The sequence below is a fragment of the Podarcis liolepis genome (assembly GCF_965112155.1).
Source record: "Podarcis liolepis genome assembly, chromosome: 5".
NCBI lineage: Eukaryota > Metazoa > Chordata > Lepidosauria > Squamata > Lacertidae > Podarcis > Podarcis liolepis.
In genome coordinates, this window is record NC_139556.1 from 6,449,087 (window position 1) to 6,737,444 (window position 288,358).

The following is a 288,358-nucleotide window of genomic DNA, read 5'->3' on the forward strand; positions in this document are numbered from 1 at the left end:
ACTCAATCTCATTGCACTCTGTGTGCTTGTCGCACAACACACCAACCCCGAAAATCAGTTGCACTATATTATTTTCTGTTCAGCAGCCTAATAGCCCACGGATAGAAACTGTTTTTTAGCCTGTTGGTATGACTGATTATACTTCTATATCTCCTGCCCGAGGGTAGAAGATTAAAGAGGTGCTGGCTGGGGTGTGAATCATCCCTGAGAATTTTTCTTGTTCTTCTAAGGCAACGATCCCTTGCGATGTCATCTAGATGGCTCAGGGGACAGACCATGATATCATGTGTTGTGTTCACCACCCTCTGTAAAGACATTCTGTCTGTGGCTGTCAAGCCAATGTACCACACTGTGATACAATATGAGAGGACACTTTCTTTTGTGGAGGTCATCAATTGCTGTTTAACATTGTTCTTTTGCAAGATGCTGAGAAAATGGAGTCTCTGTTGGGCCTTTCTAACCACCTGAGTTATATTGTTTTTCACTAAGGTAAACTCCCAGGTATTTAGAGGAAGAGACTCTCTGCACACAACCCCCCCCCCATATACAATGGGCTGGGCTAGTTACCCTCTTTTCCTCCAAAAGTCCAACACCATCTCCTTTGTCTTGCTAATATTTAGGTGCAAGTTATTCTCTAAGCAAGCTATTCTACTAATCTCTGGTGATTTGCGATAGATCAGCAAAGATCTCTGAGTCCCATTTTTTAAAGAACTGCAGCAACAGAGAGAGAGAGAGAGAGAGAGAGAGGGGGGGGGAACATGTGGAAGAACTGTTGAGCTCTTCTCAGTTCTGATATTCAAAACAAATTCCTGAGCTCAGGGTAATTCAGTTCTCAGTGATTTTGTTGCACAAGGCTCTGGTTGGTAGATCTTCGGGTTCTAGTAAAAAGCAAACACAGAAAATTAAAGTCTGTGCAGCTCTGACTTACAGCACTGCAGAATTTTCTGGCCACGCACCTGCACTTTTACACAACAGACAGAAAATGAACAGGTAAGGGTTCCTCATCACTGCTTTCCTATACAAGGAACGTATTATCTTTATCTGACTTGTTAAATGGGCTGGAGCCCCACCATAAAGGACACCTCAGACTAAACCACAGAAAAGAAATTTATTATTAATTATACTGATTTAAGGTTATTATTCTGAGATTATACAGTGGTACCTCAGGTTACATATGCTTCAGGTTACATACGCTTCAGGTGACAGACTCCACTAACCCAGAAATAGTGCTTCAGGTTAAGAACTTTGCTTCAGGATGAGAACAGAAATCGTGCTCTGGCGGCCCCATTAGCTAAAATGGTGCTTCAGGTTAAGAACAGTTTCAGGTTAAGAACAGACCTCCGGAACGAATTAAGTACTTAACCTGAGGTACCACTGTATTTAGATATTACTGACCTCTGGTATTTAAGATGACTGTACTATATCTGGTGCAATATATGTTAATTTAAGAAAAGCAATGCAGTACACAGAGAGAAATGGAAGCAATCCTACATTGCACAGAGTTCTCTCTCTCTCTCTCTTAATGATCTGTATGAATGAATAAGTGGATGAATGGGTCTTTGAGATTTTGTATATTCATGTCAGTTTGCTTAGGGCAGAAGGCAGCCGTGTAGCATGCATAAATAGTATTATCCCCAATTATGAAATTAGACTACTGTCCCTTTGTACATTGCATAACTGCAATAATAAAGAAATAAAGGCTCAGTATCCCCAAACATCATCTAGAATTTATTAGGATTGACTCAGGAATAGGAAACACATTGCAAAACACAGGAAAGGATTTTGATCCAATTCCTTTAACCAAACATCTGCTTAAGAAATGGGAGAAGCAGGGAATGACCATTACTCACAACTGGTTACCATGAGTACTGGAAAGCAGTATTGGGGCGGGGGGATTAATTATTATTAATGGACTACTGTCAAAGTGAGAGGAAGATAAAATAGGTCCCTGCTTTGTCCTTGGCCCATTCTAGTTCATCATTTTAATTAATAACTCAAATGAAGGCTGGGAGAGACAGCTGCTTAAATTAGCAAATGATACAAAAACTAGGAAGGACTGAAACCGCTTCTGAGGTCAGGCAGGGAACCTTAAGTGATGTTGCTGATTCAAAGACTATTAATTAAATAATAATAATAATAATGAATGCATTTGTACAGTAACAGTTTATGGGCATCGGAGAACAAGCTGTTAAGTTCCATACTGAAGTATGGACACCAGAAAAGAGGGGCACTATTCAGAAAAAAAAACAGGGTGGGAAGGGGAGACTGCACAAAATGACAAATGGACCACCAGGCATCAATATGCTGCTGCTGCTGCAAAAATAGACAATTGTGGGTGGACTCACAAAACTATCTTGATTAAATGGATTCCAGCCAAGGAAAGTCTCTGCCACAGTTTGATCGCTAGAAATTTAGGTGCCACAGGATTCCGATATTATCTAGAAGAAGAAGAGTTTGGATTTGATATCCCGCCTTTCAATTTTGGTGCTTTTAAGCAGATGTCGTTATTAGTGTAGTCATTGTGGACATGCCCATTCAGCTCATCTTCTGAAGTCTTTTCAGGGCCACTAATTCTTATGAAACCCTTGCACCAAGACTATGTATCCACATTATTCCAGGTCATCACTGTAGTATCAAGTGGCTTCTGTGGCTAGGAGAGCTTATGCCTAGCTGGGGCTGATTTGCCAGCTATGGCCTTGAGTTGTCCTCTTGCTTGAAAGGTAAAGGGTAAAGGGACCCCTGACCATTAGGTCCAGTCGTGGCCGACTCTGGGGTTGCGGCGCTCATCTCGCTTTATTGGCCAAGGGAGCTGGCGTACAGCCTCTGGGTCACGTGGCCAGCAGGACTAAGCCATTTCTGGCGAACCAGAGCAGTGCACAGAAACACTGTTTACCTTCCCACTGGAGAAGTACCTATTAATCTACTAGCACTTTGACGTGCTTTCGAACTGCTAGGTTGGCAGGAGCAGGGACTGAGCAACGGGCGCTCACCCTGTCGCAGGGATTCGAACCGCCGACCTTCTGATCGGCAAGTCCTAGGCTCTGTGGTTTAACCCACAGCGCCACCTGCGTCCCTTTTTGTCTCTTGCTTGGACTATTGTAATTCTATGTAGAACAGAATTTCAGGAAGAGCTGGGGCTGAGGGATGTTCAATTCATCTCTAGCCATATAAGAAAGAAACAAGTCATATTTACTCAGCTACAAGGTGAAAAAATTACATTGCAATATATAATTCAGTTGCATGTACAGTACTGTGAAATCTTTCTGGCATTCTGCAATGGGAAAAATATTCTCCCATGGTAAATAAATATTCCGTATTTGGTCTTGCTACAGGAGAAAATCTACATTAGTTGACAGGGATTCAATACCACAAATCCCCCGTTAAGTCTTTCTAATTCTTAGATCCCTAAATGCATATCCATTAGTATCTCAGCATCTTTCACCAGTCGTACAAAAAATAAAATAAAATGGAACATCTCACAGAGATGAAGCAAGTTCACATCAGGTCACAAGCCTTACCAAACGAGTTGCAATTCATGTAATGGTTCCCATAAAGAATAAATCATCAACAGTCAGGTATAATGACAGAGATTCTCATGGGGGAACGTGGGTAACCAAACTTGTGGGAGGGCTTTGATTAGATTTCCCAATATTGTTAAACAAATCTCAAAAGCAGCTGGAAGGGCAAAGGGATTTGATTCAGGCAGGGAGTGTTTCAGCACTTCCTATCAGTTTCCCATTCCCTGGGCAAATCAGGTGTTAAGGAATGTGGGTGTATGTGAAGTAACACGGAAGGTATGCAACTGGAGTGAGGTAACTTGTTTGCATGTAAGTTACAGCTTCCTGCCTCTGGGAGGAAATGAGTTGTGCTTGAGGATCTATCACTTTTAATGAAGTGATAGAGACCCGCTTTTCAAAAGGAAATTGCATTTGCAGTTCATGCCTAAAACTGTCTGCAGAGAGAAAGTCTCGCTTTAGAACAGAGCAGTCAATTAGTAATATTGACAGTCATGGCCGTGCTGTGTGGTGACATTTAATGGCACCGCTCTTTGGCCAAGCTGTTGCAAGACCAGAAGGCCATTCTGCTGGAGCCATTTGCTGCCTATTATGTGGCATGTTGAATTCCCATTGCCAGGATGGGTGAGGTGTGGGGAGTGGGAGGGCCAGGATCTTGCAAGAGCTGTGGGGTGGGGAAGGCATTGAATCTCTGAAATATACTCAGAGTCGAGAGTGGATTTCATGCTCTTTATTCAGCTCATAGTGGTGAGGAGGAATAGAAGTTCCCCCACAATATCTGCTTTATATACATTATTTACACAATGGGCTGCACGTGATTGACTAATTCTGGGATTCTCCTGTAGGCCAATCAGGTTGTGGATTCACTTCCACCTGGAGCTGGATTGGGTGGCTCCTGCGGACCAATCATACTGCTGCATTGTTCTAGGACCAATCAGACTCCTGCATTCTGAATCCTATTGTTCTAGGACCAATCAGAGTGCTGCATTTTGGATCCTATTGTACTCAGTACATAACAGTCTCTGTGGGCGATATGAACGGAGAAACATCGTACCACCCCAAAGAATCCCTATCAGCAGGAGCCTGGGCAAAGCTGAAGGGAAACTAATTTCCTTCACAATGGATGTGTCATGCTTTACTTTCCCCCTGATGTGTGACCACAGCCATGGCTGCCTCAACACATTTTTGTTGTCTGAGGGGAAGGACAAGCTGGCCAGACTGGCAACCGACTCTTCACTCAACACCAGCAAAGGGAGAGCAGTTTCCTTCACCAGAAGGCAGCAGTCTAGCTATGGGGGCAGAAGGCAAGCCACATGGCATGCACATTGCTCTGCCCTCCAACACCTTGTTGCCATCACTAGCACCCGACGGGCCTGCCTCATGCTTCAGCCAGCTCTGAACTATCCACAATACTGGGTGGGAAACATCAATACAGGTATCAGAGGCAAAAAAGATGTAGAGTGCTAATGGGTGGACAAATGCACACATAGAAAACATGGATCTGTATGTGACTCATGTGCATACTAATGCCCCCAGTAGACACACAGTCTCACGATTGCGCAGCATTTCCATATATATATATATATATATATATGCAGGTTTTGGTGTCTTCGGGTGTCTTCCCGTGTAAGAGTTGGGGTGTCTAGGCGACGTTTCGACGAGGTCTCACTCGTCATCTTCAGGCTGGTGCTTACGGCTTCTTGTTACTGGAACAGAGCAGGATCTCAGTGTTTGAGTTCATATAAATACTGTTGAGGGGGTGTGGTGTATTCTGGGCAGAGAGGAAGTTCCCAGGATAGTGTGACTTTTCTTCTTTTGTTCCTTAATTACTTGAGGGATATCTTGAGTGATTTCTTGAGTGATATTCTGAGTACCACTTAGGAGGGTCATTAAGAGTGGATTAGTTGCTAAAGCTTTCGTGTCTTGACCTCTTGAGCTTGTGAAGAGTTTTTCTGAGAAGATGGCTGTACTGCACTTAGTTGTGCTCTGGCTTGGCTTCGTGTATAGGGGCGAGCTGTGGTTTTGTGCCCTGTGCCAGTCAGATCTGTGTAGGGATTGCAGGGGGGTGTAGCATCCGGAGGTGCCACTATGGTTTGGCTACTGGATGGTGTCTGTAATTTATCTGTGGAGAGGGTCTGGGTTTGGGTCTGGTGTGGTTGATTGGTGATGGCGTTCTGTGTGCCTCTGGTTCTGGTGTCGGTTTTTGTGGGGAGGGCTAATTTCCAGATGTCTGGCAGGCGGGACGTGTCGTCACGCTTGTTCATGTTGTGAGGGTGTTTCTCTATCTCGATGGCTTCCATGATTATTCTCTTGTGGTGATGTTCCATGTTAAAGAGCAATTTGGAATCTGCAAAATTAATTTCGTGTCCTGTTTCTTTCATGTGTTGGAAAAGAGAGGAAGTTTTTTCTTCTTTTTTGACGGCATTCTTGTGTTCTGCGATACGTGCATTTATTCGTCTGTTTGTTTGTCCAATGTACGTGGCTGGGCAGACTTTGCAGGGTATTTCATAGACCCCTTGGTTTTCCAACTGGATTTTATCTTTGGGGTTTCTGAGGATATTGGCTATTTTTTGGTGGGTGCAAAAGGCTGTTTTGATATTGTGTTTATGGAGGATTTTGCTAATTTTATCTGTAGTGCCCTTGATATAAGGAAGGAGGGCCATGCCATTGTTTTCTTCTGTGTCTTGGTTTTTGGGGGGTGTTTCTTTTTGGATTAGCTTCGTAACCCTGTTTTGCTGGTATCCATTGGCGATTAACACATTTGAGAGATTCTGTAACTCAGTTGTCAAGTGGTCTTTGTCAGCCAGGCGTTTGGTTCTGGAGATGAGAGTCTGCACCCCCCTGCAATCCCTACACAGATCTGGCTGGCACAGGGCACAAAACCACAGCTCGCCCCTATACACGAAGCCAAGCCAGAGCACAACTAAGTGCAGTACAGCCATCTTCTCAGAAAAACTCTTCACAAGCTCAAGAGGTCAAGACACGAAAGCTTTAGCAACTAATCCACACCTAATGACCTACCTAAGTGGTACTCAGAATATCACTCAAGAAATCACTCAAGATATCCCTCAAGTAATTAAGGAACAAAAGAAGAAAAGTCACACTAACCTGGGAACTTCCTCTCTGCCCAGAACGTTGGAGGCTATACACCACACCCCCTCAACAGTATTTATAGGAACTCAAACACTGAGATCCTGCTCTGTTCCAGTAACAAGAAGCCGAAAGCACCAGCCTGAAGATGACGAGTGAGACCTCGTCGAAACGTCGCCTAGACACCCCAACTCTTACACGGGAAGACACCCGAAGACACCAAAACCTGCATATATATATATATATATATATACACATTTTATTTTATTTTATTTTATTTAAAAAAAAGCTTTAAGAACCCATGCTATTGTGAACATTATTTCATCATGTCATGATCACATAAATGCTGGAGTTTTTGCAATGTTTAAAATATTGGGATATAAATATGTTAAATTGTATAAACAGATAAAATGGTCCATGGAATAAGCGTTGACTCATTTTTCAGGGTAGGTTTGTTGAATTCTGGACACCATGAGTCAAGGATTTTAAAATTACAGGGTATGAATAATGTTTTTAAACCTTAACATGTCAGCTTGGCTTGTAGCAAGGGATGTGGGTAATCTCTAGGGTGGTTCCTCACCAAAGACAAATCTTTGGGAAGAGGAAAATAGATCAGGGATACTGATCTGACCATGGCCATTACAGTTAGTCATAGCTGGCATGAAGATATGATCAGCATGAGGTTACTCAATATTTCTATTAGATACAGCTCGGATTTGACATTAGTCACGGTTATAAACTAAATTCAGAGCCTCCTTTGGAATTCAGTTATCTGCCAGATCCAATGAACTTAGAAAAACAAGAGCCTGTTATACTGCAGAAACTATGGAACATATGGCTGAAACAGAGAACGAGAAAAGCATGGCTGTGTAGTCTCCATAACAAAGCACCCAGCGTTCCCCAACATTTGTTAATTTACTAAATTAAATTTCTTTCCCAGGAAGGCATATATAATTACTGTTTGGTCTGCAATTACAACACCAGTTCATATAGTTTGCAGAGGTGCAATCTGATATCTCTTAATGAAGTCATAATGCACCACTAACACAGGCCACAAGTTAGCTGTTGTGTCTGAGATCACAGGCCGCCAGCGTGGGCAGGAAGAGCTTAGGAGAAAGAGATATCTGTTTCATCATGCAAATGGTCGTTTCTGAAGTTGGAGACTTCAGCTGCCTGGGCAAGAAGCTTTCGCACACTTTGCTGCTTTTAAACACACAGTTGTATTCTTAGGGGGTACAATCCCATTTATCTTGTGTCTTTGGCACAGCCTATCTGGCCATCCTGCTAAAGAGGAATGCAAATATTTTGGGAGCCTGGGGGTGAAGTGGGAAGGGAGGATCTGAATGAATGGCAGTCTAGGTATGGCAGTGCTCACACAGGCTTTGGGATTCTAGCATGAACTAACTCTACACACATGCATGTCTTTATGTCCCACTGGATTCAACAGGATTTATTACCAGGATTTATAGGATTGCAGATTTAACATTAGTTTCTCTTCTTCGGCTCAGTTTCATATTAATCCCCAGGCCTCCTTATGGATTGGAGAACTTTCATTAAAACTGTATCCCTTCACAGAAAATGACATCACAAAGGTATAGGAATGTAATGCACCATATACCCCAGGGTGTTCTTCACTTGATTTCTGATACTTGTTCCTGGTGAACAACAACAGTATTCTATTTTGTCCTCGTTTTGCCTTTGGGGGAGAAGTTCACTGGCGCTTATTGCCAAATGTGTAAAAGTTTGCAGCTGTTGTTACTCCTCCCAGGATGAGAGAGAGGCCAAGACAATACCTTTTATTTAACCAGCAGCTGCAATCCTGTGCACACTTACTTCAAACATGCATAGGATGAGACAGCAAACATCTATTAAACATTATTGTTATGTGTTTGGCTAACACATCTTGCTTGTGAAGCCACTGTAGGATATTCATGTAGTGCGCAGCAAACAAACAGATTCTGCAATGTGGGGCAGGGATGCTCCTTGATACAAGGAGAGGAGTGTTAAGTAGTAAAGGTAAAGGGACCCATGACCATTAGGTCCAGTCGTGGCCGACTCTGGGGTTGCGGCACTCATCTTGCTTTACTGGCCGAGGGAGACGACATTTGTCCGCAGACAGCTTCCAGGTCATGTGGCCAGCATGACTAAGCCACTTCTGGCAAACCAGAGCAGCACATGGAAACGCCGTTTACCTTCCCGCTGGAGCGGTACCTATTTATCTACTTGCACTTTGACGTGCTTTCAAACTGCTAGGTTGGCAGGAACAGGGACCGAGCAACGGGAGCTCACCCCGTCGCGGGGATTCAAAGCGCTGACCTTCTGATCAGCAAGTCCTAGGCTCTGTGGTTTAACCCACAGCGCCACCCGTGTTAAGTACCTGGCAGGTATTTCCAGCCATGAAATGTTGGAGGAACTTGGGTTTTCCTTATTGGTTGGCTTGCACTTGGGTGCCATTTGGCTCCTATGGCTGCACAGGACTACGGGACTGGAAGACATACCTGTGCAAAGTGTTGCTTGTAGCAGGTGCAGGCACAGCAACCGAAGTGGGAAGAGGTGGGAAATTAACCATTCTCTCTCCCCCCAACTTTTCTGCTTGTCTTACATGTTGGATACTGTTTCCTGCTACTTGCTAAGCACCTTGAACCTAGCCCGGTAGGCAACTGGTAGCCGGTGCAATTCTTTCAGCAGTGGCATAACATGATGGTGCTATTCTGCCCCAGTGAGCAGTCAAGCTGCCACAATTAGTACCAGCTGTCTCTTCCAAATCTGCCTCAAGGGCAACTTGCAGTAATCCACCCTGAAGGTTACCAGTGCATGGATGGCAGTGGACACCTAGCCTGGTCCAGAAATGGCCACAGCTGTCTTACCAGCCAAAGCTGGTGGAGATGCTCCCAGCTTCTTGAATAGATGCCGTGAGCCCTCTGTCTCAACTCAAAAGGCCACTGGGACGGCATTTTATATTTTTACAAAGTTTTAAAGATTTTATTTCATACCACCTTGATATTTTTTTATGAGCTGATGGTTTATAAATACTCTTATAAATAAATATTATTTGTTTGACAAGTTCAGTTCATCTAATTTAAGGTTTGGCCATTTATAGCAGTGACATGTGAAGTTCTGTAATTGCTTCAGATTTAAGAGTCACAGCAGACATTACCTCAAGGGCAAAAGGGCAGGCGGGGTCTGTGTTCCTCCTGCACCACTCTAGTGATGTCAGAAACCAAAGATCACACATAATGGGTCTCTTTCATACACCAGTTACTACCCATCCCAGAGACAGGGGCAGTCTTGACAGGGGAAGGAGTTGTATCATGGCTCTTCCCTTGTGATCTTCAACCTGTTGCATTACTAGCAAAGCACAGAAAGGATGGAATGTGATACCATGGGTATCATGCCACTAAAGGTAACATCATTTCTGAATAGGTGAGGGTAGAACTGGGCATCCCTATCTTGACTTTTCCCATTTAGGTTTTGGAGTAGCTGCATGTGGCCGACCCATGATGCTTGTGATGGCCTGGGACTGGGGCTCGGACTCGGAACCCGAGGCATCTCAGTCTGCAACGGATCCTTTGCCGCAGGCATCATCTGAACCGAGTCTGGGGCCTGATCCTTGAAGAGTCCCAGTTTGCACAGGTTCCCCTGCAACAAACACCAGCTGGGCCGAGTCAGGGGCCTGAGCCTGCCCTGGCTCCAGATGCGGGGATGACCTCGTTGCCTTCAGCTGGGCCATCACTTACAGCTGCTCCACTACCGGTTTGGTCAGGGGAGGCTGAGGCGGCCCCTGGGTCTAGTAAGCCACCGACGTCTCCCAAGCTCCAAAGACTAAGGTCTGAGAGAAGGAGAGACCTGAGTACTCGCAGGAGGCGTGCTCACCTTCAGGCAAACCTTCAGGTGACCCAGCTCACCTTCAGGCAAAACAGGGAGGTGAGTCGCCTGGGGATCAGGACCAGCCGCTACCCCAACAAAGGTAAAAGGCTGTTGGACCCCACCCCAGGTTGCGGGATCAACATTGCTGTATGCTAGATCCTGCCTGAGATCCTGTACCTGTCCTTGCCTGGTTTCCTGCCTCGTGTCCTGCCTTGGCCCTGTCATACTGTCTCCCAGTGGAACCTTATGGACCGGTCCTGGACCGCATATCATGGGCCCAGCACAATGCCATTAACAGGAGTGGCTGAAATGGATCCCAAGACTATTAGATTTTATACAAATATATCATCTAAGAGAGGAGATGTTAAGCAGTAAAGCTCACCATAGCGTGCCAATACATGATATATACAATATGGTTATGTTTACTCCCAAGTCGTAAAGGACTATTCAATAATTAAACTGCGCTTTCATTGCTCTTTCTTGTGTTAAGGACGTTCCTCTCCTCAGTCTGTGCTGAATCAACTGGCCTCGTGTTTTTACCACTCTCTTTCAGCATTTAATGGCAGAGTTTCCAGGCCTTCTATAATACTGTTGCCTCTAACTTATATTGCAATCTATTTTTCATGAGCTTAACAAAATAGATGTGGGCATTTACTTGTAAAGCTGAAGAAATTGTGGCATTTATTCCCCCATCAAAGCTATTTGTTTCTGCATTTATCCACTTGGAGATGAGTTTAGAAGGAAAGATTAGTTTGATTTCTGTGAATGAAATAAACATTTTAGCACTCAGGGGCTTTGGGGAAAAGATACAAATCTCCAGAAACTGCACACTGTAGCATATCAGAACTTGATACAAGCTACTCCATTTTCTGTAACGGTCAAGTTCTTAACGTGCACTCATTGGAAAGCACTTATGGGCTTAGATGTAATGCATTTCAGAATATTACTGAAGAAAATGAAGTTAGTTGGGTTTACCCTCATATTTTGTGTGTATGTCCTGGTTTGTAGTGGAGATCTTTTATAAATGAGGACACAAGCTCTTAACTGCTAACTGTGAGGGGGGCAAGGCAAGCCGTGAGCCCATTTGACTTTAGCTGGAAGTTCCTTTTCCACCAAGATGCCAATCTCCTCCTTAGTCCTGCTGGCCAAATGACCCAGAAAGCTGCCTGTGGACAAACGCCGGCTCCCTTGGCCTGAAAGCAAGATGAGCGCCGCAGCCCCATAGTCACCTTTGACTGAATTTAACCGTCCAGGGGTCCGTTACTTTTTTTTACTTGCACATAATCATCAAAGCAGAAATTTTGGAAAATCACAGAGCCCCTTCCAACTTGGCCTTGCCCTTCCTCTCCCTTTTATATGTAGCTCCTTGACAAGGCTATTTCCGGCCTTCCATGCCTCACTTTTTAATAGACTCTTTCTCAAAATAATAATAATAATAATAATAATAATAATAATAATAATAATAATAATAATAATTAGACTCTTTCTCACAAGCAGGCTTTTACAAGTAAACAGGCCTCACTCCCTGTTAGGTCAATGGTTCCCAAGTAGATAAGGACTGCGCCCCCTCCCCCCATTTTTCAAAAGCCAAGCCATGGACCCCCCAATTCTGAAAAAAGAAGATATCTCTAGGGTAGTTTTTGTTATGTGAATGGGGTCACAGACCCCCCGGTCCACCAACTAGAAATAACAGCCATAGGCCAGTCATTGACTTTGAGTAGGTTGGGTTTGTAGGCGTTGCTTCAGGTCAACGAAATCATTCCAGGCTGGTCAGTGTGAAGGTCAGCTGCTCACTTAGGGTCGCCATATTTTGAAGAGCAAGAAAGAGGACACATTTGCCGACTTCTACTTTTAACTATGGATCGCTATGACGATTTACATACGCATGAAAGGTTAAAAGTCTCCTTTTTATCAGCACTCGCAACACTGAGTGATTCTGTGGAAGCAGTGGAAGGCCCAATCAGCAGAGATGTAAGAGGCCGATAAAAGAAAATATATTAACCTAAATATGTGCTTGTCAGACATTACCTGTCTTTGGTAACACTAACTCTCATTGCAAAATGTTGTTCATTTCAGCAATTAAACGAGGCACGTTTGTATGAAGAATGCACCATCTCCGTGGATGCACAACTACAGCAGTTCATTTCTTTCAACCTCTGCAAGAGTGGGACTTCTCTCTCCCCCCCCCCCCATGGCCCAAAGCAACAGCTGTATATTTAGAAAGTATGGGTCAGATGGCACATTCTCCAAATGACTAAATTCTCAGAGCAAAGCATGCAGACCACATGAACTGTGTGATAAAATCTCTGTGAAAGGAGCAAAAATCTCTGCTGAGAGGAGCAAAATTCCCGACAAAGGTCTGACATCAACAAAACATTGCCAAAGGTCTATAAGCTGAAGGAAACCACTTATCATCATCATCATCAACAACAACAACAACAAATGACTAAACTGTGAGTGTCAGAGGCTGGTCTTGTTACCTGATCACCATATTTCAGAACTTCAGTGTTTCTGGAGAACAGCTCACAGTAATATAGCCAGCATATGTTTGCGTGTTTGCAGGTTTAGTTTCTGTTCCAAGAACAGATTGCAATCTTATTCAGCCCCATTAGCAGCAGGAAGAGGGAATTGCCCCTGCATGCGGCTATAGATACCTTCCCAGGATTATGACATAAGCAAAAGAAAAAAGAAAAGAAGAAAAAAACAATCAATATTTCCGTAACGATTGAAGAATGTAATATGGGACTGCAGTGCATGTCCATTTTGAATTTGGTGTGTAAGTGTGTGTGAAACCAGCAGGACTTCCACAGCAGGTTGTGATGTGCAACTATTACAAGTTTTCTCAGTCCTGATAAATAGATCCGGTTCAAATACAAAGCATCACCGAAGCTCCCTTTTTCTCCCAGTGTGTGTGTGTGTGTGTGTGTAGACAGACACATAGAAGAAAACAGCCCTTCTCCTTTTTTGTATGGATGCAACCCTCCTCCCAAAGGGGTGCAGTCAGACTACTGCAATGCACTCTACGTGGGGCTACCTTTGAAGGTGACCCGGAAACTGCAATTAATCCAGAATGCGGCAACTAGACTGGTGACGGGGACTGGCTGCCGGGACCACATAACACCGGTCCTGAGAGATCTGCATTGGCTCCCACTACGTTTCCGAGCACAATTCAAAGTGTTGGTGCTGACCTTTAAAGCCCTAAACGGCCTCGGTCCAGTATACCTGAAGGAGCGTCTCCACCCCCATCGTTCAGCCCGGACACTGAGATCCAGCGCCGAGGGCCTTCTGGCAGTTCCCTCACTGCGAGAAGTGAGGTTACAGGGAACCAGACAGAGGGCCTTCTCGGTAGTGGCGCCCACCCTGTGGAATGCCCTCCCTTCAGATGTGAAGGAAATAAGCAGCTATCCTATCTTTAAAAGACATCTGAAGGCAGCCCTGTTCAGGGAAGTTTTTAATATTTAATGGTGTACTGTTTTTAACATTTGATTGGAAGCCGCCCAGAGTGGCTGGGGAAACTCAGCCAGATGGGCAGGGTATAAATAATAAATTGTTGTTGTTGTTGTTGTTACTATTGGCTAAAAAGGAAATAACTTTCTGAAAAGGATCTAATATTCTTAACTGGAAGACACTTTTTTTAAAAAAACAATGAGCTGATGCAAAAATGCATGTGCATTACAAAGCCTTATGCCTTTCTAAGGGCTCATCCACACTTACATGTCTGAGCTTTTCGGCTTTTTTTTTTGCCCTGGAGCATTCCCTGCAAAAACCCAAGCAAAAAAAAAAAAAAAAAAAAAAACGGGAAAAAAAATAACGGAGCAAAAGTCAATCTTGGTTTTCTATGGACAGCTGTTTGTGCCAACTGAGCTTTAAAGAGCTGATTTTCACAGGGAAAACTCTGGAGCAAAAAATGGGCAGTGGGACACAGAGCTTTAAAGTGCAGATCAAGCCTAGGGAGAGTGGAGGAAAGGTAAGTGTTGATAAGACCTAAGTCTATCCCTACCTCAAGTCTGTACCATGACTAGAAATCTATAAAGTTATTGCATGAAATGGACAGCAAAGCAATGCTTTGTGGCATCTCTGAAATATTCAGTGTGCGTGCGTATTCCCCAAACATCGGTGCACACTTTAAAAAGGTCACTGCACATCTTTGCATCACTGTATTTTTAATAGGCTCTGATTTGTGCCATTGTAATCCTGAAGGAAAACCAGTGGCCCAGTTGATTTCTCTTACATTTTAGCATGTGTGACAAAATCGGAATGTGTATGTGTGCTTCATTTTGCGAGGAAGGTTATGAATTGTCAAGTGGCTAATTGGATACAGCCAACTAATACAAGATGTATTCCATGAGAGACATTTTTAAAAGGAAAGCAAACTGCCTTCTATACATAAATAGGTATTTTCAAGACGGGTCTGGTTATCTTATGCAGGCAACTCCCCATTTGCATGCACTCTTTTTGCATGTGACTACACACACAAGGTGCCGGGATCCTGAAAGTGGATCCTGGAAATGGGGAGCACCCTGGAGAGACCTCTTGACTTGCGAGGAGACGCTCCCCAGAGCCTGAAGAGGATGTGCCTTGCAAGCTGGAGGCACAGTGGGGCTTTGCTGAGGCTTCCCTCCTAACAGCTGTGCCAGCTGCGCTGTCACTCTGGCTTGCTGTCCCTCCGGCTTCCCCCTCCAAGGGTGCCTGCCCACCTCCAGTCTGCAAGGACCTCCCCTATTCTCCAAGAATTCTCAAAGATTATAGGCAGAGGCTTGGCTGTGCATGGGTTAATAATAATAATAATAATAATAATAATAATAATAATAATACCCCACGTGGACGGCAACATTTTTTCTACATAAGGACCTACACTTGGAGGATGAGTTCACCGTTTGTATATAGACTAATATATGATCAGATTTAAAAGAGATAAAGCTAAGAATCAAACTCTGTGATACGGAAGCTTGATTCTCTGCCGCTGGTTATGTCATTCTATGGGCGCTTTCCAAGAAATCTGCTTTTCTATTCTCTTCTGTTTCTTATGCATTTGCCCTTTGTTTCCTCCCAAGAACAGAAGTCGGGAATCACTCTGGGCCTCTCAGGAAGCAACCAGCCAATCTGAAGTTTCCTTTGTAAAGCAGAAATGAAGTTTGCTTGACCTAAATGCAGCTGGTAATTCTGGTAAAGGAAGCCAGAATCCTAGCAGATGTTAACTGATTGTTACAGCAGGGATACTCATCCAGGTCTACCTGTTTGGGGGCATAGATCAGTCAGTTGCAAACTATCTGCTGGTTTGGCAGTAGCATCTGTAAGATGTACTCTTTCCACTAAGGATAGTGTCCAAAGCACTTTCTTTAGAACAAACTATAAGAATGTGTTCTTCAGAGAATCAGACCACATACACACATTTTATTCTAGAATCAGTGGAGTCTGTGTACTTGGTTCCCCCTGCAACATTGTCTGCATGCAATCTAGATTTACTGCAAGTTTTTTGTCCCTGAAAAGTGCATCTTAATAAACTGGTTTCATTCCAAAATTAAAAGCTCGTGGAAAACTTATTCTGTGTTACCCCTCTGCGTTAGTTTGAAAACAGTTTAAGTGGCAATGCAGGTGTAGAGTCAGCTGCCCAGTGACATTGTGGGCACATAAATACAAAGATCATAATTGCCATTCCTCCATTCATCTGGGGCATGCACAGGGTGGGAAATGTGTGGATTACATAATAAGGGCAGGGTTTCCAAACACATAAGGTAAAGGGACCCCTGACCATTAGGTCCAGTTGTGGCCGACTCTGCAGAGCAGCGCATGGAAACGCCGTTAACCTATTTATCTACTTGCACTTTGATGTGCTTTCGAACTGCTAGATTGGCAGGAGCAGGGACCAAGCAACGGGAGCTCACCCCGTCACGGGGATTCGAACCGCTGACCTTCTGATCGGCAAGTCCTAGGCTCTGTGGTTTAACCCACAGCACCACCCACGTCCCTTTTCCAAACACATATCAAGCAACTAAATCTACCCTTGTGGATGACAGGATCTAGAATAAATCTAGATTGAAAGCAGCATGTTGAGGAGGAGCACAAAAACCACATTTTTGTGCTACAGATCAGCTAGTGTGTACCCAGCCTAACACACACCTTAGGCGTGAGAAAAAGTCCATCAGAAAGTGCCTCAGGGTCTAGAGCTTTGTGTAAAACTGAAACTAGTCCAGACTCCGGTGAACTAGAATGCACAAAACACAAACTGGTTTCCCTCAGCATGAGAACATCCTCTGATGATGACTAATTCCTAGGCTTATGCACTTTAACCATGAAGCTTTGGGGGATAAGTGTTATGTACTGAAGTTTTCACCCTGGGCCAGCAGGGGGATACTGTAGATAGTTATGCAAATAAGGGATCGAAAGTGACGTTCAGTGATTGGATAGTTTTAGAAAATTGTTACAGTTACATTGTACTGGAGCTCTATATAAGCAGGCTGACTGAACCCTTCAGTTCAGTTCTGTCCTGGCCTGTGAATAAACAAGAGCTGTTTGAAGAATTGCTGTGTCGTCTGATATGTTCACCCACAACTTAAAAATAAGAGTGAAGTGGGCTTCTACCCCTCAGTTGTCAGAAGTTCAATACAGAATAGTGATGACAAGCCTGCAGCTATCCAGGTGTTCTTTGACTTCTCCATAAGTCCCAGTTTGCACAGCCAGTGTGATGGGGAGTTGGACTCAAGCAACAACTGGAACACACAGGTTCCCCTCCATTGGTAGAGAAGCCTGGCAAGAGGGAGGGCATCCCAAAGCATGTTCCCAGAACTCTTTTCCCAGAGTTGTGTGGCGTGGAATGACTAGAGATGAATGCAAGGGTGCTCTCCTGGTTAGGAAGCTTGGTTCCCCTCAGAGCAATTAAGAGGCAGCCAGCATATTCAGAGTTAGCAATTGCATTGTTGCAAGCCTTGGATCTCAGCCATGCGCTCCTCCATCCATCTTGCAAAGCCAACGAAGCTCTGCTGTTTATAATGAGGCAGCTGATTCGCTTTCTCACTTCAGGTTGCCAGCAAGGAAAGCTGGACAAAGCGATTCTTCAATCTCCAATTCCGCTGGGGCACCCTATTACAAGGGTATGTAAAGGTTAGTACAATAACCCACTGAAAGGCAATTTCCCCCAATTTATTTCTCTTAGGAGAGTTTTGAACTCTACTTTTTCTGATCTCAACTAAGTGGATGACTTTGTTTTAATTACTGCACTGTCAGAAAGGCCTGGCTTTTCTCATTCAGATTTTTAGCTCTCCACAGCAACATTCCTAGGAGTGTGTGGCAGTCGCTATGCTATAATAAGATTAGTTGTTAGCCAAATAAGAGTTGGCTGGTTTAATTTAATTGAGAAAGGCAGTGTAAAACAGCTTACCCACATCACATTTTGTTAGCACACTGGAGGGTAGGGTGACACACGCATATACCACAGCATATAACAAGCCATGTGACATTTAGCTAAACATGATATAAAGGAACAGCAGGAAGTCATAAGCCTAAAATGGCAACCACTGTGCTCTTGTGTTCTTCCCTTTTCACTTGGGCCCAATTATTTTAGTGAGAAGACACACACTATTAACTCAGTGCTGTGGGAGTCTATGGATCTAAGGGGAAGAACAGTAGACTGCATGAGTTTGTAACAACCACTGAACTGATGCGTCCCAGTGCAAGGCACAGCCTGGTGCCATTTTGAGAAAAATCCACTAGGCTCCTCCCTGTACTGCCGGAAGCTGTCCCTGTGTCAGAATGCATGGGCGGTTTTCACTACTGGCCATGAGAATTAAACTTTTAGCCCCCACTGGCAATCTGGTAACTATATTTGTGAGCCTCTTATACCCCCCCTCCCCATGGAGAATTCACCTATTGTGTTTGTGGCTGAAGCTTGGCTTGTACCAGAAACTTTCTGGGTCTCCACCTTGGCTCTTTCCTGCAGGAATTTCTTTGCTCTTAGCCAATCCCCTGGAAAGTGTAGAGGCAGTAACATTCCTGCCAAATAATAGTAAGTAGTATTATTAAGAATAATAGTCAGATCATATCACATCAAATGCAGGCATGTACGTAAATTAATGTGTGGTAGAATCTGTGGTGAAACAGCCATTTGTATGAGTTCTCCCTGGAGTCACAGATGGCAATTTCAACTTAAAGTTCCACCTTGATGTCAGTGGTACAGCTAGGTAATTTTAGACTCTGGACATAGTGTTCTTACAAGGCACCTGCTTTAGATGGTTGTGTGAATTGACATTTCGCTGTCTCCCCCCCCCCTCCATTCCATGTTTTATAGCTGCTTCTACATTCCTGATGCGCAAGAACAAAATCCAAACCAAATACAGTTTGCCAACTTTGGTAAAGCGTGTTCTCCCTAACCAGAGAGCACGTGTTGCGGTTGGGGAAACAAGCCACCCTGCCATGACTAGGCAGATTTGGAAAACCCAAGCCTTCTAAAGGGTTAAGATTGGGTTGCTGGGGAGTTTTGATTGTTGCCAAATTAGAGGAGGGGTTAGAGTCTTTAAATACAGGGGACAGTCGTTGGACTTCCTCTTGGCCGTTTGCATCGGATCACCCGCCCTCCCTTCCTTTAATAGGGTGGTTTCTAGATCGCTTGACCTTGCTATGCCTGTCATGGGGTCGTCCGCCTTGGTGCGGGGGCCTGGTAGGAATTTTGCCATATGGCTGATTGGGTGGTGCCATTTGGTTTTTGCCTACTGCGTAGCAAATCGTCACAACTTGTAAGGTTGGCGGTTAGGCATTGGTTAAATGGGTGCTTGGAGGGGTAAGTGCCTATCCCTCCAAATGATGCGAGGGGAATTCCGTTAAAGGAATCCAGGGGCTTGCCATTCTTTTCGTCCTTGTCCCTGGCATCGGACTTGGGCCGTGCAAGCCCCACAGGAACATGAGGGTGAGAAGTGAGGGACTGATGCCCAGCTTCATTTTCTCACCCAATACTTGTTTCCCCATACTGGCTTCCGCTGGTGTCCGGAATGTCAGCTCTGTCCCTGAGGGCATGGACAGATAGTCATAACCAATGCCTAAGCAACCACTCACATTTTTTGTATTTGAATAAAGTTGTGGCCAAAATTATGCCCAAAACCTAAACAAAAATTGATGTGTGAAGTGTGAATTTTGTGGGGGGTGGCAATTGTGGGACTCAACACGCAAAAAAGAAATACTCTGAGCACCTGCGGTTTTGCATTTTGAAACTTACTTAAATCATCATGGCTACAGGAATAGAACAGTGTTTGCTTCTGCTGCGACAGATACTAAAGGCATTTACTTGGAAATAAGCTCTCATCCACACCTCTACTTGCCCTGTCGCTTTTCCCTGGGAAAATCTGCCATTTAGCATTCAGTTGGAACAACTGGAACACTTGGGGCCACAGGGGTCCCAAGGTCTGGCCCCGGCTGCACCAGTGCCTAACATGTGGTGAGAATCTCCTGCAAGCAAAGTGGTGCAGATGACTAAGCAAAAGCGGAGAGGGTTGTTTTTCTTTTCTCTTGTCTATTCAACCAAGTGGCAAGGAAAACCACAAGGAGGGTGTTTGCGTGTCGAGGTCCCCAAGCCACCCCCCAATAACTCACATATCACACATCAATTTTGGTTTGGGTTTTTGGCGCGATTTTGGCCACAACTTTATTTAAATACATCCAAGTGAGTGGTTGCTTAGGCATTGGTTCCGACTATCTGTCCTTGCCCAGGGACAGAACTGGACTTCCGGATTCCAGCGGAAGCCAGTGCGGGAAACAAATTTTGGGGAGAAAATGAAGCTGGGCCTCAGTCCCTCACTTCTCACCCTCATGCTCCTGGTGGCTTGCACGGCCCAAGTCCGATGCCAGGGACAAGAATGGCAAGCCCCTGGTTTCCTTTAACGGAATTCCCTTTCCGCACCACCATTGGAGGGGTAGGCACTTACCCCTCCACCAACCAATTTGAACCAATGCCTAACCGCCAACCTTACAAGTTGTGATGATTTGCTACGCAGTAGGCAAAACCAAATGGCACCAGCCAATCAGCCAAATGGACAAATTCCTACCAGGCCCCTGCCTCAAAGCAGATGACCCCATGACAGGCATAGCAAGGTCAAGCGAACAACCCCCCCAATACAGGGAGGGTGGGCGGGTGATCCGGTGCAAGCAGCCAAGAGAACGCTCAAAGTTGGGCGACCAGTATTTAAAACCTCTGACCCCTCCTTCAAAATTGGCAAAAAGCAGTTCTCCCCAGCTTTCCCCAGTTCTCCCCAATACACTGCCTGGGTCCCTCCACAAATCCACCCAGCAACAATGGGGTGGCTTGTATCCCCCACTGCAACACGCACTCTCTGCTAGGGAGAACACGTTTTCTGCCCTTGAAGTACATTAGAATATAACAATACATTAAAAAAACACCTGTTTACAGATATTGTGATGAAAGGATTGAAACCGGGAAAGGGGATGGGGTGGGGTTTGGGGATCCAAAGGGTGTATAAATATAATTTGTTTTTTTTCTTTTATTCTGTTTTGATATCAGTATGAAAAGTGGGGAATTCGTGGAAAGGAATTTGGGTCGACTTTAGAAAAAAGGATTTAAGAATGAGTATTGAGGTATAAATTTTGAGGTTCATAAGGTAAAATTGGTTTTTTAAAATGAATTAAGTATAAAAAGGTTAAAAACTGGGGATAAGAACTTGTTGAATTTACAATTCGAATGGGAATATAAGAAGGGGAGGTGTGGGGAAGTCAGGGAAAGATGTTATAAAAAATAAGGATTGCAAATTGTATATATTTTTTAATTTTTCTTTTTCTTTTTTCTTTTTGGTTTTTTAAAATGGAAAATTCCTAATAAATATTTATTAAAAAGAAAGAAAGAAAGGGTTTCTTTTTGCCCCATTAATATAAATATTATGCCTAGAAAGGGCATAATATTACTCTTACTCCTGTAAGAAGGATTCAGCTTAGGACAAATAAAGGTGGAGAATGCTCAGGGGGAAAAATATCCCCTATTTATTTATTTTTTAACTGTAGCTGCCCTCTAGCCTGAGTAACCACTAAGCCAGTTTCTCTGGGGGCTGGTACTACATTTCCCATTATTCTAGGCCAAAAAGAGAAGAAGCAGGAAGAAAAAAATGAGGGAAAGGATGACGTGTGTGGGGTGTGGGAAGAGAGAGATTGACCCTGATCTCCATTCCTCTCAGCCGTTGCCAGAAGAGGAGCAGCTGGTGATGATTTCAGGACCAACATATGTAAATGTAGTTTTTGAGAACAGAAAGGAGCCAGTTATTTTCCAGTCTTCAGACTGAGCTGCAGAAGACGTTGGCAGGGCAAGGTGGTAATGCTCACCTCACCTTTATGGCAAAGCCTTACAAGTTGCCGACACTCCTTTTCCATGTCAGGAAATGGCAATGATCAGCAACCTCTTTATTTATATCAAGGTTAGCGGCTTGTTGCTTTTCTCCAGTGGTCACATGACCACAGACATATGTTACCCACATCCATAACATTCCTTACAACATTCTGTCAAATCCTAAGAGCAATAGCATGCTATTAAACACGGGCATAACATCTGTTTGCCATTTATTAACCTTTGAAAAAACCATGGAACCTCAATATCCAGTGTGTCCTTATTTATAAATCAATGCTTTGCTTTTTGTGATTAGGCAAATAATGACCAATGGGGTAAAAATAAAAGTGATTTATTCATAAGAAAAGTAAGAGCCATATAAGTAAAATTAAGCCACGGAAAAGGCAGTACAGTAGTTCTGTAACATATCCCCTACGCGCAAAAGGAATGGGGTGAATTTTGGGGGTGGACACTGAAACAGAAGAACGCAACTGCTATTGACTGATTCTCATAGCAGCAACAGTATGTAAAATATTGCAAGTTCTTATATGGCGTACATAAGGAACAGGAGTTGCTTTCATGCATAACTCATGGAGCAAAATCATTATCATGTTTTCACTGTATCAGACTGGCTAAGTTTCTGAGGCTGCCATCCTGTATGCAATTCATTTATTTATTGCACTTATATGCTACCCTTTATCACTTTTATGATTCTGTAACGGGTTGCCTAAACACACACACACACGGAAAATAACAAGCATTCAAAATATAAGAAGTATACAAAAAAAAGCAAGTGCGCAATGTATAGTGCACAATGAACAGTCAGATCACCAGTCCCCAACAAAAGCCTGAGAGAACAGAAGCATTTTTAATTGGCATCAACATATAGGTAATGTTGACATCAATGGTGCCTCAAGAGGGAGGGAGTGAGTTCCATATCTAAGGCACCATCCCCAAAAGGCATATCCTGGGTGTAGGAATAACGGAGACGACAGGAGGTTGAATGCAGGTGAGCTATGCAGAAGCACACTGGCAAACGTGCTCCAAGCAAGCTGCCGGCTAGCTCTGCCGAGACTCATTTTATTAGCAGAAGCGGAGCATTACCTCCACACCTGGGTCAACACACAATGAGCCTAACACATGGCAGGACCACCAGAAGGGGTTCTGCTGCAGATCTGAATATATCGACAGGCTGGTGAGAGGAGAGATGCTTCTTCACATTCACAACTTTCTGTGTTAAAGTCAACACCCTGAGTTTGGTTCAGGAACATGCAGCAGCCAGTGCGAATCCTCCTAGACTGTTGTTATGTGATTCTGTCTCCCTGCCCTGACTCTAGTGGTGGCAAGTTGCACCAGTTGCAGTTACTTTTCTGTGTTTAAGGTTCTGTTTAAGGGCAGACCCATCGAAAGCTTGTTACGATAAACTGAGAGTTAGTTTCATGGAAAACAATGAGACTTCCTCCTAAATGCACAGGGCTGTGGGTCAGCAATAGATACCCTTTCACTATACATTGCAGAAACATTTGGCACACGGCAATCACAACTGTTTGGACATGGATGCAACACTACAATCATGGGCAGAGTAACTTTGGTTAATGTAATCAGTTCACTAAAATGAAATCTTTCCCTTTCTGAAGGACATGAGCTGCTCTGTATGTTGTGATGTAGAAGCTGCTGCAACAGAGGCACTTCCCATTTAAGCATATTATGGGTAGGACCCCATAGGAACTTCTAAGACTATAGCTCCTTTCCATTCCAGCATCACCCATCATGGAACTTGGGCAATGCCAAAGTCATAGACACTGGCTGCCAAGTAGTTTCTGGGCCCAATTCAAAGTGCTGGTGCTGACCTATAAAGCCTTCCACTGGTACGGACCTCAATACCTTAAAGACGGCCTCTTCCCGTACAAACCAGCCCAGACCCTGGGCTTGTCATCCAGGGCCCTTCTCTACGTCTCTGCTCCCAGAGAGGTTCGGAAGAAGTGAGAAAGGTCATCTCTGCAGTGGTTCCTTATCTGTGGAACACTTTTCCCCAGAGCGGCTCACTCAGAGCCATCTTTAGGTACCAGGTGAAAACATTCCTCCTTGCCCAGGCCTCCAGCCATTAAAGTGGAGGGAGGGGAACCTGTTATTATGATTATTTAACATTACGCTGTGTATTATTATGTTCTGTATTATGTTTTTATCATTATGCTGCATAAATTATGTGCTTAATGTTGTACACTGCCTTGGAATCTTTGGATAAAGGTTGGTATAATAATAATAATAATAATAATAATAATAATAATAATAATAATAATAAAGATTAACAATGCCTGAAGAATATAGTCTTCATAGATTCTGGCATTATTATTATTATTATTATTTATTAAAATTGTATACACGCAGGTGTCAGGGTGGTTCACAGCATAACACAGTAAAAAAATTCTTCCTAGATTAATGTGCAGATCAGAACTAGGATGGGTGGGTGCAAAAAGCCAAAAACAAAAGCAAAACCCCCAAGTTGTGTGGAAGAAGGGATTTCAGCAGGTGCAGCTCCTCCTGCTAGCTGCCCCTGATTCCATTCCCTCGTCTGCACAACTGGTAGACCCAGTGTGGTGTAGTGGTTAAGAGCAGTAGTCTCGTAATCTGGGGAACCGGGTTCGCTTCCCCGCTCCTCCACATGCAGCTGCTGGGTGACCTTGGGCCAGTCACACTTCTTTGAAGTCTCTCAGCCCCACTCACCTCACAGAGTGTTTGTTGTGGGGGAGGAAGGGAAAGGAGATTGTTAGCCGCTTTGAGACTCCTGAAGGGGAGTGAAAGGCGGGATATCAAATCCAAACTCTTCTTCTGTAGGAGGCAGGAGCCTTGTCTTCTTTCCCATCTGGTCACCCTAATCAGAATGTAAATATCCACTGGATTTCTTGCCTCCAGAATGCTCTGACATGGTTCTCGGCTAGGAACAAAATACCAATGCATATACTGATGTGTTTTATTAAAAATAATAATAGCGGATTGATGTGGAAATGGGACAGAATGGATTCATGAGTGGACACAAAGTTTGCAAATGGCAAAGTTTGCAAATGGACTGATTCATCCTCGCCTCATGTGGAATGGATTTGTATGTAAGACCGGCAAGGTTTGTTGAATATGTGATTGATTTGGAACAACTACTGGAATTTTTGAATCATGTGGATTACAGAATTCACAGGCCAGAATGTGCAGCTTACTGCTACTGCTGCTAATTATTTATTATATTTATATTCCATCCTTTGTCCCAAAGGAACCCAGGGCACCAAACACACTAGCATGAAAAAAATCAATTGAAAATAAAACAACAACACACATAGTCATATACTCTCACAGCCACGTGTTCACAAACACTGGATTGCCTGACTCTTTTATTTCTGATTTATATTAAATTGCAACCCACACATACAGTTCCTGAGTATGGGTAGCATCTTCAGGACACCTGGAGCTCCGCCGACAATCTGCTGTGATTTGTGAATCGTTAAATGTTTAAATCCAATTCCATAAACACATCTCCCCTTAAAAGGGATATTGTGATTATGGAAATGCGGCATAAAGGTTTTGTCCATAGCAGGCAGTGTTTATATGATCATCAGGAGTGTGTGTGCATGTGTTGCATGAGAGATTCCTTCCAGAAATATGAGTCAGATAAATGTGCTTGAAACGTCCAGGTTTTTGTCAGCAAAATGTTATGGAAGGGTCACTTTGAGGTTATAAGGTTGAAGCCAAGACTTGTCCCCCATCCAGAGGAGATTGGCAGCAAGTCTCCTTGCCTGCCCCAGAGCCACTCACTGGATATGTCTCTCTGATCCGTCAATTGAGGAGTTGTCTGGAACTTTTCACTGGGCTGGATTTGGACCTGGAGTTTCCAGCTCCTGACCTTTAAGCTATAATTGGTTTCACTTGTGTGCAAAAAGCTGAAATACCAAGTTGAACATTTTAATTTGAAATTTCAGACGGCTTGGTGCATCAGAAAAAATGTTGCATTTTTTTCCTGATCAACTCAGCAAAGTTGAATTCCTGCTTCACCATCAAGATTCCCCCTGCCCCTCAAGGTACTTGTCTGATGGCAAGCCAGAAAGCCTTCTCAATTTGGATGATAAGAATATCTTGGGTTGAGTAGGGTAACAGCTGTTTCACACGGTTAGGGAGCTAGCACAGGAAGGAGAATAAGTGCAAAGCAATAACATACCTTGCTGAAGTGAAAGGCAAATTTAAACCAGGAGAATTTAATTGTTTGAGCCAATAGGCTGAAATCAGGAAATCTTTAGAAAGGTGGTTTTTTTTTGGGGGGGGGGGTTTAAGCAGGATCTTTATTTTATTTTTTTTGCTGATATTTCCAAAGGGCAAGAATCCAACCAAGCAGCTGGGTTCCAAATGAAAAGAACTTTTATTCTACTACCACCCCTACTTTTAAAGTCTTTTTCCGTAATTTTAGGGATTGATGCCTGATGTTCTTTCATCAGCTCTGAAAAACTTCGGAAATAATTCTATAGCCTGTCTCAACTTATCTGTCTCTTCCAAGTCCCCCCACCTTTTTTGGCTAGAAAGACTGGAAATGAATGCTTCAGTCAAAAGTCAATGTTCTGTCTAGCATAATGACCACTTAGACCACAAAGGGGAAACTGTCAGTTCATTCATCCTGCATTGTTTCAGCATAAACACCTTCACTAAAACCAGTATTATTTAAACTCCTGATCTGGAATGCTCTGTCTGAAGGACAGGGTGAGAAATCAGTGGGAGCAATGATTTTGAACCACTCCATCAGATAGTTCATTCCACATGTTAAACAAGCGCAAAACCGTTTTATATAGGCATTGTTATTCCCGCTGGACTAGAAAACAAAGTATAATGAAAAAGGTCTTTTTGCAAGCATATTAGCACAAGTATATTGAACACAAATATGGTCTGAAGCTCAACATCAAAAAAACTAAGATCATGGCCACTGGTCCCATCACCTCCTGGCAAACAGAAGGGGAAGACATGGAGGCAGTGAGAGATTTTACTTTCTTGGGCTCCATGATCACTGCAGATGGTGACAGCTGTCATGAAATTAAAAGACACCTGCTTCTTGGGAGAAAAGCGATGACAAACCTAGACAGTATCTTAAAAAGCAGAGACATCACCTTGCCAACAAAGGTTTGTATAGTTAAAGCTATGGTTTTCCCAGTAGTGATGTATGGAAGTAACGATGCTGGACCATAAAGAACGCTGATCGCCGAAGAATTGATGCTTTTGAATTATGGTGCTGGAGGAGACTCTTGAGAGTCCCATGGACTGCAAGAAGATCAAACCTATCCATTCTTAATGAAATCAGCCCTGAGTGCTCACTGGAAGGACAGATCCTGAAGCTAAGGCTCCAATACTTTGGCCACATCATGAGAAGAGAAGACTCCCTGGAAAAGACCCTGATGTTGTGAAAGATGGAGGGCACAACGAGAAGGGAATGACAGAGGACGAGATGGTTGGAGAGTTTTCTTGAAGCTACCAACATGAGTCTGACCAAACTGTGGGAGGCAGTAGAAGACAGGAGTGCCTGGCGTGATCTGGTCCATGGGGTCACGAAGAGTCGGACACAACTAAACGACTAAACAACAAACAGCAACAACATATTGAACACACAGTGAGGCAACAGAATCATGCACAGGGACCCTGTTTGTGGACCCAGGTTGCATAGGCTCATTGGGCAGAGAATGTAAGCACGAACCCCAACTTCCATAGGCTGCTAAATCTCTCTGTTTCCTCTCCCCACAATTATGCTAACTAATGACTGCACATTATCAGTAGTGGCAAGTGGCCTTTGCTCATTTTGGAATTGGCTCAGAATTTGCATACTTTCTTGACAGGTGTTTGAGAAAACATTGCCTATTTTCTGTGAGTTTTCTCCTAGCTCATAATATTGGCATATGTGTAGCTATGGAGCTGTATACACACACACTATCACATTTCCCTCATGGAATTATAATTTGGGTTGGTACTATATGTCTGGCTTAGGTAGGGTTTACTGATTTCTTTTACTCCTTTTGAGACTTTATTACTCTGTTCTTAATTTTGTTTCATAGTTTACGTTTTTTCTGTTTAAAACCGTTTTACAGCATAATCCAATGCATGTCTACTCAGAAATTAGTCCATCAAGTATTTTCAGTACTCTTTGAGGGCTTTGTGGCCAAAAGGTAGTCTATAAATATTTCAAATAATTAAAATTTACCTTTCTGCTTATGATATATATTAAGGGAGATGTAAGGTGAGTAGTTAGGGATGCGGGTAGTGCTGTGGTCTAAACCACAGAGCCTAGGACTTGCTGATCAGAAGGTCAGTCGTTAGAATCCCCACGACGGGGTGAGCTCCCGTTGCTCGGTCCCAGCTCCTGCCCACCTAGCAGTTCGAAAGCACGTCAAAGTGCAAGTAGATAAATAGGTACTGCTCCTGCAGGAAGGTAAACAGCGTTTCCGTGCACTGCTCTGGTTTGCCAGAAGCGGCTTAGTCATGCTGGCCACATGGCCCGGAAACTGTACGCCGGCTCCCTCGGCCAGTAAAGCGAGATGAGCACCGCAACCCCAGAGTCATCCGCGACTGGACTTAATGGCCAGTGGTCCCTTTACCTTTATCTTTTAAGGTGAATAGTTAATGTACATAAAAACCGGCCATAGTGCACATTCACTAGGCCTAGTGGAGAACATGTACATCATCCATCCAGGAAGAAGAAAGTGTGCTACATTTGCTGACCATTAGGCATAAACTGCGACACATCTTGGGGAATGTGCATATACTGACTGCATTTTGTACAAATTTTTAAATCCTGCATATTGCCCAGATAATGTACAAAATGCACTTGAGATATGCAATTTCCCCAAGTCCTGTTGAAGATTTTTTTATAACCTGACAGAGCCCAAGTAGGTAAATTTGTTGGTATGTCTGTTTACATTCTTCAATTTTGGAAGTACTTAAGAGCACTGTCTCAAAGTTCCTTGCTTCATCTGGAAGTTCTAACTATTGACATGGATATTTTAAAACTGTGCCAAGTGACTATCCACTGTTGATTGTCTATGATAAGCAATTCAAACCAATTAGAGTCTCCTTAAATGATTCCTATTAGAAGACTCATAGTGATCCAAAGAATGAAACAAAATATTCCTGATTTGTTAAGTAGTTCAGTTGGTAGATATCCAGGGTGACTGCAGAGTGTTGCTATGCTTTTACAGAGTGGACTTTTACTCCCCCCAACATTGCAAATGCTCTCTGCAACAACGTGTTGCATGGAATTGTCTGCAGAGAAATCCCAACACATGAACACTAACTCATGTGTTGAGGTTCTACGCATTTGAGACACTTGTGGCACTGGGTGTCCTGATAATGTGAAGCTCTTAAACATGTGGGCAGGTTTTTATGTGTTAGCATTTTTCTGCAGTCAATTGCATGCAACACACAGCTACTGCAGAAGACAGCTGAAATTTTGTGGGCAGGGCTGAAAGTGTGACAGAAATGCCCTATACGCAAGTAGCACTCATGTTGGACATTCTGCACCAGAGAAACATTTCTGGAATAAAGAGTGCTTGATTTGTAAAATTAAGGATTGTCATTTGGGCAAATTCATCTATCAACCTAGATAATTTTCAGTTCTGGGATCAACACCAGTTACCAGGTCTGCAAGTGGACCATAAATATATGTATTCACAGTTTCATTCAAACTTCTAGGCAAGATCTATGCATGATCAGCCTCCTTTAAAAACAGCTTGAACAGGCATTGGCCCCGTCAAGCACTTCTGAGTCCAGTACCCCTCCATGAATTCATTGCACACAGCATAACCTGGCTACTTTTTATGTCCAGTGCATATAGATGAGCCAAGTCCCAGAGCAAGGTGAGTTGACACCATCTCACTATTCCACATGCAAATGTACAGTGGTGCCCCGCAAGACGAATGCCTCGCAAGACGGAAAACTCGCTAGACGAAAGGGTTTTCCGTTTTTTGAGCTGCTTCACAAGACGAATTTCCCTATGGGCTTGCTTCGCAAGACGAAAAACGAAAACGTCTTGCAAGTTTGTTTCCTTTTTCTTAACACCGTTAATACAGCTGCGACTTGACTTCAAGGAGCAACTCATAGAACGTGGTGTGGTAGCCTTTTTGAGGTTTTTGAAGACTTTGGTGATTTTTGAAGCTTTTCCAAAACTTCTTTTAAACTTTTAAAACTTTTTTGGGGGGGTTGGATTTTGGGTTGGGGTGTTTGGAATTCAAGGAATTGGTGTTGGGGAGGCGTTTGCAAGAATCTGGAAGCTTGTGTGTTTTCTTTCTGCATTTTTATGATTTTCTGTGACCATTCGGCCACTCTGCTGTTTTTTAAAAAAAATTCTGGATTTGAATTTCTGTGTGGTGGGTGGCTGGGGGAACAGTTGAGGAGGGGTTTGCAAGAATCTGGAAGCTTGTGTGGTTTTTTTTCTGCATTTTTATGATTTTCTGTGATCATTGGGTCACTTTGCTGTTTTTTTAAAAAAAATCTGGATTTGAATTTCTGTGTGGTGGGTGGCTGGGGGAACAGTTGAGGAGGGGGTTCTTCAGCAAGAAGCAAAGAGTGGAAGAGGAACTTTCTTCGAGTTGTCCCCCAGAGTCTTAGAAAATGTACTGTACACTTTGTTGATTTTTAAATGTTTTTTCTGTCATGTTTAGAAACTTTATTTATTGTTCCTTCAATTTTTGAAAGGCTCTTTACAGTATGTGTGACTTTAAAGAGCACTTAATAAACTCTTGTTGTACCAAATTTGGCTTTGTTTGGACTTTTTTTGACCATAGGAACACATTAATTGAATTTCAATGCATTCCTATGGGATTTCGTGCTTCGCAAGACGAAAAATTCGCTAGACGAAAAAACTCACGGAACGAATTAATTTCGTCTTGCGAGGCACCACTGTATGTACATGAAAATGGAACTAAATTGTCATTGCTCCCACATGAAACCAAGGTAGTTTAAGCTATGAAGACCTTCAAGGCATTCAAGGAACTGCTGCAAATCCAACATAAGGAACACAATCTACGTCATTGCCAACAATTTTGTTGGACCCAAAAGGTCTTCAAAGTATACTGTATGCCAAGAACTCCATGATAGGGGAGATTTTGGATATGTATCATAGAAGACAATCTCTCATTCTGTGATCAGAACCAGACCTGAACAGTCCACTGATTTGTGAGGTCAAGACAGTGATGGTAATATCTGCTCTACAGATACAACTGCCCAGCCTTCTGCCAAGGAATCTCGAGGCATATAGATTTGACACGGTGCTGAAACTTCCCTGTTATGAAACATTCAGAAAGTGGAATTAAACCCAGAGAATTAAACCCAGATATTTTAAAGTAGAGCTGTACTAATTGCATACTAATTGCAAATTTGGAGGCAAACTGGGCTCTCTTTGTGGTGGTAAATGTCAAAGCAAGGCTGCATCCTGAATTGAATCATGGCACCTTGGCAATCCATGCCTCAAACATGTGGCAAAAAGTGTTTCCTGAAAATGAAACTCATGCTTCTAACCTTATCATAATGGCGGGGTGGTGGTGATGGAGGAAGTCAGAGAAGAGACTAGAGACAGGTCAAGTTTATAATCATATGGAATTATTCTGCCTAGAAATCAAATCTCTTTTTGTTCTCCCCAGCCAAGAGCCACCCACTCTCCAGAAGGTCCTTAGGGTCCCAAGACACTCCTACCTCAAAAGGCCCCTTACCCACCACATCTCCTTAGATTTAGGCTCCCTTGCCACACTGTCTCCCAGATCTGGGATTGCTAGCCCTTGGCTTCTTCTGATACCTCCCCAGATATTGAGGGCACCACTCTCCAACAGCTCACTTTGCAGGTCTCTTTCAATCCCACTATAAATGAGGGTCCCACTCGCCAAATTCCCTTCCTCCATTCTTTCTTAGTAGACCATTGAGCAAGAGGGACTCACCCTCTCTGATTCCCTCCTCTGAGCTGTTCTGACTGTGACTGGAATCCTCCGTTTGTCTGTTTCTGCCCTGTCCCATCCATGGCCGGTCTGTCTTTGGGCCGGCAGAGAAGGACCACGGAAGCGTGACTCCTCTCTGACTACATTTTGGCATGCTTCCTCTGCAGGGGCAGTTCTCTCATGTCTACAGTTTTCAGACCACAAAACAGTCAAGGAGATTAAATTATTCTTTTTTAATCCACCCCAAAACACTAATGGCTTCCCCCTGCGGGAAAACCCTATAGCAACCCTTCTGACAGTTGGCATGATTCATCCTGTCAGAAAGGGGCAGTCATGTCTCCAATTTCATCCAGTTCCACCCAAAGCTTATGAAGATTTTCATGCATTTAACTAGGGTACAGTTTAGGAAAACTTCAGTCGCATAGATCTGGCTGACATAAACAGTGTTTAGGTCACACGCAAACACATATATTGGGGTGGGTGCACTAATGAGAATGCTTCTAAGACTGGAAAATCAATCTGCTACAAATCCACAGAAACCAATGTGGAAGGCATTAAGCTATGCATGTTGATGGGCTTGGCAAGGGGAAAGGGGGGTCAAATTGGAAAGTGTTGCGCAGAAGTGGTGCCTTAAGAATTCACAAGGTCATTTCTCAAGCCTCTTGTCGGAAATAATTTGAACTGATTTTTAAAAACATACATTTAAATCCTGTAAATGTGTTAGCTCTTATTGCCAATTCCCTGTTTTCATAGGAGGAGTGATTTGCTTATATGAATTGCGTGGAAGCAGAAAATCTAGCAGTTTTGCCCCTAAGACACTTTACTACCATATCCCAGTTTAAATGCAACATCTAGGAAACCACATGCGGGCACTGTCCTTTGTATTGTCTCTGTGTTAAGAAAACTTCACCGAGTCTCAAATTACGCGCAGTTTGTGCACCCAATTTTGCCTGTTTTTATAACCACCTCATATGTTTTATCATTTAAAAAAACGTTAAAAAACAACAACAACCAATCATTAAATCAGAGACAATGTCTCACATGGACTTGCATTGTATTTATACGTATTCCAATAAATGAAACTGGTATTTGTATGCGTGTGTAAATCTTCCTTCCTTCCTGCTCTGATGTGAACCAGATTTGTTAGTTTAGATATGGAAACGCTATCTCAGATCTAAAAGTCTCTGTTTTGCTTTGATTGGGAACATTCCTTTCTTCAGAGCATTGGCATCTCAGTTGTTATAAGGAAGCTCATTGCCATTTTGTGATCTTTATAATAGCTCAAAAGGATATTACAGGTTTTCTTAGTAGGTAACAGCCAGTCATATCCTAAACTATATTCAAAATTTCTATAATTCAACACATATTAACCATGCCAGCTAATTACATCTCTTTGGGTGAGGATTAAAGGTAAAGGTACCCCTGCCCGTACGGGCCAGTCTTGCCAGACTCTAGGGTTGTGCGCTCATCTCACTCTAGAGGCCGGGAGCCAGCGCTGTCCGCAGACACTTCTGGGTCACGTGGCCAGCGTGACAAGCTGCATCTGGCGAGCCAGCGCAGCACACGGAACGCCGTTTACCTTCCCGCTGGTAAGCGGTCCCTATTTATCTCCTTGCACCCGGGGGTGCTTTCAAACTGCTAGGTTGGCAGGCGCTGGAACCGAACGACGGGAGTGCACCCCGCCGCGGGGATTCAAACTGCCGACCATGCGATCGGCAAGTCCTAGGCGCTGAGGTTTTACCCACAGCGCCACCCGCCTCCTGGGTGAGGATTAGCTAGTGCTTAAAAGTATTCCCCCCCCCCCAATACAGTACATTGTCATGGCCATACAGTTGCCTGAATCCTGCCTTCACATGTGGACTATGAACCATATGCACTCATGCAATTTGAATTCTCTGAAGCAACAACACCAATAATGCAATATGGATTCATATTAATATCCTGAGTAGCTTATATTTACATATTTCACCAAGGATCAAAGTGGCCATTTGCTCCAACGTCTGTGGTGCAAAGCTGTCATTTATAGACTGATATGCTGAAATGTGTTTGTCAATGAATTCACCTCTCCTACACGTTTGCTCAAAAATAAGTACCACTGTATTTGGCTTACTTCCAGGTAAGTGTGGATAGGCTTGCAGCCTTCATATTCTGGCATTTGGATGTACCCAAGCAGACTCATTGCAGCCATATGTTTCTCAGCTTCCCTCATTACAAGGAAGCTTCAAGGTACATCTCAGTGGACGATATTTAGAAGGTGGTAGTCAACTAAGTTTTACTCAGAATAGACCCAATGAAATTAATAAACATAATGTTAGGCCTTTCTGTAGGTCTGCACTGAGTAAACCAGCCCACCTGCCCCTTCTGCAAGCACAAAAAGAAATCTCTCAGCACCAGCACTGGAGCAGGCCTGTGCTACTGCAAACCCCCGCTCCCCCCCCCTCTGTGCCCATGCAAAAACTCTCACCCCCCTCCCCGTCTCTCCTCTCTAATGGACAGAAGGGAACCAGAAAGCACCAGAGAGCCACTACCAGGTAGCTTCTTGTATTAATACCAGAATCTGCAGCCATGAGTGCTGTGTTCCTTTCTCATTTCCCTGTCCAGGGGCTTCTGTTTGTCATTATATTCTAACCCAAGATAAAGCCAGGGCACCAGGAAGCCAAAGATGCAGAGTTCTAAGGCAATATGTTTAAGAAATGTTAACGAATACGTTAAGGAAGTGAGGAAATATGACTAGATAAAGCCGATGGCCTGAAGGTGACTTTTGCTGCAGCTTTTCAGAAGAGCTTTGTGAGGGTGATGTAAGATATCAAGAGGCCGGGAAGGGAGAGAGGGGTGATGTGTTGGGAGGCAGGAGGGAGCAGATGCTGGAGATGTCATAAAGGAAGAACTGACAGCAGCTGATGACAGCCTGGACCTGAGAGGAGCAAGAAAATAAACAGAAAAGCCGCCTCAAGAGGTGGAGGGGAAATAGCATCATGGGCAGAAAGCAGCAGAGGGTGAAAGGAGTGAGGAACGCTGCAAGAAAGGAAGTTTTGTGGAATAAATTATCATTATGGAAGAACTACCGCCAAAAACAACCATATCTTCGCCACGTGTGTGAAAAGCAAAACACGGCATGTTTGCCTCACAATGTGTGCGTTTTTCTTCTGTGTTGAAAGGCGGGTCTCTGAAGGTGGAAAAGGCCTAACATTTCCTTGAAAAACTAACTTGTGTTACTGCCAGAACGAAAACTGGAGAGGTAATACGTCCAACCAAAATGCATGTGAGAAATATTTATTAAACCCAAGAAACTCAGAAGTCAACAAGACATTTCACTAGAAAAATATGTGGACTTGACCAACCTTTTGCATGGAACAAAATGCTGCACAAATCCAAAATGTTATTAATGAGTCTTGTGAGAAAGCAAAAGCCATCATTTTCTACCAGGTTTCCAGTAAAATTCTAAGACTGCTGAAATAAATCCCTACTATCTTAGACCTATTCCTTGCATTTTCCTGAGTTCCCTAACACTTGTAGTGTTCATTTCACCTAAAATTAGAGAATACATATTCTTGTGTTTGTCCCCAGGCAAAACAAGAGCCCTGTTGTTTGAGAGGCTATTTGTTGTTCTGTTTAATAAAATGCAAAGCATGAAATTGTTTATTGTAATTATAGGTTAGAAAATGAATATCCTATTAGTATTTCATGTTCGATGAGCTGAACACTGCACAGTGTGGTTGACTCATCCTACTACAATTGCTTTGCCAAAGACAAAAATATAGCCCAAGGCCTTTTCTCTCTTTCTTCATTCATTTGTTCTTAATTATGTAATGATTGTTGTGTAATTATGATGAGCGTGGCCCCAGGCCCCCGACCTCAGTACATGCACCTCATCCAAATCCATTTCTTGAGTGCTTGGAGCATAAAAAAGTGAATAAACGATCATGAGATATCTCTTAGCAAAATATTTTCTCTTATGTAGCTTCTGCGGCTATAAAGTTAATGCAACATGAGCATGCAAGACTCCATTCCTTGCCATGCTACAGTGACCAAGGCAAACAGAAAGCAATGAGCATAGGATTTCCTCTCTGCCTTTGTGTGCCCTGTTGTAATACATGAGGCACTGATTAATGACAGGTTTTCAGGATAGTGCAAGCAGCAGCCAACATCAAAACCACAAACGTAGCGGTGGAATAATTCTTGAGTGGTAGGGACAGTTCATCATCCCAAAGGAATGGGACATACACTTCATAAACGATCCACGTTATCAAAAAAGTCCATTAATATTTATAAAACCCTAAACACTGGACTGGTAGGCAACTTCTCTGCCCACATGCTTGCAATCTATAGGAAACGACAAAACAAAGGCCCAAAGCATGGCATGATGGGATGTAGAAACTCGAATAAAACAAAGATGAAAGAGCAGTCTGGTCTGGGAAAACTTAAGCAAAGAAAGGGAGTCTTTTCAACAAACCTAGAAAGAATAGCCAAGTGGAGTGAGATGAATATCAGGGGAACGGAATTCCTGAGTTGAAGATCAAGAAGAGAAAAAGAATAAGCTCAAGAGAAAAGGGCAGAAGGGAGATTTCGTGAGATGCTATGCTACGTCTGGCTTTCAGGGGGTTGGGAGCTTGAGTAAGACCCCCTCCATGGCCCTCCTCTCTTTACCCCATCACTGCCCATTCCCTCCAACATTTCTCCGAGGAAAATAGGGGCATCCTACGCTATACCAGGAAGCTTCCTCTACACACATTGATGTGTTATAAACATCTACATTTGCCACCTTGAGCCAAGTACAATCTACATTTGCAGGTCTTCTTCAGACAAATTCCAGAGAGAGAGAGAGAGAGAGATATGCATAAAAAGTAATCTCTGATTCAGTTAAACTCTTTAGGGCTACAGGGAGAACACTCCTGTCCCCATTTCCACCCCCTTCTCAGACAACAAAAATCCAAAAGGATTTAAAAAACAACAACAAACTTTTGTTGCAAGCTACACACTGTGTGCATATTAGTAACATACAACATATTGAGGTCATTTTTCTCTGCTGAGTTTCAAGTCACATTTTCAATGCCCCACCGCAAAAAGAAACTTCATACTCCAATATTCCACCATTTATAGCAGACCCAGAGCAGGTCTACTCAAGTGAAAGTTTCTGTGCAAGCAAAGGAAGCTCCTTTGTTAAGTGTCTTCCTTAAGTTCTGCGCGGCACAGCAGATGTGCTCTTCAACACAGCTGAGAGGGTCCCAAAGACTGCACCTTGCAGCAATGCATGGCAATTATTCAGACACAATTTTAATTTGGAAGCTTAAACGTGGGTTGCTGCTGTTTTTTGGACGATGGATCTGGAAATGGGAAATATTGTAAAAATGTAATATAATAAAAGTCAACCCAAAATCATGCCTACTTGTGGTTACCACATGGTAAGAAGAAAAGACATTAGGATCTGCTGCTAGGTTCTAACATATCATAAAGAAGAACTTTCACCAGTAGTTTTCATTGATGTTGCAAGTTCCTCTCTGATATCCCATTATTCATATACTGACATTACAGTGCTTTAATGAGATTCATTGAAAAAAAAAATCACACTTTTACTCAAATCAGATGTAGAGGTCAGTATTGGTTACCAGACCTTTGGGCATTTTCAAAGAATCATTCTAGGAGCGAAAATAGGAACAGAATGCTGTAAAACCATCACGTCTACTTCATAGTGAGTGCCAACGCCATGTGTGGGCAAAACATGGCAAAGCTCTTTCACTGTCTGCATATTTCTTGCTCAGTCAGTGAGCTAAAGAGAACTTTCCCAGATACAGGTGACATAAAAAAACAACAACAAATTGTGCCTTCAAAGTTGGTGTTTTATAAATCATTCCTAGGCCAGAATATTCAGTAGTCTGTTGTGCATATGAAGACCAGCTGTTTGCCTAGCGAGTTTGGCATTTACAAACCCTTTTATGTGGAAAAAAATGCATATTATTTGAAAGAAAACTGGGCAAGTACAATATGTTCTGTAACATTAATCACGTGTTGTCATGTCCTGATCAGCCAAGGCTGTCACCTGGATACAGAAAATAAGGCATTCTGCAAGTTGCAAGATAAGAGAGCACATCCCTGATGAAGAACCACACAGGCTTGAAATGTATCAAATAACCATGAAGGATTCATTAAATAGACTTTGTTGCATCTTGGACACTTTTGTTTTCTGTGATATTATTTGAGCAACATTTTCCATGAATGATCTAAGAGGATTTTCAAAAGCACACTGATATTGGCATGATTTATAAACTAAAAAATGTGAATGAAGAACTAGCTATGAAATGAAGATAGATATCCCACTCTGCCAGCTACAAATTCCAAACATACAATAGGCTTTTATGATAATGTGCATAAGAAATAGCATGTGATAAAGCATACATGCATAGGTCTATGTTGTGGTTGGGAGTTACTCGTGCGTAATCCTGTTCCGTTTGAGCATCAGATTGCCTGGTTAAACCCTCCGGACTACGCAGCCCATCTTAGCGTGGCTGCCCTTAGTCACTTGTAGAATCTGTCTGTGGGCGTTTCTTAAAGCGTTGCCAACATAAGAGTTGTTTGACGCCCAATCGTTTCCGCCTCTCACTGCGCGGGAGTCTCCTGCGCAGGGTGGGCGTGGGCAGTGGGGTGCCTGGGCTCTCCTCACTAACTTCCAACAAAGAGTCCTGGAGACCCTGCACCTCCCTGTCCCGTTGCTCTCCTGGATCCCTGGTGTTACACTCATTCTCTTCCCCTTCTTCCCGGCTGAGTCTCCCTCTAGCGCTTGGACCTTCCCCTGCATAATCTGAGACCCTCTCCTTCTCCCGTGCCTCTGATGGCAGTTCCCTGATAGTCTAGTTCCCTTTATCCTTCCCCCAGTGACCCGCTGCATATACAGATGGATGGGCCAGTCGACTGTCCCTCAGATTAACCTGCTTCAGAGTTTCTGTGAGGATCAGAGAGGAAGGGGGGGCATGCACACCAATTTGTTCTCTAACTGCAATGCATGGGGGTATTTAATATGTTGCACAAAGAATAATAATAAATAATAAATTTTATTTATACCCCGCCCTCCCCAGCCAAGGCTGGGCTCAGGGCGGCTAACAACCAACCAGTGTTGAAAAAGCCCTGGCCTCTGGTTGAGGCTAATCTAACTTCCTTAGGGCCCGGGACCACTTTTGTTGTTGTTTAGTCGTTTAGTTGTGTCCGACTCTTCGTGACCCCATGGACCAGAGCACGCCAGGCACTTCTGTCTTCCACTGCCTCCCGCAGTTTGGTCAAACTCATGCTGGTAGCTTCGAGAACACTGTCCAACCATCTCGTTCTCCGTTGTCCTCTTCTCCTTGTGCCCTCCATCTTTCCCAACATCAGGGACATTTCCAGGGAGTCTTCTCTCCTCATGAGGTGGCCAAAGTATTGGAGCCTCAGCTTCACGATCTGTCCTTCCAGTGAGCACTCAGGACTGATTTCCTTCAGAAGGGAGAGGTTTGATCTTCTTGCAGTCCATGGGACTCTCAAGAGTCTCCTCCAGCACCAGAATTCAAATGCATCAATTCTTTGGCGATCAGCCTTCTTTATGGCCCAGCTCTCACTTCCATACATCACTACTGGGAAAACCATAGGTTTTACTATATGGACCTTTGTTGGCAAGGTGATGTCTCTACTTTTTAAGATGCTGTCTAGGTTTGTCATTGCTTTTCTCCCAAGAAGCAGGCATCTTTTAATTTCGTGGCTGCTGTCACCATCTGCAGTGATCATGGAGCCCAAGAAAGTAAAATCTCTCACTGCCTCCATTTCTTCCCCTTCTATTTGCCAGGAGGTGATGGGACTAGTGGCCATGATCTTCCCGGGACCACTAGGGTGTTGCTATTTATGGACCTTAAGGTCCTTGGTGGGGCATACCAGGAGAGGCGGTCCCGTAGGTACGAGGGTCCTAGGCTGTGAAGGGCTTTAAAGGTCAAAACCAGCACCTTAAATCTGATTCTGTACTTCACCGGGAACCAGTGCAGCTGGAAAAGCACTGGGTGAATATGCTCCCATGGCAGAGACCCCGTGAGAAGCCTCGCTGCAGTGTTCTGCACCCACTGGAGTTTTTGGGACAGCTTCAAGGGCAGCCACGCGTAGAGCAAATTACAATAGTCAAGTCTGGAGGTGACTGTCGCATGGATCACTGTGGCCAGGTTGGGGCAGGAAAGAATGGGCCAGATTTGTGAAAAACAGAAGTGTAACTTTTCTTTGGTTTTAAAGGAGCACATCTAGAACACATGTATTTGTTATCATCTGGAGTGGGGGTGGTAAAATGAAATGTAACACCAATTTTAGTGTTTATGAAGGCAACCAGTCTGCAAATGGCATGTTCAACATTAGTTCAGAGGGCTTTTGTCTGTTTGTTTGCTTTTGTTCCGTCTTCAAATGCAGCTCCCATGGCCAAACTTGTGTTTGCAATTAATACTGACATCATACATTTAGACCTCTTGTGTCAACTTCTGTTGTGTGCTTTTAATTTTATGGTTATTGCTCACAGTTTCTCAGCAGGTTCTGTCATCATCACTGGTACATGAACTTTGAAACACTGCACAATTCTCTGAACGGAATTAATGCCAAAGAACTATGAAGCAATGCCACAGTTGGTTGACATAAATGTCATAAATATTTTCAGTGATTGACTGTATGTCGATGCAGAGCATCTTCGCCAATGTAAGAAAATGGTAATTCCCATACATTTGGCCCTTGGCTGTATCTTCCAGGTAAAAGGAAAAGATGTTCAAGGCAGGAGAATGAAAAACAGGTTGTCATTACCATCAGCATATATGAAGCAATAACTGCCTGTTCCTAATTCTTAATGGGCTCAAGTTTCTCTTTTAGGTCTAAGAAAATAAAAAACACTTGTGTGTAGAAAACTTGTGATCATTCCAAACAAACTATGTGGATTTTTTTTTATATTATTTTTTTAACTGAGCTGAAATTTCCCAGAAGTGATTTTTCTGAGAACATTTCTGAGATTTATATTTTTATCACCCGCTGTCCAGGAAAAAAAACCACGAATAAATTTCTCCAAATATTCTTCTGCTTTGTTTTCCTGGCAGTTCCTAAGACTGGGGCATTGTGGAGGATGCAAAATGGTGGCCAGGATACCAACATGGGCAGACTTTCAGATCCTTGGAAACCTGTATGTGCAAAGGCTTGGTCCTTCACATCAGAGGTTTCCAGAGGTAACCTCAGGAAGGTAAAGGTATAGGGACCCCTGACCATTGGGTCCAGTCACAGATGACTCTTTGGTTGCGGTGCTCATCTTGCTTTACTGGCCGAGGGAGCTGGCGTACAGCTTCCAGGTCATGTGGCCAGCATGACTAAGCCGCTTCTGGTGAACCAGAGCAGAGCACGGAAACACCGTTTACCTTCCTGCTGGAGCAGTACCTATTTATCTACTTGCACTTTGACGTGCTTTCAAACTGCTTGGTTGGCAGGAGCAGGGACCGAGCAACGGGGGCTCACCCCGTCACGGGGAATCGAACTACCGACCTTCTGATTGGCAAGCCACGGCCTTACTTGCTGCTCACATCTTCTCCTTAACCATGAGTAGAACACCAGAATATGGCTTTAACCTCTACTTCAACATGTATGGAAGCCACAACTTATACATACATATGTACACACACACATACACACAAAAATATGGATATGAAAAATATTTCTATAGCTGGTCTGAAGCTAGGGTTGAATACTACTGTCCAGCTTTTGATAGAAGCAAGACACATAAAGCAAATTATAATGATTTCAGCTTGGCTGCTGCTAATGCAAGTTTTTAAAACCCATGTATTGCTCCCTGCTCCGAGAGGTCTGCTGTGGATATTGTTTAGGCTTACAATCCTGTGCACTTTTTTCTGAGAGCCCTGTTGGAAATAGTAGGGCTCACTTGTGAAACCATGTTTTTGGGGTTGCACTGTTAAGTCAGACAAAATGTGTACAAAGTCCTTCTCTATTGTAGCATCCAACCTCTGAAACTTGCTTCCACTTAAGAGACGGGAGAACTCTTCTTGTTCGCCTTGAAAATGTCTGGTATAATTTCTGAAGCCATCAGAATTGCCCAACCTTTGATAACCATTCTACTCAGACCAATGGAAATAACTGTGTATTTACTGCTAGATGCACTTCATAGAAAAGATTCCTATTTTGGCAAAAACCAAGTAGTTTTTAAAGAAGACTACAGCAAACCTTTTCACATGCCTTCATCAAGTTTATGTAAAAGAAGTGATTTTACACCACTTTAATATATATAGAGAGATGTTTGTCTCTCAGTGAGGGATTGGGGAGAGATTTGATATAGTTCACATTTAAAGGTGAATCTAAAAAGTTTGAGCTTTTCAAAACAATAGAAGAACTGAAAACACTGCCATCCTCTGAAATCCGCAGCTATCTGAATTTTGTGATACTGTTCTCCAGCCAACCAGTGTATACAAAAATGCATATATTAGTGAAAATATAATACAAAATTGCTTTCGAAAGTATGTACAGTGGTACCTCGCAAGACGAACGCCTCGTAAGACGGAAAACCCGCTAGACGAAAGGGTTTTCCATTTTGGAGGTGTTTCGCAAGATGAATTTCCCTATGGGCTTGCTTCGCAAGACGAAAGCCCATAGGGAAATCTCCGGGACAGCGGGGAAGCGCAACGCGTCTTCCCCACTGTCCTCGGACCTCCTCCGAAGCCGGGCGGTGGGGCGGGAACACCTGCCCCCGCCGCCCCGCTTCGGAACGCTGCTCCGAAGCGGGGCGGGGGGGCGAGAACACCTTCTGAAGGTGGGCGGGGGGCGAAAGTCTTTGTCCCCCACTGCCTGCCTTCCCAGGGGCTTTTACATCGCCCCGGACAGCGGAGAAGTCCTCCGCTGTCCCGGGGCGATTTTAAAATGCCGCCCGCCAGCATTTTAAGATTGCCCGGACAGCGGAGAAGTCCTCCGCTGTCCTGGGGTTTTTTAAAAGGCTGGGGGTGGGAAGAAAAGCCGTTGTCCCCCCCCCCCCAGCCTTCAGAAGAGGTCCAGGGACAGACTGTCCCCGGACCTGGTCTGAAGGCGGTTTCCCTAGGGACGCATTAATTGATTTTCAATGCATTCCTATGGGAAACCGTGCATCGCAAGACGAAAAACTCGCAAGACGAAGAGACTTGCGGAACGAATTATTTTCGTCTTGCGAGGCACCACTGTACGTTTGTCAAAACTACCTACCGAAATTAGTTTATTAGGAGAAATTCACATTAATATTCTGATTGATTCTCATTAGAATTTTTTTGCGCATCGAGGTCCCCAAGACCCCCCCCCCCAAAGAAAAACACAATTGACACTTAATTTTTGTTTTAGGTTTTTGGCATAATTTTGGCCACAACTTTATTCAAATACAGCAATGTGAGTGGTTGCTTAGGCATTGGTAGCACTAACTGACCCCGCACGGGGACAGCTCTGACATTCGCACCCCCCGCAAAGTCAGGAAGGGTAAGTCACCTGGGGAGAGAGACAGGACTGGGAACCATGCCTCACCTCTCCCCAGAATGCTCCCAGGGGCTTGCGTGGCCCTAGCCCCTTGCCAGGGGGTTTCGGACAAAAGCATGGGGAGCCCCTGGGTTCCTTTAACAGAAAACCCTTGCAGCAGCAGCATTTTGGAGGGGCAGGCACAGCCAAATCCATACCCCTTCACCAACCAATTCCAAGACCAATGCCTAACCGCAAACCTTACAAGTTGTGACGATTTGCTACGCAGTAGGCAAAAACCAAGTGGCACAGACTAATCTGCCAAATGGACAAAATTCCTACCAGGCCCCTGCCCCAAAGCAGACGACCCCATGACAGGCATAGCAAGGTCAAGCAAACAGCCTAAAATTAGGGAAGGGAGGGCGGGTGATCCAAAGTAAGCAGTGAAAAGAGGAAGTTCCTCGCTGCGAGCATTGTATTTAACAAATAGGGCTGTCAATCAACAAATGGCAAAATCTAGATTTCCCCAGTAACAACCTGCCCCTGCTTAAAGGATGGCCAAACCATTTGCCTAGTAACAGTGAGGTGTCTTTTCAGCCCCGCCCGCAACCTGTGCTCTCCATGAGGGAGAACACACTTTCTTAAGTGCTGCCATTTTCAGCATAAAGATGAAGGATTAAATTTAAGGTTGGAAAAATGAGAAAGAGAGAGACCCAAAATTGGCAAGTCCTTCCATTCCTGATCTCTGCATTGAATTTATCTGCAAAGAATAATCTGTGTGGCTCATCTTGTACAAGTGAACCATAAAGTGTTTCAGTTAGGACTGTGCGAGTTAGGCGGAGACTGTTTTTTCGCTTCAGTGAAAGACACAAGTGATCATACAGGCAACGAGGAAAAAGGATTAACTGTGTTCTCGATTAAATAAACATATTCCATTTGGGTCGCAAGTGGACTTCAAAGCTTTGGCTTTTATTATTCTGTTGTGCTGTAGACCAAAGGACAAAGCGTATAAAATGAATTGAGGAAAAATGGCATCTAGAAAATGAGCTATTAAAAGCCATACCCTTGATTTGGCATTATGTTCCTGGCTAGTTTGGTTCAAAAGCTTACTGTAAACAGGGACATTAGCTAAAGAATCTGCTTCTTAACCCAAAATCACGCCACATGCTCTGAACTCATTCTGAAGTGATTGGCTCCAGCTACTTTGATTTCCATAAAAGAGCAAACTATTGAAAACTTCTAGCAGAATTTACAAATATATTTCAGTCATCAATGCTGAGCTTAGAAACAAAAATATTCATGATAAAAATCTGTACTTTTTAAAGAGATGGCTTCTTATTGTTAATATATATATATATATATATATATTATATATGTATAGTGGCACCCGCCCTGTGGAACACCCTCCCACCAGATGTCAAAGAGAAGAACAACTACCAGACTTTTAGAAGACATCTGAAGGCAGCCCTGTTTAGGGAAGCTTTTAATGTTTAACAGACCACTGTATTTTAATATTTTGATGGAAGCCGCCCAGAGTGGCTGGGGAAACCCAGCCAGGTGGGTGGGATAGAAATAAATTATTATTATTATTATTATTATTATTATTATTATTATTATTATTATTATTGTTGTTATAAACAATTGTATTGAATAGTAGCTTTGCAGTAACAGATAGTGCTTGCGGTGGCACAACTGCAGTCTTCAGATGTTACTGTTCCAGATGATCTCCTTACCCTCAGGGACATATTTTCAGGGTAGGAGTGGAAAGGTGAGTAGCAAAAACTGGGTGATCAGTCTTGCAGAAACCAAAGGGCTTTCCACTAGCACCATGATATACAAGATTCCGTACTTGGGGATTTTCAGACTGTGTTGTGGGTTAGCTTAGGATACCTTGGAAGGTTACTAGAGATTTCTCCAAATGAAGATCAGTAATGTCAGACATGCTGCTGTCAAAATTAAATTGTCCACCATTACATCTTCCCTTGCAATGAATCATGGAATCATTGAATTGTAGAGAGAATGAGGGTTCTTTAGTCCAACTCCTTGCAATGCAGGAATCTCAACTACCGTATTTTTCATCTCATAGGACGCACCTAGTTTTTTTTTGGGGGGGGGGGAATAAAGGGAAAAAAAATTCCCTTTATTTTCCCCCCAAAAGCAGGTCGGGGAAACTGAACCAGGTCGAGGAACAGCAGGATGGCGGTGCTGCGCCTCCCTGCTGTCCCCTGAGCTTGTGGGGCTGGCCGATGTCTGCCCGGCGCGAGGGGCACTCTGCTTCAGGGCGCCGTGCCCGCCGGACGGCAGGCTGCTATCCGCAGCCTAGACATCCCTGTGGGACCTCCCGCAGGGCTGCCTAGGCTGCGGATGTGTTCCCGAAGCGCCGGGAGCTCTGCTTTCAGCACGCCCGGCGCTCTGGGAAGCAGGCTACTATCCGCAGCCTAGACAGCCCTGTGGGAACTCCCGCAGGGCTGCCTAGGCTGCGGATGTCTTCCTGAAGCCTGGAGAGCGAGAGAGGTCGGTGCGCACCGACCCCTCTCGCTCTCCAAGCTTCAGCGAAAGCCTGCATTCGCCCCATAGGACGCACCCAGATTTCCCCTTCATTTTTGGAGGGGGGAAAGTGTGTCCTATAGGGCGAAAAAAACGGTGAATCATACATGATCAGAGTAACTCAAATACAACAACAACAACATTTTATTACTTGTATGTCACCCTGGGCTGCCCCAGCTGCTCTGGGTAGTTTCCAATAAAATATAAAAACTATCAGACTCAACTATCAGACTTATCCGCCTCCCCAAGGTGCAGGAGGACTGCTGCTTTTGCTCCCCAGAAATGCTGCTTTCATCCATTAGTTAATTAGTGTGCAATGCTACACATTAGAGTAACTCAATGAGGGTTACCTTTATTAATTTTAAATTATCATATTTTTAAAAAATATCTACATATACAGTGGTACCTCGGGTTAAGAACTTAATTCATTCTGGAGGTCTGTTCTTAACCTGATACTGTTCTTAACCTGAAGCACCACTTTAGCTAATGGGGCCTCCCGCTGCTCCCGCACCGCCGGAGCATGATTTCTGTTCTCTCTTTTTTTTAAAAAAAAATGATATTTATTAAGGTTTCAAAGAAAAGAATTACATGAATTAAAGAAAAGAAGAAAAAGAAAGACAAGAGTAAAAATAAAAGAAAAAGTAGAAAATACAAAAAAGTAAAAAACACTTAAAAAAATACATCAGTCTTTCCATACCTTACATTCATTTCCTTGTTTTCCTGACCTCCTCACACCTCCCTTTTTTGTATTCCAATTCAGTTAGTTAATTCAGCAGTTTCTTTCCCTCTTTGTTTTTATCTTAGTCCTTTAACATAATATATTATAACTTTGGATTCTCACCTGTTAACAATCCATTTTTACATACACCTTTATAACATTGCTGCTTAAACCACTTAACTTCATTCTGACATCATTCTAACATTCATTAATTTTGCAATATTTCTTTAAATAATCTTTACATTTCTTCCAATCTTCTTCCACCAACTCTTCTCCCTGGTCTCGGATTCTGTTCTCATCCTGAAGCAAAGTTCTTAACCCGAGGTACTATTTCTGGGTTAGCAGAGTCTGTAACCTGAAGCGTATGTAACCCGAGGTAGCACTGTAATTCCTTTGTGAAGGAAGTGCCATTACAAGGAGCCAACCAACCGGCATCATATGCAGACTGCTTCTGCTTCAAATTTGCAGAACTATTTCCCCTCAAAAGCTTACTGTTGGCCAGGAATCACAAGCTTTGGATTTACAGAGTAATTGTGGCCACAATCCAGAAAGTCCCTTTATAAACTTCCAAGCAGATACAATATAAAGCTGTTTTTTCATCCCTCCTTGTCTCAATCAACATGGGATGCTTTTTAAAAGAATTGTGATGCAGTAAGAGATAATGCTGTAGCTGAAACCTGTCCTTCAAGATCTCAAAGGTTTTCTTGCCTGCTAAATAGGTTTCTTCCTCTTCGTCCTTCGGGTGCTATAGAATTTCTTTTAAAATTCCATATAATTTCAGTGGGTTCTGGGTTGAGTTTATGTTATGGCCATGAGGTGGCCGTGGGTGATGTCTTTTCTTATTCTTTTCATGAAACATTTATCTTGCACCTTGCAGCATTCCCAGCTGCCTAGACTTCCAGATCTGACAAAGTCTCCTAGGAGCAGTTAATTTATAGTGTCTTTGTCTGAACCACAGGAAGACATGGAGGCTGAGATTGCTATGAACATTGCTGCTATTATTATTATTATTATTATTATTATTATTATTATTATTATTACCACTACTACTATACCCGTGGATCTTAGGGTGGTTCACAACATAAAAGTACAATTTAAAGAAATACAAAAAAATCATAATAATAATAAATAATTTTTTATTTATACCTCGCTTTTCCCAGTTCAAAAAACCAGGCTCAGGGCGGCTAACAACAAATTTAAAACACTTAATTGATACAACAACAAAAACAGCATAAAATACTGTATAAAACATGAATAACAATAAATTCAGAATTCAAAAATCAGTTTAGGGGGGAAATCCACCCAACAGACATTAGATGATCTGGCTAAATTAGTCCTCTTTGGGCCAGCAAGGAGACCAGGGGAGAATGACCGTATTTTTTTGCACCATAAGACACACTTTTCCCCTCTTAATAAATAAGGGGAAACATGTGTGCGTCTTATGGAGCAAATGCAGGCGGGAGGCTCTGCTCAGCGCTCCCTTTAAAAAGCGTGTGGAGCATGTGTGCGGCTCTTGGGGCTTTTCCTCCCCAAGAGCTGCACACACACTCCACGCGGCTTGTGAAAGGGAGAGCTGAGCAGAGCCTGGGATGCATACAGGCTCTGCCCAGCGCTCCCTTTAAAGCATATTTTTTTCCTTGCATTCACCCTCTAAAAACTAGGTGAGTCTTATGGTCAGGTGCATCTTATGGAGCGAAAAACACGGTAGTGTCAGGGAACTGCCATCGGAGCCAGAGGGAGAGGGAGGGCTCCAGAGGGGTTCCGGAGAGTGTGCCGGGAGGGAGAGAAGCAGCACATCTTCTGGGGAAGGAAATCAGCCTAGCACCAGTGGAGAAGGGGGGCAGATGGGGGAATCGGCGAGGAGGCTCCATGACTCCTTGCCGGGGACCAGCGGGGAGAGCACGGGTCCTCCGCTGCCCACACCCTCCCTGCGCGGAAGCCTTCCACGCAGGGAGACTAGGAGGAGACTAGGCGTCAAAGAGCTTCTTTGCTGGAAGAAGTTCAAGAAACGCCCATCGACGGATTCTGCCAGCGATTGAGACAGCCACGGGCGAGTGGCTGTCCAGACAGAAAGGGTTCACTCAGGCAACCCAGCCAGGTGTAGCGCCGATTTATGCACAAGCAACCCCTAGAACCATTACAGGTAGTATGTGTATTCTTGGAAGCAAGTTCCACTTCTCAATTCAACTCACTCCCAAGTAATAATTGGGTTGCTTGTGTATTAAATCCCAGTAATCTTTTCTTAAAAAAAATGTTTAGGGGTACTCTCATTTTCCTACTCATATTGAAATACTACCCCTCAATGAGGCCAAACTCAGATTCACAAAATTTTTAGGGGTATGCGTACCCCTGCGTCCCCCCAGAAAAAAAGCACTGTTGAAACCTATGTTCTCAAGCACTTTGTTTTGAAAGGCTTCTCTATATTAGCTTTGGAAACAGGGAAAATTGTTCAAATTGAAGCAATCAATCAGCTAAAAGGCAGAATATTAATAAACTAAAGTGACTTAACTGCTTGAGTTTCTGTGTCTCATCTCCCTGCCTTTTATAGTGCGATCCTTTTTCCTTGACTGATTTGATTCCCAGGCCCTGTGTGTTTACATATCTTCTGTACTCACTTGTTCTGCTTGCCTTGCCAAACTATGCTGGGCTTCATACAGTCCTGACAATATTAATAAAAATGACAGCAATAAATATTTATCAGGCAAAGCAAAAAGCAGTAAAACAACAACGCATCTCAAAACCAAATCTCTAATAAAAGTCCCTTTTAAATTAATCCTTACAGAGCTTCCCCAACTGTTTTTTGGCCGCTGGCAGAGGAAAGAGCATATTTTTTTGGGGGGGGGGAACACCCCCCCAAAAAAGAAAGGGGCAGTATTTTCATCTTCTGCTTCACATCAAAGACTAAAAAATAGGACTTTGAAACTGATGTTTACCCAGAGGTCAAAGTGAGACAATTCTAACACAATTCTAACATAGATCTTCTGATCTATGCATACCAGCTTGCAAGTAAGACCAGCTGTTGGCTCCTTTAGTTCAAGTATGACATCCAACAAAAGGCAAGAGGTGAAGGGGGGGGGCACTGGATTTTGGTGTAACACAGGACACCACTGAAATTTGAGACAGCAAGTTACAGCAAGCTTCAGTCTACCTGCCTACCTGTCAATTTCTAGTCCGCTGGTGAGGTTGATGATGAGATGAGGCACTCTCAGTATAAGGACACAGCAAACACCTTTGCAACAGTGGGCTGGAGCTGCCACAAGCCTCGGCTTGAACTATGGTTTGTTAATTATGTTTAACACCAACCATGGCTTAGTGTTATGTATGAACCAGGCCATTACGTCCTGCTTTTAGCAGATGCTTGTCTGCAGCATTTTCTTTTGAGATTGGGATTGTCAGGGTACTTCAAAGAAACTTTAGGGGTCCCTGCTGCAATTTCTGGTATATCATAAGGATCCCACTCTGCCTCTGAGAAGCCTACCTGCCCCCCGCCCCCCACTTGATGCATCCCACTTTGGTTTAGCAGGATACTAATTTCTAAGGAGGGTTGGAAGCTTGTGCTTATGTAGCTCATAGATAAGGGGACGCGAGTGGTGCTGTGGTCTAAACCACAGAGCCTAGGACTTGCCGATCAGAAGGTTGGCAGTTCGAATCCCCAAGACGGGGTGAGCTCCCGTTGTTCGGTCCCAGATCCTGCCAACCTAGCAGTTCGAAAGCATGTCGAAGTGCAAGTAGATAAATAGGTACTGCTCTGGTGAGAAGGTAAACAGTGTTTCTGTGTGCTGCTCTGGTTCGCCAGAAGCAGCTTAGTCATGCTGGCCACATGACCCGGAAGCTGTCTGCAGACAAACGTCAGCTCCCTCGGCCAGTAAAGCAAGATGAGCGTACATCCCCAGAGTCGTTCGCGACCTTGATCTAATGGTCAGCGGTCCCTTTACCTTTAGCTCATAGATAAACATTAACTCTTGTGTATTAAAAATAAAGAGAATCACAATGCACTCTGCAAACTTCAGTATCAAATATATTTCACTATGCTATTTTTTACAGCTTATATGCTGCTCTCATACATATGCGATTGCGTGTGTGCTGGGGGGGAGGTAAAATTCTGTGTCGGAAATGGAAGGCGAAAGCAGAAAGGTCTGGTGCTGGAAGGACATCAGATGCTGTGACAAGGAAAATCTCCCTTGGGAAAAGAAAAGAGGAACTTCCGAAAGGTGGGGGACTCAGAGAAGGGTGTCTGATGATAATTGTAGAAGTTGGGCAGATTTTTGTGAGAGAATCCATCACAAGCTCAGTGTCCTAGACTGAAAATATGAATTGACACAGAGCCACTATCCTTTAATCCAACACTGAAAATAACAATAATACTATTTTATAATAATAGTTGTAATGCATGTGCAGGAAGAGAATAAATTATCCATTTTTGTAAGCCACTCTGCATTTTATAAACATAATTTTATATATATATATATATATATATATATATATATATATATATATATATATATATATATATATATAACAAGCACCCTAACCTCCATTATCTAAATCCTACCCATCTCATAAACCTTCTCCTAATATTTGCTCACCACCTGATACATATGCAAACCTGAACCCTAACCATTTATTCTGCTAAAATTTTATTAAGCCATCTTCAGTAAAATATATGTGCACAGCCCCCCCCCCCAGGCCATGTCACTTTGTGCGGCAGAGTAAACAATCATTGGGAGGCCAGCAATTATGCTTAAAAGGAGAGCAACATTTCTAGATGAAACCAAAAGGCCATCAGATGTATGCATGTGTATAAATATTACAAACACACAGCAGCTGCCAAGATTTGTATATTTCTCTACCTCAGCCGGCTTGTCGGAATATTTTCTCCAAGTGACACTTGATGCAACCCACAGTCGCTCGGCTTGTTTCAAATGGTGAACTGTGGGGGGACTGATGTGGCGAGCGTTGCTCTAATCAAAGAAAACAAGGACAGACATTGAATCCGATCGTGCAGTCTGGCTATTTTATAGCTGTCCGGGCTCTGAAGGAAAGTGATCTTTTCACAAACAGAACTCAGACATTTCTGTCTGCATTTGTTTGATCTTAACCAACAATCCAAATGTATCTGGGCTGAAAGAAAGCACACATCTGCCACAACAGGCATGTATACAATCAGTTTAATGACACCATTACACGTTGCTTGCCAGGGCTCGCTCATTTGAGTCTTTTGCGTGTATATATTTATATATGTAGCTGGGAGATGGAAAATAGGTTTGCCACCTGTGCACAATGGAAGCAGCCCATTTTGATAATTCCAATACCATGCTGCACAATGGATTGTTTTCCTAAGGTTGATTACAGACATGCAATTACATTAGCTTTGGAAACAGCATTTCTTTTTTTTTGCGCATTTCAGCAAAAACCGATTCTTTCCTTCTTGGGGGGAAAAGCTTGTGGCTAGACTTAGAATTAATACAAATAGATATGAAAAACGCTTTCAAAACAAGCACCTTTTAAAGCTCAGCCACTCTGGGAAAGTTTGCAAGTTGACAGGTGGGCTTAAGGGCTTGGATGGGATTTCTGGATTTAAAAGCCCTTCAAAAATGGATACTTGCTAGGATAAGCTTCTGAGGACGCTTTAATGTTGGCGTTTGCAAGTGTCTGATCAGGTTTCGGCTGAAGGCACACTGCGCCAAATCTCTCAAAGATGTACAAAACTGACCTTACATAACAGATGCATTTGAAAAGACTGCACATACAAGAACATTATTGCAGCTAGGATAAAGGTCTACCGAGGGGCCTTGAAGATACTTTAATGTTAATCTTTGTAGAGTGTCCACTGAAATCCATGGAAAATCTTCCAAGAGATACACACATTCTCATTTAAGTGCAGGCACAAACTAACAGATCTCTTACATGTATTTGTTTAATTTGAAAAGATTTCTGAGTAGTTCACAAATTCAATATAAAAGGAAAGGATAAACCCAATAAAATCTATGGGCAGGGAATTCCATAGCTGAGGGACCATAACGGAGAAGTTTCCAGATATTACAGCCAGCTGAACTTTAGATGGCGAAGAGAGACACGGAAGAGTCTCCTCGGATTCTCTCAATGCACATGTGGGGCAGACAGAGATGAGACAAAACATTTCTTAATGTAGGACTTTAATGTTCATGAACAGCACTTGAATCAAGCTGACACAGAGTGCAGGTCAATCTTTAGGCATATGGAAGGCGAATTTATCTTGTCAGATCACTGCTCTATCTAGCTGAGCATCATCAACAGTGTCTGGAATTGGCTCTCTGGTATTTCAGATGGGGTCCATGGCTTGGCTTTTGAAAAACAGGAAGTCCACAGAAATATACTCGGAGACGAGTGTGAATTTCATGCTCTTTATTCAGCTCATAGTAGCAATGAATGAATCTTTCCCCAAAACGTCTAGCTATATATACATTATTTACACATGATTGGCTAATTCTGGGCTGCTCCTGTAGGCCAATCAGGTTGCGGATTTACCTCCTCCAGGAGCTTGATTGGCTGCTCCTGCAAGCCAATCAGATTGCTGATTCACTTCCACCTGGAGCTGGATTGGGTGGCTCCTGCTGACCAGTCAGACTGCTGCATTCTGGATCCTATTGTTCTAGGATTCAGCTCAGTACATAACACCCACAGTACTTAGTTAACTGGGAACCACTTCTCTGGAGTGTGACAAGGAATGAATTACGGAAGCAGGTCTTGGGGATCAAGGAAGAGGAGTGGCTGGTGCACAACAAGAAGCTGGAAAAAGGCAATACTCGCCCCCACTTTTAGAATTCAGGAGCAGGACTAGTTCCAGGAGAATCTTCAAGCAGGCACACCCCAAGGCTAGAGAAAACAAGGCTTTGTTTTGCCTGTCAAGGAATTCATCTGCTCACCATGGGGTTGCTTCAGAAACTTCAACTGATCCAACAGGAAGTACCGTAGTTGGAATTTAGGCTGCAGGGACCACAGAACGCTGGTTCATGATAGTGCTCTAGGTCAAGGGTAGGAGTGGTCTGAGCCCTAGGTGTACATCCTGCTTGCAGGTCAATGAATGCAATGGACTAAAACTAGTCTAGGAGGTTTACAAGATACAACTCAAGCAGCAACAGAAGGGGGTAATGTTTGATCCCAAAAACTCACCTGGGGGAAGACTCATTTTACCCTGTGCATGAAAGCAAGATCTGAGGTCCTTCCATAGTTCACATCATGGGAAAGGGGAGCAGAAGCAAGATGTGAACTGCACAGTGGCCAGCAGCTAGCTGGAGCAAGGCAGTATGCTTTCCATTGACTGCCTTCGATAGCTTAAATATTTCCATTCCCCAGACAGGAAAATTTTTAAAATCAAATCAAACTGCATTCAGTTTTCCTGGGAGAGAATGAAAGATGGAAAGACTGAATGGAGACCTACATGCACCTGATAAGAGCTCTGAGGCTTCTTCCATTCATCCAGATACAAATATGGTACAATAGAGAAGAAGGCTTAGTGCAGTGTTTCTCAAACTTGGGTCCCCAGCTGTTGTTGGACAACTGTCATCCACCCTGACCACTGGTCCTGCTAGCTAGGGATGATAGCCACAAATGCACTTTGGTTTCTAAGGCTGAATCCTGTATATGGTGGTGATCAGCTCATAACTGGCAGGGAGCAAATGTCCATATTCTTTTCAAGTGGTTTTCATATGATGATGACGAAGCACATTGGCTCTCAGGGTTCCCAGAAGTCTTGCATCACCAATGTGCCTAGTTTTTACACCTATAGATTAGTAAGATCCCTCATCCAGCAGATATCCATGGCCATTATTCAAAAGTGTTTTCACCAAAACCATCAATTCCAGCGATTTGTCCATCACCAAATAACTGTGGCCCATGCTCCCACATCCAGTGCCATCCAGCCAGTATTGTGTGCCCACCAACTTCACGTTTACTTTGTGCTACCTGGCGTTTGACCGGGACGCGGGTGGCGCTGTGGGTTAAGCCACAGAGCCTAGGACTTGCCAATCAGAAGGTCGGCGGTTCAAATCGCTGCAACGGGGTGAGCTCCCGTTGCTCGGTCCCAGCTCCTGCCAACCTAGCAGTTCGAAAGCACATCAAAGTGCAAGTAGATAAATAGGTACCGCTCCGGCGGGAAGGTAGTTGGCATTTCCCTGCACTGCTCTGGTTCGCCAGAAGTGGTTTAGTCATGCTGGCCACATGACCTGGAAGCTGTACGCCAGCTCCCTTGGCCAATAAAGCGAGATGACTGCCGCAACCCCAGAGTCGGTCACGACTCGACCTAATGGTCAGGGGCTCCTTTACCTTTACCTGGAGTTTATCTTTGTGATTTTCCTCTACAAATGGCAACCGTTTCAATAATTTGTGTGGAGGGTTATGGCTGTACCAGGAACTGCTTAAGGAACTATTCTTGACACCACCTGAGTTATACAAATGTCACCATGAAGGCGTTTTTGCTTTGAAGGGACTGCAATGGAAAGCACAACCTTCACAATCTGGCTATGTGGAATTATGCAGTCCGATATTCCTCTCACACATTGCACATTTGTAGTGGCTAATAAGAACTTTGGGAAAGAATCTATGGTTGTTCTGGCTAAACATTACACAGATGTACTCATTATATCAATTGGTGCCATCTGAGTATGAAATGTATCATGATGTTCCAGGAACATGAACATGTGTGTCTGGAGGAGTCTAGCCAAGACCACTAGAACATCATAAATCTCTTCCTCTCTATATATTGCTCTATAAGTCTCTTAACACATTTTGGCATTGCAGGAGGGAAGGGGAACAGACACAGCGTTTCTAATTTAAATTAAAAAAGCAAAGGCTTCTGACCTTACTGGCCCCAATCCAGAGAAGGTTGTCATGCTTAAGTCCCACTGCAATCAATGGGACAAGCTAGTTTCAATCCACTTAGGTTCCATTAACAGTGATATGGATATTGGCTATACAGTGGTACCTCTAGTTGCAGACACGATCCATTCTGGGCTGCCGTTCGCACCACGAAAAGTCGGCAACTAGAGCGACGCTTCTGCGCATGTGCGTGCAGTGAAACCCGGAAGTATACACTCCAGGTTTGCCCCATTCGCAAGCCAAAAAGACGTAACTTGAACCTAACATGAGGTATGACTGTACAGGCTGGAGCTGATGCAAGCAAAGAGTTTAACAACACCTTGATGCCAGGTGTCCATGAGTGCCCCTTCCTTATTGTAGAACATTGAGAGGGATCCAGGCTTAGCCATGCTTAAATCAATATGGTTTATTTCCCCCCCCCAAAAAATATATTTATTAAAGTTTTTAAAATATAACAATGAAGACTGGAAGAAATTTAAAGACTATTTACAGAAATATTGTAAAATTAATGACTGTTAGAAGGATGTTGGATAGAAACTAAGGGGTTTCCAGCTTTAATGCTTTAGGAGATACGAAAAAAAAAGGTTTACAAATGGGTAAAAGCTTAATGGTAAGGATTTTCTGAACTAACAAATTGAAGTGGAATACAAAGAAGGGAGGTATGAGGAGGTCTGGGGAAATAAGTGTAAGGAAGATATGTTATGGAAAATTATTTGTTTTTTAACTGTTTTTATGTTGTATGTTGTATTTTGTTTTTTGTTTTTTTTTATTTTCATTGTTAAATCGATATGGTTTAAGTTAGTCATGACTAAAGTAAGTCTCCCTCATTTCAGTGGGCCTGCACTAAGAATGGTTAATACTGAACTCAACCTATCGTCACTAGCAGACCTAAGAATAAGGCATGATCTGCCAGTTCATTCCTTCTCCTTGGTGATGTGGTTAAGAATCCAATGCCACAACCACAGCCTTGCCTGCAGAGTATCCCAAAGTACTTTAGGATGAACAGCGCTCACTAATATGGAAACACATTCCATAAGAATACCTTGAATTGCTGAACAATTTAGGTTTTGGAACAGTTTGCAATTGGGTTTACTGAAGAGCTGATTCTCACTTAACATTTTGATAGGGGAAGACACTCAGTTACCAACCATGAACAGACCTCTCCCCAAGACTGAATAGTGCTTCTATCTATCTATCTATCTATCTATCTATCTATCTATCTATCATCTATCTATCTATCTATCTATCTATCTATCTATCTATCTATCATCTATCTATCTATCTATCTATCTATCTATCATCTATCTATCTATCTATCTATCTATCTATCTATCTATCTATCTATCTATATCTGTCTATCTATCTATCTATCTTCCCACCCTTCCTCCCAAAGGACCCCAGGACAGCAAACACCAAACTGATAACTATTAAAAATAAAATAAGAATGTATGTGAAATTTTCAAAAACTATTAAAAACCTCTAAAAGCATTAAAAATCATTGCACACCTGTAAAAAGGTGTAAAGTACCTTAGAGCTTCATATAAAGAGCTTTAGATACATTACAGTGGTACCTGTGGTTGCGAAAAGGATCCGTTGTGGAGCCCCGTTTGCAACCAGACCAGAACGCAACCCGCATCTGCGCAGGTCACAATTCATCGCTTCTGCACACGCGTGTGATGTCATTTTCAGCGTCTGTGCATGTGCAAGTGGCGAAACCCGGAATTAACCCTTTCCGGTATTTCCGGGTCGCCGCAGGACGCAACCTGAAAAGATTTAACCCGAAGCGTCTTTAGCCTGAGGTATGACTATACTGAAGTAATCCTCACAACTGCAAGGTAAGGTCAGCTGCATTGTTGGGGAAACTAGGAAACTAAGACTGTGGTTTCTTACCCTGACTGTTACCGTGAAGGCTGAGATGATGTACAGCTTAGTCCCTCCCTTGCTATTTGCACTAGTCTGCCACACCCCTTTTGTGAATATTGCTAATGAAGAGTGGGGACCCTGAAGAACTTCTGATGGGGTGGGGAAAAGGGGTTAGAGTGAGCCGTGGGGTTTTCTCTCTTCCCTGCCTTCATTGAATCCCCTCACTCAGCCCAGACATTAGGCTTAGGAAAGAAAGGGACTTTGGCTCGCCTGAAGGGCTACTGCAATAAGCTACTGGCTTCCCCTGTCCCACCTAATCTGCCAGCCTTGAGCAAAATCTTTGTACGTCGCCATTCTCTGGAGCCCGTGCTATACCCTGGGGACCTTAGGATGGTGTGCACACATAACTCTTCACCTGTAGCAACATTTCTGCTCTTAATTAGCAAGAGAGGTTGTTATGGGGTCGAGGGTGGTGGTGGGGCATTACAATGCATAGAAGAACTCACTGACCCTGAAGAATTTTCCCAGTTCCATGACCCACCTCTGCATATTCAGTTGGAAGGTTGCAAATAGGTCGCATATAATTGTGATTCAATCTCAAAATGGTATTGGTTTTTCTGTATTACAAAATCCAGGATTGTTTTTACCTGGTGCAAATCATTCGCAGCCAACTGGCTCCCATATATGGCCTATCTACCAACACCGTTCAAGAATTTATTCATAGAGTGCTGTTCACCCATGTACTTATACACTTGTTTACATTCTGTTGCAGCCGATGGAATGTGGAACATTTGGAATTAGTTCAATGCACCTTAAATAGGTTCTAAAGTCAGCACTTTGCTGAAGCAAGATCTGACCTTCTCCTTTGTCTTTTTTAAAAAGCAATCAATAAACTACTTTCAGTATCTCTGCATCTTCTTTGATATCTCACCTAGGGGCTGTTAACTCAAATAGATTTTTATACCAAGCTGTGTTCCATTGCCTTTATAGGGTCCTTTAATGTGCCCTTCACCCAGTAGGCTCAGCCAGCTGAGCCACAGCTCATGCTGTGTCACTGGCTCCCTCTAGGCAACCCTTTCCTTTATTAGGCTGCTTAGAGATTCATTAAGAAGCTGGAGAACCCATCATAAAACACCTAACACTCCAATTTGTAGAAAGATTTATGGATCACCAATAGAAATGGTATATTTCCCTCCTTGTGCTGCCAGCAGCTTTTACCAGTGGAAGAACAACCACCACCACAAAAATGCCCATTTAGGTCCTGATAACTGGTTGCATTTGCAATTTAAAAGGAGCTCGGATGAGATGTTTGGAGAAATCTGTGGCAAACCTTTCCTTGTAACAAAAGTGAAATGGCAACATGTTCTGCAAAAACAAGGGAAGGGGGCGACTGCCTTGAGATCCTCCTCCTGGGCTCCCTGGGGGGCATCTATCCGGCCACTGTGGAAATGGCAGGCTGCAGATTGTGAATTGCACATGGGAACAAATGCACAGCCACGTGGTACAAAAGCCCCCCTTAGATCCGACTCCTGTGATGAGTCTGGCTGCAGCATTCTGAACCATTTATAAATGGTCTCCAAAGAGCAGGTTGCCACAATGAAGAGGAAAGTGTGCATGGGGTTGCAGTTGCAAAGCTGGACCCCATATATGTTCATGAAGTACCTATGAAATGAGTACACAGTGGGAGATATTTCCCAGTAAAACCGCAATCCTTCTGCCACTTATGTGAGTCATTCTCAACTCAGCCAGGGTTGCTTAAGTCAACATACATAAAGTAGGGATGCTTATGAGTTTAGGACTGCAGTTATAGCACAATCTCTAAGCATGCTTACACAACATTAAGTTTTACTGAGTTCACACATGCTTCCTGTCCACAAGACTGCAACTTCTTTGGATTAATTCGCTTGCAAACCAGACAGAGCCACCCTATGAAACCTCAGGATCTAAAGTTTCCTCCTATGCTCTCCCATACCTAGTTTATCGCATCCCTTCAAATGCAGAATAATATTTTTCCATACTTCTCATATTCCACAAAATCTGCACCGTTTTACCTTGGATAATTTTCTTCTACCTTCTAAGTGATCGTAATGGCCTCCCCAGCCCACCCCCACCCCCTCTAAACCGTGCCTGGCATATGTTGAAAGCCATCTTCTAAGATTTCATTTGCGATAGGCCAAAAATGCATGTCTCACTAAAACTACAAAGGGAGTTAATGGTTTTAAAAGCACAGCGATGAAAAGAGCGGCAGGCGGGAGGCTGCACTAACTACATGTATGGACCATGGACGAATACTAAAAGGTCAAAACTTCTTTTCTGCCCCCAAACAGACAGGATCAGTCGAGGTCGCATTGGCTGCAGCCAATCCCATTCCTTGCAGTCCACTTTAAGCCGGGGCCCCTAATTACAACACAACTGGATCTTGGAGGGCTAAGTCAAGAGCTCTGTGTTGTTCCTTGGCTAGCGCTTAACTAAAAAGGCAGGAATCTGATACTATGCCACAGTTTCCAAACAATGTAGCTGAAACCACCTGGGGTGGGTGGGGGGAGAGAGGAAGAGCCACATTTTTACATTCTGAGACAATTTATTCAGAACAATGCCTGTCACTTAGAAATCCCCCTAAAGCTCCTTACATGTACTCTGAAAGGGTATTTGAAGGGAGATTTTGCTCGCAGGTGGTTTAAAGAAGCAGCAAATAAAATGAGAGGGCTGTTGCCACAAAGCACCACATCTTTGCCCTTCTTCCCCTTTGTGAGCTGCTTGCTTGAGCTTCTCAGTCTGAGGGAAAAGGTTTCCCAGCAAAAACACAAATTTGGGATTTGTTTAAAGATGAAAGAAAGCCGATGCATCTTGATTTAAAGCCCAGTAAGGCTGCAATCCTGCACACACATACTTAGGAAGAGGGATGGAGGAGAATTTCAACTCAGTATTCATCTAAAGTCAAATCGATCAAATCTGCACTTTCTGAAACAAGATATGAACCAAAACACAGCCATCATTTAAAATTTGCATTCATCTGAACTTTGCGATGCATTTCTTCAGCCAAACAATATTTACAAAAATTCAGAAATGGAGGAAAGCATGCATAAAGATGAAGATACTAGTGAAAATGACATGCAAAAATGCATTATATGAGGGGAAACTGCTTATAACTTTTTATTAAGACAAAATGCCATGCTAAAATGATGGTGAATTTTCATGAGGATCTTATTTACTTATTTATTTTTGCAAATTTCTGCAACATGTGGAGAACTCAATTTAAGACTGGACAAATGAAAAACTGAGGGAACCTGCCATCCCTGCTTGAGAGTAAACCCCACTGAACCTTGTGGGTTCCCCCTCAATCATATTCCAGTGCTGGAAGAGGTTATAACGGGGGGGGGGGCACCGATTTGGAGTATGGACTATAGGAAGGTCTGCCTATCATGGGAAGATAGATTTACATTTAGTACCCCTTCCCTGCCTTTTGTTCTTATGCCTAGACTATGGATGTCTAAGGGACTCAGGTATGCTGTGGTCTAAACCACAGAGCCTAGGGCTTGCCGATCAGAAGGTCGCCGGTTCGAATCCCTGCAACAGGGTGAGCTCCCGTTGTTCAGTCCCAGCTCCTGCCAACCTAGCAGTTCGAAAGCACGTCAAGTACAAGTAGATAAATAGGTACCGCTCCGGCGGGAAGCTAAACGGTGTTTCCATGCTCTGGTTCGCCAGAAGCAGCTTAGTCATTCTGGCCACATGACCCAGAAGCTGTCTGCGGACAAACGCAGATCCCTCGGCCTCTAGAGTGAGATGAGTGCCTCAACCCCAGAGTTGTCCGTGACTGGACCTAATTGTCAGGGGTACTTTTACCTCTTTACCAATGGATGCTTGAAGAATTTGACCTTTGCCATTTGTGACATGAACTGACCAGATCTGCCCTTCCAGACATGGGCAGATCCAGTGCAGCTCTCCCTTAACTTATGCAGTTTTGAAAGCTTTTGCCTATTGAGATATCACCAAATTCAGTTCCTGAGGTGTTGGCAGCAGTCTTCACTGATGTTTGGAGATCAGGTGCCATCTTAAATCAAGATGGCAGACCATGACTTTGGATTGACTTGAATTGATTTTTGGTGTGATGAGCCCATACTTACAAGTTTCACTATCCATTCAAAAATCACAATATGTTTCGGTTTCTAAAAACACCTGGGCGGTACTGGGCACTCCCCACTAGTAGCGTATAGATCAGCTAACTTCACACATGTTAAGGCTCTGAAAAATAAGCCCTAGAGGGACTGGGCAATAATGGAATATTCATATTTATGTTCGTGTATTTGGATGATGAAAAATGAGATTCCAAAGGCAGTGAGACTTAATTCCCAGCAAACACATATGGGATTGTGCAGCATATGTGATAAAAGAAAAAGAATGGAAAGCTCACTTTTCAACATCCAAACACTGAAATGTAAATGTGAACACACTGTTATTATCCCAGTCCTTTCAATGTATTATAAATAATATTCTCTGTCACAGTTTTGGTTTTACTTTACAAAGCGAATGTTATTCGCCAATTTTCTGCAATGCCTTTACTTACTTGTCGTGCCAGAAACACACTGCTTCCCTCTCCATCTACATAAGGAAATCATATTAGAAAAATGCAAGATTAAATCTTTTCAGACTCCAGCAGGTATGCCATTCAGTCTGTATCAAGTAAGGAAATGAAACTTCTTCCCCATCTTCGATTAAACAAAACTCTTATTACCTGAATGATATAATCATACATCGTCATCCAAAAGCCACTGGCTTGGATCCAAATAATCATGCAATGGATTCTGCATGTCAAATAGATCTTTGAGTATAACATTTCCAAACATCCGTATGTCAATACTTAAGCTGCTTTGCAAACCACTTTTGAAAGTAGGGCAGATTCAAAAGCAATTGTTGATACATCTGCTATTTAAATGGTGAGGGAATGCCCAAATTATGCCTGATTGTGCTGAATTACAGATGGACACTGAGATCTTTTTTTACGTCGACATTATTTTATCTACTTTCAACATTGTTGCAAATGTTTTTGCAAGCCCTCTAAATTTGTCTCATATTTGATTTTACTTAGGTGTTGTTTTGATTGTGACAGATTTCTGAGATCATTTGTGGGGGGTAGGATGACATATTCCCACATCATAAATAAAAAGGGGGGAGTTATATGATCAAAATGCTAATTAAACAACGTAATTGCTACATATGCTAATGCAGCAGTTGTTTATATGTAGATACTAGCTATGTAAGGTAAAGGTAAAGGGACCCCTGACCATTAGGTCCAGTTGCGGACGACTCTGGGGTTGCGGCACTCATCACGCTTTACTGGCTGAGGGAGCCAGCATACAGCTTCCGGGTCATGTGGCCAGCATGACTAAGCCGCTTCTGGCGCACCAGAGCAGTTCACAGAAACACCATTTACCTTCCCGCTGGAGCGGTACATATTTATCTACTTGCACTTTGATGTTCCTTCGAACTGCTAGGTTGGCAGGAGCTGGGACCAAGCAATGGGAGCTCAACTCATTGCGGGGATATGAATCACCAACCTTCTGATCAGCAAACCCTAGGCTCTGTGGTTTAACCCACAGTGCCATCCGCGTCCCTTACTAGCTATGTTGCTGTGGTCTAAACCATTGAGCCTCTTGGGCTTGCCGATCAGAAGATCAGCGGTTCGAATCCCTGTGACAGGGTGAGCTCCTGTTGCTCAGTCCCAGCTCCTGCCAACCTAGCAGTTCAAAAACACGTCAAAGTGCAAGTAGATAAATAGGTACCACTCCGGCGGGAAGGTAAACAGTGTTTCCATGCACTGCTCTGGTGTGCCAGAAGCGGCTTAGTCATGCTGGCCACATGACCCCGAAAAACTGTCTGCGGACAAACGTCGGCTCCCTTGGCCAGTAAAGTGAGATGAGCGCCTTTACCTTTACCCTTTTACTAGCTAGTTACTATTGTTTTTTCATACTTAGGGTCCAGGAGGTATTGTCGAAGGAAAAAGCTCATTAGTGTGAGATCAGGGATATGTGGGATCACACAGTAATCCATCTTGGGTTAATTGTTGGCATCCATCTGTCTTGGGAGACAGGGGTGAAGTCAAACTGCTGGGGAATCATAGTGCCTGCTGTGGCTGCAGAGACTCGTAGCTGCTGCCTCTTGCATTATTTTTGTTGCATTTGCAGAACCTAAGTTACCTCCCTGGAGTGCAATCCTGGAGTTGTCCAGACAACAAGACTCCCCTCTCAGCCTCACTGATGTGGTCCAAAGGAAAACAGACCAAGATGTTTGGTGTAGAGGTAACACTCTGCTTTGCGAAGGCAAACCTTGGACCAGACATGCAACAGTGTGTCAAGGAACGTTGCACCTGCTTTCCCTGAACTTTTGCTTTCTTGGCTGGAAAACAGGATTTCCCCCCTGACCTTTTGTCCTCTCGTCATTTGTTTGTTAGACATATCACTTGGCTGGAGCATGTCCAGAGACGCAGACGTAATCAAGTATCGGGGAAAACATTTCAGGGAAACACCTGCTGACATGTGTATTTGCTAATGCTGGAAATGTGCTTAGATGGAAATACGTTAAGTTCAGGTGGTTTCACTACTGTTTCCTAATTTTTGACTTCTGCTAATAAAAGGAGCCTCAGCAGAGCTAGTCGGCAGCTTGCTTGGAGCATGCTTGCCAGCGTGCTTCTGCACAGCTGACCTGCATCCAACCTCCTGTCGTCTCTGCTATTTCTACAGTTTGGCACCAGCTTGGTGGCAGGAGTTGCCGGAAGGAGGCATACACCTGAACTTTCTAGGGATTCCACTCTTGATTTGTGTAAGATTTACTCTTTAGCCTTTTCTTCTCCTGAAGATGTTCTGCAGGGCAGTGGGTACATATTTTTCCTTGGGGGTTTACTCCTGAGGGTTGCATGAATTACAGACTGCAGATAACCTTGTTGCATACAAATATTCCTGTGCTACAAACAGCAATGTTTACATTACATTCACCATCATCATTTTTTATTTGTATGCCTCCTTTCCACAGTTAAAAACAGTGCTCAGGGCGGCTTACAACATGGCAAGATTTACATAATTACAAAAGTCATAAACAATAAATAAACCACATAAAAAATATACAACCAAATGGAAAACAATTTCCACATGAATCAAAATCTAAAACCTAAATCAAAATCTAAAACTAAGAATACAGCATTAATATCACAGTTTAAAATGACATAGGTAAAAAATAACAGCAATTTAAACACAAAATAAAAACAAAGCAAAATAAAGCCTTCTCTGCCCAGCAGTGGCAGCGGCAGCAGCCCTTTATAGAGCCCATCAGGCCCTGCCCTAGGCCAGGTGGTGAATGGCAGGACTGGGGCCCTCATTAAGTTGGAGTGGTTGTGAATTATATTGCAGCTGAATATTCAAAAAGGATCCAAAGGGAAGCTGGGTAGCCATCCCTGTGTCTGACAGCTGGTGGCTTGCCGAAACCAGATCAGGTGCACGATTGTAACTGGGAAGCCTGGATCCTCGCAGATGCAGTCAGAAGCCTATCCAGTTAAACACTGGGAACGCTGGGAATGGCCAAATGGAGCAATCGATTCCTTGTCCCCTTGTCCATAAATGCAAGACATGGCATTCTTTGCATGGTACCAAGAACAGGCCAAGTGGGAATTGACTATATAAACTTCCTTCACTATATTTTTTAACAAAGGGTTTTCTCCTCCATCCTGTTTACAAATAGTGGTTAGTCACTGTACATTCTTCAAACCCAGTGACAACAGAAGGTAAATAATTGAGCCCCTCCGAAGCGAGACTTTCCTTTTGCCGCAGATTCTGTAAACACACTGCTCTACTCTGCCTTAATAAAAGGTCTTTTCATTGCGGGCTTTAGATGGCTTTTTATTATTGAAGAAGAAACAAATATGCCAAAGGAGAGCTGGATCCAGATGTTGAAGGTAGAAGAGAGTCCAATGCAAGCTGTTTTGGGCACAGTGGATTATTCTTGTCACAGTGTCTGGGGCCCCTTTCGGATTTTTACAGATAACTACCGTATTTTTTGCTCTATAAGACTCACTTTCCCCCTCCTAAAAAGTAAGGGGAAATGTTTGTGCGTCTTATGGAGTGAATGCAGGCTTCGTGGGCTATCCCAGAAGCCAGAACAGCGAGAGGGAACTCTGCGCAGCACTCCCTCTCGCTGTTCTAGCTTCTGGCTTAGCCGCGCGAAGCAGGGCAGCGGGGAGCCTTCATCCTGCTGCCCTGTGGAGGCTTTGCACAGCTATCCCTGGCTTTGGGGGGAGGTGGGGGAAGGGACAGAGTGTGCGGCTTCCCCCGCCTCCCAGAAAAGCCCGCAAGAGCCACGCTCCCTTTAAAGAGTGCGCGGCTCTTGCGGGAGCTCAGGGAAAAGCCAGGAGGCTTGCTTTCACTGAAGCCAGGAGAGCAAGCGGGATCGGTGCGCACCAATCCCGCTTGCTCTCCTGGCTTCAGGGATAGCCCCGCAAAGCCTCCTGAGCGAAGAGGGAGGAGCGCTTATTATTTCTTGTTTTCATCCCCTAAAAACTAGGTGCGTCTTAAGGTAGGGTGCGTCTTATAGGGCGAAAAGTATGGTAACTGAGGCCAAGCGATAGTAAAATGATTGAGGAGCCCACAGGCATTCAAAGCAGGTATAGAGGAACACAGTGAGTGTGCAGTTGTGTTATCTCCTGATAACCACAGTTTCAAAGTCTTAACTTGTGTTTCTCCACTTTTAAACTGCGATCAAATGTGAATTTCTTTCTGGCATTTCAATAACATCACAAAGAATCAATTCTGTATTTGAAAAAGCATGCTAATCTTTCAGGAGGAGAGAATCCTTCCAGGATTGTTATTTTCTCTCTTAAACCAAATAAAAAAGCTAAGAAGAAAACTAGCATGGGGAGGCTTACACCAGACGGTTTTGTCAACCAAGAAGCCAGTTAGGAACCTTAGTTGCAGTGCATAAATAATATACCATTATATTTGCTTTTCATGTGGGAACTTCACATCTTGAAATAGTTCCTCTGAAAGCTCTTTAACCTCCAGTAGCCAAAGTGGGATTGCATGTAAATTCAGATCATTTCCCTGTCTTGAAGATTAATGTATTGCCAGATATTCATATTTTCTCTTTTCTAATTAAAAACTGGAAGATAAACTTTCTTTAAGTGGGATGCTGCATCATAATTAAACTACTCTGGATAAATTAAATAAAGATAGATGTGAAGGATGGTGGCTTTTGCGGAGGGGTGTGTGTGGTGTAAATAAGAGGAAAGAAATGTGGCAATAGAATAAAAGGCAGTTATGAGCCAGTACAAAAGAAACACATTTTTTATGTGAGGGAAAACCTATATTCCAGTTTGACAGAGAAATAAATCATGTATTCCTGAGTGAGTGTTTGGATACAGAATATTATGTGCAATAACTCAGTTGTGTGTGTACTGCATATCTGTTGATAAGCAAGCATGAGCCAACTGCATCTTAAAATTAAATGACTCTGATGTGGAGCTGAAAAGATATTTATTTATTTATATTGTAATAAAATGAATTGGTCCTTCCAAATACCCTCTGCAAATGCTGAGGTTGAATATTCAAACTTGAGATGGATAATTCGTATTTCATTTTGGATAGTAAAAAAACAAACTAAAAACCTTCCAAAGCTGCAAATTGGGGGTGGGGAGCCGGGGCGGGGGGGTGGGGAGCGGCTGCAGGCAGGTGGCAAATTGGGTGGAGCTTCAAAAAAAGGTAAGGAAGGGAGTCTGTGAATGTTTTCACTCCTCTGTTGTTGTTGCCATCCGACTGTCTCGAGAGACAATTGAGTGCACTTCTGGGAGTGAATTCAAAGCACGGGAGAATCACAGCGCCTGCTGTGGCTGCAGAAACCAGTAATTTGTAAGTGCTGCCTCCTGTATTTTTTGCTGCATTAGCAACACCAAAGTGACCTCTCCTGGGCAGTGTGTATGGAGTGTCTTGGGTTGCCCAGATGGCAGCCTAGTTGATGTGGTCCAAATAAAAGTGAAGCAATACATTTGGCACCAGCTTGGCTTTACACACAGAAAATTATAATGAGTGAAAATTTTGGGAAGCCATAACTGTTTTTCGTTTCCAAGCACAACTTTTCCGAGTGGGATCCAAGACCAGTTCACAGAGCAAAGCTATTGACAGAGGCTTCTCTGACTAACTAAAACTGTCTTGAACCCAAAGAATAAAACATTAAATGTTGCAACATAATTGTAGTACTGTACTTGGTTCCCTGTGTTTCATGGAAACATCTATAAAAGTTTTTTTAGTGCTCTACGATTTCTCATCTATGCTGTCTGTTGACCTATAAAGCATTAAGTAACAGAAGAATTGTCAGGATTTAGTGAAGATGCTAAAAATAAGACTGGCTTGCGATTTATTCATGTCAGGGATGACTGACTTAAAATAGCTCAGGAAAAAATATCTAAAGAATGCTGGAATTAGTTAAACTGCTTCCTTTGAGTGCATTGTCTTGCTTCTCCCTTTTAGGCAATGCACAGTAGCAAGACATCTCTCCTGGACTTGATGAATGCAGAGTTCATTTGACAGTGACCGAGGGCGCCGTTTTTCTTTTCCCTTTTGTAGCGTGTCTGAGCTGAGAACAGCAGGTCACTCGTCACCCTCTGTGGCCATTTGCACCAGGAAACAAGGGCCATGATTTGGGAAGTAAATCTTTACCAAGCATCACCCACTTCCCCTTCTCCTGTTTGTGTAAGCTCTGGAACACGGAGAACCACTATATCATGTTAACATGGCCACACAGCTGGAACGGCAAGACTGTTGGCTGTAAGCTGGGAATTACTCATACCACTTCAAAAGTGTGGGGACTGCAGACGGGGTTTTGTTTTCCAGCTAAGCACAGTGAAATAGCTTGATCTCCAGAATGAAACAGCTCGCACAGGCATAACAGTGAACACCTGCTGCTACCAACAATGCTGTATTGTGGGGAGCTATTGAAACCTGGGAGAACTGCTGTTCACAAAAGTATGTTTACCTTTAAGCTACCCAGGCATCCCTATGTTTATCTACACACACACTTGTACCCCATTCATGTTCCAATGAGTCCAGCATTGCAGACACAGGTCCATTCCAATAGGAAGGGATATAGCTCAGCAGCAGAGTACAATATTTCAGCTCCCAGCTTCTACAGGTCAAGCTAGGAAAGGCAGATGGCAATCAAGGTAAAGGTAAAGGGACCCCTGACCATTAGGTCCAGTCATGGCCGACTCTGGGGTTGCGGCACTCATCTCACTTTATTGGCCGAGGGAGCTGGCGTACAGCTTCCGGGTCATGTGGCCAGCATGTGGCCGCTTCTGGAGAACCAGAGCAGTGCACAGAAATGCCATTTACCTTCCCACTGGAGTGGTGCCTATTTATCTACTCACACTTTGACGTGCTTTCAAACTGCTAGGTTGGCAGGAGCAGAGACTGAGCAACGGGAGCTCACCCCATCGCAGGGATTCAAACCGTCGACCTTCTGATTGGCAAGTCCTAGGCTTCTGTGGTTTAACCCACAGCACCACCCGCGTCCCGATGGCCATCAAACGTCTGCTTAAAAACCTCAAAGGAAGGATAGTCCACAACCCGCTGTGGAAGACCGTTCCAATGTCAAACAGCTCTTACTGTCAGAAAGTTATTCTTGATGTTTAGTCAGACTCTCCTTTCTTCTAACTTGAAGCCATTGGTTCAGATCCTAGACTCCAGAGCAGGAGAAAACAAGCTTGCTCCATCTTCCATGTGACAGAGCTTGAGATGTTTGAAGATGGCTATCATATCTCCTCTAAGTCTCCTCTTTTCCAGGAACCATTAATGAGTATTCTTTGGGTTCGGCCAGCCTCCCAGCTACAAATCCACCTAACAGTTACCTTGTTCAACCCAGCTTCCTCACAAGAATATCATGGGGGACTTTGTCTCAGTCTCCTCTTTTCCTCTTTTCCTCTTTTCCCCTCTTTCCCCCTCTTCCTCCTCTTTTTCCCTCTTCCTCCTCTTTTCCAGGCTAAACATACGCAGTTTCTTCAAGCCCTCCTCCTAAAGCTTTGTTTCCAGACCCTTGATCATCTAGGTTGCTCTCCTCTGCACATGTTCCACCTTGTCAACATCCTTCTTAAATTTTGGTGCCCAGAATTGGACCCAGGACTCCAGGTGTGGTCTAACCAAGGCAGAATAGAGCAGGATTATTACTTCCCTTGATCTGGACACTATACCTCTGTTGATTAGCCATTTTTACTGCTGCATCACAATGCAAACTCTTGTTAAGCTTGTGGTCCACCAAGACCCCTGGATCCTTTTCACATGTACTGCTAGTAAGCCAGGAGTCCTGTGCATCTGGTTCTTCCTGCCTAAGTGCATTCATTTTGTTGGTTTGAGCCCAGCTCTCCAATCTGTTAAGGTCATTTTGAATTCTGATTCTGTCTTCTGCAGCATTAGCTACCCCTCCCAGTTTGGTGCCATCTGCAAATTTCATGAGTATCTCCCCCAATCCTTCATCAAAGTCATTTATAAAGACCTTGAACAACAATGGGCCCAGGACAGAACCCTGCAGTACCCCACTTATCACTTTTTTTCTGTGATGAATATCAATCTGGGATCACACATTTGTTTAAGGCTTTCCCATGTACTGATGTAATGATCCATCAGTGAGAAAGCTGTACATCAAACAGCAGCCTCACGCAGTCTTCTGTGTATCTTCAGCTGCTACAGAACGTCTCTGTCCAATAAGTTCATCTGCAACAGGCAGCTGCTGCTTCCCTCTGGCTTCTTTCCAACATGTTCCAATATGTTTGGATCCAGAAACCACAGAGAAGGCTTGAAGACAAGCCTTTTTACCACATGATGGTCATCCAGCTAGGAAGCAGGGTAGCATTTGAACAGTTAAGGAATCATGTACGTAGCTTGGCCCCGACAGTTTCTCAATCCAAATGTTACCAAAGCATCACAAAAAGAAGGCGGGGGAAAGATGGTCCAATGGCATTGCACTCTTCCTTTTGATCAACTACAATAGCTTGGTCTCTGTCCTGTTCATAGTTATCCATGATGCCTATGCTAATTCTTCCCAACATTGGACTGCCCAAGCTGAACATGGTCCACTTGCAGTGAACTGTGCCCAACCAGATGCTTGATAAGAAGAAGAAGAAGAAGAGTTTGGATTTGTTATCCCGCTTTATCACTACCCTAAGGAGTCTCAAAGCGGCTAACATTCTCCTTTCCCTTCCTCCCCCACAACAAACACTCTGTGAGGTGAGTGGGGCTGAGAGACTTCAGAGAAGTCTGACTGGCCCAAGGTCACCCAGCAGCTGCAGGTGGAGGAGCGGGGAATCGAACCCGGTTCTCCAGATTACGAGTCCACCGCTCTTAACCACTACTTCACACTGGCTCTCTGATAAACTTTATAGAGCAGGCAGCAGAATTGCAGCTGGTCAACCAGACCCTTCTATCACTTTTATTATTTCTGAAGTTTCAGAGTGGTGTCAAAACAGCAACAGTATATGTGCAATTGGCAAAAGGAAGGGCCACATTGTTCTTTAAAGCAGCAGGTCTTTTGTAACAGGAACATGGAAAATGTAATATAAAAGTAAACAAATCATAACACGAAGGCCCAAAATAGATATGTGAATAAAAAATTGAGTGGAGGCTCACATGGTCTCCTGTTTCTTTATTCCTTTCAGATGTGTTTTGCCTTTAAAAAAAGAAGAATTCTCACCGTGATGTTATTTTTTCAGTAGTGCAACCCAGTTATCTGACACGGGCATCATTTTGGTTCTCATTAGTCTAAGCAAAAACAGAGAGTGAATCTGCTTCAACGTTGTTTTCCCAGAGAAAGTCCTTTGTTATTTAATTAGCTGACTAGCTAATATTTAAAAAGCATTTCCTTATGCAAAAATGTTTTTACACACAGACATGATAAACAGAAACAAATTTATAAATGCAACGTAAAACCTTTGTTCTAACTAGCATTTTTTGATGTGCAAAGATAGTACTTTGGAGGTACATGCAGACTGGAACTAAAACTGCTTTCAATTTTTCAAATTGCATTTGCACTCTTTTGGGGGAGGGGAGCCACTTACCCCTTGTTTTGTTTTTTCTTTGGTGTCCTTTCTCATAACTTAAACTGTCCAAAATAATACAATGAATTTAGTCCTCTTAAAAGCCTGGGTGCCCTAAAACAACACACTTAAAGCACTAACAATTCTGGCCAACCCATCAACAACTATTTGCACACCTGAAGGTTGGAAAGCATCCATTCAGAGGTATATGCAGAAACATTATCTTTCAGTATTCATTCCCCCCCCAAATTAATTCCTAGTCACCCATCTGAGCTTCACTTTTCTTTGTCATGCAGGGGGGAAACCCTCTGGATATGTTTTGATCCCAACATTTTGGTCCCAACCCTGAAGATTCCCTGCTTGGGTACAGGCTGGACTGCTCCAGACTCAACAGAGTTCAGTCTTGGGTGTTCTCTCAATGGTCCCATTTTGTGGGTTCTGGGGGATGACTGCTTCCTGGGACACTCGTGCTACTTTTTTTCAGTTAGCTTGGCTTCCTTCCTTCCTTCCTTCTAGACTCAACCCTGCCTCCTTTTATCAGACCTAGGAGAGGCATTATTAGTGCTTTTCTTTTTTTCCAACGCAGCTTCCCCCCCTCCTGTTTCTAAATTTATCTATTCTGTTGCTCAAAGTCTGTACTTATTTCTCTCCTTATATAAAACAAATAGACTTTGCCTGTTTGTTTGCTAGTTATCTATCACTACCTCTTTCTTTGCGTCTTTCTAACTCACCTTGCTCCAGCTGCAACCAATCTGCTGGTGCATCTTTAATTTTCATTCTGAAACTACCTGCATATGAATCATATTTCTATTTTGCAGCACAATTGTACATTCTCTTATGCTAAGCTCTGGTTTGCTGTCTGAGGACTCTTCTCTCCAGCATTTGGTGGTGCACCATGACTCCAAACCAAATAACTTAGTACATGTGTCAATTATGTATTATACACATGTGTACATATAATTGTGTATGAATATAGAGAACTATGTTGTTGTTGTTTAGTCGTTTAGTGGTGTCCGATTCCCCATGGACCAGAGCACGCCAGGCACTCCTGTCTTCTACTGCCTCCCACAGTTTGGTCAGACTCATGTTTGTGGCTTCGAGAACACTGTCCAACCATCTCGTCCTCTGTCGTCCCCTTCCCCTTGTGCCCTCAATCTTTCCCAACATCAGGGTCTTTTCCAGGGAGTCTTCTCTTCTCATGAGGTGGCCAAAGTATTGGAGCCTCAGCTTCAGGATCTGTCCTTCCAGTGACCACTCAGGGCTGATTTCCTTAAGAATGGATGTGTTTGATCATCTTGCAGTCCATGGGACTCTCAAGAGTCTCCTCCAGCACCATAATTCAAAAGCATCAATTCTTCAGCGATCAGCCTTCTTTATGATCCAGCTCTCACTTCCATACATCACTACTGGGAAAACCATGGCTTTAACTATACGGACCTTTGTTGGCAAGGTGATGTCTCTGCTTTTTAAGATGCTGTCTAGGTTTGTCATTGCCTTTCTCCCAAGGAGCAGGGATCTTTTAATTTCGTGACTGCTGTCACCATCTGCAGTGATCATGGAGCCCAAGAAAGTAAAATCTTTCACTGCCTCCATTTCTTCCCCTTCTATTTGCCAATAGGTGATGGGCCCAGTGGCCATGATCTTCATTTTTTTGATGTTGAGCTTCAGACCATATTTTGCGCTCTCCTCTTTCACCCTCATTAAAAGGTTCTTTAATTCCTCTTCACTTTCTGCCATCAAGGTTGTATCATCTGCATATCTGAGGTTGTTGATATTTCTTCCGGCGATCTTAACTCCGGCTTGGGATTCATCCAACCCAGCTTTTCGCATGATGAATTCTGCATATAAGTTAAATACGCAGGGAGACAATATACAGCCTTGCTGTACTCCTTTCCCAATTTTGAAACAATCAGTTGTTCCATATCCAGTTCTAACTGTAGCTTCTTGTCCCACATAGAGATTTCTCAGGAGACAGATGAGGTGATCAGGCACTCCCATTTCTTTAAGAACTTGCCATAGTTTGTGTTCAATGAGCAACCAAGGACACATAGCAACAACAGGGGATACAGTAGATATCCCCCACACTCTAAAACCAAACTAAACTCTGTGGCTGTATGAATGTCTCCTATTTTAAAATGGGGTGGGGGAAACTTCCTTTGTTATCAGAAGCTTGGAGTTCAGCATCCCAACACAGTTGCAGGGGGGGGGGGACTTAAGAACCTTTGTCATCAAACAAGAACTAATCACTCATCTTGCTCCAGCAAGATGGAGCCATTGCCACCAACATAGCAACCCATCAACAAGCCTTTCAGAAATTCATTATGGTGTCAACACAGGTTGCCTCTGTGCTACCTTTCAGTGATGGGCTGAAATGAACACACGGAACTGTGAAGAGCCCTTTTGTATTTGCCCGCTGAGTAGAACTAATGAGCTGCAAAGGCCACAAAGCGGTCAGGCTTCTGTTCAACAACCAACCCAAGAGTATGTTCATTCTTCCCACTGACCAATATAAATGGGCAAAGAGAAAGTAAGGTTCTCTGCCTATCTGATTCCAAGAGCACTCAGCTCAAACCAACAGCAATGTAAAGTGGTCTGCCTGAAGGTATAACAGATTCTGGATAACACTGGAAGCAAATATAATGATCTAGCTTATTGTCTCGTGGTTTGCTAAGCAGAGGGGAGGGTGGCTGCCTCCATGCCCTGTTTGTGATCTTCTCAGAGACAAATGTCTGGCCAATGCTGGAAGCAGAATGATAGATGAGGAGTGTTTTATTTGAACCATCAGGGATCTTTTTATATGGAGCTACTTATTTGCAAAGAACAGGGAAAAGAAAATTGCGTATGGTTTTCTTGGGTAGTTAGTCATTGCCATTGCTCCAGACACCAGAGAGTGGAGTAACACAATCAAAACAAAGCACTCAAACACATCCACACACCCAAAATCCCATACAATCAGCAGACACTGGTTGGCAGTGATGTAGGAACTTTCCACTTGGTTATTGCAATCCACGTAGCAAGCCACTGTGCAACGTGCAGAAGCAGATTCAAGCTGCCTTGTGGTGATCAAAGTCAGAGATGTTTTGAAGTGTGGGACTGATAAGGGCTGCAGATGACTCAAGCAGCCATAGCCCAGTAATAGAGTATGTCCTTTCCATACAAGAAGTCCCAAGGTCAACACATTAGCATCTCCAGGAGGTGCTCAGGGGGGATCCTGTCACAGAGAGAGAGAGAGTGCTACTTTAGAGTAGATGGACCAACAGCAGAAGGACTCCATAGAAGGCAGCACCCTATGTTTATGTATTGGAATGTTGCTCCATGAAGAAAGGCAGGGATAAGGATCCTGCGAACAAGGCTGATCTCTTCTCTTAGATACACCTGTTTCCACATACAAAATTGGGGACGGGGAACAGTTGACACCACAGGCCAACCATTAGGTAAGGCCTCCACACCAGGGTGCTGTTTGGGGGTGTCATGAAACGGCAGCAAGTTGTTATTGGCCAATCTTGTGTACTGTGCATCTTGAAGTTTGGGTGCATGCGTCTACTCTTTGTTCAGAATGTTTTACAGTGGCATTTCATTAGCACATACAGCTTCTCACCTGAATCATGAAATGATATGACCCATAAATAAATAAAAATAGATAGCAAAAACAGTGATAATGACTGGTGGAGATTTCAAATATGTTTGTGGATTGATTTTTTGGTACCCCATTGTCTCTCTAAAATCTGTGCCTGTGTTTTCTAGGTATGAATACACTGCTCAGAATATTTCAAAAACCTACAAAAAGTACTTACAGATAGAATGATTATTTGTAATTTATCCAGATGTAAAATTTGACTTATTCCAGATGATCCTTTTCCCTAATTTTCCAATATGTATATGAATATAAAAGACTAAGTGCATGCAGATAAATTTTAAAGTCCCAGTTTATATTAAAAACAGCCTCCAGCTCTATTAATCACCTCACTTAAAACAATGATACTGTGTACTGTTGAAACCACGACAGCATATACAAGAACGAAAAGGGAAACTGTGTTTCATTTGCTGTGCAAGGAATAGAAGGAAGTTATTGGAAGGGTAACCTAAAGACATATTTTCACAAATTGGATTATGATCTGTTTCAAAACAGCAAGCTCATAAAGTCCTGCCAACCCCAGTACATGATACCATTTATAAAATTCATCAGGATGGAGGGCTAATTAATTCCCAATGTTTACGATGGCTGCAGGATGCTCCACTGCTTCCATCATTCTAATCTCCCAGTCTCTCCTCTTGACTCAAATCCACTGAACTCTCAGCCACAGGAACAATAGCTGGATCAATGCGGATTTCAAGAAGATTCCCCTGCCTCAGCAATACTACTATTCTAAGCAAGCCAGAGTGCTTGCTCGGTAAGGAATTCATCTGATACTGTTGACCAGGCTGAACTTTTCTGAATTCCACAGGTATTTATTTCTCTAAGCCTTTTTCTTCTGCTTGCGTAACTCCCAATGACAAACTGCTAGGGCTGATCCCTGTTTCCCTCCATAATAAAATAATAATGCTTAAAGGCCTTCATGTTGATCTCTCCAAACAGTAGAAGATAGAGGGAAAGTAGTAGCTGATAAGCAGTAAACTAGGATTGGAATCAACCACTAGGGATCTCTGCTGTTTTTGTAGTGGGGGGCTCCTCTGGATTTGTCACGTATTTGGTGCCATGAAGAACAGCGTCCCTGACATCCAGATGGCATAAAGATAGGGGAGAAGAGACAGCAAGGCTGTTAAGTCAGAAACATGCATCCAAGGAAAGTAAGAAACCGGAGAGAGAGTCAACCACGTAATTCAGTTTTACTGGTTGACCAGTGGTATAAAAGGGAAAAGGAAGCCATCTGCCACTTTCCCTAGCACTGTTCTACAAATACACCCCACCCAATCTATCCACATTCTGACTGTATGCCCCTGCAGTGTTTTCCCCAAATAATAACTCTGAAGTTCCTGAAGCTCTGTGTCCTTGTTACTATAGGGCAGGCTTCCTCAACCTCGGCCCTCCAGATGTTTTTGGCCTACAAGTCCCATGATCCCTAGCTAGCAGGAGCAGTGGTCAGGGATGATGGGAACTGTAGTCTCAAAACATCTGGAGGGCTGAGGAAGCCTGCTATAGGGAAAGTTCTCATTAGAAGTACATATAATGAATAAAACCTGGAGGAAATGGGCATATACCTAATTCCATTTGAATACAATGCTGTTTTCCAACTTAGATGGGCAATGCCAAACTTTTCCTAAGTTAACACTCGCCTTCATTTTACGCGGCCATCTAGTTTCTTTGCTCCCTTAATCAATTTCTAATAGGCTGTAAGTTTGAGGTCAGCATGTTTTCTTATATATAAGGTTGAGTGATGTAATATTACTTCCTATCACTCTAGAGACCTTTGCTCCTGTTAGTGTGGCTCTTGCATTCGACTCTAACCCTGTATAATCTTGAAGGAATGTTTTTCGTCATAGACCTTTCACCTTGACGTGATTTCATCCAGATACAATTTCCACCAGCTTTACTGGTTTCGATAGAATAAAGGACGGGACCATCTGAATAAAATAAAATGTCACCATTAAATTGGGTTTTTGTAGCTTAAGGTATAATGTAATGATATTTTTTCTTCCTCCAACAGCTGCTTTCAGTTGGATTTGAAGTTTGGAAAACCCCGGTGTGTCTGATCCAAAGTAATAAAACGCAGGTTGCAGTACTTCCTCCTTCTGTGTCGTATACAATAAGCAAGGCCCAGACACTTTACATGGCAACTGATGGCTATTAAGAATTTTTACTGTTTGTTAACATTAATCACTGTGCTCGGCAATGGATAAATGAAGCACAGATGAGAATAAACCTTTTTTCAAAAGCCACAGCTCCAGTCCTGCAAACAAAAAACACAAGGCTAAGAACACAAGGCAAACTGAAACGAGCATTTTCTGGGGTGACCTACTCTGTAGCTAGTTGATGGGGAAACTGGGTGTGGGTTCTAATTCTGGGCTTCATGAGCATCAAGGGCAGAAGCAGTTTCCTGGGTGGGGCTGAGGTGCTACACTAGCTTACCTGCAGATGGCTCCCTGTGGGTGGAGGGAAGGCTGCTGGGTGGAAACGCACCCTGTCCCAGCCTAAAAATGGCCCAGAGTGTGTCCTAGATGCAAAATGTACTGTAGTGACTCGGCAGTCCATTCTCATTAGTATTCATTGTTGGCCGGAAGGTTCCAGGCTGAGCCCTCCTTATATAGCTGCATGCAGCTGTGAGAGTCAGTCAGTTAGTCAGTCTTTCTTTTTCAACCCATGCAGTTTACCGGCATCTCTCTGTAAGTGTTTTTTGAAGCTATTCACCCTGCCAGGGATCTGGCTGAGGACTTGTGACCACTATGCTTATCGAAATGATTCAGTAAAGCTATTTGCTGATGGAGCGAGCTGTTCGTGCGATTCATTTGTTGCCAACACTCTTCTGAGTTACTTTGCTGAACTCTTTACATGCTCTGGGGTCTGAGAAACGAGGCATGCATGCCAGGAAAGTCCTGGGGGCGTCAGGACACTAATCCTGACACTCCCGACCCGGTGACCCACTTCTGATAGGGAATGGGGAGAAGGAATTAAGTGGGTGATAGGCAGTTGCTGAGGTGCCGAAGCAGGAGTGGACTAAGTCAACGTAGGGGAGATAGGTAAAGTATTGCAAGGACAGCTAGCTAGAGGACTTGTTGGCAGAGCCGGCTGGCCCATGACGCAAGGGGAAGCATCTGCTTCAGGCAGTGGAAGTGCAAGAGGTGGCGTTCCACCCATCTGCCCCAGTGGAAACGGAGAGGGAGGCGTTCTGGAACGCGGTGTTGCCACTGGTCTTCCCTGTCCCAGGGGTGGGGTGGGGGGAACCGAGCAAGCGGCAACACTCTGAAGAGTGCTGGGCTCCTTCCATTTGCAGCAATAGCTGGAGCATCCCTGTGTGCTAGTTGTGGGCTGGCTCCCCTCGCACGGGGCGGGGGGGCTGATCGGTAACATTTTGAGGTGTTCCCTGCCTCCCCCTGAATTTGTTGATATGCGATTCATTGCAGGAGCAGGGGGTGGCAATTACCATTTCACCTCAAGTGAAGTTTACTACTTTTAAATTTACCACATTTACCACCCAATGGCTTGGAGGGTAAACATCTGCCATTCCCTCCACGGCTTCCTCTGTCCAATTGCATATATCAAAATGATAGCCCAATGAACACCACAGAAATGGTACGGTGCTTTTCAAAGTCACATTGTCCAGCAGTGGCAAACTGCTTGTAATTACCATACAATGTTTGTGTGCTATGGAGGCCAAATCAAAGGGTGGTCCTCACAGAGTGATCCAGTTTGGGGAAATAGCTTATAGCGGCCCAAGTTGAAAATCATGGTTGATTTATTAACAGCGTTGGGCAGTTTAGGCATATTTAAAGCAACGTCTTCAAAAATGAGAAATATTTAACTTTAGTTTAAGGGGAAATAAAAATCAGATGAGAATAAAAACATAAGGTAATGAGCATGAAATTCATGCTGCTTGGATACTAAAGTCATTCCAGAGCCTTTTCTCAAGAAATGCACACTATGGGCAATGCCAAAGGGTAACTGGAATGGAATTTATGTTAATGTACTTGACACTGGACTCCCATCTATGTGCATTTATAATCCACAATTATCATGACAGATAAAGGAGGAGAAGGGGAGGGAGTAAGGTCATGGAAACCACTTCTGAAATCTCCTTCTAATGATATACTAATGTGGCTTTCTAGTGGCTGGTTGGAGGAAAATGCTATTTCCTCATTTTGTGGGCCTTCGCTTGTCACACAAAATAAATGACTTTTTTTGTGTACGATCGATCGTTCTGCCTGTTTGTTGAATATAGGGCTATATAAATGTTTCTCACATGTTCCGATCAGGAAAGAACAGGAAAGAGATTAAAGGAAAGAACTTTTGACTTGGTATCTATCTATTGCTTCTTCCATCCCTGAGGAGATTTCTCGATTTCAGACTAGTGGGGGGGGGCCCTATGTACAAAGGGATCGCTTCATTAGTCATCTCGAGGGAAGAAGATATTGGAAACTGCCTATCAGGGCATAAAATATTACATGGAAGTATAAGATAGACCATGAAAAATACCATATCCAATTGAAATGACAGAGGGAATTTCTTGAGGTTCTGTATAAATACAGAGATGAAATTAACACCCTGCTTCGAAGATACTCTCAATGGGACTCAGTTTTGGATCTCATTTGAAAGATGAAACTTCCTCAAGCAAAAATACCTTCTTTTTCTTTATTGTATTATTATTAGTTACTGTGTCAGAGGAGATTGCATCTTATTACAGCTACTACATTATCTCTGCAGCAGCCATTCTCTGAAAACCAGCTGTAATACATTCCCAATTGTTCCTTTCTGCTTCAAATTGCAGGATCAAAACAGCTTCCTGCGAATCCAATGCACATTACAGATGGTCATGCAGCAAAATGGTCCCCGTGCAATTCTGCCATTCATACAGGCCAATCTTAGGTTTATTTCACAATAAAGAGTTTTAAGAATCCACTGGGAGGCCATGAGAAAAGGAAAGCAAATGGGAGTGATGTTTCTGACGTGTGTGTGTGTGTGTGTGTGTGTGTGTGTGTGTGTCACTTTATGTTAAGTAACCAGCTGCACTGAAACCATGATCTAGTGTACATAGCAAATACGAAAAGATACCTCCGCCGCTCTGCGCCCACCCCATACAAACAGGGAAAAATACATGCCCCGCTGTAAGTTTGTTTTCTAAGCTGGTTCATACAAGAACAGTTGAATAACATTACAGTTCTGTGGTTCGAAAATGACTTGGTGTTGGTAAGGAAGAGTGTGAATCCGTAAGGGAGGAAAAGGTGAGAGTGCAATGAACATTTACACTTTTTTATTATTATTAAAGATTTTCTTGTTTTACAGAAGTGTGTGTGATGTCTCTCGTATTTTTTCCATGTAACATTTTTACAAATCAGTTTCATTTGTTGAGACTTTAGGAAGAAAAGGGGTGGAGGGGGGGAGATGGCTAGGGTTGGGTGGCGATGTTTCTATTTTGCTTAATGTATGTAGGGTTTGGTGTCAGCGTTACTCATGCCGGTTCTCTGCTGTTCCCTTGTGTTTTTTTGGTGGTGAGAGAGGTTGGGGTTGGCCTAGGGTGTGGTGGTTTGTTTGTGATTGGCTGTGGTGATCTTTATTTTTGTGTGTGAGTGGGGTGTGTGGGTGTTTTGGATCAGGTTAGCCATATTGATTTATATGCTGTTGGTGGATTATTGTCATTGTGTTGCTGGGCTGCGTATGTGATAAAGGGGAGCCATATCGGGGTAAAGGCGTCTTCTTCTGTTTGTCCCTGTGTCAGTTTCAGTTTATTGGTTAATTTTGCTAGTAGGGTTGTTTCCCATACTATTTGGTGCCATTGGTCCATGCTTACTCCTGACAGGTCTCTCCAATGTTTGGCTATGATGTTTCTGGCTGCTGAAAGTAGGTGGGGTATGAGTGCCCATGGCCTGCTCCCCACAGAGGTGTACCTAGGCTCCATTGGGCACTTGGCAAGGAGCTGTAGTGGCGCCTCCAAAGCTGGGAGAGACCACAGACCAGTGGCTTTTTGTCACCTTTCGCACTCTGCCAGTGACTTCCTCCACAGTCATTGGGGTCAGGTCTACCCTTTTCCACCTCCCTTCTCCCTCTTCCCTCCTCTGTCAGTCCATCTGCCTGCCTCCCTGCCTCCCTCTGCTCGCTGCTCTCCCTTCCTTCCTTCTTCCTCCTCCTGCAACTCTCACCCACTAACTCCATCTTTCTTTCCTCTGAGCCCTGCTAGGTGCTCTGCTCACACCAGCATCTGACTGGGGAGGGGGCCCTGCAGGGCTGCTGAAATGCCTCACTCCAGTGACTGGATTCCTTTGCTGAGGCATTTAGAGGAGGCTGTGGCAGCAGCCCGAAGCAGCGGAGGAACAGTCCGGGAAGCACATGGACAGGCAGGCTCCGAGCTAGAGTGGAGATGCATGCTTTTTGTGCCCCCCTCCCCAGGCCTATGCCTTTCATGGGGATCAGCCTAGCCAACCCGTAGGTACTCCTTGGCTTCCCATATTGCATATTCAAGATGCCTATCTGTTGAAAAAATTATGCAATGCAAACCTCAATATCTGCTGCACATTGCATGCTTATCACCTGCAATCGACATGTTTCCTATTGTATTTCTCAGATATTTAGAGAGGCCACCAAAGTCATTTTGACAGTTCACAATGCTCACTTTCAATGCAAAAAAGGAAAGGAAAAAATATTACAGTTCTGAGTTCTACTCTCGCTCAGAGTTTGGCCCAGGTCAAAGAGGGGATTTAGAAGTGGGAGCAGATGTCATGGTCTTTCTGATGATGTCACCAGACTGTCCGTATTTTGATTCGATCCATGATTGGATTCAAAATAAGCTTAGTTATTTCCTGAATGAAGGAGGAAAACTGCTCAGTTTACCAAGTCTAATTATGACTCAGTGGAATCAGATGTCTGCAAAATCTCTGTAAGCCATGTAATGCAGATCTGAATTAGAGCACAGAAAGAATGCCCCCTCCCCGTTCTCCTTATTGTTTGTGGGTGATGAAATCTGTAGAAGTGGGAGAAATTCGTCAACTATTCTTCAGAGGGGGTGAAGTTCTCCCAGCGGTTTGAGTGAGAGCATCTCTCTCTGTTTGTCTTTCGGAGAGATTTTTGCTCACTTAATGTTGGATGAAACTTTATTGTTTGTTCATATCTGTTGACGAAGGAAGCCATGGGCTGAGAGAGGATTGGTAGGAGTAAAGCCCAATGCCATTGCTGCCTGGAGCAACAAGCTGTTGGATCCACAGCTGCACTCAGAAGCCCTCACCCTATGGATGGATGGAGAATTTGGGAGGACCATTTAACTAAATATAATCCAGGCGTCCTGGAAGTCTCCTACAGTTTTTGAAAAAGCCACCAAAAATGGTCAATTCTCAGAGGATTTCACGTAATATTTTTCTCTGAGAAATTTTGGCTCTACCCTAATCTGAATTACTGCTGTGCATCACTGTGTCAGTTGGACTGACTAGGCTTCAAGGTATGGATGTGGGTCGAGTTCCTTTTTTGTTTTGTGATCCATCAATGATATTCTCAAATTTGTTTAAGAGTTTATCTGTAACAGTGAATGTGTCATCTTTCCACTATAAATTGAAAACCATGGATATTTATTGCATTCTTCAGTTCTCATTGTAAGAAAAGCAAGTCCACAGTATTTTTCCAAAACCCAAAGCACTAAACTGAGAAGGGTGTTGATGTTACTGCCTGCTGATGTGGACGTTATTTATAGCAAGTGTGAAATAAAAGATCATAGCACTCCTACAAAGAAGCATCTCTTGCAGGGTTGCTACAATGACTTCTGTCCTGCTTCTCTGTACAGATTCTTCCCTCCCCTTTCACTCACCCCAGAGAACAATGAAGCATTAACGTATCTGAATGGCTTTCCAGATTAAATGACTCAATAAAAACCTCTTCCAACTGACGCTTTGTCTCAAGTGTCTCCGTTACATGATGCAATGCCATTACATGGATTAGCAACAATTCTGACTCATCATCTTTGTACCTGCCATAATAGATGGGAATACAAACCTTTAATGGCTACCTGGGGATTCAGCAAAGGAACACTCTGTGAAATTTTCCATAAGTGGGTTCTTAACATGCCATTAACCACTGCCGGCGCATGGGTTTAAGTGTGGCTTAAGTGATACCATGGCAGGAACCAGGAGAGGAAGCCAAAGATTAGGACTAAAATGGCTCAAAATGCCTCCAAAGTCACACAGGAAGTCTGCTACAAAGCAAGTCATTGAACCTGGATTACTTAAGTCGCAAAAAAGTCCAGCATCACCTTTCCCCAGACTAGAACCATCTGATTTGCTCCTCACTTTCCTTCGCTGCCTTTTGGCCAAAAATACCCCAATCCTAAATGTAACTAGGCACCATTTTTATTTATTTTTGGGACTTGACTTTTTAATATTTTGATCTAAAATTGATTTGAACCCAGAGATCTCTTCCCACTTTGTCAAGTAGTGAGAGGTTTCACAGGCAATGCTGTCTGGGTTTAGCTATCAGATAAGGGTTTACTGAAGACATAAGGTGTCTTTGTAATATTCGCTTTCTTTCCAAACATACAAGCAGAGCACAAGTAGAAACAAAACAGAAAGTCCCCCAGAAAGTGACCTGGGCAGCCCTCTAGGCTGAAAACCCAGGTTCTGCTAACCTCAGCTAGAACCTTTGGGTTGCTCTCTCCACTTCCCCACAGTTTGCTGCCTGAGTCGAAATACATGATGGTGCTCTCCATGCTCAGAAAGTGACCAGCCCTGCAGTTGAATCTTATGCTAATACCATAGCTGTCAAGTGTCCCTTATTTGAAGGGACAGTCCCTTATTCCAGCGCCATGTCCCATTGCTGTCCCTTATTGATGGATGTCCCTTAAATGATGTCCCTTAAATTTCAAAGGAAGCAGCTCCTCTCCCTCCCTCCCTGCCGGCCAAGGAGGAGGGAGGCTCCAACTGTGTTGCTTGGCTGTGTTGCTCATCCAATAAGAAGTCTAAGAACGACTGGGGGGTGGAGCTTGCATGCCTTGTGTGTGGCTAGTTAATGCAAGCTGAGGGGTTTTTTGAATGCTGGACGCCATTTTGTTGCACGTGCTGCTGCAAACTTTGCAGTGCAAGGCCAGGCCGGGGAGCCATCTTAAGTTGAGGCTGCATAGGCCTTGTGGTGCATGTGATTCAGATTCTATTCATTTGAACCTCTGGTTACAAAGTTGGTTGGACAGTGTTCTCGAAGCTACCAGCATGAGTTTGACCAGACTGCAGGAGGACAGGAAGACTGGAGTGCCTGGAACAGGTGAGGCTGCAGGTCCCTTATTTTGGCTGCTGGTCCCTTATTTTCAAATCTGTAAGTTGACAGCTATGGCTAATACTATGGCAGGACAGCATCTCCCACCACACCTGGGGGCAGCAGGCTAGCTCAGGGGACACAGGGCAGCTCACGTGGCCCACAGCTCAGTCTCTGAGGCAGCTGTCTCACCCTGCCTAAGAACAGGGCTGGCCCTGCTCCCTCCCAATCAGTTTTTTTAACACAGAGATCCACCACCTCCTTCCTTCACTTAGGGCATACAGTGTCACTGTCTGTGAAGAAAGCATCCTCTCACCATGAGCTCCTATTGATGGGACATCAAATAACTGCCCTGCTGCAGTGGTACCTCGGGTTACACACGCTTCAGGTTACAGACTCCGCTAACCCAGAAATAGTACCTCGTGTTAAGAACTTTGCTTCAGGATGAGAACAGAAATTGCACCGCCACAGCGCGGCAGCAGCGGGAGGGCCCCATTAGCTAAAGTGGTAACTGAGGTTAAGAACAGTTTCAGGTTAAGAACGCACCTCCAGAACGAATTAAGTTCTTAACCTGAGGTACCACTGTAGCAATTTGAAACAAAGGAGTGGGCAAGCAAAAGGTGTATTCATCCAGACGTTACTAGTCCTTTCTTCAGGGAAATCTAAAATCAGTTTAACAAATAGCTAAAGAAAAACTCTTCCTGCTCTTGCTGGTACCTTATTCAGATATTGCTAACAGAATACAGTAAAGGAAGACAAAATGGAATCTATCTACAAATCCTACGGACTGGTCCTTAATATGGGAAGACAGCAGGGGATGACTCCCCAGTCACACCCATTGAAGGAACCTGGGAAGGGGTGACATGGCCTTGACTTCACGGAGAAGTCCTTCTGCAGTTTCCTTCTAGCAGGACTAGTCAGGGCTCATCCAGACTTGCTCTTGCCCCATGTGTAGTAAGCACAGATCCGAGAGGTTTTGTCCTTGCCCTGTCAGTTTTCCCAGGAAAACACAACTGTTACTGATAAATTGGAGCCAACGTCAACCCAGAGAAAATCCAATTGATGTTTGCTCCAATTCAGTTTCCAATTCAGTTTCCAATTCAGACCAAAAACCAAAACCAGCGCTGCAGAACCCAACAGCGCTGGAAACGGTAAGCTGCTCTACCCAGAGGCTGGCAACCTTAAACAATCTGGCAGGTTGTACAAAACCCCGCCCTCGCCAAATAAGTTAGAAAAGGATTTCTCGTCAAAGGAAGAACAACTCCTAACAACCTACCTCCAGCAGATTCTACTTTCCCAGGATGCACTAATTGAAAGACTATCGATCATAAGGAACTCCCTTCCACCTCTAGCCCCGCCTCCTCCCATGGAATTTAATTACATCAATTGTAAATCAAAGCCTTTAACTAACGAGGAATGGACAACTTGTCGATATCTGGCTCCAGAAGAAATGGGCTCTCCTACACCCCCACCAACAGCCCAGTCCAAATTGCAACAAATCGAACTAGTGGTGCCAGCGCCGGGAATTGGCCCAATCTTCATGGACTGCCGGGGAATCCTAGAAGCTATTCATGCAGAGGAATGAAATAAGGTCTTAGCGGGTGACTGCCTGGACAGACAAATTAATACCCCCAAATTAGCCTTTCCCCCAAAAGGCTCACCCATTCCTCCGCATCGCGGCTCAATCAAGCCAAACCCAAAGGACCCAAGGAATCAGCAGCAGAAAACAGCTATGAGTGCCTGGAATCTAAAAACCCAAGAACCAACTACTGCCCTAAACATCATCTCCTGGAATGTTGCCGGCTGGTCCAGATGCCTCTCCCATTCTACAGACATTCCCTTTTACCGTCAAAACTTTAATATCATCGCTCTCCAGGAGAAGTGGGCGGCCAAAAATCCATCACTGGAAGGATACTGCACATATGTAGCAAATCTGATGGGCCTGTGCACATCGCTGCTCTTCACAAAGTTTGACCGTGATAATCGACACCTGAAGCAGATATTGCCTGGAATCATGCAATCATCTCCCTTAATCGTCTGTCTTAAACCAAACCCTCTTGTGGCTGTACTTACATGGTGCACTGGTCATTTGTGATCTCTCCTGCCATGAAGTGAGTTGAGTTATTACCTTGCTTCAGTAATTTGTTGGCAACCTGAAGACGCACAGGCTATAATATGTCCAGAGGCTACAGACGACCTGATCCCCATGAAGTCTGAACTGTCATGAGCTGACTTTTTAATAAAGATATATGAAAAATTGTAATAATAATAATAATAATAAATTCAGTTTCAGTTTGGGTTTCCCTGGGGGAAAGCGGCAAGGGAAAGTCTGGATGAGATCCTAGTGGAATCCAGCACAGGGATTTAAAAAATTTCTGTGCATACCCTATGCTTCTGATGAATAATCACATTTCATCTGAAAGACCTGAGTGCTAAGAGAACAACCTTGGTCTATAAGATTTTTGAGGTCCTAGCAAAATGCAGAGAAACTGCCTAAGGCCCTAACGAGATTATAGCTTTTTTTATTGTAATAACGTTAGTCTCAATCAGGGCTTTTTTCAGCTGGAACTCACTTCCAGCACCTCTCAAGTGGGCACCATTGCCATTCCAAGAGAGCAAGAGAGATGTTCTTGGTGAGTTCCAGTACCTCTTTTTCTAGAAAAACAGAACTGGTCTCAAACAAACATTTAAATTGAGGCCTGCCAGAATCTTGCATGGATGCATAACCAGGTTCCAGCTCATGCACAGAGAATGTAAGTCCTAAACCAAGTCTGATCTGGAACTGCTCCACATTCCAGTATGCCAGAGTGGTCAGGAAAACACAAAGGGACCCCAATTTCCCCCTATTAGCATGTTGATCAGTGGTGTAGGATATGGTGAAAAACTGCATCTTGGATCTTGATACCACAATCTCTTCTCTGCTTCTCACTGAACACCTGGTGCTCCATGTTTTATTCTACAGCTGTGGTGATGGATGCTAGACATCAAAATGAGTGATCTTGTGACAATGTACACATAGCCAACTTTGTGAAGTATGGCAAACGTCATGTGCTCCTTTCTCTGCATGAAACATGGATGAGCACACAGAGACTATCGCTGACACTAGTGTTCCACTTGCACACCAGTGTTGTACTTTCTGGGCAGAGAAAAGAGATGAAGATTACCTCCCTAAGGCTGCAACTGCACTGACACAAAACATGTATAGGATTGTGCTGTAAACCATTCACCAACTTTATTTCTGCTTTTTAATACAATATTAAGACCCGTTTTTAGATCTTCCTGTCTCCAATTACAATGGTTTGACACCAGTGCCTAGGAGGAGCTTACTCAGCCAGCAAAGCACATTATGTGGCACAGCCAATTTGGCATATGAATTCTACAGTGCTGAAATAAGTTGTTCAATTTATTGTTTTATATCCAGTTTTTTACAGGTCTGGTTTGGATTTTGTCGTAATTTTCAGCATGTGTTAACAACATGCTTTTCTTCCAATGATCAGAACAGCAACTCTATATTTCGTCTATAGTTGTTGATCCCTGAAAATTATGTAGACTTTTTTTCCCTTTGTTGATTTTCTACTCACAGTAACTTCCAACAATATCAAAGAGGTTTACAAGAGTCAAGTGATTTATCCCAAACAACTTGTGAAGCAACTTTATTAATGAAATCATTAATATTTACTTACTGATTTAGTGAATCCCTAAGGGGTCTAACATTAAGAACCCACATTAAAATTACTGAAACAATTGCTGAGAACAAAAGAGGAAAACCACAGCAACAAAATTCAAGGAAAATCAAAATGAACATTAATAAATCAGCGGGCCTCATGAACAGAAATGGGAACCGAAATATGCTTTACACCTTGGAGAGGACAAATGGCAAAGTCAGCTTCCATCTTCAGTTTCCCCCTTCCAAAACTTCCCTCAGAAGTGGTTCCAGGTGCTCACTGTAAGATTAGGTAACTTTTAAGAATTAGTACCTGAATTTGCTTCCCTTCTTTTTTACTTTTGTATCATCTCGGATTGATGGTAACGCTTAGAACAGGGACTGGTTGGCTTTTTAAAACTTTGTCCACCAGTAAACTACAGTACTTAGAAAATGTCAGAAACAACAAGAAGAAGCAGGACTAAGATGTGGAGATATGCTCCAGAGATCCAGACCGTGGGGAGCCCCAAGAAATTAATAAATACAGTTTGGACTATAATTTCATCTTTTTTATTTTAATTTTTTATTTTAATTGGATATTATGATTGGATGCTGTAATGGGAATTGGGGTTGCTTGTGCGTCAACTGCAAACTGCTCCAAGCTGGTTGTATAGCTAAACCTTTCCCTGGTTTGACAGCCCTTACAACGCGACTGTCTCAGTCACTGGCAGAATCCGTCAGTGGGCGTTTCCTAAACTTCCTCCAACATAAAAATTCCTTGACTCCAAGTCTCCTCCTAGATTCTCCGCGCGGAAGCTTTCTGCTCAGCGTCGGCGTGCCAAGCAGAGGTCCTGTGCTCTCTCCGCTGATTTCACTGGAAGAGTCTCGGAGCCTCCCCTCCGCAGTACTCTCAGCCTCCCCTTCCTCCCTGGTGTCCCCTGGATTTCCTTCCCCAGCGGAAGCTCTCTCTCTCTCTCTCCTTGCTAGTTCCCTCCCCTGCATCATTGGAGCGTCTTACCTCTCCTCTCGCCTCTGATGGCAGTTCCCTGACAGATATTTAATTGGATGTTTTTTATTGGAAAATCAATAAAAATGATTTAAAAGAAGAAGAAGAAAATGTTAGATGTTGGATATAACAACAGCCAGGAACAGCAACCAGGAAGCCTCCAATGTCCTCCGAAACAATACCATCATGCCCTGCCCTGCATTTTGCCATAATAAAGGTGGCAGCCCTAATAGGGAGCATTAAAGGAGATTTCCTCAGGACCTGCTCCCCCAAGTTTGTTTGCTGTGCCTAAACAGCAGTTTTGATATTTTCTTGATAGGGAAGTTTGGCTCGCAGTTCAGAGCCAGTGAGGTCAAGTCATCTGCCGTGAAGGTATTATGGTGTGTGGGGTTCAACTGTATAGGCTAGGTGGAGTCCATCTGATGGATATCAGCAAAGACCTCTTCCTCCTGACCTGCAGAGGAGCTTCAAGAGCACCTCTTGGGGTGGGGAAATGGGGCTCCATAGAGATTTGTCTCCTTTCAGTGGCAGTTTAGGTGTGGGAAAAGAAACAGTTTGGTTCAGCCTCGTGATACCCTTTAGGTAGTGATGTTAAATTCTCGAGAATAATCTTTCGGAGAATTTTCTCCAGAATAATCTCGATTAATGAGGTGTGTACATTTAAAGATTAATGAGGTGTGTACATTTACGACACAGAATTGACAGTTTGTGGAGAATATTCTCTGAAGAATATTTTCACCTCACATCACTACCTTTAGGCACCTTTCAGGTGATGGGTCAGCCCAGAGGCTCATTTCTCAGATTATGTGGCTCAGAGGGTGAGACCAAACTCCCTCCTCTATCTAGGGTTCTGCAATCCTGGGAGCAGGGCTGTCTTAAGCATAAGCGGCGCCGGATTGCAAAGATCTGCCCAACGCCTCCCCGGTTGCCCAGTCCCAGGTGCGCAGGAAAGTGGAGCCGGCCGGCCACCTCAGAGTCTCGCTGGCTCGGTCACCCCCAAACTCGCAGTGCAGAGCCGCCCACAGCAGAAGAGCCCACCACGGCACTCCGACCAACGGGCGGGCTCTTTCCCGAACTCAACTCTCGGGCCCCAAACTCTTGGCCTGGCGCCTGGGTGCCCCACACCCCTAGTGCCTATGGGTAAGACAGCCCTGCCTGCAGAGGGGGTGACAAGGTCAGGTCTCCCTTCTCACCTCCAGGCTGTGGCCCAGGAATCAGGGCAGGTGAGGGAACTGTGCCCTAATTCCTTAGGGAAGAGCAGGTCACTCAATGGCTATAGTTACCCAGTTAAGTTAGTTTCCACCCCATAGTCACACCCCCCAGCTGCTGAGTTTAATGCAGGAGTAAACCCTAAAGAAATCCAGAGTAGAGTCCCTAAGACGGTCGGATGGTATCTTGTACAGCTCCTTCTAGCAACTCCTGCAGCCAAGCTAGTGCCCAACGTCTTGCTCTGCTTTCCTTGGGACCCCATCAGCAAAGCTGAGAGCAGGGTCTTGTCTTGTGAGCAGGCCAGGACCTCCATGCATACTGACCAGGCTTGCACCCTGAGAAGGTCACTTTGGTGCTGCTAACATAGGCATTTGACTTCACAGATGGCAACAACAGTAGGTCTGAGGGCGCTGTTGTTGCTGTTGTTTTTTAAAAAACCAACAGGTTGTAGCTGCTGGAAGCAACTAAAGCCCAGCAACTATCACATGCATTGAGAAACGGGTGGGTTCCTTGGAGTCTGAGAGTGACAAGGCATGGTGGCATTCAATTCTTCTGAAGAACTTTCTGGAGGAGGCAGCCATCTTTTTTCCATACAAAGTCCCAGGAACATTAAAAGAGAAGGCTGGATTCAGGCCAGCACCTCCAGTTACCATAAATACACCCCCTCCCATACAAAAATCGGAACGCCTTTGTAAGTGTCTTTCAAAATTTCTCCGATGTTTTCCTCAAGCAGAACAACCTCTCAGTTCACACTGAAATTTTGCTTCAAGCAAAATCTGGAGGCTACTATGAAAACAAAACATTGAAGCATTGCATCAAGGATTTCTCTTTTTAAAATAAAAAATAAAATGCCAAACCAAAACTTAAAACAAATGTCGTGCAGCTAGTTTCTTAAACCAGTTTGTTTAGGCCAAAATACTTTCAAAACAGAACTATAGCCAACTATGAGGCATATCCTGTTAACTGCTAACACCTTGTCAGTCGAAGCCAACTTTAAACTCCTACGTGTGTTAAACAGGAACCATTTCACAGCAGTGCTCTATGGCTAGGACTTTATGTAACTTCAGGGGATAAAAAGAAGAGTAACGACTCTGAAAATATAAAGAAAAGACAAAGCTAGCTTTGAACAGCATGATTCTTGTTGGAGTAGAAATAGCCCTGATGGAAGATGTCTGATATTCCAATCCAAACAGAAATGCTGTGGAAAAGTCTGCAATCAAACAAAATGTTCAAGTAAATAAGCAGTCCAATCCATGCCTGCCCGGGGTACAATGGGGGTAGCAAATGAGATTGCTCAGAAAAGATTCAGCCAATTTATTTGTTCTAATATTATGAACTAATGGCCAAAGTTTCTTCATCCTTCTTATGCTAGCGTGCAATCTTTTTGTTAAGTTGTGGATGAACATATCAGACGACACAGTGATTCTTCAAACAGCTCTTGTTTATTCACAGGCCAGGACAGAACTGAACTGAAGGGTTCAGTCAGCCTGCTTATATAGAGCTCCAGTACAACGTTACTGTAACAACTTTCTGTAACTATCCAATCACTGAACGTCACTTTCGATCCCTTATTTGCATAACTATCTACAGTATCCCCCTGCTGGCCCAGGGTGAGAACTTCAGTACATAACACTTTTAGCCCTGGGGAGGGCATCCCAGGGCCAATAGCATATATTAGAGGACTTTCTGTCCTGCTGGAAGTAGTGGTGGACCTGGGGGGTTTCAAATTGCATTGGCGCCCTATGCAATGCCAAAGTTCGGCACCCTCTGCCTCTCACCTTCCATTCTACATCATAGTTGTGGCATCCACTGTGGCGCTCCAGTGCAACCAAACCAGTCACACTCCCCTATATCCGCCTCTGTTAGAAGGGGCAATCCAGTGACATATTTCCCATCCTTGCTAGGGCATGGATCACTGTGACAAGGCTCCTCCTGTCCAGGAACACCCATAGGCGAGAAGCAGCTCCTTGTCAATTTGGCAGCAAAGATGACTCAGGAGCACCCCGAGTAATGCACCTGCTCCTTCAGGGACACTGCAACCCCACAAAGAAAAGAGAAATTGCTAAATTTCACAGGATTCCGATTCAGCTTATTAGCCCTCATCCAGTCCACAAATGGTTCAGAACATGCATGGCTACATCTGACACAGATTTAACAGAGAAATAGAACTGGGTTTCAGCCACATAATGATGACCAATGGTACCTCAATCTCTGGATGCCCTTGCTCAGTACTAGGGGTGTTGAATAGCATCAGATACAAGAAGAAAGCCCTCAAGATCCAATCACCCAAAAGCCATAGTCTGGAAGAGTAGTCTTCGAGCACCACTTTCAGTCCTCCAGGTAGCAGCAGAACCACTGCTGTAATTTATAAACTAAGAGTGCAAAGTCAGGATCCTTTCACCGTTAAGACCAACTATGTGTCACATCTCAAATGATATTGTGCATAAGAGCACAAGAACCGCCTTATTGGATCAGACCAGAGTCCATCTTTTCCAGCATTTTGGAAAGTATCCTAGCAAATAGCTATTTGCTTGGATTAGAATATCCATTGGAAACTGATTCACTGTTGATCATGCTCTGACTTCCACCCAGCTCTGTTTTAGAGATAATATTATCTACAACACAATCTGCTTTTAGCCCCATAAAATGCTGGGTTGGTGGGGGAGACAGAACACATTAGGTAACAACAATGGCTGTTTCTTGAAATTTCTGAGCTCCAATTTCCTAGTCTTTTTGTCCTGGTTTCACTTAATTAATAGCAAATTAAGTTCACCTAATTACGACCCCCATTTCATTACAGTACTTACACCATGACAGAATAAAAAATGGCCTGTAATAAAAAATAAAAGACAAATGAGTCCCTATTTGAAGCACTGGGGCTGCATTTTAATTCCTTAGCACCTGAAAGTACTTAACCAAGGAAGGCAAAATTAACTGGTAGAATCAATGCCTTGGTTTTTCAATAAACCAGAGTTAACTTGAGGCTTTTTAATTAAATGCTAAGAAGCAGTTTATTACACTCGCTGGAGCTGGTTCTTTGTAACGTTAAAAGTGCAGATCCTTTCAAGCAGTTGAAACATTTTTCTATCCTTTTCCCGACAGCACAGAGGTGTTGGCTTGTTTATATTTAGCTCTCGACAGTTGTTAACGAATTACTTTTGCTCAAATGAAATATGCTGTTATAACCCAGAAAATATACAGTGTATGCATAGATATTGAATACAGTACATAATAAAACTGTTCATGCTACAGTAATTATGGCCGCGTCAACGCTTTTCGTTACAAACTCCATTTAAGGCTAGGCCATAAAATCTTATCCTGGATCCTGGCCACCATATATATGAAAGCAAATGGACACATAAAGTATTTTATAATTTTTAGGGACTTGTTTTGCAGCTGGAGAATTTTAAAAAACAAATTTTGATATATGAACGGAATTTGACTAGCAGCCATGGGCATACTGAAAGCAGGTCAACATTTAAAACATCTGAGATTCAAATTTCAAGAAACCATGCCTGTAACAATGAACCTGTCTTCACCAAGGAAACAAGCAACATTTTAAGCCTGTGTTATAGATCTGAAAGCTTCTGAAAACATTGGTGAATGTGGCCAAGGGGTTGTGAGTCTGCTTCAGTCTTTCCAAAGACACTGTGTAGAAAGTCAGACTTCTTTCAGGGATGTGGCCTGCAGGGGAAGAGCTGTGTGAACAATGCTGCAGAATGATGGCCTAGGAAGGGAAACTTGTTATTGCTAATGGACATTTGGTATCATTGGTGAAAGTGGGTGGGCCAGGGCTGCATTTTGTAGCTGCTGTGCCTACACAGTACCTGGCAGCCTGACCATTGATAACCCTTGTTGGAAGCGACTCTTGTTGATGCGCAACTCTGTGAAGCCACAACCCCAAGCTCTGCTTCTATCACTGCAAATAGCATTCAGTCAAGGCACAGTTCCTTTCTCAGCTGCCACTTTGGGTGATGGTGGCTGCGTAGTGTCTTCATACGCCTGCCCACACACAAGCCATTGGCTTGTTCTCCCATGGAACTGAATGATCAGCCCTTGGTCAGCTGCCAGATATAGCCAGAGGAGTACATTTGGTACACCAGGTCAAAAGATCCAAGCACTGCCCCCCCTCCGTACAGTATGAATCACTCCTAGTTTTATGCACTCAACTTCTGCCTGTCATAATATTCATCAGAGTCTGAGATTTAATAAGGAGTCATGTTGTGGTTTCATAAAGATTGTCTACAAAACCCTTACACTGACTTTTAAGTCTAACGAAGAAACAAAAATGACACAGTTGAACAAATGCTAAGGTGGGGTCCTATCTCAAGCTATCACAACCATATTCAAAGCACTGATTTTCACAGAGTCCTCTTGGATCTTTGCCTCTGAACCATTTTTCTGGGTTGTATCCAAACTGTGTACTAGGCAAAACAAAGTGGACATCTGGACATGTACACAACACAGGCTACTTAGGCAATCAAAAGTAGTAATATCACTTCCATACGATGTGCTCATTCTCCAGATGCTTGTGTCCATTTGCATTCCCTCCAAAATCAAACAACTCAGAAAGCCCTCCAGTAGAAATCCCATTGCGAAACGGTACATGTTTCTTTCATTTGTTCAGAAGTAAATTTGATGGTAACACTAATATTATAATACAGTGTTCAAGTATGACGCACGCCTAGTGATATGCACCATGTGAATGTACTTTGCTGATATCTGAAAGACTGTTTCAAATTTATTGAGCTGGAAATTTAACATGCATGCATTTGACCTCAACCTCGGACTGCATCCAGGATTGTTGGCCAATTTGTTCAATTTTACAAGTTTTATTATGCAACACCGACACAGGACAGAGCTCTCAACTTAAGGAAGGGGGAGGGGGGAGGAATAAAAACACAAAGTATGATCCAGTGAGCCAAGGGAAGTAGGGGGTCCCCCTTGCAACATATATTTAAAATTCTGGCATATATTATGCTTGAGCTTAAGGTTTATACTGTTGAAATTTCCATGAATCTGATTCAAGGAAAAGGTGTTCCTTATAAAAGAGCACGTTCTGCTATTCATGTTCTTCTTGCTACTATACAGCTTACATTTAACAGAATCAACAGGCTTGGCTATGGGCAGAAGAAGTGATTCTCCCTCCGCAGATAGCTTCCCCATCTACGCCACATCTACAATCACTGCAGTGATCCAAAGCTCACACACTACCTATGGACCCCTTAATTATTGTGAGAATAAAAATAAAACCCTTTCTTATATCCTGCAAGAGACACTGATTATGAATTTCTTAGCAACTACAAAATTATTTGTGTTGAAGAACTAAAAAGTCAATTATTTTTCATTGGATCTATATGGTACATTATGGAATATGGAACACAAACTCAAGCTTGGAGAGCAAGCAATCCTTCCCTAATCCTAGTCCCAGATTAAATGACATCATAACAGCAGGTGAGGGTCCAATGTGATCCCTTCCACATAATAGAATTCTGGCCATGTGGTTTGTGTGGAATCTGTGGCTCCAAAATATTCCATGATTGTTGACTGATTGGGTGACTATCATAGGAGAGGTCGGTTCGTAACAGCACCCAAACCGAGTGAATCAAGTTTCGCTAGATGGACATAACAGAGGAGCAACCAATGTGATTCTTGTCCACACAGCAGACAAGGCTGGAAGGCTATTGATTAGAAACATGTTTGTTGTGTGCTTTTTAAATCATTGTTTCTCTGTGTTTTTTAATCCATTGCAAGCAATCTTAAAAAGCAGAGATGTCACCTTGCCAACAAAGGTCCGTATAGTTAAAGAGCTGGACCATAAAGAAGGCTGATCTCCGAAGAATTGATGCTTTTGAATTCTGGTGCTGGAGGAGACTCTTGAGAGTCCCATGGATTGCAAGAAGATCAAACCTATCCATTCTGAAGGAAATCAGCCCTGGGTGCTCACTGGAAGGACAGATCCTGAAGCTGAGGCTCCAATACTTTGGCCACCTCATGAGAAGTGAAGACTCCCTGGAAAAGACCCTGATGTTGGGAAAGATGGAGGGCGCAAGGAGATGGGGACAACAGAGGACGAGATGGTTGGACAGTGTTCTCGAAGCTACCAGCATGAGTTTGACCAAACTGCGGGAGGCAGTGGAAGACAGGAGTGCCTGGCGTGCTCTGGTCCAGGGGGTCACGAAAAGTCGGACGTGACTAAACAACTAAACAACAACAACAACAAGCAACCTAAGAGCTGTTCACAGTTAGCCACCATGCGGAGACTAAATTGCAGCAGAGCAGGGCTCTACCTGCTGCCCCTGTACCTGCGGCTACAAAAGAAAGAGGACCCCTAAGCAGAGGGTGCCATTAATGGTCACACACAGTGGGCAGGGCCAGCTGTGCAGCTCCATTCTCTGTCTGTGCCTGTAGCCTTCACATGGATGGAGTCTATCTTCCAAAGAGGGCCCTGGAGTTTTAATAATGTGACAAGGGATAATATTTTATTTATTTAAATGTTTTTTGAAAGCTGCTTGTGATTTATTTACAACATCTGTTAAGTAACTGCACTCTCTCAATGTAATTATATTTTCCTGGTTGAGGGTTTGTTTTTAATAAAAACAATTATTAGCCCTGTATCTGGGAAGACTTGAACAGACTTTGTACCTTAAAAGAAGCAGAGCCCTCCATCTTAATCTGTGGTTATAGGTCTACAGTGCAACAGAATGGGAAAAAGTAGACTGATGGTGTGGTAGAGTGGATTGCATCAGTACAGGTTGATACTGGGGAATATTAGTTTTGAAACCTTCCTCACATTTATTTTATTTCTTTAAAAATTCAATTCCATACTGCTACCAACAATACCAACAATACCACGTGCAAAATACATGAGAGGGGTCTAAGTCTGATCATAGCTGTCAAGTGTTCCTTATTCCAGCGCCATGTCCCGCTGCTGTCCCTTATTGATGGATGTCCCTTAAATGTCCCTTAAATTTCAAAGGAAGCAGCTCCTCTCCCTCCCTCCCTGCCGGCCAGGGAGGAGGGAGGCTCCAACTGTGTTGCTTGGCTGTGTTGCTCACCCAATAAGAAGTCTAAGAACGACTGGGGGATGGAGCTTGCATGCCTTGTGTGTGGCTAGTTAATGCAAGCTGAGGGGGTTTTTTGAATGCTGGATGCCATTTTGTTGCACGTGCTGCTGCAAACTTTGCAGTGCAAAGCCAGGCCGGGGAGCCATCTTAAGTTGAGGCTGCATAGGCCTTGTGGTGCATGTGATTCAGATTCTATTCATTTGAACCTCTGGTTACAAAGTTGGTTGGACAGTGTTCTCGAAGCTACCAGCATGAGTTTGACCAGACTGCAGGAGGACAGGAAGATTGGAGTGCCTGGAACAGGTGAGGCTGCAGGTCCCTTATTTTGGCTGCTGGTCCCTTATTTTCAAGGCTGCTGGTCCCTTATTTTCAAATCTGTAAGTTGACTGCTATGCAGTCTGATCTGCACTTCTTCTGGCACAGGAGTAGATAAGAAACAGCAGCCTCTCCTACATTCTCATGTGGTACATGCCATTCTTTCATCCCATCCCCGTTTCTTGCTGTTCTGTTTATAGGCCACACACCGCTTTGAAACTTGATTTCCTCTGTCTAATTTCATCTGAACATATTTCCTTAAAAGCCAGGGCATCTGAAGCGAAAGCTTTGAAGCAAGGATTCAGAATGACTGTGCACTTTGGTCAGGTTCAGTTCAGTTCATGTTTTAGGGGGGGGGGGAGAGATCTGAATGTTTGGCTGCCTATCCCAGGAGCCTTCTTTGCTTATCCCAGTGTTATCAGGAAATTGTGCAGGAAACACACACACACACACGAGACAGACAGACAGAGAGAGAGAGAGAGAGAGAGAGAGAGAGAGAGAGAGACTTTCCAGTAGCATCTAGTCACTCTGTTATTCCAAAGCCAATAACAAAAGATCCCAGCCCGAGGCAATAAAAGTTAACCATTGTGTAAGTACAATTCTTGGCCAGGGGTCAGCAAACTTTTTCAGCAAGGGGCTGGTCCACTGTCCCTCAGACCTTGGGGGGGGGGGCGCGGACTATATTTTGAGAGAGAAAAATGAACAAATTCCTATGCCCCACAAATAGCCTAGAGATGCATTTTAAATAAAAGGACACATTCTACTCATGTAAAAACACGCTGATTCCCAGACTGTCCATGGGCCGGATTGAGAAGGCGATTGGGCTGGATCCGGCCCCTGGGCCTTAGTTTGCCTACCCATGATTATTGGCTACCCAAAGATAGGTCAATTTTGATTCCAGCACAAACTCCATTAGTATATGCAGAACCAGTGGGGAAAGGAAGCTTCCATGTGGTACAAACAAGATAGCTATTTATTATTAAAGGCTTATCTGCATGAGGGGGTTTATGGGTCATGGATGTACCCTAGGGATTTATGAATATCCCTTGATACCCACCTAGCAAATGCAGAAAGTCAAGACTGTGCATTTCTGGCTCAGTCCAAGCTGCATGGAGCACGGATGGATATACAAATCCTCCACAGCACATTGTGCATGGCTCTCTGGGCCATGTTTCATGGACTTCCTGTTAAGCAAAAAACACAGGACATCGGTTCCCTCACCAAATCACCAGAGTGGGGGAAATAAGCATTGTCCGCCACCTGGTACTTGACCACACAGTTGGCTCTGGAATCCTCCTTATAGTTCAACCTCTTCACAGAGGGGAGGCAGAACATGGTTACGATGGCACTGATGGCAATAGGAAGGCAATAGGAAGGCAGTGAATAAGTACTGCATCCTTTCAGCCTTAAAGGCCCCCGAAGGTGGCTGACAACAGCTGCTGACCCACAAGAACAATATACAACAATGATATAACACACAAAAGCATAAGCACACACTACAAAACAGAGCTGGACCAAAGCAGTGCAGAAAGCAGGCTTAAGAATTTTGCCTAACATCTGCCTAACTAAGCCACTTCCGAGCTGGAGAGGAGGTGGGGTTGCGGGCCCACCCCCTCCCCCCCACGGGGGCTGGCTTACAGCCCCCGCAAGAGTAGGGGAATCCTCGGGCGTGTCATCACCCCGGCCAGCCAATCGGCGGGCCGGGGAGGTGTGGCCTAGTACATTTAAGGCTGGTGCGCCCGGGGACTTTCCTCTCTTCCCCGTTCCAGCTGCTTCAGTTTCCCACCCCGCCCTCCCTTAGGTCTAGCCATCTGACCTTGCTATGGATGCGTTGGTCGCCGCAAGGGGCCTGGTAGGAATTTTTCCACTTGGCAAATTCATAAGCCACCTGGTTTTTTCGCCTACCTCGTAGCAAACCTCACAACTTTCCCGGTATTGGCGGTTAGGCATTGGCAGGGGTTAATTGTTATGCAAATGAAGGGGGGAAGGAAGCGCCATCACCTTCCCCCAAAGCAAAGTGTAGTGCGGTAAAGGACTCCGGGGGGCATTGCCCTGTCCTAAGCCTATGGAGGTGTGGGCCTAAGGCACGCCCCCGAGCGGTGACACCTGGGAGATCCTAGTTGGCGTACTTCAGTAGGACTCCCCCGATTGGTGGTTAACCCTTCCCGGTTTTCCCGGTGGTTAACCCTTCCTGTGTCTTCATCTCACAAGGGGGGAGGGGCCACGCAAAAGCCTGCCTCAAAGAAGGCCACATTCCTGGGCATACCTATGGACTTCTGCCACCAGTGGGAAAAGGAACTCAGTGGCATAGACTATGATCCAGACAAATGTGTTGAGGTACCCAAGTGGTTTGAAGCTGAGCTGGAGGGCTGCAGGCCAATCATCCTATGCATTCTGGCATATACGTCACCCAGGAATAACAGCACAACCACCCCTATATAATTATTAGCAGAACTGGGTACATGTTTGTATCTTCACATTGGAGACGCACTTATATGGCTGTGGGGCACCATTATGTGACGGCTGCTTGTTTTGTTGAAAGTAAACCTATGTGTTCTTTTTTAAAAACTTCCTTTCTGTTTAGTCCTCTGCCCTCTTGCTCAAAACAACAATTGCCAAAGATGGAGACACATGTGATACTTCGTAAGTGTTGTTGCAGTGAAAAGCACTCCTGTGAAATTAGTATGGCTCCTTGCTGGGGAGTAATGCATTGACTTCTATTGAACACCAGCAGATGGAAATATACATGTTCCTTAGAAGAGAGCTTATTCACCACATTTCCCACACTGTATTCCATCCTCTTCAAATCACAGTGCAATTAAATCTTTTCCGTATCAGCAGCAAGGATCAATGATCATTCTTCACACACAAAGGAGCCAATATCACCCAAAGGCCACAATTTGCGGAATGCACCGTGTAATACGGTTTTATCCGAGATCAAAGGAAAAAAAATCTGACAAAAAAGATGAGCAGTTAAAATTATTACTACTCAGATTCCCTTCTTCCACATCTGCTGAAAGTCATGCAAAGCCACTGCACCAATGGGTAAACATTTCCAACCTCATATTTTTGATGCAAGCACAATTTTTGAATATAGGAGCATAGATGCTGGCACATCACCTGATGTGGGCTGGTGCAGCATGTCTTCAGAATATTTTGAAGCACACAAAGCTCAAAGTTAAGATATGCATCTACATGTCAAGGAAAATATGCAAAAGGTTATATGCAAAACCGATCCACTTTGCTTTTTGCTAGCTTTCTCCACAACCAGCTATTGAGATGGTAGGCATGCTTATTGGTCACAAACCCATGCAAACCCAGCCACTGCTGTCCTCTTCAGGATAAATGGGATACCAGCACCCCCCCCCCCTTTTACCAAAATAAACTTGAACTAGAAAGGTCAAAGAATATGTGGGGGGCATAGCTAAAATCTTACACTCAAGTTCAAACACAGTTTAACAGTAATTCCACAATTGTAAATGCAAAGTAAATGCAATTTAAAAGCAGCTTTAAACCAAGCATGGAAGACCAAAGAGTCAAAGTTGAGATTCAATACATCTGGTTTCAATATGCAGCGTTTTGCTTCTTGAATAAGTGACTTTAAAAAAAACTGTTGCATTTAAACATTCAGAATCAGCATACTCCCCAAAATACCTTTCATCCTGAATTTTTAAGATATCCTAATTATCTTTGTAGGGAGAAGTGGCTTGTTAGCAACAAGCACTGCTTGAACTAAGTTTATCTTTTAAATGTTAAACTCCCCAACATGTCAAAACAGGCTTGCTTCCAGCCACCCTTTCAGGAGTTTCATTTAATAATAAGTTTAAAAGCCTATTATATTGAAATGCTTGCTTCATTAATCCTGGATAGTCATAAAATTGACAGACTAGAGGCATAATTGGCTGCAGAAACTCGTTACAATCGCTGCCACTTTTTGGTTGGTGAAACTCTGTCGGATGAGAAGCTTGGTCTGAGCACTTTCAACTGCAGCGACGGTGCCAAGCCACTGTGAACATGAAACAGTGAGACACCCACGAGGGACCTGCAGCGCAACCTTGATTCCACTTCATCACGGCAACGGTCTTCAGAGGCTTCCCTCCAAAAGCAAACACCTTTAATTAATTCCCCAGTAAAAAGAAAAAGAAGCAGAATAAGCAGCAGCAAATTTTCTACTTACTATACATGCTGGGTTTGGGTGCTAAGCCGAAAAGGCAGTTCTCTGTAGTTCTCACCTAGATCCAGGCTGTGTTCTAAATTAGCTGTTCATATCAACCGGAGAAGGCTAAGTGACTTTAAAATATGCTGCAGAGATAGAGAGAGAAACCCATGGCACTGGCTCCTAGACAACCATTCTGGACACAATGCTGAACTTCTGTTTGAGAAGAGGATAATGTATTAACTCCCCTCCCTCGTGATAGTCTACCATTTCATCTACACCTGGGTGGATCTATAGAGTCTCATCTCTATTAGAATGTATGGACTCTGTGGTTTTAAATGGGGGGGGGGGTGAGAGAGAAAGAAAGCCTGAGAGAGAGAAAGGCTTGCTGTTGTCACACTTGTTTCCCATTAAAGAGCTGTGCAATAGATTGTGTAACTGTGTACGAAGGTAGTCTGGCTGGCAGATGTGTGCAGCCCCAGTGGAGCAAGCTAGGTTCAAAGCAGATGGCTTAGAGCAGGGCACACAAACAAGATGGCGAAAAAGCTGATGTGATTAAAACAGCCAGCCGCCTGGCTTGCAGTGGGGCTGAATCAAAGTCCCCGAGAACAGCCGTTACCCAACTGAACCAGGATGAGGGGGGGGGGGAGGTAATAAAAAGCAATAAAAGACATGGGATTGGATGGCCATGCTGATCACCTCAGGCAGTCCTTGAATCTTCAGTGTGGAAACTATTGACAATAAACCTTTCTGCGCCTCACGCATCTGTGTGTGTGCTTTAAATCTAAAATCCCCCTGCTGGAATATTCTTAAGAAGCATTGGCTGAAGCAAGGATCAGATGCTACCTTACAAAATAAGGTATCTTTTGGAAGTACAATTAGATAGCTACCTCCAAGAGTTTCCTGCTGCTTGAATCTGGCTCATTTTGCAAAGAAAAAAGAAGCTGCAGGAGTAGCGCTGGAGGTGTCACCAGTCAGTTGTTTTGAGAATGACCAGTGTAGACGGCCAGAGAAAGCAATGGGGGGAATTCCTTAGATGCTGACGCACCACATACAGGGGGGGCAATCATCTTCCTCAAAAGAGCCCTTCGCATGATCATTCCGCAGGTGGTGTGAACCAGCCCCATTATCAGCATGCCTTCTGGTAGCACCTCCATATCTGAAGGTGAAGGCTATAGGCAAAGAGCTGCACTGTATGTGCCAGGACTTCCTGATGAATGTGCAGAAGCTGAGGACAAAGACAGGAGTCATTTGACATTTGGGGAAGGACTGCTTTTCATGAAATATGTGGAGTCCCTTCCAAAGAGTGCTGAGATTAATCTCTGATGTCACTCACCAGATGTGCAGCATGCTATGATGTAGTCTTTGCTGCTTCTTGAAGGAGAGTAGTAAAAGTAAAGGGAAAGGGCCCCTGGATGGTTAAGTCCAGTCAAAGGCAAATATGGGGTGTAGCATTCATCTCGCTTCAGCCGAGGGTGCTGGCGTTTGTCCACAGACAGCTTGCTGGGTCATGTGGCCAGCAGGACTAGACCACTTCTGGCACAACAGAACATCATGACGGAAGCCAGAACGCATGGAAACACTGTTTACCTTCCCGCCACAGCAGAACCTATTTATCCACTTGCACTTTGACGTGCTTTCAAATTGCTAGGTTGGCAGGAGCAGGGACAGAGCCAAGGGAGCTCACCCCATCACACGGATTCGAACTGCAAACCTTCTGATCGGCAGGCCCAAGAGACTCAGTGGTTTAGACCTCAGCGCCACCCACTGTGAGTGCACAACCTTGGCTAAGAAAAATGGTATAAAAACCATTTGATAAACTAAGGCAATTTTGCTTATTATATGCATTTTTACAAATTGATTTTCCCCAACAAAATGCATTTTGTATGTAACTTACACACACGCACACATTTTTATGCACCCATTACCCTACTATATGCATTGCATGGCAAGGTGTTGCCCCTACCATTTGGACCTCCGAATACCAAGAATAAGAGGCATACAGCTATCATTTGGGTGAAATCAGGCCACAACTTTATTGACTACAGATGGAAGAGGTTTGGCATAGGCATTGTGTAGTCCCCACCCCTTTTTCACATGCCTGCTGGAAGAACATAGGTTTTCGGGTCAACCATCTAGGGGTAACTCCCCCACTGGATTGCACCTGGGGAGTGCTGTGTGTCCTTGCCCCTGCCTGGGGATCCCATTTTGGGGGGACGAGGCAGAGGTCACACCCTCCCTTCTGACCAAGAGTATACCTACCCAATGCCTAAACCACAAAAGTTGTGATGATTGCTATGAGGTGAAAACAACAGGGCTGGAGCCATTTGCCAACTGGGAAAATTCCAACCTGGCCCCAGATATGGCAACCGGCTGTGCCATAGCAAGGTGGAGCAGCAACTTGTGGCAGCAGTGTAGGGAGGGAGGGAAATCGAATGAAATGTGTCTGCAAAGCAAGTCATGGGCCTCTGCTACAAGCTGTGTGTGTGTGTGTGTGTGTGTGTGTGTGTGTGTGTGTCAGGCTGAGAACACCCCCTGGTGGCCTGCCCCCATGCCCACTCATGATTCGCCAATTGAGCAAGTGGGCAGGATCCTTTCCCCAGGCAGCAAACTCACCCTGGAGGCTTCCTTGGCTGCCTAGGAAACCATCCCTGGGGCTTCCCCATTGGATCTCAGTGGATGGGGAAAACACTGGCTCACCATGGCGCTCACCAAAGTAGGTGAGCGGAATTTTGATACACATCACTTGGCTGGTGAACTGCAATGCAAAATGTGGAGAGGAGCAAAATTTGAATGGTAGTCAGGCTTTGGTTCACACATTGTTTTAGAAGTGTGAATTAGGTAGATTTACCTTTAAATGAAGGGACACAGGTGGCGCTGTGGGTTAAACCACAGAGCCTAGGGCTTGCCGATCAGAAGGTTGGCGGTTCAAATCCCTGCGACGGGGTGAGCTCCCGTTGCTCGGTCCCTGCTCCTGCCAATCTAGCAGTTCGAAAGCACATCAAAGTGCAAGTAGATAAATAGGTACCACTCCGGCGGGAAGGTAAATGGCATTTCCATGTGCTGCTCTGGTTTGCCAGAAGTGGCTTAGTCATGCTGGTCACATGACCCAGAAGCTGTACGCCGGCTCCCTCGGCCAATAAAACAAGATGAGCGCCGCAACCCCAGAGTCGGTCACGACTGGACCTAATGGTCAGGGGTCACTTTACTTTACTTTTTACCTTTAAATGAGAAGGGGGGCACATTCTCCCCAACTTCATCCCTATTCTGAGCTCATGGGGTCTCACTGCACATTTTAGAACTCTGATCCTTTTAGCAACCTGCTCCTTAAATTGTTTTGTGTGTGTGTGTGAGTCCCTCAATATCATCTGAAAATTATTTTACCAGTCTGTACTCCCTACCACTTTATGGATTACAGCAGTGGTTTTCAACCAGTGTGCCGTGGCACCCTGGGGTGCCTTGAATGATGGTCAGGGGTGCCGTGGACAACACTGGCTTCTGTACCTCTTTCCTTCCTTCCCTCCTCTAATGCTTTCTCATGTCTCTGCCTCCAAAAGGCTTGGACAGCTGTTTGTTGCAGCAGCCCTGGCTACGAGTTCAGCAGGCAAAAGGTGTCTGGGCGGGGGGTGCTGGTTGCCAGGAGCTGAGGTGGCCTCAGAGTAAGCAAGCAAGCAGGCAAGCGAGCCCAACCAGCTACTCCACCAGCCCTGGCTGTTGGGAATGGACAGACAAGTCCCAGGCCCCTGTGAGGCAGTGTGAGGAGGCACCTCTCTTTGGAGCAGGGGAAGGGCAGCTCAGAGACCAGAGGCAGCAGCAGTGGCTGCCCAGAGGACTCACAAGGAGAGGGGAGAGGAGAGGTGGCTGATGGAGCACAAAGGAGCGTGTTCAAAAAGAAGAAGAGAATAGTTTTGGATTTGATATCCCGCATTATCACTACCCTAAGAAGTCTCAAAGCGGCTAACATTCTCCTTTCCCTTCCTCCCCCACAACAAACACTCTGTGAGGTGAGTGGGGCTGAGAGACTTCAGAGAAGTGTGACTAGCCCAAGGTCACCCAGCAGCTGCATGTGGAGGAGTGGAGACGCGAACCCGGTTCCCCAGATTAGGAGTCTACCACTCTTCACCACTACGCCACGCTGGCTCTCACAAAAGAGTGAGAGGCTGCCAGCTCTGAAGTCAAGGGGTGACCTAACTGGGCTCCTGAGCCCTACAGGGGTGCTGCAGAAAGGGAGCCATGGACCCCAAAAGGTTGAAAACCTCTGGATTACAGCAAGCTACAAGAACATCTTTGCACACTGAAAAACGTTATATGAACAGTATTATGTTCCAAATATTTCCACTGTGGCACAAATCGAAGCCACTGGGCACATATGAAGGGCAGTCTTGTGACAAGATAGTTTCCCAGACTTTATAGAATTATTTAACACATACCCCACTTTCTCCACAGAGCTCTAGGCAGCGTAGAAGGTTCTCCCCACTTTCAATTTGATCCTCACAACCATCTGTGATGTAGGTTGACTTAGAGTAAGAGATTATCCCAATATCACCCAGTTAACTTCATGACTGTTGGTGGGTTTGAAGCTGGGACTCTCTCATTCTAGAGCAACGCTCTGACGGCTACACCACACTGGCTCAGCGCACCATGGTAGCTCTTACTCTTATTCACTATAGAATATACAACTAAGCCAAAATGTCTCAGCAAATAATTTTCTGGTGATTGTGGGGTCCCATTTTCAACCAGCCATATGCAATTCTCCAGTTCTTTATTGATTCATAAAAGAATAGAAGTGTTTCCCCCCCTCCTCAACATGGGGGAAAAGTCCCCATACCTTCAGTTATTTTTCAACACCTTTCTCGCATTCCTTCCATTACTTCTCTCTAATTTATGAGGCAGGTGACCAGAACAAGCCCTTCATGGCAGGTGAGGGCATGCCGCCACATTACCATGCAATATTATATTTTCAGTCTTGTTTTCCAGATTGAGCAAGGTCAAGCTGAGAATTTATTGGGTTTTGGAGAAGAAAAATGCCCTTTGTCTTTGTGCTGCCCCAGGGAAAGCTGAGACTCCCACCTGGTCTTTGCCCTGCTTTAAATCTGCAGTTCTGTGCACACATATTTGGAAACAAGTTTAATCAAGATTGGGTGGACTTCCAGGCAAAAATAAATCTACTTTATATTGGAAAGCTGGTGTGTTAAATCAGATTCTTGCTTCCTCAATTTTGTGTCCATTCACTTGCTGCCCTTTCCCATATTATCTGCCTGTCTTCCCCCATTTATGCTTGTTGTGTTCAGGGATCCCATTCTTCACTTCACGGTGGGCTAAATTAGAAGTGATGTCAAATGGGTGAAAGCGGTTAGACAACAATGACAATATATTTAAGGGGTGTGTGGGATTCAGCATGAGAGAAGACGAGAAGTCTTTCTCCCACCATGGTCCTACCAGCAAGATGAGTAGACTTTTACTAAAGTTGGTAAAGGCAAAAGGAAAGGAAGCTGTAGTCTCTGAGTCTACTACAACCATGCATAAACTCTCCAGGTATTGGGTCCCAAATTGATTCTCAGCTTGCTGTTGATCCTCAGTCTATGCATGCACACATATGGGGCAACTCCACATGCAGAGGGAGAGGGTGGGTGAGCTCTAGGGGAAACCACTCAATGAACACCTCAGGAAGTTTTGAAATTGTAGGTCAGACCTTGTGGGGAAGGGAGAAATAATTGGCTCTTAGGTTCTGAGCCTCTTCTCCAGCCTACTTCCTTCAAAGAGGAAGTGGGAGTTCAGCCATCTTGACCTCCCGATAGAAGGTTGTTATCACTGGTCGAAAAACCTCCTCCTCTGCCCTCTCCCACCCCTACTCCAAAATGTGGGCCATCCACTCTGCGAACATACTTGCACACAGATGAGCACTGGGGGTATGTGAGTGCCTTTTGTAACAACCTGCTTAACAACCACTGTTGCCAGATTAAATGACTAATTCATTAGAGAATTTGCTAGGGAAAACTAATGTGTTTTACAGCAGAATTGGAAGCAGAACAGAAGAGCTGTGCAGGATGAGAAAACATTTTCATTAGCTTTTACCACTGTCTCTTCATAGAGGCACCTTAGGGAATTACATCATGGATAAAAAATTCCAGAGCAACCTTATGCAAGGCTTCCTCCCTGGAACTGTCAAAGTTTAGTGGAGGTTTTTTCAAACGGAATAAAACAGTTGTAGTGACTTTACAACATGTGAGTGCTTTTAATTCTTTCAATTACCATTTTAAAAACGTGAGGTTACATTTTACACTATTCAAATAAGAGACGGTCTTGGCATCCTAAGGTGGTTGAATATTGCCTTGTACTTTATCAATCCAGAATTTGTGTTTTAACTGTACTGAAAGTGCAAAATTTTAGCATCTCAGATGCCTTGCAATGAGGATGGTTGCTACATGAAACAACACCTAGAGTCTTGTTACCAAAGGAGGAGCAAGCAGGTGACCATGGATGTCTACAAGCCATATATTGCAGATACACATAAAAGTCTGATAGGAAAAATCCTCAAAATTCAACAATGCAGTAACAACAACAACAAGTTATTATTTATATGCCACCCATCTGACTGGGCTCCTCCAGCCACTCTGGGTGCCTTCTAACAAATTATAAAACCACAGTAAGGTATCACAGTAAGGCATTTTGACTACGCAAAAGCCTTTGACTGTGTCGACCACAGCAAACTATGGCAAGTTCTTAAAGAAATGGGAGTGCCTGACCACCTCATCTGTCACCTGAGAAATCTCTATGTGGGACAAGAAGCTACAGTTAGAACTGGATATGGAACAACTGATTGGTTCAAAATTGGGAAAGGAGTATGACAAGGCTGTATATTGTCTCCCGGCTTATTTAACTTATATGCAGAATTCATCATGTGAAAGGCTGGGCTAGATGAATCCCAAGCCGGAATTAAGATTGCCAGAAGAAATATCAACAACCTCAGATGTGCCGATGACACAATCTCGATGGCAGAAAGTGAGGAAGAATTAAATAATATTTTAGTGAGGGTGAAAGAGGAGAGCGCAAAATATGGTCTGAAGCTCAACATCAAAAAAACTAAGATCATGGCCACTGGACCCATCACCTCCTGGCAAATATAAGGGGAAGAAATGGAGGCAGTGAGAGATTTTACTTTCTTGAGCTCCATGATCACTGCAGATGGTGACAGCTGTCATGAAATCAAAAGACGCCTGCTTCTTGGGGGAAAAGCAATGACAAACCTAGACAACATCTTAAAAAGCTCACCTTGCCGACAAAGGTCCGTATAGTTAAAGCTATGGTTTTCCCAGTAGTGATGTATGGAAGTGAGAGCGGGACCATAAAGAAGGCTGATTGCCGGAGAATCGATGCTTTGAATTATGGTGCTGGAGGAGACTCTTGAGAGTCCCATGGACTGCAAGAAGATCAAATCTATCCATTCTGAAGGAAATCAGCCCTGAGTGCTCACTGGAAGGACAGGTCCTGAAGCTGAGGCTCCAAGACTTTGGCCACCTCATGTGAAGAGAAGACTCCCTGGAAAAGACCCTGATGTTGGGAAAGATTGAGGGCACAAGGAGAAGGGGACAACAGAGGATGAGATGGTTGGACAGTGTTCTCGAAGCTACCAACCTGAGTCTGACCAAACTGTGGGAGGCAGTGGAAAACAGGAGTGCCTGGCGTGCTCTGGTCCATGGGGTCACCAAGAGTCAGACACAACTAAACGACTAAACAACAAGAAGGTATCAAACATTTAAAACCTTCCTATACAGGGCTGCCTTCAGATGTCTTCTAAAAGTCAAATAGTTGTTTATTTCCTTAACATCTGATGGGAGGGTGTTCCACAGGGAGGGCACCACTACCGAGAAGGCATTCTATGTACTAGAGAAATGTGGTACTGAGAGCAGAGCCACAGACACAACTAGAGCCCTGATGGCTCACAGAACCCAGGGCTTGGGGTGGGTGGCTTGATTATTATTTAGTTTCCTTCCATTGCAACTTCAGAGCTGGTGTAGTTTTAAAGGTGTTGTTTGTTTGTTTGTTTGTTGAGGAGGCTCTTGAAAAATAAGCAGGCACAGTATTCTGTGAATCCGCAGTCTCACTTGATATGCCCCATTCCCAGCTGCATAGCTGTTGGAGCACAGCTGCAGAATAGCAACGGTGGCAGATCTTTACAGCACCACAGTGCGGTGACCTAAGAAGATCTCTCTGTCAGTGGAAAGGCCCACCGTGTCCTATAACTTCCAATGCACTCTTCAACTGAGCATGGGATTGCTCGCTAAATTAATTTCCCCTTGAAGTGCTTTCTTAAAGAGAGAGTCAAAAACCATGTTCAACTCTGCTATGTACAGCTATGGACCAGAGTGTTTCTTTGTGTTCACTCATATACAGCTGTGGGAGTTTATCAGCGGCATTAAAAATGATAATGATAATGATAATGATAATGATAATAATAATAATTTATTTATACCCCAGACACTCTTGCTCCAATAATGGTTTGCTCCAAGATACTATAATTGCTATCAGTCCAATTGTGGTTCATTTAAAAGACCCTAAGGTTACTGGCAGTTTGGCATACTTACCGGTAAAAGACATGTTGTTGTTGTTGTTGTTTAGTCATTTAGTCATGTCCGACTCTTTGTGACCCCATGGACCAGAGCACGCCAGGCACTTCTGTCTTCCACTGCCTCCCACAGTTTGGTCAAACTCATGCTAGTAGCTTCGAAAACACTGTCCAACCATCTCGTCCTCTTTCGTCCCCTTCTCCTTGTGCCCTCCATCTTTCCCAATATCAGGGTCTTTTCCAGGGAATCTTCTCTTCTCATGAGGTGGCCAAAGTATTGGGGACTCAGCTTCACGATCTGTCCTTCCAGTGAGCACTCTGGGCTGATTTCCTTCAGAATGGATAGGTTTGATCTTCTTGCAGTCCATGGGACTCTCAAGAGTCTCCTCCAGCACCATAATTCAAAAGCATCAATTCTTCCCCTTCATGGATCACTGCCTTGTTGTGGCGAAGGGGCTTGAATAACTCAGAGAAGCTATGAACTATGCCGAGCAGGGCACCCAAGATGAACAGGTCATAGTGGAGAGTTTTGACCAAACGTGATCCACCTGGAGGAGGAACCGGCAAGCCACTCCAGTATCCCTGCCAAGAAAACTCCATGGACAAATACAAAAGACATGTAAGACATACCAAATAAATGATTTGAATGTTAGTGGTTGAGAACAAAAAGGCAGCAGGCCACTGCCACTGAGGGACTGAGCAGTTCTCTGAGGATTTCAGTTTACCCCTAAATAACCTGTAACAAATGGATGTGGCAAACATACACTTGGGAGCATATTATCTTATGAGTAGACCTATGAGGAGCCCAGGATTGGCTGCAGCTCCTAGGTTAAGCATAGTGTAGAATTGTAGAGATGGAAGGGACACAGAGTGGCTACAGCCTGGGTAGGCAAACTAAGGCCTGGGTGCCGGATCCAGCCCAATTGCCTTCTAAATCCGGCCCGTGGATGTGTTTTTGCATGAGTAGAATGTGTCCTTTTATTTAAAATGCATCTCTTTGTGGGGCCTGCCTGGCGTTTCTACCTGAGTAGAATGTGTGCTTTTATTTAAAATGCATCTCTGGGTTATTTGTGGGGCATAGGAATTCATTCATCCCCCCCCAAAAAAAAATATAGTTCAGCCCCCCCACAAGGTCTGAGGGACAGTGGACCGCCCCCTGCTGAAAAAGTCTGCTGACCCCCTGGGCTAGAGAAACCCAGCCAGAAGGGTGAGGGTATAAATAATAAAATTATTATTATTATTATTATTATTATTATTATTATTATTACTACTACTACTATTATTATTATTATTAAAAATTATCTAGTCCAATCCCCTGCAATGCTGTAATCTCAACTAAAGCATCCATGACAGATTGCCATCCAACCTCTGCTTAAAAATCTCCAAGGAAGGAGAGTCCACCACCTCCCAAGAGAGACTGTTCCATTGTGCAATGTGTAGTATCGACCTGTGATTAGAAGTGTGACCAAAGGCCTTCTTGCAAATTGCAGCAGTTCTCAAAATTTCACAAGACTTGAGAAACTTGGCTCTTTTATAAAACCATATAGTTTACATTATGAGATTATGATCTGCATTGCCTCCTTATTCTAACTCCTGACAATGACGCATCTTTGAGGTCTATGGATTCCAGCTTTAGAAAGATGTCTGGCTTTATAGTTCATACATACCTGATTTTTATTCTGTCATGCTCTAGACATTTTTAAATAACTGTCTGAACTTGTACGAGCATCAGCAACCACACCAGAGAACATTGATTATGGCCATTTGGCAGTCTTCACTCAAGAGCCTGGAGCAAGATGGGAAAACTAAAGCAAATGTTGAATCCCTTTCAAACAGGAAGTTACAAAGGGCCCAGGAGCTGTTTCTCATTGTCCACATTCTCAGGCTACAGTAATTCCCCATTTCACAGTGGCATATTACATGTGTCATTCCATTTATGTCATGGAACCTTACAAGGCAAACTTAACTTATTTAGTAGGTCCAGATTTAGCTGGGAACATAATTTAAAAGCACAGGAAGTTCTTTAATACAAACATCCACCTCTCTAGCCATCCATATTTATGTCACCTGTTATTACTTGGTTCTCTGAACAGCTGCCTGCATCTGACTCACTTTCAACTTGGTTGTCCTTGGAAAGTACTACAAGTGACCTGCTTAGAAGCCAGTGTTTGTTCTCCCCTTAATTATCACAAATCCCTCGGATGCGGGTAATCATTTTCATCTTAGCTGAGCCTGTGCCATGGAAATAAATAGGGAACCAATTACTTGCACAGAAACCACCATACCTTTTCCAGCATCCATGAAACTAACAGGTATTCTCCCATGAAAGCGAAGCATGGTCCACTCTTCCACTGAAATCAGTGTGACTTCAGGTCTAGTTTTCCACTTACATGAATCATCTCTTGATGTCCTGTACCTGGACAGTGGAAGAGTTGAGCTGATTCCGCTGAGAAGAATTGTGTTGGTGGGGGGGTGATAGAATTCTCTCTGTGGTGTTATAGTGGCAAGAGCCCAGCCACATGCATTATACACATATTTTAGTTACAGATAGGTAGCCGTGTTGGTCTGCCATAGTCAAAATAAAAAAATTCCTTCCAGTAGCACCTTAAAGACCAACTAAGTTAGTTCTTGGTATGAGCTTTCGTGTGCATGCACACTTCTTCAGATACACTGAAACAGAAGTTGCCAGATCCTTCTATATAGTGAGAAGGTGGGGAGGGGTATTACTCAGAAGGGTGGTGGGAATGGGAGATTGGCAGATAGCTGAGATGAGCCTGTTGACGACTCTTAACGACTGTAATAGGTCTTACAGGAAAAGGCAAGGGGTGAGAAGGTGAGAAATGGCCTAGTCATGTATAATTAGACAAGAATCCAATGTCCCTGTTCAGACCCGGTCTCTCCATGGTTTTAAGTTCTGTTGAAGCTGCTGAATTGCAACTCATTACCAAACTCCTATTTTAGGAGAAGATATTTAAAAAGCCTACCCTCTGCCTGAACCTACTTAATGTGCTAGCAATATATTTTTGTGAAAGTTGCTGCTCAACACTGTCCATGTAGCCTATACTGAGTCTGCCTGGAAGTTTACCTGTTTTGCTGAACTCTTTGTTGGTGGCTGACCTTACAGTTTTGCTAGCAGCCATAAGTACTAAATCTGAAATCTTTAACATTTTAGTGTTTGAGGTGAGAGAATCTGTGTAGCAAGCCAAATGTGTATTTGTTAACATTTGCCCATAGCTGTGTGGATGCATGAAGGAACACATGAAATAGGAAAAGCACAAACGACAATATGGTTTGTTTTAATTGCTCTTACACTTGGTATGTTTTTTTCATTTGTCTGTACGCTGCTTAGAATCTTCGGTGATCAAGGAGAAATCCATTAAATACAAAGAAATGAAATAATATGAAATGAAAAAAATATGAAAATGTGTATATTTGGTTTCTGCTACAGAAGTGTACAGTAGTGATGTATGGAAGTGAGAGCTGGACCATAAAGAAGGCTCATTGCCGAAGAATTGATGCTTTTGAATTCTGGTGCTGGAGGAGACTCTTGAGAGTCCCATGGACTGCAAGGAGATCAAACCTCTCCATTCTGAAGGAAATCAGCCCAGAGTGCTCACTGGAAGGACAGATCGTGAAGTTGAGGCTCCAATACTTTGGCCACCTCATGAGAAGAGAAGACTCCCTGGAAAAGACCCTGATGTTGGGAAAGATTGAGGGCACAAGGAGAAGGGGATGACAGAGGACGAGATGGTTGGACAGTGTTCTCGAAGCTATGAACATGAGTTTGACCAAACTGCGGGAGGCAGTGGAAGACAGGAGTGCCTGGCGTGCTCTCGTCCATGGGGTCATGAAGAGTTGGACACGACTAATCGACTAAACAACAGAACACCACCACATTAGGAACGTTGTGTGAAACTGATTTGAGAATGAGTGATCTGCAGAGTTGTACTAGACAAGGTTTCTCTGTGCTTGTAGAAAAGGAAAATCAATTTAGAAATGAATCTCCATGGTTGTCCTTCGAATGTGCACATCCATTAGTCTTGAAACATCATATCTCATTTATGGGGACGCAGGTGGTGGTGTGGTCTAAAGCACTGAGCCTAGTGCTTGCCGATTGGAAGGTTGGCGGTTCGAATCCCTGTGACGGGGTGAGCTCCCGTTGCTCAGTCCCTGCTCCTGCCCACTTACCAGTTCAAAAGCACATCAAGTGCAATTAGATAAATAGGTACAACTCCGACGGGAAGGTAAATGGTGTTTCCGTGCGCTGGTCTGGTTTCACCAGAAGTGGCTTAGTCATGCTGGTCACATGACCCGGAAGCTGTCTACGGACAAACGCCAGCTTCCTTGACCTATAGAGCGAGATGAGTGCACAACCCCAGAGTCATCCGCAACTGGACCTAATGGTCAGGGGTACCTTTACCTTTACCTTTTATCTCCTTTATGAAGGGGGCTGTTCCTGGGCAATGAACGTCTTTCCTCCATTGTCTCACCCCTTAAAGATCTTTGCAAACTTGTACAGATGTAAAAACTGTCCTGTTGAACTGGCAAAGCCACAATTATGTTCTCGCTGATGCCTTAGGTAAAGGCTCACCCAAAGACCTTTTCCTGGAATTTTATCCCATGGGTCTCTTCGCTACTAGAAAATATATATATCATTCCAGAGCGCCATATCCTTCTGACACATTCTCATTCATCACCCTTTGACTGTGTAAGGCTGTGGCTCTTTATAGCTCATCAATTCCCAATTACCCAATCAATTTAGCCCCCTTGGGCTTTAACTCTTTCAGTCCTCATAAAAAAACCACTGCATCACTGAAGGCAAGGGTAGTAAGCAGCCCAGCTACTGTTGCAGCTCATACTTAAATGTTTTTTTATTATCCTCTGCCCCTGAAGAATTCACTGGTTAAGGGTGAATTCATAGGGAAAGTGTGAAAAAAAGCAAATCATTTTACGAGCATTATTGCCTCTTTAAACCCTATTATATTATATTATATTATATTATATTATATTATATTATAATTATATTATTTAATTAAATTCTGTTCTGCCCTTCATCTGAAGATCACAGGGTAGTTTACACTATAAAAAAACACAAAAACACATAGCAGAGTAACAAACAAAAACACATTGTTTAAAAGGCCATGGAGGGTTTAATTAGCCTAAGGCCTGGGAAAAGAGGAATGTTTTTGCCTGGTGACTAAAGATATGTAATGAAGGTGCCAGGTGAGACTCCCTGAGGAGAGCATCCCACAAGCAGGGGGCCAACACAGAAAAGGCCCGTCCTCTCATGGAAGAGACCTTAAAAGACACATAACGTTTTCATTGAAGGACAGTCAAACTAAAGGATGTGTCTTTTCTTCAAAGGGGACCTGGAAATTATTCTCAAGCATAATTTCATTACCTGTCTGTCTGATTTACACCTCGGCCTACAAACCAAAGTGAGAAGGAAATGAGAAAGGTGAGCTGGCTACTGCAAAATGTTTTTTTTTAAAAAAATAAATAAATGTTGGAATAATCCTGTCTTGTGAATCCCTGTCTTGTTAATATCACAATACTACAATGCCCAGTTCTGTTACACATCCTTCCAACAACAGCAGTGATGATCCTGACTTGTTTTTAGGAGGTAATTTAATTATTGTTTAATTTTATACCAATATTATATATTTGATGTTAGCCGCCCTGAGCCCGGTTTCAGCCGGCGAGGGCGGGATACAAATAAAAGTTGTTGTTGTTGTTGTTACAGTGGTGCCTCACAAGATGAAATTAATTCGTTCTGTGAGTTTTTTCGTCTAGCGAATTTTTCGTTTTGCGAAGCACAGTGTCGGAAAAGTTTTGGAAAAGCTTCAAAAATCACCAAAGTCTTCAAAAACCTCAAAAAAGGCTACCACACCGCGTTCTATGAGTTGCTCCTCGAAGTCAAGTCACAACTGTATTAACGGTGTTAAGAAAAAGGAAACAAACTTGCAAGACGTTTTCGTCTTGCGAAGCAAGCCCATAGGGAAATTCGTCTTGTGAAGCAGCCCAAAAACCGCAAAACCCTTTCGTCTAGCGAGTTTTTCGTCTTGCGAGGCATTCGTCTTGCGGGGCACCACTGTATTTGCTCTTCAAACTACAGTTTTCAAGAAGCTAAGGATCAAAAATCTTCGAGGCCGTCACTTATGTTTATGACAATGGTTTCCACTACGAGGATTTGTATATTTGTAGGACATCCAACAGTCAGCAAAAGTCAGAAAAGAATAACATTTCCAAGAGGTTACCTAATACTATAAAAGGTGCTCCCCAAATCTCAAGGGATCTGCTGTAACATTTTACTGCTCTGCAGCTACACCTTGCCATGTGCAGATTTATATAAGCTATTTCAAAATCACCAAAAAAGAACCTACAGTATAAAATATAACGGTGAATCACTCCCAGTGCGAAAAATCAGAAACAGGATAGCACCTGTGGTCATGATGTTCTTAACCTTGCATTAAGTTTTTCACCCGCATGAAAATGACAGTTCATTGCAAAGTAGTGTGTGAATGTTAGCTGGAGTTCATAAATTTTTTAGGTTTAATCTTCCGTTGATAGATATTTTTGCTGCATCAATTCTGTCTTGTGGTCAAATGCACCCCAAGAAAGCTATGGAAATAAAATAGATCTCAAACATTTTTTATTAACTTCTTTAATATATTAACATATCACTCTTCATCTACCAGAGTGGTTCATAATATACAAATTCAATACAGTGGTACCTCTGGTTGTGAACGGGATCTGTTCCGGAGGGCCATTCGCAACATGAAAAGAGTGCAACCCGCAGTGGCGCGTCTGCACACGTGAGGGTTGCGATTTGCCTCTTCCGCGCATGTGCGTGATGTCATTTTGCGCTTCTGCGCATGTGTGAGCGGCGAAACCCTGAAGTAACCCTTTCCTGTACTTCCAGGTCGCCACAGGACATAACCTGAAAGAACGTAACATGAAGCAGATGTAACATGAGGTATGACTGTATAACAAAAACCCACATATTTATGTATTAACGCCAAAACAAGCCCCCAACTACAGAAATCAATATAATATACCTGAACTAGGAATTAACAGCCAGCAATCCTCTGGATGAACAGATGGGTCTTAAGAAAGCACTGAAAACTCATCAAAATTGGCGCCTGCCTTAGGACAGAGGGGAGGTCATTCCATAAGCCACCACAGAGAAGGTCCTCTCCTGGGTTGCTCTAATGCCAGCTGCCTCCCAATGAAAAGGGCTGCCTCTGAAGATCTCAGGGTATGGACAAGTCAACATGGGAGATGTTAAGCAGGACACTGTTTCCAAGTTGTTGTTGTTTAAAATAATCCTTAATTGGTAACACTCATTTTCCAGGAAATCAACATAGTTGCAAAGATATCATGAGAGTCAGCTATACCAAACAATGCACATTTACCTACAAGAATAGTGTGCAGGATGATTGTGTTGCATGCATGTTAACAACACCACATATTCCTTTCTGTTTTAAAAAATCAGGGGTTAATTAGCCCACCCCCACAACACACACAAATGACATAGTGTTGTTCTTACATATAACATACAACTTGCGCAGCATGATCATGTGACATAAGCATGATCATGAACTGTGAATTATCTGCAGCAGCAACAAATATGTAATACGTAGTACTCACGCAGTACTGCAGCTACACAAAGTGGGACAAAGTGGTTACACAAAGCACATCATTCCAGCAAATTTTGGCCATTGCCATCTCTGAGCACAGAGATGAAAGCAATTATTGATCCATATCAAACCTATCTGTGTTGTGTGTTATCAGAAGCCGTGTAGAAGCCAACTTCCATCAAATGTCAGTGGGACTGACAAAGAACAACCTATGCCACTCCCAGTAACATTTGAAGTAAACATAACATGGAGCTGGGTCAGGTGAAACACTTACTTTCCACAAAGTGCCAGCCTCCTTTTTGAATATGACAACCTATCAGGTTTTAATCTGAACCCAGGCTCAAGACCAAGACTCTGTCCTCCATGCTTCCCATTCCATGTTCAGGAACATAGCATTCGTACATCTGAGCGCAGTTGATGTGCAAGAAGCATCAAAGAGATATGAGTAACATGTCAGGAATTAGGAGAACGGATTCAGTGCTTCCCCTTTTTGAAGTCCAGATGTGGATGGTGCTTAAACCCGTCTGGCCCACCCAAGGATCATCCAGACCATACAGTCCACACAGGGAAGAGGACACTCTACCGCAGGGCAAGCGGAACCAGGAAATCACTGTCTGGATGAGGTCAAGGAATAAGATGCTGTATATTCAGACTAGCGAAGAATGGGAAGGTTGATGGGGGGAGAGGAGGATGAAACCAGTCCAATTTTGTTAGAGCTATAGATTAAGCTTTCAAAGAAGTGCCTTTGTACAGAGGAGATTGAAAAGTGGGGGAAGGGAGACGGAGAGGAATGCATCCATAATGAACAGGCATTTTGCTTCCTCCCCTGTTCTTCCCCCCCCCCCCAATGTCCTGGTAATCCGTTCTCACATAAAGAATCGGACATATGGCACATCGCAATCCTACTGTGGGAATGTCCACTCTGCAGCTGTGCACCACATCTACACCTCTTCACCCAGATAGCCAAGACTTAAAGAAGATCATCCGCAGATGTCGCCGAGACAATCCGCTCACCTTTCTCATTTCCTTCCCAGTCTGGTTTATAGGCCGAGGTGTAAATCAGACAGACAGGTAATGAACTTAGGCTTGAGAATAGTTTCCAGATCCCCTTTGAAGAAAAATTCACACTGTCTGAGTGGAACGGCATCTTTCTGAATGCCACCAATCAACTGAAAAGTGCCTTCACCACCTGACTGCATGAAAAGGGTTCTGCTACCAGATTTCACTGTAAGTCCCTCATTAATTTCAGGCTTTTTGCTCAGCTATTTCTAAATGCTAACAGAGGAAATAAGCAGATGGGGAGTAGCAGTAGTTGGGACTAAAGTGGCAAACCGATGGATGCAGGAATAAACCCAAGGAACTCAGCAGGACTTTTTACTTTAAGTATATATCCATAGGATCAAGTTCCAAGAGTGTGTTCTGACCAGCATTCTGACCACTTAATTCCACCATTTTCCCTCACAGTTCCATGGGTATCTCAGCCACGCTTCTGCCTCTCAGAATGGCAAGTTTGAGAACAACGAATTTGCACAGTTGTATCGATGTACAAGCGCGGGTGGCACTGTGGGTTAAACCACAGAGCCTAGGACTTGCCGATCAGAAGGTTGGCGGTTTGAATCCCCACAACGGGGTGAGCTCCCGTTGCTCGGTCCCAGCTCCTGCCAACTTAGCAGTTCGAAAGCACGTCAAAGTGCAAGTAGATAAATAGGTACCGCTCCGGCAGGAAGGTAAACAGCCTTTCCGTGAGCTGCTCTGGTTCGCCAGAAGCGGCTTAGTCATGCTGGCCACATGACCCGGAAGCTGTATGCCGGCTCCCGCGGCCAATAAAGCGAGATGAGCACCACAACCCCAGAGTTGGTCACAACTGGACCTAATGGTCAGGGGTCCCTTTACCTTTACCTTACATAGCTAGTATCTACATATAAACCTTACTGATGTACAATCCATAAAAATATATAAATGGTGCAGTGTGCAATTGTTATTATGAGTGAGTGGGATCTTGTTACAAAAGTCTACTGTCTGCTCTCCTGCTCTTTTCTTCCTCCCAGCCTTCCTCCCATCTTTTCCACTTGAGATTTCTGAAGCTGTTCTGTGACCAGGAGTAGAAAACTGATACCAATAAAGATGGAGTGAGCAAGGTGCCACAGTCCACAAGGCGAGTGTTATTAAACTCAGCAAGGTTGTTGAAGATGAGTTCAACAGCACTGTTAATTAAATGTGCAGATGATACTAAGTTAAGAGGTGTTACAGATACCAGCGAAGACAGGAAAGAAGTCCCCAAAGACTGTGAAATGTTTAGAGATATAGGCAGGAAGTAGCCAATGGCCACTTAAGCCTCAAACAATGCATTCTAATTCCCTGAAGTAATAAGAAAGACAGGTTTTTTCACCATGGAAAAAAGAGAGAAACCTCTTGTAAAGTAAGTAATAGTTTTTAGAAGGACAGTAAGAGGTCAATAAAAGGAACCAAGAATGCATCAGAATCTCAGAGGAAATTCAAACATGGCATAAATAAACTTAGAGCTCACATCACAGGGAACGGTCATGTATATACATTACTGCTTTAAACCCGATGATTGCCAAACCTATGGAGAAGGGTTACAACTTAGGTCACTGAATCCTGGGGATGATTTTAATTCTGTCCCATTGACAAATCATGTTTTGTGCTCCCTTCCCCACCTTCAAGAGAACTCTTACTCCCCTTTCAGTTGCAGAAGAGGCCACTGTTAGCATTACATCTGACCTGACATTTCTACTAACCATACTTAGCCCAGTTTGCAAACATCAACCAGTGGCTTGACGTTAGATATTGCTGAATACCTAATGTTAACTATGGTTAACTCAAAATGAACAGAATGGAGGAATTCATCCTCTTGGTTACTAAACCATAGTTTAGGGGTGTGGAACCTTTTCCAGCTGGCAGGGTGGATTCCGACAAACCCCATGGACCACCCATTTGTCAATCAACTGATGTCATTTGCTGTAAGGTGACTACCTTACTGTCATTATGATGCCATGTGGCAGCTATTCACTATTATTGCTGATCTGCTAACAGCAAGCCCCATTTTGTGCATTTGCAGGCATGGTTTGGATTCAACAAGTACTCTAGTGTGTGTTGTCTGAATAGCCCCCTGGGACATTGAAGGGAGGAATCCTTGAAGACCAAGACTGCAAGAAGTTACAAAGGTATGCATGCAATACCCAGATGTTTATGTAGGTAAGGCAACATTGGAACTTAAGCACAAAAAGTTAATGAGCCTTACTATGTGCAACCGAGGAGTGGATTTTGCTTTCCTTGACACTGCTTGGCTATCTTGTCTAGCATCAAAAATCACCTTGAAATTTGAGAATTCAGTGCTATGTACAGACAGGTATAGAAGAGAGGGGAAATACACAAGAATGTATACAGTATAAAAGTAGTAAGATCAATGACTTACAAAAACCACATGAAAAACCAGGTACCGGGTAGAAATTATATCTTGAATCAGGAGCGAGAAGGCATTTTTGCTCAAGAACCAAAATGCCTTCCTTTTGTGGGGGAGGGGGGTGTCCATTATTCTCATTTACAAAGGATCTGTGCAAAGGTATTAAAATTGGTAACTATTAAGGTTAGTTATCAAGTACAGCCATGTGGCATGCCCTGGCCTGCGTACACGGGCAAATGTACTATGTGCATAAGTAGTAGAGAATTTCTACATGCAAGGCTTGATGTGATGTGTGAGGTTCTGAAGGGCTATTTATGTTAACATGCAATTGCTGTTTATTCAGAATTTAAACCTGATGGAATATATTTGCAATGCAATTTAGCACTGCAGTCAATGTAGACTTTATAATTGTATTACAGACACAATCAACTCAAAATACACTTTAAGACCTGATGAGTGAGTTCTTGCAAACACAGCACCACTAGAACAGGAGCATCGCACTAGAAATAGTAGCTTCCTCAATTGTAACAGACACCTACTGGTTGTAGCTTGCTTATTTATACAAACTTTAAATCCCATCTGGATAGCAAACTGATATGGAGAGAGATGACCTTGCATTTTAACCAAATATGATCTGCAGCAAACAGTAGAATCCACTCTGTATCAGCAGTCTAAGAGATGTTCATCTCATAGCCTATCACAAAACACCTCCCAATTTTCTGATAGGAATCTCTTGGCTCTATTCCAAGTTCAAATTAATCCATTATGAAATTTGTATATTAGTAGCTCTTTCCTTTGTTTTTTAAAAAAGCAGACTAGAATAAGACAAGGCAAGATTTCTCTTTAAACAATAAAATCATGCCTCCTTCAGCTGGAAGGGCAGAAAGAATATCCAAGTGCTGGGTTTATTGCACATATTTCCAGTGTATTGCAGCATGCTAGTCTGCTGCATTAGCATGGTGCAAAACATAACATGAAACCATTAAAAATTATTGTGAGCCCAAGATGAATCGCTCTCTCAGAATAAGCCGTCCATGGGAGATGAATTATTCTGGTCTTTCATTCTTTGAGCTAGCATTTGTGTGCCACGCCTCACTGTCAGAGGTATTTGAATCAATCAACTGTAATGCAAAGCCAGAGCAGCCCTCAGAGGAGACTGCATGAGTTACTGCTCTATATTTGCTTGGGGTCTACAAAACTGCATGAATTTTCACATGGATCTCTGTGTATTTTCTTTCCCTCGAACCAATATTTAAAGGCATATTTTGATATGACTAAACTGCCAAGAACTGTGTACCAACATTTGGAGAAGTGTGAAATCTGGTGCATTTTTGCATAGGAAATCGCAAAGACTGAATTTAGTCAAGCAGGCATACACGGAATGGGATCTTGTACAGCAAAATAGGCAAGTGAGTCTCATTTTTACAAACCAGAAGTAAACATGTGCAAGTACTGAAGTGACATGTGGTGCCTGTTCTGATTCAGAATCAGAAAAGAAAGCAACAGCGAAAACACAACACCTGAGTTATTAGAAATTTGGGAAATACCATGCTATTAAAATTAAAGGAGGGTCCTGCGTGGTTCAGTAGAGTTTAGATTGTGCTTATGACACATTGGAATGCCTTTCCATGCTCACTGCTAAATCACAAGCATGACACCTTTCCTATAGGTTAACTATATGCCAAGAATACGAAAGGCTTCTTAAAAAAGAACAGCAGTGAGGGCTGGGGGGCGGGGGGAGCAACCCAAACCAAAATCCACCACAGACACCCTGCTGTCAAATGCAAAGCCAGGAAACTCCCAAACTTATTGCAGGAAAGGAGCAATTTGCCAAGACTAACTAAAGCAGGAGGTTCCAATTTGTTTGGACACTATAATATATTCTTAAGTGGGTTTACAAGGGGAAAAGAACAAAGACAGCCCACATCCTAAAAAGAGAAAGGCAGATACCGTATTCACTTATAGTCACTAGAATTACAACACTGTCTTATTTTACAAATCATCCTTTTAGACAGATCTTTGGAGAATGCGGGAGTGGTGTCCCTTGATGCGATCTTTCGTAGATAGCCTCATGCTATCTTCTCTCTGCTTAAAAGTGGAGAAATGTATTTTCTGGTGCTAACTACCATTCCTTATGATCTTAGACTCATCCTCTTAATCATATTTTTAATAGATCTGTCTGGTGTTGTCAAGTGCACAAGTGCACACTGAGCAGTGGATTGATCTCAATGACTTTCAAAGTCTTTTCCAATCTTAAAATGTCGTGATTCTAATCAGAGCAAAAGTCCCAGATCTTTTAAATTCAGCGGTGGAGCTTAAGGAGCTTGTAATAGTGAGGAGTTTTACTCATGTGTGTGGGGGGGAGCAACATTACGTTCAATGGAGCTTACTCCCAGGGAAAGTGTGTGCAGGAATTGTTTGTTTGTTTGTTTGTTTGTTTGTTTGTTTGTTTGTTTGTTTGTGAGGGTTAAAAGAAACCTCAATCCCACCCCAAACCTAGCCTTCAGTCCTGAAACAAGAATCAGTGGGACTGAAAATATGAAAAATACAAAACTAACCAAATTGCAAATGGAAAGTCTTTCCTTAAAAAGGAAATCAGCAAAGTGCCTCCGTCTCAGGCAATCTGTAGAAACCGTCACCACTTTCTACACTTCAAAACCCTGAGGATGAGATCATGAGGCAATTCCTCCCATAGCTCTTTTGTCAGATCAGAAAGCTAAGACTGCCATCCTGGGGCCTCATGGTCACCTCACGGTGATAAAGAAAAATTAATCGCACACCCACCAAAATTATTGACACCTAAAGCCACATTTTGGGACGCGGGTGGCGCTGTGGGTAAAACCTCAGCGCCTAGGACTTGCCGATCGCATGGTCGGCAGTTCGAATCCCCGCGGCGGGGTGCGCTCCCGTCGTTCGGTCCCAGCGCCTTCCAACCTAGCAGTTCGAAAGCACCCCCGGGTGCAAGGAGATAAATAGGGACCGCTTACCAGCGGGAAGGTAAACGGCATTCCGTGTGCTGCGCTGGCTCGCCAGATGCGGCTTTGTCACGCTGGCCACGTGACCTGGAAGTGTCTGCGGACAGCGCTGGCTCCCGGCCTATAGAGTGAGATGAGCGCACAACCCTAGAGTCTGGCAAGACTGGCCCGTACGGGCAGGGGTACCTTTACCTTTACCTTTAAAGCCACATTTTAAGGCACAGCCATCCTAAAATGTAACAAGATGCAATGGGTTAAAACACCAACATAATTTCTTGCTGCACAGAAGCTAGGCAGGCATCTGAAGATGCTGAATAAGAGAATTTGGAGGCACAGCTTAACACAGCATCTTGCATTTGAGAAGCTCTGTTCTCCCAACTTATGTCAGAGAATGGCAGCACCTATACAACTCTTATATTGAAAAATGTACAGTATATACAGACCCGCCTGAAATGATGTGAGATGTGTGTCTGCAATTGTGTTAAAGGACTCAGGTAATTGGCTTCTTTGACCAGATGTTTCAGCTACATAATTGAAAATAATGAAGCTAAAACTGATCTCAGCTTGCTGTAAGGTTGGTGGGGGGGGGAGGGTGGAAATGTTGCATATGCTCAATGCAAGTGTAACCGAGGAAAAACCATGAGGGCTAATGGAAGTAGGAAGCAAAAGTTTATTTCAGTCTATTTCATTGCAGGTTTGGGAGCTACCTTGCTTTGAAATGCTAGCTCACTGCTCATTTCACAATCTAAAACGTACATCATTTGGCAGTCTACAAAGTGAGGGAAGGCTGACTGCATAAAAATATATTACTATGTCCTCTCCTGATATTCCACATGCTCATTATGGGCAGATTCTTATTCCAGAAAAAGATCTGGAATGCATTTGCCATAAAATGACAAGTCACTAGAGCGACTGTTTGCTTTTACACTCTCTTACACCTGATCAAATGTGCTCATAGCGCGATGTCCAGAGTAAGGAGAGTGAAACATGTGCTCTCAATCCAGTGAACCCCTTCACATCCTCACAAGCAGTTTACTTTTCCATTTGGAACAAAGAAAAAGACATGCAGGGGTGGCAGAGATGACAATATAAAGTCTTCTGAAATCTCTCTTGCCCAAATGCTACAATTTGAGCCATTAATTGGCAATAATTTTTAAAAAGGAAGTAGTTTCACAACAGACCAAAGGCCATATGCTTAGCACAATGTAGAATTAATTTATGGCATTCAACTACTACAAATAGGACACTCTTAATCTCAAGGTCGTGGGTTCAAGCCCCACGATGGGCAAAAGTTTCCTGCATTGAAGGGGGTTGGACTAAATGACCCTTGTGGTCCCTTCCAACTCTACAATTCTATAAATATAAGATACAGCGATAACCAAGAGCTTACATGATACTTAAAAAAGAAAAAAGATTAGCTGCATTCATGGAATCTAGGACCAGAGGTGGAGAGAGAGAAGAGACAGAGATGAAGCTGGATGTGAAGAAGAAGAAGAAGAGGAAGAAGAAGAAGAAGAAGAAGAAGAAGAAGAGGAGGAGGAGGAGGAGGAGGAGGAGGAGGAGGAGGAGAAGGAGTTTGGATTTGATATCCCACTTTATGACTACCTGAAGGAGTCTCAAAGCAGCTAACATTCTCCTTTCCCTTCCTCCCCCACAACAAACACTCTATGAGGTGAGTGAGGCTAAGAGACTTCAGAGAAGTGTGACTGGCCCAAGGTCACCCAGCAGCTGCATGTGGAGGAGCAGAGACACGAACACGTAATCACCAGATTACGAGTCTACCACTCTTAACCACTACACCACACTGGCTCTGAGAGACTGAACCCTGAACTCTTAGTTCTTGTACTATTCTATAATATTTATGGACAGTGCTTTTTCTATGCACTCGTATCTACGGGACCGCCTCTCCCGGAGAGCCTCAAGGTCCATAAATAGCAACACCCTAGTGGTCCCGGGCCCTAAGGAAGTTAGATTAGCTTCAACCAGAGCCAGGGCCTTTTCAACTCTGGCTCCGGTCTGGTGGAACGCTCTGTCTCATGAGACCAGGGCCCTGCAGGATCTGATTTCTTTCCACAGGACCTGTAAGACAGAGTTGTTCCGCCTGGCCTTTGGCTTGGAGCCAATTTGATTCCCTCCCTCTCTTTCTTTTTTCCTTTCCTTCTCCTCCTGCGATGAGGCTACATTTTAATATTTTAATGTTTCAATATTTTAATGTTGTATTTTAATTTTGTTTTTAAGTTGTAATCATTCAACTTGCTTTTATTATTGCTTGTAAGCCGCTCTGAGCCTGGCCTTGGCTGGGGAGGGCGGGGTATAAATAAATATTATTATTATTATTATTATTATTATTATTATTATTATTATGCAGTTAGAATCCTTTTGGAATATATTTAACATTGTTATTTAATACAGTGGAACCTTGGTTGTCAAAGGTAATCCGTTCCAGAAGCCCGTTCAATTTCCAAAAGATTTGACAACCAAGGCGCAATTGACAGTCGGCAAATTCTTTTTAAAAAATGGAGAAATGCACCTCAGAAGCCATTTGACTTCTGAGGTGTGTTCAAAAATGGAAGCATTCACTTCTGGGTTGTCGGTGTTTGGGTTCCGAATGATTCAGCTTCCAAAGTGTTCAACAACCGAGGTTCCACTGTGTTGGACTGCCCCCTCCCTTATCTTAGGAACACTTCTGAGATTGCCACTATCTCATCTGGCATAGTCATGGTCCCAGGCATTTGGGAGAAGCAGTTGGCACATACCGCAAGCTTGCTGGGTGGTTCTTAACAGTCTGAGGGCCTCTGGCAAAGCACTGGAATACGGGCACCACAGGGCAATAAGTAGAGGCACCATGAGCAACATTTGTTGTCCTCTGACTTGTTCCCCTTGTTGTCCATCCATAGTTTTATTCAGAAGAAGGGTAGAGAAATGAGTTATCCTGTGGACAGGCTGAGCACTACGACACTCGAGCCTCTCCCTTATTAAAACCAACCAACTGCTGGAAATTGTTCAATAATGTTGGGGGCTGTTTTCATGCCAGCTGAAACTGCTGGCTTGCTACAACTGTTGGCTTTGCCCAGCGCCATAGGCGCCGACTCCATGGGGCCTGAGGGGGCCCGAGCCCCCTCAAAAATTCGTTTGGGGGAGCTCCGCCCCCCAATAATCTCGGGCGCCCCTCCAGCAGAGCGCCGCCACCGTCCCCCGCCTCCTCCCCACCTGTTCCCTCGCCAGCCAGCCAGCCAGCCAGCCGCGCGCCCTAGCCGGAGAACCCCGGCCGTCCCCGTCGCGCAATCGGCTGGATCTCCCTTCAGCAGGCCGTGCTCACAACTCGGCCCAGGGACCACCCAGCAGTGGATCTCCGGCCCAGCTGAAGAATCCGGTAACAAGCCCCCTCCTCCCCAATCGCTCCGGCTCCGCCGAAATACGCTCCAAAACCCCCCAGATAGGCCGCCGGCCGCCAAGTCTCGTGGTGCCCTGAGTGAGGGTCTCTCCCCAACACCGCCACCTTGAACTGCGTTCTCCGGGCTACCCGAGCGAACCAGCGGCAGCTTCCCGGGCGCTCTTCCCGACTCTGCCTCCAAAGAAGAAGAAGAAACAGCCCCCGCCGAGGTGCATCCCCAAAGTTGGACGACGACGCGTCCTGGTATGGGCCCCCCCAATATTTTTTATAAGTCGGCGCCCCTGCTCAGCGCTGTGGGCACAAATCTATAACTGATGAAATAACACCTTTCAGATTTCTACAGTGGTACCTCTGGTTGCGAATGGGATCCGTTCTGGAGGCCCATTCGCAACATGAAAAGAGCGCAACCCGCAGTGGCGCATCTGCACATGTGCGGGTTGCGATTTGCCACTTCTGCACATGCACGTGATGTTATTTTGCGTGTCTGCGCATGCGCGAGTGGCGAAAACCGGAAGTAACCCTTTCTGGTACTTCCGGGTCACTGCGGGACATAACCTGAAAGAACGTAACATGAAGAAGACGTAACATGAAGTATGACTGTATTTGGAAAATGTGAGTGCCCTGCTGTCAAAGCCATATTATAGATTAGAGGCATATTATAGATACAGAATCTGATTTTCACCTGCATTCCTACAGGTTTTGCACCATGGGACACATTGCCAAGGGTAGAACTGAACAACTACTGCAAATCAAACCGTTGGACAGTTACAGCTCCTGCTGTGGCTACAGAGACACTATGTATAACAGCATAGCTATTTTTAATATCTTAAATATTTATTCAATTATATATCTCGTAAAGCTTCAGCAACAACGTAAAAAACAAACTACAAGCCAGCCTTCACGCTGCCAAAATCCCATCAGATCTAAGGATCCCTTAAAATGAAACAGCCATTTGTTAATTTCACAGGGTATTTGGCTAAGGGAATATGCTGCTAATTAAAACAAAAGAGACAAAATGTTTTAACACAGAGCTGACGGCGTGAGAAATATGAAGGTAAACCAAATCTTAACTTCACAAAGATGAATCAGGCTTTGGAATTGCTACATTGGGATGGTGTTTGCCGCTCAGCCTATAATATTGCATCTGTGCAATGTCCCAGCTAGTGATCTATCATCATTCTGGGGCATTATGGGGTGTGATTGTTAGCAACTGTACACACAAAAAACCTTAATAATGGATATTTTGAGAAAAATAAAATTCTCAGAAATTTTCTGAGAAAAAAAAATCTCCCAAAAAATTCTCCTGATGAATTTCAGCTCAGCTCTAAAAAGCTCAGCTTTTCTACTCAAGGCGACTAATGATCAAAATACAAACACAGTTAACAGTAATATGCATGACAATATAGCGTAAAAAAAGAAGCCAGTGCCATCGCTGAATTCCCATAATAATAATGATGTATAGAATAGAATCATCTAAACCATTTAATTGTTTGGTTGCTTTTTAAGGGTGTAGATTGTTAAAATAGCAGGCAAATGTGTGCATACAGTCACTTCTCCTTGCCTTTTCCAGTGTGATCATTCATATATATAGGTATCATTATCTTAGTTTTAAATTTCTTTCTCATGTGACTTCCCTTTGCTCATTACATGGCCTCTTCCCAATCTCCCCCTTGCCCCGCTCCTCTCTATTCCATTCTTTATGAGATTTTAAACCTGCAGGCAGGGATTGTTGCAAATTCCATCTGCTCTGTAGTACCTAGTCTATGTGCTAAGTGCTTGAAAAATAATAAACGATCACTAGACCATTCACATGGATGTAGTTTTATCATGGCGCAAGCATGGAATTCATTAAGAAATATATCTTTCACGCTACATCTCTCACCCTGACAAATCTGGACACTATCTCAAATGGCCTGGTAGACAAGATTTTCTGAATTTATTTGTGGAAAAGTAAGAGTGAGAGTCACATAAATAAATAAATAAGAAGCTGGTAAATAAATGAGATTTCCTGTGCATGGAAATAAACTCGCATAAGGGAAAAGCAATTCTTTTTTCTTCTTCTTTTTTTAACAGCTATTGATGAGATTTATGAGTGTGGGAGAATTGTATTTTCTTTAGTTTCATGACTTACCAAGACAAATACATAATGTTACTGTTACCGAATACATTGCCAGTTCGGGTTGACTTGAAACAATAAATGTCATCGATGAGTTTAAAATTAACGTAATTTTTTTGGCAGGTACCCCAAACATAAAGGGAAGGGGAGAAGAGTGCTGACTACATATATCTCCTGCATCTTCCATAATTCTCATTTAAGAAAAATTTGCAGAAAGGGGTAATGCGATCCAGAACGTTGAGTAATCCCCCCAAATCAGCTTGCTGTGTTTTCGGTAGTTATTGCCGTGTACAAAGCTTTCAAACTTTGCTCTGAATCTTCTTGCATCTCGAAAGGTTCTGTCCTTGAGGTGTCAGATTAACACTCTGCTCAGAAGACAAATTGTTTGTGGGTACACTGGACATGTGAGAGCCATTAGATAGTGTGATCTACATTCTTGAAAAATGAAAAATTCTAGGCAACATTACATTTTATAAATGCAAGATGTTTATTATTACTGAACCAGCAATAAATGTTTAGAAACTGGAGAGGGTTCACAATGGTTCTGACTAGGAACATATGACTATGGAGCCATTGAATTTTGGCATGGAATAAAAGGGTCTGGAAACTATTATGCATTTAGCCCTCAATGAGTATTTAATTATATCAATAGAAGAACACAGTTTCTGTTGCGTGCTTTGTGATGAATGTCTTCATTTATTCACATTACAATGAATGATAGATGAGTTCAAGCCAGATGTGGGAACTCATTTGCAATTTGCTTACATTAGTTTTGGGGAGGTTCTTTTGAAAGTTCATAGGACACCACAGTTGACCATCATGGGAGTTAACCAAGACTTTCGTTTCTCCTGCTTTTCAATATTTGGCTCTCCAAGACTGCTTAATGATGGATGGCAGTGAAGGCCAAGAACGATGTAGTTATCTGCTCTTTAGCTTTTTGAGGAAAGATCCTCTTTAATAAGGAAACAACCCTCTGTTGTTGTACATCCGAGATGGGCCTTCAGAGACAGGAAACAAGACGGGGGGCGGGGCGCGAAGCTTAGCACTTCATCATCACTCTTCTGTATGATTGGGGGGATGCCACCGGTTTCTCCTCAACCGTTGACACTCACACAGGATGGCTCTCCACTCACAAGCATGTTGCTGCTTCTCTCCCTTTCAGCCAGTACTACACATGGGAGTAATCACCTTCCTCCTTTGTTGGCTGGAGAAAAAGTCCCCCCAGGATGATATTAGCATCCCAGTAAGGGTAAGGGTAAGGGAAATATGATATTGTGCAAGTTATACATTAATTGAGCGGCATTATTTGTTGTCATAGGTAGGAATTGAGGGCAAATTCATGTGAATTGGATTTATACACAGAATTTTGTAGTTCTGAGCACAGAGCTTTGGCCTTGTTGACCGCCTCTTGCATCAAAAGTCTTCTTATGTTCAAGCCACATGTGCACTGTCAAATTTGTGTTGTTGTTTTTTAAAAAGGAGACTAAATAAGTATAATAAAAACTGCATGTGAAGATATTATATTACATGTATAATATGTGTAAAAGTGTTGGCCCTATGCAGTATAATAATAATAATAATAATAATAATAATAATAATAATAATAATAATAATAAATAATTTATACCCCGCCCATCTGGTTGGGTTTCCCCAGCCATTCTGGGCGGCTTCCAACAAAATATTAAAATACAGTAACCCGTCAAACATTGAAAGCTTCCCAAAAAAGGGATACCTTCAGATGTCTTCCAAAAGTCTGGTAGTTGTTGTTCTCTTTGACACTTGGTGGGAGGGAATTCCACAGAGTGGGTGCCACTACCAAGAAGGCCCTCTGCCTGGTTCCCTGTAACTTGGCTTCTCGCAGTGAGGGAACTGCCAGAAGGCCCTCGGCGTTGGACCTCAATGTACTACATTTTGCAGCATAATTATATTTGTACACTGTTATTTGTGTTGTTGAACATATCTGTTTATATACAGGCTACTATAGGGAAACTGGGGTGCATGCATAATACATAATATGCATTCAATAGTCACTGGCGGAGGACGATGGGGGCAGGGGGAGCGCACCGCCCCCGGCAGCGCGATTCTGGTGGGGTTCCATCGCGGCTGCTCCCCCCACCCGTGCAGGGTGCCACGCCCCCAAAATGTGCACCACGCCCCTTTGGGCGGCACGCCACACCCCCAGGATGCTCACCAGCATATAAGATAAAATAATTTTTCATATTTTTAGCAGATCCTGTAAATAAGGAACAGAAAAAAACACTTTTTGTTGAAATCCAGTAGCAAGACTGGAGTTAGAAAAAATCTCGAAATTTTCAGAAAATTCAGTCCATATTCCTAGGGTACTGGCAGCATTTTGAAAACACTTCCCTGGGCAAGTAAAGGAAGGAGAAGGTGCACATAAGCTCTGAAACATGAGAGATAACATGAGAGATCCTGAAGAGGAACGCACAAATGAATAGGAGCAAAGTGTTGGTCAGTGTTCTGGAATGGACATTCACTATGTACAGTACCCAAAATCAGCTAGTTCTGTACTGTAAAAGGCCCTTTCAGTTTAGCTACACTAGGGGTAGGCGACCTAAGGCCCATGGGCCGGATGTGGCCCAATCGCCTTCTCAATCCGGCCCGTGGACGGTCTGGGAATCAGCATGTTTTTACATGAGTAGAATGTATCCTTTTATTTAAAATGCATCTCTGGGTTGTTTGTGGCGCATAGGAATTCATTCACTCCCCCCCCCCAAAAAAAATATAGTCTGGCCCACCACATGGTCTGAGGGACGGTGGACCAGCCCACCGCTGAAAAAGGTTGCTGACCCCTGAGCTAGGCCACAGAAAACAGAATCATCAAAATGACACAGTTTTATGAAATTATTATTTTCTCCAACATGGTTGGGGTGTGTGTTCAGGGCAACTGATGTACTCAGGGAATCCCTTGAAGTGCTTGCAGACGTAGAGCCACTTCATGACCCAGGCTGATCAGAGCCGCTCCACCTGCTCAGCAGTCCTAGAAAGGACCTGCCACATGGTGGCTCTGTCTGGAACCTCCTCAGGAACTGTGGCAGCTGGTGAGGAGCAGCTGTGGGAGTAGTTGCTGCTGTGGGACAACCCCTCCTATCTACTGCACCCCGCTTAGGAGGTGGGGATAGGGAGACCCTCCTTGCCGTGCATGCTTGCTTTTTTTGGTGCAACGTCTCCAAACAAACATTAAGCAAACAAGCCAATAAATATTCTCCTTTGTCAGAAATACAGTGTACGCTCGGGTTGCGAATGTAATCCATGCGGGATGCGCATTTGAAACCCGCATCTGCGCACGCACTGGTTGCGATTAGGTGCTTCTGCACATGCACAAAGCGTGATTTAGCATTTCTGCGCATGTGCGGCTGCCCAAACCCAGAAGTAACCCATTCCGGTACTTCTGGGTTTCGGCGGTCCGCAACCCAAAAAAACATAACCTGAAGCAGCTGTAACCCGAGATCTGACTGTAGTCCTATTGCCCAGGGCCTTGAGGAGGAGGAGGAGAAAAAGAGTTTGGATTTGATATTCCGCTTTATCACTACCCTAAGGAGTCTCAAAGCGGCTAACAATCTCCTTTCCCTTCCTCCCCCACAACAAAGACTCTGTGAGGTGAGTGGGGCTGAGAGACTTCACAGAAGTGTGACTAGCCCAAGGTCACCCAGCAGCTGCATGTGGAGGAGCGGAGACGCGAACCCGGTTCACCAGATTACGAGTCCACCACTCTTAACCACTACACCACACTGGCTCTCTTGAGGCCTTTGAAATTGTTGGCAGGGGGAGGGGTCCACGTGAGGAATAAGAGGAATCATGGGAAACCCCTCTATGAATATTCTAGCCCTATTTTTTAAAAAATAAAATAAAATAAATCTCTGGGCTTCTCTAAAATTCTGGGGGTGCTTTGGCCAAGAAGAAACCCCCAATTTCCCTCAAGTTCCCATTTGGGTGGAAGTATACGGGGCAGCTTAGGGATGCAAAATCTTCCTAAGAAATTTCAGTATCAGGCTTGGAAGAATTGTTTTGTCTCAGAAAACCCTCATACATCTTGTCCTGCTATAACCTCAACATTCAGATGCAACATGGAGTGGGAAAGTGGAAGGAGGGCACAGAACTGTTGGAGGAGGAAGGGGGGAGAAGGAGACAGGGCTTGCTTGCAGGCAGTGGTTCTTGGCCCTCCCTGCTACATCCATCACTACAAATTCAGTTGTCATCTCCCACCCTAAATACTTATTACAGTACCACATTAAGAGCTATTATATGATCAGCTAGAATGCCTTCTATACTGTGAAGAGGTCTGATACACAGGACTCTCTTCGTTTTGTCTTTGAAAAAAACCAACTTTTTCTCACAAGGACAAAATATAAATGTTAGAAACACAAACAACCTCTCACAAATGCCTGTGAAGAGAAGCACAAACGTTTCCACATTGTCTTTAGAAGAGTTAGTTATCAATAGGGTACTGAAGTCAGCTTTTTAAAAAATAATAGTATTAATAATAATAATAATACACTGCACTGTTAATCCCTATTAATTTTAAAAAAAATATCACGAGATCTTACTCAGTTCTGCACAATGTCTTGCATCAGCCCACATTATCCAGAAATCACTGTTCCCTCTGGCACCACTGAATTCTGACAGAGTTAGAATATACCACATTGTATGTTAATTGCTTTGCACTGTTTCCCTTGAAGCTACTCTCTCTCTCTCTCTCTCTCTCTCTCTCTCTCTCTCTCTCTACCATCAAGATACGACTGATTCGGATCCCTGGGCAAATCAGTCTGCAGGGTCTCAGAAGGATAAGTATGAAATTTTCCTCCCGTGCGTCTGATGCAAAAGAAAGAGGATATATCCATTGAGTTTAAAATGCAGTGAAACTGCTCAACAGAAATATAAAAGACCTGGGTGCCAATTAACTCCTCACTTGCTGAATTGGGCAACAGGCTCCATCGAAGTATGAATTACCCACCATCCTAAGGTAGTAAAGTAAATGCTATTCATTTACTGCCTGTTGCTTTTGTCCCTAGAGTTTTCTTGGCAGAGATACTGGAGTGGCTTACTGATTCCTGCTCTAGGTGGATCACGTTTAGTAAAACTCTCCACTGTGACCTGTCTTTGGTGGCCCTGCATGGCATAGCTCATAGCTTCTCTGAGTTATTCAAGCCCCTTAGCCACAACAAAGCTGTAAAAAGCAGAGACATCACCTTGCCGACAAAGGTCCATATAGTTAAAGCTATGGTTTACCCAGTAGTGATGTATGGAAGTGAGAGCTGGACCATAAAGAAGGCTGATCGCTGAAGAATTGATGCTTTTGAATTATGGTGCTGGAGGAGACTCTTGAGAGTCCCATGGACTGCAAGAAGATCAAACCTCTCCATTCTGAAGGAAATCAACCCTGAGTGCTCACTGGAAGGACAGATCGTGAATCTGAGGCTCCAATACTTTGGCCACCTCATGAGAAGAGAAGACGACAGAGGACGAGATGGTTGGGCAGTGTTCTTGAAGCTACCAGCATGAGTTTGACCAAACTGCAGGAGGCAGTGGAGGACAGGAGTGCCTGTTGTGCTCTGGTCCACGGGGTCACAAAGAGTCAGACATGACTAAACAACTAAACAACAACAAAAACTTTAGGTTGCATTGTCCAAGCGTTAGATATATGTTGTAGGTTGCTAATGTAAAAACCCTTCCTCTGACGGATTCAGACATGAGCTATACATACAACAGAATCGGGTGCTAAATCCTGACTGGCCACTTCAGACTGCAGGTGGGGAAAATGCAAGCTCTGAACATTCTCCCATGTAAGAATAAATAAATCTGCAAATAATAATAATAAATAATGAATAGCAGGGATATCACTTGTAGCTCAGCCTGCAACTCACTGCATTCGCTTTCCAGCAGCAAAGACATGAGAAAGTGCAGAAAAATGTGATTCCTTCACGTATAAGCTGAAAAGGTGTGATCTGCAACGCTCCATGTGCAGTTTGGCTTACTCATGTTACATTACCTCTATTATGAGGTAATCCACAGACACCAAAATTGCAGAAAGGATAAGGAGGGGTTCAGTTCTTGTCTACCACAACAAATCCTCTCTTCTCCATCTGAAGTTGTTTAAGACTATATTTCAAATTATTATATGTTACTAATTATGGGAACTTTAATTAGGCAAAACAAACTATTATGAGGTAGATAGATTTTAACTGTCCAGGTATTATACTTTCAGGGTCACATTTTATGTCTCCCCTTTTAGAGGAAGAGAGAGAAATGTACAAATACTCATTTTCATATATTTATTTTTATAATAACGGTGGTGTTTTTGAACTTGAAATATACTCAGAGTCGAGAGTGGATTTCATGTTCTTTATTCAGCTCATAGTGGTGAGGAGGAATGAATGTCCCCTCAAAGTATCTGCTTTATATACATTATTTACACAATGGGCCGCACGTGATTGGCTAATTCCAGAATTCTCCTGTAGGCCAATCAGGTTGTGGATTCACTTCTATCTGGAGCATGATTGGGTGGCTCCTGCCAACCAATCATACTGCTACATTGTTCTAGGACCAATCAGACTGCTACATTCTGAATCCTATTGTTCTAGGACCAATCAGACTGCTGCATTCTGAATCCTATTGTTCTAGGACTAATCAGACTGCTGCAGTTTGGATCCTATTCAACTCAGTACATAACAGAACTACTACTCAAGTTTTTAGCTTGTGGAACAGCCCCCTACCCAGTTGTTGTTGTTTTTTAATGAAATTTGTATATATGATACCAAATGTGCATTAATTATTTAGGGATGAGGCTGGATGAAGGCCAGTAAATGGGGCTTGAATCCTGATGAATGCTTTGCAGGTAAGTGGTTCTCATGTGTAGGAGATAGGACAGCAATGGCAGAGCTTCATGCTCCGGCACCGTGGGGTGGAGAGCAGGCGTGGGCGGGGCTGGCGCGCGTCTCAGGGGCATGGCGTGCCACCTGCAGGGGCGTGGCACCCAGCACGGGCGGGGGAGGCAACCGCGATGACACCCCACTGGGATCGTGCTGCCGGGGGCGGTGCGCTCCCCCCCCGCTCCCCTTCCTCCACCAAAGTAGGACAGAATCGGGGGGGGGGTTTGCACTCCTTCCAAAGGAGCAAGTCCACACTCTGAGATGCTCTTTGATCCATCTTTGTTGCATGAGGTTCCATGCCTTTGTTAGTGTGGACACACATGGCCATTTCTTCACTCAGATAGCATAGCCTCAGTGTGGCAGGCACTGGCATCCTTGTGACTGGATTACGGCTATCTGCTCTGCGTAGGGCTACCTGGTCCAGAGTTGCAGCTGATGCAGAGCACCACAGCTGAGCTATTGGCCGGAGCTGGCAATTCGCAACCTGTGATACCATCACTAAGGGCTCTGTGCTTGCTACGAATAAATGTAAGGTTCTAGCGTATACAGCCCTGAGCAACGTTGGATTAGCCCAGCCTTTCTCCGTGCATTCCTGCCCATTCTTTGAGATCTGTTGGTGGAGCGTTGCTAACGCTCCTATAGGACATCTGTCTGCCCACTGCAAGAAAATGAATATTTAGCATAGCAGCAAATTTACAATGGAATTAGTTTCTTTAGAATATTAGCCAGGCATCCCCATTGTTTAGCTTTCGATGCCAGCTTAAAATGTTTTCATTTGCGAAGCTTATCCTGCGAAGTCACTGAGATTTAGGTTCTGATCTTTACCTTTTCCTGTTTTTATATTTGACTTTGTGTTGATTTTATGTATCCCAGTTTGAGAATGTATTTTTCTTTATTTCGCAGCATAAAAATGTATGTATGTATAAATAAATAAATAATACAGTTGTCATTGCTGAATGAAAGAAAATGTATTAGATCCCATGCACTACAATGCTTTACCATGTCCTCCCTGTTAACCAATGAATAGATTAGTCTCCTTTTAAAAAAAAATAAAAATGCCTTTTATCTTTCAGTTCTGAAACTGATTAGGGACTATTGCAAACTATATCAGCTGCCATTTGATCCTTACTTGGGTAATTGTGTCATTGCCTATTAATTGCTGGGAAAGGAAAAGATAGTGAACCTTAATTTTCATCCCTAGTATCGTCTCAGAATGATAATTAAGTGATAAAAAGTCATTATCTTTTTGAAGTTGGCACGGAAAGAAACAATTTCAATGAAAATTGCAAATTCTCTATATCTGATATCTTCATCTTCATAGCACTGTCCCTATCACAGTGCCTCCCTCCCCTGCTCAAATTCTATGGTAAAGTGTGAAAACACAAACTCAGGCAAACAACTGTCTGGAGTTAAAAGAGCCACAACTTTTTGTGGTGTAGTTGGGCTGGATGCGTCCCCCAGGGGGCTGGAACCACTTCAGAGTCATGCCAAGGCTTATGGCCTCCCCAAGACGTTGATTGACTGAGGTGCTGTCCTAAGCTTTCTGTTGAAAGCCCTGTGGCCTATCTGCCCCACACTGGCCTCTGGACAGGGGCATCCATCAATGGCCTACCCTGAAAATACTCCTGATTCAGTCCTGGGTGATACATGACATCACCCAACGTTTAAAGACTAGGATTCCACCCAATGCCTTAACCGCCCACTCCCTGATGACCTTTCCCTCAGCTGCTTTTGCAGATTAGGCTAATGTGGTTAAACAAATAGCATCATGATCAATAAGATTCCCATTCGGGTAAATAAAAGGCAGCACGACTTGGCTTGCACAACACAAGGCCTTGAATGAAGTTTCCAGATGTGGCACCTGATGTGGTTGTAAAAACTGCTGGACAGAGGCTGAAACAGCCCTATAATCCCCTCCATTTGCCCCATACTCTCTCCCAGGAATGGTAGACGTCAATATATGCCAAGACAGCATTCTCCTTAATTTTTCTCCCAGCTGCAAACCCATCTTTTTAACCCAATGTGCAGACACTAGCTAACATCCTGCTCATGTAAACACAATCCGTATGAAGACATACGCATGTTGCATTCTGCCGATAAACAGACAATCGTTCTGTTTTATAGATCTGCTATTTTTAGAGGTTGAGAGATGATTTAGGGAAGGGCATCTATTACAACATGGGTTGTAGAAAGTGACATGAAGGGCAGTTCTGGCAAGAGTCCAGTCATCTCACAAAGGCCCCTTTCTGTCAATAAAACTGATTGATAGCTTTCTGTTGATATGCAAGGAAGATTTTGGCATCAGAAGTATGACTGACAAACAGCAGCCGATCGTAAAAGTACCATGAAGGCATTTTAGAGCTTCTTTTTAGAGCTTCTCTTATGAGTTTATTCTATTTTTCTCCCAGGCTGAGGGTGCACTCTGCATTCTGCACTGTGACATAAGCTCTAAGGGTTGAATTATGGTCTGGCAGTGAAGCATTAGGCAGTATCTCTAGCTTTTTTTCCTGGCTCTGTCTTTGCCTACTCTCAGCCTTGGTGTTCCAGTTTTCTCAACCTCAAGATAAAAGTAATAATATTTCTTTCTGAGGGAAGAAGGATGGGAGGAGTAGAAGCACAGTGCAGCTTATTGTTTGGAGAGGATTGTGTGATTGACAAATGGGCACCACAATGTTTTAAGGAGAGTGTCTTGCAAAATTACAAATGCGCAAATGATTTGATCAACGTCTCCTTTTGAACTTTGCAAAGAGTAGAATTCTACGAGGAATTTTTCTTTCGAAAAAGCATGTTTGCAAATACTAATGTTGCATCCTGCAGGATGGACATGGTTTCTTTTAGCTATTCTGTATTACATAATCTATTTTATATGAAAAATAAAGAAATAATGATTAAAAATATTTATTATTAAATATTTTCTTGGTTTACAAGAAAATACCTTGTCGTTTTTTTTAGGTTGTAGAATCTTTTTTTGCATTTGAAGTGAGACATTCGTGTTGTATACAGAATAAAATTGGGGAAGAATAAGAAGGGGGGAGAGGGGTGGTGAATGTGTGGGGTTTTTCACCTGGGTAGGTTCTCAAAAAAAGAAATAATTATTTGAAGAGAAAAGACAACGCGTGCCAGAACATCTTATGTACACGCTGTCCTGAAATCCAATGTGTAAAAGCAGAATCTCTGCCTTTGCTTCCCCTATCCTCTCCCCGAGGAAATTCAATCATCAAATGGCAAAGACCCAGTAATCAGAGACATGCAATTTTGATCAGGAAAAAAAATTGCTGAAGAAGGAAATTCCTGAGATTTAAAAGGTCAGGATCACCAAAGGAGCTTAATGCTTTACTCATCAGGGCTGAGACTAAAGAGCTGATGAGGTGTGAGAGCACATGGATTCAGGATTAATGAGTCCAGGCTTCGTCACTCACACATACAATTAGCAATAAATGTTTGTGGGCTTTATGCCCAAGTTGCCTGCTCCTGTAACCAATGTCTGGGGAAATCTGCTTTTACGGAGCTGGTAATTAGCAAGAGACAAATGATATACTGACACTAAGCTACCACTTCTCAATTACAATGAGCACTACCTGTGAAGTCTTCTTCAGTAATACCCTCTGGGGTTTGGAAGGACTCAGAAATTCACATAATAATAATGGGCCTCCTCTTTTCAGACAATACCATACCCCCCACTGGTAATAAACAAAGGCGAAGTAACTGTAGAGGGATAAGATCCTAAATGATCAATACGGTCACTGCTATTACTGCAAGGGACTCAAAATTTGACATCATAAAACAATGCCATACCCCACGTGGTATTAAACAAAGGAGAAGTAACTGTAGAGGCATAAGACCCCAAAGGATCAATACAGTCACTGCTATTACTGCAATCACAACCTCCTTTAGATCCCATGAACTGTGCCTTGTTATAATCATTAGGAAAAGCAATAACTCTCAATACTCATACTAAAAACAGGAGTAAATCGGCAGTTATGTACGCCTGTAACTCTCTCAGAGAATGGTTATTTCATTGTTGTTCAAGACATATATATAAAGGAATGTCAGCTACTGAGATACACATTGGTGAAGAAAAGTGCTCTTTACAAAAAAATAGGTTACATTATGGAAGGAACCACTATGTATCTAAAAGACTTGGAAAAGGAAAGACACCTCAGGAACTTGAATTTTAAATATGATAGGTAGGGGCTGATTTCCAAAAATATGGACTGTAAGATGAATCTTTAGCTTTGAACCTGATGAGGCAAAATGGCCTATTGTATGAGAATCTTGCTTCATTTTGCTCCTTCCTTCAGGACAACATGGTCCAGCTTTTCCATCAGCCTGTAAAATCTTTGTGTGTATTGAGTTGGCGTCTTGTGACAACTACTCTGAGGCATTTTTAAACTTTCAAGTGTTTTACTAAGACTAAGAACACTGTTCCTATACTGGACTTACTTTCAATGTATTTTATGAAAGAAGTCATAGTCAGCATCTTCCTTATATGCCTCATAAAAGTTATTTATTTATAAAAAAAAATCCAACTTAGGATATTTTGCAAATGATGAAGTAACAAATGAAGCCAGATTTGCAGCTTGCCAATGAAATAAGTCCCGTCTACTGAAACTGATGGACATATTACATTTTTCTCCCATTAAAGAGCCTTAAATTGTCATTTTAACATTACTTAAAATTATATGCAACTTTTAAAGTTTATTAATGCACCACAGCATCTTATACTTAAAAGCCGGCCTCTTACCTTACAAAGTTGGGTTGTACGTGCTGCCAATGTTCTTGTTGTGCTCACTTTTATGTTCTGGAGGTGGAGCTCACATATGCCCTGAAGAATCTGGCAGGGACAGAACACACAAAGTCACCAAGATGGAATCTACACACATATAAAAAACGCAGTGGAAATCTTTTTAAACAAAGTTTTGAAAACTACATTAGATTTTGCATAGCTCACCATCGCCATTTGTATATTTCACTTTACAACACATTTAAAACGTGTAGATGACACCAAACTTATTTATAGACTGCCTTCTTTCAAAATGATTTGCCTCAAGGATCCCACATATCAGTTGCAGTGGTGACAAATGCTTGTCCTGACTGAGGGCTCACCCACACTTCTCTTTGCCCCTCGGCTGCCCCTTTGGGGAAGCCCACAGTTTAGCACCAAATCAGAAATGACGACAGTCAGGTTTTTCCACGGACTGCCATTTGTTCCAACTTGGCACTCACGCACAGTTTCCCAGTGAAAAGCAGTGGGGCCAAGGAAAAACCACTCAGACCCATGTTTTCTAGGGACAAGAAGAAGTCCTGCACAAGCCCTGATGGGTATTCCATTAATATCCATATGCCCCAAGTGCCACAGAGTGCGGCTGCAACCCTACACCCACTGACCTGGGAATGAGCCCCACTGAACTTATGGGAACTGACTTCTGAGGAGGCAGGGATAGGATTGCACTGTTAGTCCCAATCCAACCCATTGGGTCTCTAGGCCTCTCTCATTCCATTCACTCCGTAGGTCTTAGACAGGCTTCCTCAAACTCGGCCCTCCAGATGTTTTGAGACTACAATTCCCATCATCCCTGACCAGTGGTCCTGTTAGCTAGGGATGATGGAAGTTGTAGTCCCAAAACATCTGGAGGGCCGAGTTTGCCTATGCCTGCTGTAGGGCCCGCCGTTACAATTGCACCAAGGCAACCAGCAAGGACCCTGAGGGAAGGGATGCTGCTCCTGTCCAACTGCTGCAAGACTGCCTCTCAGGGACAATGCTTTCCACAGAAGCACCGTGGAGGAGCAGGTCAAGGCAAAGCGCCATTACTAAGCTTCTGTGATGGACAGCTGAGCCAGACCAGAGTCTGGTGGTGGAGTCCCACCAGAGGGCAGGAGCCTCTCTTGGATTGGGGTGGAGCCAGCACTTTTGGAGGGAAAATAAAAGGAGCCATCTCTGAGGGAGAGATTTAGATAGGGCTTGGTCTGAGGTAGGAGAGAGGGAGTAGGAGAAGATTTGTCTGAGGGAGAACTAGCTCTGAGTTGAGTGGAACATCTGCCCTGAGGAGAATATCTATAGCCAGAGGAAAGAGCCTCACAGCTTAGATAGAAAGAGGAGGGTGGATGTCTGGGAAGATGAACAGACAGGGGTTAAACTGAAGGGCTGAGTATGAGGCAAGAGAGGGAGAAGCTGTGAGAAGACAACCTGTTTGGGTCTCATTCCAGTCAAGAAGGAGGAGATCTTCTAGGAAAAGAAGACTCCCAAGCCAGTCACGAGGGCTGAGGGGATCCATAGGATCTGTTGTACCTCAAAAGTGTGATTGTTAAGAGAGTGGGGAACTGACAGGGCCCCTCGCTCGTGAACCAAATTGTTAATCTGTGAAGGAAGCTGTGCTGTGTCCAAAGTATTTAACTGAAACACCTGTTATAACTAAGTAAAGGGTAGCGAGGGAAGGAACAGAAACCGAGTTAAGCATTTTACCACCTATTCTAGAAACCGGAACATCTGCCTGACGTGTAACAACTGATTTTAAGCAGTTTAGCTGAAGTTTAAGAAAAGCTGTGCATATACTGCTGGGTTTAAGCCTGTGACATCTTAATATCTCATTTAAATAATAAGGTAACTTCTACCAGAAAGAACGTGTCCCTTGACCCAACTTTGTTTCACTGACCTATTTTTTTGTGAATAAAACATTTCTTGTTTGATCAACTCCTGCCTGAGACTCAAAATAACTAAGTTCTCCCTCACACAAGACCCTCACAAGATAGCCTGTGGTAAATCCTAGACATTCATTTAATTGGCGTACCCTGAGGTTGGTCCACTAGATTTATTTGGGGGAAGTAATCAGGGTGAGTCCGCCACTTTATTAACTGGTGGTGGGATTCGCTCCAGCCTCCACAGCACAACCATACTCCGAGCTGGGTAGATCATTCTTGGGTACACCTTTCCCATAAGGGATTTCTAGACAAGCTGACGTAATTTTGTTAGAAAAGTCTAATGACCTTTTCAGGAGGATTCCTCATATCCCAAAATAAATGTCAGGTAGCCAAGTGTTTGCCTATTGAAGCAACAGAAGCTCCATCACAGGGTTATCTGCCAACTTCTAGTTAACAGGTGGACATGAGGCATGAACAACCAACGAAACACATGCAGAGTCGCTCAAAACATCATTGCAGCATCTGCAGCCACAAGTGGAAAAGCCATCGGATGGCTAAAGAGACATAAAAGCACCCCAAAGACAAACATAATTAGTAGCTGATGAGAAAAGCAGCATGAGACTAAGTAGTCCATTTGATCTTCACCTTAAAGTGTGTCACTAAGATTATCCAATGTTATGCAAGGAGTGTAAATGCTTGGGAAATCATACACCTAGGAACTTCTTAAGCATCCCATTATGGTTTTCAGATCAGACATGTTTTTCTGTTTGTTATAGCAGGCCCTAATGAATCTAACAGTCTTTTACACCCAGCAGGAAATCTGGACTAAACATTTGAGGGCTGCTTTCATTATATCTTGTGGCTCACAGCTTTGGTTTTAGACACCTCATAAATCAAAGGCTAACATCTTAGAGTGCTTGAACTGTGGTGTTTTTGCCACACAGCTAAATCAAGGATGGCAAAATGAGGAAGAAGATTGTGATGTATTTCATCTTTGACAAGAATCAACCCCAAATGCCTCTAGCAGTCGATTATAATGTTCATGTTTCCATAATTAGCTCTCAAACACTGATTTCAAATGCAGAATTCTGTGCAAGTCCCCCCTCCCCCCGTAGTTGGTAATGTTTGAAAGTTTCCCATATTATGGTTGTCAAAGAAATACTCTTTCTCCTTTCATTCCAATTATTTTCCACAATCATTTTTAATATGGAAAAGTAACCAGAAAGTGACTTTCTCCTTCACTTTCCATGTGGCAAAATGGTCTGATGATAATACTCTTATGTAGGAAGATTAAAATTAAATAGTCCACAATATCTCATAAGTTAGGTTCTTACTGTGTGGGAACATTTGAGTGACAACTGTACTAGATGGAAACCGAGGAGGGAGGGCACTGTGTTCTTACTAAAAAATAATCAAGGGGAAATGTAATCCTTAAACTTCCTACGTCTTTTCCTCTTTAATGTGAGATACCACGATTAATAATTGCAGAAACAGCAATTCAGGAAGAAATTGGAAGCCACTGACATTATATTTATTTATTGTCCGACTTCTACATAGTATAGATATTTATTGAAATGCCTATTAAGGTGTAAAGATCATATATCAGCCTTCCTAAGCCTGCTACCCTCCATCAGCTCCTGCCACCATGGCCAATGATCAGGAATGATGGGAGTTGGACTGCAAAATATCTGGTAGGCAGGGAGGTTGAGGGAGTCTTGTTAACATTGCAGTGGTTAAAAAGAGTGGAAATTCCAGCTACGAAAACACAGAGCGACTGGGCAAACTGGAGTTTCTCACCCTGAACTCCAGTGAATGATATGGGAATAATAACAGTGACCTCTTTTACATGGCTCTCATAAACAGAATTGCAATGATATATATGATAAAAAAATTTAAGGGATGCGGGTGGCGCTGTGGTTTAAACCACAGAGGTAGGACTTGCCGATCATAAGGTCAGCGGTTCGAATCCCCACAACGGGGTGAGCTCCCGTTGCTCGGTCCCAGCTTCTGCCAACCTAGCAGTTCGAAAGCATGTCAAAGTGCAAGTAGATAAATAGGTACCGTTCCAGCGGGAAGGTAAACGGCGTTTCCGTGCGCTGTTCTGATTGGCCAAAAGCGGCTTAGTCCTGCTGGCCACATGACCCGGAAGCTGTACGCCGGCTCCCTCGGCCAATAAAGCGAGATGAGTGCTGCAACCCCAGAGTCGGTCACAACTGGACCTAATGGTCAGGGGTCCCTTTACCTTTATATGATAGATTTTTCTTTGGGAAATGCTTTGCACAAATACTACGCACAATTATTTAGCCATGTAGGCTTATGGAGATTGTCAGGGACCCAGAGCTGGAGTCCCCTTGGTCAAGGACTCAGAACCAGAAGTGAGCCAGGAAGCTCTTCCACCCGGCCAGCTTGTGTGGTCAGTGCCCCCTCCAGCCTGAAGCTGTGGCACGGCCATCTCTGACTTGGAGGACTCCATTGCCAAAGACCCAGTGAGACCTGAGCCCCCTCTGCTCCATTGCAGGAAGAGACGAGTGGAGTTGGCCAGTCCCCTTTAACGTAATGAGCGCTTTCAGTGCAGGTGATCAGCATGAAGTGCTGATCCTGTAGATATGGCTCTGCAGAAGCACTGGCAAAGCTCTGTCTCCCTATAGCTCTGCCCTCCCTGGTTTCACTTGGAGCCTGGACTCAGCATTGCCTGTCCTTGTCAAACACCCAGCCTGAACCTCGTCTAGCCTCAAAACAGAGCAGGACAGATATGCTTACTGGAATATGTAATGCATGCAATAAATAAATGCAGCTTAGTTAGAAGCCTAGGGGCACAGACAGCATTGATATTGTTGGAATTTTGCCAGATTGTGGAGATTTTTTGTGTTTATCCATTATTTTGGCGATCATGTTTAGGTTACGGTACTTCAGTTCTGGTCTCCTTTTGTTTTTGCTTTGTCAATGCTAACTGTATTATAGCAGCAGCTTTAAACTGTATTTTAGAATTTGTATTTATATTGTTTTGAGTGTCTGACGCAAATCACTTTGAGATCACTGGATAACAGAATCTGGGATAAAAAAGAGCTCAGTAACAAATGAACAAACAAATGATGTGATTAATAAATACAGCAAATGCAAAATGTATAACAATGATGTTTCTTGATCAATAGGATATAACCTTCACTGAACACTTTAAGTGAAAGGGTTTCTGTCTTCATAACAGAACATAAACTAACATAGGAAGAAACTTCTAAGCTGCCTTGTGGTGGTGTATTTTCTCATCACAATTCTTCACATCATGTTAACTTTATAGATGCCACATTTTACAGTGCCCACAATGAACAGAGTAAGGGATGGAATAGAATATTACATTGTTTAGATGCTAAAAGTAGAAATCCAAGATAAAAAACCCACATAGTTAATTTAACGTCACTCTTAACACACCCTCATTCTTCAGTTACAGAGAGGCAGCCAACAAAACGGACGGAGATCCGTACTATGAGTCTTAGAGAATCGTCCCAGAACATGAGCCACTTCGTACATTGGCCACCTTTAACTTGGAACAATTCAGCACAGTTTAGTGTTTCCCTTCTAAAAGGAAGCAGAGGCTAAAGTAAACATGGCAAATGAATTACCCTTCTCTCACTGAAGAGGTCATGTTAGAGGTTCACTGCTGACACAAGATGGTGAAGCACGCACTGGTGCCCACCTGCTAAGGATTAAACACAAGGCTATAGTCTTCATTGCGGTTAATGCCACTTTTGTAATGGACCCTGCATTCTTAACTGGGAAGACTGACAAACCCTAATCCATTCATGGGCGTCTGTGTAAATATGTGTCCAATAGAGCTGGCTTAACTCTGTGAAAGCAGCCCAGGAGGCTGATCTGTTCTTTAGAACTGCATGGGCTTTCTATGGAAAGAAACAGTTACAAAGAGGGATTAATATTGAACTTAACCCAAACAGGGCACAATCAACGTCTCATTGAAGTCAATGGCAAAATGCCCATTAACTTTAATAGAGCTCAATTGGACCTCAGGGAACTGGGGGGAAAGTGTCCAGACATATTTCCATCATTGCTTCCAGGCACAATTGCCTACTTATTATTTTGGCTTAATTCAAATGGATGTACATTTATTTCTCCCATGGGCTGCACAACTTAGCTTTGCTGGTTTCTAAAGCAAAGGGAAAGCAGAGTGTTGGTTTCTAAAATCAGGCCACAGCAGTCTTCTAGAACATGATCATACATGGAAGAGGTGTCTAAATTGGGCCTCCTAGCACCCAATGTAAGCAGAGATTCCTTCTCCTAGAAAACTACTTTATGGAAGGGTCATCATTACTCAAATCAGACACCTCCTTGGTTGGGGACAGGGGGTGCCCTGAATGTCAAGGAAGATTGTGCAGTAAATATTGTTTCAATTGCAGATATTAATATTGCACAGCTTGAAGCAATAGGATGAATGAAAACTGACTCCTCCTGGAATAAAATTGTTCAGACCCATAAATATGATTCAAAATTGTAACTCACAGAACTCTCTTCAAAACAAAACATAAAAAACAAATAATGATACATCCAAATTATTCCATAAGACATATGCTTCTCAAAGCATAGGTTCATCTTCTTAGTAATATTACATAACTCCCCAAAGACCTAAAATCAAAGGTCTTTCTCTCCCTACAGCCTCCATTAGCCTGGAGCTGTTCCCCCCACCCCCTAGAGACTTGTTTGCATATCTTTCTCCCACTGTGGCTGGGAACAAAAGACCAAAGGCAATTCCCTTCAAAATGGGATTTGCAACTAAATATCTTGCTGATAATGCTGAGGTTGCAGTTTTGATCCCTGTATGAGATGGCTTGCATATTCCCGCATTGCAGGGGGTTGGACTACTTGATCCTCAGAGTTCCTTCCAACTCTACAATTCTACATGATCTAAAGTTAAACACCACGTGAAAAAGCAGAAAACAGCAACAATACAGCAATACACATGCAGGCGTTTCCCATTTCAATGTACAATTAAATAACTATACTTAGCAGTTTCAGTATGAGTATCCCTGCCTCTTGGTGACCCTTGAGATATTGCTGGTAAAGGTAAAGGTACCCCTGACCGTTAGGTCCAGTCATGGACAACTCTGGGGTTGTACGCTCATCTCGCTCTATAGGCTGAGGGAGCCAGTGTTTGTCCGCAGACAACTTCCGGGTCAAGTGGCCAGCATGACTAAGCCGCTTCTGGCAAACCAGAGCAGTGCACGGAAACACAGTTTACCTTCCAGCAGGAGTGGCACCTATTTATCTACTTGCACTTTGATGTGCTTTCAAACTGCTAGGTGGGCAGGAGCTCGGACCAAACAATGGGAGCTCACCCCATCACGGGGATTCGAACCGCTGACCTTCTGATTGGCAAGCCCTAGGCTCTGTGGTTAAGACCACAGTGCCACATGTGGCTTTATTGCTGGACTACATCAGCCCAAACAGAGATAAGGCAACTTGAGAGTCACAGGTCCTCCGCTCTTGTGCTTGGATACTGTACTGATGTTTTGAGGCTAGCAACATTGGATGCATGTGTGCATACGTGCTTTGTGCCGGTTAACCTGTAGATTTATGAATAAACTGAGATTAAATGTATATCACAGGTCAGTAGTCTCATCCTAAGGAAACTGGTCCCTTCAAGCCGAAAGGAAACTTTGTACTCTTCAGTGAAGCACAGGACATGATTATTTTCTCAACCACACAGGGGGAAAAGCTATAGGATGTCCAAAACCAATATTGTAATGCACCAGGGTATTTTGTGATGATTAAATTTCTGGAGAAAGTTTTTTGAGCTTGCCTCAACCTGCCAATGTGCAACTTTCAGTATGGTTAGTGTATTGTTATTTCGCTATTTATTGTTATTACGATAGTTTTACGTTTATTTTTTTGTAAGCATCCTCAAATACTTCTAAAAGCCAGCTAAATACATGAGGTGTGGGGATATCAAGTACGATCCCGATTCACATCCCTAGGCACACACACACGCACCTTCCTGAACATATCATAGAATCATAGAGTTGGAAGAGACCACCAGGGCCATCGAGTCCAACCCCCTGCCAAGCAGGAAACACCATCAGAGCACTCCTGACATATGGTTGTCAAGCCTCTGCTTAAAGACCTCCAAAGGAGGAGACTCCACCACACTCCTTGGCAGCAAATTCCACTGTCAAACAGCTCTTACTGTCAGGAAGTTCTTCCTAATGTTTAGGTGGAATCTTCTTTCTTGTAGTTTGGATCCATTGCTCCGTGGCTCATGTCAAGTTTGTGGTCAACCAAGACTCCTAGATCCTTTTCACATGTACTGCTCTCAAGCCAGGTGTCACCCATCTTGTATTTGTGCCTCTCATTTTTTTTGCCGAAGTGCAATACTTTACATTTCTCCCTGTTAAAATTCATCTTGCTTGTTTTGGCCCAGTTCTCTAATCTGTCAAGGTCGTTTTGAAGTGTGATCCTGTCCTCTGGGGTGTTAGCCACCCCTCCCAGTTTGGTGCCATCTGCAAATTTGATCAGGATGCCCTTGAGTCCATCATATGTCCATCATACGCTGTTAATAGGAGAGAGAATGTGAAAAAAGGAGAGAGAGACACACATAACAGAAGACTTTAGTTCATATATAGATTTGAACTAAACAGTCATATTGCTAGTTGCAGGCCCATAACATTATTCTGGAGCAATGGATCACCCTTAGATGATGATTTATTTGTAGTATCCAAAACCATTATTAATCTTATAACATCCCAGTATGCTCCCTCTTCCCCACCCCAAGATTTCCATTAAAAGCTTCAGTACTTACTATAAAGGCATACTTTAACATACACGTATCCTGTGGAACCCCTGCCGAAAAGACTAATGAGAAGAAATCATTTCTGTGATCTGAAATCCCCTTCCTTTGACTGCCATGCTCAACAGGCCTTGTAGGTTTCCTTCAGGGTAATTCTAAAGCAATGGGGTCATTTTAAAGGAAAGGGGAGGGGTGCCTGCAACTTTGATTCTTGATTTTCTCGTTGCTCTTTATTTTACATATCACTTCCTTTTGCATTGGCCTCGGTTTGAACAAGCTTCCTATATCATCTGTCATGTATTTTTGGACCTGATTAAATCGGGACACCCTGCCATTTGCCTCTTTGCACTTCTTTCAATATTATGAGGTGGTTTTCTTGTATGGTTTTTTTTTTTTTTAAGAAAAAGAAAAGTTCTTAGTTCTCCATGGCTTCTGTTCTTCTAATTTAAACCTCTCAAGCAACCACCATGCTGATTTTAATTTCCTACATTTCCCCATAAGGTTTTTTCCAACTCACTCTTAGCGTTTTGTTTAAATCCCCTCTTTCAGGCTTAATGCCGCAAACCTGGCTTTTGGTCTCTTACCACCTGCGAGTCTGTCAAAGCTGATTGTATCTTGAAGACGGCGACTCTGAGTAGCAGCACATTGAGCAGGAATCAGCACTTTCTGTTTATGGTCCAAAATGTTCCGCATAACCAAAAATGCGTCTTACTTAAAACTTAACTAGTCCTATGCACCAATGTTTAATTTTTTTTAGTGAATCCACATGTGGTTACTGCTGAAAGCACTAATGCATCCATCTGAATATAGTTTGGAAGATTAGCTTAACAGGGAGCTGCCTTGTTCTGAGTCAGACTGTAGTTGAGATCTCCATCATTTCAGACAGGAATCTTCCCCAGCCTAACCTGGAGATCCTGGGGGTGGGAGCTTAAACTGGGACCTTCTGCAACAGCCGTGAGTCCTACAAAAGCATTATTATTATTATTATTATTATTATTATTATTATTATTATTATACGCGGGTGGCACTGTGGGTTAAACCACAGAACCTAGGACTTGCCAATCAGAAGGTCGGTGGTTCGAATCACCGCGACGGGGTGAGCTCCCATTGCTCGGTGCCAGCTCCTGCCCACCTAGCAGTTCGAAAGCGCATCAAAGTACAAGTAGATAAATAGGTACCACTCCAGCGGGAAGGTAAACAGCATTTCCGTGCACTGCTCTGGTTCGCCAGAAGCGGCTTAGTCATGCTGGCCACATGACCCGGAAGCTGTATGCCTGCTCCCTCAGCCAATAAAGCGAGATGAGCGCCGCAACCCCATAGTTGGCCACGACTGGACCTAATGGTCAGGGGTCCCTTTACCTTTACCTATTATTATTATTATTATTATTATTATTATTATTATTATTACTACTACTACTCCTTGCCCTTCACCAGAAGGTCCCAAGACAGCAATATAAAACACATCAGGAAAACAGTTTACAACAAATGACAGTCAAAACTAGTCCTAAAATTATATATCTCAAGTGTCAAAGGCCAGGGCAATGAGGTGTGTCTTCAGCATATGACAGAAGTTGTAGGATGGAGGAGCTGGAGGCATCTCTGTGAGGAGGGAATTCCACAAATTAGGAGCTTCCATAGAGGATGCCCTCTCTGGGGTCGGCCCAGACCCCATACCTTTGAGGGTGGTGGAACTATCAAGAAGCCCCACACTGTTGATCTTAATACTCGACTCTGTTAAGATCAACAACAATGTTACTTGGCTGGAATATCAGCCCAGGGTCTAGCCCAACCTTCTAGGTAAAACAGAAGCTACCGGGAGCACCTGAAAGTTACAATCAAGGTCTGAAGTTAGTGGTGGTCAGGTCTATCAGCAGCAAATAGCAGGGATAGTTAAATGGAAAACTACATGTTCAAAGGCAGTGTAGCCCTAAATGACAGGTGCTGACAGGGCAAGGTTATTCAGAACGTCTGAAGTGTCCCATAGGTGCTCTCTGTGTATATGTTCATGAGACCATAAGAATAAAATAAGTTTCTTGGATCAGAACAAACCCTAACAGATTTCTTCCCGCAGTAGCTAACCAGATACCTTTAGGAAGCCCACAGGGAGACATGAGGGTGTTACCTGCTCTTGTTGTTCCCCTGAAACTGATCTTTAGAGGCAAATTGTAACATACTGACATCATGACTTATAGCCATGGACAGCCAATCCATGGATTTGTCCAATCCCCTTTTTTAAAAAAGGTAAAGGTAAAGGACCCCTGATAGTTAAGTCCAGTTGCGAACGACTCTGGGGTTGCGGCGCTCATCTCGCTTTACAGGCCGAGACAGTCCGCAGACAGTTTTTCTGGGTCATGTGGCCAGCATGACTAAGCTGCTTCTGGTGAAACACCGTTTAGCTTCCTACTGTTTACCTTCCTATTTATCTACTTGCACTTTGACGTGCTTTTGAACTGATAGGTTGGCAGGAGCTAGGACCGAGCAACAGGAGCTCACCCCATCACGGGGATTCAAACTCCCAACCTTCCGATCAGCAAGGCCCATGCTCAGTGGTTTAGACCACAGCGCCATCCACGTCCCTATAATCCCCTTTTAAAACTACCCAAATTAGAGGCCATCACCATGTATTGTGTTAGTGGATTTCATAGCTTATAGGATTTCAAAATATCTTTGTTACCATATCAGGTTCACCAGCTTTTTGGGATCAATGGGCACTTTTTAAATTTTGAGAGTGTTCAGGGCATCAATCACAAAATGGCTGCCATGGGGGTAGGCATAACACAACATGGCTGCTGTGGAGGGCATGACACAGCACAAAACTATGAGAGATGTGCAAGGAAACTGAACACACACAAAACTGAGCATAGTTTGAAATATAGGGACACTTGTATGTCTCAAAGGTTACTTGATAGAATTGACATCCCAGTTCCTGAAGTGCAATGGGATTGCACAGGAAACCAAACTCTTGAGTTAAGCCTGGTGTTAGCAAACCATCAAGTGCCTTAGCCACCAAGCCCTTTGTCTCCAAAAAATTTTACACATCACTTGGGAAGACAGGCAAACTACTATCAGTGTACTGGAAGAAGCAAAGATCACCAGTGTTGAAGCAATGATTCTTCAGCATCATCTTCGTTGGACTGGTCATGTTGTGTGGATGCCTGATGATAGTCTTCCAAAGCAACTACTCTATTCCGAACTTAAAAATGGAACTCAAACTCAGAACCATAGCTGTCAATATTTTCCTTTTTTTAAGGGAAATTCCCTTATTCCAAATAGGATTCCTTGCAAGAAAAGGGAAAATTTGAAAGCTATGCTCAGAACGCAAGGGAGAAACGTGCTAAGAGGAAGGCACGCTTGGCAAATCCACACCGTGATCAACTCCCGTCCAGAAACCAATGTCCCCACTGTGGAAGGACGTGTGGATCCAGAACTGGCCTCCACAGTCACTTATGGACTCATTGTTAAAACCATGTTTATGGAAGACAATCTTACTCGGCTACGAGTGATTGCCAAAGAAGCAGTTCCCTCATAGCTTTCCTACAAGCTCTCTCTCTTGATGGCACAGTAATGCTCTTGTCCCATTAGGACCAATATAATTCAGCCTTCTGTCATAATCCAACATGCACAGTTCTGAAACATCCACATGTTGTCCGTTAAAGTTAATAAAAGTATACAAGAGCACTTGACTGAAAAGCTTACAATACAATGAGATTGGCTATGGGCAATGGAGCACAGTATCATATTCATAAGTGCCAAGTCCTGAACACTTCAATGTCAGATCCTACAGATGCGTAGCTCTCTTAAAGACTGCAAGAGGTCACAGCAGATACAGTTACCTTTGCAGGATTATTCTAGATATAGTGCAAGCTTTCTTTGCTGCACATTTGCCTCAGGCTCGATTTCATATTGCTTTGAGCACAAAAAACAGAAGAGGATCATTTTGCAAAGGCCAGCATTTAATTATAGACTTAGCCAATAATCCATTATTGAAACGCCAAGTCAGATAGGAACTATCCAGAGGATTATTCCTAACTGGGCAATCTCTCAGTGGGATTTAGTTTTAAAAGGCAGACCAAAAATCTGGAAGAGTAATGCTGCCCCGAGATACTGTCGACATTATGCTTCTGTGCTGGCATGAAAGCGTCAATCTCTGATATGATTAAAAAGCCGAGTCAATAGGTCTGCTGATTATGCTTGGGGACATAACCTCTTTTTATGGAGAATACAATATCTTCACCATTCTCAAGCAAAGGTCTCTTGCATGGTCAGAAACACACACACCCTATTCAGTTGCCAAATATCTGGAGAGGAAAAGGAAGTGGGGAAAGGGGGAGAAGCACTTGTAGAAATTCTGGCTGCATCCACAAACATAAATCTGGATGCTTTCTATGATTTCTCTTTTTGCATGCTTCCAGAATGACTAAAAGTGTTTCTTTTCTCCTTAAATGCAGAACCCCACCACTTCTTCATTACATATGCATCATGATTACTATCATTCATTAGGAAAGAGGATTAAAATGAAAGAAAATGAAGCATCCTCATTTTGGGTCACAATGTAATTGCTCATAGTAGAATTCACAGCAATGGAACACACATCCATGGTTACTGATTCCCCACCAAAGATGAGCATTTTATTTTATTTTTTAAGATCACTAGTTCCATTTCACTGAAAATAATTTCACTGCTGCTTCTACTATACATTTTACTACCTTTAAACAAACAAGGTTAGGAAAAACACTTGAATCATATTAGAATATTGTCAAAATTTCGGTTGTGGCTTCCTGGGCACAAGTGCTTTCAGATACTTTTAATCTAGTTAGAAATATTCACGTCAAAATTCAAAACAACAAAATCCTAAAAAACCCCTGAACATTTTAGGTTGCAATCTTCCACCCACTACTGGTGATTCTATATATACCAGTGACCAGACATCAAGTCTCTATTCCGCAGTCTTCACCAGATTCATTCTGGACATGCTGGAACTAGAGTCTGTCTATTTCAGTTCACATTTATCCAAAATGAACTAGTTTGGTTCACATTCAGTTCATAGTTCAATTCAAGTTCATCTAAATGATCCTTGGTATTTTTTTTCTAGCATTCAGAATGTTATAAGCTGCTGTGCTCAAGTATAAAATATATTTCAAAAAACACACAGTTCACATTTCCATTTTCCAACAACAATTATTTTTAGGCTTAAGGGCCCAAAGGTGGTTTTTGTGTGTTTTTTTAAGGTATTGCAATGAACTTGAAGATGACCTAGAAATTGTTCAACGTTCTACCCCAAAACAAAATTAATTCCTTTTCATGGGACCTACTTTCAGGAGTAGTTCAGAGATTTTTGAACTAATTCAGTGGACTTCATTACAACAAACTAGTCCTGTCCCCCCACCCACTCTAGTCTAATATAACATCAAAGAGGAAGAGTTTTCCGTGCCTCTTAGGAGGCAAGACTCTTCCCTGATCCTGCTGGGTTTCAAGAATGAGAAGCAGTGTGAAGCATAGGTCCTCACACTATGGTACATATGCGGAAAGCAGTATCCGCAAAGAAGAGAATATGATGCACTGCAACAGTTGCTCCTTCCCCTGTGTCAACCCACATGGAACTCACAGATTTCTGAACTTGCCACACATAGATTAGTTTGGTGAGGAATCTTTGTATGCCTTGCCTTTTTTGTTGTTAGGATTGTGTGTATGCCTGCCCTGCCACCACCAAAGAAAGAGTGAAACCCATGCAAGGGACATGTAAAAAGAGTGAAACCCAAGGGGACATGTAAAAAAACACCTGAAAACTTCTTTGTGTGCCTGGACTATTTCTTGCTTTTCTGCGAAAAGCCATTGTGAGAGATCTTTTCAAATGGATCTAAGAGCCATAAAAGGAGACAAAAGGACAAAAAACAACAACAGTAAGAAGGTGTGTCAGATGATTCACGGGTTATCAACACAAAGCTTTTCCTTCTCTTTCATTGCCAGTTACCATACATCCTCTTTAACAGGCAATTTTTCACCATGGAATGCTGACTTTGTAATGTCTCTTTTTCAGAGCCCCTGCCAGTAGCTGTCATTGAAATTAAGGAGAAGAGGGTTCACATTATTATATGCACTGTGTTTCTGAAAGCCCATTGCTCAGTAAACACAAGCTTTGCCACATCGTCATTCTTTTCCTATCTTTGCACTGACTGTGCAAAAATCTTATCTGTGAAAATCAGCCACATTGAGTGTTGCAACAGAGGGATTACCAATGGGGGAAAATGCTTGACTTTTACCCCACGTGTGAATAAACTGGATGCAACCATACAGGTTTTCTAATAAAAAAGAATCCTTTGCATTTAATGAAGTTATGCTTCCCATGATCATAGCAGACGATGGGGTAATCTATGCATTCATGATGTTCAAGAGCAAGGCTGCTAACTGAAAATATATTTCATGTGTGATATGCTCTGGGATTAAGGTGAAGAATTCTTTCCACATGCATCCAGTTTTGCTTGGAACTTCTGGACTTAATTCCAATCCTGCTCTGTTACACCTGTGTTGGGAAAATTATTCTGGCATTCGACCTAATTGTGGCATTCGACCTATTATGCTTGGTTCTTTTTTTTATAAAATATTTATTAAAGTTTCAGAAAAAGGAATTACATAAAAACAAAAAATACAAAGGTAAAAGACAAAAATAAAAATACAAGAAAGATACAGAATAAAAAAAGTAAGTACACTTACAGAAAAAAGGAAAAAAATAAAAATAAAAAATCAATCTTTCCATATCTTACATTCATATCCTTGTTTCCCTGACCTCCTCATACCTCCCTTTTTTGTGTTCCAATTCAATTAATTAATTCAACAATTTCTTTCCCTCCTTATTATCCTGATCTTTAATCTTAATATATTGTAACATTAAATTTTTACCTATTTAGAAATCCAATTTTCCATATTCTTTTATATCATTACAGCTAGAAACCACTTAACTATTATGCTTGGTTCTAGGAATAAGTATGTCTCTGTCACCTGGACATTGGCTTCTCCCATTATTCTGCTATTGATTTCTTCCTCTGCTTGGATACCTGACTCCTATCCCACTCAGATATCTTCCTGAGGTATTTGGCGTGTGTCTGGATTCTGCACTCTTTATTGTTTCTTATGGAGGCACCAGTACTGTAAAGAAGAACTAGACCTGGCCTGGTGTCCAACAGAACTGCTTCTTGTCCTGTTTTGTCTTCTTTTCAAAACTTTAGTTACCATATTTTTCCGTGTATAAGATGCCCCCATGTATAAGACACCCCCTATTTTTGAGGACTCCAAATTAAGAAAACACCCCTCAGCACTACCTGTGTATAAGACAAGCCCCAATTTTAAACCTAGTTTTTTGGTAAAAAAACACCCCTAGTCTTATAGATGGAAAAATACGGTAATTCCTTTTGAAATATAACATACGTTTATACTTGGTTTTACAAACTTTTCTAATTACAGTCTTGCAGACATTCCATCTAAATTTGGACTTTCTTTATTCTTTTCTTTTTGGAATGACTAGTTAAAAGCATTATTTTTTCCAATAATACGTTTTTCCTAATAATCTGAGATAAAGCTGTCTTTTACATGCAATTTTCTTCTTTCCTCCAAGAACAATAAGGTCTCAGAAATGATATAATAATGAAGGTCCTATATGAAGGAATGGGTTGTATATTGATGATGATGATGATGATGATGATGATATGGCGTTGGGGAGAATGACCTTATGATACATGATTCTAGATTCAGGTAAGTAGCCGTGTTGGTCTGACAGAGTCGAAATATATATATGTATATATTTATATATTTCACTTATGATACATGTTGCACAAAAGGAAGGCTTCTTGGCTCCCCCCTCTTGGGGGGCCACTAACTGAAGAGAAGGGCACTCATATGAGCATTAACTGCTTGGGGAGAGCTTTTTGAGGAGTGTGGGGAATGCTGTATTATGAAGCACTCTATGAAGCAGGGATTGGTCTAATCCAGTGTTTCCCAACCTTTTTTGGGCAAAGGCACACTTGTTTCATGAAAAAAATCTCGAGGCACACCACCATTAGAGCCCCGTGACGTCAGCGCGCAGCGCCACGCCGGGAGGGACATGAATTGCTAGCAAATTACATAATCACCTCCTTGAGGGCTGGCTCATCTTCTCCGAAGGCAGAACCCCATTAATTAACAGCACAGACTCACACCATAGCCAAGACGAGGGGGGAAAACCTCAGTCATGCACAGTCATGCACACGTGGGGGCTAAATGAGGACAAAGACCGGGCAGAGAGCAGGGTTCAAATCACCCCACCTGGCCAGGACAATCCCTGGGTGCTCCCTTGGGCCACTCGCCTGACCCACCTCGCAGGGCTGTTGTTGCGAGGATAACACGGGGAGAACCACGCGCGCCCCCGGGAGCTCCTTGGAGGAGAAAGCGGGCGATGAATGCAATGCACGAAATATATGAGAGGCAACCAGGTTTTGCAGGTGAGGGGCCCCCGCCAGCCTCCGCTTCCAACACCCGGCGCAACGACGCCGAAGTTTCTCCCCGGGCTCGGCTCGGGGAGCAGCGCTGCTCCCCCCCCCGGCTCCCCTTCGCCCTCCCGGCTCTCTCTGCCGCCCACTGGGGACCCCCCCTCACCTGCCAAGTCCGGAGCGCCGGTGGAAGTTGCATGCACGCATGCAGGGCGCCGCGTTGCCATTGCATTGCACTGCACTCCATGCAACGCCTGCACGCATGCATTGCCTTGCACGCCCACCAAGGGGTCTCCCCGCGGTCCAATGCGTCCCCTCCGGCGCGGATGCAGCATTGCAAAAATAACACACACACCCCGACGCAGCCCTACCTGGGGGGCAGCCTCCGCCTCCGCCGCTCTGCCTCCGCGGGGATCCCCGGGCTCCATCCTGCCGCCCGATCTCCGCGGGGGCGCAGGCAGGCTGCGCGGGGTCTGCGCGGAAGAGCCCCTGCCCGCCCGGCCGCCGCTGCGCTCATTCCATGGCCGGGAGAAGAGCGCTTCAAACAAAATGCCCGGCCTGCCAGGCCACGCTGGGAAACGTAGTTCGCGCACCCCACGCGGGTGCGGAGCCCAAGGGCGAGGGGACTATGGATCCCGGCAGCCCCCGCGCCGGGGACGGAGGGGGAGAGGCCGGGTGCAGGGATGGAGGGACGGGTGGGCGAGCGAGTGAGTGAGTGGCAGCCGCCAAGCCTTGGCCGAGAGCCAGGAAGGGCCTCCCCGGAGGAGGAGGAGGAGGGAGGCGCAGAGCGGGAGGGAGGGAGGGAACCCCAGGGGTCATCTAGTGACGGCGCCCCAATCGAAAATTTGACTTTAAAAAAAAATAATCTTTCGTATTTTTTAATTTTTCCCGCGGCACACCAGGCAACATCTCGCGGCACACTAGTGTGCCACGGAACAGTGGTTGGGAAACACTGGTCTAATCGACTAATGAGATCTGGCTGTTTCTCTGGAGACAACTTTGGAGCACTGTAGACAAGGGCAGCAGGATCCTGCTAATGGGAGGGGGGAAGCAAGGGACCTTTGAGAATCATTGGATTAAAATAAGATCCAATTGCTACAATTACAGAGGAAATGACAGATGCATACATGAATCTGTGTAACAAATCGGGTCCTCCCTTAAAGAGGGCACGTATTTCGGTGAGACCTGGACAACCGACACACTGAGTAGTGGGTGGGTACAATTGGTCAGCCACAACACCCGATTGGTAGGTCCCTTGAAGCTGGGTGCAATCTGGACAATGGGACGCAGTCCAAATGGTTTAAAGGACCTATTTATACCCATGCACATGACCCAGAGCTTCCTCTTTGGCGCGTGCATTTGGAACACCGGCCTACCTCTTCCTACTTTTAGGGTTATGCGCTTGACCTTGCTATGCTGTCATGTGTCATCTGTCGTTGGGACAGGGGCACGGCAGGAATTTCCCCCACTTGCCTGACTGGCTGTTGCCATTTGGGTTTCACCTGCCACGTAGCAAATCGTCACAACTTGTAAGGTTGCGGATAGGCTCTGGTTCAGGTGATAGGGATGGGAGAACGCTCTCACCATCCCTATGTGAAGGGTATTCTGTTAAAGGAATCCAGGGACTCGATGGTTTGGTCAACTCCTGAGTCCAGGGGGATATTTGCGTGGCAGAGATAACCTCTTCTGGGCTTTCCACTTATCCAGGTGTTTCCCCCTGGCTGACCTATGCTGGAACCCTGGGTCAGCACTCCCTGAGTGACAGGTGGCTAGTCAAGCCAGAGCCTATGCAACCAGTCACTTTCTGCAGTCAATAAAGTTGTGGCCTAAATTCTGCCAAAAACCAAAACAAAATTTGAGTCATGTGTGAATTTATTTAGGGGGGAGGTTTCTGGGTCTGAACACGCAATTTCTCATATATATGAATATGTTGTTAGTCACTTGGAGACATTTGTGTGGTAAGTGACTAGCAAGTCTAATAACCAACAGGCAAATAAATGGTTCAACTGTATTTAGATTTATGTAGATCGTAAAAGCAATTGCCTTTCGCAATAGACAATTTTGAAATTACTGAGTAATTTCTGGGTACACCTGTGGTACATATATTCAAAACATAAGAACCCCATAGAATCTCATTTCAAATTGCATTTATTTTTGCATCCTTATGTCCTGGATACATTAGTTTGTACAAATCTCGTTCTCCTTTCCTGCGTGTGTGTGCATTTCTTCTGAATGCAGATGTGTCAATTATGATGTAAAATTGTTATGACAGACTGGACATCGGTGTCAAAGTGTGGAACTTGACCTGTGCTTGCAATGGGAGGCTCACAACCAGCACTCTAAGCTAACCTTTCACTATTTGGTATCGATTGGCACCATTTGGAGTGAAGTCAGAGTAAGAAAACACACTTCTTATCCCTCTATGAATTCTTTCGCGGGGCTGAAGTGCTACACTGCACAGTTTGGACAACTGTGTTTTGAATTGCTCAGTATTTGTTTAACCTGTCCTGCCAAAAACACTATAAATCCATTTCATCCAATTTAGTATGTCTTTTCAAATTTGTTGAGTCCTTTAAAAGGTCACTGTGGACAAAACCCTACTCCCCTCTCCATCCCAAACTGCTGGTTCATATGTTGCATTTCCTGGATTGGAGATGAGATCTGGGAACGGCAGAAAGTGACAGGAAAGTCAACTTAGAAGGAAAGCCAAGACTAATAAAACCAACAGGAGTTGGCTTCCGGTTATTTTTCAGAAGCACATCCACCCAGTATACAGAAAAACTGCTTAGTATGGATTGAGGGGCCCGTTGCACCTTGTGTGCATGCGATGTCACGCTTGCAATGTGCACACATCCTCTCAAGGAGGCCAAGGGCTCTGGAGGAGCCAACCACTGATGCTGCAATGCCCGTCGCACATGCGACACACACTAGACCCCCTTCCAACAAATATCAAGGGGGCCACAGACACGTCAGCCCCCTAGAGTTGGCGCGCCTGGTACAATTAGTCTTAGTTACCTCAATATTGCTGCATCTAAATTAAACCTGCCCTGAATGGTAGGCGATCGCCATCTTATCCAAAATTAAGACCTCTTCGGAGAAAGGCCTGCTTTTTAATGGGGAAAATCCACATTGGTGACAATTTGCTAAGACTATGAGGACTATGTCTTGTTTCAGCTAATTGGGGTAATTATTGTCTGCAGGTCTTCCAACAAACTGTAGTCTCCTGAGTCTTTTTCATGGGTGTGCTGGTAAAATGCAATGTATTGCACTCATGTACACTAACATGAGCATTTTGGAGAATAGGAGGGATATAGATGTACTACAGATGATGATCATCAACATCATTATCATATATAACTTGCTCAAGTTAACACTTTGCTTTTGAATAACTTGTTTGTGTGTAGAGAAGTCAGCCTATAAATTAAGAGCAAGCAATAGCTACACAAAGGGAAGAAAAACAATTTTATAAAAGAGTGTATCTGGCAATGCGCCGTTTTGCTCACTTTTAGCCCTCACAACAAATTCAACAATCCCACAGAAGAAGCCTTTCTTAACTAGCCTTCAAACAAGATGAAGTGCTCACTTGCAATGCCATAAGTAGCTGGAAAGGATAAGTCTTTTGTATTTATTAGTGCAATTTCCACGGTGCTGCTAACAGGGCAATGTTTACTCCAGTGGATATTAGTGTCCTTTTCCATTCCAGAGTAATGGGCTATTTAATCTTCCAGTTTCATGTACCTTCTCTCCAGAGTAATCTGGAAGAGGTTACTGAAGTGAAACCATTAAATATAAGATGCCCTGCCAAGTATATTGGCATCCATTTATATTCCACTAATGACTGAACAAGATTTTTTTTTCTCCAGTTGAATCAGAGGATTAACCTCAGCAGAGGACCTTTGTTGCGAATTAGAACTTCTCTGAAGAATAATGATGAAATGGCTTGAATGCGTTTCACTCTCTGTGTTATTAGCAAGTTTATGGTACATCTGGTACACAGCTTAATGTAGTCTGGGCTGCTAGATCAAATCAAATCAAAATAAGTTTATTCTACTAGCCAAAGGCCACGACAATTCCATACAATGACAATCAGTTTTGAATATAACTCACACATCCACAAATGAAAACAGTAAACATATAATGTGAGATTTTCGACAACAGGGATGCCTCCATATTAACCCCTGTTCATACAGGATAACAGGCTCTCCTCAATCAAGAGAGTTCAGTGGTTATTGAGTGGCAACTCACCTCCAGACTTGACTACTGTAATTCGCTCTACACGGGGCTGCCCTTGAAGCTGACCCAGAAACTCCAGCGGGTGCAGAATGCTGCAGCGAGGCTCCTCACGGGGTCTCTGCCATGGGAGCATATTCACCCAGTGCTTTTCAAGCTGCACTGGCTCCCGGTGGAGTACAGGGTCAGATTTAAGGTGCTGCTTTTGACCTTTAAAGCCCTTCACGGCCTAGGACCCTCGTACCTCCGGGACTGCCTCTCCCGTTATGCCCCACAGAGAGCCTCAAGGTCCACAAATAGCAACACCCTACAGATCCCGGGTCCTAAGGAAGTCAGATTAGCCTCAACCAGAGCCAGGGCCTTTTCAACACTGGCTCCGGTCTGGTGGAACGCTCTGCCTCATGAGACCAGGGCCCTGCAGGATCTGATTTCTTTCCGCAAGGCATGTAAGACAGAGTTGTTCCGCCTGGCCTTTGGCTTGGAGCCAATTTGATTCCCTCCCCCTCTTTCTTTTTTCTTTTCCTGTCTCCTCCTGCAATGAGGCTACATTTTAATATTTTAATGTTTCAATATTTTAATGTTATATTTTAATGTTGTTTTTAAGTTGTATTCATTCAACTTGTTTTTATTATTGCTTGTTAGCCGCCCTGAGCCTGGCCTTGGCTGGGGAGGGCGGGGTATAAATAAAAATTATTATTATTATTATTATTATTATTATTATTATTATTATTAACAACACTGGTGACACATAAGGCGTCCCTTTTTGCTCTGGTGGCAAAAAAAAAAAAAAAGATCAGGAGGAAGTAACTGGATAGAATAGCTGTAAACTAAAAGCAGGATTTGGAGTAAGAGTACTGAATGAAAATTCATTAGCGCCACATTTTCAGAGCTGGTGTGAGTAAGCAATAGGTTCATTTGAAGGAAGGAGGAGCTGTTTGTGAGGTGGAAGAAAGGACAAAATGACTGAGGAGAAAAGGCAAGTAAAAGCTGAATAGGCAGACACGTGGGTGATTGTACTGTATGACTGCTACCTGCTGATTTGGAAGAACTCATCAAATATTTGGTTAAATGTTTCAAATCCTTTAAACACACACACAATTGCAGTTGACCATTTTACCACAATCCACTCCATATTTGTAAATCTGTGGTCTATTTTCTACCACATAATTGGGAAAGTGATTTGCCCATTTGCCCATTTGCCCATCTGTCCATTTCTTTTCTACAGACTTGGATGCCTCTCAAGATATCATTGCCAAACTTGACAAAAGGGTTCACGAGGCAGGAGCATCAATCTTCATCACTATTTGGGCACCAAATACCATTCTGAATCGAGGTGGCAGATCAAAATGTGATATTAAAGTGACTTTGCCAGTTTTTGGCATGATAGGCCTAAATTCACAAGTTACACTATCTGGGTTCCTTTCTGTTTAATTTTTTTTTGTTTTTATAGATTATTGTATTGTTTTATTCTTTTTGTATACCACTTTGAGGGTTTTGTGTTTTTTTAAAACCATAAGTAGTGTATAAATTCTATGAAGTGAAATAAATAAATTAAAGAATCACAATATATCTGGGTTTCTAAAAATTCCCAGGCAAGGAAAATATACACACAAGCTGTGTATATTTCCACGTGAACACTATCTATACCTTGTGATTGTTGTGAGCCACTTTCCAACATTTGTTTTTGGAAAAACAGAATACAAATATCAAATCAAGTCCAACTGTTGCATCTTGTAATTTCAGCTTCACCTAGCACTGTCCCCAAAGATACATTTGGTAATCAGGAATTTGCCTTGAGCCCTGGAGCATGTTGTGGATGGGGAAAGACCCAAGTAAATCTCTTACTTCCTGACATTTGGTTAGTGCCAGGCTAACCTTCAATTGCAAGACACAATATAACCACAGGTCTATGTAGATATCCATATGGGCTCCACAAAAGGGCCGCAGAGATACACAAAAGAATGGGTTCAAGAGGGTAATATAAGGGTTCGTATTGAACCTGCAATGCTCAGATTAATAAGATCTGTGCTGTTTTTCTTCCGACTTAGACAGCTTTCATCTGTAGTGTTGTTGCTGTTATTTTTTCTAAAGCACATGTCTGATGGAATGTGAAATATAAACAGATCCTGTATTAAAATATGCAGCAAAATATATCAAAGGCAATACAATCAAGGAGAAATTAAAACAAAATTAGCCAATTTACATTTTTCCCTCTATCGGGAAATGTTTGCAATTGAACCTCTTTCCACATACCACACAAGTAGCATTTTGCAATTATGGAAGCATGGAATACACTTGTCAGTCACTTTTGAAACCTGCTTGGGCCCCAAATTCTTCTGACCCATTGTAAGAAAACAAATGAAAGAGAGAAGCAATTATACAATGGGAAGCCATATTCTGGCATGCATTTGCAAAAGGTCGATTCTTTGTCGTGTTGGCAGGAAAATCTGCCTCCTCTCTTCAGCCTTGTTTAAACACGCATTTTTAAAAACCAAAGAATTTACAGCAGATAAGATGCTTGCGTGAGTTATTAGTGCGTATTCACGCAGGGAAGAGAACTTGCACGAGCAGGGAGAATCTCATCATCGTGCACAGTAGTTTGTATTAAGACAGGGTAGGAATCACCGTTCCAGAGCTTTGAAATCTTTGAAGCCTTGACACCCAGAAATCAGTAAAGTTTCAGAAGCAGCCCCAGTACAATGGGTTGCATGTTTCGTGGACAGAGTCTGTGTATATTGTTTAAGCTCATGCGATGGTGACATTGCTCAAATGGTTTAAAAGCTCAACACTTTTAATATAGGCATCGGCATGCATACATATGGATCTGATTTCCTGCAGCTAAGAGCACGTTGAGCAACAGAAATGCACACACCTTTTCAAAACGTATTACAATGCATTTATTGTCTAGTGAGCAAGTAAACCATATACCTGCGACGATGCTGGTAGCACAGCATCAAAGCTGATAATTTTTTTGGGGAAAAACCCCTCTTATAATACAATATATAAAGTCTGGGAAAAGAAATAGCCTAAGGATACAATCCAGTACCATTAAGTTCAAGGAGATTTTCCCCATGGATTTCAGGAATATGGAATGACCCTTTGACTTATAAGTGCACCCAGAGATGCCCAGAGTCCATTGCTTGCTTATTTTTGTTTCTCGTTAAATTCCATTTCATGTACATAAAAATAGACTTACATGTGCATCGCATGTAATTCCACATAGTTCTAAAATGCAGACGTTAAATTGTTTTATAATTATGTCTATCCCGTCTGTCTGTGTAACTATTTTTAACATTGCTCCCTTTGCTTCCCCACCCCAGTGAACCATCAACATTTTTTTGTTTTTAATAACCATATTCCCATCTTACACTGTTAGGCCACGATTCCCCAACAGCTGAAAGCTAATTATTCGAGACTCAGCTGCAATCTGTTTGGCTCTCGTTAGGGTAGGCTGTTCATATGAAGCAAATTACACAACTAGCTCCTTCCAGTCCTTCAGGATCATTGGCCGGGAAGTTTAATGTACCACATCGTCTCACTATTAGTCCATTGCTTTATTCCCCATGGGATTGCAGGGTTCACTTTGAACATCTTGCTTTAATAAGTAGAAATATTCCAAAAAAAAAAAACCAAAAAAAACCCCCCAAACCCTCTACTCTGATGGACAGAGAAAGTGCTTTCTAGAGATTAGAGGAGAAATGCGCAGTATCTCTCTATCTCTATGGAAAAAACCCTCCAGCTAATCTCATTGAATCTCAGTGGTGTGCATTCAGTTATGTCTAGCAAAGCAACATCAACATGTCTATCACTGGTACTTCATCCTAACGATGCTGTTTCTATGTAGGATTTTGGGAGCAGCCACTGTGTCAGGTTGCATCAGAGGGAGAAAAAGGAAGCAGGATTACTCCATTGGCTCTTCAGAGAAGCCAGCTCCATTTGGCTCCTCCTCTCCTGTGGGAGTTCCCATTCCAACATTATTAAAAGAACTACAATGTAACTTTAACAATTAGTGTTGGGTTTTGTTCCCTCCGCATCCTTTCTTATCCCCTTTCCCTGTAATGTCACATCTTTTTATATCTATGAAGTTGGGACTCCCCTGTTTTTATCGATGTCAAGTACGCCCTTTCAGCTGAAAACTTGGCTAAAAATTGATTTCAATGAATGATTTAAACATAAGTCTTTTGACTTATCAGTTCGCTTTTGCTACTTTCTCTGATGGACAGATCAAGTATAGGAATATAGATATTGCACCACACATGACATTTTACATGGAATGGATGTGTGCCCAAGTCTAGAACCAGTTTCTACACCCCAACCTCTGCTCACGTTCTTAGTTCCTGTATATATCAGGCTCAAGAGATTCTGTTTAGTGCCTTACTTCCAAGTTGCACTGATGCACTGCATCATCTGGACACTGAAGTCAGCGGTGGAGCAAGCCGATCGGGCGCCTGGGGCGGCGCATAGGGCCAGCCGGGGCAGGACACTCCACAGGGCCTCCAGAGTCTGCCTGGCTCCTCCCCTTCAGCCGCCCTACAGCAGGCGGACCGTTTGGGCAGCGGGGAGCCTGTGAGCACCCAAGCCACCGTGTCTCTCCCAGGAGAGACGCATGGCTCGGGCGCGCTGCAGGCCGCCCAGCATTTTGTTACCCCCTTCAGTGGTGACAACCGGGACAGCCCACCTCTACCGCACCCACCTTCCTCCGCCCTTGCCTCGAGTCGAAGGACCTGGAGCAATCCCACCAGGACTTCAACAATTCTCACCCACCGTGAACATTTATTTGCTACCATGAACAGGCCACTTTGCAAAGGCTAGCCCAGGAATTCCTCTGCAGCTTGTATTTCTCCCTTCACATCCCAATTACTCAAAATCCTACCATTTATTAATGTCAAGGGTTTAGGGAGGGGGTACCCCCAATCTATAACACCATTCTGTAGACTTTAAAATGTGTGTGTAAGAAGGGGGTGTTATTGTTTTGTTGTTTCTGTTTTAACTATTATTTGTGCTTTTATCTTGTGAACCGCTCTGAGTTCTTTTGATAAAGAGTGGTATATCAATCAATCAATCAATCAATCAGTCAATCAATATGTCCCCATACAAAAGCCACTGCTATTGTAAGATAACAGAAGGTAACTTCTTCACATTTCCCAGTATATCTAGACTATTTTCCTTTAAAAACAAACAAACCACCTTTCCATACACAGTAAACTCTCCCTTATGGTCTGAAACATCTGGCGAAACTCACTAATGGTCTAATTAGTCGGAGAGAGAAAATCTAGAAATTATTTGCAACTTGTAAAAGCATCTTCCTGACCTTCTAGCAATCTGGTAACTGGGTTGTATTCAACAAGAGAGAATTTATTTAGACAAGGTTCTCTGACGTGGTACTAATTAACTGAATAACAATAGGAAAACATCAAGAGCATTTAATGGAATAATGTGTCTGTGTATAGCTCTACTCATAAATATCTTGTCCTTTGATATGAGAAGTCATAATTCCCAAGGCTTTAAACACAGGCCAGCCATCAGGACAGCTAAGCTTGCTTGCCAAAGTCAAATGAAAAGAATACAGTCTGTCCCACCAAGAAAAATCTGGAAGCTAGTTCATTGCCAAAGATGTTATATGTGTGCATTTCCACATGCAGTGATAATCAGTAGACTTCCTTGGATTTTAATAAAGTTGTCAAACAGAAATATATATATATCAGAGACAGCCTGGCATCTGTGATCCATACTCTAATAACCTCTTGGCTGGGTAACTGCAATGAGTTCTGTGTGGGATTGCCTTTGTCCAGAGGCTGCTACTAGTGCAGAATTTCACCACCAGCTTATGTGAGGCCTGGGAAGAGATCATATTGCACCTGTCCTTAGACTTCTGGACTGGCTGCCCACTAGCCATGAGGACCAATTCCAGGTGTTGGTGCTGGTCTGCAGGGCCCTGTTGTGACCTGGTACCCAAGTACGTGACTCATGGGGAGAAGACCCTGCCAGATGATTCCTCGCTTGCCACCTTTGCTCACGGTAAGTGTTGCCATTAATTGGAGAGCCCATCCCTAGCGCATCTGGCAGTGCATGAGACAAAACCCACTCACTAATTTTCTAACATTTGCAAAGCTGAAAAAGAATGTACAACCCCAAAACCCCTGAAGTCAGGAGAACGATGTACCTCAGGTTAAGAACTTAATTCGTTCTGGAGGTCCGTTCTTAACCTGAAACTGTTCTTAACCTGAGGTACCACTTTAGCTAATGGGGCGTCCTGCTGCCGCCACTGCACGATTTCTGTTCTCATCCTGAAGCAAAGTTCTTAACCTGAGGTACTATTTCTGGGTTAGCGGAGTCCGTAACCTGAAGCGTCTGTAACCCGAGGTACCACTGTACATGCAATGTAGTTTGTAGCACATTTGACAACCATGTTTGTAAATTAAAATGTCCTTGAATTCCTAAACACATTCTTCTTCACAAGTATGCTGTGTCCCCCAAGTATTGCTTCTGTGGGGAAAAATATACTGTATATAGAGAACTTTCCTGCCATGTAGACTCCTCAGTTATGTTATGGCCTCTTGTCCCTTCCTGCCAGGATCTCTCATGAGGCAAGGTGAGGCAACCGCCTTGAGTGGAAGGATCCACAGGGCAGCAGACAAGAGAAGCACTGCCTGCTGGTTGCTGCCACACGATCCTTGGATGCTGGATTTGTCACCTCCTAGGCAGCCTCCTGCCATGGCAGCCTCTCAGTTATTAGGAGGTCTTCTCCCACCTCTAGGGAGGAAATGGTGGGAGCTGCCCTCTGGGGTCTCCTGGGCTGTGATTCAGAGAAGGCCCCTTCCTCATCTGCAGTGGCCTTTGATTCCCACTTCAACCATCTGATTTGAATGACTCACTTGTTTCCTCAGGTGCCAAGATGTCTTGGGCCAGCCCTGGATTGGGGCCATGGTGGTTTTCTAACCTGGAGGCTCCTGGGGTTTGCCTTTTCCCAGAGATTAGGAATGACACCACATTGCATAGGACAGCACATGAATGGGCAGTTTGACGTTTGATATTTGTTGCCTATGTGTTGTGATCTGTAGTGCCCCATCATTTATCTAGAAAAGCAGCTGATGCATTTTACAGTAAAGCACACACATGAATTGTATGGAGACCTCCGCTTAGAATATAACTGTATGTAGCAACAAAGCATGCCTTGAAATTAGGGTAATCCTGGACAATGGAAGAGACCCAAAGCGCTGCAGTGTATCCATTTCCTCACCAGGCATCCCTGGCAGAGGCAATACATTAATAGTTTAAAATTAACTGCTAGTAGTCATTAGGAGTTCTTACCATACCGATTAGATTCCCGTCTGATAAATTCAGAGTAAAAGCTTCCATTTATTTAGTACCTTGTTTTCAAGAAAAGGAAAGCCACAGAAATCCAATCTGAGAGACATTAGGGAACTGGAAGAAATTCCTCTTTTCCCCAAGTGTGTTCTCTTGTTTTATATGTCTGAAAAGGGCTTTGCGAGAGGATGCTATTGTTTGTGATAGGGCTGCACAGCCTCCCCTCCCCGCAGTCAAAAAAGAGGGGGAGAAGAGGCAAGGACGACTTGGGCAAGTTCTAACAAAGCCGTGTCTGCTCCTGACAATGAATATATTTGACACCTAAAGGCTTGTGCATTTTAATGTTGTAAATATATTTCCCTTAATGCAGCAAATTAAAATTGGAGAAGCGACTGTAGCACATCTGACCTTCTAGCAAAGGATAATACAAGATGACAACAACAACAAATGATGCTCTATCCACACTTCGTGCCACAAGACAATTCTCTCCATTTTTATTATCATGATTTATTGCACAAATTTGCTTGCTTGCAAAGTTTATCTACATGTGTTTCCAAAATATATATTGGGGATTTGTTTAGATTTGATTTAAGAAAATATTAGCTTAATTCTTTCCACATTTGAGTCAATTAAACCTATTGAAAGATATAATTGTTTAGTTGTTGGAGACACTGCCTGTGTCCCAGGAAAAGCATTAAATCAGCTTCCCTTAACACATGTATTAGAAGAAGGTAATTGTTTCATTTCTCCCATTGACCTGGCCAAATTCTGAACAGGTCATGCATCTGACCACTTCTGATGGCTGTACTGGGCATATAAATTTATATATAAGATGCATAGATGGAGGAAGATTTGCTGTGAATACATATTTACTTATTAAAAGTTGACCCACCACAATATATTTGGCTCCTCCTGCCACTCCCATTGTCAACAAGTTAGCAATACACTGGAGGCAGGGAAGCCCCCAACATGGATCCCTGACCACACAGCTTCCCTGCCTCAGACCTCTGTGTTTATATGTGGACAGTAGAGGTAGGGCCAGAGAGAGGCAGGGACATGGCCAAAGATGCAGCCCTGCCTCCCTTTCCTATGTATTTTGACCCGTGAGAAACACTTGTTGGAAAATTCCATTCCACCTTTAGTTGCAGACATGGAACTATTGCATGTCACATGTCTGTTTACATACCAGCACAGCTTGCTGGGAACTTCCCCTGTGTGTATAGCTTTTGCTTTTCTCTGTCTCTCCGAGAAGACAAAGAGAGAGACGACATGTTTCTTTGTCCTAATTTATGAATAATAAATCCGTAGTTGTGGTATGCTTCCACAAGCCTCACGCCTATTCCGTGTGTGCAGTTCGCTCTGCTGATATAGTGTGCCCTGGCTTTGAAGCCTGGGTCACTGATTTACGTTGGAGCAGAGGCTGATGGGTCTTCGTAGTGGGACAGCTGGAAGGAGTTGATCCAGCTGGGGCTAGCCAGCTGGCCTTGCGACCCTCTGCATGCTGACAACGCTGAAGGTGGCTTTGTTGCTCACGACATGCATTATTAGACTATTTTTTGGTTGGTCTTTCACATTATGCAAGATCCAACATCCTACCAGTCCTGAGGCTCTCAAACATCTTGAGTTTCATGAGCTATTCTGTCTTTGCAGTCACACTTTTCATACCCTATTTCCCCGTGTATGAAAATAGTACAGCTTCTTGAACCCAGTTCCAAAATAAGCCCAGGCCAGGTTGCCCATTGCTAAACATAATTTACTATAGAATACAGGTATTATATTGGCTCCTAACTTGGGTCCCTCCATGTCACAGATTCAGAAGTATATATGCAGTACAAACAAGCCCAGTAGAATATTCAGTGTGCCAGGAAATCTTTTACAGAATCTAAAGCAGGATTTAGGAGACTGCCTGAGGATTACCACAGGCAGCGCAGATATACTTCTCACATTCTGTGAGTGCCTATTTTGTCTTCTCTTCCCCCTTCTCTAGTTTCCGCTGCCCACTTAGCCATGTCTTTCAGCCATCCCGGTTCTATTTTCTCTCAGCCTCCAGAAAGCTTTCTAATGTATCAAGCCACTACTAGGCACCACCACGTATCGTTGGCGAGTTCAAATGACTTTAAAGGTCACTCAATGAGAGCGAGGAAAAAGATACTTTAGCGTTCAGGGATTTTGTTGCAGAAGAATCAGACACAAAGGATAAAAATAATTCTGACTGTGGGAGTGTTGAGTCAGAGGATGCAAGAGAATCTTCTCAAGAAGCCAGTCACCCAGATGAGGTTGATATAATACATTATTATTATTATTATTATTATTATTATTATTATTATTATTATTCAGACTTTCCCCTTGACGGGACTCAAGGTGACTTACAGATAATAATAAGAACTGCTAAAACACAGAAAAAAATCATTAAAAAAATCAAACAGTAATAGAATTAAAACTATGTACATATATAAAATTTAATGGGAATCCATATGGAATGAGATTATGGAAAGTGGATCCTATGGAGACACGTCCAGTCTATTCTAAATAAAAGTCAAAACAATGACTTAATGAAAGCAGGATCTACAGATCATCATTGTGACTGTAATCACATCCTTTGGTTTTTATACTATTAAGATGCAGACAGTTTTGAAAATGTACCACACGCTATGTTGGTGTGGAGGCCTGGAAGGCCACAACTCTTTCCCAACCATGGAGCTCACTGGGCACACTCTGGCCAGTCATTTATCTCTCAGGGGAACCTCAACATTGTTTTCTACAACACTCATTTTCCACATAACAACTGCAGCCTTAAGTTTCTCACGTGCTGACTACACTATCACAAGAAGAAAACCAATTTGTTTTGGGTGGCCTATCTATGAGGGATCTTTTCGTTTCATGGTAGTCCTTTTAGCTAAGGACTCCAGCTACTGGGGACTGAGACCTTTTGGCTCCCGCTATATTTTTGGGGTAGGGGCCACCGCCTCCCCATGTTCAAAAAGTGCAGAGGCAAAGCATGGAACCGAGTGTAACGTGGCTCCAGTGTTCAGCTCCTTCTCCTTCTGCCACAGAGGGAATGGAGGGTTGAAGTGGCCTCCTGCTGGTGGCAGAGCCAAGAGGAGGCAGAGAAGGAACCACCAGCCATTGAACCATGCAGCGGTCGCATTTGGCTCTATTTTATATTTTTGTTTTGCTTGCATCTTTCTTGAACATTGCTCTTCCACATCTTCTTTCTCCATCATCTGTGCAATCTCACACCCAACAAAAAGGGCTCCGCGCATCCCTGCCGGGAGCAGTGCCAAAGAACATGCTAGAACAAGCAACCATTCCCTCTCTAGGCCTGTTAATTGAAAGGACACGCTGCTTGGGGGTGGGGAAGAATATGGAAATCCTTGAGCAATGGGTGCTTTGGGAGTTTGCAATCCTTGCATGGAACTTCGTAAAGGTGGGGCAGAGCTCTTGTAAAAGTGTAAAAGCAGACTGGTTGTTCTCAGAAAAGTTGTTATTTTTTTAAGTTATAAAGAGAAGTAAAAGAAACATCTTGTGTGAGGTGCAACGGACATAAATACTTGCTTTGGTCAAGTCTCAGCTAACTAACCACTGACTTTAGAGTAGCTGTTTTCTGTTTGTTGGTAGGTTCTAACCACCCTAAGAGATGGGAGGTTCCCTTCCATGGTATAGAAAAGTTGATGTAAAGTTGATTTTGCAGCAGCAAGCAATACATACCAGTCAGTGTAAATCTGTTTTAGTATACTGTTGTTTGAATGACCCCACAAAGATATTTGTAACTACAGGCTTAGGAAACATTTGCAACAATACTAAATGTACTTCCTGATAATAATTCCGCTTGCTTTGAGTTGGACTTATTCATTCTGCCACATGTGGCTGGAATTGTTGACAACTACAAATTTCAAATTAGGTCCCTCAGCAAGAGTCAGCTCACTAGAGATGTGCACAGGGACTCATGTTTGCACCACGGCTGATTCTCACTTTACATTGCAACTTGAATTTGGACACCCAAGTACAAAATATGCATGTGTCTCTTGCCAAGTCTGCAGGGCACAAACTTTTAAGTGCTTGTGTCAGGTATGGCATGCACATTTTTCAAAAAGCCGTGTTGGAAAACAGATTGTACCACTTCAGACTTAGAAGGGACCACCCCTGCTGCAGATTCCCTAGCTGGCTGTGCTAGGAGATCTCCAGATGTCCAGGAGACTTTTAGAGCCATGTTGCATAGCAGGGGTCCCAAACTGGAGACTCCAGCAATAGGACATGAGCTTCTTCCTTTGCTGTAGTTTGCCAGAGTACCAAGGTGCTGATTTGATCTCAGTTTCAGTGACACCATTACATGTAGGCAGAAGATGGCATTATGTATACAGGGTAAACTTTGGCCCAAGCAGTGTTCTTTTGACTTTAGCCTGGCTGCTGCTGCTGAAGAACACTGTTTTATAAATCACCTTCCAAATCACTGTGCCAATGTAATTTAGGTAAAGGTAAAGGTAAAGGTAAAGGGACCCCTGATCATTAGGTCCAGTCGTGGCCAACTCTGGGGTTGTGGCGCTCATCTCGCTTTATCGGCCAAGGGAGCCAGCGTACAACTTCCAGGTCATGTGGCCAGCATGACTAAGCTGCTTCTGGTGAACCAGAGCAGCGCACGGAAACGCCGTTTACCTTCCCGCCGGAGCGGTACCTATTTCTCTACTTGCACTTTGACGTGCTTTCGAACTGCTAGGTTGGCAGGAGCAGGGACCGAACAACGGGAGCTCACCCCGTCGCAGGGATTCGAACCGCCAACCTTCTGATCGGCAAGTCCCAGGCTCTGTGGTTTAACCCACAGCGCCACCCATGTCCCTGTCCAATGTAATTTACATATAATTTAAAAACACGAAAGCATCAAATACATGCAAAACAAGACTAAAACCCTAAGAAGTGGACATTCAGGACCGCCTCTCCTGGTATGTCCCACAGAGGACCCTACAGTCTGCTAAAAACAACACTCTGAAGATCCTGGGCCCCAGGGAGGTCAGACTGGCCTCGACCTGAGCCAGGGCCTTTTCGATCATGGCCCCAGCCTGGTGGAACACTCTCTCACAAGAGACCAGGGCCCTGCAAGATTTGACATCTTTTCGCAGGGCCTGCAAGACGGAGCTGTTCCACCAGGCCTTTGGCCAGGGTTCAGTCTGACTCATTTTCTCTTTGTATAAGAACAAGCATGAAGGAGGTTCCCAGCCCACTCGCAGGTCCTTATAATATCAGTGGAAACAGTTGGTCTTGGCAAGTATTAACCGCTTTCAATTTAACCAGAGGACTGCCATTTGTTTAGTTTAATTTTAATTTTAATTTATTTGAATTAATTTTGGGATGCATTTTAATCGATTGATTGCTTGTTTTTATGTACATTGTGTTATTAATATGATGTTAGCCGCTCTGAGCCCAGCTCCGGCAGGATACAAATAAATTATTATTATTATTATTATTTACAGTTTATCTAGCTGGAAAGCCTTTTGGAACAAAACTGTCTTTGATTGCTTCTGCAAAGTGCAAATAGCACTTGGATTAGAACAATTGTTGCTCTCAGACACCTGCAGCTCATCTTACAGAGACAGCCCTATGGAAACCACTACTGTTCTGCAGTAGGCTAAAAATCTAAAGCAACTCAGTGTTCTTGGTTTCTTTTTATTTATTTATTTTTACATTGCTCCACATGTAGTGGAGCTATTTTAATTTTCAGTGCATATTTAGATGCTTTGCTTTCTCCCCTCTCCAATAGCCACCTCTGGTTGGCAGGCGAGATACTGTTGGTCCCAGAGTTTAATGTATAACTGATTTTGACAGTTGCTAAATCAGATTATTGAAGGCAGAGGAGGCGGCAGCTGTGGGACTGCTTTCCCCAACCAGCTGGGGACATGGTACCTGGTTCCATTAAAAACAAGAGTACATGTTGTTAGGAAGTACAAAGCATCAGAGGTCCTTGTTTTCACATTAAGACCAGAAGACTAAAATCTGCAACAAGTTATATTTCAAATTGCTTACCCACATGCACCCAGATGCTCCATTTAATAAAATCTACATTTAAAATACTGAAGGCATGATGTCTTTTTTTTTTGATTCAGTGGAGGTCAAATGTTGGACAGAGAAACACTACAAGATGCATGTATTATTCTTGCAATTCCTTTAGTCGCATAACCAGAAATCCTTTATTATTACAGGGCAATGTTGTAAGAGCTCTAACCAAACATTCCCAGTTGATGAATGGGAATATTCTCCTATTTGGGTCAACGGTGGTGCAAAATGCCAACTATCCCCTAATTCAGCAAAGCTACTGGAAAGGTCATTTACTGAACAACAGGCCCAAGGTTAAAATCAATGGACTGAGGCTTTTGTCAGCATTGCCTTCATCCCGCATGTCAGTACTAATCACAGAGTCCCACAACACACTTCCTCTCGCTTGCATTCTCTGCGCCACAGTTTCTCAAACGCAGCCAAGCAAGGACTCTGATATCGCTGGCGAGGCATAAAAGCAGAACTGGGAAGAAACGGGAAGAAGAGCGGTGGTTCAGAGAGGTGGGGACTGGTAAGGGAGAGGTATGAGGGAGAAACAACTGCAGCTGAAGGGGGGTGGAAGGGAGGGGGCAAAGAGTAAACGGGGATTGTGCTTCAACATTCTGCTAGTTTGGGGTGGGTTTTAGGGGCACTCTGCCTAATTCTCCCTATAATTAAATGGAGATTTTAAATTATGGGAGCAAAGGTAGGAAGGCGCTTTACGAAATCCACAAACTCCAGCCTCTAACTCCCTTCTCCGTTTGAGCTCAAGCGTCCCACCAAATGCTGCTAAAAACAATCACCGTATTTTTCGCTCTATAAGACGCGCCAGAACATAAGACACACCTAGTTTTTGGAGGAGGAAAACAAGAAAAAAAAAATATTCTGAATCTCAGAAGCCAGAGCAGCAAGAGAGATCGCTGCGCAGTGATCCTTCTTGCTGTTCTGGCTTCTGGGATAGCTGCGCAGCCTGTATTCACTCCATAAGACGCACACACATTTCCCCTTACTTTTGGGGAGGGAAAAAGTGAGTCTTATAGAGCAAAAAATACAGTAAGTCAGAAGACATTACAAAAGGCCTCACTTTGCATTTGTCCTTGCATGTGCAGGTCTGTGAGTATTATGGAAGGCATTCTTTCATTTCCCTCTATCATTAAGTTATTATTCTAATGGGCCTTTCTTCCCTTTACATAAGATCACAGTCACATTTAGAGAAATGTCCCCAGTATAGAGTTCATCTAAAATTTGGTTACTGAGAATTTCGCTGGCTTGGATTAACACTCAGGAAGAGTCCTTAAGATGGCCAAGGCTCCGTAGGGAGTACACAGAGTTTCTCATCCCCAACTGAAACAATACCCACCTATTTGTAATGTAGGGAGCCAAAGTGTCTCAGCCCAGTCTTAATGGCAACTGAGAAAATACGATATGCCCTCACAATATTGCAAACAGGAGGCAAAGAGAATGGGAACTCATGGACAGCCCATTAGATCCAGCTAATAATATGACTTCCAGAGTAAAAAAGAATCAAAAAAATCTAACAGCTGGAAACACCCTTAGATAGTGGGTGCATTGCTGTATATTGACAAAAAAAAATTTCTACTTTGAAGTCCCGCGGAGGTATCATTTAACACAGGCTGTGTTATAACCATGTGGATGTACACTGAATTTATGGAGTGTAAAATACAGCAATCTAGGGCTCTTCCTCGCCTTCCTCTGGTCTGCAACACTTTCTTTTGTTTGTCAAAGAGTGATTTAAAATGTAACCTGAAATGCAGGAACCGTAGGGAAGCTGGGCTTGCAACTCAAGGGTTTTCCCATTTTCCACACACTCAGCTTCAGTGGAGCGCAGCTGATTTACACCTGCTGGGATCCAGGGTCCAAAGATATTAGCACCCCCTCTGCAATTTACTGCCATGTGCTGCTTTTTTTGTTCTTCTTCTGTTTTCGAGTCGCTCAGAGATTAGGATGGTGGTGGAATATAAATACAGTAAATAAGAACTGGGAGAGATTCAGATTATGGATACTGGTAGGAAGAACGTCTGCATCTTGTCTTGCGCTCATAACAAAAGTGTAAAATCAAGTTTAATAATGCCACACAAGACATGGCCTTGTCAAAATCAATTGCCTCATTGCCACGATCAGGGACACTCACCAGCGATGGACTTACTGATGATTCTTGACTCTGGCATGGACTCCAGGTACTTTGTATCATGAGACAAACTGCAGAAGGGCACTCATTGACTGGGGATAACACTTTTGGGGTTTGGGTTTAAGAGGTTGTTGGCCTCTGAGATCGGACATCTTGATCTGGATTCATTTCTGTCTCATTCACCGACATCCTGTAGCCTTTACTCAATACATTTCTCAGCTTATCCATGTTCTCAAAGGTTTCAAGGTAACGCTTTTCTTGCAGAGACCACTGGATGAGCTCATCTTTATCTTCGTCACTTAAAACATGTTTGTTGTTTCTTGGCCTCCTTTTATTGTCTATTTCTATTGCTTGCAGGTTTGGGCCATTCAGATTCGTAGAATTAACTGGGAGGCAGCTATCCAGAAGTGGAGGAAGTGTACTCTTCTTGTAAAGGTTGCCATATTGCAATACTGTCTCTCTAGTGAGGGAAGCCCTTGCGAAGGGAAGTAATAGTGCCACTGTATTCTGCTCTGGTCAGACCTCACCTGGAGTACTGTGTCCAGTTCTGGGCACCACAGTTCAAGAAGGACACTGACAAACTGGAACGTGTCCAGAGGAGGGCAACCAAAATGGTCAAAGGCCTGGAAAGGATGCCTTATGAGGAACGGCTAAGAGAGCTGGGCATGTTTAGCCTGGAGAAGAGGAGGTTAAGGGGTGATATGATAGCCATGTTCAAATATATAAAAGGATGTCATATAGAGGAGGGAGAAAGGTTGTTTTCTGCTGCTACAGAGAAGCGGACACGGAGCAATGGATCCAAACTACAAGAAAGAAGATTCCACCTAAACATTAGGAAGAACTTCCTGACAGTAAGAGCTGATCGACAGTGGAATTTGCTGCCAAGGAGTGTGGTGGAGTCTCCTTCTTTGGAGGTCTTTAAGCAGAGGCTTGACAACCATATGTCAGGAGTGCTCTGATGGTGTTTCCTGCTTGGCAGGGGGTTGGACTCGATGGCCCTTGTGGTCTATTCCAACTCTATGATTCTATGATTCTATGAAGCAACAAGCACGGGATGCAGCTTCCAGACTCTTCTTGGAGCACCGCAAAGCAGAACTATGCCAGTCTCCGCAGAGGCAGCCAGACGCCTGCTTTTGGCCCTTGACTTACTGATAGAATACCCTCTCCTGCCCTGGAACTGAAACCAACCTCTTCATGGCAGGTTCCACCATTGCCAATTATTCCATCTCCCAGTCTGGAACAGTGTAGGCAAAACAAAGACCTCCGTATATGACCACAGTTTGAAGGATAAAAATGCCAACTCATTCCTGAAGTGACCGGTAATGACAAACACAGTCATCATGGCTGTCATGGGCAGAAAAAAGGGGGGTTCTGGTACTCCATACCAGTGAGTACTGTCCCCCCAAAAAGCCCTGTGTATGTGAAATATTTTGACAGGTACTCTGTGGGTGGATAGAGCTAGTTGCCATGGACATACCTGCCATGAGGTAAGCACCTGATAAGCTGACTGTCTAAATCTTCCTCCCAACAGTTAAGGAAAGTTTTACCAAACATCAAGCACAGGTGGGGGGCAAAATGTTTGTCCATATCCACCCGCTGCTGCCTGAAAATCTAGCATGGACCTTTGTCTTAAGAGACAGGCAGGGTGCTAGGAGAGGTGGGAAGAAATACCAAGGCCCTCATCTTAGAAAGATATTCTCCCAAAGTTCACCAGTATGTTTCTGGTGTTCGGCTACTGCCAATAAGAGTCCATCCCAAACAATGATTTGCAAGATTGCAAAGTAGGCATTTGTTTATATGATTTCTGTTTATATAATATATACATCAGTGTGCTAGCCATTACAAAGAGAATCTGGGGATTTAAGGCACAATGCTCTCCTTTGAGTTGTTTTGCCAACCCCAACCCCTCCAGCCACTATTTAATGCTTCCACTGTGTCCATCCTTAACTGGTAAGTTTAGGTCTGGGAGGACAAAAGTGGGGGGCGAGCTTTTGGTTGGTTTTTTGTTTTAAAAAAGCTTGTATTCCTGGCAGAAGAGAATCAAGTAGACTGGAAATGTCTTAAATACATGTCTAGCGATGTCTAGAGCCAAAATATGCAAAACTGTATGTTTTTCTAAAGAAAAGAGGATATTAATGTTTCAGGCACTCGAGTGAGGTTCCTAAGAGATCTGGATTCATTTTTGCTTGTCAGAGACTTCCTTTGCTATTCTGTGAACCTTAATGTCTTTCTCCTACCAAATTTGCTGCACATTTACTGATTTCACATGTTTGTTTTGCTCTGTCTTTCTCTTTCTCCTCTGTAGGGGCAATCCAGATCTGGGTTCGTAAACCCCTCAATGAAGATGTATTTTATTTTATTAAAATCATAATCTGTATTCCAGCAGCATTGCGCTTAGCTCCCTTAACAAAGACAATATTTTGTGGGCAACCAAGGCTTACACCCTGAACAAGATTGGATAGGGGTTGGCTAAGAGGTACAGAGAGCTGAATGACAGAAATGTCTCTAAGTTCAAATGGAATGATCCTGAGGGTATGTAAGTTAGGAACAATGGCACTCTGCACATGTTGTAATGACAGACTTTGCTAAATAAGGGTTCTACAGGTCCTTTTGTGAGCAAAACAGCAAAGTTAAACATTTAAGCCCTGTTGAGTCAAAACTTTACTTTTTAACAAGATGAATGGATTGCTCAGCTTGTCATTTTCATCTTAGGAGTGAAGTCAAAAACCTGTGCCCAACTCAGTTTCACCTGCAGACTACGTCAAGTGTCTTCTTCTAAGCAGATCTGAAGCAATCTCCATACAAGGTCACCCAGACCATTTTTCTAACCAGATCTCTGCTGAAAGTTAGAAAGATGGTTCTTCTATATCAAAAAGGTAGACATGATCAAACCATCTAATAGCTGTCATTTTTACAGGGAACGAGCAGACAGAAAAATACTCAACAGCAGTCAGATGTCTGAGTGGCATATTGCCACTTTCCTTCCTTTGACAGCAATGACCCAAAATGAATACAGCATACACCAGTTCAGAGCATTTGAACCCCTTCCCTGACGTCATCAATAAAGTTCTTCTTCTTAACATCACCTCTGTTGCATTTCATCTGGGGATCACTACTACAAGCCCTCTGCCAACTCTCCATCTTTCTCAGGGTTGTTTTACTCCAAGTAGGATGGGTGACCTTTACATTGGCTGCAAGACCAGGATCACCAGTTTTCAAAAACTCTGCTGATTGGACTCAGATAAATAAAGTAAAAAATAAAGACCAGAGGACACTGCTGAAGGCAAGAAGAATGGAAAAACTGATTTCCCAACAAAGACATAAGCAGTATAATGGGAAGATGATGCCAGTCATCCCAAGGTACTTGGGATCCTCTTAAAAAATCCATTCCAAAGCAGCTGTTTGCTTTTCAAGGAAAGCTTTCTCTAGAATCAATAGAAATGCCCCTTGAAATGCAATGAGCATCTTCTGAGAGACAATCCATGTCACAAACATGAGCTAAACACCTCCTCCTTATACCCATGCTCATGGGGCTCCTCAGGCTTCCAAGAAGCTTCTACATACAGAGCAATAATGTGCACATTAAATCACATCCAAATAACTAACATCACTGCTAGTTTAGACCTGGGTTTCTTGAGGAACAGATGGCATTCATTGCAATAAGAAACATGTTCACATTTCAGACAAGTGCCAATAAAACCACTGGAGACTTGATCGGATCCTTAAAGTGGGAATCATGCGAGACTGGTGCCAGGTTCAAGGGTGTCCCGGGCAAGCGTTATCTTGTGGATCAAAACACCACCAGCAGGGTTAGAATTCGTCATCCGTAATTTAAAATTCCATGCAATGTCCTATGGAGCACCCTCTGTCATTAGATTCAGCAAACTGGAACTAACTGGAATTAATAAGTTATATCATCTCGTTATTTCATAGGAGACCTAGATGTTGATATGCATGTAAAAGAAAATGTGTTTGTTCTACCCTGATCATAAACATTTCTGTGAGTAGGCACAGCCACTCAATATATGCTGAAACTAATAGGTAACAAATTAAAATGAGGGTTAGGTCAACGCATGCCACCAGAACTCATAGTTCGCTTGCCCAAACAGAAATCCAGTTTGGATGAAAGTTCTGTTCTGTGTTGCTGTGTTTCAAGATTCTGAAATATCCAGAAACTTTGGCATGTATGCAGCACCAAAGTATTGCTTGGGAATGTGAGTGAAAGACTTGTGTGTAATAGGGTTTTGCTCCCCCATGAAAAAACCCTTTCCATTGCAGCACAGCCTTCTCTGATTGGCTGTTGAACAAGCAGAAGTAGCAACATAATGCCTCTGCCTACTAGTATGATTCATGCTGCTCTTACTCTCAAGAATAAGGCTGCCTGTCACATGTGCCCCTGGTTCCAAGGATGCAAATCTAGAAGCTGTCCCTTCAAAAATGATCGCCAGTTGTTATATAATTTTACATTTAAAGTGATTGGTTGTTCTTTTGCTAAAGCGTTACCGAAGGGTTAAATTGAAATAGTTCCACCCCCACACCCCGTGCACTGCAAATCTGAATTTTTCATTTCCTTAAGAAAGTAAAGAGTTAAAGCACCAGAGCATGCATGAAAATGCTGGAGTTCAAATGCTCAGTGAAGCAGATCAGTGCAGAAAATATAAATGGGCCCACAGTTGATCTCAATTTGAATTATGAAAATATTAAACTTCGTTGGAACAAAGCCAGGGCTCGTTATACATTTGGGAGTTATGAATCTAGACTTGTGAACTGAGTCTTTTTTCTTCTTCTTCTTTTTAGTTTGGGTTACATCTCTAATTAAAACTATTTTACAATTGTATGTGGTGCATTTGGAATACGCAATAGTACTGGAGCCCAGGAGCATGAGCGGATGCTGGAGAGAAATGCTTTAGCGGATGCCATGCCATGACTTCATTGGCCAAAGCAAACAAATATCATGTAACACTACGAAAAGGTGACGAACAATGAGCTGTGTCTGAGGCAGTAAGTGTTTATTTCAGGCATAGGCAAACTAGGTCCTCCAGATGTTTTGGGACAACAACTCCTGTCACCCCTAGCTAACAGGACCAGTGGTCAGGGATGATGGGAGTTGTAGTCCCAAAACATCTGGAGGGCTGAGTTTGTTTATGCCTGGTTTATTTCATGTTCTCAATAATGGCTACTATTATATGAAATGTCTGGTGGCTATATAGATATGGCTCAATGATAATCACCTTCACATGTGCAAGTTTAGAGTACGAATTTTATGCGGTGCGCAGCAACTTGGACATCAACATGTGGTTGTACTGCAGAAACGAGAGTGTGGCACAACAGCCATGGAGAAGAAGACCTGGGATCATTAACATCCATGATCAAAAGAACAAAGCATTGTCCTTCCAGTTCAAGGTGCATCTATGAAATGGCAATCTGTGGTCACTGAAAGACGAAAACTACACTGGGAGCTTGTAATTAATCAGGTTGGCCCAACTTGCTCAAATGGTGATAACCACCATCTTTGGATGGCTTTAAAAGAGGGCAAACTCATGGAGAATATGACTATCCATGGCTATTAGCAGCCATGGATCTAGTCTGCCTCTTCCGTCAGAGGCAGTATACTTCTGAATACCAATTGCTGAAGACTACAGGAGAGGGTTGGACGCGGATGGCGCTGTGGGTTAAACCACAGAGCCTAGGACTTGCCGATCAGAAGGTTGGCGGTTCGAATCCCCACAACGGGGTGAGCTCCCGTGGCTCGGTCCCTGCTCCTGCCAACCTAACAGTTTGAAAGCACATGAAAGTGCAAGTAGATAAATAGGTACTGCTCCAGTGGGAAGGTAAACAGCATTTTTGTGCTCTGCTCTGGTTCGCCAGAAGCGGCTTAGTCATGCTGGCCACATGACCCGGAAGCTGTACGCCGGCTCCCTCGGCCAATAAAGCGAGATGAGCACTGCAACCCCAGAGTCGGCCATGACTGGACCTAATGGTCAGGGGTCCCTTTACCTACAGGAGAGGACGGTGCTGATTCACCCTGGTGCTGCTCCCAGGCTTCCACAGGCATCTGGCTGGCTATGGTGAGAACAGGAAGCTGGACTGAATGGGTTCCTTATGTTAATTTTTCTCCAAATTTATATTTAGCTCCACCTGCAGATGTTTATACTATATCATAAAGTGGCATGAACCAAATTCCCAGGGCTAGGAAGGAGAAGCTGCCTTGAAATCTGTGTGTAAGCTGTGTGCGACATGTGGAGAGATGGGCAAGGATCAAAGGACAGTCTCCTCCACCCCACTTCACTCAACCCTTGTTGAATTTAGTTCCTGAAGAAGCATAAAACACCTGGTTTAAATACTGGTGTTATAATTACAGTAAAGAAATCACTAGGTCATCCCTGCCACTTGCAAAACACACACACACACAGAGAGAGAGAGAGAGAGAGAGAGAGAGAGAGAGAGAGAGAGAGAGAGATATCTTGGAGGAAAACAGTCTTAGATTTTTCTGGCAGCAGATAGATGGAGGATCACCTGAAGTTCAGTCAAAGGTGTGTTTGGCAGCAGTACTGTACCTATACCCAGAATTGTTTGACTTATTGTTTTAAAACAGCCACTTTAAAAATGTAATAACTAGACTGCCAAACCACATGTAATTTGGGATAAATCTTCTATGTACTTCTAGCAACTAATTGCACTTTTAAATACCCTTTGGAAACCTCCTCAAGCTTTCAGAGTACAGAAAACACTCATCAGCTGTTGGAGTATCCAAAAAAAAAGAAGGAAGATTTGTTGTTACTGGAAGCTGAGGACAGATGTAGTATGTATTTGAGCTGTGGGTCTGACTTAGAATTGGTCTTGTGATATTCAGTTCCAACATAGGCATTCTTTTCCATGATCAAACTCGGGGGGGGGGGGAGGGGATGGTTGTCCAAGTTTTCAGTTGATCTGTGGGTGGCTATCTGTGGATGGTACTGACTGGCGTGTGACTGTGACGTCATGAATTAATTCCCTTCCAACTTTCCCCTGGCCAGTTATGGTAACCAGATAATGAATAAACAGACCTCACCTGGTCAGACCTCACCTGGAGTACTATGTCCAGTTCTGGGCACCACAATTCAAGAAGGACACTGACAAACTGGAACGTGTCCAGAGGAGGGCAACCAAAATGGTCAAAGGCCTGGAAACGATGCCTTATGAGGAACGGCTAAGGGAGCTGGGCATGTTTAGCCTGGAGAAGAGGAGGTTAAGGGGTGATATGATAGCCATGTTCAAATATATAAAAGGATGTCACATAGAGGAGGGAGAAAGGTTGTTTTCTGCTGCTCCAGAGAAGCGGACACGGAGCAATGGATGCAAACTACAAGAAAGAAGATTCCACCTAAACATTAGGAAGAACTTCCTGACAGTAAGAGCTGTTCGACAGTGGAATTTGCTGCCAAGGAGTGTGGTGGAGTCTCCTCCTTTGGAAGTCTTTAAGCAGAGGCTTGACAACCATATGCCAGGAGTGCTCTGATGGTGTTTCCTGCTTGGCAGGGGGTTGGACTCGATGGTCCTTGTGGTCTCTTCCAACTCTATGATTCTATGATTTATCCGGTGGTGGGTCGTCGTCGTCCCACCCCCAAATGATTGGGCAGCCTAACTGAAAAGGGACAACAGACAAGGCTGATAGATGAGCCAGCAATTAATTTGCTGTCACATATATTGCTATTAAAGGAAGAAGCAGGACTCACATTGTGGTTGAAGAACCCCCTGAAAGCCCCCCAACCCTTCTCAAGTCTACTCCCTTTACTCTTGAAGCAGAAAGTTCCCCAAAGCCATTACACCTTCTACCACCAACAAACTTTCTTATAACCGAAATGAAATCTGTGCTGGGCAAAATTTCTGTTCAGATCTTTCTAGGCAAATATCTAGCAGTTTGCATTTCCAGCAGTGGTTGCAAGAAAATAACATTTCTTTTCCGTGTTATATTTGCACAAGTCACATACCTGGTGCTGAAACATAATGAAGAGCCTTGCCCATTAAAGACCAGCACATTTCTTGTAGCATAAGCACACGCGGACTGCGGTCCATGGCATTAAACACTTGAAGTGTTATACGATGGGTTGCAGATACATGTGTGTTGGGGTGTGTGTGTGAATTGTAAACCGTAAGGTCAGAAGAAAATGAAACACAGAATTCTAGTATTATTACTACATCCAGTATTAATATTCAAATTATAAGTATATATCTTGCTGATAGATGCAATAGATATCAGGAACTTTCCACTTTTAGAATGAAATGAGATATTTCCTTTTTAAACTGACTTTAAAGGAGGGGGGGGGTTTGGCACATTTTGTGAGGCCTTCAACCCCACTGTGAACCTTTCTTCCTCCACATGCTATGAAGTGGACTGTAATCCGCAAAAGCTTATGCCATAACAAATTTGTTAGTCTTTGTTAGTGTCCCAAGGCAAAGAGCTTAAAGTGGTTCTTGCCAAAGAGCAAATCTGCGATGCAAAATGTAAGCCTGATATTAGCCAGAATGCTCATTTGCATTACAAACACTTCTCCTTTGCACAACAAACCACCGGATGTGAGCGGTGCAATCCTTTGCATGTGTTCTGAAAAGCCCCACATGTGAAAACACTAGCAAGAAGTCTTTAAATGTTTTGAGACCCATCTCCGTCACAGAGAGACATAAGCAGAACTTCAGAGATAAAGTCCCTGGAGAAAATGAAAACATAGTAAGAGGCAAAAGAGGAGATGTGGGATATTTGGGGTGTTTTGTCTAAGACTAATGACTGCAAGAGCTGCTTCTATCCCACCACAATAAAGAAGGAGCCCCACGAAGCCGGAAGATAATAAGGGTCACCTCTGCAACTCCCAGATGTAGCTCCTAGCTATTTATCATTGGGAGCTAGATGGGAATGGTGGGGTCTTAAGAGGAAAAAACGCTGCGTGCAGGGCTTGATCTTGCCCATCACACAGGCAAAACACATGTTTAAAATCATCATTCTTTTGAACTAATTATAGTTTTGGCCTCTGCTAATCTTTTCACGAAGCTTACTTAATGAGAAAGTATTGTCCTGCTTTTTATTTATAGTCGAGTCTATAGCATTTACACTGTCTCAGCCACAAATGAATGCACACTCTCTGAAGATCGTGGGTACAACTTTATAGGAACATATGCGAGATGCGTAGCCTAACTTCTATTGTTACCACATATGAAATCAAAAGTTTCTTCTTGTTCTTGATGTCAGCATACGGCATCTTCCCTCTAAAGAAAAGCCAGGTCCCTGGGATATGCTTTGTGCTGTACATTTTAATTCATCAGTGACTTGCAAGTTATGCATTTTTTGTAAGATTTGTATTGTTTGTGTTAAATAAAAGAAAGAATGAAAGGAAGAAAAGAGACGTTGTTTCCCAATGCTCTGCCTCACTTTGCCAATATTCTGTCACATTTTAGCATGACCAAGAAACACAAGCCAGCATGAGACTATCAGAGCTCCTGGCAATGGTTTGACGCCCGAGCCCTGAAACTGCAGCTACGCTAGTGTGGAGAGAGGTCTCCTGTGCAGACTCTTTCCGAGTGGAGAGGATCATCTAGGCACCCTAGGGTGGCATGAGAGGAGCATAATGCAATGTTGTTGTTGTTGTTTAGTCGTTTAGCCGTGTCCGACTCTTCGTGACCCCATGGACCAGAGCATGCCAGGCACTCCTGTCTTCCACTGCCTCCCACAGTTTGGTCAGACTCATGCTGGTAGCTTTGAGAACACTGTCCAACCATCTCGTCCTCTGTCGTCCCCTTCTCCTTGTGCCCTCCACCTTTCCCAACATCAGGGTCTTTTCCAGGGAGTCTTCTCTTCTCATGAGGTGGCCAAAGTATTGGAGCCTCAGCTTCAGGATCTGTACCCCAAAAATTATTTAAAGGGGTCTGCTGAGAAGTTATCTGCTCATTTCCTCATTTGCATGCAATTCTATATCAGATCCTCCAAATGTCCCTATTTTCCAGGGAGGTCCTTGATTTAGAGAAACCGTCCCGGTTTCTGATTTGATCCCAGAATGCCTCACTTTTCCTTAGGGTGTCCCTATTTTCATGGAGAAATGTTGGAGGGTATGCTATCTGCTAAGTGATGGTAACCAGACTGACGCCTGTTCTTTCTAAAATGTGCAGGGCAGCCGCATTGCATTATTTCTGCTATTTCTGTGAGAAGCCCTTTTTTATTATTTGTGAAATATGCCTCCCCCAAAAGAAACACAACAGGGGCAGACTTTTGTCAAAACCTCAAGGTAACTGTTGGATTTAGGACGGAGGGAAAGCCCATTGCCCCAGGAAACTGAAGTCCCTATGCCACTTCCAATAGGAGAGACCTACAGTAGGACACTCCATGAGGTGGGTAAATCCTGTATCTACGGGCAGAGGCTCATATTCCCAAGTAGCATAACAACTAGGTATGGGGCAGAAACTTGATTCAGTTCACATTTAAAGGCAAGCCCACCTAATGGGCACTTCCTAAAGCAACATGCTAATTGAAACACAGCCATCCTTCAATAATTGCAGCACTGCAATTTTGCAATAATTTTGCAATAATTGCAGCACGGCAACATTGCAATTTTGCAATGCAGTTCTGTTCCAGCAATATGTGCCAAAATACATTTGCTTGTGCAGTGCTGGCCTACGTGAGGGTTTGGGGCTTATCTCCCAACATCCCTGACTGTTGGCCTTGCTAGCTGGAGGGCACCACACTGACTACCCTTGTGTGATGGTAAACTGTGCAGAAGAATGCATATACAGTGGTACCTTGGGTTAACAGACTCCACTAACCCATAAATATTACTTCGGGTTAAGAACTTTGCTTCAGGATGAGAACAGAAATCGTGCAGTGGCAGCAGGAGGCCCCATTAGCTAAAGTGGTGCTTCAGGTTAAGAACAGTTTCAGGTTAATAACGGACCTCCGGAACGAATTAAGTTCTTAACCCGAGGTACCACTGTATTGCTGAAAATAACATACAAAATTCATTATGTAGGGGGAAATAGCTTTGCAAAAATGAGAAACCCAGAAACAGAAATTTGCCCTTTCTTAATCACCCTTTGGGAAAGGGTATTGGATGTGGAAGCCTTTTTTATGCCAAGGGTACAATTTCCCTCCAGGGTTAATCTGTCAGGGGCTTTGTTCAGGCAATGGGCAGAGCCAGACATGAAGACATACCCATCACTTGCCTCACCCACTGAAAACAGCCAGTATGCCTTCTCCCCCCTCCCCCACTGCACAACTGTGCTGCCTGGAAACTGCAGAACCAGTCTCTCATACCTATGCTATTTTTAGGATAATATATGTACAGGGTAACATTAGACATTGCTTTAAGAGGCAACACAGGTAGGCAGAAACACAGACTCGGTTGGTTTGCACACACCCCAAACAAAATGTGCAGTTGTTTCTTGTAAAACCACATAATCCAACGGGGATAGGTGGGAAAGATGATCACTAACCAAATCACAATCTTTATTTGCTCCCAGATCACTTCTAATTGGCTTCTCCCTTATGATAAGACTGACAATACTGTACCTTAGAACAGGCACTTTGCTTGATCTTGTTTGTCATCTTTCGAAGGAATTCATTAGCATCTGTCAGCTCCACACAAGGGAAAAAAGTCAACAATGATCAAGACATAAGCCAAAGGTCTTGTTTTAGCTTCAATTTATCTCCTGTCCCCGGAAGGTATAAAGCCATTAAGTTGGAAACGGAGGGAATGGGTTATTTGGGGTTTTATTAAAGACTTTTAAGAAAGTAGCTGCTTGGGCATGAATATGGCATCAGGAAAACACCTGTTTAGCTTCCTGATTTACAGGAGAGAAAGAGACACATGCCGACACACACAGAGTTACAAATCTAAAATTTATTGATGGCCTCTCTGCTATTGCTCTCATGAAATATTACTTCCCAACAGTAATTGGGACCTGATTTATGATGTCTGCTAAAATAATGTGAACTCTACTCATTTATATAGGTCACTTCCTTTCACAATATGCCCCAGACCTGAATGAAGCCAACTCACATTTGCACGCTGTTGAACATAGGAAGCTGGCTTATATGAGGTCAACACACAGGACACTTCAGCCCAGTCTTGTCTATCCTGACAGGCAGTGACTCCCAAGGGTTTCAGGTGGGAGGACGCCTGTCTGATCTGCATCATCCTTCAACTAAACATTGCAGCTGGGACTCAGGGCGTATGAAGATGGCAGTGCCCCTGAGCTCTGTGTCCCCTCCTACTACCTCCCATACCATGCACTGATCTATGACTCCCTTTTTTAAAAAGGTGTTTAATTTTGCAGATCATATGAAATACACAGTTTGTTTTAGACATTGAAGATATCTGATTTTATTTATATATAGATATAGATATAGATATAGGTATAGGTATAGATATAGATATAGATATAGATATAGATATAGATATAGATATAGATATAGATATAGATATAGATATAGATATAGGTATAGGTATAGGTATAGGTATAGGTATAGATATAGATATAGATATAGATATAGATATAGATATAGATATAGATATAGATGACTAAACTGTCAGGGGTCCTTTATCATATATATATATATATATATATATATATATATATATATATATATATATATATATTTGCTTTCGTAGATTTTCACGGGTACAGGAATGCAGGTTTTGGTGTCTTCGGGTGTCTTCCCGTGTAAGAGTTGGGGTGTCTAGGCGACGTTTCGACGAGGTCTCACTCGTCATCTTCAGGCTGGTGCTTTCGGCTTCTTGTTACTGGAACAGAGCAGGATCTCAGTGTTTGAGTTCCTATAAATACTGTTGAGGGGGTGTGGTGTATAGCCTCCAACGTTCTGGGCAGAGAGGAAGTTCCCAGGTTAGTGTGCCTTTTCTTCTTTTGTTCCTTAATTACTTGAGGGATATCTTGAGTGATTTCTTGAGTGATATTCTGAGTATCACTTAGGTGGGTCATTAAGTGTGGATTAGTTGCTAAAGCTTTCGTGTCTTGACCTCTTGAGCTTGTGAAGAGTTTTTCTGAGAAGATGGCTGTACTGCACTTAGTTGTGCTCTGGCTTGGCTTCGTGTATAGGGGCGAGCTGTGGTTTTGTGCCCTGTGCCAGCCAGATCTGTGTAGGGATTGCAGGGGGGTGCAGCATCCGGAGGTGCCACTATGGTTTGGCTACTGGATGGTGTCTGTAATTTATCTGTGGAGAGGGTCTGGGTTTGGGTCTGGTGTGGTTGATTGGTGATGGCGTTCTGTGTGCCTCTGGTTCTGGTGTCGGTTTTTGTGGGGAGGGCTAATTTCCAGATGTCTGGCAGGCGGGACGTGTCGTCACGCTTGTTCATGTTGTGAGGGTGTTTCTCTATCTCGATGGCTTCCATGATTATTCTCTTGTGGTGATGTTCCATGTTAAAGAGCAATTTGGAATCTGCAAAATTAATTTCGTGTCCTGTTTCTTTCATGTGTTGGAAAAGAGAGGAAGTTTTTTTCTTCTTTTTTGACGGCATTCTTGTGTTCTGCGATACGTGCATTTATTCGTCTGTTTGTTTGTCCAATGTACGTGGCTGGGCAGACTTTGCAGGGTATTTCATAGACCCCTTGGTTTTCCAACTGGATTTTATCTTTGGGGTTTCTGAGGATATTGGCACACTTAATGACCCACCTAAGTGGTACTCAGAATATCACTCAAGAAATCACTCAAGATATCCCTCAAGTAATTAAGGAACAAAAGAAGAAAAGGCACACTAACCTGGGAACTTCCTCTCTGCCCAGAACGTTGGAGGCTATACACCACACCCCCTCAACAGTATTTATAGGAACTCAAACACTGAGATCCTGCTCTGTTCCAGTAACAAGAAGCCGAAAGCACCAGCCTGAAGATGACGAGTGAGACCTCGTCGAAACGTCGCCTAGACACCCCAACTCTTACACGGGAAGACACCCGAAGACACCAAAACCTGCATATATATATATATATATATATATATATATATATATATATATATGGACTCATGACAGTTAAGTCCAGTCGCAGATGACTCTGGGGTTGCAGCGCTCATCTCGCATTACTGGCCGAGGGAGCCGGCGTTTGTCCGCAGACAGCTTTCTGGGTCATGTGGCCAGCATGACTAAGCCACTTCTGGTGAAACCAGAGCAGCGCATGGAAACGCCGTTTACCTTCCTGCCTATTTATCTACTTGCACTTGATGTCCTATTTATCTACTTGCACTTTGACGTGCTTTCGACCTGGTAGGTTGGCAGGAGCTGGGACCAAGCAACAGGAGCTCACCCCGTCGCGTGGATTCGAACCACCGATCTTCTGATCGGCAAGCCCAAGAGGCTCAGTGGTTTAGACCACAGCGCCACCCGCGTCCAGGCAGTCTGCAATATAGTATTACCACTTTCTCGTTTGCGTTAAATGAATGGAAAGCAGTGCAGAAAACAATACCGTGAAAAGTACTAGACAGCTCCACTCCCATGCGGTAGCCCTGGTTGAGGTGTCTGGATGTAATTACAGAAATAGCTTGAAGTGTTTGAAGTTGGTTTGGTGGGGGGTGGGGGGGAATCTGATACTTTAATTTGTTTGCCACCTGGGGGAACAGATGCTTAACATTATAATTTATCCTTTGTCTCTTTGTGGAAATAACCTATTGGAAGTGCTGCTGGCATACCCATCCAAAAGACAATCTGTATGAAGCAAAAGGTAGAATTTCAATGTCATCATGTGGGCCGTACATCTAAATAGAACTGTGTCGCAATGGGACTCAGTTAACTCTGTAATGAGAAATAGAGAGAGGAACTGTCAATGTTCATCCTACTGTCATCTTGCCAGTTCTGGTCACTTCTTGGAGAAGGAAAATGGATTGCCTGGAATGAGCACTTTCTCCAAAAAAAGTTAAGGTGTAACATGTGTCACGCTCATGGTATATATTATGTGTCTGCCTCCAAGGTGGGTCTCAGATTTAAAAACAAAGATATTTCTTCATATGCCAACACCAGTGCTATTTTCCCAGGAAAACAGGTGACAGAACTCACAGTGAACGTCTCCCTTGTTTTCTTATAATGGCAATGGACCTACCTGAGAGTCTCAGTCTCAGTCTCAGTCTCAGTCAGTTTTATTGCACATAGCCAAAGGCTGCCGCAATGTACACAGAAGAAACTACCTGAGAGCTGCCAGAACTGAGTTCTGGTGAGTTCTGGCTGAAAAAAAGCCCTGGCTAACACTTTCCTGGGGTGGTGCAGCCTTCTAACTTTTCTAGTACTGTTTTGGGCAAGATAGATTGGTACCGGTAGATGCTTCCATCAGGATTTCACAGGAACATTTGTGTCTCTCTTGTTGCTGAGCTCTATCTCCTTCAGACACAGGCCCAAAGGCCTCAGGCTAGCAGGCCATGTGTACACTTCTCATACACAAAAGCATTGATCCTTAGCAAAGTAATTCCCACCCCCTTCACTAAATTTCTGTTGCTTATATATTCTCCTGCCTTGGAGGGACAGTGGGTCCCTTCTGCCAGTTCATGGTACCCAGACTGAATTGAAAGTAAGGTATCAGCTTAAATAGAAGTCTGTGAATTCTGTTAAGATATTTTGTGTTACACCAGAGCAGTTGTTCACAAACTGTAGGGCAAGTTCTCATTGGGAAACCATGGGTAATAGAGAAACTTAAGACTGGTAGTGTCCCTCCCCCCAAATACCAGGAGTTAGCTCCTTGGTCACACTAGAACAGTAGTTGACAACCTATTGTGTTCAGTGGGCACATTTGAAATTTTGAGAGAGTGCTGTGGGCACCAGGCCCAAAATTGCTGCCATGGGGTTTCTGTGACACAACACAAAATGTCTACATCATCTTTGAGAGAGAGGATTCAGAAAGGATACAGGCATGCCACCAACCTGTTCCCTGCAGTCAATGGGGAGGAAAGACATCTGCAACAGACGCTGCTCTGCTTGCACACAGACAGAAGCTCTTTGCACCTCTTCAGAAAGGAAAGGAAGAAGCTTGTCCAATCCTGGCATCCAATGCAATATGGGCATGCCAGAGCAGGAGAGGCTGAGGCAGGGAAAACCACCACCAGGCAGGAAGCAGAAACAATTTCTCATGAGTTGTGGTTTTGTTCTTCTTTCTTTCTTTTGCGATCACTCGTAGACGAGTAAGATTGTCTTCCATAAACACTGTTTTAACAATGAGTCCGTAAGTGACTGTGGAGGCCAATTCTGGATCCATACAGCTGCTGAGCTGCTCAACTGCCTCGTTCCTTGAGCCAGAATGACTGAATCTGTATCCACTGCTCATGTGCTAGGGGCTTCCAGATTTCATGATCCTGCCCCCATTACCATTTGCCGATCGCCATGGGACTTTTAGGGTTTGGGTTGGGTTTTTGGAAGACGCCTGTGCGTGAATTTGTTTTATGTGTGTAGATCAGTGCACACTGACCAACGCACAGTCTTCGCAGTAGGGCTCTGTTCCGATGGCATGAAGTAGTCACGACAAACTGGTAGATTCCTATCTGCTGCAGCCTTCATCTGCCTTCACAGCCATTGTAACATACCACTTGTTATCATCTGCCTGTTCTGCCATTGAGGACTTCCTGGATCAGTCTTTGTCTAGCTCCTTCCCTTTGACCTTACTGCCTTGGGTGACCCTGCTGGGAGTACGAGATTCCCGACGGTTTCGCTCACAGGAACATAGTTCAACTCATAGGAACATGCAAGCCCACTCACCATGACAAGGTGATGATCCAGCGATTGGGTGTGGTTTTATGAGGGGATATATGCTAAGACCTTTCACAAGTGACCATAGGAAGTACTGGTGGACACTGGCACCTGTGGGCACCACATTGGCCACTCGTGCACTAGCCTGGCATTTCAGGAGCTGCCTTTGCAAATAAGAAATGAACCCCCTCCTGTATCTTTTATTCCTTCAAGGCCCCAGACGACATGCTAACCATGTCGGCCTCCTTCAATATTCCATGTGACAGGTGACAAATCTCCTTGGTAATAGTATAGTGTTAATTAACAAGTTGGGCGAATGTTCTTTAAGCTGAACAAATAAATTAAGTCTTTCAAATGAGGTGTTAATATAAGACTTGCTAGAATTCCTCTCCATGTCACGAGGCAAGTCTAAGCAGAGGCACAGAGACTATTCTTAGAGAAGCACATGGTAACGACCAACCAGGCAGGCTACCCTGATTAACAGCTGAACCAAATATGAAAGGCATAGTTCCCGAAGTGCCTTTTAGATTCCAATGTAATAGAGATGTGATGCATATGTCAAGTTATTGAGATGTCAGCTCAAATAGAAGCCAGTGTGTCATCCAGCAGTTATTGCTATTTGGGCTGTAGGCATCAGCGCTAATATTAGCCATGAGCGTAAAAGGGAGTGTAAAAATACAAAAGGAATGATGTGCAGCAAATATTAAGTAACACACACACATCTTTCTGAACTATAACTTTAGATGGTAGTTGTTTTTGCTGTGAGAGACTAGCGTGCCTAAGGGTCCTGTGTTATCTTAAAGACTAACTACATTATTGTAACATCATGTATTGCATATGTACAAAGTGAGAACACAGTTCTGCTCCACAAAAGGCAATGCCAGACTAGTTCTTTCCACATAGTTAGAGTAGATGCTTCATCCAAAGGCACAAGGCATGCAATTGCCTTGTAAAATCCAAGCAAATTCTTTCCAGGGATTTTATTTCCATTGGAAATACAGCGAGAACATCAAATTTAGTCTTTTATAAAAGTTCCGATTCCCCACTGCCAATACCCTGCAACAGGGGAGAAATTTGTTTTAGCTGCATTGTATTTTTTAAAAAAGAAATGTAATCCATGTCTGCCTCTTTAAAAAAGCAACCAGCGCATTTCTATGGTCAGTTTCCAGAGTGGTATCTTAAGCTTGCTTTCTCCGGGGCTTTTCATTTTACTGCAATATTCCCTGGAGGTAGCATGGCTTACTTGCCAGCACTGTTCCAAATGTAACCCTTTGTTGGAAATGCTATAGAAATCATCACTTTCTTGTTTTTGCCTTTTAATGAGGAATTAATTTGCACTTCTTGAACCAATAAGCAAGCTGAAACACAACCATCTTTCAAATATCACACTCCAAATTTTGTGATGCATTTATACAAGCAAAAAATGTATCTAAAGATGTGTATATGATGAGGGGAACATATGCATAAAAAACCCATATATAAGCAACTGGAGGAGGAGGAGGAGGAGAGGACAGAGGGGGAAGAAAGAGCTGTGAGTGGAGGGGGGCTCTTTCCCCATCCTTCAGACCTCCTGGGAAACTCAACCAGCCTGGAACTGGGTGTGGCAAGGGCAGCAGAATGGGATACAGCTGTGGGCAGCCTGTGGAAGGACCACCTTGGGCAAGAGATCACACTATCCAACATCACGCAGGTGAAAATAGGGACATCCTATTCTACATCAATGGGATGCGGGTGGCGCTGTGGGTTAAACCACAGAGCCTAGGACTTGGCGATCAGAAGGTCAGTGGTTCGAATCCCCGCGACAGGGTGAGCTCCCGTTGCTCGGTCCCTGCTCCTGCCAACCTAGCAGTTCAAAAGCACATCAAAGTGCAAGTAGATAAATAGATACCGCTCCAGCAGGAAGGTAAACGGCATTTCCGTGCCCTGCTCTGGTTTGCCAGAAGTGACTTAGTCATGCTGGCCACATGACCCGGAAGCTGTATGCCAGCTCTCTTGGCCAATAAAGCGAGATGAGCGCCGCAACCCCAGAGTCGGTCACGACTGGACCTAATGTTCAGGGGCCCCTTTACCTTTACTCTACATCAGTGTCCCCTGCCCCATGCTGCCAATGTATGCACACTTCTGATGGAATATGGGAAAAGGGTGTGGCTGGCTGAGCAGAGGTGTAGCATGGCAGGGCCTGCGGGGGTGCATCACCCTGGGTGCAGGTTTTGGGGGGCGCATTGCTCATGATGCCCTGCCAGCCTGGAGGGCAGCTTGAGAAGGACACAACAGGCATGCGCCCTGCCAGCCCCGCGGCATTTTTGTATATCGCTTAGAGATTTTAAAAAACATATTAAGCAGTATAGAAATTGAATAAATAATAATAATAATTTATTATTTATACCCCGCCCATCTGACTGGGTTTCCCCAGCCACTCTGGGCGGCTCCCAACAGAAGATTAAACAGAATAGAACTTCAGACATTAAAAACTTCCCTAAACAGGGCTGCCTTCAGATGTCTTCTAAAAGTCAGATATATTGGTGACAGTAACAAAGACACATTATATTAAGGGAAATCGTTTGCAAAAAGCTGTAAATTTGTAAAAAAACTGCAACAAAAAATGTGTGCAGTGGGAGAAAATGGTGTTTCATTGCGTCCCTTTTTGCTTTCATAAGTTTGTTTGTCTGGCAAGTTATTGGCCTGCAGGTAAGAGAGCACTGGAATACTAGCTGAGTGATTACATCCAGCGTGCGGCAAGGACAGGCTCTGTCAAAGGCACTGGGGTTTCCTGTGGTCTGAAACCATAATATTTGTTCCTCGTTTGTAAGAAATCTGTCTTGTAGTGTTCTAGCACCTTCATCTTGGAACTCTGCCTATTGGGCCTTCACTGTACTCTTTCTGACACCGGCCAAAAGCACTTTTTTATCCAAGCCTATCCAGACTCATAGACTATTGTAGTGTGTTTCAATACTGACAGATTCATAGCTATCAACCGTCCCTTATTTGGCGGGAAACTCCCTTATCCCAGCGCCGTGTCCCGCTGCTGTGCCTTATTGATGATGTCCCTTAAATTTCCCAGGTTTCATGCTCGCCCGGCTCGGGAGGGAAGCAGCAGCTCGGGGTCCTCCGCCGCGAGAGAGCGAGCGCGCTGGCGCCGTCGTCCTGGCACGAGGAGTTCCATCGGCCCTTCCCCATCCGAGAGGGGGGGGAGGGAGAGAGACTCTCGCCCACACCGCCCACGAGCCCAGAGGCGGCAGCGGTGGTGGCAGCTGAGGAGGCGGCCTGAGGGAGGAGGAAGAGGAGGGGATGGCGAGGGACGCAGAAGGGCGACGCTTCAGCAGCCGCCACGGCGCTGCAACCGCCTCATGCCGGATTCACAGCATCTGTCAATCCTACCAATGTATGTAACTCTTCACAATAGTAAAATCCCTTATTTTGGCTGCTGATCCCTTATTTTCGAGCCTGCTGGTCCCTTATTTTCAAATCTGTAAATTGACAGCTATGCTGATTAGAATTTAAGAGTCCCGTCCTGTTCTGTCCTCCCTCCCAACTTTGGATCGGATCCTTACAAAGGGGGAGCAACCACATCCAGCAGCTGTCACCTCCCCAATTTCCAGGGTGGAAATTTCCAATTGACATCGAGTTTATTTGCGCTCAGGTTTAGCTCAATCCTGAGCCCTAGGTGTCTAAGCCAGTCAGGGAAACAGTTCAAGGAGTGTGGGCACCAAGCTGCACCCGAGTCTCCAAAGAAGCAACCACTGCCTGAAACAATGAAGAATCCAGGTTTCTGAAGTTCCACTGAGTGCTGTTACGAAGTTACAGAAATTATTCAGAAATTATGCTGTTATTATTTTAATCCTCTCCATCCTGTGCCTGTTCCGAGACTTCCTGTGACGCTTGTTCCTTGAACGACAGTGTCAGGCGTGGCAGGAGGTGATGGCTTTGAACTTCCTTCTCTTCCCTTTGGCCTGGTGAACACCTGCATCCTGGATGGTATCTCTGCGAATTTGTCATGACAGCTCAGTAGGAACTGATCCTATCTGTTGCAATGTGGCTTCTGCTGTCCAAGTGGAAACGCAAGCAGGTCTCGCTTAAGCAGCAACAGTATGTACTTCAGGCCCCGGGCGGCCTTCAAAAACACAAATGGAAAACGCAAAAAGGAGGGAGTTGCCCCATTCATATTCATTATCTGCCCTTCATAGAGATTAGCTGTTTTTGTTTCTCATCGCAACTAAAACAGAAGGATCCCGTGCAATACGTCACAACAGGACATGCAATTAAAAAAAGAGAGGAAAGGAGACAGTACAATTGAGCATTTCACAGGATGGTTTCCTAGAATGAGCAAAAGGAAATGAGCAAAAGGAAAACTGAGCAACCCTATAAACTCGTGATCCAAGTATGATGACGCCAAGGATTAAAACAGCAGCACAGACAGAGCCATACCCAATATTTCCCAAGAGGGCAAAACGTAAACATGGACATATGCACAGAAAGAGCAGTAGAGACAGATGAAATAAGGTACATTAATCAGTCCTGGCAATCTGAAATTTACACACAGGTATGCCTATGCAGGTAAATTTCCACAAATGAACATAGCAAATGGCATCTGCCAAAATGATTGCCAGTCCTTCTCTACACAATACTCAGAGCTGCTCTGCTGTGCCCTGCATTACAACTTTTTAAAATTAACTTTCACATATTTTAGGTACCAGTTTTACAAATCTAAGGTTTTTTGTTTATTATTTATAGGGTATACCCCCCCCCCCGAGTTTTTAAACATGTTGTACACTTGCACAGAAGGAGAAAGAGAATGAGAAAAAGGGAGGGGAGAAGACAACATCAAGCCATGACTTTCAGAGCACTTTGTATTTAACCTTTTGCAAACATATAAATATAAGGGGACCATATGCCTGAGAATTTCCTGTCCTGTTTTCTTTTATGAAAAGCCGGTTGCTTGTATGCAGCTAACCTAGTCCAGACAGGGGCGTTGGGTGTTCAGCCACCATAACAGCATGTGGAAGCCAGTTGTGCTATCCCTCCAGAATATAATTCAACACAATATTTATGTCACTGAACCTCAGGTATTTCCCTAAAATCATATTTCCTTGATATCCTCTGAGCAAAAAGCTGGCCTACACCATACCGTGTTGTGGTACCTGGCGAGAGGCACACCCAACGCATTTGTCTGTTTCTTTGTTGGGTGGAAAAGGCATTGTGGGCTCATTGTAGAAGACCCTTGGGGTTTCTTCCAACCCTACAATTCTATGATCCCAAGTTTTCTTTTGTTGTATCAGGCAGAGGCTGATAACCATAGAAGTCAATCTCATGGATGCCAGAGAGGTTTTCCATTGCCTGTCATGTACCGGGTGCTCCAAACCACTCCTCCACCCTCAGTCCACTGAAGTCAAGCTTAGTCCTGCCCACGAAGAGTCTGTAATAAAGCTATTCCTGGCTTGGGATGTTCTGATCTAGTTATTAGGCCCTTCAGCAAGACTCAGGTTTCCGAAGCGCACAGGACTTCTGAACAAGATAGCCAACAGGTGTTTCAGTTGTACATGTTGCCAGCCTAGTGACTGTGGGAGGAAAGAACTTTCCACTAGATTAGGAAAGGGGAGAAATTCATCATTAGGGACTATTATTTTACTTTTGTTTTTTGAACAAGAAAAACAAACAAGTGGCCACCATTATTTATTTATTTATTTATTTATTTGGGCTTCATCCAGGGTGCATATCAGTGTGATCGGCAGCTTAAAACACAAGTGGCAACTGTAAAGTGACTCCTTGGGAACCCAACTTCCTTCTTTGAAGACCTTCTTTGAAATGACCGAAAATATGGACTTGATAGATATTTGGAGAACAAGGAACCCTCTCGAAAGTGAGGGAACTTTCTTCTCTCAAGCAATGATGACCTGGACCAGAATCAACCAAATCTGGATTACTAGTGGGCTGGCTCCAAAGATCAAGAAAATAGAAATCTGCCCAAAGACTTGCTCTGACCATAACGCCGTGAAGATGGAAATGAAATTTATAACAACTGGTCAATTCAGATGGAGGATGAATGACACCCTGTTTTGAGATGAGGAGATCCACAGAAAGGCCCAAAAAACCTTAAAGGACTATTTTGAAATAAATCTAAGAACTGATGTAGAAAAAAGAGTGATCTGGGACGCAAGTAAAGCTGTGATGCGAGGATTCCTAATTCAACAAAATTCAGTAAAAAAGAGAAAGCAAAATGAGAAGAAGGAAAAGATCCTGGAAAAGATAAAAGAAGGAGAGAAGAAATTGAGATCAAAACCAAAGTCCCAGGAGATTTTGAGAGAGATCAAGTTATATCAGACACAATATATGGAATTGATGAATCAAGAGATTGAGTGGAAGATAAAGCAAATGAGACAAAGGACATTTGAATCTGCGGATAAATGTGGTAAACTTCTGGCTTGGCAATTGAAGAAAAGACAGAAACTAAATACAGTTACAAACCTAGAAGTGGATGGAAAGAATATATCCAAACCCAATGAGATTAGAAACTGTTTCTTGAGTTATTTTAAAAAATTATACTCACAAGGGTCGCAGAATGAAGAGGATATAGATGAATTCCTTAAAAAATATGGATTACAAAAAATCTCTCATCAAAGTAAGGTGGATCTAAATCAGAGAATAACAGAACAAGAGATAGAGGGTGCCATTCAGAACATGCAACTGGGCAAATCTCCAGGACCAGATGGACTGACTTCCAGATACTATAAAGCTCTGAAGGAGTGGTTGGTACAACCGTTAAAGGAAGTCTGTAACGAGATTTTAGAGGGGAAAAGGGCGCCAGAATCGTGGAAAGAAGCTTATATTACACTCATACCAAAGACAGAGACTGAAAAGACGCAACTTAAGAACTACCGCCCAATATCATTACTTAATGTGGATTACAAAATTTTTGCAGACATTTTGGCAAAAAGATTGAAAAGAGTGTTGATGGAGAAGATTCATAAGGACCAAGCAGGCTTTCTCCCAAAAAGGCATTTATCTGATAACGTGAGGAACATAATAGACATTTTGGAACTATTGGAGGTGAATATAAACACTAAGGCAGTGCTGATATTTGTGGACGCGGAGAAAGCCTTTGACAATATTTCTTGGAGTTTTATGAAAAAGAATCTACATGGGTTGGGGGTAGGCCAAGGATTTGAGAATGGTATGGGTGCGATATATTTTGAACAAAAAGCTAAGTTGATTGTAAATAATGTGATAACTGAAGAATTTAAGATAGAAAAAGGGACACGACAGGGGTGCCCAATTTCCCCATTACTTTTTATTTCTGTTCTGGAGGTGTTGCTAAATATGATTAGAGATGACCAGCAGGTTAAAGGTGTACAGGTCGGAGCAAAACATTACAAGTTAAGGGCCTTCGCAGATGATTTGGTACTTATTTTACAAGAGCCAGATACTAGTACAAAAAGGGTGTTGGAGATAATTCAAGAATTTGGTCAGGTGGCCGGATTTAAACTGAACAAACAAAAAACTAAAGTTTTGGGGAAAAAATTAACAGTCATGGAGAGGGAGAAATTCCAGAATGAAATAGGTTTGACAGTGGTTAAGAAGGTGAAATACCTAGGGGTTCATTTGACATCTAAAAAATTGAACTTGTATAAAGACAACTATGAAAAATGTTGGTCAGAAATTTAAAAAGACCTAGAAATATGGTCAAATTTGAAATTGTCAATGTTAGGCCGAATTGCAGTTATTAAGATGAATGTATTGCCTAGAATGTTATTTTTGTTTCAAACTTTGCAGATTCTTGACAAGATGGACTGTTTCAAGAGGTGGCAGAAGGACATTTCAAAATTTGTCTGGCAGGGCAAAAAGCCCAGAATAAAATTTAAAATACTGACAGATGCAAAAGAAAGAGGGGGATTTGCCCTGCCGGACTTAAAATTGTACTACGAAGCAGCAGCGTTTTGCTGGCTGAAAGAGTGGATGCTCCTCGAGAACACAGATATCTTGGATTTAGAAGGTTTCAATAATACATTTGGTTGGCATGCATATCTATGGTATGATAAAATTAAGGTGCATAGGGCCTTTAAAAACCATATTGTCAGAAAAGCATTATATATTGTTTGGATAAGATATAAAGACCTGTTGGAAAACAAAACCCCTAGATGGTTGTCACCCTTGGAGGCTAAGGCATTGAAAAAGCTCAATATGGAGGCCAAATGGCCAAAGTATTGGGAAATCTTGGAACAAGACGGAGATAAATTGAAATTACAGAGTCATGAGAAATTGAAACCTAAAGTACGAGATTGGCTCCATTATTATCAAATAATGGAGGTGTATAAACAAGAGAAGAAAATTGGCTTCCAGGTGGAGAAATCAAAATTAGAAACTGAACTGTTAGAACCCAATACTAAGAATTTGTCAAGAATGTATAATTTGCTGCTGAAATGGAATACACAAGATGAAACAGTTAAATCAGCTATGATTAAGTGGGCACAGGACATTGGTCATAACATTATGTTTGCTGACTGGGAATGGTTGTGGAACACCGGGATAAAATTTACGGCATGCAATGCCTTAAAGGAAAATATTATGAAAATGATCTATAGGTGGTACACGACCCCAGGCAAGCTAGCAAAGATTTACCATTTGCCTGATAATAAGTGTTGGAAATGCAAAGAAACTGAAGGTACTTTCTATCACCTGTGGTGGACGTGCCCTAAGATTAAGGCCTTCTGGGAGATGATATATAATGAAATGAAAAAAGTACTTAAATGTACCTTCCCTAAGAAACCAGAGGCCTTTCTCTTGGGCATTGTTGGCCAATTGGTGCTAAAGAAAGATAGAATTTTCTTTATGTATGCTACGACAGCAGCAAGAATACTTATCGCAAAGTATTGGAAGACACAAGATCTACCCACCTTGGAAGAATGGCAGATGAAAGTGATGGACTACATGACACTGGCGGAGATGACTGGCAGAATCCGTGACCAGGGGAAAGAGACGGCGGAAGAGGATTGGAAGAAATTCAAAATTTATCTTAAGAACTATTATAAAATTGATGAATGTTAAAATGTCGAGGTGTTGAGAAAGAAAAAGAGATTACAGTGACATAAGATTAAGTTGAAGAAAAGACTAAGAGGACATATATTTGATAAAATTATTTAGAAGCTGCTGAAATAACTATGGAAATTGGGATGCAGAAAGGGGAGGTATGGGGGAGTCCGAGAAGCGAGGGATATGAAAAAAAGGTTATGAAATTATACATGTTTGTTTGTCTTTTTATTTGTTTGTATTGTTTAAAAAAATGTTGTAAAACCAATAAAAAAATTATTTTTTTAAAAAAGGATATTAGCTGGTGCTCAGATGGGTTGCAAGGTTTAGCTAGTACTGAAACAGTTAATGCCCAATGTCGTTGCAGGCAGACTGAACAGACCACGATGTATCAGGAAATGTTTTTCAGTCCAACTAACAAGAAGGGTAATGTGCATTTATTCCCAGTTGCAGTTTGCTCTCCAGTTTGGAAAAAAAGGGGGAAAGATTTACGTTCTTCAGAGCTAAGGCATTGTTGAGTACTGAATTTACTGTTTGTTTTCACATATATATTTTTTCTTGTTTTTACAGAGGTCTTCTCTCCAACGCAAACACAAAAGCATGCAGACTTGAGAAAGGGGCTGAAGATTTCTGGTTAACAGAAATAAGGAAACATTGCATCGAGGCAACATCAGGCATTACATCATCTATTATATTAGGTGCTGCTGTCAGGGGTGGGGGGAAGAGACATGACATTTATTGGCATGGCACCAGCAGAATCCAGAAGTTTAGTCTGGGTTTTGAGAATCAGGAGACCTTGAAGTGTAGCGCTGAGTTCGCTCCTTTTCCTTCATTCACCTTTATGCTCTGAAGGACTGGAGAATCAATATACAAGCTGAGTGGCAGAACACCTGCCTTGCATGAAGGAGAAACCAGGTTCAATCTACAGCTTTAACCTGCGTCCTTCAACTTCGGGTGCCCAGGGCTTTTGGACTACAACTGCCATTGCTCCCGACCTTTGGGCATACGTGCCCCTGACTGCAGCCTGGGGTGTGGGCTGCAATTGCCCATGAACGTAAGAGTTTCCTGGATCACACGACATGGAATGCGACAGGATGAGTTTTTGCCAGCGGTGAAAGCCAGAGCCGCTTTGGTTGTCCCCTCACCCCGCTTTGGTTGTGCAGCTGGGCGAGAATGACCTTGCCTTTTGTAAAGGCGTGGGCTTCATTTGGAATATACTTAAGGGCTTTGAAGAGCTGGCTTCCTTATTCCCGGACATTACTTTCTTTTGGTCGGCCCTACTGGAGAGGCATGTATGGCGTAAAAGTTACCACCCAGCTGCTATTATCAGGGTCAGGAAACTCTTGAATTGAGCGGTTGCTCGGAGAGTGGTAGAATCATAGAATCATAGAGTTGGAAGAGACCACCAGGGCCATCGAGTCCAACCCCCTGCCAAGCAGGAAACACCATCAGAGCACTCCTGACATATGGTTGTCAAGCCTCTGCTTAAAGACCTCCAAAGTAGGAGACTCCACCACACTCCTTGGCAGCAAATTCCACTGTCAAACAGCTCTTACTGTCAGGAAGTTCTTCCTAATGTTTAGGTGGAATCTTCTTTCTTGTAGTTTGTATCCATTGCTCCGTGTCCGCTTCTCTGGAGCAGCAGAAAACAACCTTTCTCCCTCCTCTATGTGACATCCTTTTATATATTTGAACATGGCTATCATATCACCCCTTAACCTCCTCTTCTCCAGGCTAAACATGCCCAGCTCCCTTAGCCGTTCCTCATAAGGCATCATTTCCAGGCCTTTGACCATTTTGGTTGCCCTCCTCTGGACACGTTCCAGTTTGTCAGTGTCCTTCTTGAACTGTGGTGCCCAGAACTGGACACAGTACTCCAGGTGAGGTCTGACCAGAGCAGAATACAGTGGCACTATTACTTCCCTTGATCTAGATGCTATACTCCTATTGATGCAGCCCAGAATTGCATTGGCTTTTTTAGCTGCCGCGTCACACTGTTGGCTCATGTCAAGTTTGTGGTCAACCAAGACTCCTAGATCCTTTTCACATGTACTGCTCTCAAGCCAGGTGTCCCCCATCTTGTATTTGTGCCTCTCATTTTTTTTGCCCAAGTGCAATACTTTACATTTCTCCCTGTTAAAGTTCATCTTGTTTGTTTTGGCCCAGTTTTCTAATCTGTCAAGGTCGTTTTGAAGTGTGATCCTGTCCTCTGGGGTGTTAGCCACCCCTCCCAGTTTGGTGTCATCTGCAAATTTGATCAGGATGCCCTTGAGTCCATCATCCAAGTCGTTGATAAAGATGTTGAATAAGACCGGGCCCAAGACAGAACCCTGTGGCACCCCACTAGTCACTCTGGTAGTGCTGAAGGGTCAGGTTTGAGCACCCCACCATTAAGTCCAGCATCGAGGCCCTATACCGAGAAGATGGCCCGCATCTTTCCAATCTGGGAAATGGTGCTTGGTTAACCAATGTGATTGAGGGTATTGGCGGCAAGCGTTTGGCTGGTGTGGCAGTTAGGCATTGGAATAGTGATGTTTGAGGGAGGGGAGGTGTGGCCATCATTTGCCCCTCCATGATTAAGGGTATTCCGTTAAGGGAATCCGGGGGTGTGGATCTCGTCCGAAGCTCGGGAGGGGCTAGGGCCATGCCACAACTCCAGCGGGAACCCAGGGGAGCTCGAGTCGATCCGCATTGGCGGGGCTCCCTCTACAGGTGGTATACCTTACCAGACTCCCTGCAAGGTGGGCAGGAATCAGATATAGACTGTTGATGCTGAATGCCTAAGCCAATACCACTCACATTCTGTAACCAACAAAGTTGTGGTCTAAATTTTAACCTAAAATTCTGTGTTCTTGTCTTTATTCTCCTGGGGTAACTGGGGGGTCTTGACACGCAACTTTTTGGAATTCAGACTGGCCTTAGCATCCTTGCCCCTCTTTTTTCACTTACGGCATTGCACTAAACCCCACACCCCATCTCTCACCCCAGAAGAGCCCCACGCTGTAGCTTCCACTCTTCCAGGCTCTGAATTATTGCTTGTAAGCATTAAAGGAAAAAAGAAAACTACTGTACTGCAGAGCAAAAAACAAAGACAAAAGAAAAAGGGGAGGCACACGGGCCTCAAGGTTTGTAGGGCTGCTAGGTGAAGAAGTAGAGATGGATTTGCAAGTCTCTGCATCTCTCCTCTCCTTCCCAGTTGACACAAACTGCAGGCAGGGCCTCAGAAGGATCCGTGGCAACACTCCTGAATCAGGGATCTCAAGGCTGAAAAATCAGTCCATAAGTCTCCTCCCCCTCTTATTTCCTTTTGTAGCCCTTCAATAACCCCAAAACTGCTCCAGGGGGTTAAGGGATCCTTTGGGAAAGTGTAGGAGCTGAAGGAAAAAGGGGGAATTGAGTCATCACCACCACCAGGTGGTCCACTCACAGAAGCCACTGCTGGAGAAGAGACTTATGTTCACCTTTAGGTGTGAGTTTGTAAAATGTGTTGTAATATTTTGAGAATGTAAGGCCTGTTTTTAATACATATTTAAAGTGTATAATAAAATAATACAAGAAGCCATATGTACGATATGAGTTAGGAGTTGTGCAGTAGGTCAGTGGACCTGGGTAGCTACAGTTGGTCCTTGGGAAAACATGGAAGCTGGGATAATTTTTCATAAAAAGGTCACAAAACTAACACTGAGCGTCATTTGCACTATACATTTAATACAGTATCATGGCAATCAATTCTTCTTCTCAGGGGCTTCTGGGGACCATAGCTATGCAAGGCCTGATTTTATGTTTGTTAGACTGGAGTACATATCTTACATGATCTTTTGATATATAAGATCTACCTGCTTAAGAGAACTCTGGATCTTATGTATGCTAAGTTTAGAATGGAAACAAGTTTCATCCACAAATGAAGCTGGAAGCACAGTCACTCCAAATAAAAGCACACGACAAGTACTAGCAGAATCCTGTGAACAGTTTTCTCACATTAATGTACCGAAGAAACCTTCTATGTTCATCCATATGTGCATTAAATGTATATATACAACCCCTCTTTGAAAAACGTTTGGCAAGAAATGTTCTATATATATAAATCAAGAAGATAAAACCCACACAAATAATTCTTGCCTGAGGGACAGTGTTGCAAAGCTCACAATGTTGCAAACATTCATTGCCCAGAAAGTAGATTCTGTCACTGATACCATTAATTAATAAGTTCTGTTGCTCTCGTGTGGCAATGCTTGAAGAAATCGCTCTTTGCAGATTCCTAGATGATCCTTATCCTCACCCCTTGGTGCTTGAAACTAAGCTGCCCACCCCATTCACCCCTTCTCCAGGTGTTTGATGCAGTTTTTGGTTTTAAATAGGCATTTGAACACATTTTATGAGAGAAAACACAGATTGAAATACACATGAAAGTAATTAAGAAGATTTTTTTTTAAGATACACAAATTAATGAAGAAATAGAACGGAACAAGTCCATCTGGGTGGTTGACTCCATCTTCGTTTACTGCTGTGGCATAGGGAAGTGTATGGCTTTATTGGGACTTTTGGGCTGGAGGCTTCAAAGTCAGATAACAGCTTGCCAAACTTGCTACTCTTGCCATTCCCTCTTGCCACTTTATGCTTCTTCTGAATCCATGGCTCCCTCTCCACCCAACCGCTACCCAAAGATGGGTATTTGGAACCTGAGATGTTGACAGCCTAGTGCTGTGGCTGCCTTTAACCTGTGGGCAGGTGGATTCAACCCTGACTGTTTTGCTCACGAGTCTAACATTAACCAGAGGACTAGGTCTCACCAGGGATTGGCCTTGTATCATTTTCCCACCACCACCTGATTTCTGTTTTCATTTGAGCAAATAATCAGCCAAGCCTACTGTAAAATTCTGGTGTGATAATCAGTCCACTGTTTGGGTAATTAATCCACAGCCATTTAAATTCCCAAGTGTCATTCAGTTACTTAGGAAACTGATGCTTCAATGCTTTAAGCACAACGTACTGTTTGTGGCTTGGCATTTGCCCATCTTAAACAATGAAACTGCAAGTGCGCTCTCATAGTTCCAGGTGGAGCTATCTCAAACTTTCTCTCCAGAGGTCAGGGCTGAGCCAGAGAGCTGTGGAGTCTTTGAATATCATGGTACAAAAAATGGCCATCGTACCCTTCCTTCTAAATGTTGGCACTAGCAATAATAAGACCTTAGCAATATTCCATGCTTTTAGAGAAGTGGGGGATTAGCTGGGAATTGCATGTCCAAGATAACCAGGTTGTACAATGCTGCGTAGCCTCAAGTCACTGGTGAACAAAAGTGGGGACGGGGGTGGTGGTCCGCCCCAGGTACCATGGGGGGGGTGACATCGCGGCCACCCCCGCCCCGGGATGCTCAGCGCTCGCTGCACATCCCCGGGATGCTCACCACTCACCACGCACACCCCAGGATGCACACTGCTTGCCACACACCCCTTGAAGTGCACCCCCCACAGGCACCGCACCACGCCCCTGGGACAGGTGCCAGCCACGCCCCCGGATGTACGCCACTCCTGGTGCCAGAGCAGGTAGCTTCACCACTGCCTTAACTTGGAGAGGTTTGGCGGAGGACTCTATTACTAGGTATCCTTCATTTGTAGCTTTGCAATCAAAGATCCCGCCATGGGCTTTATGGGGCACAAAATGTTAGAATTCTATGTAAATCCTGATAGGCACATACCACCCACTTCCCCAGTCTTGCTGGGGGGGGGGCGGACCCTGAGAGAGCTCCACGTTTTGATCTATGGGCTTTTCCTTTACAAAACTGCTGTTTACAGCAGCTATGATTTCATGGGGCCCTGGCTCACTTCTTTATTTAAGCATATACAGTGGTACCTCGGATTAAGTACTTAATTCATTCTGGAGGTCCATTCTTAACCTGAAACTGTTCTTAACCTGAAGCACCACTTTAGCTAATGGGCCTCCTGCTGCTGCCACTGCGCCGCTGGAGCACAATTTCGGTTCTCATCCTGAAGCAAAGTTCTTTTTCCCCCCCAAATTTTTTTTATCTGAAGCAAAGTTCTTAACCCGAGGTAATATATCTGGGTTAGCGGAGTATGTAACCTGAAGCGTATGTAACCTGAGGTACCACTGTATACAATATATCTTAGACTTTAAGGTGCCACAGCTCCTCCTTGTTTTGATCAAACTTGATAATAACTACAGATAATAGGAAAACCATATTTACAACCCATATCCTGATTAAATATGAATGTAATATGAATATAACATGGAAGACAAAAAGGCTTATAATAATGATTATTGCTGTATTTGGAATAATCACATGCCACAACTCTGAGACTATACAGACTGTAAATTAAGGATTGCAGTTTAAAAGCAAAAGGCGACAATGAAACCTCAATGCAGAGATAATCTCCAGATTAACCTTTTCCCTAATGTGCTATTGTTATATATGCTGGCAGGTTTCCTCACATACAGTTCTGCACCTGCAATATGAAGTGACACAGTCCCAGGGGGCTGACCCAAACTCTCATTCTGAATGTGCAAAGTGCCTTTCATTTCAGGGGCAGATGAATCTGTCAGTTTCAGTTCTCTACGTTTCTCATTTTTCGAGTCTTAAATTTAGTTCTCCACAGTTTGTATGGATACTTGGTGTGAATTTCTCCTAATTTTGCTGTGAATTTCTCCTAATAAACACGTTTGTATGCAGTTTTGACCTATATACACATTTATGCAAGGAATTTCCCCCCATAAAATGCATTTTATGTGTTATTTTTCACCAATATACACATTTTTATCCCTAATATATTGTCCCTAATATATACATCTTTGATCATATTGTTTTGTTGAAGAACTGCATCACAAAATGTGTGCATTGGTTCACAAAGTGCCAATTAGGTGATGTTACACAAACAAAAAAGGATTTCTCCTCCATTCCAACTTGTCTTATGATTGTTTATTTTCTTTTTTCTTTTTTAGCTAAAGATTTTATTGATTTTCCATTTTCTAAAGAAATATCCAATATCAATACTAAACATTGTTTATTTTCTTCCCCTCACCCATGGAATCCCACAATACGGGGGAGAGCAAGAAAAAGGCACAACATGATGACATCACATCAAAGGAAAGTGTTTTGGTGACAACTCTGCTTGGCTCACAACTTAGTTCTGCCTTTACTACCTTATGGTATTCCCGTATCCTTTTTCTTGAAGAAAAACAGAGACTCAACATGGACTATCAGAATTTGTGGTCCCAGAATTGATTTCCACCCCTAACTATATTATACAGATAAATTCAAGGACAGAGGGTTAAGCACAAAGATATTGCACATTCTGCACAATTTCTGAGTGCCTACAGCTGTAGATGTGCAGTGCCTCTGCAAACTAAGTAATTAAAATGCAACTGTATTTGTACATAAGGGCAGAGGAAGTTTATCTAAACTTGAACAGCTTTGCTAATTTTCTCCAAGGGAAGCTTTTTACATGATTTTTGCAAAACCGTACACTGAATATTTGATGAAGTCCAGTTCAGTGTTTTCATGGGACTCTTTAATCATGAATAAGGTATTTCTCTACCAAACAAACAAACAAACAAACAATGCTCACAAGAGACTTCTCCCCACCCCCATTTCTGGCACCATAGATTTACAATCAAAATTAGATTCGAAATTGACAGATTAAATGTTACTTCTCCGTTTAATATTAAGAGCAGTAAGAAAGCATAGCTAGAAAGCAAGGGTCCATAATTTGCACCTGCTTTTCTCCTCCTGTTGTGGCAAAAAGGAGAAAAGGGGGGGAGAGATAATTTTTAATGATAGCATCAGATTGCCTTGAATAACCCACAGCTCACAGTTAATGTTCTACATTTTAGAGGAAATGTGGACCTCACAAATGAGGTACAGACTTTTGCATGAGACTTGGTAATGGGCTGGATGAGGACCCGACCATGGAGGGGGGCATTCTAAATTTGTTCAGCACAAGGCGCTCAGAAACTTCAGGAGGCCTGAAGCCAAGTCAGCATGCACAATGATGTTTGGGGTAGGACTGGCATAACCCCCCTATTGTCAATTTCAGTTTCTCTCTGCTTCACTTTTTCCCAGTCTTAAGTTCTGTTCTTAACAGTTCCATAGTGGTGTGCTGTTTTATTATTATTATTAAACAAAAGTCCATATGAAAATTTGCCAGCATTTTAGTGTGAATTTATCCTAATATATTAGGGGAAATCGTATATAAAATGTATGTATTGTTAGGATATTTCCGTTCCACCTTAAAAGGGAGCAGGCTTTGTGAGTCAGAGTCTGCGCATGTCCTGTTCACAGGATGTTTATGTTTGCTATTGCTTTCGTTCTCTCTCTGTCGGAGACACTGACGCAGACAGTCATGTCTTTCTTTGTTCTGATCAACGCTGAATAAAAGCTTGTAAATAATGCTCTCCTGAGTGCGACTTCTGGCTGTGCATTATCTGCTGATAAGAGTGTGCATGAGCCCTGGAATGTGGCAAGATATTTTCAGGAAACTCGTGTCGCTAATCGCTCATACTGCGTGACTACGGGAAATCGATGGATCGTCCGGCAGCTGGCTTGGGGGCCATGATGGACTTTATCTCCCTGGCAGTATCCCAACATGTATATGTGCCATTTTTACTAATATGTGCATTTTATGCACACTTTACCCTTGTATGTGCATTTTTGTAAATATTACTTGGCTGGAGAAACACTCTGACAAAATTCAGAGAAGTGCAGATTTCAAAGGATGTGTGCTGAGAGAGTTTCATTTCATGTATTGCTTTAGAAAGTGTGAAATAAGCTGAACCACCTTTAAATACCAACCGAGTCAAATTTCTCCACCTGTCCTTTGTCCCCTGTCCCTGCTTTTAACTCACACATTCAGGTGACCACATGAATAGAGGTAGAGTTGTTGATTTGAGTAGATGGTGCTCTGTCACTGGGGGATTGTATTCAGTCAGTTTTGGGTAGTGTTTTGCTATGAAAACTTTTCCTTAGGAAGAAAAATGCTGAAAAGGCATGATGGTGGCAATATGTCAAATGCTTCTCAAAACCCCATTGCTCCTCTGCAAGCACCAAGGTGAAAATTGAGGGTCAAAATAAATAGGAATGGAAACCTCCTACATTGTATCATGATTTCTAGTCAATTCATTTCAGCTGAAATATTTAAACCAACAGACTTGGGATTTGGGTTTGAAAGAGCAGGTGGAGGCTAAATCTCAACATTCTGTTTCAAAGTAGAGAGCAATCAATCCTGAGAACCATTTTGCTCCCGGTGAGCTGTCTCGGTTTGAAGAAGAAAGAGATAATTAAACCAATTACCAACTAATTGGTCTGGCTTAGGTATCAAAATTAAATGTAAATCCTTTCTGCCCTTGAGTTAGACAAGCAAGCCAGCCTTTCATTCCTAAATTGAATAACTAAGCTTAGGAAATAACTAAGTTGAAAGGTTTTGAAGTTCATAGAACTAGGAAACCCTGGTCATGAGGAAATTAATGAAGACTTTAACTGTTAGAGTTAAAATTTAACAACAGAAAAACTTAGAATCATAGAATTGCAGAAGGGAAGGGACCTTGCATTTCATCTAGTCCAACTCCCTGCAATGGAGGAATCTCAACTAAAGCATCCATGGCAGATGGCCACCCAAACTCTTCTTAAAACCCTCCAAGGAAGGAAACGTGTATGAAGATAATAGTTAACAATTTCTTTATCTTTTTAAGAACTGACTTTGTTAATTCCCATTACTGAGCCCAGCTCATAACAACAACATTGCTTGCATGATCTCCTGCTGGTGTTCAGACATGTAACCTAGTCAGGATCACGTGGAGGCAAAAGTTGTATGACCTGACCTGCTTCCATGCACAATAGACATGACGTAGCACTTATTTAGGTATACCCTTGAGTACAGATGCAGGTGGCGCTGTGGTCTAAACCACTGAGCCTCTTGGGCTTGCCGATCAGAAGGTTGGTGGTTCAAATCCCTGCAATGGGGCGAGCTCCCGTTGCTCGGTCCCTGCTCCTGCCAACCTAGCAGTTCAAAAGCACGTCAAAGTGCAAGTAGATAAATAGGTACCGCCCTGGCGGGAAGGTAAACGGCGTTTCCGTGTGCTGTTCTGGTTCACCAGAAGCAGCTTAGTCATGCTGGACACATGACACGGAAGCTGTACGCTGGTTCCCTCAGCCAATAAAGCGAGATGAGCGCTGCAACCTCAAAGTTGTCCACGGCTGGACCTAACGGTCAGGGGTCCCTTTAACTTTACCTTGAGTATAGGGGAAATGTAACCAATTAAGGAACCCTGATATACAAGGCTATCTTCTCTCTGCAGCAACAATCCAATTCTGTGGCTTCAGATCATCAGGATATGGCATCAGGATAAAGCAGGAAGAACAGCGGATGTCTTCCAGTCACTCCAGAGATAATCAGACAATATGTACAACAGTGGTATCCTAATCAGCAGAAATGCATTCCAGTCCCTTCCAAAATCCATGCCTATCTTTACTTTTCTGTTAGTGTTTGAACCTACCATTTGATAAGGAGAAGCACTGTTGGGGAGTGATGAGTCAATTGATTTGAGATCTTCAAATCCAACTAAGAATTACCTCATGCAGACCACAGTTTACCAGCTGCTCCACAAGAATACCATGGGGAAGTTCCGCCTACAAGTCATGAGGTGGTGATGGCGGTGAGGGTGGAACTATTACATGACTGACTAGAGGAAAACCAGATGGAATTCTCTAGATCTGATCCTTTTTCTTCAATTCAGCAAATCTTAGGTTTAATGTTTTCAAAAGGTTTATGTTTCTCAGGTGCACACACCATTATGTAATCCTAGAACCACATTTGAGATGGAATGCATTTAGAAATTACGTATTTGGTGGGGTCTGTATTTCGTTTGGTGTTGCAAGCACAGCATACTTCATTTAAAACCAAGTTTAGCTTTACAAGGCAACATAAAAGAAAATGTTGCCCAAATAAACAAAAAATGCTCCATAAAGCTTTACTGCCGGGGTAATTTATTATAGAATTAATCTGCTGTGTGTTTGCACCCGGTTAACCAGTAAGGTAAACCAAGGCCTTATCGAAATCAGATTGAGAAGTACAAATGGAAATTCCCTAATGGAGCACTAAGCACACTTCAAACAGCCAGCCATATGGGCTGCATTACGCTTCAGGAATGAACACTAAACCTGAGGGAAAACATTGCAGAAGCCTCAGCATAGGACAGCGGATCTTGGCAAATAAGGGGGCATTAAGAAATTATATTTCTTCTCAGAGAATGTATTATTACCTAGGCCCGTTCTTGAAACATTTTCCCTCCGTTTCCCACCCCCTTCCCTATAAAGTACATTTTAGGCCTCCCATGGTCACACACACTCTTTTCACAAGAATATCCTCCAGGGTTGATGGCTTTAGAGAGTGTTTAAAGCAGATCCTCACCCAGCCCAAGCAAAGTTGACCTTGTAGGAGGAGCTTTCTTGATTGTCACAATCCACAATCCTAGCCAACAAGCAACTGGGTCGCCTTCAGATGAGTAAAGAACAGCTCTAAGCGAAGAACATATCTTATTATTAATGGGTAATAAAGCTTTATAGACCAGTTTGGCTATTAAGTAACCATATTTTATGGTTCCTTATAAACCCGGACGTGTGTGTTGTGCTTGTAAATCTTTGTGGGCACAACATGTTATGAGCATTGCATGCACAGTTAAAGTAGTCATTTTCAATTTTATCAGGCATCATTACTCGGAAATAGGCAGCAGCCAGTAGGGATGGGGAGAAATTCAATTTCCTTTGCCTTTTAATGAGGAACTACCTAATTCACAGTTGTTGATGATGTTGTTGTTTTGGCAAAATGAAGCACAGCTATCCCTCAAAACTCCCCCTTCTCCTAACTGAGGGTTTTCCAACCAATCAATGGGTGTCAACTAACACGTTGCATCCACAAAAGGATTTCCGCTTGCGCAATGAAAATTCCACCCTCTCCCCCTCCTGCACCTTGCTCCTAAATATCTTCTGGGTTTCCCCCAACCTTCTGGAACAGATTTGGGGTGTGCGCAGGGTATGCATAAGGAAGTGGGGGAACTCTGCTGCACAAGCAAAAGTCATTACACCAATTGGGGCCCAATGTATTATATCAGGGGAAAATTGCTCATCCCCCAAAAGCAAATTATCAGGGCCTCTCAACTGTTTTATTAGATATGGTGTCCTCCTCCTAGTGAGCACACGTTGCTGTGAGATAATCAAGACTGACCTCACTGCTTGTGTGGGTGGGAACGATTGGATAGCCACAACAACCTGATTGGTGGTCCCTCAGTTGCTGGGATGGTTGTTGTTGTTTAGTCGTGTCCGACTCTTCACGACCCCATGGACCGGAGCACGCCAGGCACCCAAGTCCTCCACTGCCTCCCCTCCCGCAGTTTGGTCAAACTCACGTCAGTAGCTGGGATAAATCTGGTCAATGGGGTTTTTCATGCATTAAGCAAGGGACCCATATATACTGCTGCACGTTGCATTGAGCTTCCTCTTTTTCACCTCGTGCACCGGATCACCCACCCACCCTACCTATATTTAGGGTTCATTATGACCTTGCTGTGCCGTCGTGGGTCGTCTGTTTTGGGACAGGGGCCCGGTAGGAATTTTCCCATTTGGCGGATTGGCTGATGCCATTTGGGTTTCGCCTGCCGCGTAGCAAATCGTCACAACTTTGTAAGGTTTGGCGGTTAGGCATTGGTTCAAGGTGGAGGGGAGGGGAGGTTGTCACACCTGCCCCTCCCAATGTGCGATCAGGTATTCCGTTAAAGGAATCCAGGAGCTCGCCTTGCTTTTGTCCGATCCCCCTCCGGGGGTTAGGGCCATGCCAGAGCCCCTGGGAGCATTTGGGGTGAGCTTGAGTCTGAGCCTGGTCCAATGCTCCCCCATGATGTTTACCTGTACTGACCTTTGCCAGTGTCCAGTCATCAGTGCTGCCCTGCTGAGGTCAGGTGCAGCTAGTCAGGAACCAATGCCTAAGCAAACCACTCACGATCTGTAATCAATAAAGATGTGGCCAAAATTATGCTAATAACCTTAAATTAAAATTCTGTGTTAATTGTGTCTTTATTTATTGGGGGAGGTCTTGGGATCTTAACACGCAATGAGTGAAAGTTTGACAAAAAATTTGCCCAGTTTCATTTTTGAAACAAATGTCTGCATAGTAACGTAGCATCTTTATTTGGACCATGAATCCAACCTTAATCATATCTGTGCTCCATAATAAGTAAAACCTCATGACTAGACGCCATCACTTTTATTATGGAACCTCATGAGAGGGGTTGGCTCAGGGCATAAAATAAACTTCTGGTCTCTGGCCCATTCAAGTAGCCTCCAAGAACACAGAACTTGGTCATCCTTAATTTAGATAGACAAACTAAAACCAACACTCCAGACTGTAACTACATATTGACCTTCAGCATATTTTGGAAAATCATAGAATTGTAGTGTTGGCTGGAACCCTGGGAGTCATCTAGGACAATGCATGAAGAAATTCAAGAATTTCCAATAAACATATTGGGGGCAATGACCCAGTCTCCCATTTTTTTGCTTCTGCCATTTTGTTTATCTACACAGAACAATTACGTAAATACAGAAGAGAATGATAAGACGAAAGGAATATGTTTTACACTGCAGACGATTCACTGCCTGCAATAAACCTTTTACTGCTTATTGCAGCAATTATCTTTGGGTAAGAAAGTATTTATCATTTGCTTCTCAGAATATTTACTGCCATTGTTATGTTTTATTTTCCCCACATAAGAAGGCCAGCTCCCAGTCATTTGCTTCTAACTAGGTAGCACCAGAGCAAGACCCTGTTTTAAGGTAAAGCTTATATAGAGAGAGCAAATTTCTCTCTGCTGTTGTGAGGTGATCTTGAAAAGAAAGATTGGGTTATTGTAGAATTACATTTTTTTAAAAAACCATACCTTTCCTATTTCTAGGTGTGCCATTACAAATTTCATTAGCAGAGGACTAAACAAGGAAGTTTTCAGTAGTAGGTGAAGATAAAGCAAGGTCTGAAAGCTCATTCTGAGGTCCATTCAGAAACCTGTTTTTCTACATTTTCAGGGTGACATAGGAAAGCAAAACCAAAAAAACCTTGTCTCATTTGTTCCGATTATTCTTTATAACCATTGGTGTTGACACAAACGGTTGATAGCCCTTTTTAAAGGAAATGGATTTGCTCCTTGCACCCCTTCATTAGCTCCTTGGTTATTCCTAACAATTGCTAGTCAACATGCACAAGCCAGGCCTAAACTTAGGGCCCCAAATGAAAGACCTGTGCTCTTTTACATTCCCTCCCTTATAATCGCTTTTAACCATTTGTCCTTGTTTTTATCTTTTTAAGTTATGTATGGCAGAATCACCTTTTAATTATTAGTTTTTATCCCTTGCCTGTTTTAAGTCTCATGTGTTCAGTTTATCCATATGTTTTATCTTATGCTGGTCTGTGACCGAAATATGGTTTGATACCAATACTAGTCAATGTGCAGAGCCAGTGACTTGGCCAAAGATGTAGAAGTTTCTGAGGAATTCTCCAGACAAATGTTCTAACCGTCTGCCTTACACTCTCCCTCAAATGCATAAGTGCAGGGCTGAATTAGATGTTGCTGCCAACCAGTGAGTGTCATCAAAACCATTTGCCTTCTATGTGCTATCCAAGTAATATTGTTGTTGTAAACATATGGGGTCTTCACTTGGTAATGCCACAGAAAATGCTTTGGGGCTGGGGTGGCATTGTAGGTCTGTACAGGGAACGTCCAACTCATTGTGTTACGCTTCCTCTCTAAACTTTTTCAGACACCTAAAATCTAAGTATCATTCTGTTAGAATCATAGAATCATAGAGTTGGAATAGACCACAAGGGCCATTGAGTCCAACCCCCTGCCAAGCAGGAAACACCATCAGAGCACTCCTGACATATGGTTGTCAAGCCTCTGCTTAAAGACCTCCAAAGTAGGAGACTCCACCACACTCCTTGGCAGCAAATTCCACTGTCGAACAGCTCTTACCGTCAGGAAGTTCTTCCTAATATTTAGGTGGAATCTTCTTTCTTGTAGTTTGGATCCATTGCTCCATGTCCACTTCTCTGGAGCAGCAGAAAACAACCTTTCTCCCTCCTCTATATGACATCCTTTTATATATTTGAACATGGCTATCATATCACCCCTTCATCTCCTCTTCTCCAGGCTAAACATGCCCAGCTCCCTTAGCCGTTCCTCATAAGGCATCGTTTCCAGGCCTTTGACCATTTTGGTTGCCCTCCTTTGGACACGTTCCAGTTTGTCAGTGTCCTTCTTGAACTGTGGTGCCCAGAACTGGACACAGTACTCCAGGTGAGGTCTGACCAGAGCAGAATACAGTGGCACTATTACTTCCCTTGATCTAGATGCTATACTCCTATTGATGCAGCCCAGAATTGCATTGGCTTTTTTAGCTGCCGCGTCACACTGTTGGCTCATGTCAAGTTTGTGGTCAACCAAGACTCCTAGATCCTTTTCACATGTACTGCTCTCAAGCCAGGTGTCACCCATCTTGTATTTGTGCCTCTCATTTTTTTTGCCCAAGTGCAATACTTTACATTTCTCCCTGTTAAAATTCATCTTGTTTGTTTTGGCCCAGTTCTCTAATCTGTCAAGGTCATTTTGAAGTGTGATCCTGTTCTCTGGGGTGTTAGCCACCCCTCCCAGTTTGGTGTCATCTGCAAATTTGATCAGGATGCCCTTGAGCCCATCATCCAAGTCGTTGAATAAGACCGGGCCCAAGACAGAACCCTGTGGCACCCCACTAGTCACTCTTCTCCAGGATGAAGAGGAACCATTGATGAGCACCCTTTGGGTTCGGTCAGTCAGCCAGTTACAAATCCACTGAGTGGTAGCATAGTCAAGACCACATTTTACCAGCTTCTTTACAAGAATATCATGGGGCACCTTATCGAATGCCTTGCTGAAATCAAGGTAGGCTACACCCACTGTGTTCCCTTCATCTACCAGGCTTGTAATTCTGTCAAAAAATGAGATCAGGTTAGTCTGACATGACTTATTTTTCTCCTGACTTATGTTCCTCCTCTTTGAGAGATAGAGTTCACATGCTAGGCTTCTGTTCAAAGCAGGCAAACTTGAATGGCAGTGCACCCTCTTTTCCACAGCTTGTTAGGTTACAGGTGCCTTCAGCACAGATTTGTATGCTTTGAATGTCTTGCACAGTATTTAGTACTGTCTTGGATTGCTTTCTAAATTCATCATCGTCATCATCCATCTGACACAGTGCTCCAGCCAATGCCCAGATCTGACCCAAACTGAACTGCAAAGGAAATTTCTTCTAACGAAACCATAAAAGGGCCAAACTAGATGCATGGTTGCAGGTAATGTGCATATGAATACAAGTCAAGAGTTGGAATCCTCCTTACTAAGAGTACTTTCCAAAACTTGAATAATTGCTACTCCCAGAAACAGGTTTCTTTGTTTGATTAATATTGACATCTATAGAAAATGCATTTCCCAGAAACACTACCATTAGTATTGTATCAGGATTGTTATGATATTTAATTCTTGGTAGGTGGACCTATTTTAGTTACGGTTGTCATTGTGTGTGTGTATTAATCTTGCCAATGTGAGTTTTGTAGCCAGCCATGCATTCTTAACCAATTTTACACAATTTATTGTCGTTGGACACAATTTTATGTCCATCTCTTCAACAAATTATACACTTAGCAGCTATATCTAATGGGATAAGCCAAGTTATCTTCTAGATTCCTGTTGGAACCATCAGATTCCTCCTCCACCACCAGTACCATATATGACTAGATTGGGAAAAAGTAAAGTAAAAGAAAAGCACTGCTTCCCAGACGTCAACATGGAGTAATTCTGTCACGTTAATTCTGTATGCCTTTGGATTTGTTATCTAACCTGGTAGCTGTAGAGTTGCATCCATTGTTGTTATTGTTAATCACCATAAGGCTCCTGGGCAAATTACACCACTTTTAAAATACAATATTAAAATCAGTTAAAAGAATTTACAAACAGAATAGGGTAGGTTCTAAAAATATGTATCTCAGGAGTCAAAGGCCAGGCTAAAGAGGTACATCTTCAGCATACAAAGAAAACTCTCAACACAACTAATGTGCAGTTTTCTAGTTTTATGTTTCTCTAACATGATATAATAGGTAAAGGTAAAGGTACCCCTGCCCGTACGGGCCAGTCGTGTCCGACTCTAGGGTTGTGCGCCCATCTCACTTAAGAGGCCGGGGGCCAGCGCTGTCCGGAGACAGTTCCGGGTCACGTGGCCAGCGTGATGAAGCTGCTCTGGCGAGCCAGCACCAGCGCAGCACACGGAAACGCCATTTACCTTCCCGCTATAAAGCGGTACCTATTTATCTACTTGTACTTAAGAGTGCTTTCAAACTGCTAGGTGGGCAGGAGCTGGGACTGAAAGACGGGAGCTCACCCCGCCGCGGGGATTCGAACCGCCGACCATGCGATCGGCAAGCCCTAGGCGCTGAGGTTTTACCCACAGCACCACCCGCGTCCCAACATGATATAATGGTTAATAATAAATATGGCTAAAGGAAAAAAAGTTTAAAAGATAATGTCCACTAGCATTCTATAAAATATGAGACAAAACACTGGAAATCACCCCAATTTGCCTCATCATTTGAAATATAGAGTTGATGTGTTTCCCTCCCAGACAGACAAGTCAGTGAGTAACATGAACAGAATGCACATCTTAGAGGATGCCCCAGAATCTTCTGAAGTGCACTGGATTGCTGTAGATGATGTGCAACTGTTCCTCAGAAGATGAGTTGGTGTGGAAATATTTCCTACAAAGCTTGAAAACCACTGTTCTGCCATTGCCATGGTTGGTTGTCAGGAATGGTAGCCCCAAATAGTTTGTTCTGACTAGCGCACTGATGATTGCAAATTGTTCTGCTTGAAACCTCCAGCTGTACCTCAAGAATAAATCCTCCCATCAGTCTGCAGGCTTCGACTCAGAATGTTTGTGGTTTGAAAAATAAAACTTGGAGGATGAAGTCTGACAGTTTCATGCTATGCCTTGTATGGTATTCATTATTGGCAAAATAGCCCATTGTAATCAAAAGTAACTGTGGTGCGAGCTGCCATATGCAGAGATTTGACTGGATAAACCCTTAGTATTAAAATAAATTACTTTGGGTTTTTGCAAGATGAAACACCATTAGCTGTTGCTATAAATCAGATCTTGTACAATCGGAGAAATGGGAATAGAGTACGTTTGCTTTTTCGCTTTCCACTTTCGTAACTGTTCCCATTTCATTTATATTTGGGGATATAGATGTACTTTAGGCTCCAGGACTTTGGCTCCAGGATAGCCATAGTTTTTGCTAGAAGCTTGACTTGGCCTAGACACAAGCTTGAGATGGCCACCTGGTGATCCATGGACCAGGTCTATCATCTAAAGCAATTTTATGTGGCTCCTGGTGGTCCTATCAAATTGCAAACAGGGGTTTAAGGGGAGGGGAATTTCAACAGAGTTTCATATACATTTTATTACAGACAGAACTTTTTTCCTGCCAAGATGGAATAATTTGGTGGATCATCGTAGGAGATATGGGTTATTTATGTGTGCAAGTTATGGTTTACAATATTCTGAATGATGTTGCTATTCTTTATACCCCTTTTACTGCATTCAGGGCAAATATGGGTTTTCCAAGCCAAGGACCCATTTCGAAGATAAGTAGATCTGATTCAGGCATCTAAAACTCTGCACTTCCTGACTTATTACCGTATTTTTTGCACCATAACACTCACTTTTTTCCTCCTAGAAAGTAAGGGGAAATGTCTGTGCGTGTTATGGAGCGAATGCCTGCAGGTGGTGGTGGGGATCTGCTGCAGTCGTGAGCTGAGGATCCATAGTTCCCCTTCCTTCCCTCCTCCATGGTTACAAAGCATGGATCCACATGGATCCTCAGGATTTTTGCATTGGGCTACTCCAAACTCACTGTCAGATCACATGTCTGTGGCCACAGCATGAACCACAAAAATCATATAGAAATCAAATCGTTTAGAATATTTTTTTTTCTTGTTTTCCTCCTCTAAAAACTACGTGCGTGTTATGGTCTGGTGCATGTTATAGAGCGAAAAATACAGTATTTGTTATAATAAAACACACACACACAAAGATCCCTCAAAATATATCATGGTTCACTAACACAAGTGACCCCAACCCCATTAGACATGTCCTTGTCATGAGGAACCTGCAGAAAGGAAATATTATACTTTCCTCCTTAATTAAAATATTTTTGGTTGTTGCTGCATCACACTGTTGACTCATGTGAAGCTATATGGTCCACCAAGCCCCCTAGATCCTTTTCTCATGTACTACTGGCAAACCAGATGCCCCCCCATCCCATATTTGTGCAGCTAGTTCTTTCTGTCTACGTGTAAAATCTTACTCTTGTCCCTATTGAAATTCATGTTGTTAGTTTCGGCTCAGTTCTCCATTCCTTTGTGGTCATCCTGAATCCCGATTCTGTCTTCAGCAGCAATGGTTACCCCTCCAGTTTGGTGTCATCTGCAAAATGTGATAAACACCCCTCACTACCAACATCCATGTCATTTATCCAAGCAAGAGTATATGATTTCATTTTTATAGAACAATATAAGAAAAGCCACATTTTTCCTATTAAAAAACCCAGGAAACTGAAAGGTGGGTTTCTATTAGTACATTTTGACAGATTTTTTTAAAAAGAGAGTTTAAAAAAATCCTAGTATCCGGAATCTAGTTAGATACCCTGCATGTTTAAGAAGCTGGAGATCCAAATATCCTGATATTTCCACTCGTATTAATCTGAATCAAACATTTCAATAAAAATGTGGTGGTTCCTCCTAGGGCAAAACTCCCCAGGAGTTTCAAACAAAGCAAAAAAAGTGTTTCAACTAGAATTGCAAATGTGTTTGGTAGGATTTCCTGCATCCCAAAGGAAAAGGCTCAAGATGTCAAATGAATGAGGTTAAGTCAAAGTTGTGGTCTGCAGAACAGGCTTGAGAAGAGCAATATGAGCAACTGAAGGAAACCAGCTTTCCATCTTGTACATTCAGCGTTAAAACCAACCCAATTTATATTAAGATTACCAAATTCAGAACAAGATCTGTATATGTAATACTGAATGTTGTTGGTGCAAGACAAGAATTTATAAATAGTGCTGTCATCAGCGTGTAGCAAGAGTTTTACTTGGATTTTCTTCTCCAGGTGATCCTTTTTTAAAAGAAGGCACATGATTCTTATTTGGTTTTAGTAGTTTGTCTCAAAATTGGCTTTGCATTAGACCTGCATATTGCTTATATTTAAAACTTCAACACACTGATGTGTGGGACTTAAAGGATTAGAGGTGAATACAGCCTGGTGCTAGCAAGAACTGCTACCCAGATGCTTTCTTTCATTTTCACCCTGCATTCAGACTCCCTTCATAGAGTATATTCCAGCTGAAAAGTTTAAGATGTGTTCCTTCCCATCACCTACTTGGAAGTCCATCCTTTTGAAATCAATGGGACTTACAGCCAAATGAACATGCCCACCCACTTTCACATCCCTGAGGAGGTTTACCTAGCACCTATCCTTTGGGCACAAGGCAAAGACTTCTTATTGTAACTTAAAGACATAGGAAGCTACCTTGTACTGAGTTGAACATTGAGCAATCTTGGTCAGTTTCATGTACACTTGCCAGCAGTGAATCATCAGGGTTTCAGAGGAGAGACTCTAAGTCCTAGCAGGAGATACTGGGGATTAAACCTGGAACTTTCTGTATCCAAAGCAAATGCCCTCCAGATCTTTTGGACTGCAACTCCCATCAGTCCCAGCCAACAGGACTGGCAAAAACTACCTTACACCTTTTAGAATCATAGAGTTGTAGAGTTGGGAGGGACCGTGAGGGTCATCTAGTGCAACCCCTTGCAAGGTAGGACTCTTCCGGCCAACACATGGCTCAAACCCACAACCCTGAAATTAAGTGTCTAATGCTCTGTTGAGCTGAAGGACACTCTCTATATTGGACAAACAGGCCAAACCTTACGCCAAAAAATAAACGGACATAAATCAGACATCAAGAATCACAAAACAGAGAAACCAGTAGGAGAACACTTCAATCTCCCAGGACATTCTATACAAGATCTCAAAGTAGCTGTTTTACTACAAAGGAATTTCAGAAATAGACTGGAAAGAGAAGCTGCTGAATTGCAACTCATTACCAAACTTAAAACCATGGAGAGACCTGGTCTGAACAGAGACATTGGATTCTTATCTCATTATACATGACTAAGCCATTTTTCACCTTCTCACCCCTTGCCTTTTCCTGTAAGACCTATTGCAGTCGTTAAGAGTCGTCAACAGGCTCATCTCAGCTATCTGCCAATCTCCCATTCCCACCACCCTTCTGAGTAATACCCCTCCCCACCTTCTCACTATATAGAAGGATCTGGCAACTTCTGTTTCAGTGTATCTGAAGAAGTGTGCATGCACACGAAAGCTCATACCAAGAACTAACTTAGTTGGTCTTTAAGGTGCTACTGGAAGGAAATTTTTTTATTTTGTCTATGGCAGACCAACACGGCTACCTATCTGTAACATGCTCTGTTGACTGAGCTATTGCAGCACAAACCCATGTAAAGCTTTCAGCCATCTCATAGTTATTGAGTACCAATTGTGTTTTATCTGCTGATACCTGTGTTTTTTATTTTATTGTGAATTGTAGGACTCATTTTTTGTTACCCATCGTGAGAGTGTTTGTGCCAAAGTCTGCAGGGTAGAAATCTAACAATAAAATAAATAAATAATCAGTTTCATCCAATGGTGTCTGGAATTGTGCAGCTGCCCTCCCTGGATAAGGGGTTGTTTTCAATTCACCCTAACCCTACAACAATCTTTGAGATCTATGGAAGCTTTCCTCAAGAGTTGGCTCACAATCACCTCCTTCAAGGTGACTAAGACTACTCCTTTTCATACAGCTTTGTTATTCTTTAACTTCCTGGTTCAAAAAGAAAGAGCCACTTTCTTTTTTTGGCTGCTTTCAGGCCCTGATCCATTGAACATTTTTTCATGCTTCCATTCTGCTCTCTAATTCCAGGGCAACTAGCTGTTGTGTTCTTTTTAGCAGTAGGGAAAGCAATCACCCTGCAGCTGCTCCTTCTCTGCTCAATGGAGGAAGCCAGCTGGTCTTTCCCTGAGAATCAGGGGGTACAACCTCCAGAGCTCCCTGGACCTCTGGTTGGTGGCAGAGGGCAAAGGGTACATCCCTTATTCTCTCCAGTCCCAAGGCAATTCAGGTCAAAGCACTGGGTCACAGAAGCACCACCACCACCACAATGCAAATTCATGGTTTTTTAAAAACAGGTCCCTTGAGTGCACATTTGGGTTTGATGTGGGTCCCAACTCAGACAAGAAAGAAGAGTACTGGTTCGAAGTATAATTATACACAAAAACAACTGCTGCAAAGAGTTTAAGCAAGGTCAGTAGAGGAGCAACTATTTCACATACCGTATTTTTCGCTCTATAAGATGCACCAGACCATAAGATGCACCTAGTTTTTGGAGGAGTAAAACAAGAAGAAAAAAAAATCTGAATCCCAGAAGCCAGAACAGCAAGAGGGGTCGCTGCGCAGCGAAAGCAGCGATCCCTCTTGCTGTTCTGGCTTCTGGGATAGCTGTGCAGCCTGCATTCACTCCATAAGACGCACACACATTTCCCCTTACTTTTTAGGAGGGAAAAAGTGAGTCTTACAGAGCAAAAAATACAGTATATAAAGAGAGGTTAAAACTGGAGCAGGACAACTAAAAGGTCAGGATAAATAAAGGAGTCTTTGCATGGCAGCAAAAAGGTATCAAAGTGGGCACCAGCCGAGTCTCCCTGGAGGCAACATTATTCCATTATTCCAGAATGGAGAAGGTGTTCTCTCTTGGATCACCATTCACCGAACTACTGAGGCAGGTACTCAGAGAAGGCTCTTAGATGGTGATCTTAACATGCAGGGAAGTTCCTGTGGGAGTAGGTGGTCCTTCAGAGTCCTAAAGTCATGTAGGGTTTCATTGAAGTTCATCACTGAAAAGGAGAGGTTTTATTCTCTGCTTGAGGAAACAGCATATGACCACTGTAACATCGCCACCATCTGCATGCATGGAAGTGTCAAATTACGCCAACAGTTTATTTTAATTGTAAAAAATGATTGAATCCCTTCCACCTCCATTTCATTGTCATTTTCTCTGAACAGCATGCATTAATGACTTCCTTGCCTAATGAAAATTAATTGTCAGCCCGCCTTGACAATTACATTGTGATCGATCAAGTTTAGAGGAGCTGCAAGGGTCATTTGCTACAATTCTCATGCAATCCATTAAACCTGCAGCAGATGATAACCTTTAACTGAGGTGCATCTTAGGGAATACTAATGGCGACGCTGGGTGTCATTGTTTATTCAAAAATCAATGCATCATGTTGTCTCCTTTTTCTCAAACTATGTTAAGATGTATTATCGCTTTAATGGTAAGTAAGTATATTTATGTCCTGTCCCATGTTGTCTTCCAAGGACCAAAGCAATTGCACAAAGAGCACAATGCATGGACTGGGGATGCCCTTGGTTAGTGCCACAAGGTTAAGTTGCTGTCCACCATCCATGGGTGACTGATCTCTACTTCCTAAGAGAGGTGGGTCTTCTTAGTGCTTGTGAGACCAGTAAGAAGGTGCTGCTGGTCCATAACTCTAACCAGTGGCCATACAGGATGGGGCTGACTAGAACTGGGGTCCACAAACATCTGGGTAACACTGGCATAGACCATGAATTAGAAGTTCATTCTCACTGGAGAAAGGAAAGTTTCATAATTACTTGAGGAGATCAGCCTCAGGAGTCTTGTAAAGGGATATATGAAAATGCAGAACTAGCCCTAGCTATACCTCACTAAATGACTTGGGTCGGGTGGCAAAGTCTTTGCACAAATGAAATGGAGAATGAAAACAATGGTACTATTTTGGCAGATGGTACAGCATTTAAGTTACAGATGTCTGAACCAGGTCTGAATCGATATTTTGCACAAGACCATAAGAAGCAGCCAAATGAGCCCAAGGGTCTCTCTTGCCTAGCATCCGGCTTCCTTCAGTGGGCATGCAGATGGCTCCAGGAAGCCAATAAGTACACCTTCAAGGCAATAGCTGCTGTGCTCTCCAGAAAATGGCATTTGGGGATATACTGCCCTCTAAATATGGAAGTGCCATATAACCATCAAGGTCAACTAAGTAACCTATCTTTCACGAATTTGTCGAATTCTCTCTAAGCTAGTGGCTACCTCCCATCCTTTAGCAGTCAGGTATTTGCAACGGACCCCTTCTTGCCACTTACAAGTATGTGAACCCCTTCCTTTCACAAAACTTAATATAAGTGGAGATCACAACTAGGTAAAACATTGATATGATACAATAATCTTTATTGTCATTGTTCCATACAGAACAACAAAATTGAAAAATCTACATCAGACATTCAAAAACCAACAAGCCTGCTATCCCAGCCTGGTTAGCCCCCTAAAAACTCTGATACCCCATAATTAAATACAATATACTCCCATAGAGACTACCTTACACTGTGTTTAAAACCAAAATCACATTTGGATAGAAACTGTTTCTCAGATGGCTAGTCCTAATCTTTATAACCCTGTACCTTCTTCCAGAAGGCAGAAGCTGAAAGAGATAATTTCCGGGGTGCGCACTATCTTGCACTATCTCTGCAGCTTTCTTATGGCACCTGGAAGCATAGATTTGATCCAAGGTGGGAAGAGTGTACCCAGTTATTCTCTCCGCAGTCTTTGCAACCCTGGACAGCATTGTTTTTCCCCTGACCGTGCAGCTCCCAAACCCCACACACAGACCATAAGTTAATACACTCTCAACAGTACAATGGTAAAATGCCATCAACAGGTCCTTTGAGAGATTATATTTCTGGGGGATTCTCAGATTTCAGCATACAGTCGTCCTGGCAGTCTGATCCTCCAGAGGATTTAAAGGAGTACCCCCAGAAAAAAGCACTGAGTGTGAATGAATCAGCACTGACTAAGCAGTAAAGAGCTGGACCATAAAGAAGGCTGATTGCCGAAGAATTGATGCTTTTGAATTGTGGTTTTGGAGGAGACTCTTGAGAGTCCCATGGACTGCAAGAAGATCAAACCGATCCATTCTGAAGGAAATCAGCCCTGAGTGCTCACTGGAAGGAGAGATCCTGAATCTGAGGCTCCGATACTTTGGCCACCTCATGAGAAGAGAAGACTCCCTGGAGAAGACCCTGATGTTGGGAAAGATGGAGGGCACAAGGAGAAGGGGACGACAGAGGACGAGATGGTTGGACAGTGTTCTCAAAGCTACCAACATGAGTTTGACCAAACTGCGGGAGGCAGTGGAAGACAGAAGTGCCTGGCGTGCTCTGGTACATGAGGTCACGAAGAATCGGACACGACTAAACGACTAAACAACAACAAGCAGTAAAGAAAGCATTCTCATAATTATCACTACAACCTCAAGGCCTTTTGACGGAAACAATTCTATTGCGCATCATCAAATGTGTAATAGTCAATTGACAAGAAATCACATGATGTAAATAAATGAATGAACCAGCCCTGAAATTGCTTAGACAGCCCCTTAAAGTAAAAAAACAATGTGCCTTCCTGGATTCTAAAAAAAAAAAAAAAACCAAACGCAACGGAGGGATTGAATAGCGTTGGCCTTTGGGCATGTGCAACAGTTGGACTATCTTCTTTTTTAGTGAAGAGAAAAGCTTCAGAACAAAATCCAGATTGCAAAAAGCACACTGAGGCATACCCAATCGTGCTGCTGCTGCTGCTCTGTATCATTACTGAATTCATTCGCAGGAGCAAGACATTCTGTTCCTTAGCCCTTTGTCCTGCAAGAATTGTTCAAAGCCCATCTAATGCTGCAATTTACCTGAACCAGCAAATGCATTCTTGCTATTGACAATTCAGTCCTCATTTGTAAATCAAAGCTCAGTCTCAGCTGTTGCGCCCATGTTACTGGGCAATAAATCCAGGCAGATTACCATGTCAAAACCTTGACAATACAAGTTGTACCGTTTTATGACCACAGCAACAAATACGGGGAGTTTAGACAAAAAGATTTTTTACAGTCACAAACGGATCTTATTTGCTCTTAACTGGGTTACACCCCTGATACCAAGCACACTATGTTCCACTGGCATGAAGAATGCTACTTGGCTTAAACCTATTAGCTAATGCTGTCCTGAAAGGTTTAGACCAAGAAAAATACAAAACTAAATTTGATAAAGCAACCCACAATATTGATAGCCCCGAAAAACAACAAAGCACTAAAGCCAAGAAACCTTCAGACTTTGCTAACCTCATGCCCTCCAAGAGTGTTGAACTACAATTCCCATCAGCCACAGTGGTAGGGAAGGCTGATCCCGAAAATTTAAGGAGGAAATGACAATCATTAAAAGAATCTTAAACAAGACAGCCATTGTAAATGAAGAGATACATGAAATTGTGATAGCTAGTGCTATAGAATTGCATCAGTGTCAAAACCAAGTTATAATTCAGTATGTAAAATGGCCATAGGTCATACCGCATGAGTTTGTGGTGCCTAAAATTAAATGCTTATTTCAGATCTGTTGACACAGTAATTCTTAATCCAATTGGAAACCAGAGGAAGAGAGAGAAACAATGGGGTAAAGCATACTGGATTATTTTGATTGTTGTTAGCCGCCCTGAGCCCAGCTTCGGCTGGGGAGGGCGGGAAATAAATAAAAATTATTATTATTATTACAGTGGTACCTCACAAGACGAATGCCTCGCAAGACAAAAAACTCGCTAGACGAAAGGTTTTTCCGTTTTCGATTTGCCTCGCAAGACGAATTTCCCTATGGGCTTGCTTCGCAAGACGAAAACGTCTCGCGACTTTGTTTCCTTTGTCTAAAAACAAAGACATGTTTTGTTTATAAAGTTAATTTATTTTCCCTTCAATTTTTGAACTGCTCTTTACAGTATGTGTGACTTTAAAGAGCAGTTAATAAACTGTTGTTGTACCAAATTTGGCTTTGTTTGGACTTTTTTTGACCATAGGAACGCATTAATTGAATTTCAATGCATTCCTATGGGATTTTGTGATTCGCAAGACGAAAAATTCGCTAGACGACAAAACTTGCGGAACGAATTAATTTCATCTTGCGGGGCACCACTGTATTACTAAAATGGCAGTTGGATGTTACTAACACCGGAATATCAATCAGTTAATGGAGTTTCGCAAAGTTAAATATCTTCATCTTGGCTTTCCAATAGGGCTGCCACTTTTTTCACTGGCTCTGCTGACTTTAACCTCCGCATAAAATCTAAGCAGGTATGTTTTCCCCTCCACATTTTCAGAAAGGCTTCACCTATTTAATTTTACAGTGGTGCCTCGCAAGACGAAATTAATTCGTTCTGCGAGTTTTTTCGTCTTGCAAATTTTTTGTCTTGCGAAGCAATGCACCCTGGGTATTAACAGTTTTAAGAAAAAGGAAACAAACTTGCAAGACGTTTTCGTCTTGCAAAGTAAGCCCATTGGGAAATTCGTCTTGCGAAGCAACTCACAAAACCAAAAACTCTTTCGTCTTGCGAGTTTTTCGTCTTGCGAGGCATTCGTCTTGCGAGGTACCACTGTACTGTTAAAAAAACGAAAACAGAAGAGCAGGGCCAAAACAAAAGAAGGCAATTGCTAGTCCATAATTCTTCCCTACCTGTACTGATCCCCTGGCACACAGACAGTGGGCCAAGATGAAGTTCCAAGTCCAGAAGCCAATCCACACAAGCAAAGTCCAACGATCAGGAAACATAGTCTGGGGTCAGTCCAAGTAAGCCAAGAGAGAAGTTCAGCAGTCAGGACTGAGGTACAGCCCAGTGTCAATCTCAAAGTAGAAACCAATGGAGGTCCAGGAGGAACCAATACGAGGTCCCTCAACACGGGCAGTTGAGCTCTGCTGCCTTCTGATACTGTTCCTGCTGACTGCAGCATCTGGGCTTGATGAGGCAGGTGACACTCACCTGCTCTCCACTTGCCCCAGCTGAGGAATCACTTGCCTCCTTCCCCACCTGGCCAGCTAGTGAACTGGGCTGCAGGCCCTGCCTTTCTTTGCTTCCAGGAGTGTCCTGCCCGTTGTTCCCTACACCCCAGTGTTTGTGGGGAAGGGGCCCCCTCTGGCTCTGGCGAGGGGACCCACTGCTTGGCTTCCTGGGCACTGGCCCTCAGCTCCTCGTCATCCTCTGTCACCCCATGAGTACTACCTACACCAGCTTCTTCTTCCTCACCCCCAGCTTGCTCCCGTGTGACCCACTCCCAGCTGCACCCCTCGCCAGGATACTCTTCCTCCCCTCCCTCCCTCCCGAAGTCCTGCCAGTTCATGACACTACCTAATGTGGAGTTCAGGCTTATAAACAAACCCTAAAATACTGAGAATGGGGCTGGCACAACAGATTGCTGCATTCAAGGGTGGTCAGCATTTTGCTGGTAGTGTAGAAATATAATTGGGTGAAGCTTCTCTTTGAGGTACAGACGGAAATGATGAGGAAATCACGACCTGTTGGATTTCTGCTGGGCAGAGGGTGGGCAGAAGTGGAAAGCCTGTTGCGTGTTGCCAAAACTTTTAATCAGCAGACATGTCCATAGCATTTGCTTGTTCTTCTGGGAGCCAGTCCACACAGTTATTTTTGTCAGTGGTTTCCCCTCACCCCATGGTTAAATTGGTTGTAGTGTAAAATAAAAAAATAAAAAATCCCCTTTCCAGAATTTCTCCACCACTTCATTTCCCTTCAGACTTATGTCTTGCAGCTCCAGATTTAGGGTGTTGGAGGCAGTCCCTCCCCCCATCTAGGTGTCAAGCTGTAGGGCCATAAAATAATAATAATAATAATACTTACCGTATATTTATATGGGTACCCCCTGGGAAGATCCATAAAAAGGAGCTGTACCAAAAGGAATTATTGTGAAAATATGAAATATTTAGTGGTGTCTCCACATTTTGTCCTCAATTGAGGCACCATATTACCAAAGTCCGCCCCTGGACCTTGAAGAATTACTGTGAAGAATTAGCATGGGAAAGCACTGAGTACCCCTGTCTTGACCAGTGTTTCCCAAACTTTTTTGGGCAACGGCACACCTGTTTACTGAAAAGAATCTCGCGGCACACCACCATTAAAGCCCCGCCCCGTGACGTCAGCGCGCAGCGTCACGCCGGGAGGGACGCACGAAAGTGAAAGTTTTTTCCCTCCCCCTTGCCGGGGAACCTCCAAGCTTTGGGGGTGGGAGGAGGCAGCAGAGCGAGGGACTGAGGGACGGCGGCAACTGAGGCGGCGGCGGCTGTTGTGGTGGTGGCGGCGATAGCGGGCGGAGGAGGGGGCGGCGGGGCTTGAGGAGCCGTCGCCGGGAGTTGCTGCTGCTGCTGTTGCTGCTGCTGCCCGGACATGCCGGCCTCCTCCTCCTCCGCTGTCTCGCGCTCCTCCCTTTTGCATGCGCTGCCCCGCCGCTCGGCGGCACCACCACCGCGGAGCCGCCCCCGGCTCGACGCGGATCCTTGCCGCCGCCGCCTCTCACCGCCCGACTCGCCCGACTCCCTCCCACGGCACACCAGCCAATGTCTCACGGCACAGTAGTGTGCCGCGGAACACCGGTTGGGAAACACTGGTCTTGACAACTGATTATCCTCTGAACATTTATTATTTCCTAAGTTTAATTTCATAAAAGTTATATAATGCTTGAATTCTTCTTGTTGTTCTTGTTGTTTTTCTGATTAACAAAACATCCTGCATTAGCAACACGAGGAAAACATGGCATCAAGGAACACCCCATAACACAGGACTCCCTCACAACTTTGAAATAACTCTTTCTAGGCTTGTAAATGGAATAGCCCTGCACAAGAGATGCGCTCCACTGTGGTTCATGCAACAGACGCCACATCTTTAGTTCCCCCTGTTGAATTTTTAATCTGACAATTGCGCACTACAGGCTGTGGTAAATTTAATGGGAGAATTCAGGGCTCCCACAGGCCTGTTAAATACTTTTAATGACTTAATGGAACCAAAGATGACAAAGAGATATTAAGTAGATTCACAGGTGCAATGAAGCCAGATTGCTCTCTGAGTCATACCAGGTTAAATATAAAGCAATGCTGTCGAAATCAGTCAGCTTACTGTGAAATTACCATAAACTATAAAATAACTCAGATCATATGGTGCCTTATGGATTGAGAAGTATCAGATTGTTTAACATTTTTTTTAGAAAGAGCAAAATCAAAACCCTGAAAAAATCAGTTCAGACTCCAGGTTTCTGTCACGTCCCTCAAGTCTGACAACTGGGGTTAAAAGACGCTACTTTTAAATGGGAAAAACTTCCAATCTGACTTCCTCTCATCCCCCAAAAGCCCAATGGAGATGGATTTCCTCAGTGCAACATGCACCACTCACAACGGCTTCATCCCAAGGAATCTCAAGTCAAAGACAGAATTACTCGTTCAGTTTGGATGGCCCAGGGTACACAACTTAGGAGACCACACCAATAAACAGCGGCCATTGTGAGGCTGGATCTAGACAAGTCAAAGAAGCGTATCAGTTTAAAGCGCTGTAAATTTAAACAGGGAAAACAGGTAGAGAAAATGGGACTCCATGCCACCATCTGGTGGCACAATGTTCTATCGCATATACAACTTATAAAATGTTTTTTCTTTACCAGTCCAGCTGAGACTCTGCTGCAGTCACGATTTACTAGAGTGGCACAGATAGATAGATGATAGAGATAGATAGATAGATAGATAGATAGATAGATAGATAGATAGAATAGTTTTCTTGGGGGGCAGGGGGACTACCGCTTTTCTTTCAGAAAACAAACTGATATATTAAAATCTGTTTTTAATATGGTTTTAATTCTATCAGTGTTTATTTTTTTTAAAAAAAAAAACCAAAATAAAAATGAAGGCGATGTTTTAAAATCATTTTTATCTGTAAGCCAGCTCTATTCCCTGTCAGGGACAAAGGTGGGGTATAGATAACTATATAATAGTAATAACAACACAACTACTAGCTTATCTGTAGGGTAGACTTTCTCACTGAACCATCACAGAATGGAACTGCAGGAATCACATGTCTCTGTCTGTTCTTGGCTTTTTCAGGCAGTCTTCTAAAAATGAGAAGAAGGAGGGGAAAAAACTGGGGCCATCAACTTGTGGTCCAATGTGTGATTGGGTATTCCGTTAAAGGAATCCAAGAGCTCACTTTGCTTTTTTCTGATCCCCTTCCAGGGGTTAGGGTCATGCCAGAGCCCCTGAGAGCATTTGGGGTGAGCTTGAGACTGTGCTGGTCCAATGCTCCCCCACGATGTTTACCTGTACTGACCTTTGCCAGTGTCCAGTCATCAGTGCTGCCCTGCTGAGGTCAGGTGCAGCTAGTCAGGAACCAATGCCTAAGCAAACCACTCATGATCTGGAATCAATAAAGATGTGGCCAAAATTATGCCAATAACATTAAACTAATATTGGTGTGTAGGGGAAATGCGGAAGACCATTGTAATTTCGAGGAGTTAGATGACATGTCTCTTTCCCTTTTACATCCCCGGTTTAAGGTTTGCCGATTCATGATGGCATAGCTTGTTTTCTACACACCTGTGTCAGGAGTTTCCTGGGTCTCCTGTGTTCTAAGTGCTGATTGGCTAGTGGGGAGGATACCCAGGTGTAGAGAATTGGGTTGGAGACTCTCAGCTGCTCCGCATTCCTGCTGAGTAGCACCTCTTGTCCTGGGCTGATCATAAGTGATGCTTGCTAAGTTGGGTCCTCCTAACAGAGAGTCCATGTTGTGCTCTGCCCTCAAATCTTCCCTAAACGGCTTGTGGGCAGGGCTTGCCCCCGCTCCAAGCCGGTGGTGCCACAGTTATGCCACTAGCCTTTAGTCAAGCAGCAGCGTGGCAAGGTTGGGGGTTGGGGTATCTATTTGGCAGCGTGATCTAGGGACCTCCTTTTGCTTCACACTGCCAAATACCCGCCCACCCACCCATTAATTAGGTCGTGTTTGGCCTTGCGTCGGACTTCGGTTGGTCGCCTGTTTTTGGAATGGGGGCCAGGTAGGATTTTTTTCCAATGTGGTAGATTGGTTGTGGCCACTTGGTTTTTGCCTATCTCTTAGCAATCATCACAACTTTGTAAGGTTTGGCGGTTAGGCATTGGTTTAGGGGACTGTGGGGAGGGCAGGTGTGGCCAACACCTGCCCCTCCAATGAATAGGGTATCTGGGGGTCTGGATCTCGTCTGAAGCCCGGAGAGGGGCTAGGGCCACGCCAGGACCCCCGGGAACCCCAGGGGTGAGCACCAGTCAATATACACTGACAGAGATCCCCCTGCTGCTTGTTTACCCTTCCAGACTTCCTGCAGGGTGGGGCAGGAGCCTGATATAGTTTGATACCAATGCCTAAGCCAATACCAGCCACATTTGTGTATTTTAATAAAGTTGTGACCAAAATTTGCCCATTAACATTTAAACTAAATTCTGTCTCCACTGTGTCTTTATTTCCATGGGGTATGGGGACAGTCAATCAAGTCAATCAAAGTTGGCTATAAGAGCTGTAGGTTGAAGGGGCTCAAAGAGCTTCTCCCCAGATCAGGGTACCAGATGCTGTGAGACTGTCAGCCGGGGTCTCTTTCGTTGTTCTACCTGGAGTTCTGGGCAACTGGAGGGGAGATTGTGTGTGACTTCTGTCTGGTATGCTATAATTTGTGTTCTGTATGCCTGTAACCTTACGCAAATAAAGCATTGCTTATTCTTCATCCACTGGTGTGCATATTGACTCCAGATCTGGAAAGAACCCTGCCCTTGGCAGAACATGGTGTCAACCGTGCCTTTCTTTGGGAGGTCTTGGGGGGTCTTCACGTGCAAATGTGAAGGCGCAACACTGATAAGCAAAATATAACAGTTAATAAGAAGCTAAAACTTGTTTAAATCCGTAACATGCTAGCAGTGAAATGTATATAAATTTGATACATACGCACATGCATACTCATGATCCACCTACAGCTGAGTTGATTTCAATGGGCGTATTAAGCATATGCTTAAGAGGACATTCTTGCATTTACTTTCCTATGAATAAAGCCAACCGAAAACAGTGGGACACGTTTCTGACTGAACATGCAAGAGATCAGGCTGTTTTTGTTTTTTAAAAAATAAAGGAAGGCTTATGCTTAACTCTCTGCAATACCAATTTTCTCCTTGGGTTTACTAATGGTAAAAATCGCAGTGTTAGCAAGTGTGACAATGCTGATGTGTTAAAAAAAAAAATTAAGTACCACAACAGGTTATTAAATTGTTAATGGCTGCATTCTATTCTGGGGTTTGTGGTCGGATGCTGTCTGGGCATGATGTCAAAGTGGATCAGCGCTAACAGACTCTGACAAGCTCAGAGGGAAAATGCTGAATGACTAAATTGCTCTGTAAATAAAAAGACATTGTTACCATTTAAAGGAGGAGACGATTAAAGCTGCAAACTTGGCCATACTTACCAGGGTGTAAGTCCCATTGGACTGAGAGCAGCGTTTGAGAAAACATGCTTAAGATTAGGCTCCACATGCAAGGAAAATAATTTATACAAGTTCCTAGTAAGTTCCAAAGTCAACCATACCATTAGGCATAGTTTGGTGGGTGACCTACATCAGGCAGCAGCCGATGGGCTACCACTGAAAGTCAGTAAAATATAAATTATGTAGCGTATTCTTATGTTTATAATCACTTTCTATGTGCCATTTGGCATTTGTGCCTCAGGCATATCAAGGGCCAAAAGAAGAGTTAGTGCTTTTCAAATTTCATATTTTTCCTGAGGTCAATGAAAAACAGCAAGTCAAACCTAGACCAAATTAACTTTAATTTGGAGAGCTTTAGACCTCAGCATTCCTTCTCAGATGAAATCAGTGGGTCTTAAAAAATTTAAATGTAAAGATTGACCTGTAGTCTGCAGTGATAACAGTCAGCACAGAGATAGCTTGAAAATACTTGAACACATTGGTGTGTAACTGGTTAAGCCCTGACTGAGAGACAGTTAGACAAAAGTGGAACAAGGAACTCAAAACCCACTCAATACTTTCACAGTGGTCAAAAGCCCTAGGCAGCATTAAACTAGCTACACAAGACATGGAACTGGGGTGAATTGAATAATAAAAAAATGCTACACTGAGCCTCCTCAACACAAGCATGCCTTAGGCACCTGGGCATTGAACTGATGGGTGACTGGGGAAAATGCAATATAGCGTAACCCACCCACTGTAGACCTGCCTGGTCGAACCCTTCTGGAAGGAAATGCAAACTACAGTTAAACTGGTCTTAGACAGGTTTCCTCAAACTCGGCCCTCCAGATGTTTTGAGACTACAATTCCCATCATCCCTGACCACTGGGTCCTGATAGGTAGGAATCATGGGAGTTGTAGGCCAAAAACATCTGGAGGGCTGAGGTTGAGGAAGCCTGGTCTTAGACAAAGCTCTGAAAGTAGGAGCCACATATCTGTCAAACCAGGATTACTGGGAGGGCAATAAATATGGTTCCAACAGGCCACATCCACACACAATCATTTTATCCCCAAACACTGGAACTTCCAGACCACACTGGATATGCAAAATTGTATCTAGTATCTTCTGAAACTTAGCAGCCCATGAGAAAATATTGGTCAATAAATTAAACGAAACCAGCTTCCAAGAGATCTGGGGTGACATTTTGGAGATCTAAGTCAAGTAAGCTCCAAAACGTGCACGCAGCATAGGAACCAAGATGACTCCTGCAATCGAACAGTTGCTTTATTATTTATCTGCAAGATTTTTAAAAGATGCTTACTATTAGGAAATGTTAAAATGGTGTAGATAAAAAAGGGGGGGACATAGCATAAGGCAATGCAATACTACAAAAGCAACAACCTACAATATAATTCTACAAAAGCAACGTCAGGCTTGAGCCTTGCTGTACAACATGTGCAGAGTACTTAAATATGGATGCAGTATTTTGTCAAGCGAAAAGACAAAATAAACGATGTGTTGCATTCTGCTAGCCAGCTTGATGCCGTGATTTATTTAAGAGGCAGTCTGGAAAGCTGCTGCTGCTGAAATGTCCATGGTGTCTTAGCCATCTGCACTGGAAGGCTGTTGCATATGGCCCTGGGGACTTGATAGACAGGCGGTGAGGCTCATGCACATGGCCAGGCCTTCTAAACCTCCTGGCATGGCTGGTGGACACATGGCCAGGGGGGTTCTTCTCTCTGGGGCCCGTGTGGAATGCCTTTCACAAAAGTAGATATGCCTAAAACCAACAACCCCTCACTGCTTTTCTCTCTTCAATTTCTGTTTACACCAAGTAAATCTTAACTCATCTGTGATGACATTTCAGCCAGTCCTGTTGGGTATACAACTTTACCCAATAACTGGTTTTTCCTTGTGATCACTCTGGGAATAATAATCCCCCACGTGTCCCCACTGTCATATCCACTCTTCGAAGATTGAGACTTTCAGGAAACAAGATCATAGCGAGGTAGGTCAGGATAAAGTTCCATTCAATATTTGCTTTCCTACCCAGACTCCATTGCAAAGTTATACTGTTCACATATCCTGCATATCTCTGTATGTTTTCTAAATCTTTAATCATGGGCGAGATCAGTTGTCACATTTCTTATAAAACTGAGGGCAGGAACCCAGCCATTCATGTACTTTCCATTAATGAAGAACATAATCACTGAGAGTGCAGAGTCTCAGGCAAGATCGGAAACCAATAAAAAAGGGCTATTTTGAGCATAAGTGGACAGCTAAGAATCTATCCCCATCTGTTTGGAATCATCCATCCTTTCTGGACCTTAAGAAGCCATGAAACTGAGAATACATGTCAGACATTAAGGGGTCAGCAATCTAGCAAGAACAAAACATCAGGATGTCAGCCCCTTCTTGAACGAGCTTGAAGAGCGTAACAGATTTGAAATGTGCTTTTGCCAAACAAAACGATGGCATTCTCAATCATGGCAGGTATCAACAAGAAAGGCAAATGTCTGAGATGCTTTCAGAGCCATCAGTCTTCAATTACACAAGGAAAGATTCAACCCTCAGCCCAGCCCATGAAAAATCCCAGCCAACGTGTGATTTATTTGTTTTTTCGTAACATACTGTCCGTGAAAATCTGCTGATAAAAGATGCAGCTGGGAGAATAAACGGGCATAACTTTAATAGTGAGTTACACCTTACAGCATTTAAAAATAGGAAGGCCTTGGGTGCCTTAGATGGTATGTAAGCTCAATTTTATGCTTTCAGATACTGCCAGTAAACATTAGTTCTGGTGCGTTAAGAGGGCTTTTCTTCTTCCCTTGCAGAAGATTGAGAGACAATAATTGCTGAACATCAGTTTAAAGACCAAACAAACCACAGATACATTTCCAGCTAACTTGGGCAAGATAAATTGACTAACAAATTTGATGAATAATAAATATTATTAATAAATAGACTCATTGGCTATTCTGAACTTACAAATTTATTCTACATTCACGTAGATTATCTATATTATATTTAGCTAGTGTTTTTTCACTCCCCAACACCATATCAACAGCAGCTCAGCTTTTGTGGGTGCAGCTGGTCGCTTTACCATTCTGCCACTCCTCTGTATCCAAAGTATAATAAAAATCCTCCTCATTAATTTGCAAGGTTGATACAGATGCTGTATTTGTCATTTTTATTATTTGTACTGGAGTCTTTAACCAATATATTGATACCTACCTACAAGGGACTTCACTGTGTCCAGTTAGTCTGCCACATCTGAACTCTTCAGCTCAGATAAGGAACATTACTTCAGAAGTATAATACTTACATAATTCCACTATAACTCATAAACCTTACACAGATGATCATGCTCAATTCAGATTTCTTTCCTTATTGTTATGGGCCGTGAAGTAATAAATGAAAAGTGGACAGGGGGAGGTCTCAGTTCTTCAGTAGAACTCAGTCGTTACAACTAGAATGAGTAAAAACAACAATTAAACTTGTGAGACCTTGAAGACTGAGATTGTTTAAGATTCTTAAATTCCTTAAACTAAATTAAATCTGTTCCAGAGTGTTGGTGGACTCTCCAAACCAGATTTAGGGGGCATCGGGGCTGCAGTGGGAAGAGGGCATTGCTGAACTAGCTGTCTTCTCTGTTCTGTGGGTGGAAGCCTTCCTGTCAGCAGGGTCTTCCGTGTAGCGGCCCCTGTTTTGTGGAACAGCATCTCTGTTGAGCTACGACAGACACCCGCTGTCCGTACTTGCCTGAAAAAATTTCAAGAAGCTAAATGATGAAAAGGCCTCTGCCTTTTGTACTGTTTTTAAAACTATTTTAACTGTTTCCTTATTGCCTTGAGACATGTGAGAAAGACAATTCATAAATTCATAAAATAAATTAATAATAAACTTTACATACCTTTTTTTCACCCGCGGTGGCTAAATGTTTTTCATCTCACTCTCTCTCTCGCTCTCCATCCTGGTCTCTTATACCCATCACCCAAGGACAGGTTTTGGTCTTTCAAATGATAGAGGTCCCCCGTGCAAGGCCAAAATTCGGCACACCAATCCACCACCGCGTTTCAACTTGCATTCTGCTCAGTTCACTACCTCATAGTTGCCACCCCCTGCAACGCCCCCTAGGCATAGCTGTCAACTTTCCCCTTTTCTTGCGAGGAATCCTATTCGGAATAAGGGAATTTCCCTTAAAAAGGGGGGAAAGATGTCAGCTGTGCCCCTAGGCTTGGAGTCCAGTGCAGCAGAAATAGTCGCAATGCCCTAAAACTGCCTTTGCCTCACCCCGTCTTCTCAAGTTCATGCTTATCTTCTGCACTATTATGGTTGCAATCTATCAGTTTTCAAAACTGGTTACAGCTGCTGGTTATTATCCCTCAAATTTTAAGTACATACCCCCCCCTTTAATACTTTAATTCTCGAGAATTACAGCATAGTCTTTGTTCCTATTGTTTTCAATATTATTAATACCAATATTATTGCAAGTGGAACTAAAATGGACTCTACTGCAAACACTGGTGGAAGAGAGACATTAGGTGTGCTTAACTTTCCTTCTCTCTCTTTCACACCCGAGAGATGGGGGGACTGGAATAATTCTACACTCGGCCCATGATATCTTGCTGTGCGAGGAATATCAAAAGCAAGCAGCAATCCCTCAGAAAAAAAGAGCAGGGGAATGAATTCTCATCTCCCTCTTCCCCACCAATGCAGATGTCAATCTCAACAAAATCTCATAATGCTGCAATTGTATGCTGCAGTTGTTATTACCCACAAAAGGTCTGCTGTCTACCTCACAGTCTGAGCTTTGGCCTCTCGTACTTCTATTTAGCTGTGACCACCTGGGAAGCCGAAGCCTCCTTCCCTGAAGGAGAAGAAATGTGAGGAGAGGTTGGTTTTGGAACAGGACATGACTAGTCCAGAGTAGCAGGAAACGCCACAGCTTCAGGTTGAAGCAAAATTTGTTGGGCTGCTTTTTTGTGTCCAGAGAACAACACCTAAACAGGAGGCTGATGTGACTCATTTATCCTAAGCCTGCTCATAAAATTTCAGGGCGCTATGTGAAGAGGTTGAATTATGAGGCAAAAGGTGGAAAAGAAGCAGGCTTCTCGTAACGAAGTGTTAGCCACAAAAAAGGGCTGGGTGGGATATAATGGAAAATCTGCAGTGATCTTAACTCCCGGATAATATTCACTCGCACAGAACAGTAATGGCTGCTGCATGGAGCCCGTCCAACCCCACGTGGTCCTCCGACTGCCTTTGCAAAATGAAACCGTGGCTGGATAGGAAGGGACCTGCTGAAAACAGGAGCACAGATTTTGTTTCCTAAAGCCCGTTTTTTCACGTGAATCACACTTTTTGTCTCAAAGGTAATTTCACTTGATGAAAATAGAGCTTACCTAGAAAAAGTATCAGTTTGTTCCAGGATATTTTTGGGGGGAAACAGTCCATGAAAAATGTAAGTTATAATGGACAAATGGGATCCTCCTAAATTGAGGGTCCTGGTTGCGCTCGGGCCCCTTAAGCCACCCCCCTCGGGGTGAGTTGTTACTAGGCGTGGCCCAAGCCTTGTCAATTGGGCACTGGGATCATGCCTGGCTGTTTGGGCCAATTGGGGCAGGTGGGGTGATCCCGTGGTCCTATAAATGCGGCAGCTCGATGTGGGTGGGGCACTTGTTTCGCGCTGCTGAACACCCGCCCTCCCTCCCTATTTTAGGTGCTGCTGCTTTGGCCTTGCTTTGGACTGGGTCGCCTGCTTTGGAGCAGGGGCTGGGTAGGAATTTTTCCATTTGGCAGATTGGCTTTGGCCACTTGGTTTTTGCCTACCCCCTTAGCAATCGTCACTACAGTGGTACCTCGCAAGACGAATGCCTCGCAAGACAAAAAACTCGCTAGACGAAAGGGTTTTTGGTTTTTTGAGCTGCTTCGCAAGACGATTTTCCCTATGGGCTTGCTTCGCAAGACGGAAACGTCTTGCAAGTTTGTTTCCTTTTTCTTAACACCGTTAATACAGTTGCGACTTGACTTCGAGGAGCAACTCATAGCACGCGGTGTGGTAGCCTTATTTGAGGTTTTTGAAGACTTTGGTGATTTTTGAAGCTTTTCCAAAACTTTCCTGACACCGTGCTTCGCAAGACGAAAAAAATCGCAAGACGACAAAACTCGCGGAATGAATTAATATCGTCTTGCGAGGCACCACTGTACTTTGTAAGGTTTGGCGGTTAGGCATTGGTTTATAGAAATGTGCAGGAGGGGAGGTGTGGCCATCACCTGCCCCTCCAGAATTAGGGTATTCCAGTAAAGGAATTTGGGGGTCCTGAATCTTGTCCGAAGTCTGCTTGAGGGGCTAGGGCCATGCCAGGACCACAGGAACCCCGGGGTGAGCTTCAATAGATTTTCACCGATGTTGCTCCCTTGTTTAGTGTTTATCCTTTTAGACTGCCAGCCAGAGAGGCTGGAATCAGTTATAGTCTCTGACCAATGCCTAGGCTAATACCACTCAATTTGTTTTGTAATCAATAAAGTAATCAATATTTGTAATCAATAAAGTTGTGGCCAAAATTTTGCCCAAAAACTTAAACTAAAATTATGTGTCCATTTGAATTTATTTACTGGGGAAGGGCTTGGGGGCCTCAGGGTGCAACTACAGAGCATATTTCAGGAGTGAAAAGTAGCTCTCTTTTACAACATTTTAATCACTCCATAACTTTCTAAATTCCTGACTGATATGACAACAATATTATCTTCCAATAGTGAGTTGGCCAGGAGGAGGATCTTCAATATGATCGACTTCTATTTCTGGATGTAGATTGCCTTTTACTATGACACAGACAACTTGTTCCCTTTGCAATGCATTTAAGAGTGCCTGCCCAGCTACAATATTCAACATATTAGCCAGCAAATGAGAGATTTTGTTAGTGAGTTAATAAATGTTGTTTAGTTGTTTAGTCATGTCCAACTCTTCGTGACCCCATGGACCAGAGCACGCCAGGCACTCCTGTCTTCCATTGCCTCCCGCAGTTTGGCCAAACTCATGCTGGTAGATTCGAGAACACTGTCCAGCCATCTCGTCCTCTGTCGTCCCCTTCTCCTTGTGCCCTCCATCTTTCCCAACATCAGGGTCTTTTCCAGGGAGTCTTCTCTTCTCATGAGGTGGCCAAAGTATTGGAGCCTCAGCTTCAGGACCTGTCCTTCCAGTGAGCACTCAGGGCTGATTTCCTTCAGAATGGATAGGTTTGATCTTCTTGCAGTCCATGGACTCTCAGGAGTCTCCTCCAGCACCATAATTCAAAAGCATCAATTCTTCAGAGATCAGCCTTCTTTATAGTCCAGCTCTCACTTCCATACATCACTACTGGGAAAACCATAGCTTTAAGTATGCGGACCTTTGTTGGCAAGGTGATGTCTCTGCTTTTTAAGATGCTGTCTAGGTTTGTCATTGCTTTTCTTCCAAGAAGCAGGCGTCTTTTAATTTCGTGACTGCTGTCACCATCTGAAGTGATCATGGAGCCCAAGAAAGTAAAATCTCTCACTGCCTCCATTTCTTCCCCTTCTATTTGCCAGGAGGTGATGGGACCAGTGGCCATGATCTTAGGTGTTTTTTTTTAATTAGAGCTAATAAATACATGGTTTTAAACCTGACATACCGTGACACAGGTAATGGGGGACTTTTGTGTATCTGACTTCCTGCGTACAGGAGGAAGCTTGAAAGCAATAGGCCTACATTTCTGCCTGCCTCTTCCAAACTGTGTCGCTGTTGTCTCCCAATCTCTTCAGAGTAAAGTAAAACAAAATAGGGATGAATGTAAATTTCCTTTTTATTAATGCACAGTTTTCCGCTTTCTGTGCTTAATGGTCATAGAGGGGCATGGAAATTCCCCAAAGTGTTTCTGATATCTTTGTTTTTTTTAAGAAACTGGGAGTAAATTGAATGAAAATCCAAATGTGCAGTCAGTGTAGATTTCCATTGCTTTCAGTGCACATTCTTCAGTGCCTCACTAATACACACAAGAGCTGTCATGGTAAATTCTGCTGCAAGGCTTCTTCTTTTTTTCTAGTTATGAACACATGTCATATATCATTTCTAGTTCTTAATCTGGATCTATGTCACCCAAATGCGTTGATAAGGTAGATCAAGTTTAGATAAAATTTCAAATGAAATAGGCATTCTCCAATGCATACTCGCCATATTGGATTTCCCTATCCATAATCTAAAGAATCTGATATTATACTGGGTGGTAGCCAACACAGGCACTGGGTTCCACCCAACTTTGGGGGTGCCTGGCATGTGTGCGTGACGTCACATGCACAATGCACATGTGTGATGTCATGTAGCAGGAGAAGGCCAAGAGGCCCACCATAGCCCATGGGATATCGAGGGGTCCCAGCCCCCTCCTTGAAAATTTTGGGTAGGGGGGTCTTGGACCCTCGCCCCCCGATGGTGCCCCTGAGCTTAGTCATAGAGCAGACCCATTAAAATTAATGGGCATGACTAAATTGAGGTTATTACTCCATGGGTCTACTCTGAGTAGACTCTTGTTGGATACAACCCATGGTTAACATCCAAATGGCAACAGTAGCTTGGAAAAGGTCCTTTTCAAAAAGGGTGAGATGCCAGAGACCAAGAGTTGCCTATATATATTGAATGAACATCTAAAAATCCAGCTCTTTCTTAATATGCCTTCAGTTCCCTTATAATACTTTTTTCTCCCAACTCAAACTGATACCCCCCACTTTCCCCACTGAAACATTATTTTTCAGCTTGACATGACTGATTCCATCCGTTCAACAGTTGGAACGTTTGAGTAGCAGCTTAGCAAATGGTTGGGAGGAAGTTGGGAGTCAGCTTTAATACTATCATTTAGAGGATTTCTATCATTTACCTCATATTCTCAGGAGGATTCAGCATAGCGGTCCCTGTAGTGTTTCACCCCAAAACAAAATATTTGGGCACTCTGCAAATGATTATCAGCAACAGGTTAGTCAGAATGAAACTAGGGTGGAATCTACAAACATTTAAAAAAAAACAAACCACTGTGAAAATGTTTTTTAAAAACTCGTTTTGAAAAAATACATTGAATTTTGCATAGCTCACCATTGCCATCTAGTGTCACATTTGTATATTGCACTTTACAACACATTTAAAATGTTTTATTTGCAGCTGTGTAGCTGAGTCCTAGGTAGTAAACTGGAACTTCAACAGAAAGGATTAAAATACAGAGATTTGCCTTATTTTAAATACTATTCTTTTATTTTCAAACTAATTGAAAATATATAAAAGTATCTGTATATGTGTCCTAAAACCATGAGATTAATTACGTTTTACATCATGAATAGATAAACTAATGGAAATAAAAATCTGGTTCCCCTTAGCACAGTCTGCTCCAATGATAACATTTTATTTTGCTGTTTTTCCAGAGTTCATAAATATTCTAATGATATAGTCCATTTCTGCAGCACTCCAAACTAGGCAGTAACTGAGAAATGCTAATAATAATCATTCTCATAACTTTGCATGTAATCTCCCATCTAGGAAGCTTCTGAGGGGCTTTTATTTGTACTACGTTGCTGCAAAAAGCATCCTTTCCCAAATGACAATTCCTTTCTACTCCCTTTTCCTCCCCCGCCCCCTGCCCTTTGGTGAGAGCCCACAGCAGAGATGCTGCTTGCATTTAAAATATGAAACAGTGAAAAGGATGCAAAGAGGGCATTCTGGTACCTAGCCCCCGAGTCACATTTGATTAAAAATGCAACCACTTTTTTTTTCTACTGGCTTACAATGGTCATGGTTTATTATCCAGTTTATAAGAAACATACTGTTCATATAAATGGTATTATTGGAAACATAAATTATGATACAAACATAGATCCCCCCCCCCGTCCCACTGCAATTGTTGTGGATTTCATTGGGGTGGCTGAAAGATATTCCATGGACAGTCATCTTAGGAATTGGCCCATTTTAATTTGCTTAGTCTTCTGCCTCTCCTCAGCCTCCTCTGTCTTGGCAATGCCTGGTGCTGTCAGAAGCAAAAAAAAAAAAAAAACAGAAAGGAAGGAAGCTGATCCCTTTGTGGTCTCTTCAGAGATTTGGTATTTGGACATTAATGTGAGAATTGTGTGTGTGTGTGTGTGTGTTTATGTGCCACATGAAGAAAAGTTTCAGGGTTCTTCTGCTAATTTCACACATGGGCAACAATTGCATGGAATAACTCAAATTGCCCTGGTGTCTCTCACGCACAGCTATCACTGTTGGATTAAGTCAAAAGGAAAGACACATTATTGAGAACCAGCCAAGTGAAGAGCTATGGGCTGAACAGCAGCTGAGAGATGTTTCCCTTCCTTACAGAGGGAACAGAGGAGCCAGAGAAGAGAGTGAGAAAGAAAGTCAATGGGAAGCTTAATTATTGACACTTAGTGCTAAGGCCCAAAGCCTAGTCTGATTTGGAAGGCAGTCTTATGGAAATCAACAGTATTTCCTTCTTCTAAGACGAAGAAGTTTAAGGAGCACTTCTGTGCTCTAGGGAAGGGCGACGAAGGAGCCATGGAATCCTGCAGACCTTCATCTCCACAAGTGGAGGAGGACATCCACTTGTAGACGTCTCCTTCTTATGACAGCAGAAAATTCAGCGACCATCGCTGATCCACAGTTCATGCTCCTAAGGGCTGGAAAGGGACATGTCATGGATGGACATCAGGGGGGGCCTTGGAGCGATAGGATCAAAAGTCATCTCCGTCCCTTAATCGACTCCCGGCCAGGGAGACAAGCCTCCGTTCCCTGGAGCTATTGTGGTTATTTCTCTTCTGTGGAAGCCCTCACGAGAGGAAGAACCTGCTCATCATCACTAATCACCAAGACACCTAAATAACATCACCAATCAATTTGTTTGTAGCCTATGCCTCTTTTGGAGATGTTTATCCTGTCTCTTCCCTTTCTGATTTAATCTGTGAATAAAGAAAGGAAATCTGCATGATTCTGTTCAGACATTCTGGTTTGCATGTATTGCCCTACATCTGCCCATGAAGAACAGATATAATGTACGGTTAAATATGCCAAATGGGTGTCAGCATGCACTTATGAACCCAAAGCTGCAAATCCCTTCTTTTCATTCTTTCGGAAAGCCTTATTTAAATTGCTGCAACAGCTGCCATTCATATTCTCCAGTAGCTTACTAGCTTTATACCACCCCTGGTTTTTCTTTTTCTTTTCCCCCACTGGAAAAACAACATGAATTGTACCAAAAAAAGATTGTCAGCATTTAGCAGAATTTTACTATGATCAGTTTTACTTCCTTTTCTGCTGCGAGGGCCTCCCTTGTGCCTGAGACTCCCCTTTGGCACATAAGTTTCAGTGGATGTGCTTGGACCCATTCAAATGCATCCATCCAAAGCAAGAATCTCCTCTTCTATGAGAAAGCTACTAATCGCATTATGAACAGATGGACCTTCGGTTCTTCTCTACAATGTAAGGCATATGTTTTACATATAACAATACTTCATCAGCAAGTTTGTTTTCTCTACAGAGACTAATAAAGAGGGGAGCTCACCAAAATAATTGTTTTTATGTGCATTGGAAACTTTGTGAATAGTTATTTTGGGAGTCCCATATTTGCACACAGGCAGTTTAACTTTTCAACGGCTTTTTTTTAAAAAAAATCAATGCAGGGTGGAAATAACATTTCCTATCAGTGGTTTCATTTTGGAGACAGGTACTGGAGATAGCGAAAGCAAAGACTGTGTACCAGGGAAGGGGTCAAAGATCAAGCAGTTTGTCAAACTATATCTTCCCTGCCAGTATGTCTCAAATGCCTTCCATTTATACTCTTGCAAAACACACTCAAAGGCTAATCCTGCTGGAGACATTCACTTAAAGCAAAGAAGGGTGAGGGCAAAATATCTCACGCCCCACACTGGGGAAACTGCAACAATGACTTGTGGCACACACATGTCAGATCACACATTCATTCCCCCTCTGTTTTCCCACACACATGCTGCTTCATTCAACAAGAGCATCATGCAGGTGTCAATAAGCTCTAGAGTCAGGCTCTACCTCTGCCTCCCCACCCCCAGGGTGAGCTTTCAACATGAAGTAACTCTCCAGTGATGTCATGGGGACAATGTTTGTTAAATTCTTGGATTGCGTTCATTACATTCATCACTTCGGCCCCAGCACGGTTCCAATACCCCAGTGGAAACCAGACTTGCAAAATTCCTCCAAGCGTCTGCTCTCCCACTGCTGAACTTTATTGTTCCCCATCATGCTAGCCACGTTCAGTAGCTTTAAGAAACCTTTTCCAGGCAGATGCATGGTTATCCTGCTTTTAACACTTCAGAACACAGCAAAACTGCAGCTGGCTGCTTGAAGCCTCATGTGCTCAAAGGAACGGAGTTTCTTGCAGTGACAAAAAGAATTACACTAAGAGTCCACTAGTCTTCATCTGATAGGTTGGGCTGGGGACCCACAGTGATCTATTCAATGTGGGTCGCAACAGGAGCACTACCACCATGCAAATGTATGGTAAAGGATTAATAAATGGGGCCCCAAATCCATGTTTGGGCTGGAATTGGGTTCTGGCTCTGCAAAGATTGAAGACAGCTGATCTAGTCACTCTCTCATGAGCTGTTCCTATGTATATTAATATGGGGTGTGTGTGTGAAACTAGAAATTTCTCTCTAGAGATTCCGCCTTCTCTCAGTCACCCAATAGCATTTCTCCATCTTCTCCATGCAGAAGACCTCCCATTTGCTTGTTCTTCCTCTTACTTAGAACATAGCCGAAGAAATCTTTAAAAATTATTTTTAACCTCTCTTGCAAACCTGAGCTCATTCTAAGTTTGAGTCCGCCTGACCCGCAACTGTTGGCTACTTGTATATACTCCTCCTTTGTGATTTCCCCTTTCTTCCATTTCTTATACATGCCCTTCTTAACTCTCGGATCATCTGTAAGCTCCTTATGCAGCCACATCAGTTTTCTTAGATGCCTCCCACTTTTCGTTCTTGATGGAATTGTCTGCATTTGACCCTTCAGTGTTTCACCCTTAAGAAACTTCCATCCATCTTGGACTCCCTTCTCTTTGCATATTTCTGGCTATAGAATCTCACCCGATAGCTCCTTAAGCTTTCTGAAATTGGCCAATGATTACAAGAATTAAAGAATGGCACTTAAAACAAAAAAGCAAGCCCCACCACAAGGCAAAAAAACCCTCTCCTACTGTAAGTAGCGAGCTTGGTGTATTCCCTGTGGAAGTGTCATCCACAGTCACCAGTCAGGAACTGTCTAAAACTATGAGACATCAAACGCTTCAAACCTTTTGCATACAGACCCCAGATTTTTCTCCTTAAATCTAATATCTCTCTTGCTCCCCTAACGCTTTAGAAGAGAAGGACTGTTGTAGATTAAGCATCACTTTCAAATGCACACATTGCCCATCTGAAATGCATGTTAATAATTTCTGAGAATGGGAGAATGACACAAAATGAACTCTGCAAGATACACAAAGTATTATCTGTCCTTATAGCCCTGTCGAGTTTAAGATCTTAACATCTGAGAGCCACTATATGCCAGGGGAAAGGAGATGGGGAGAGAACTCTTGCGCTGATCAACAGCAGATGCTGCGTCTTAATCTCATTTGAAGAGCTGCTCAAAAGGCTGCCTTTACGTTGCTAATTAGAGAAAGATGAGCTTTCTTCCCACCTTATCTGAACTCAGTGATTTGTTTGCATCCCCCCTCCACCCTTTATCTTATCTGAAGTGACACTTCACTGAAGGCATCTCAAAATGAGATCTGACTGTGGGACTAAACTTATCATCTAGGAACTCACAGCAAACTGGAGGAGAGATTTTATGCCCTGCTCTCCAATCACAGCTGGCCTGAATCTCTGGGACTGTATTCCTTGTGAATGCATGAGGGGTGGGGATGAAATGGGGCAAAGCGGCAGAGGCCAGAGCAGAAGCCCCTGTAGCTAGCATGGAAACTCCAAAGGGGGCTTGGTGGGGAAGAAAATGCAGAGAAAGTCCCAGCCCCGCCTTCTCTGGCAGCAGCACTTAAGAGAAAAGAAAAAGCCTGGATTCTGGTACTGTTGCTACTAAGGTAAGAAGTTCTCTCCCCTTCTCAACTGGAGAACTGGTCCATCCCATCCCAAAAGGCCACCTCCTTATTATTATTATTTTTTGGGGGGGTGTTATACTCTGTTCCTGGAATGAACTTTGACATTTTTTACTTTTTTGGGTTTTGCAGCCATTTATGTGCAAGCGCAAGAATTCCTTTGAGGAATCCGTCCAACCTCCTGTTTACTATAATGGCCAGCCATTCTGCCTCTCATTACCAGTTGCTTGGGACAGTCAATGAGAGATGAGTATCAGCATCAGGGTGGCACTTCCCCCAAGCCCAGCAGCAGGGCACTGGGATGATGGCAACCCTCTCAGCCTGATGGCCCCAGGTGGAACTCTGATCATCAGAGGTGGATATACACAGAGGTGCTATTTAGCTTTCATGGTTAATCATCATTAATAGACTTTTCCTTTGGCCAATCCCTTTGTACAAGCTTCTCAGGTTGCAGCCATCGGTACATCTTGCAGCAGTGAATTCAATGAGTTAGGTACATGAAGAAGTATTTCCTCTGACAAAATGGAATCATCCCAGTGTCAATCTCTAGGCGGAGCAGCCTACAATTTTTGTATTATGATGGAGGGAGGAAACTTTCTCCCACCCATTTCCCCCCACCATTACATAAAAAAAACCTTCAGCACAACTGCCTCCACTTCCTCTTACTTTGTACTCCATACTTTGAAGTCATTGGCAACATGTATTTAGCTACAGATAAAATAAAAAAAATTCCTTCCAGTAGCACCTTAAAGACCAACTAAGTTAGTTCTTGGTATGAGCTTTCGTGTGCATGCACACTTCTTCAGATACACAGATGTTACTGTATTTTCCATGAATGACTTTTGGCTTTGTATATTACTTTTGCAATGCAAGCAATTGTATATGTCTCCTTTTGGACGCAGGTGGCGGTGTGGTGTAAACCACTGAGCCTTGGGCTTGCCAATCAGAAGGTCTCTGCTCCTGCCAACCTAGCAGTTCGAAAGCACGTCAAAGTGCAAGTAGATAAATAGGTACCGTTCCGGCAGGAAGGTAAACGGCATTTCCATGCACTGCTCTGGTTTTGCCAGAAGCGTCTTAGTCATGCTGGCCACATGACCCAGGAAACCCTGTCCCTCGGCCAGTAAAGCGAGGTGAGTGCCGCAACCCCAGAGTCGTTCGTGACTGGACTTAACTGTCAGGGGTCCTTTACCTTTTACCTTTTGGGGATTAGCATGTGTGTGCATTGGACAGATCTTCTGTGCTACTGCTTCAGTTCTGTTTGCCTTTCTTTTCTTGTAGTACATTTTACTGGATGTGATGGAACCTGTCTCAAAGCCCCAACTACTGTGCCAGCCTATTTCCATTCAGCTTTCCCAATTATACTAGGAAAGCCACTTTATGGAAAAACCATAAAAACTCCAATGGGATAATAAAACAATATTTTTATCATAATCATAAAGGAGTGTGCAAGCTTTCAAATTCAGAAGTATGCCGCATCTGAAAACTGGAGCTCCATCTAGCGATTCTCCATGAATTTGGCTACCCCCTTTTTAAGAAAAGCATCAAACCCCAGTCGCCATCACCACATCCTGTTTCAATGAACTGCAGAAGTAATTATGTGCTGTAAAGTTGGGTTGAATATCCCTCGCCCCACTTTTGTGGGATCATTCATTCTGCATAGGAGAGTGTGGGTTCTACCTAACACAGCGTGAGCAATATTCTGCTCACTCAATGGGGCTTTCCCTTCCACTCTTCTCGACATCCCTCCCCCAAAAGCTGCTACAGAAGCTCCCCAAACTCTCTTGATCAGATTTTGAGGGTGTCTAAGGGGAAAAGTAGGAATGTGGGTGGCGCTGTGGGTTAAACCACAGAGCCTAGAACTTGCCGATCAGAAGGTCGGCGATCCGAATCCCCGTGACGGGGTGAGCTCCCGTTGCTCGGTCCCTGCTCCTGCCCACCTAGCAGTTCGAAAGCACGTCAAAGTGCAAGTAGATAAATAGGTAAGGTAAGGTAGGGCAGGAAGGTAAACGGCGTTTCCATGCGCTGCTCTGGTTCGCCAGAAGCGGCTTAGTCATGCTGGCCACATGACCCGGAAGCTGTACGCCGGCTCCCTTGGCCAATAAAGTGAGATGAGTGCCACATCCCCAGAGTCGGCCACGACTGGACCTAATGGTCAGGGGTCCCTTTACCTTTACCTAAGGGGGAAAGTAGGGAAAGTTATGTTGCATGAGTGGAATTGCAGTGTTGGATGTGCAAGAATTTTCAGTAATTGTTAGTGGCGGGGTGAATTCTAAGATTTTGGTGTGTGAGAGTAAAAGTCTTATCTTTATATGTGGCTGAGGTTTGGTTTGGTTTGGCTTGGCTTTACAACAACAACAAAACAAAAAAACCTTGCCAGTGGCTTGGCTACCCCCAGAAGCCTGTCTGCACTGAGAACCAGAGGGTGTCGTGATGTGACTGTCCCAAGAAAAAAGGTACTTGGAGCTGCAGCAAAGTAGAAAAGCAAAGAAGCCCATCAGCCAGTTCTCATTTACAGATAAGACTCCTTCCACCAAAGTTTCTGTACAATTCACCCCTCTCCAATAATAATAATAATAATAATAATAATAATAATAATAATAATAATAATAATAATTGTTAGGGATGTTCTATCCTAAAACTTACAAAATCTGCTGTGCTAAGTGCTTTGGCCAAACACTAATGCAATATATGACGTGCTCTATTTGTCCCAAATATATAGACGTTTTCATCATGTGGCCTTGTTTTCAATGGTTGCAAGAGAGGAATAATTCTCTCTATCCCGTCTCCGACTGCATACGCAGTCTGCAGTCAAAGCTCATTTGTACCACAGAGTTACAATTCCCAACATTCCCTAAAGAATTCTGGTCTTGGTAGTTTGTTGAGGGAGAAAACGTGCTACTAATGTGCTTTAAAGATATCATATGCATACACCCATAATCTCCAATAACATGCATAGTTTTACAAAATTCTGTTGTTTCCCCCTCTTCCCATACCATCTCTTTCCTAAAGTTGCTAGTCTTTTCTTGTAGGGATGATATAACCATTTGATCACCTGGGTAGCTCTTTCCTGCATGTACAAAGACACCAAACCAGGCAAAAATGGGTTATAAGACCATTTCTAGGCATGTCTACTTGGGATCAAGTCCCTCCCATTCAGTGGGACTTACTTCCTGGTAGATATTTTTCGAATTGCATTGTTAGTGTTTATTCTCCCAGTGAGCAGTGGGAGACCAACAGAAGACTGCATTGTGTATACCAGAGGTCAGCAAACTTTTTCAGCAGGGGGCCAGTCCATTGTCCTCCAGACCTTGTGAAGGGCCAGACTATATTTTTGGGGGGTGGGGTTGGGGAAATTGAACGAATTCCTATGCCGCACAAATAACCCAGAAGTGCATTCTAAATAAAAGCACACATTCTACTCATGTAAAAACACACTGATTCCCGGACCGCCCGCGGGCCGGATTGAGAGGGCGATTGGGCCGCATCCGGCCCCCAGCCTTAGGTTGCCTACCCATGGTGTATGCAATCCAGATGATACTAGTAATATGATAAATATTTCTAAAAAGATGGACCACCACACTATTTGTCCTCAGTCCAAGCTGTAGATCAAGAAAGATTAGAAAATAATAAATCATTCGGAAATAAAGAATGATCAGTTAATCCATTGCTATACCCTATGTCACCATCAACTCTCAGTTTACTAAAATATTGCAGAAGCCTTTACTTCTGAGGTCCAGGAAAGAATTGATTCTTTTTATGCTGTCTCCCAGAGACTGATTTATTCTTGAAGCTTGTGTATGGAAACTTCTGCATGAATAGGCTTTTTGTTCCTGTTATGATCATTTATGGCTTGTGTGTGTGTGTTGACCTTTCATATGAGTTCCACTTTTTTCTTGTTCAACTTTAATGGTAACAGAAGCCATGATCACAACCTCTAGCACAAAATATCTCATTCATGTTTATATTACAAAAGTGATGACTCCTCAGCTAAATGTGTGCATTAAAATGTGTACATTGGTCAAAACTGCGTATCAAAAGGTGTTTATTAGGATAAATTCATACTGAAACATTCACAGTTTCTATGAGGATTTTTAAAGGAAAAAACCACAAATTTCTGAAGAAATGTTGAGAACTGAATTTAAGATGGGAGAGGGATAAGAAAATGAGCGGATGGAAATAGACAAATCTGTGCATCTCCATGCATGATACGTTCCCCCAGACTGAGACCTGAAAAGGACCGAATAGAAATAGATCACAAATAAGGAATTATAGCCTAGTGCTACTAGAGGAATTTAGGCAATCTCATAATAATATATGTCGTAAAAAGGGGGGGAAGGGGGGAGGGTGAGACTATATTGTTGAATATGTCTAATGATCACGCACGAGAAGGAAGGCTGCTCCAAAAAGCTTTTATAATGTTAAGGAAATATGCAGTAATCCAATTCTTAGTAGCTTATATTCTGTTTATTGTGTATCCTAATTATAATGCCATATTTCTGATGAAACTGGATATTTCAAAGAGAACAGTTTAAATGCATCAGCAAAACCCACCCTGCCTTGTGTTTGTACTGCTGGACCACACAGGCAGCAAATCCTTAATTATAGAATTAGAATTAGCCTGACAAGCTGATTCCTGCATTGCCAAAACCCATACCTGTAGTCTGAAGAACAGAGGTGCTGTGGGTGTTTCAGGACCATCTTCACACAACAACCCTCATGCGAACTGAGAAAGCCTACTGACCCCTGCAAGAGAATTGGTAAAGCGAATACACATTGAGGCAGTATGATCATGCTCCTGCCTGCATCTCACAGCTACAGATAAAACCTAAATGGCAAATATGTGCATACATTGCAACGTGCATAGGCTTCATGATATTAAAGTCCTCACTACTCAAAATGGGGGGAGGGAGAGAAGTAAAGATCTATCACACTGATGCTCCATTTAGATCGTATGACAACCTTCTGACTGGAAACCTGGCAAGCCTCAAAAAAACACCAAGGATTGGAAACTCACAATAGATGTGAAATCAAGGTGTAGGAAGCTACCTTATATACCTTATACAGAATCGGGCTATTAGCCCATCCAGTTCATTACTGACTACACTGACTGATAGTTGCATTTTCAGACCCAGAGACCTCCCTCCTAAATAAATTCACTTTTGACTATTGATTACAGAAGGTGAGTGGTTGTATAGGCTCTGGTTTGACTAGCTCCCTGCACCCTTGCAGGCAGCGCTGACCCTGGGCACTAGCATAGCTCAGTTAAAGGTGAACACCTGGGTAGGCAAAAAGCCGGGAACAGACTATGTTCACCACCCAGATGCCCCCCTGGACTCAGTCACAGGCACAACCCCCTCTTGGGGGTTGACCAAACCATTGAGTCCCTGGGTTCCTTTTACGGAATGCCCTTCACATAGGGATGGCGAGAGCGTTCTCCCATCCCTATCACCTTGAACCAGTGTGGTGTAGTGGTTAAGAGCGGTAGTCACGTAATCTGGGTAACCGGGTTCGCGTCTCCGCTCCTCCACATGCAGCTGCTGGGTGACCTTGGGCCAGTCACACTTCTGTGAAGTCTCTCAGCCCCACTCACCTCACAGAGTGTTTGTTGTGGGGGAGGAAGGGAAAGGAGATTGTTAGCCGCTTTGAGACTCCTGAAGGGGAGTGAAAGGCGGGATATCAAATCCAAACTCTTCTTCTTCTTCTTCTATCCGTAACCTTCCAAGTTTTGACGAATTGCTATGTGGCAGGTGAAACCCAAATGGCAACAGCCAATTAGCCAAGTGGGGAAAATTCCTGCCATGCCCCTGTCCCCACGACACACGATAGCATCGCAAGGTCAAGCACAAAGCCCTAAAAGTAGGGAGAGGTGGGCGGGTGTTCCAATGCACAAGCCAAAAGACGAAGCTCTGGGTCATGTGCATGGGTTTATATAGGTCCCTCGATCCATTTAGACTGAGCCCCATTGGCCAGATTGAACCCAACATCGAGAGACCTACCAATCGGGTGTGGTGGCTAACCAATCCAACCCACCCACAACACAGGAGGTCAGTCTCCAGGTCTCACCGCGACACGTGCCCTCTTTTAGGGAGGACACAATCTGTTCTCTGAAGTTTCAGAAAGGAAACAATGTAAGAAATGGAAAATTAAAATTGGGAGCATGGTGATCACCTTATAGTCAGTTTGCTAGCTGCAGATCTGGGCTGTAACCCTAAACTCATTTACTCAGGGATAAATCCCATTGAGCTAAGTGGGACTTAGGTCCGACTATTTAAGACTGTGCTGTTAGTCCTTCCTCTTACAAGCTATGCCTCATCCCATGAATGACATTCACAGAGGCATGACAAAGGCAAGCACATATGCCCCTTTTGAAGAAATGTAAGAAGGGAACTAATTCCTGCAAGCAATTCAGCGGCATTCCTTCGGGGGGAAAGGAACGGTGCCATCCATTCAAACCACAAAATCATTAGCCTTCCCTGTTTGTCATGAGTTTCTGAATTATGTTTTCAATAGGCCTCTCACTGTCTCCCCTACACATTCATTAAGTCAACTAAGCACTCGCCTTTCTTTTCAGAATGAGAGGAATCACCAAACAGCTGAATTGAAGAAGTTATACATGCCTGACAGCACAGCTTTTTATGCTTACAAAGAATGTACATATCGCACGGAATGAAAATAAACATTGTTTTTCTAAGCATTGGAAAAACAAGCCCAGAACTCGAGCCTTTGAGAATAAATTAGCAGGCTTTTAGTCTCAGGACTGGTTTCCAGCATGGGAGACACAATTTTGGTCTGTTCCTATTCACTTTGCAAGGGACTCTGCGCATGTAGGTCTTGTATCTCCCCCCCCCCCTTTTAAAGAAAAAACAGCTAGCTCTATGAATCCGGTACCCACATCCTCAAACAGTTCCCCTAAACCACAGATCAACACGTAGGTATGTGTGGGAAATCCTCCCTTCTGCTGGAGAAATTTCAGTAGTTTCATTTATTTTCTCTCTCCATCTGTTTTAATATGATCACTTATATTCCACCTTTTGGCCTTCAATGGGATCCTTAAGGGAGCCAACATCCACACGCAATACAATTATGGCATAAAACGGGGGGAGAACACCCAAGCAATGTCTTAGCTAAATCAAACACATTTTGATTTTTCATTGTTAAAAAAGGGCTTAACCATTTGCCTTATAGACATAAGAGACGGGCCCATCAAAACCCTTTTCGCTTCTCTCTATCTCGACTAGAGGAGATGTCAAGTGACTGGGAAATGGTAATTCTGACTGTAAAGAAACAGAAGGTACATTCTTTCACCTTTGGTGGACGTGCCCAAGGATTAAGGCGTTCTGGGAGACGATATATAATGAAATGAAAAAGGTATTTAAATATACTTTCCTGAAGAAACCAGAGGCCTTTCTCCTGGGCATGGTCGGCCAATTGGTGCCAAAAAAGGATAGAACTTTCTTTATGTATGCAACAACAGCAGCAAGACTACTCATCGCGAAGTATTGGAAGACCCAGGAGCTACCCACACTGGAAGAATGGCAGATGAAAGTGATGGACTACATGGAACTGGCAGAAATGACTGGCAGAATTCGTGACCAGGGAGAAGAGTTGGTGGAGGAAGACTGGAAGAAATTTAAAGACTACTTGCAGAAGCACTGTAAAATTAAGGAATGTTAAAATGGTGTCTGATTTAAAAGAAGGGGTATTGGTTAAAAGACTTTTAAGAAAATGTAAATGGGGATTGATAAAGGATAAATGCTAGAGGGTAAGGATTTGCTGAATTTAATATTTGAACTGGAATACAAAATGGGAGGTGTGAGGAGGTCAAGAAACTAGTGAATGAAGTATAAGAGATGAAAATATTAACCTATTTTCTGTTTTGCTTTTTTGGTTGTTCATTTTTTCCCCTTTCTTTTCTTTCTTCTTTTCTTCCTTTCTTCTGCTAATTGTTGTTTACTGTGTATTTTTTATATGTTTTGTTTTTGTATGTTTTTACTCTTGAAGTTCTTCTTATGTTTAAATTTTGAAACTTTTTATTGTCTGTGAAACTTTAATAAACATTATTTTATTTTTTTAAAAAAGGAAATGGTAATTCTGATGAGAAGTAGGCAGTTTCATTTATGGGGGGACGGGACACTATTTTGCCCAATGAACCCCTCAAACCTCAATGTCAGCACTTTATTCTAAACCCCAAAGATCAGAGATTTAGTAATCTTTAAGTCCTTGATGCAGAGACACATTTCACTTGAGCTGAGAATCACGGACACATAAATCTTCATTTAGCCTGACACTTTTTATAGTGAGATTCTCAGAAGTGTTTACTGGGAGTGAATGAGAGGAGAAGAACATAGCCACATTCTTTGACCATTATCATTACACTTTTCCAAACCGGCCTTTATAAACTGAGGGGATGGTATAGAGATGATCAAAATGGAATGAAGGGAATGAAATGCAATTGTTCTCTAAATAGAAATGACTCTCGTTTTCGCCGTATTCCCATTCCAGTTTTCTTCCTTCCTTTGTAAATATATCATTTGTCTCACTATTAATTCTTAGCGATGAAATGAGATTTCTCATGAAGACATTCATTGGGCATAGTAAAAAATTTATGGGGTGTACATGCTTAAGAACAATGCCTTTTGTAGTAGTACAACAGCTACTCAGAGAGGTTCAAAGAACTAATACCCAGGGAGAGAGAATGGCTTTTGAGCTCACCTGCCTTTAAGCATTTGCTTCCAAAATTTAGAAAAGATGCCTGTTTCCCCTTAAAAAAATATAATTACCTTATTGCTTCATGAAGATGTTTAACATTCAAAAAAGAGATGTTACGCAGAAGATGCAGGAATACTCCCCTCATTCCCTCCCACTGTTGAGAAGACCCAGAGGCTGAAATGAGGATCATTAAAGAAAAGCAGTTTAGGTGGGCAGGATGAATTTGAGAAAAAGCTGGGATGCAAAAGGAATGGGCAGCTTCACCTCCCACCATTTTCCCTGTTCAAAGGGCAGCCTTCAGTCACTGATCTTAAGGTGTGTGTTTTTTAAGATAATACAGTGGTGCCTCGCAAGACGAAAAGAATTCGTTCCGCGAGTCTTTTCGTCTTGCGATGTTTTTCGTCTTCCGAAGCACGGTCCGTCGCAACTGCGCCTCTTCAAGCGGCTTTAAAAATAAAGCGCAAGACGTTTTTGTCTTGCGAAGCAAGCCCATAGGGAAATTCGTCTAGCGAAGCAACGCAAAAACGCAAAACCCTTTCGTCTAGCGAGTTTTTCGCCTTGCGAGGCATTCGTCTTGCGGGGCACCACTGTAATAATAATAAAGCCCCAATAAATTAGTAAACCCCTTTTGTTTGTCCTGTATAAAGACTAGCTTGGCCTGAAGGCTTGCTAATTGTGCATCACATTGCATATTATTTTAATCACTCCTTTAGCATTGCTGTTACAACTGATTTCCAATATTTTGCTGTGGGTTTTTCCCCCCTGGTCTGGGTATTTGGCTCTCAGTTAACTCTTAATCTTGTTCCATTGCACATAACCTCTCCAAAGCGTACACAATGTCAAAACATTGCTGGGCAGCCAATATTCTGAGCACTAATTAAAAAGAACTTTGTGGAAGAAAAAGTCAAAAATGAGTTCCTGGATGCCCTAGTGCATTCCCCTTGATGCTTCATGTCAGGTCTTTTCAAATTATTGCGGTGTGCTTTTTGGAAAAGGAACCAGTGCTAATTGTGTTTATAGCTCTCATTTTGGTCCTAACCATGGGAAATTAACGTGCTCAAATGCACTATAAAAAGTTATACTAATATTATGGTGCAATTGACAGCCAGCTCTGTATTCCAGTACCATCAAAATGGTACTTCAAAAGAAAACTTGTGCATTGTAACAAAAACACCAATTATAATTTATTTAGCTCATTAAGAGTTCAAAGGGCTTCACATACTTTATCTTGTTGGCATCTTTGCCAGAGTCTTTTTGTCTCTGAAAGACTGGCTTGCCTAAGTTGACAGCAAATAGAACTATAATACAGTGGTACCTCAGGTTACATACGCTTCAGGTTACATACGCTTCAGGTTACAGACTCCGCTAACCCAGAAATAGTGCTTCAGGTGAAGAACTTTGCTTCAGGATGAGAACAGAAATTGTGCTCCGGCAGCGTGGCAGCAGCAGGAGGCCCCATTAGCTAAAGTGGTGCTTCAGGTTAAGAACAGTTTCAAGTTAAGAACAGACCTCCAGAACGAATTAAGTACTTAACCTGAGGTACCCATCTAATACTTGAAAGGCACACAGCCTAACCACCAAAACTCACCTCAACGGCACCCTCCACTTACCTGAGACATTGTCTGTGGCTTTTTTGGACATGTCTCCAACTCTCTCATAGGTCTGTACCATGTTGAAATGCATGGGTTCACTCTTTGTCATCTTCAGTGAAAATGGGTTTCAGATAGCACAGCTAAGAACTAGCTGAGCTGCAAACCAGTCAAGGCAGACAATATGGTGCTAGCGTGATAATGATCTGACTTGGTGCAAGAAAATTCATTAGAGCCTTCGCCATCAAGTCATCAATGGTCTTGAATTGGTAAGGACAGGAGCAAACCCAGCAAATTTTGCTACGCAGTTCACCAACTGCCGTGTGCATACAAATGAACACAACGCACAAAAATACATTACATTACTGAAAATTATTTGCAAAAATGTGTACATAAGTCAAAAGTGCGCGTAAAAATGTGTTTATTAGGAGAAATTTGCAACAAAGCACTGATGAATTTCCATGAGGATTTTTTAAAAAAGTAACAATAATCACAAATTGCTGCAAAATTTGTAGAACTGAATTTAAGATAGGAAGAATCAGAAACCAGGAGAGCCAAAATGGACAGCTCCTTCCATACCTACCACGTGAGAATCTGTCACCAGAATAAGGGGGTTGTCTAATAGTAATATATTAAATATATATCGGATCAGTCTCATGACCCCTCTCCTCCAAACAAGAACCTGCTCAAGTGGAGAAGGCCTTGAGCGGCATTCCCCAACCTGGTGCCCTCAGGATATTCTTGGACTCCCAGCTCAAGGTCAGGGGTGGTGGAATTCAGAATCCAAAATATTTGGAGGACACCAGGTCGAGGAAGGCTTGCTTAGAAGAACACGAAAAATTAATGGATAGAGTGGGGTCCATTTGTTGCTCCATTTAGAACATCCCATTGAAATATTCCCACAGTCCTTACTCCTCCTAATGAATCGCGTTAGAAGGTTTGCTTATATGTCCACAAAAGGGAGATCTTTCATTAGATCTCATTATTGTTGCTACGTATACTTTAGTGTATACAGTGACGCAGATGGGAATAGTGGAAGGAGGCAATAATATCCAGCACTGTAAAAGGCCTTTTCAAGTTGTAGAATGTAAAGCCCCTGCCAAAATCCATAAACCATGGCTGTTTCTTCTGGACTAAAACAGCCCTGTTTATACAAGGTGCGATTAGAGAGTGGTACCATACACCGCAGTATAAACAGCTTCATAAATACCGGCTGTATTATTAGGATTAAACAAAGTAGACCATATGCAAATCAGCACATACTGTACTTTGATTCTGGGGAAGCGTACATCTGAGATAAAGGACCAAAATTGGTTGAAGAAAGAAAGAAAGAAAGAAAGAAAGAAAGAAAGAAAGAAAGAAAGAAAGAAAGAAAGAAAGAAAGAAAGAATCAGTTCTGGGGAAAGGTGCAGAAGGGAAGTGGGTGATATTTCTCTGAGGGCCAGAAAGAAGACAGCTGTTCATCGCTGCCCAGTGTGCATTTGGAGTGAGGGGTAAAGATTTAAGCACACCAAGTTTTTCTCCCTGGATAGGTTAATATAAAAATCCCTCTCATCAGTGCCATGTTTCAGTTAATATTACAGCAACTAACTAAACATAACCTAAGTGCTTTATGGTGTTTGTAGAAGACTGAAAAATGACTTCTTCGCTGGCACTGTAGTACTTTATAGCCCTTTGTTTATTGCCTCTGGAGATGACTGAACACCGCACAATCCAGTTGATGGCTATTTTCCCACATAAACAGGATTCAGCAAGGGCTAGCAATAGATATTGCGAAACCCAGTATGTTGCTGAAATCACTTAGATCTTAAAGGGAAGATTAATGGCTCTAACTTAGTCATGTTCATCAATTTCGGTGGATCTACTTTGAGCAAAATTTCACTAAAAGCAAAGATTTCTATGGAGTCTGTGCCAAATCCAGATGGAAAGCACAACAACATGGCTGAATCCAAATTGTGTGCAAATCTCTGACTGGATTTCTATGTAAGGAACATGTCTCCTTCCTTTTGCAGCCCCTGCTCTGGAGGATGAGGGTACCCTCTAATACATTGGTGGAATACAAGAGGAAGGGGAATACACAAAAATCCCCTTATCCCCTCTTCTGCCAGTGGAATCCCCACTAGAGCCAATCCAAATCCAAAGTGTTGGACCAACGCATTATGTATATAGTTCTATCCTAAGTGTTTCACATGTATTATCTCAGGAATATTTGCAACACAAGTCAAGCATTGGCCCAATACACCTGAGAACTAATTTCTCCATGTTGGCGACTGGTATGCTTGAAAACACACACACACACACACACACACACACACACACACACACACACACACACACCTTGCATGTAGAAAACTAGTAGACAGATTCTTTTATAGGAAGATTGTCATTTCATTTTCAATCCAGAATGTGAGTCAAGAACAGAACTCAAAATCTCTGTTTCCTTTAATCACATGCCAGATAGATTCAGAATCCCTTTAGAAGTGGCAGACCAGGGACCATGAGGGAGCCATGCTTGCTTGCTTCCCAATTGTGCAGCAAAATGAGTAAGATGATGATCCACACATCTTCCCATCCCTGAAGGAAATGGTGAGCCTTTCCTAGAAAGGTTAAAGGTAAAGGGACCCCTGACAGTTAGGTCCAGTTCCGGACGACTCTGGAGTTGTGGTGCTCATCTTGCTTTATTGGCCGAGGGAGCCGGTGTACAGCTTCTGGGTCACATGACCAACATGACTATGCTGCTTCTGGAAAATCAGAGCAGTGCACGGAAATGCCGTTTACCTTCCCGCCGGAGCGGTACCTATTTATCTACTTGCACTTGACGTGCTTGCGAACTGCTAGGTTGGCAGGCGCTGGGACTGAGCAATGGGAGCTCACCCCGTCGCGGGGATTCAAACCCCCGACCTTCTGATCAGCAAGCCCTAGGCTCTGTGGTTTAAACCACAGCACCACCCGCGTCCCAAGGTTAGAAAGATTAGCTAAGTGATATTAGTTGGGGGGGGGGTGTACTCTGCTTGCCTTGATTCAGATTAGGACTGAATCAAGTAGAGAAGAAACAGAAAAAGCCCAACATATTGTTGTTTTCGTCTTATTGCTGCCCCCTGAATCACCAACACCCTTGGCCTGGTGCTCGTCCAGGATGCTTCCAAACTGTCACTACTTTTAGGTGGCATTCAGTCACATCCCAGCAAGTTCAGGTTGAACAATTACAGGTGATTGGAAGGACTTGAGCAGCAAAGCCATTTCCTCAGAAGATCCGACTTTTTGAGACAAGGCAAGTGGCAGGAAAATGTGCTGCAAAGTGGGAGGGTGCCTGCTTTGATGCAATGTCATCTAACTTACCCACAAGCAAATAAGAAGAAATGCACATTAAACAGTAAGCATGGTCTAATCTCCCTCCAAATAAGCCTGAATGAATGCTCAGTAAGCAAGCAAGTGTTCCCCTTTCCCTGTATTCCAGGTTTCAGGGAGGGTAAGGAAGGATAAACAGAGGAGGAAGAGTGAGAAATAGAAATAGGAAAGAAGGAGTCCAGCCTCTGGCTTGGCCTTCCTGTTCCTCTCCTGCCATCAATGAAGCAGCATCAGCAGCCAATAGTGGGGTCCCAGCCAGCCAGGAAGAGAAAACTTCTCCAGCTTGGATTTAAATCTGAGCCGGAGAAGAACTGGGAATTGTGTGATGCTCATTTCACTTGTAAGGCAAACATAATAAATTTCTGCGGATTGTAATCCAAGGCAAGGAATTATGAAGCTCAGCCATATCCCTAGAGTTCATCTCCTGCCGTTAAAACCTTGGCCAGTTGATTTCTCTGGATCAAGCATAACAGCAGGCCAGGAGAAGCTGGCTTTCTTGTTTTACTGTTTTGATCAGATGACAGCCCTTGGTAGTTGTTGAAAACACCCTAATGGCTGCCTTTTGCTTACGTTACTCTATAAATCACCACATATACTGATGAGAACAGCATCAATTTAAACAGGAAATTCACAAATTAAGTTTTGCTTAGGGTGGGTTGTCTTTTTTAAAAATAAATGAATGGGTGGGGCAGAGATGACTCTCACATGGATCCAAGAGCCTTGTCTGCAACCCGTATTGTTGAAGAGCATGCAGCAGAAGGCTTTGCATTTCTCATGCAAGCAATAAATCTTTCCCTTTCTCGAAATCTATGTTTTCTCTAATGTTGAAAGGTGTAGTCAAGAGAAAACCTGCATTCTGCAACCTTCCCTTGCTTAGCCGGAGGAATTATATCCTGATCTCTTTCCTGATGCAAAATGTTAACCTTTGCCAAGTACATTATATAGTAATTAAAGGCAGGCCTAGATCCTTTATCAATCAAGATTTCAAAAGATATTATAGAGGACAGATGCTATTTCAAGCTAAGATGAAAGCTTTGCATTATCGTGGTCACAATTTATGCGCTCTAAGGTTCTATAAGCACAGTTAAACACAAGGAGGCTTTTTTAAAAAAGAAAAAGAAAAAGTGGAGTTGTTTGAAAAAGGAGAACTTGTTCCCTGCTTGCAATTAGTAGGTGAAAAGCCAGCAAAAGAATTTCACCAGTGCATGCCTCTTTGAAAAGGGACCTTACATGTGCACTTGATAGGTCCAGAAGTGAATTGAAGCGTCCCTCAGAGAGGATGAAGAGTAGCTGCCATTGAAAAATGATCATTATTTCTCTAGGGACTGAATTGCTCTTAAAACTTACTTAAAAACTGAATGACAAATAGGAAGCAGCAGTCAGAAATCCAGATTTAAGAGAAGAAAAACAAGCAACTCAGACTGCATGACCTTTTAATTTAAACCAAAAATAAACGAAGGACAAAAGAATACTCTTCAGCTACAAAACAAACTTTGGTTTTTGAAAAAAAAAAGAAAAAAGAAACCAGTTGGTTACAATGTTCTGAAAGAAAGTGGTAATCCTTGCATTTCTAGCTATTTAATTAATAAAATACCATGGAAAGTGACTCTAGAAAAGGAACTTTCATTTAATTACTGGCTTTTCAGAAGAGTTGACAGTGTTATGTAGCCCAGTTTTTATAACTGCTTCTTAAACATGGCATTTGCCTTCATTCTAATGACCTCCAGACCGGGGGGCAATTTCTGCAGGGAGGCCATAGTGATGTTTTTAAAATCCCTTATATAATTGAAAGTTTCATTGGCTCGTTTGTTGTAAAATAATGGTCATGGACACAACAAAAGAACTTTATTTCTTACTGTGCAGCCCTATGCATGTCTACTAAGGTGTAAACTCCATTGAGTTTAATGGGACTTACTCCCAGGTAAGGGAGCACACAATGACTGTTATCTGCTAAGGCAATCAAAGCCACTACAGTTATAAGATCTGAGAGAGTGTTGTGTAAGAAGAGAAGTTTGTTTGAATTCTGGTTTAGAGAAAATGAGCTACAGAACACACGAGAGCTATGAAGAACTTTGGGTTTTCTCTGTGCTCTGGAAACTTCCAGGCGGGATTGATTGTTGCAACATGTTCCACAAAGGGCTGCCCACGAAGAAGATCCAGAACTTACAATTCCCATCATCCCTGACCATTGGTCCTGCTAGCTAGGGATGATGGGAGTTGTAGTTCAGAAACAACTAGAGGCCCAAGTTTGGAAAACTCTGCTCTATAGCATCGTCCCCGAACTCTCACTGCTCAGTGTAGCGGGAACATTGAGAGCAGGGAAAACCAGTGTGACCCTGCTCTGCCCCCGAATGTGTTTTCAGCCAAAAATATTTCCAACCATTTGAAAATGGTTTGAATCGGTTGTGGCATACATATCTCATGCCTGGAAAGATGCCTTTTGTTATACAGCCAGCATAGTGGATAGATGTGACTGAAAGGATGTTTTTTTTGTTTTGTTTTGTTTTTTTTAAACCAATTTTTAAATTTATTTTTATCATTGTATGAAAACACTTGTGTAATGTTACATGGTAACATTACAATTATTCCTAATGGATTTTACCAGCACCAGAATAAGTGCTACCATGGACTCGGGTAATGTGCTAGCAAGTGAAACATCTCATGTCTGCAGCAAAAGCAGATGCTCATACACACTGTGATGCTCATCTGGGAAAAGGGATGGAGGTGGCGCTGTGGTCTAAACCACTGAGCCGCTTGAAGGTCGACAGTTCGAATCCCTGCGACGGGGTGAGCTCCCGTTGTTCTGTCCCGGCTCCTGCCAACCTAGCAATCTGAAAGCACACCAAAAGTGCAAGTAGATAAATAGGTACCGCTGTGGTGGGAAGGTAAACGGCATTTCCATGTGCTCTAGTTTCCATCAAGGGTGTTCTGTTGCACCAGAAGCAGTTTAGTTCTGCTGGCCACATGACCTTGGAAAGATGTCTGTGGACAAACGTCAGCTCTCTCGGCCTGAAAGCAAGATGAGCGCCGCAACCCCATAGTCGCCTTTGACTGGACTTAAGTGTCCAGGGGTTCTTTACCTTTTTTTAAAAAAAACCTACCTTATCTGGGCCTCATATGTATCTGCTGATGTGGCTGGGAAAACACTCTTTGCATGAAACACATAGCATATATTGGTCAATATACTTGACACCACCCTCACTTTTCCCGTTGTTCTAATTTTGTTTTCCACTTCTGTTTTATATTTAAACAAGGGTGTTGTGACTCCTTGATGTATTTATCATGGCATAATGCCACAATAGGCATTTTAGTTTTTAATGAATCACATTACTCTTTGGTCTTTTGTTATTAACAGACTGACACAGCTACACCTCTGTAATTTGTTCTGTTCTTAATTGTTGATGTTCATATTCCTCTGTCCTTTGTAAAAAAAAAAAAAACAACAAAAAACTTATTGATATCATGACTTTGCCAGGAACATCTCTCCAGGAATGTGTTCAGCCACACCAGTGCTTGAAATGGTGGCAAGGCTTTTTTTGCTGAAGGAAACAAAGAAGAAAACCGTTCTCCCAACTCATAGATAACCCAACAATCGTTTTTTTAATTCACCTGCAGTCTTGGGGAGACATTTCCCCCTGGGACACCCATAAGCTTATGAAATTTGCCTGAACTGGAACAGTGTTAGCTCTGCTGCACACCAGAATGATTAAAAGCTATACCTAAAATGTAGTAGCTTTATATCAATACTCTATATTTCACACCATGTTTGTAAACCACACAGAGACAATTATTGTCTTATGTGCTCTGGGGAATATCTGTTTCATGGCTATAGTCAAGGCTGGCTCTATTTATGGTTTTGTACCACTGCTGTTGCTGCTTCTTGTTGCTGCTGCTAAAATCATTTTTATCCAACTTTGTTTGTAGATCCTTCCTGACCATGTTCCTGTTGCCTACATTAGCAGAACAGCTTTCTGCAGGATCCACACAGGAACAGCCACAGTGAAGCTCAAGTAACATAACAATTGGCCCACATTGAATTGCTATTGAAAGGCAAAGAACAGCTCTTTCAGGCTGTGGCTTTCCATGAATAGAAGCCCTGCCCCATGTCTGTCTTCTGGATCATGGTCTTAGGCTCTGTTCCAACCATTTACTCATCAAGCCACACTCTTTCAAATGGGACCATGTGCTATCAGTGACAACTCCTGCCCTGTTTGTCATCCATGCAGCTTTCAAATGTTCAAAAACATTTCAGATGTTTAAAGCCCACATGTTCACATTCGTAGAGCAAAGCTGTCTAAACGCCTGGTGCCATAAGCCTTAGATTACAAGACCTTTCAAGGAGCTATTCTATCCATCTAGCATCTTCCCTCGCAGATCAGCGCAGACAGCCCAGACCGCAGTGGGCCACATACTTTCAAAAGATGCTTGCGGAGCAAATAGCTCCAGACGACTCACTGTGGTACCCATTAACATAATGTTCAAGGTCCACATCAGTTAGCGGGTCTTGCTTGACAGCTCCCCCTTGTGAGGTTCAGAAGTGCCATTATCCGCATTTTCCACCAAGGCGAGTCATAAGTGGTTTCGCTAAAGGTCATACAAGAAGATTGCTAGCAAAGAAGGTAATTGGAAATTTGTTCTCCATACCCCCAGGCTGAAAACGTAGCTATTAGTCTCTTCCTCCACCTGTCAGTTTGTTCTACCAAAGGTATGGGTGAAACCCATGCCTTTGTTTCTATAGATATTTATGCCTTTCCATGTACTGGCAATGAATATTTGGGACATCTACAAAGCAATATCATACATTGTCTATATGGGTGTAAGGCCCAGTGAGCTCAATTTATTCCCAAGTAAATGCGGGTGGTGCTGTGGGTTAAACCACAGAGCCTAGGACTTGCTAATCAGAAGGTTGGCGGTTCGAATCCCTGCGACGGGATGAGCTCCTGTTGCTCGGTCCCTGCTCCTGCCAACCTAGCAGTTCGAAAGCACATCAAAGTGCAAGTAGATAAATAGGTACCGCTCCGGCGGGAAGGTAAATGGCATTTCCGTGCACTGCTGTGGTTCGCCAGAAGTGGCTTAGTCATGCTGGCCACATGACCCAGAAGCTGTACGCCGGCTCCCTCGGCCAATAAAGCAAGATGAGTGCCGCAACCCCAGAGTCGGCCACAACTGGACCTTTACCTTTTCAAATGTGTGTGAGACTTCCACTTTAGTTGCAAAAATGGAGCTGAATTGCTTTTGAACATCACTGCATACCACCCAGAGCTGGCTTAGTTGTGATTCAGGCCTGCCATTTAAACATACAAGTCTCTACACAGTATAATACAGAGCTAGCAGTGAAAATCTAGGCATGAGCTCAGTGAGACTAATTTCTTCTAATGGTATATAGGGTTGCAGCCTTAGCATTGTATCCAAATAAGTTCTACTCAGCGTAGACCCATTGAAATGAATGGACCTAAGGATGTCGTGTCCAGGGAATCTAGCCTGAGTATGGCTAACATGGACTACAACCCATAGTCTTTGCTTAAAACCACATTTACATAATAGTAATAAGACCTGTAATCATTCATTTGCTTTTTGCTTTCTTTGTACTCTTCATTGTTGTAATTTTGGAAATGGCCTCGAAATTGACGATAAACAGTGTAGTGTATAGAGGAGTACAATAAATAAAATGAACTGTTACAATAGTTTCAGGGATGAACAGCTGCTAAAGCAAGCTGTGCATCATCTTACAAGTTCAGTAACTGCAGATCCAATGTGAATTTTCTTAAGGCTGCTGCCTGTTTGTGCCACATCTGCCACACTGACTATGGCATTTTCACATCAGGGATGGAAAATTAGGGGTATTTGCAGCATCCTTAATGTAGCGTTCTTTAAACATCTCATTACTGCACTTAAGAATTAGTACCTTCAGTACTTTCACATTACATTCAATGTACACTGTGCCAAATGCTATGCAAGTTTTGCTATATGCTAAATATTATGGCTTCTGGTTCATTAACATGTTTTCTGTGAATTTAAAAGCTAGAGAAGGAAATTACGGCCTCCATCTCTAGAGACAATGGAGCCAACAAAGAACTACAAAGATTAATTCTAGCCAGAAGTCTTTCACCTTCACAAGAATATGCATCAAGTTCAGTGAGTTGAGTGACAACATGCTTAATGTATTGTAACGAGAGGCTAATTTTTCAAAAATTATATTTGGAGCATGAGGTCAAAGCAGCAGAGCAATGTCAATGAAAATGCCACAATGGTGACATCACATCCAGAATACTAAAGATTACCACCTACTGACATCCCTAAGGCAGAGACTGAAGAGTAAACTTCACAGATTTAGTACCAAGTTCATGTTACAGAATGCAACCATATGTCGGAAATTCAGAATATTGTCAATGGAGAACCAATATATACAGAGCACTAGAGCTTCATCTGACAGACAAGATGCAAATAATTATACTTCATATTCTTATACACACTTTGCTAACAAATAACCTCTTGGAAGGCAAAATAGATTCCCCCCTGAATCTATAAAGAACACTTAAACAGGCATATTTCCCCCCTCTTAAGTCTTACAAGAATGTATTTCTTAGAAACAGAGTGAGAAAGAAAAATGTAATTGACTTTAATTGCTCTAAGCTTAGCATGAAGCTTATTGTTTACCTGAAAAAGCAAAGATAATTATTTGTGGCCAAAAAACTGCTGACAGTAAATTAAATGCATGCATATTCCAAGTACCTAAGGGGACAAAGAATTACTCTATTCTCTCTCTCTCTCTCACGCACACACACAAATACTTGACCTAGGGATTACATTCAAAAATTGGGGTCAAATGTGCACCAGCTGAGTTAATTTATAAAGGCCTTGTTTGTCAGAAGGTAGAGTAAGAAATCCAAGAAACCAATAAAAAGGAAAGAAACTCATCTTGGAAAAATCCCAGAGTGGTTACAATAGCTTCAGGTGTAAACAACAGCTGCTAAAGCAAGATAGAACACCACTTCTTTGACCTACGAACGCAACTTAAATGGGAAATGGAATAAACACATTTTAGATCATTTTGGGCTCACTTAAAAACTCTAGTGTGAAATTTCTTAATGAAACCGAAATGTAATGGGTTTTACATGCCATTACTGCAGTTGCCAAAGATGTTCTCTGACAGCTGTTTTTGCTGCTGCTTGTGAACAGTCAATCAAGACACATGTACAAGGGGCGGGGGGGGGGGATGATGAGAATTTCCAAATGGACATGTTACTGCAGAAATAAATTTCTGTTACAGCATCAACAAGTAACCCAATGTGCTATCCTCAAAACGCCTATATTTTGCAGTGCAAGCCTGAAACTTAGAACTCTTCATGGGCAGTTGCTACAGTCATCCTATGTGAGCTTTGAGCTCAAATTGGCCCTTTGTGTAAATACGCTTTGCATCCATCTTGTGATGAGGCTGCTCAGCACCTCAATGCAAACTGTAGAAGGCCCCATGCCTCAATGCAGAGGAGAACTGAGATGTTGACCTTTCTTCCCACATGACACACGGAAACAGCTACTGATCATTTGAGTTCAGCAAAGAGTGCTTAGGGTGAGTTGCAAGGACACATGTATATAGAAACATTTGCTGTGACAGGAGAAAACCACTTCATTGATTCACAAGACCCAGGAGGCTTATCTGACTTAAATAGCCCTTTAAATCAGGCTTCCTCAAACTCAGCCCTCCAGGTGTTTTTGGCCTACAACTCCCATGATCCCTAGCTAGCAGGACCAGTGGTCAGGGATGATGGGAACTGTAGTCTCAAAACATCTGGAGGGCCAAGGTTGAGGAAGCCTGCTTTAAATGTTCAGGGTGATGAAGATGAAAATGTTTCAGGACATCCAATTGAGGACAGCACAGAATAGGGCAACACCTGCAATGGGCAAAGAGGCAGCTAAAAGTTCACTGGAAAAATGCACTCGTGGATGTTCTATGTTTTTGATAATATTTTATTTTCTTGCCAATTGTGCTGTTTTGAATGTGCATTTTATATTTGGCTTCCTTCAGTAATATTTTTTTTTTTTAAACTTTGCAATGTTAAATGTGCATTCTGCAGTTGACCTCATTTACTTTGTTTTTAATTTGAGTTTATTAAAAGATTTTCATGGTTAACAAAGGTACATAAGTTTATCTCCTTTGTAATGTTTTATTTTGAAATCTTTAATCTTTTAGTTTCCTGATATTTATGCTGCTTTGAATGTATAATTTATATTTGACTTTTGTCTGCCATGTCTTATTCTGGATTGTTTTATCTGATGGTTTAATGTGGGTTGCAAACTGCTTTCAGATCCCCCCCCCCTTAATAATATAAATCAGTATCAAAATGAATCATAATGAATTCATTTCCCACCTTTCTTCCTGCGCAGAACTCAATGTGGTGTGCAAATGGATCCATGATGCATAAGTATTGAAGTACTGACCAAGCCTAATTGACAAAGAGGAGGTAAAATATCTAGATATTGTAACTGATTTTACTACAGAGTAATTAGTCATGGAACTGTTCTGGACTTAGACCAAATGGTCAACTGTCTCCACGGTGCCATAACATTCAACCACCTGGGCTGTGAGACCTGGAAGTCCTGCTCCCTGCCTTGCAGGCCTTTTCCCACCTGACCTTGACTGTCTCCAGCTACAAAAACTGAGGCCGCTGAAGAGGCCAGAGGCCAGAGGCCAAGCTTGTATCCCACCCCCCAGGAGGGGTCTCCTTGAGTTCACTGCTGTGTGGGTTTTTTCCAACCACGTTGCAAACAACAGGAAGTCTTGGGCCTCAGTTCCATCTCTACTTCCTCCAATCTTCAGCCCCACCTCAGTTTAATTTGAACCACACAACCCCTGGTGATCTGAGACATTTGGTGAACCGTTTCATTTGGAAGACTTTGAATCCTGCCATCTCATCAGTAAAATAAGTTATATTTCTTATGCACTCATCATCATTAGCCATATGGATAATTATCGTAAGCCTTTACAATTTGGGGGATATTATGAGAAAATGGGAGACAAAGGCCAATGAGGTTTGGTGAGGCTTTGTGGGAGGCAGATGTGACCGACAGAGTCTAGCAATGAAGCCGAGCTCTCCTCCTTATTAAATGGCACTATGGTATGTCCTCAATCACGATGCAACAAATTGATTTCCAAATGCCGTTACAATGATTCTTTGGAAATGCATGCTCCAAACTGCGGTGCTCCACGCTTGCCAGTTAATCAGAACGAGACCCTTTGATCCCGATGTTCCTTCTCTCAAACGCAGCAAATAACGAACCTGTCATATGAGCCCGTAGCCTGATCGGTAAAGCCGCAAGACCATTCCATATGTTTCTGGCATACCCCAGAGATAGTTATGATGAATGGCTTTTTTACAGCATTATTGAAGCCAGACTTCATTTTGTCAAATCCACAGCAGACATCGTAGATTTTCTTTTGTGTGAGCAGTATCAATTAAACTCCTTATGTTCCTCATCAGCTATAATTTTATCAAAACTCATTGTATTTTTCCAAGTTACTCTGCAGTTGGTGCCCACAAATCCTACTGCAGACGGTAAGTGAGAGAAGAGACTGCCTCTTTCCAAGACTTTCCAAGGTCCTTGTGTACTTCTTAATTTGAACCACCAAGTTAAACGTATAAAAAAATGACTGTGAAGCTCTTTGACACTCAAGCCGTAGCTTGAAACAGAGGAGAGTTAGTTTGTACTTAAACAGTTTCAGTTGTCTGTTTTCAATCCTGGAACTAGGCAACACCATGGAGTTAGGAGGCTTATCTCATACTGCCAGACACATGGTGCAACATCATCATGTATAACATCTCTTTGTAAGAACCAAATTGCAAGTTGCGTTGACTGCACAACAGGTAAATAGGCTCCCTCACCCGTTAATGAATTTCTGGCATTGCAGAGTCTTATCTGGAAGGGAGGGGGGGACTTATTTACATCAGTGGGAATCTCCCCCCTGCAAGGTTCCTAACCAAGTACGAGATGGTGATTTATGGTCCAATCACAGCAGGGGGAGTGAAAGGCAATATTCTGCTCTGTGCAGCCTTCACAGGAAGAACCGCCACCCTCTGTGCTGGCAATTAATTAAAGAAAAGGAGAATGCACAGTTGCATGCTATATACTAAGCAAGCGTCTAGTGTGACCCCTTCATTTCCTTGCCTATCACAGCGAGTAAGCAGGGAAGTGGAGCGGCACTGGGAAAATTCTGAGCATGGTGACACTGAGTTGTAGTCAACCAAGTCAGAGCAGCAGGCCCAATGAAATCAATGGACTTGGCTACCTGGGATCTACTCTGAGTATGACTTGGCTGGATACAACCCAATGGTAGGGCTCAACTCAGCTATCTCTTGAAATCAACCATTAGCACTTGGCTTGGACCTGGAGGCAAAGCACTCTGGGTAGTGGATGGGGCACACAGGAGATCCATGTACAGATGTGGAAGCTATGGTCAATCCCTGCTTCTGGGCTGTATGATTGTAGAGGTTGAAATATACATTTGTTGCATATGCAACATTATTCTTAGAATTATTCCCCATCATTGCCAGGGGCCAGAAAGTTGCTTGGGTGAAGCCAGCTTCAGCCAGCAGGTCACCAGCTCACAATTAGCAGACAATTAAGGAAGGACTCAGGTCGAAGGTGGAGTTTTTCTACAACCAGTTTTGCACAGTTCATGACAACTGAGGTGTGCAGCTTTACACCTTCTGTTGCTCTGGTGTGATGCAGATTGATTAAAAATTGTGGAGACAAAACTCAAATTCTAACACTTGTGCTATATAACAAGGGGCACATTTTCTGGCCTTAAAACCTGTTTTAAAAAAGGTAAAGTACCCCTGACAGTTAAGTCCAGTTGCGAATGACTCTGGGGTTGCAGCACTCATCTCGCTTTACTGGCCGATGGAGCTGATGTTTGTCTGCAGACAGTTTTTCCGGGTCATGTGGCCAGCATGACTAAGCCGCTTCTGGTGCAACGGAACACCGAAACCAGAGCAGTGCATGGAAACACCGTTTACCTTCCCGCCAGAGCAGTACCTATTTATCTACTTGCACTTAGACGTGCTTTCGAACTGCTAGGTTGGGAGGAGCAGGGACCGAGCAAAGGGAGCTCACCCCATCACAGGGATTCGAACCACCAACCTTCCGATCGGCAAGCTTTAGGCTCAGTGGTTTACAAACCCCGTCTAAATAAGTTGTGTCATTGGGTGGAGGTGGAGAGATCTTGTTGACTGCCTAATCCTCCATGTATCACACCAGACTAGTGCACAGCCGTTCGGAAAAGCTACTGAAGATTCAAGATCGTACCCTAAGTGACTGTAGCATAACCTCAGAAAGTTACGAGGGTTTGGGGAGTGGAAATTGGTCATAACTTTGCAAAGCTCTCTCCCAGACCTTCTCCGGATTCGTATCTGCGAGGTTCTACTGTAATTCCCATTGTTCTCCCCGCTATGAAAACTGAGAAAAGGCAAATAAAACCCTCACACCTGCATTGTTGAATTGAGCTGTCTTTTGTGAGAAACCAGGGGGAGGACAGACGGCAGCTGTAAAGCTGGAAGCCTCCCCTTCAATTACACAATAAATTAAAGGAAACGCCAAAAAGGGGAGGCAGACAGCACTATTCAAGAGGCACACTTGAGACAAGACAATTCACGAATAAAGATGTTCGGTTCACATCTAAAGCAGGGGGGAACTTAACACCTAGGGAAAAGGAAGGAAGTCTTCAGATTCATTCCACCCACTATTACTTATTCCTTCAAAATTGCAGGTTTTGTGTTAAAAGGATTTTCTTTAAAACACACACACACACAGAGAGAGAGAAAGAGAGCAGTCTTAGTTGATCTCAGACAGGGTGGGGCAAGAATTGCAGCAGCTGAATACGTGATTACAGAAGCGCCAGGCAAACTATCCCACAAGCCATTGTAATGTCCCAGACAGTTATTTGCTCCTGGAAATATAACTATTATCCAAGACACCCTAAATTAATTCTGCCCACATTCTCATAGCGTTTCTTAGGTATTTTTAATATCTAGGATCATTTGGCTAAAACAAGATGTAGATTTGTGTGTGTGTGTGTGTGAATGGATGTTTGAAATTCAAGAAAGCAGATTAAGTCTGTCTTGATTCAAAGCTGTCAAGAAGGGCAAAAAGCAAGAATGGCGGTGGCTAGGAAGGTGCGGTTCAATGAGGAAAGATCAGAATGCATCCTGAAGCCCCTGGCGGATGGAAAGAAGAGTGGGCATACGCACATTTCCTTTGGCCTCCTCATTAACTTCAGTTCAAACCTCAAAACTGCCATTCTTCCTCTACTCCAGCCATTCTCAATTGCCAGCTGTTTTGCCACCATCCCTGAGGGTCATCTAGTCCAATCCCCTGCAATGCAGGTATAATAATAATATTATAATAATTTATTATTTATCGCCCGCCCATCTGGCTGGGTTTCCCCAACCACTCTGGACAGCTCCATCCCTTTCGGTGTGAGACAAGGTCTAAGAGCTACCTTTGAGAGAGGACACTGAGAGAGGACACTGCCTTTACTTTTCTCTTCCTTTTTCAGTTTCTGTTTTTATTTGGATTAGTTTCTTTTGTCTTATTGTATCAAGAAGAAGCTTTCATAAAATCATATCTATCTATCATCTATCTATCTACCGGTATCTATCTATCTATCTATCTATCTATCTATCTATCTATCTATCTATCATTATCTATCTATCTATCTATCTATCTATCTATCTATCTATCTATCTATCTAATCTATCATCTATCTAACATCTATCTATCCCAGAGTAGGTTTAAGAAGGATGGTTATGTTGGCTATCTACCGACACTGGAATTTCAGCTGTAAGACCAAGCAACACTCATTCACTCTGGTGAGCATTTATACATTTTTTGAACTTACTGTGCCTTCTTGCATGACTAAGGTTTCGGTGTACACAGACCCTAAATTCACAACATATTCTCACTCTACCTAAGCCCCCTCTTTTGTCAGATTCCTTGCCCCCAGCCAACGCACAGAGTATCTGTTTCCTATTTCTTGACACCAGAGTCCTTCTCACCATCTGACACACATCATAAGGTTTATGCATGCGCATTAGACGGAGTCACACTTCTCACATCACAGGTCTGATGATCACACTGTGCGGCATGTCATCCCGAACATGCAGCTGAATCAGCAACGCTTCCGCTAAAGGAAGCTTATCAAAGGATTTCATTCTTCAAACACAGGATGAGGATGCCGTGCATCACGAAAACTAATCTTTACAATGTTATGAGGAGTAATTTTCCTTATAATCCTTGTCAAGACAGAAGAATACAATGAGGTGTTAAGGGATATAAACAGGGCGATTTGGAGCATTTAGAGCAATACACAATATGATTTGAAGTTCTGCCTTGTTTTAGAGGTGAAAAACCTTGGAGTCAATTCTTTGGGAAGGTTTTGAGCACACAGCAAAGCAGCACCAAACACTGTATCTTCTCTAACTTTGAGTTTCTGATCAACCCATTGACCCCTTTCTTTACTTGACTAGAGAGTGGTCAAAGGGAGGAATATGTTTCACAGTGTTTCTGTGCCTTGAAGTAAAGCGATGTAATATACAGTGGTGCCTCGCAAGACGAAAAGAATCCGTTCTGTGATTCTCTTCGTCTAGCGGTTTTTTTGTCTTGCGAAGCAAGCCCATTGACGGATTAGCGGATTAGCGCTATTAGCGCTTTTAGCGGCTTATTGGCTTATTGGATCAGCTGATAAGCGGCTTAGCGGCTTAGAAAAAGGGGGGAAGGAAAAAAACCCCCGCAGGAACTCGCAAAACATTGTCGTCTTGCGAAGTAAGCCCATAAGAAATTCGTTTTGCGAAGCACCTCCAAAACGGAAAACTCTTTCGTCTAGCGAGTTTTCCGTCTTGCGAGGCATTCGTCTTGCGGGGCACCACTGTAATGTGAAAATAACATTGGGGGAAAGTTTCATACACCATAAAAACTGCTCACAAAGACCCAATTCAAATGCTAACAAAATAAGGATTTTATTTGTAAGAAGCAACCCAGTGTGCTTTGGCCTGCTGTTACTAAAGACCGCCTTCAAGGGTAAAAATGAATGAAAGAAAAAAAATCAGCCTACAGAGACCCCTGTTAACTGCATCTCACATTAACGGCAAATGGAGCTGATCTGCTTCTTCCAGGCTAACAGGTATAGCAGAGCATATTTATCATTTGGGCTCTTCGCTGCTCCAAATTTTGCAATATAGTTTCTTGGCACAGAAAAAAAAGGAACATTATAAAATAAGGTGGTTCTTTGCTGTGGAACAACAGCTTCTTCTTAAGCTGGCGAGATGGTGTGTTAAAGGAATCTGAAAGCAGAGAATATAAAAAGAACTGTATTATATAAAATAAAAAAATTTCTTCCAGTAGCACCTTAAAGACCAACTGAGTTAGTTCTAGGTATGAGCTTTCGTGTGCATGCACACTTCTTCAGATACCTGAAGTGTGCATGCACACGAAAGCTCATACCTAGAACTAACTCAGTTGGTCTTTAAGGTGTTACTGGAAGAATTTTTTTTATTTTGACTATGGCAGACCAACACGGCTACCTATCTGCAACTGTATTATATAACATACATGAAGCTACTAACAGCTACAGTTCTGAGCAGTAAGTTGTTGCAATACTTATTTCTTAGCACATCAGGAAAGAGGTAGCCCAAAGGTTGATCTGAGATGTGATACTGGGTGTTAAATTGCTTGGAGTTACCTAGGCTCAGCATGCCATTCGAACTGGGCTCTCAAGCACATTTGCAGCAGCAACATGGCAACACAGTACCCATCGCAACCATAACACAGCAAAGCTCTATGCCTGGCAGAGGGATGGCCAATGTGGCGCTCACAGGTGTTGCTGAATGGCAATTGTCACAATCCTCCTGACCATTAGCCAGGCTGGCTGGCACTGATGGGAGCTGGAGTTAAACAATCCCTTATTGGCCATCCCTGGTTTAGCAGATGAGAACACCATCAGTGAGAACATGAAGGTGTGATGATGTACAGGTAAAGAATTGCAGCCTGTTGGAAGACCCAAGATCTACCCACACTGGAAGAATGGCAGATGCAGCTGATAGAATATATGGAGTTGGCTGAAATGACCGGCAGAGTTCGAGACCTGGGAGAAGAGACGGTGGAAGAGGATTGGAAAAAATTTAAAGACTATTTACAAAAACATTATAAATTGTATGAATGTTAGGAGAATGCACGACTGAAAGAAACATGGCCGCAGTAAATTTATTGTAAGATATATGAGAATAAGTGATATCTAAGGAAATGATGAATTTTGAAGTAATATTATGTTCGAGTCAAGAAGCTTAATCCATGATAAAACCATGCAAAAGGTGGAACATAATATCTGAGATTTATACAACAAGAATGGAAGTAAGGTAACAAATTGCTGCATGTAACTATATGATTGAGAACGCAGGGAAGGGAGATGTGAGGAAGTCCAAAGACTATGAAAGTACGATCTGTGAACAACTTTTATCCTATCTGTATTTTCTTTCTTCTATCTTTTCTTTATTCTATAATTCCACTTTATACCTTTGTATGTTATATGGTGATGGTAATTTGTATGTTTGGTGCTTTAAAAATTGCAATAAATATCTTTTTTTTTTAAAAAAAAGAATTGCAGCCTGCTCAGCATCATGCTCAAATGGGGCCCATGGTAGGAACCAAGCGGGAAAACGAATAGCTCAGTAAGTTGCCACTTTGGACCATTGGCTGCAATATTCTCATGTGTTGCAAAGAGGTTTCTGTTTTGGAAAATCGAACACAAGGAATGTTACATACAGTAATTTATGGGCAGTTGCCACAACGAAGCAGAACAAGTGAAAAAGAATTGAAAACCCCATCTATATCCAACAGTGTTGTTAAGCCTTACTTTTCCCCCAACATGAGTGCAACACAATGAAGCATGACCAATTCATGCTGTTTACCAAAAAAAAAAAAAAAGTACAGTACTGTATTAGGAACATAGGAAAGAAAGAAATATCCCCAATGGGAAGCTTTGTAATCCCCAGTCATAGCCCAGCGCATCCCATTTATTCAATTCAGAAGCCAAAATAAATAAATCAAGAGTCAGATTGTCAATTGTTATAAATCTGTAACAGCTTTATCCCAAGTTGTGTCACTATTTTTAAAGCTATTCTTTATATTTAATGTTGTTCTAGTTATTCATGGTTCTACTATAATTGCTGCAAAACATTTTATGCTTTTCTGTTGCTGGCATATGTTTCAGTTTTCAGTAAAAGTCCCCCATTGAAAATATCAAGTTCTGGCTTAAATGAGAATAGTTTCTTTTATACAGTGGAAGCAGCAGGTAACCCTTGTGCTCTTTGTTAAACCAAACAAGTTACTTCTTATCAAAGTCTCCATGCAAATTGCTGACCAGCTTGCTCCGTCTTGTCTTCTTAGACTAGGCTATTGCAAAAGGCTGTCAAGGGACATGGAAGTGGATATACCCAGGTGCTTAACACCTAAATCATGGGTCAGCAACCTTTTTCAGCAGGGGGCTGGTCCACCATCCCTCAGACCATGTGGTTGGCCAGACTATATTGGGGGGGGGTGAACGAATTCCTATGCCCCACAAATAACCCAGAGATGCATTTTAAATACCCTATTTTTTGCACCATAACACTCACTTTTTTCTTCCTAGAAAGTAAGGGGAAATGTCTGTGCGTGTTATGGAGCGAATGCCTGCGGGTGGCGGGGGGGATCTGCTGCAGTCGTGAGCAGAGGATCCATGGTTCCCCTTCCTTCCCTCCTCTGTGGTTACAAAGCATGGATCCACATGGATCCTCAGGATTTTTGCATTGGGCTACTCCAAACTCACTGTCAGATCACATGTCTGTGGCCACAGCATGAACCACAAAAATCATATATCCACTATTTCGTGTAGAATATTTTTTTTCTTGTTTTCCTCCTCTAAAAACTACGTGCGTGTTATGGTCTGGTGCGTGTTATAGAGCGAAAAATACGGTAAAAGCACACATCTTACTCATGTAAAAACACCAGGCAGGCAGGCCCCACAAATAACCCAGAGGTGCATTTTAAATAAAAGGACACATTCTACTTATGTAAAAATACGCTGATTCCCGGACTGTCCGCAGGCCGGATTGAGAAGGCGAATGGGCTGCATCCGGCCCCCGGCCTTAGGTTGCCTACCCCTGACCTAACTGCTGCTTCATTGCTGGCAGAATGCATGGGAAATACAGCTCAGTTCCATTTCCCAGTGGCAAAGAGAGCCCTCATCTTTCCAGTTTGGGAAAGTGGTGGCTGGTGGCAAGGCTAACTGGCTAGAGAGTGGGCACCTGTCAGGTATAGGGCTAATGCAGCAATTAGCCATTCTAAACTGGGCACAAACTTGGTTGCATGTGTTTCTGGGCCCAGGTAGGGGAGGGGGTCTGGATGGGAACAACCACCAAGAACAAAACAAAAAAAATCTAGAGGTGTGTGACACTATTTCAGGGCATACCCCGAAGCCACAGGCTGTAGCAATCCTAACTATATTCAATTCCTTCCTGTTAGTAGGCTCTAAAGATTTTTCCAGCTTTTTCCAAATGTTACAATTCCGAAAATATTGAGGGTTCCCCCCCCCGACCTAGTATTTGATCTCAGTCTGTTCTGTTGCATATTAGTGAGTAGATTTTTGCAGCTACAAATGTCTTTTACAGAAGACATAACTTTGATATTTAAAAAGGGTTATAACCATGAGTAACCCATTCTACCACAACAGTCAATGGCTGAATCATAGGTTTGACTAAGTAAAACTTCGTGAAGTTCAGAAGAGGTTGGGTGGACAGTTGTTTTGTGATGGTTGGTTCTTGCCATCTTAAAATGCTAAAGAAAAATTGCTAACAGCTTTGAAACATATTGAATTGTCTTTTTCAATGATAAGCCTACCATCAGGACATAAACAGAAAGTGAAGTTGCTATTCTACTATTCATAAGCTACATGTGTGGCTCTTAATGCTATGAAGAATGTAGGAGACAACATTCTGCTACTCTGTCTACTAACATATTTTATGTCACAACATATTTTATCTTACAAAAGTAGTAGACCTTTGTCTACTACTTTGGTTTTATAGGTTGGGGGGAACCCCTAAACCCTAGAAATTAATAAATGGTAGGGTTTTCATTATTTAGGATATGAATGGAATATACCGTATTTTTCGCCCCATAGGATGCACCGGCCCAAGTTTTTTGGGGGGGAAATAAAGAAAAAAAAATTATTTCCCCCCCAGGTGCTTGCGGGGCAGCAGCAGGGAGAAGTGCTCTTCTTCCCACCGCCAGCCTTCAGACCAGGTCCAGGGACAGCGGGAAGACGCGCTGCGCCTCCCTGCTGTCCCCCAAGTTTGCGGGGCTGGCGGCGGGGAGAAGCACACGTCTCCCCGCTGTCAGCCTCCAAACCACATCGGGAGACAGCGGGGTGGCAGCGTTCCGCCTCCCTGCTGTCCCCCGACCTTGTGGGGCTGGCGCTGGGGCTCTCCTGAAGCCTGGAGAGTGAGAGGGGTCGGTGCGCGCCGACCCCTCTCGCTCTCCAGGCTTCAGCAACAGCCTGCATTCCCCCCATAGGACGCACACACATTTCCCCTTCATTTTTGGAGGGGAAAAAGTGCGTCCTATAGGGCGAAAAATACGGTCCAAAGTTTTGCAATTGTTTTGCAGCATTTTGCAGTGAAAACCCCACATTTTGAAGTCCCCATCAAACCAAGGAATTGCTCAGTAATTGCAGGAGCATAATGTGTGATGAGTGAATGTTTTTAACAATCTGGGGAATGTGTGAGCTTTAAAAGCTTTAAGATTAAAACACCATTTATAAATTGTAATATGTGGTAAAACAGAATCTTTGGCTAAGGCTGGCCATCCTTCGTCAAATGTCTCAAACAGACCGTTTGATGACATCCATTAAGGAGTGGTTTAAATTTTAAAGGCAGCAAGATTTAAATATTGTCATCTTTACAGAGCTAAGAGGAACTCAATCTATGTATTTCCTGAATGCCTTCAGGAGATGTTTTAGTGACAGTGTGGAAACTGAGATCAAGAAAGTTCTTCATGGAAGGTCACCTGTAGGATTTGAATTATGTCAAGAAAAATGGAGAAGGGGATACTACCAAGAATGTGAATTTATCAAATAGATTTTCGTCTTGCTTAGCGGTTATGCAACCAGTGTGATATATGCATTGAAAAACAAAGTTGAGGAAGAGTAAGTCTCGTATGGCCCCACCCCACATTGAATAAGGCATTTACCCACTTTGGAGTACGTGACAAAATGTGGAAGTATCGATACAAAAACTTTGCACAGCAATAAAAAACTCTGGCATTAACTTGGAACCACAGCTTTAAGTATTCCTTGATGTGCTTCCTACAAAACGATTGCCAGACTTTGAGTTGCAATTACTCAGTTTGTGGCGCACGGCAAAACAAGAGCTTTCACTGCAAAATACTGCAAAACTGTTGCCAGACTTTGGCACTGGCTTGGAGGAGATTCCAAATTTTGGGGTCCAAAGTTAACGTTAAGTACAGACCCATGTTTGATGTCCACACCTCTCTTTCTGCCTCCAACTGACCACAGAGGGGCTTATGAAGAATTATGTTGCCCTGAGGGGAGGGCAACCCTTTCAGAAAAAAGGATTTCCACTCCAGGTGTCTTTTTGTTTTTGTTTTATTGTTACTGATGTGCATTGCTACAAAAACCACTTTGTGAGGTTTACCTGAAAAGAAGCACACCTTTGGTGGCGTAGCAAGGGGGTGTGGTTCGTCCCAAGTGTCATCACTGAGGGGGGTGACCGCAGGGCCTGGCTGGCAGCGCGCCCGAGCCACACGTCTCTCCTGGGGAGCAACGTGGGGTTTGTGGACACCGTGGAGGTTCTGCGCAGTTGCTCTGCCCTGGCTTGCCCCACCCCTGGGTGCAGGGCATTTGTGCCGCCCCGGGCACCTGAGCAGATAGCTACGCCGCTGCACACCTTTACATGGGAAGTAATAGTGTCACTGTATTCTGCTCTGGTCAGACCTCACCTGGAGTACTGTGTCCAGTTCTGGGCACCACAGTTCAAGAAGGACACTGACACACTGGAACGTGTCCAGAGGAGGGCAACCAAAATGGTCAAAGGCCTGGAAATGATGCCTTATGAGGAATGGCTAAGGGAGCTGGGCATGTTTAGCCTGGAGAAGAGGAGGTTAAGGGGTGATATGATAGCCATGTTCAAATATATAAAAGGATGTCACATAGAGGAGGGAGAAAGGTTGTTTTCTGCTGCTCCAGAGAAGCGGACACGGAGCAATGGATCCAAACTACAAGAAAGAAGATTCCACCTGAACATTAGGAAGAACTTCCTGACAGTAAGAGCTGTTCAACAGTGGAATTTGCTGCCAAGGAGTTTGGTGGAGTCTCCTTCTTTGGAGGTCTTTAAGCAGAGGCTTGACAACCATATGTCAGGAGTGCTCTGATGGTGTTTCCTGCTTGGCAGGGGGTTGGACTCGATGGCCCTTGTGGTCTCTTCCAACTCTATGATTCTATGATTCTATGATTCTATGAATACAGATAGAAGCAGCCAAAACAGTGGAATAAATGCATAAGTCATTCTATCCAATCATCGATTCAGTGGAACAAATTGGCTCCACACAGCTGTTCGCTCATTCATACACCTCCAAATGCATCATCAAGAAGCATCTCCCAGGCCCCAAGATGCCAACTTCTAGCTGCTTGTATTACACAGAGTTGCCGAAAGCGCAAAGGAACTCTGCATGGATTGCCTTACTGCAGGCTGCTGCAAGGCTTCAGAGCAGCATGTGAGAAGTCAATGTGTGCCAATATCAGCACACGTTTTCTGTGTGAATTTTGGCATGCATTGTGAGCACAATCTGTGGCACCAAAGACCCTTGTGCGAATCGGCTCCCTCTCTAATTGGTATTAGCTTTTCAAGTGCCCAGTTGTTGCAGGTCAAAGTGCACTAGGCATGCTAGTTACGATGATAAAAGGAAGCTACAAGAAATGCAGGCTGTCACGTGGGATGCTGGGAAATGTAGTCCTCACAAAGGCATGGAATAATATACAGTGGTGCCTCGCAAGATGAAAAGAATCCGTTCTGTGATTCTCTTCGTCTAGCGGTTTTTCCGTCTTGCGAAGCAAGCCCATTGACGGATTAGCAGATTAGCGCTATTAGCGCTATTAGCGGCTTTTAGCGGCTTTTAGCGGCTTATCTGCTGATCGGATCAGCTGATAAGCGGCTTAGCGGCTTAGAAAAAGGAGGGGAGGAAAAAAACCAGCAGGAACTCGCAAGACATTGTCGTCTTGCGATGCAAGCCCATAGGAAATTCGTTTTGCGAAGCACCTCCAAAACGGAAAACTCTTTCGTCTAGCGAGTTTTCCGTCTTGCGAGGCATTCGTCTTGCGGGGCACCACTGTAGTCACTTTGACAGTTTTAGCACAATACGCAGAAATTTGCAGCCGATTCCTTGGATGTAGTCAGAGTTTGTTGACACTAAGAAGAGGGAATCAGGCTTTCATCAAAATGCTGATAGAAACATTAATGGTGTTTCTGGTCCTGTTCCAAATAATTCAAAATTTGGTTTGGATGCCCCAGATGTTGGCAGTACGTTTTTGCATCTACAATATCCTCTTTTCAAAAGAAAAAAAAATTAAAAATACCCTTTCAAAATATCCATGCCTGCAGCAACATGCTAAATAGCCATTTTCAAGAGAGCTTACAAATTCAAACGATATATTGGAGGCACTTTGTTCAATTCTGCAAATATCTCCTTGATGGCTGGTTTAGGGTTCTTTACTCAGGTGACAGAAGCACCAAGGTTCCTTTCTCCAATCTAAGAATCCCCTAAATGAAACCCCATTTGCCCAGCCTTCCGAATTCAAGACTACAGCAGCTGGCAGATCCCATTTGAACTGACCTTCATACAGATGGATATTTCATGTCCGGTTAGGTACAGACCTTATTGCAATACGTAGAGCATAACTTGCGATCCTCTGCTGCCCTTGCATAAAGGTAAACGTAAAGGGACCCCTGACCCAGTCGTGGCTGACTCTGGGGTTGCTGCGCTCATCTCGCTTTATTGGCCGAGGGAGCCGGTGTACAGCTTCCAGGTCATGCGGCCAGCATGACTAAGCTGCTTCTGGCGAACCAGAGCAGTGCATGGAAATGGCATTTACTTTCCCACCAGAGCGGTACCTATTTATCTACTTGAACTTTGATGTCCTTTCGAACTGCTAGGTTGGCAGGAGCAGGGACCGAGCAACGGGAGCTCACCCCGTCGCGGGGATTCGAACCGCGACCTTCTGATTGGCAAGTCCTAGGCTCTGTGGTTTAACCCACAGTGCCACCCGCGTCCATAATACAATGCCTTAAAAGGGCTAGCATATTATAGGACTACAGCAGTGCAGGGCTGATACTTCCAGAAAACTCCTATGAAGGCAATCCTATGATTCTTTTGGCATATATTGGGTTTATCCACCCTTGAGACTCAGCATGCTGTTCCTCCCCCTGCCCTGTTCATGGACATTTGGTTGCCAGGAATGATGTCATGCTCTTCATCTCATATCTCACAATAACACTTTCCGAGAGTAAACCTTAATCTCTTAAATCCAGCCTACAGTGGCTGTCCAAACAGAATAGGTCTCTCTCTCCTTCTCTCCTTTAATAAAAACCAGGTGATAAATTAAGTGTTTCTGATAAATGAGGGGCCCTGTAGTTCTGAAGACCCAAGCCAATGAGGGAGAAAGAAATATTTAAACCAGACATAATCGGTTTCGAATGAAATAAACTCTCTGTCAGAAGGACACCCCTAACTCTGACTGCGCGCTGCCAATATTTTATCTATAGAGCAGGCATAGGCAAACTCGGCCCTCCAGATGTTTTGGGACTACGACTCCCATCATCCCTAGCTAACAGGACCAGTGGTCAGGGGTGATGGAAATTGTAGTCTCAAAACATCTGGAGGCCCGAGGTTGCCTATGACTGCTATAGAGCTTAGGAGGTGGGGGATTGATAACTTTACTTCCATATGAAAAGGAATCCTGGGTAACATATTTTCCTTTCTCTATCTTGACAGCTATTGGGGGGGGGGGTTTGCTGGCATTTTTGCCACCATTGAAGGTAGCTGTATATTGTAGCAAAGGAAAGTTGCTGTCCCTGCTTAGCCCTTGTTCCTTGCTGGTCCTTGTCCTTTCTCAAGAAGCCAGGAAGCGCATATCAATAAACG